At 39.4% G+C, this 288,358-nt stretch overlaps 4 protein-coding genes and 1 long non-coding RNA gene across 8 annotated transcripts; 4 read left to right on the top strand and 1 right to left on the bottom strand.

Moving 5' to 3' along the window:
- Positions 1-35,763: 35,763 nt before the first annotated feature.
- Positions 35,764-119,725, bottom strand: Lnx2 (ligand of numb-protein X 2). Of its 4 annotated transcripts, XM_047552884.1 has the most exons (12): positions 119,466-119,724; positions 93,485-93,557; positions 77,995-78,143; positions 76,746-77,263; positions 63,404-63,663; positions 62,070-62,269; positions 58,472-58,840; positions 54,995-55,135; positions 47,498-47,675; positions 44,277-44,508; positions 40,937-41,095; positions 35,764-38,336 (listed from the first exon to the last, which is right to left on the bottom strand). In XM_047552884.1, exons 4-12 carry the CDS (start codon positions 77,150-77,152, stop codon positions 38,201-38,203), a joined length of 2,082 nt encoding a protein of 693 aa, XP_047408840.1. In that variant the 5' UTR covers positions 77,153-77,263; positions 77,995-78,143; positions 93,485-93,557; positions 119,466-119,724; the 3' UTR covers positions 35,764-38,200. The 4 variants fall into 4 exon arrangements, with proteins under 4 accessions (XP_047408840.1, XP_047408843.1, XP_047408841.1 ...); XM_047552887.1 differs by lacking the exon at positions 77,995-78,143 and having other exon boundaries at positions 119,466-119,725; XM_047552885.1 differs by lacking the exon at positions 93,485-93,557.
- Positions 119,726-120,953: 1,228 nt separating this feature from the next.
- On the top strand, positions 120,954-122,609 carry LOC124984826 (DNA-directed RNA polymerases I and III subunit RPAC2). The gene is made up of 2 exons (XM_047552888.1): positions 120,954-121,087; positions 122,035-122,609. The coding sequence occupies exons 1-2, from the start codon at positions 121,062-121,064 to the stop codon at positions 122,408-122,410; spliced, it is 402 nt and encodes a 133-aa protein (XP_047408844.1). The 5' UTR covers positions 120,954-121,061; the 3' UTR covers positions 122,411-122,609.
- LOC124984827 (protein POLR1D-like) lies at positions 120,960-159,254 on the top strand. The gene is made up of 3 exons (XM_047552889.1): positions 120,960-121,087; positions 146,046-146,120; positions 158,583-159,254. The coding sequence occupies exons 1-3, from the start codon at positions 121,062-121,064 to the stop codon at positions 158,848-158,850; spliced, it is 369 nt and encodes a 122-aa protein (XP_047408845.1). The 5' UTR covers positions 120,960-121,061; the 3' UTR covers positions 158,851-159,254.
- Positions 159,255-190,386: 31,132 nt separating this feature from the next.
- Positions 190,387-249,857, top strand: LOC124985427 (uncharacterized). The gene is made up of 3 exons (XR_007108858.1): positions 190,387-190,513; positions 230,597-230,731; positions 249,449-249,857. It is a non-coding gene; the product is annotated as an uncharacterized LOC124985427 (long non-coding RNA).
- Positions 249,858-273,310: 23,453 nt separating this feature from the next.
- Gsx1 (GS homeobox 1) lies at positions 273,311-275,311 on the top strand. Its single transcript, XM_047554117.1, has 2 exons — positions 273,311-273,722; positions 274,128-275,311. Exons 1-2 carry the CDS (start codon positions 273,311-273,313, stop codon positions 274,511-274,513), a joined length of 798 nt encoding a protein of 265 aa, XP_047410073.1. The 3' UTR covers positions 274,514-275,311.
- The last annotated feature ends 13,047 nt before the right edge of the window (positions 275,312-288,358 follow it).

Consider the following 288,358-nt stretch of genomic DNA (forward strand, 5'->3'; position numbering starts at 1 on the left):
GGCAAGACCTTGTTATAGAAAGTAAATTAATTTTTAAAAATTCACTTGTCACTGATAATTGCTACGTCTTATATTTGGGATACATGTTTCAATAATTTTTTTTTTCTTTTTTCTTTTTTAGTAGATCTTTAAACTATTTAAACAGTTGAGCTAAAGTTCCCTCCTCACTGTCCCTTGAGAGGAGCAGGAGGTCAAGGTCGGGCCTGGCTGAGGCTGCTTTGGGGAATCTGCCACCTAACCTGCTGCGTGTCTTCCAGAAAATTTACGTGAGCTTTGGTAACTCAGTGTCTTCATCTATAAAATAGGGGATAATAACAGAGCGTGCCTTATTGAGTTCTTGTTAGGATTAGATAAAGTATTACACTTAGAATAACCCCGGCACAGAGTTAGTATTCACTAAATACGAGCTGTTATCATCATCCAGTTTCTCCAAAGACATTTAATGAAAGTTATTTCTTTTTCCTGTCTTCTTCCTCCTAGTTAGTCTTAGTAATAGCTGTCATAAAATTTAGGCATATATCAAGATTCTGTGCTTTATTTTATTGGTTAAATTTTCTGTTTTTAAGTCAATATCACATGGTTTTGTTGATTGTCATTTAACAATATATTTTACTTATTATTTATTATCTGGCAAGTTGAGTTCTTTGCTTCTGTGTCTATGTTCCTTCCCTAGTACAATGCTCTTATCTATTTGTTTTTCCAGATGAATTTTAGTATAGATCCTGCGGGAATTTTAATGAGTTTTTGAAGTACTTGCATAATTAACTGCAGGGGATGTTTGATCTTTGCCATTTCAAAACTTCCTACCCTAAAACAAGACCCAACTTTTCAACACTTCTTTTATTTCTTCCGCAAGAACGTTAGCATTTTCTTTCAACAGATCTTGAAAGTAACACACCAGGTTAATTTCCAAGTATATTGTTCAAAACTTTTGTGAACACGATTTCCTCATTCACTATTTTTTCTGTTTATCCCTTGGATTTAAAAAAAAAAAAAAAGATTGTATTTGTGGGCTTATGCCTTAGCACATCCATTTTGGGAACCCACTGATTATCTTCAATAGTCTTCTGTAGGATGAGACAGATGGCAAACTACAGCAGGAAGAACATGGCCATCAGAGCAGAGGGGTTGGGCTGTAAATAAACAATGAGCTCTGTGAGTCTGTCAGGAACTTCTCATCCTCCCTGAGTCTCGGGGTCCTCACCAGTGAGGGCGGCAGTGATACGAGCGAGGGAGGGTTAGTGTTGGAACTGCAGAACTTCTTTCTTAAAAATCATATGAGCTGTTGACTATATATTCAAAAGAACTGAAAGCAGGATTGTGAAGAGGTATTTACACGTCCACAATCATTACAGCATTATTTTCAATAGCCAAGTGTCTACCAATAAATAAAGGAATGGATAAACAAAATGTGGCACTGTTATGGGGCGCAACTTAAGAACAGACCGATCACCACTGAGAAGTCCAAATTTGAGAGTCTTTATTAAGCCGGCCGGCTGCCTGTCTCACTCAATGCCCCCAAAAATGGCTGTTGGGAGAACAGCCCCGACCACAGGGTTGTAGGGGTTCTTATACCAAAAAACACATCAGTCATAAGTGTCTGTTGCTATGATTTGAAATTACAAACTAACATCATGAGATGATCAACAGAGGGAGAAGTGGGTCAAAACGACCCTTACCTAGGTACAAACTAAAGAATGGTTACTAACATTCACACAATCACCATTCACATGGTGCATTGTTTAGGAGCAATAGGGATCAAAAGAGAGCAATTTTTCTTTACATAGGAATTATCATTCTGTATTGTTAAACATGTCACACTAAGTAACTGATGATGGGCACAGAGGCGGGGTGTCCCATGGGAGAAGCTTATTTCCTACATAACATGGAGTCTCAGAGCAAAATGGAGTCTGTTTAGTCACTTCCCTTAGAGTCTGGCCTATAACATTCTCAGGGAGTCAGATCTGTCAGCCCACCACAGTACATATATACCTACAATGGAAGATTATTCAGTCTTAAAAAAGGATGGGAAATCTGACATGCTAAATCATGGAAGAACCTTGAGAACACTAGGCTAAGTGAAATAAGCCAGTCACAAAGGAAAAGATATTATATGATCCCCCTCACTTGAGGTGATATTCTGCTTTCTGTCACTATAACAAGTACCACAGATGATAAGTTATAAAGAGAAGAGGTTTATTGTGGCTTACAGTTTCAGAGTTTCCAGTTGATGATCAGTTGGCTCCACTGACTTTAGGTCTATGGTAGCACATCATGGGAGGAACATGTGGCAGAGCAAAGCCACTCACCTCATGAGGAGGAAGTGAAAGAGAAAGAAGAGGAGACTGGGATCCCATAATCCCCTTCAAGGACATGCCCACAATTACCTAGGCCCCACCTCTTAAAGGTCCAGTCACCTCCCATAGCCCCATGCTGGAGACCCAGTCTTTACCACATGGGCTCTTGAGGACTTTTAAAATTCATACTATAGCAATGAGGTTTGTAGAGTAGTTGAATTCACAGAAATAGAAAGTAGAAAGTTGGCTGTGTGGGATTGGGAGAAGAGGAAGTAGAGAGTTATTTCTAGTGAGTATAGATTTCCAGTTTTCAAGAGGAAGGAGCTCTGGATATATAGTGATACTGGTTGTGCAGCACTGTGATTGTACTTAATGCATCTGAATTGTACAGTCAAAACAGTCAAGAAGGTAAATTTTATGTTGCGTGTATTTTATCACAATTTTAAAAATAATATTTTTGAAAATCTTAAAAGTTGAAGTTGTACATATATGAATATACCACAGTGAACTCCACTTTAAGTATACCTATAAAACTCCAATTTAGAAAAACGTAAAAATAAATAGAAGGAAGACCAGCAGATTCGAGGAAGGAGAACAGGGGAGAGAGTTGGGGAGGGAGAGAGGAAGCCCTGGGGACTGAAACGGAGCAAACTATTTTCCACGCATGTGTGATTATGTCAAAACGAATCCCACGGTCCTGTTTAACCATAAAGCACTAATAAAAACACTTTTTAAAAAGTTTAAAAAATGAAAGGAATGGTCAATTTTTAAAATATGGAGAATTTTTTGAAATTTTAAAAAAGTTTTATTCATCTTCCACCAATTGATGTCTGTTCTGCTTGTTTGAAAGATTCTCATAATTTTTTAAAATTACAGTAATTGTCTGAAGACTAATCTTTTCAATAAGAAATTCACTTTTTTAGGGAACATAGTTCCCGGGCGGGGTGGGGTTCCATGGCGGTGTTGGCTTAGCATGCTCCAGTCCTGGGTTTGCTTCCCAGCACTGCAAAGCACGAAAGTAAAACACAGTTTCTGTGTGTGCTCTGTGGCTTTCAGGTGGATTGTTTTTTTAATGGTAAGTTTATGTATGTATGTCTTTACCTAACATGGTTGACAAAATGATAAAATGTTCAAAAAAGCAAAGAAGCTGGAGTTTGCATTCTGGAAACAGGTCTTTGGGAGGTGAAGTTATCAGTAGAATAAAACATGCCGGGCATCAAAAAAATGTAGTGCTCAAAGCCTCTATCCAATGCTTCATCATGCACATTTTAGATCTCCTCGTATGTAATAAAGAGAATCATATTTGCTTCTCCTTCAGCTAGCAAGTCAGAAGGAAGGTTATTACTCTATAGTTTACTGTGGGAAGAGAGGCTGATAACAAGAGAGAAAGGAGATCACAAAGCTGAAAGCATAGCATAGTCTTTTTTTCAACACTAGTAGCAATAACATTAATGTTGTAATGTTAATATCGCAAACACTACAAAAGTCAACATTAACAAAATTATTATTTTCTTTGTGTTAAATATTTTTAATCATTATTTTGCTTCCTATTTATAGCAACCCATGAGGTAGAATTATTTCAATTTTCCCAGCAAAAAATTCAGGTTTAGGGAAAAGAGAGAGCCAGCAGTGTATTTTTTTATTCCTGGAAATAAGCTCATTCATTCTGCAGAGTGCACGGGATTGGTGTTTCTGGATGAAATCTTATAGCTTTCTGGACAAAGAGACTAGAAAGGGTTATTTTCTCCAGATCCAGTTTGACAGATCTTATGAAATAAGGCTGACAGGCCACCTCGGGTTTCCTGAAGCAATCACCATGGGTGTGAGAGGCAGAGTAAAAAGATGGGCCCCGTGAGAGATAGAGACCCTAAGTCAAATAAACATCTTTGTCTTATTCCTAATTTTATGGGAGAGTTTGGTCTTTAAAAACAATAGTTTTTTTTTTTAAATTATTTTTTAGTTGTAGATGGACACAGTACTTTTATTTTATTATATTCATTTTATGTGGTGCTGAGTATCGAACCCGGTGCCTCGCTCATGTGAGGCAAGCACTCTACCACTGAGCCACAATCCCAGCCCAAAACAATAGATTTTTTTTTAATTAAAATGTTTTAGTTAACTTTGTACTCAAGGTCTTATGCAGAACATTAACAAAAGAAGAATAAGCCAAAGAAATGTGTACTGGAAAGGAAGAATTAAATCTGTCTTTTATAACAGATGATATTGTCAATCACATCAAATATACAAGAATTATTATTTATCGTTGTCTGTAGAAATATTATTAATATTAATACAAGTTTTTCAAGGTGTCTATGCATAAGATTAATATGTAAAAAATCAAATTGAAAAGAAAACTAGAATATACTATGAGATGAATAAAAACACAAAGAATCAATATTTACAGAACACAAAGAAAGAAGGCTAAGCATGGAATTTACTACAAAGCAATAGTAACAAAAATAGCATGGTACTGGCACCAAAATAGACGGGTAGATCAATGGTACAGAATAGAGGACACAGAGACAAACCCAAATAAATACAATTTTCTTATACTAGACAAAAGTGCCAAAAACATGCAATGGAGAAAAGACAGCCTGTTCAACAAATGGTGCTGGGAAAACTGGAAATCCATATGCAGCAGAATGAAACTAAACCCCTATCTCTCACCCTGCATAAAATTCAACTCAAAATGGATCAAGGACCTTGGAATCAGACCAGAGACCCTGCATCTTATAGAAGAAAAAGCAGGTCCAAATCTTAATCATGTTGGCTTAGGATCAGACTACCTTAACAGGACTCCCATAGCACAAGAAATAAAAGCAAGAATCAATAACTGGGATAGATTCAAACTCAAAGCTTTCTCTCAGCAAAAGATACTATCAGCAATGTGAAGAGAGAGCCTACAGAGTGGGAGAAAATCTTTGCCACTCATACTTCAGATAGAGCACTAATTTCCAGAATATATAAAGAACTCAAGAAAACTCTACACCAAGAATACAAATAACCCAATCAACAAATGGGCTAAGGAAATGAACAGACACTTCACAGAAGAAGATCTACAAGCAATCAACAAAAATGTTCAACATCTCTAGTAATAAGAGAAATGCAAATCAAAACTACCCTAAGATTCCATCTCACCCCAATTAGAATGGCGATTATCAAGAATACAAGCAACAAGAGGTGTTGGCGAGGATGTGGGGAGAAAGGTACACTCATACATTGCTGGTGGGGTTGCAAATTAGTGCAGCCACTCTGGAAAGCAGTGTGGAGACTCCTTAGAAAACTTGGAATGGGACCACCACCTGACTCAGCTATCCCACTCCCTGGCCTATACCCAAAGGACTTAAAATCAGCATACTACAGTGATGCAGCCACATCAATGTTCATAGCTGCTCAATTCACAATAGCCAGATTGTGGAACTAACCTAGATGTCCTTCAATTGATGAATGGATAAAGAAACTGTGAGATATATATATATGTATAATATATATATATATATATATGTATGTGTATATATATATATACACATACACACACACACACAATGGAATATTAGCCATAAAGAATAATAAAATTATGGCGTTTGCAGGCAAATGTATGAAATTGGAGAATATTATGCTAAGTGAGATAAGCCAATCCCAAAAAACCATAGGACAAATGATCTCACTGATAAGCGGATGATGGTACATAATGGGGGGTGGGAGTGAGGCAAGAATGGAGGAAGGAGGGACTTTATAGAGGAAAAAGAGGGGTGGAAGGGGTAGGGGGAAGGAAAAATAACAGAATGAGTCAAACAGTATTACCCTATGTACATGTATGATTACACAAATGGTATGCCTCTACTTCAAGTACAACCAGAGAAACAAGTTGTACCCCATTTGTTTACAATAAAAAAAAAGAATAATTTGAGACATTGCCCTCCTTTTGGTTAGTTTGCCTGAGATTTTTGTAAAGTTTGTTTATTCATTAAATTAATTCTTTTGTTCCTAATATTTTCTATTAATTTTAATCTTGATTAAAAACCCTAATTATAATCCTCTCTTCTACTGAAAAAAATAATAAAAATAATAAAAATAAAAATCTATATCAAAATAAATAAATATGTCAAGTTAATGACCTAAGCTTCTACCTTCAGAAACTGAAAAATAAGAAGAGCAAACTAAACTCAAAGCAAGAGAAGTAATAATGAAGATTAGAATGTAAATAAATAAAATGGACAAGAAAAACAAAAGAGAAAATCACAGAAACCAAAATTTATTTCTGTGTAAAGATCATCAAAATTGACAAAACTTTGTCTACCAGGAAAAAAACAAGACTTAAATTACTAAAATTGAGATTAAATGAGGGACTGGTACTATAGACCTTACCAAAAAAAGAGAGAAAGGATTATAAGAGAATGCTATGAACATTTAGGTATCAACAAACTAAATGGATGACCTAGAAGAAGTAAGAAGTAGATAAATTTTTGGAAAGGTACAAATTCATGAAGTGAACTCAGAAGAAATAGAATATTTAATAAGTAAATAACAAGTAAAGAGATTGAATTAACAATAATAATTTTTTAAATGTTCCCACTGAAAGAAGCCTAGGACCAGGAGGCTTCACTGGCAAAATCCATTTATGATTTTAAAAAAAGAATTAACACCAATCCTTTGCAAATTCTGCCAATTATAGAAGAAGAGAGAACTTTTCCAATTCATTCTATGAATTCAATATTACTCTCATATTAAACACAGACAAAGACATCACAGGAAAAGATAGTTAACCACAAACCAATATGCCTGATGAATACTGAGGCAAAGATCTTCCACAAAACGCTAGCAACCTCAATCCAGTAACATAGAAAGGATTCTGCACCACTGCCTGGTGGAATTCATCCCAGGAATAAAAGGTTTTTCCAACCTACATAATGCATTATGTTAATAGAATAAAAGACAAACATAAGATATTTGAATAGATGCAGAAAGAGCATTTAAAAAATCCAATGTCTCTCCATGACTCAACCATCTAGGAAGGAAACTTAATCTGATGAAAGGCATCTTTGAGAAGCTCACAGGCAACTTAATAACATTTAATGGTGAAAAATCTTTATCACATGTTCACCAAATAGAGCATTAATCTCCAGAATAAAGAGTTCAAAAAACTTAACACACCAACAAAACAAAACAAAAAAACCACCCAATCAATAAATGGGCTAAGGAACTGAACAGACACTTCACAGAAGAAGAAATACAATCGATCAACAAATACATGAAAGAATGTTCAATATCTCTAGCAACTGGGGAAATGCAAATCAAAACTCCTCTAAGATTTCATCTCACTCCAGTCAGAATGGCAATTATCAAGAATATAAGTAACAATAAACGTTAGCAAAGATGTGGGGAAAAGGTACACTCATACATTGCTGGTGGGACTGCAAATTGGTGCAACCACTATGGAAAGCAATATGGAGATTCCTCAGAAAACTTGGAATAGAACCACCATTTGACTCAGCTATCCCACTCCTAGGTTTATACCCAAAGGACTTAAAATCTGCATATTACAATGACACAGCCACATCAGTGTTTATAGCAGCTCAACTCACAAGAACTGAACTATGGAACTAACCTAGGTACCCTTCAACAGATGAATAGATAAAGAAAATGTGGTATATATTCACAATGGAATATTACTCAGTCTTACAGAAGAATGAAATTATGGCATTTGCTGGTAAATGGATGGAGCTGGAGAATATTATGCTAAGCAAAATAAGCCCATCCCCCCAAACCAAAGACTGAATGTTTTCTCTGATATGTATATGCTAATCCACAGTAAGTGGGGATTCTAAGGAAGAATAGAGGTACTTTGGATTAGGCAGAGGGGAGTGAAGGGAGGGGAGGCAGTGCTACAGGGGGAGGAAGGATAGTAGAATGGAATCAGACACTCATACCCTATGTTCATATATGACTACACGACCAGTGTGATCCTACATCATGTACAACCAAAGAATGAGAAATTATACTCCATTTATGTATGAGGTGTAAGAATGCATTCTACTGTCATGTACAACTAATTCTAACAAACAAAAAATATTAAAAAATGAAAGCTTCCCCCATAGATTGGCAACAACACAGGACATCTACCACCATTACTTTTATTCAACATTGTACTAGAGATTGTAACCAAAACAATAAGAGAAGGAAAAGAAAATTGGGAAAGGAAAAGATTGGAAAGCAAGAAGTAAAACTACCTCTATTTGAGGATAACATAATTATGTGTATAAGATCATTATGTAAAAATCATTGTTTCTATATGTGATAATGAACAATCTGAAAATGAAGTAAAGAAAATTCAATTTACAATGGCACTGAAAAGAAGAAAGTCCTTAAGAATCAGTTTAACCAAGGAAGTAAAATATTTGTCTACTAGAAATTATAGGATGTCACTAAAAGAGTTAAAGAATATCTAGATAAATGGAAAGACAATAGAGTTCATGGATTGAAAGATTTAATATTGTGAAGATGGCAATACTTCCCAAATTGACGTATAGATTCAATGCATTCACTATCAAAATCCCAAGATTCTCCCTCCCTCTGATATGCAGTCCACATTCTGGATCCATAATAGTAAAGCAATCTTGAGAAGGATGAAGTTGGACGATTCACACTTCCTGATTTTAAAATTACTATGAAGCTGGCATAATAATGACTATTTGTTCCTGGCACAGGATAGATATATAATACATGGCATGGAACTGAGAGTTCAGAAATAAACACAAACATCTATGGGGGCTTTCAAATTAAGCATTAAGACTTACACATTTATTACTATAGGGAAAAAATGAAACTGGATCCTTTCCTGACACCATGCACAATAACTGATCTTGAAGGAAAGACTCAAATATGCAAGGCAAAACTTAAATATAGAAGTGTTATAACAACATAGGTATAAGGAAGGATTTTTTTCAGTGCTGAGGATTGACCCCAGGGCCTCATGCCTGCCACATAATGGCTCTGCCACTGAGCTACACCATCAACCCAGGAAGAAATTCTTCAATAAGTTTCCTAGAGCACTAATTCAAAATGAGAAGTTTGGTAAATCCAGTTACATTCAAATTTAAAACTCCATTCATAAAAAGATGACATAAAGGTAATTAAGACAATTCCTACTAAATCCACAGTGGTTTCCTGCATCAGGTCCCAAAATAGAAAAAGGACATGACTGAAGAAACCGGTGAAATCCAAAGTCTAGAGTTTAGTTGATAGCAATGTATATCAATGTTGGTTTCTTAGCTTTGAAAAATGTACCATCATAATTTAAAATGTTAACATTAGGGGAAACTGGGTAAATAGTAAATGATAAATCTCTGTACTGTCTTTGAAATTCTTCTATAAATCTAACGTTACTCCAAAATAAAAAGTCTATTAGCAGTTTGGGAATCAGTTCTTAAAATATGTGTAACAAATAAAGGATTGATTTTAAAGAACTATGAAAAATCAATAAGAGAAATTCATACCTCCCAACGACAAAATTGGCAAAAGTTGTGAATAGATTATTTCAGAGAAGTAAATGGCTAATAAAGTTAACAGTGAATCAAAAAGAGTCTCAGAAGAGCCAATGTATAATATACATACAATCTCATTAGGAAGCAAATTAACACCTCAATGCTATCCCATCTGTCGGGGTCTTAAGCCCCCTTGCTCTTCTCGACCAGTGACAAGGGAAGGGGACACTCCCCAACAAGGCCAGACCAGGAAAGGTAGGGCCCGCTCCCAGCCCTCCGGGTGGAGGACAATCAGACACCTCAGGGAGACCAGTCACAGCAGGAACTCCTCTATTGAGGAAGTCACACAGCTTTTATGTAGGGTGGAGGCTAGGCGGGAACCAATCAGCTTAAAGGTCAGCAAGGGGGTGGTGTTCACGCAGGCGAGAGTCCCGTAGGACTATATGGCAAGCATGAGCTGATCACATTCGCGGAACTGTTGTTAACCAATCCCTGACAGTGGTCCGATTTATCATCATTAACTTTTGAAACCGCCTTTGAGGCCTTGATCTTGCTCACTCACCAGGGAGTAAGGAGTCAGCCTGAGTTAGTTAATGTGTCATTAGACCCAACACCATCTCCATCAATTCTCTTATATACTTCTTGCTGACTGGATGCAAAATGTACAAATATTCAGGAACAATTGGGAATCCCAGAAATTCCCTTCTTAGGTATGTGCTTTAGAGTTGCTCTTTCTTGTGCCAAGAAGCATCTGGAAGAATATTCATAGCAGAACTTCTCATAATATACAAAAATTAAAAACAACTGAATGGTCATCAAAGGAGAATGGACAAGAAAGTCATATAGTAATCACACAATGAAATATTATATAGCGGTGAAAATGGATGACTATCAGCAATATGCCAAAGTAAGAATAAATCTTAGAAACAATACTGAATCAAAACAATCTTAGAAGAGCCAACATATGGTATAATGTTATAGGAAGCTCAAAACTGGGCAAAATTTGACTTCATGTTACAAAACTATAACTTATAAAATTTGTGTTTACTCTGTGTTTTAGTTAGTTTTTCATTGTGGTGCCCCAAATACCCAACAAGAACAACTTAATGGGGAGAAGTTTATTTGGGGCTCACTGTTTCAGAGGTCTGAGTCCACAGTTGGTGACTCCATTGCTCTGGGCCCAAGGTGAGGCAGCATAGCATGGGGGAAGGACCCAGCAGAGGAAAGTTGCTCCCTCATGGTAGCAAGGAAGCAGAGAAAGAGGGTAGGGGGAAGGACCCCCGGAAGGAAGAACAACCCTCTCAGGAGAGTCCCCAGGACCTGCCTCCTCCAGCTACACCCCACCTGCCTGTGTTTACCACCCAACTAGTTCCCTCAGACTAGGATGGAACTTAGGTTACAACGCTTAAGCAAATCACTTCACCTCTGAATGTTCCTGTATTAACAGGAGCTTTTGGGACACCTCGTATCCTTCAAGGACTTTCCCTTGGCCCTGGGGTCAAGCTCGGCCACGTGGTGTGCAAGGGCCTCCCTTATCTGGTCCTGGGCCCTCTTCAGCCCCAGGGTGTGCTGAGTCACTGTCCCTCACTCTCTAGGCAATGTCCCCAAGCACTCCTCTCTCTGGACTATTCCATAATCAGTTCCCTGTCTCTGGAATGTCTCCCTATCTGTTCTACCCTTGGCTAAGTCCTACGGAACCTGTCTCATCTCCTTCTCAGAGTATCCTGAGTATCCTCGACTGGAATAAATCCCGTGGCTGCCACACATCTGTCGCACCTGTACCGCTGTCAGCCCCAGGGTCTCAGCGTGGCCTTGCTCACCACGGTGTCCTCAGCAGGCCACGGCAGGAGTCATATCGTCATGTCGACCCACATGTCTTAAGAGTTCTGTGCACACTCCAGAGGAGGAGCGATCACTTGTACTCGGAGTGAAGAGAGGAGGCTTGGGGAGGAGGAAGCCAGGCCACGTGCATGACCGCAAGCACTGTCCATCACTGGCATGCTAGCCGCAGCGGCGACTGTCCTCAGGGCTCCGTTAGGTCTCCCTGCGGTTGCAGGAGTGCTGCTGGGCAGAAGAGGCTTTGCCTCTGCCCGGTCCCAGCTTGCCAAGCCCCTCTCTGCAAGGCTGGAGGACGCATCCTGTCCTTTCTAGCACAGAGTCAGTGTCCCCATTTCAGAGCTGTCCTCCTGTCTAGCAGAAGCTGTGCACCTGCCTGGAAGGGTGGTTCACCACCTCATGTTCAATTTGCAATGTCCCCAAGTCCCCAATTCCTGGAGCTTCCTTTCCCATCCCAGGCTGTCTGCCATGTCCCCAAGCCCCACGGAGTAAAACCTATGTGGTTTAGTAATCTGTGTGGCCAGTGAAGAAGTGGTGTATAGGTGCGGAAAACTCGGGTTAGCCAGAACCTGCAAAGATAAAAGAAGGCTCAGCTATGGCTGTGCCTGGGGCGTGGACTTTGTCACGGGGTGAGACTGTGAGGAGGTTGACAAGCAGGGTCAATACTCAGCCCCATCCCTGAGGCCCTGGGGAGGTCGGGCAGCCCCATCCTGACAGCCACAGACCACTTCCAGCGAAGGGGCCCACCTGGTGATACCCACGAACTCTCCACCCTCTTCTCTGAGAGCACCCGTTCTTCCCACGTGCATTATTTTTATTTTAAAAATTTCCTTAAGTGTGGTATGAAATATAGTTTTTGCAATAAAGAAAATCCAAAGAATAAATTTTTTTAAAGATGATGCTACAAGAAGTGTGAGATTGCTAAACATTCTAGGTACCTTCTCTGGCAAGTCACTGGGGCTCCAAACGGGCCACCAAAGCACCTGACAGAAACAGGGACGTGCAGAAGGAGCCTGGGTTTGGGAGGAAGGTGGTTTAGATGTGTCGAGTTCTGGAAAAAGGTGCTCAGGGGCGATCCACCTGGAGCTCAGCAGAGAGCTGATGCTCTGGCTGCAGGTGCCACACATGGGGAGTGGCAGAAAAATGCCAACCTGATGTCATGAGTGTCACTGAGTGAGGAGGGTCCCCCTCCACCAGGGGCTGCTGCCGCCACCAAAAAAGACCATTGGCCCTCGTGATCCATGAAGTGCCAGGATTTTTGACCAGATCACCCAGACATCCAACTTCTTAGATGTATTTTAGGCTTTAAAACCTTCAAGTTAGAAAAGGAAATTGAATATGACAGTCTTATGACACTGATTAAAGCATAACATGCATAAAGGAAAGTGAACACAGCCACAAGCCACCCTGGCCATGCAACGAGGTCCTTACAGAACCCCAAGCCCTACCCGTATGTCCCCTAACAGTATCTACTCTTCAAAGTTTTAGAATGTGTTGACTCCAAAATAAAATGGGCACAGAGGGCCACCTGTCCATTCATGCACCCGGGGATCCCTGAGGTACGTGTCCTCAGCCTGGCATGGTGGTGGACGCCTGTAATCCCACCAGCTCCGGAGGCTGAGGCAGGAGGATTGTGAGCTCCAAGTCAGCTTCAGCAATTTAGGGAGGTCCCAAGCAAATTAGCAAGACCCTGTCTCAAAATAAAATATAAAAAGGGCTGGGTGTCTCAGTGGTTAAGACCCCTGGGTTTAATTCCCAGACAACAACAACAACAACAACAGACAACAACTAGAAGAAATATGTTCTCTCAGAGGTCCTCTGCCTGTGGGACCCTCTCATTCCACATATCCACAGCAAGCACCATGCCCAGACTTGGCACCAGAGCTGCCTGGCACCTTGAAGAGATTCTCTTCTTATCCTTTCATTTTTCAAATGTGGAAACTGATATGGAAATTAGTATTAATGATGTCGAGGCTTCTTGTGCATCTGTTTCAAGATTTTTTTTTTCTCCAGAAAGTAAACCAGCAAAGTTTGTGAAAGAAAATTCCAAGTTTTTAAAAATTTATTTTATTTGTCCTAATGAGTTGTACATGACAGTAGAATGCATTCATACATTTTGATAGATCATACATAAATGAAGTGTCATCTCTCATTTTTCTGATTATACATATTGCAGGATCGCGTCAGCGGTCATACATGTACATGAGGTAATAATGTCTGTTTCAATGTACCCTGTTATTTATTTGTTGCTCTTTTTTTTTTCCCTTAATCCATTGTTGGTTGTAGAGCTGGGGTCTGGGAAGGTACCTTTCATCATTCTGAGCAGGAGGAAGTCACGGTAAAGGTCGTGGCCTGATGTCTGTATTGTGGTTAGGAATCCTATATGGATCGGGGATTACCTGGTAGAGATTTCCAGAATCTCCTTCCCCTGGATTCAGCGTGTGCATCCATCCTGCCCTGCGGCAGGCATGGATGACAGAGGCAATTGTCCGTGCCTCTGGTGCTCCATGCAAATGCCTCCTGCCCTCTTGACTTTAGGACCGCAGCTCCACCCCCATCTGATGCCACGGAGTTCCCACGAGCGAGCCCCAAAGCACGGGGCAGGGCCGGTCAGCGCCGCCAGGCCCACTCCTCCTGAAGCTGTGTCAAAATCCATCCACTCGTACGGCCCGTTTGCCTTCACGGGCCTTCACGGTACCGCGATCCTGTTCCTCTTCCTAGTCGCCCCAACCCGGCTAACTCAAGACCCAGGCCCCGGAATTCTCACGCAGCTGGAGAGTCGGTCCAGAGGCGGAGCTTCCCCTAAGGTGAAAGGACAGTCTCTACTCCTGCGTTTCCCCTCCCTCTCTAGAAGGCTAGTCAGAGTCCTGTTTGCTTGTGTACCTTGGTTCCTTGTTGGCAGGGGTCCTGGCACTCACCGGCAGGGGACTCTGAGCTGTGGGCTTGGAGCCTGCTGGGTTCCATCAATTCAGAATCCCCAACAGGCTCTGGAAGGCTGCTGGGCACCAAGGGGCGGGCCTGGCCAGCGGCAGCCTAGGGTCCCTCAGCACTGCAGCAGTGTCAGCCATGATCATCAGCACAAACCCAGCCACAGCAGAGGACCTGGGAGGTGGGTGACCCTGCAAGGATTCCCCACCCGCCCTCTAGCTCACACCTGAGGGGGACGCATGCATTACACACATATGGGAGATAAAAATAAAAATAATTCTTTACATCTGTGCCCTTCTGTCTAATTAAAAAGTATTTACGAACTCACACATTCATTATCTCCTTTTACTTTGTAAAGTGGGAAAGGTTGCTGTTGTCATCCTATTGTATAGGGAATTTTTTTTTTTTTTTTTTTTTTTTGGTACTACATATGGGATCTAGGTGCACTTTACCAATGAGTTACATCCCTCATCCTTTTTATTTATTTTTATTTTGAGACAGCATCTTGATAAATTGCTTAGGGCCTTGCTAAACTGCTGAGGCTGGCCTCCAACTTGCGATCCTCCTGTCTTAGCCTCCCAAGTTGCTGGGATTACCAGCGTGTGCTACTGCACTGGGCCAGACGAAGATTCTGAGGTGCAGAGAGGCGAGATGCTTTGCCCCAGGTTGATAACTGATGGACCTGAACCCTGAATTGGATCAAGGTTTTCTGATTCTAATTCCAATGTTCTTTCTCTTTCCTTTTCCTAGTGGGGAAAAGGTCAAGGAAACCTGAATTCGCTCAGATCAGATCAACACGTCCCTTGGTATTTGACCCCAGGCTCTGCCTCTGCCACCACCTTAGGAGACGAGAGAGCCTCCAGGCATTGCAAGTGCTCCAGGGGTGACTTCCCTTGGGCACCTTCGACTCCCAGAAGTTGACTTTCACGGCTCACTATCATCTTCACAGATAAACTGGAGCCACAGAGTTGGAGAAAAATCTCTGGGGCGTCCTTCCAGAGGTGCCAAGAACGTCTCATCCCTGGGGGTGAGTTGGTGCCCCAGGAAGATCTCAGGCAGGGGGAGCTGCTGCAGGGTCCCCACTCCCAGGAGCCAGCTGTGTACATCCCTCCCAACTCCACGTTCAGTGACACGCACAGGCAGCTTGAAGTCAGCCGCCCTGGGAGTTGGCAAACTGTGCCCATTGGGCTCCCTTCTCCCAGCCCACACCGGGGGCCGTTTACCTGCACAACACTGACAAGCAAGTTCCAGCCATGAATCAGAAATGAACTCATGGAAACGGTGCCTTCGTGACCAACTGACGGGGGCCCTGAAGCTATGTCGTGGTTTATTTTTAAAACCAGGTGTGGCCAAGGAAAGTTTCCTCATGAGCCCACGTTGTGTTCGGAAGGCTGTGTCTCTGACTCAGCTTCAGTGGAAAGACAGAAGACACACTGGCTTATAAGTGAGGGACAGTTTGAAGGCTGTCTGTCACAAGAGTCTGTCCAGTGGGGCTGCACAGGCCCCAGCTACCCAGGGCCCAAGGCCACGGTGGGCAGCGGGGAGACATTGCTGTTGAAGAGACAGATGGGGCAGACACACACTCAGCTCGGATGACCTGGCAGCCCTGGGGGTACTTGGGAGTGTCATTTGCTGACATTTGCCAGGAGGCCAAGTGGCTGATCCTGTTACAGTTTGCTACGGTTTGAATATTTATTCCCTGCAAAACTCGCCTTGAAATGGAATTGCCAAGGCGCCAGTGTTCAGAGGTGGGAGGTATCAGGCTGAGTGCTCTGTCCTCACGAGTGGGAACAATGTTGTCACAAAAGGGTGAGTTCAACCCCTTTTGTCCGTTCTGCCTTCACCAGGCAGAGCACTTAGTGTCCCTCCTGGAACACGCAGAATGCAAGGCCCCGTCTTGGAACGAGAACCTCTAACCCTGCCAGCCCCTTGATGTTGGACTCCTGGTCTCCAGACTGTGAGCTACATTCCTGCTCTTTATAAATCACCCAGCCAGTGGTCTTCTGTTACAGAACCACAAAACAGACTGACACACGTCTGGGGCTCAGGCGGAGCCCGTCACAGGTTCTATTATGAGTAAGGAAACCCAGGCTCTGAGCGCAGGAAACAGGGCTACCGAGGCCTGACTCTGACTCCCAGTGCTCTCCTCTCAGCTCCACCCCATGCTTGGTCCCTAGGGATGCTGTCCTCGACCCTCCCTCCTGGGCGGCAGTGATGCTTATGACACAGTCACTCCCAGGGCAGGAAAGAAGGGTGGCCACCACCGCCTCTGAGCAGGAGGTAAGAGAGGAATGGTGGCCATCCTCAGGGAGCACGCGCCACGCTGTCAGGGCACCACACATGTCACCCTGGGACTGACTCTCAGGCTCAGAGAGGTCGACTTGTCCAAGTTCACACAGGTTGCATGTGGCAGGGCCAGAATTCAAGCCCTGGTCTGTCTCCAAGGCTCCATTCTATGGGCTATAGGCCAGGAGTGCCAGGAGGAACCAGGAACCATGGGAACCAGGAGTCAGGGCTCTGGGCCTGAAGAGAAATCTCCCCGCCCAGGAAAGGAAGTGGACTTGGTCCCCTCTTTTTTTTCCTTCCCTTCCCTTAGTCTCACTGCCCGTGGATTTCCTACCTATCAGCTGGCTGTGTGGTGAGTGAGTGTGAGAAGGTGGAGACAGCAGTAGACAGCCAGGAGACTGGAACCTGGACCTCTCAGTCCAACTCCTGGGAAGTCACTGAACTTCTCTGGGCCCCATTTTCCTCCTCAGTAAAGCGGGCATTGGCAGGTGTCCCACTGACAAGATGCCTTCCACAGTATTCCAGGACTCGGACATCTTCCACAGCGCCTGTTCTTCCTCGACCTGCCCTGTACCCTCTCCCCTTGTGGAAGTACACATGACCCGGCACAAGGCGCCGAGGTCTGCTAACAAAGACAACACCAGCCCCGAGAGTCAGAGACACCCCTCCCAAGCACTGTGGGCGCCACACAGAGCCCTGACCCTAGGCAGATAACTGACCCTACAAATGCTTTCAGCCGTCTTCCTCAGCTTCTATAAAGAACAGGAAGGGGGAGAAGTCCTCTCCTTTTGAATAACCTCAAGCACTAACTGCCTTCCAACACACTCTTCCTCAAATATTCCCCACCATAAACTCCTGCAGCAGCCCCAGAGCGACTCAGAAGACCCTGGAAGACATGAGGGAGAAGCAGCACCTGCCAGAATCTCAGAGTCAAAAGGGACCTCAGAGTTCACCTCGACCAACTTCTCTTCCAGTGCAATAGTCCCTCCTCATGTCCAGCCGTCTCTCCATGGAACCTTCCAGTGATTCTGGCCTCTCAGTAGAATGCCTGGAATTGATAAGGAGTGCCTGCAAACTCTGAACCCTGGTCTGCCTTCCTATGATTCTCAACACGAGCTCCAGTTCAGTCCTCTGAAGTGACGCAGAAAAGGCCAACTCCCTCCTCCATGACAGCCTGGAAAATTCATGAGACAGCCAGTGTGTGTCCCGGGTCATTCTAGGGTAACCTCTGCTATCTCCTCAGATGATGAGATTTCCAGAGTTCCCCTTGGACACCATCCAGATTTCCACGTCCACCTTCAGGAGTGTCCACAAGAACTGGATGTGGCGTGCTAAGAACAAAGGAAAGGGGGCTCTCCCTCTCTTCCTGTAGCCACAATGCTCCACTTGCATTAATATAACAAAAAGGGAAAGTAGCTATGCAGCAACCAGGTTGCACCCCTGTTCACACTGAAATTTCTAGAATTTCTGTTTCCCCATTTTGAACGTACACAATTAATTACTTTTACCTTGTAAAAGTTCAATCTTTCAGTTTCTTTATTAAGATCCTTTTCAGTTCTGGTATTTGGTCTACCAATCTCTTAACTCCTCCACCTAGCTTTGTACCAGTTTTGAAGTCAAAATCCACACAGGACACTCTAAGGACAGAGCTCTGACCAGGGTGCCCTATGGTCTCTTCTCTGCTGATTGGAAATTAGTTATTATTTCTCAACCCTGCCTTTAGCAGCTCTGAGAAAAACAGCCGGTCCACATCTCAGGAATCTTTTTCAGGTCATTTCACTCCCAGCTCAGATAGCCCCAGGGAAGGTCCTTACAAGGTGAAGTTTCTTAAACAGGGAGCGGCTGGGAGGAGCTTTCTGTGTCTTAGTGTTTCTTAAATTCTTTTCAGCTTTATACCTTTTTAGTTTCTCGTGACTACCTAACCTAATTCTGAAATTCCCTCTATGCCCATAGACCTTACAATGATGGGGGTGTACGAGGGGGATGGGAACAGCCAAATGATGTGAATTTTAGTGGGAAGGAATCAAAATCAAATGTCCTGAGCCAATGGGTTCCTAAAGTCCCTTCACAGTTGAACACCATGAGCTGAGGGACTTAGGAGCTGGGACAGTGCCAATCCAGGCTTGGGGTACAGTAGGACACCCCTTCCTGAGCCTGAGTTCCAATGCAGGTGTCTCTAGCAGGTAGGGCTGCCCAGCCCTCAGGTTGAGGAGGTATACAGTGAGCAAGTCACTTTACCTTCATTTCTATAGTTATAAAATGATAATATTTTCTTCACACAGTTGTTTTGTTATGAGGATTCAATAAAACAATGCCTTCAAATTTCCAGGAGTAAGTTCCTTTTACCTCCTCCCTAGGCAATGGTGATTCCATTTTCATCTTTGTGAGGAACACAGTTTCCTAGCGCTGCACAACTCTGCATTCCCAGCAGCAAAGCGCACACACTCCCGTTTCTCCACATCCTCTTTTTTTTTTGTTTTTTTTTTTTTTGCGGTGCTGGGGATCGAACCCAGGGCCTTGTGCTTGCAAGGCAAGAACCCTACTGACTGAGCTATCTCCCCAGCCCTCCACATCCTCTTTTTCATTGTGTTTTTGTTCTTGTAGTTCTTGTTGAGTTAAAGGATTGCTCTATGTATTCTGGATATTAATATCTTACATATGATTTGCAATTATTTTCTCCCATTTCCCTTTTTTGTTAGTGTACTGATGGACAAGTTTTTAATTTTGTGATGTCCGACTTGAGTCATCTATGCTTCTGGTATCATAGCCAAACAATCATTTGCCATGAAGCTTTCCTTCTGCTTTATACTAAGATTTTTACAGTTTTAGTTGTTACACTGAGATTTTTTCAACCATTTTGAGTTAATGTTTTTATATAATGTAAGATAATGATCCAATTGCATTCTTTTAATTTTTATTTTTGAAAAACAAATCTATCCAAAAGAAGGCTATGAGAACAAAGGAATAATCAACTACTTTCAAGCAAAGTGACATCAATCTCATTCTTTTGCATTTGGATATTCCATTTTCCCAGCACTATTTACTGAAAAGGCTGTCTTTTTCCACTGAATGATCTGGGGACATTTGTTGTAAATCATTTGACAACATGTGTGAGGGTTTGTCTGTAGGCTTTCTGTTCTACTACATTGGTCTATATCTCTGTCTCAATGTCAGTACTGCACTGTTTTGTTTACTATAGCTTTGCAATAAGTTTGAAATCGGGAAGTATGAAACCTCAACTTTGTTCCATTTTTTTCTCAAGATACTTATGACCATTTTGGATCCCTTTAGATTCCATATGAATTTTAGAATATATTTTTTTAATTTTTGCAGAAAACATCATTGTGATTTTGATAGAGATCATGTTGAATCTATAGATTGCTTTTGGTAGTATTAACATCTTAACATCATTAAGTCTATGAATACACAGGACTTCTTTAACTGCTTTCAGCAATATTTTGTAGTTTTCAGTTCACATGTTTTTTTTTTTTTATCTCCTTGGTTAAGTTTATTCCAAAGTATTTTATTCTTTTTAATGATGTTGCAAATGATGTTATTTTCTTAATTTCTTTTTCGCATTATTGTTTGCGTTTAGAAATGCATTTGTTCTTGTGTGTTGATTTTGTGTCCTGCAACTGTGCTCACTTCTGAATTATTGTTTTCATTGCTTTTAAGACTTTATTCTTATGAATGAGATGGGGAGCTCCAGAGAATATTCTGAGTTATATATTCTCTTGCCCCCCCACCCCAGCTTTCATGTCCCAATCTCCCAAGAGTTCAAGGATTTCTCAACTGACAGGTAATCTTGCACCATTAGGGCATCCAGGGGGCCAGTTCTAGGGTGGCTCCTTGCTCACTCTTATTGGGCTCCTCCACAGGGTCCTCTGTGAGGGTTTGCTTTGCACTAACTAGGTCTGTGGACTGGGTTCCACTCTTATCTCTTCCCCTTACCAGTCTTGTGTTTGTGCAAAGCACTCAACTTCATTGAACTTGAGTTTCTTCACTGTCAAATAAGGAGGTCCATCTATATGTCCTCTAAGGTCTTTTGCAGGGCCAAACATCATGTGCTGGATTATTTATTCAAGTTCTGCTTTCATCATTGAGGTATGGGTGATCATTTGTTAAATAGTTCAGCTTTTATTCTGGAAAAACACCCACTGTACAGAGTGCATATGAAAAAGGTTTGCATTGTATGAATTATTTTCCCATTTGAAACCCAGAATCTCACTCAAATGGCTTTCCAACTCATATTGTACTGAAGTATCCTGTTTGTTCCATTAACTATTCACAGAGTCAACTGGGGAACCGTTGTTATTAATTTCAATGGAAAGCTAAAATGCAGTTCATTTTCTGTAATTGCAGGCCTACGGTCTAAAGAGCCAGCGAAAGCTTTTAATCTGAGGCTTTTTTAGAGGAGTATGATCAGAATTACATTGAACATCTTTTGAAGGTGCATAATTATCAAAACCTCAATGACATTGACATTCAAAGAGCCCTATACCATAGATGCTAAGCTCACATGCAGGGGACAAGGCAAATTGCCATCTTAGTTACTCATGGATGGAGAAATGACCGCAGAGAGGTCGACAATGTTTGCACACCTTACTTTTCTATTTTATTCCAACTTTGTGGTTCTTCATACCACATGGAATAGGGCTATGCTCACTCTTCCCGTCTATGTAAGCTTTTTGTGGCCTCAGAGATCCCACCCTGACACCTGCACTAGGAGCCACAAGCTACAAACACAGGGGAGCTGAAGTTGAGTGGCCACTCTAAGTGACCACCAGAGGGCGCTAGAATGCACCACGGCTAACCAGGCCCTCCCTCCAGCTAGGAACTGACCAATGGTGATTCGCGGAGCTCCTACTGTTCTGAGGCCCAGCTGCTCTAGTCTGCAGGGAAAACAAAGAACTGACCGGTTGTCCCATTTGCCATCTTCTTCCACACTACTCAAGTGTTGCTAACACATGATCAGGGCCAGCTTCCTCCGTTGGTCACAATTCCTCTAGGGCATTAGAGGAGGCCAGGGGAATGACCCAGAGCAGAGCCAGCGAGCCAGCTCACCTCAGGGAATGCTTAATACCCTCAACACCATGACTGGCAGGTGGCCAGGAGACTGTGAGAAATGGTGCACTGGGAAAGGGTGTCTTCTTTCATTCAAAAGAGAAGAGCAGCCAAGGTGCGATGGCACACACCTGTAATTTCAGGGATTTGGAAGGCTGAAGCAGGAGGATCACAAGTTCAAGGCCAGCCTGGGCAGTTTAGTGAGACCTTATTTCAAAATAAAAATTAAAAGGGCTGAGGATGTAACTCAAGTGGTAGAATGCCTCTGGGTTTAATCTCCAATACCTAAATAAATAAATAGATTGAAGAATATGTCCTAAACATAATGCTGGACAAGCTGCTGAGCAAGGAGAACGCATGGATAAAGGAGGCAGCCCACAGGAACTGATGTGTCAACCCGCCCTCATTCAGTGACTGACACTTGGATTTGGGAGGTGTTAAAGTACATGGATGCAGAGATAAGAGAACACTTCATTCTGATTTGGTGACATGAGGAAAAGTTATAGGCAGAGCAGGCACTTGAACTAGCTTGGGCAGAGGGGCGGTCCAGGCTAGTGGGGAACAGAGAGGACATAGGAGTGGGTGCGAAAAGGACAGGGACAGTCCCAGGTAGAGCTGGAGGGTGGGGTCAAGTCCCCAAATAGGCTGGGGCTGGCAAGTGATGCATCCCTTGGAAACATACCCTAGAAACATAAGTTGGGACATGGAAGCTAGCCTTTATTTGGTTGGCCTTGAGGAAATCAGTAGTGATTTTAGGGTTGCACAGTGACCTGGTCATCACATATGTGACTTATAAGGTCCAACTTGACCCTGATACCACCATAAGGATAGAAGCAGGAGAAAGGGAAACAATTTTTGTCTTGCCCAGGGTACTCCTGGTTGGTCCAGTGTGGTTCCTTGGTGGGGGACCACAGTGGACAGAGAAAGTGATCTCCAAAGAGGGGTGTGCGGGGAACCCTCGCATCTCCGTTCACTTTCAGCATGTTGTAACTTACTAGTCGGTGCGCTCCTGGCCAAGTGGACTTACGGCTTTCACTATTTAGTGTTAACTGAATTAAATCTTCAAAACATGGATAGGTGACTTCAAAAAAGTTTGCCACAAAGAAACTGCAGGTGGATGATACCTGTAATGAAGTATAAGTGAACCCAGAGAGAATGGCGGAGCTGCCCACCTCCTGTGCCTGGGAGGCAGCCTTCATCAGGTGCACTGCCCGGAAAGCGGCCATGAGCTCTCCAGATCTGACAGTCTCAGGCCACCCAGCATTTATCTTAGGAAAGCCACAAATCCGCCCTTTCAAGGAAAAGATACTTTAACAGTAAGTGAGAACACAAGCTTGGTTTTCATTTGTTTGTTTTGTTCAAAGGAAATGTAAGCTGTTAGAAGAGCATTCTGAAAATGGGATGTTTGGAAACTTGTTATTGTTATGCCATTTCAGTTGTCAAAAAATTAGGTTTGTAGTCACAACTATAAACACTCCTGTAAATGCATGCTTCAAGTGGAAACACTTTTCTAACTGTAGGATAATCTAACAAATCTCCTCTCAGGGTTTCAAGCCCATTTGTCAAAAATGTAAGACTGTGAAACCTTTTGATGAGTATGTAAAAGGTATTAGATAAGATGGAATTATTATTAGATATTAGAGAAGATGGAATGTGGCAGCTAAATTTAAATTTAAAATTTTTTATAACTGGTAGATGAACACAAGGAACGAGTAAGACAGCCGAGCCTTACCAGCCACCCGCTTCTTCCATGGGGACTGACTGGCAATCTTGGAGAGGGATCTTACTTGGCTGTGACAGCCGTACATGGGATTCCGACATAAATAAAATTCTACAACCAGTCCTAGACACTATCCCAAAGCACAAAGATTTAAAAAAGAAATAATGCAATAAATAAATAAATAAAAAATAAGAAAGACACACATTGGAGGAAAATGTGTGCTGGGAAAACTGGTTGTCCATATGAAAAAGACTGAGACTAGATCTTTATCGTTCATCCTGCACAAAAATCAACTCAAATGAATCAGAGATCTAGGAATTAGACCCAAAACTATGCACATCCTAGAAGAAATTGTGGGGTCAACACCTCAGCATACAGACACAGGCAACAACTTTAGGACCCCTAAAGCTCAGGAAATAATTCCAAAGAGTTAATGAACAGAACAGTATTAAATTGAAAAGCTTCCATGCAGTTAAGGAAACAATTATGAATGTGACGAGAGAACCCACAGAATGGGAGAAAATCTTTGCTAGCTACTCTTTTGACAGAGGATTAATATCTATCATATATAAAGAACTTGAAAAACTTAACACCAAAAACCCCCACATAACCCTATTAATAAATGGGCAAATGAATTAAACAGATACTTCTCAAAAGAAGAAATTCAAACATATGATATTGGCCAACAAATATATGAAAAAATGTTCACCATGCAAATTTGATTTGAAATGCAAATCAAAATTACACTGAGGTTTCACCTCACACCATTAGAATGTCGGTCACAAATAATACAAATAATAATAAATGCCAGAAAGGATGTGGAGAAAAAGGAACACTTTTACACTTTTAATGGGGTTGTAAATTAGTACAACCACTATGGAACTCAGTGGTTTCTCAAAAGACTAGGCACAGAAACACCATATGACCCAGATACGGCAAAGTACTACTCCTTGGTATTTATGCTAAAGAATGAAAGTCATCATACTATAATGATACATGCATACCATGTTTATAGCAGCACAATCTACAACAGATTCACAACAACCAAACTATGGAACCAGTCTGGGTGTCTGTCAATAGATGAATGAATAAAGAAAATGTGGTATATATACACAATGGAGTTTTATTCAGCCAAAAAGAAAAATGAAATTCTGTCATTGTAGGAAAATGGATGGAACTAGAGACCATTTTGTTAAGTAAAATAAGTCAAACTCAAAAGGTCAAGGTCATATGTTTTTTCTCATATGTGGAAGCTAGAGAGGAAAAAGGAAAAGAAAGGTGGTGGTGGATCTCATGAGAAGCAAAGAGAGATCAGTAGAAGAGAGGAAAGGGACCAGAGGGTGGAGGAAGGAGGGAGGAGGGAAGTGCTGGGGAGTGGTATTGGCTAAATTATATCATTCTATTGTGTGCATGTACTAATTATGTAACAGCAAATCCCGTCATTATGTACATCTCTAATGCACCAGTAAAACAACGTGGAGAAGGAAGAAGAATGAGCCTACCTAATTGCACTTAACTAAAAAGTGTCAATTTCAATGATTTAATAATATTGATGATAATTTCATGATTTAATAATTATAATTAACAATATTTGCAACCTATTTAAACACTAAAGTATTTGAATACCTCAGTGAGATTAAAACTATTTTGTACTTTTAATAAATTAAAACCATTTAAAATCTTGTTTCTCTTTTGCTAAAGTTTCATATTTTGTTTTTTAACGAGTCTATACATTAGGATGTGTGAGTGTGTGTGTGTGTGTGTGTGTGTGTATCACATATAATAAGTGAACATTCCTACACAGGGGTAAGTGCTCCTAAGTTTTTCCCAGTCGGCATTTGACCTGCTTTGTTGAACTGCATGGCTGTATCTTTCTGGGCTCCCCTCTGGGTGCACCTGCCTCCCCCATCAGGGCTGGTGACCACCCATAAGTGCCAGAAGTGCCCAGCAGGACACTCTTGCCTTCAGGCTTCTTGTTCCCCTTTGCTCTGTGCGCATGGTGGGCACTGCTGGGGTAAGTGACAATTTGAGAATGGAGAAGGCTGTTCTAGATGCAGAAATGGGCCTGGAAGATGCCCAGAGCCCAGCGGGATGACATGACTCTGCAGGATGGGCGGGTGGGGGGTCAGAGATGACCTCTTGCACCTGCCAAGGTTGGGCATGGACCAGGTTCCTTCTCTGTGGCAGTTACCAAGGTGGACTAAACATACTTAAAGAGCAAAGCTCCATGACGGCCCTCTAGGAGTCAAGTGCACTTGCAAGGTCAGACATCCTCATGTGAGGAGGTACAGGCAGTGAAAGGAAATGAAAATCAGCACTCTGGGACTGTCTCCGCCAACCCTGTGGGCCTTCCCTGCAGGTGGGGTCTGAGCTGCTGAGCGGCCAGAGGAGGTTGACAGAGGAGCATCTGGGGAGAAGGGAGTCGCTGGGTTGTATGTGGAGGGAAGAGGCGAGAGGTGGAGGGCGGTGGGGGTTAGGCACTCAGCGACCAGGAGCTCCTATTTCCTGGAATGTGACTGAGCTCTTGGGCACTTGAAATCAGCCCCAAACACCTTGAAAACCCAGCTAAAGTTCCAAAGAAAAGAACCGTGGGAAAGAGATAAAAAATAACGAAGAAAGTGTGGTTCAAAGCAGTGTGTTTCTCAGGGTGGTGGGGCCAAGCAAAATACAGAAAGAGCAAGAGAAAGGGAGACAACGTGAGGGAAATGAGGGAAGGCCCGGAGTCAGGGTGATGGAGCGCAGAGAGGTTTCTCTTCCAGCCGTGGGTTGTTTAGATCCAACTGTGCAAACCCATGCTCAGGCAGTCACTGCCTCCTTCACCCAAAACCACTTGCACGAGGCCTTGGGGATAAAGCAGTGACCGTGCAGATCCTGTCCCTGACCTCCTGGAGTTTACACAGAGGGTTAGACAGAACCTGTCTTCACAGCTGGCCTTTTCCAAGGACCCTGGGGAGCATCTGGCCAGTGCTGTCTGATCAAGGGCCAGGGCTGAGCTGACTGTGTATTTGGAGGATGGGCACTTTCTTCCAGGAAACATGGAATTTCCAACAAGTTCTTTCTCACATATAGTTCCCCAAAATAGGAAAAGCCCATCTGTAAGATCACACGAAGCCAGGTGCCGCCACGCACACTTGTAATCCCAGCAACTTGGGAGGTGGAGGCAGGAAGGCTCGCCAAGTTTGAGAACAGCCTGGGCAATTTAGGGAGACCCTGTCTGGAAATAAAAAAGTGAAAAGGGTTGCACTAAGAAAAACACAAAAAAATGAAAAGGGTTGCAGATGTGCTCAGTGGTAGAGTGACCCTGGGTTCTATCCTCAGTACTGCCAAAAAAAAAAAAAAAAAAAAGAAGAAGAAAGGATCCTGTGGAAAAATGGTGCATTGCGTAGAGGTCTCACCATGAAGTAGCAGCAAACCAGTGAGAGCAGGGGCAGTCATAAATTCTTTCCAAGAGACAAGAACTTTCCAGGGAGGGGCTGCTTCAGCTGCAGGGTCTGTCCTACTATTTCAATCTTTGCTGCCTACCCACATCTGATGTGACAAGAGGATTATGACAAACAGGAAGGCGGAGGTCCAATGGAAAGATATAAGCAAAGGCAGATGGTGAATCATCTAGCAGACTGTGGACTCCCTGTCTGGTGCTCATACACAAGAAGCAAGCCCGCAAGCCTTTGAATGTGGGCCTGGGCGCGGCCCTCAGTTGAAACACAGGACCCAGCAGAGCCCGAGACTCAGGTGGCTCCAACTCTCAGCCCTGGGCCCCAGCCTCTGGGTGCTTCAGCCTTCTCTGACTACAGAAAAATGATAGTTCATACTGTGGAAACTTGTTGTGAGGAGCAAAGGAATCCATGCAGGGAACAATGCTTGGCACACAACCAACTTTCAGGAACTGTGAGCCATTGGTGGCTCACTTTACCACCAAAGCCCAAAAAAAGATGCTGCATTTCTGGAGTTCTCCAAATCTTTTACTGAATTTCAATGTCCAAGTTCTCAACTTACAGCAGTCTCTGAATCCTGAAGCACACTTGGGAGTTGCTGCCAAGATTGGCAACTGCAGAGCCAAGAGCAGCAATTGAGAAGAGGTCTCCAAGGAAGTTCCCCTGTTTAGATATTCAAATGGAAAATTTGAAAGTAAATAGCTCAGATTAAAAGCATGGGCTGAAATAAGCTGGCTTGACTACCAACCAAGGAAGTTAACCTTGTTTGAAATCAAGAATAAATCAGAATATAGATTTAACACAGCTTGCAACCTTGCTAAATTTCTACTCAGTAGAACTTTAACTCTGGGCCTCCTCCAAAGGTCAATCAGAGTACACATTAATTTTGTGTATTTGCAGCTTCTATATCAAGGAGTCAATCAACCATAAATAGAAAACATATTCATATATGTATATGTAAATACATATGTATATAGATAACATACATACACATACACATGCATTTCTATATACATATATGGCTGGGGATATAGATTACCTAGGATTCTCAAGGCCCTGGGTTCTGTCCCCAGTACCACACACACACACATACAAAATAAAATTAAAATTAAAAAAGTATATCTGTAAAGAACATGCACAGACTTTTTTCTCATCATTTCCTAGACAACACAGAATCACAACTGTTTACTTAACTTTTACATTGTCTAAGATATTGTAAGTAACTCACAGATGATTTAAAGTCCACGGGAGGATGCGTGTGGGTTCTATGCAAGTACTGTGCCATTTGACATCAGGGACCTGAGCAGCCACGGGTTTGGGAATCCAGGGGGTCCTGGGGTCAATCCCCTGAGAGTACCCAGGGATGCCTGCTTTCACTTTCGCTCTGTCTTTACTTAGTGTGGGCTTCCCAAAGGGCAGAGCCCACCCTTCTCATTTGTTGAATGAACGTTGAATGTGACGAAGTCTTCTGCCTGGGGAAGGCAGATGTAAGAAGAGGTGCGAAGCAGATATTTCCTCTATATTCAGGTGGGGCAGTGTGGTTAGGATACTGATGAAAGTCAGGGATGTCGAGTCTGCAGGTTGGCAGTGGGCAGGGAGGGGTGGGGGAGAGTTCCTGTTACTGGTGTGTATTTTTCCACTTGCGAGTTACGTGCACATCAGTGAGTCACTTCCCTGAAACCCCGGTGTTGTTTATTTTATCAAATGAGAATAACCTACTTCAAAGATACTTCCTAAGGTTATTATGAGAATTCAATGAAAAATCTGTAAATAATGCAAAACTCGCTCTGCACACGTGTTAGACAAACACATGGAGTTATGTCAGTCACTGTCACCTGCACTTCTTAAATGTACATAGGAGATAAAATAAGCAAATCTGCCTAGAAATTATGCCAAAACAGGTAAACAAAAGCAAATGACATTCTCAGGTTTCTTGTAAAGACACATTTTACCAATGTCCAACTACAGGAGTCTAAACCACAGCTTTTTTTCCTTTTCCATTTCCAAACCTCTTTGTTGGCTTATTGCCATTGTTCTATTTCTACTGCAAACATTTCCTTACTTCCATGTATTCCCTGACCCTCATCATTCCTCCTGTGTTTGCTGCAGCATTCAAAAGCAGATCCCAGACATCCTGTCATTTCAATCACAAACACTTGCACAGACTGCCAAACTTTTTTGCAAAAGCAGCCTGTGATCTCGGCTGCGGCATCTGCTCCTTAAGTCTCTTAGCTCTACCCTGCTGCAGAGGCAAACCAGAGATTGCTTCTCAGTCCTCACCCCCAACTCTTCCGCAGCTTCTGGCACTGTGCTGAAGCCAGCGGGCGTTGCACGACCATCACGTGGCAGGCACTGTTAAGTGTGAGGGTGGTCAAACACCCAGACTTGGGAGGAGCTCACGGACACTGAGGGGTGCAGATGGGATAGGCCACAACCAGGGCTGTGGGTGTCAGGCAAACAACACAGCTGGCATGTGGGCAAGGCTTAGGAGAACAAGCTGCGCTCCATGACTGGGGGAAGGACAGAACCAGCACAAGGCGCTCCTGGAAGAGCGGGACAGCAGAAGCTGAAGCCTGGCCACTGGAAAGCTCAGGGCGGTGTCTGGGGAAAGTGAGTCACTTGGGTGATTAAGGTGCATGAGAGAACCTGCTGATTAATGCGTCATATTTAAGAAAGCGCACACAGTACTAGCAGTAAACATGAGTCTGAGTTCGAAGGAATCTCTAAAAGTAGTTTGAATAATTTCTTTGTATGATTCTTGATCATTCACGAGGCTGATTTTCGCCCAAATCTCTGTATCCACAGATAACCAAACACTGTCTATTCAGTATAAGGTGTCAGCCATTTTCCATGCTCAATCTCTTGAATTGACAACCAAGCAAAGTTAGCATTATTCTTCCCAATTTACAGATGAGAAAACTGAGGGCCAGAGAGGTGCCACGAGTCACCCCACCTCAGGCTGGTGAGTGGCCTGTGTGGCTGTTCCCACAGTGCTGCACAGTTGATCTCTCCTGTATTTATTTGGATCACATATACACCAAAATATGTTCGTGTTTCTCCATTCCAGATGCAAGGAAAAAAGGAGCAGAGTTCAGCTAATGCTGCGAGCCCAGACTGCAGGCCTTGTTGGGTGTGATCACCTCTGTGAGGAGCAAGGGCACCTGTCAGGAAACACGGACGTGCCAGAGAACCCGTGTTCTGACCGCCTGCCTCCTCAGACAGGCCTTTCCAACCCCTCTCTTACATGAATGTTTATCTCCATTTACCTGCCTTCATTTTTTTATTAATTTATCACCACCTAAAATTATACTGTTTCTTCACTTTATGGTCAATTATGGCCCCTCTTTAGTATGTAAGTTCACAGATACCAACAAGTCTACCTTGGTAACTGGCGAATTTTAAGCCCCTAGGAATGTCCTGCGTAGTAGATGCTAAATTAATATTTGTTGAGTAAAAAGAATAGATGAACCAAGAGTCTTGTGTCTTGTGCCTAATACTTAAATCAAAAGTAACAGATATTTTTCTCCCCCATGTTTCTATACTCTAGCTGGGAAGAGGGACCAGGACAAATCATTACTATTTAAAAAAAAAAAAAAAAAAGCAATTGTTTACAAATGGGAATGATATGTGAGGTCTCTGTCATGGGAAGTATCAAGCAGAGCCCAGATGACATATAGAAGTGATCCCTATGCCAGGAAAATGGAGCTTACTATTCTTAGGCTCTGATTCAGGATCAAAAGGACAAATGACTAGGGTTTAGAGAACAAGATGAAACAAGGACATTGCATGTTTCAGAATGACTTATATGCAACTAAGAGGGGACAAGAAACTCTTTTCCTTAAACACTAATTGCCCGCAGAGTGTTTTGCTGTGCTGAGCACCTCACCACCCTGCTGGGACCCCAGGAGCAGGAATTTTGTCCATGGCCATCAAGAAGTCAAGCAAGGATCCAAACTCCAACCCTGAGGACCTGGGCCACGGAGAAAGGTTCAGGCATAGAGAGGGCAAACTACAGAACTGCTCTGGTATCTCTTGCCTGCGGTGGAAGAGGCTCACAGCCATGTCACCACCCCAAGATCTAAGGCTTTCTCAGATTAGCTCTGTGGTTAAGAGGTAAAAGAAAGTTTTGGGATAAAATCCAGGCAGATTAAAGAAAACTTTGATCAGCTGCTTCCACCCTCCCAACCTTGACGTTTGCAATTGTTTCATTGGTCTAAATAACTTCTCTTGGTTAGTCTTCAGAACCCCAGGAAGGGGCTTATGGTTGCATTCACCCTTAAAAGGAAGACTTTTGAAGAGACAAGGCAAGGTATTGGTATTAGCTTGCTAAGCAGCCTGTCTTTAAGGTCGTATTTGCTGCTGAGGAAGCTGCTATAAGTCAAATGGAAAATCCTTCAGTGCTTCCCCCTCTGCCATGGAGCTGTGGCCGCCTTCTGGTGAGCCACTCTGCCATCTGCCAGGATGGTGCTAGGACTCTGAGTACAAGTCGTTTACTTGTGAACGTGATTGAAGTTTTAGCACTTTTTACTTAGGCACTTAATAGCTATTAGGCATTGTGCTTACCTGTAGAATTTTACTTCAAAAAGGCTTTTGTGTTGTCTTAGAAATTAATTGGTAGTGTAGTTAAATGGAATCGATTCATGGAACCTTAAAATGGCAAGAGCTTTCTAATGAGAACCCCAAGGAGTTGAAATCTTTCAGTAGGCCAGGAAGAGAGACTGAACAGAAAAAAATTCCCTTTGTGAATTCTTAGTCTGTGATGAGGGCAGTAGGTTTCCTGTGCTGGTAACATCTGTGAGGTTTTATCACCAGATGGGGACAAATGGAAGCTATTCTGAATTATGAAATTATAGGTTGTGAAGAAGTGATCAAGAGGCTATCACTGTTTTGTATATATAATAGGTGCTTGTCTAAGTGACTACATGGGAAAGAAGTCCATCAATTACCCGAATGTTCAAGGGTACTTTTCAAGTACCAAAGTTTAAACAATGTGATTTGGCATACACCTCAGCTACCCCACCCTCCATTTTTTAGTATGTTAAGATGTCTATTGTTTAAAAAGTGACACGTAAATTTCAATTCTGTTTAAGCCCTTTAAGTTCCAAGTTAGGGGCTGTGGCCATGGTTCAGTGGCAGAGTGCTTTCCTAGCATGTGAGAGGTACTGGATTCGATCCTTGGCACCACATGAAGAAAAATAAAAATAAAGGTCCATCGACAACTATAAAATATTTTTTAAAATCCCTAGTTAGTTAAGTCTGAATGAATGGGGCATGACTATGTTGTAACATGGACGCTGAAATTCAGGTGGGCCAACTTCAAACAATTTTAACCATCCATTTATCTGGCCAAAGCTTCAAACATTTGAAAAATCATAAAGTTCTAGCCTACTTTAACATACAAAAAGATCAAAATCAAGTTCTGAAGTTAAATCAATGGAATTAGAAGGTTTCAGGGTCTTCTACTGAGAAAAAAGCAATTGCTAGGATGAAGAGGGAGGACTGAAAACCTAGTCACATTGCACAGTATCTTGAGAAAAATAATCTAATACTATGGTTTAGAAAGTGTCCCCCAAAGGACCATGTGCTAAGTGGTTGGTTCCTAGCACGTAGCACTATTGGTAAGTGGTGGAACCTTTAAGAGGTAGGGCCCAGTGGGAGGTTTTAGGTCATTGGATGGGTGTGTCCTTGAAGGGGATTGTGGAACGTGGTTCTTTTCCTGTCTTTCTCTTTTGCTTCCTGGCCAACATGAGGTGAGCAGCTTTTGTTCCACCACATACTCCCTGCTGATATGCTGCTTGGCCACAGGCCCAAAAGCAATGTGACCAAACTGACCAAGGACTGAAACCTCTGAAACTGTGAGAAAAAAAAATAAACCTTTTCTCTTCTACAGGTGATTATCTCAAGCATTAAACACAGTTACAGAATGCTAACACACTTGCCTTCCAATTTTTTCGTATGAAAACATGTCTCTAGGTTTATAATATAAGTTACAACTGCTCTAGAAAAGTTGATGATAGTCATCTCTGCAGGACTGCCCTAGTCTCCCTTCTGGAAAATGAAAAATTACATTAGTGATTCCCAGAGCTTGGATTCTGGCATTAATGGTGACAATGTCACTTCATCCCAAGTTTTTGTGAAATCTCTTCTTAGGTCTGGACTGCAACTGTCAAATTCCATGTTGTCTGGATCAGTGTTGCCATCAGTCCCACTCCGGCCTTCTGCTTTGCACATATTCTTTGTGCGATGTTATTATCATGCCTGACTATCATGAACTGTGTTTGTATCTGTTTTCAACAGGTTATATAGTTCAGAAACTAAATGTAGCCAAACCATGAATATATAACATGTAATAATGGTCAAGTGTAGAAGAGAACAAGGAGAAGCTACCACTATGGCCAAGTAAGACTGTACAGTATTTGGAGTTCATGCAGCCTAAGGTCCTTGTATTCCAGAGAAAGGGCAGAGTTACTGACCAAGTTGAGACTTTATGTTAAGTATGCACAAAGAAAAATTCAAGGGTTACTGATAGTGAATAGAAACAAATCTATCCAGTAGAAGAAAGCTGTTAAATGTGCACAAAGAAAAATTCAAGGGTAACTGATAAGTGACCAGAAACAAATCCGTAAGGCAGTAGAAGAAATCATAAAACACAGAAAGGCAGAGTAAATGGAAAGCACAAATTAAGATGGAAGGAAAAAACACAAGAACACAATCATCAAAATAACATAAGTGGACAATCCCTGGCAGATGAAGAAATTCTAAAGGTAGACGAAAACAATCTGCTTATCTACTATTTACATGCTTATCACTATAATAAGGCAGAACATTAGTTTATTAATCATTACAAACTTGAAAAGAGAAGTCACGAGCTGGGAGAAGATAGTGGCACCACATATAGTCTGCTAGCTGTAACATACAGAATAAATACTTTTTATAAGCCAATAACAGAAACACAAACAGCTAGGGGTGCTTGTCACAGAGGATGCCTGAGGCTGGCACATATGGGAGAAGACACCTGACTTCACTAGTAGCCAGGGAAATGCAAAATGAAACCAGTGGGATGTTATTTCACCCCCCTTAATTCGACAGAAACAGATGTCATATTGACAGTATGTATCCTTGTTATGAGGTCAGTGACATGTGGTCTCAGATATTTTCTTCCCCAAAGCTCATATTAACAGTCTAATCATGAGAAAACAAAAACAAAACAGCAAGTCTTAATGAAAGGCAAGTGACCATTTACCTGACCAACATTTTCAACACAGTCAAGAGGAGCCTAAGGAGACATGACGCTAAATGTAATGTGGGATCCTGGAATTAAAAAAAGGACATTAGACCTAGAGTCTTCTCCTGGAATCTCTTCAGAGGGGACTGACTCTGACATAAGCTATTCAAAAAAATTTTTTTGTGAATATGTGTGTGCAGTATGTGCAGAGCTAAGGATGGAACGCTTAGGTACACTAAACACATGCTCTACTGTCCTTAGCCTGCTAATTTAAAAAATGACCATAGATGGGATAATCAAGAAATGACCTGGCTAATTTTTGCCTTGTTACTTACTGTACAGCTATGACCATAAAACTAGAATTTAATAAAACCTTTACAAGGGTGAAAAAAAGTGTACCCTGAGAGACTGGTAAAGGTTTCCCAAAAGATGGTCACTTTAGCTAAATCAGCACCTGCAGACACAGAGGATGTGTGGGCAAGCGGGGTGGTTTATACACTAAGCAAGAAAGGGTGGATCATAAGGCTGCAGGACCAGACACCGAACCGTTTTCACTGTATCATACAGACAATGTAGAACCCTGATGGCTTTCAAATAGGACAAGGATATGACCAGAGATGAGATTTAGAAAAGGGAGTCTAAGGGCTTAAGGGTTTGGATTCAAAGAGTAGAGGCTGTCAACTGCTTGGGAAAACACATTTCGGTTTGGGAAGTAGATGTCATAAAACAACAGGATATCCAGCACACGGAGAGTGGGAGCTAGACTTAGGGTATTGGGGGATACACAAAATTGCAAGTTGGCAGATAAAGAAGGTGCTTAAAACTATGATAATAATTAGGTAGCAAGTGATAGAGCCAGATTAAATGCAAATCCAAAGGCAAGCAGGCAAAGGGAAGTGGCATCTGACAGATGGGGCAGACTCAAGTCAGGCCTTTGAATGTGGGAACCTGAACTTGCAGAGAATGGAAAGCCTCACAGTGCACATTTTGGAGGGCAGGAACTGGGGTCTGAGGAGCCTGCTAGAGTAACGGAGGTCAATAGGACTGAGGAGCCATTTGGAACACCAGACTAGAGATCAAACCACAGGGGCCTTGGTTTGAACTTGGTTTACAAGGAAAATGGCAGACAGTTTTATTTCTATGTGCCTGATGCTGTGTGTGTGTGTGTGTGTGCTGTTTGGGATTGATCCCAGGGCCTCACGCACACGTAGCAAGCACTCTACCAATGAGCTATACCTGCTTTGTCTGTTTCTTTTCATTAAAAAAAAAGAAAAAGAAAAAAGAAAAAAAATTGCAGGGATGATCAAAACAATCAAAAGAACAGAAACCACAATGCCAAGGCTGCCTGTCCTGGTAACTGCTGTGACAAGGAAGGGATGAGGGCAACAGTGACATTCAACTGAAATATAAGGTATACCATTTAATGCAATGTAAAATTTCCTAGTAACAACATTAGAAAAAGTAAAAAGAAACTGTTGGCATTAATTTTAATAACAGTCTATAATCCAATGTATCCAGGATACTATATATTACCATTTCAACATATACCACTGGTCACATTTCAGGGTCTCATTGAACAATGAAGGCCTAGAGCTCCTGCAGAGGTTAAATTTACAAGTCAAAACATATTCTATCACATGTGTTCTGCTTGCAGGAACAAGAGTAGGAAGGTAAACTTGTGATCCTGAGGGTTCAGACTTGGTATTATTTTAAGGATGGAGGGGTAATGAACAAAAATAAGGGTCATTAATTGAGTTAATATTTGCTAGTCAAGAAAAGAGACAATACTGCTATTATGGAAAGGATGATTTTTTATTTCCATCCTGAATGATTATCATACCATTATTTAAACATGTCCAAAAAAATCCTGAAATAATTTAAACTGAAGGCACAGAACAAATCAAAATATTTAACTGTAAAAGATTAAATGAGAAAATGCAAATATTTCCACAATAGCAATAAATTATGAACAAGTTTCCATCACCAAATATCATTCTGACCAAAAGCTATAGTCTTTTCACATGAAATCTACAGCTTAGTTGATTCCAAGATTTCCATGATAAAAATAATATTTAAAAAATTCTTTCTTCTAAAGACTCATTAGACCACCAAGTTCAAAATAAGTATTTTATATATAACAAAGTAGCAGTTATGATATTTGTTGATGGATGGCCTCTCCCCAAGAAATGACACATTCTTACAAACTGTTTAAAAAAAAATAGCAAAATTGGTTACAAAATTCTATCTGGGGAGCAGGAAAAAAAACTTGTTCCATGTCAATTAGAATATCAAAGCACTTTAATATCAAATTGCTTCAAAAGCCAATCATCACATAACAGTAATATACTGTATGGGGCATTCCACTGTATCATGGTTACATATTGACCATACAGTGCAGTTAAGGGGTTGAACAAATCAGTAGCAATTACTGTTGCCTATTTTTATTTATTCCAAAGAGATATGTCTTAAAAAATCATTATAAAACTAACTGGAATAATCAGTGACATGCTACAGATACAATAAACCCCTATAATGCAATAGCTAGGTTTGAAAATAAAGTGGTCATGCTTCTTAATATACTGTAATATTTTGAAATACATTCTCTGATTATCAATACCATTTATTACAGAGGTCACTTGTAAATTAGCTCAGATTCTGAACTAGGTTTCTAACAAACTTTTTTCAAGTATGCATAATATTAATAAGGTAAAGATATCTTTCTTATTCACTTCCTTATGTACTCTCCAGAGAACAACCATGTTGAATAAAGCACAGTTTTCAAAAACATTTCTATTAATATGAAAGTCTAGTGACCAAGAGCAGACTGATAGATATTAACATCTAAAATCTACTACTTCAGATTTTTTTTTAAAAAAAGAGCCTTTCAATCTCTTACTTGAAACAATTAAGTTCTTAAGAAAAAATGAGAAAACTAAGAATTTCTAAAACACTCAAGAAAGGTTCCTATCTGAATAAAATAAAAGGTCTCCCTTCTCCTACTCAGCTGTGATACATAAGTATGTATTTAATAGCAATATGGTCTTATCTTTATCATCTAATTTAACTGCATGAATCACAAAAAACATTTCCAGACAAGACTGCTAATAAATATAATACAAACTCTAGAAACGATTTTTAGCAAAAACAGCTTCAAAATTTTCCTACATAGCAAAATGTTCCTTTGGAAATTAATCTTTAATGCTTTTAGACTGTTCCAGTAAATGCAGCTTTACATCTCCAGCACTAAGCTATAATTACCACCCAAATTTCTTTGTCTCTGGATAAAACATTATGTTTTATTCTCTACTATACTAATAATGGTACATTAGTTTTAAAAATGTCTATAATAGTGTCAGACATATCTTCAACACTGACAAATACTGAGAGATTAAATTAGAAATAAAACAAACCAGAAAAATCACTTTATAAACTGTGACGTCTTGAAATGTTGGCAACAATGAAAGATAAGCAACTATTATCATCCAAATTTAAAATGTACCCAACCATTCATGGTAATGTTTATGACAGTGGCAGCAAATGCTGTTGTCAGTGGCTGCACTGACACTGGTCTTGAGGGATATAGAACTCATTTTATGATTCAGTTACTGAAAACAAAGAACCACCAGTTCAATACAACTGGTCGGGTCAAAGTTTGTAACCACAGGTTACAATTTGACCACCAAGAGTCTGAATTCTGAAAATATATACTCACCAGGGTTAGTGGAAGACTGTTTCCAAGCTAAAAGAAATGTAGCTAACTTCAGGAAACCTTTTAAATAAAAATGAAAGGATGATCTCTGCGGGTTTTGGCCCTGTGTATACCAGCTGTGCCAGTAGCTCCTAACAAACAAACACAATGAAACCAAAAGGGTTTCTTTCAAAAACCTAAAAATGAAGAGGCAAGACTGGAAACCAACTTCAAAAATCTACACAAGGCTGCCAGGCCAACAAATAACTGTCAGAGTGACTTTGTTCCTCTGTTCTTTCAACATGGGAACCAGTGCAGAATGGCTCATGCCCACAGTTGACAGGCCATTTACAGCCACGATCATGTCGCCACATCTGGTCAAAGAAAAATACAAACAGAAACAGAATGTTACTATTTTAATGGCATTTAAAAGATCCCAATTGTTCAGCACAGAAATCTTAATTTTACTTAGGGATTTACTGTCAACAATAATGGTGTATTATCTATTTTGAGAATACATTTTGAGCATATGCTGGCTTTTCCTGGCCAATCAAGAATAACCCTGGGCGAAACCCTCACATAACTAGTAGGTGGAGTTCAAGGACAAGTAGACTGATTTTCACATACTAGCTTAGGTATATAACAAGAAGAGTCAGTGTGTACTCTTTAAAACAAAACAAAACAAAACAAAACAAAACAAAACACCAAATGCTGCACTTGGAAAGTGCTGGTTATTGTTATTATTCCTATTTTCATTTTTTAATTTTTTATGCTGCTGGGGGCAAATCCAGGACCTTGCACATGCTAGGCAAGTGCTCTACCACTGAGTTACATCCCTAGACCACTGGTTATTTTGATTATTATTTCTCCACTCATTCTTAGAGCTCATATTCCTGAGTTAAATTGAGAATAAGACTCATACTTCCTCTTCTTTTAGTTACAATACTCATTGTCCTCCAAGTGTAAGTGGGTGATGAATCTGAGGACTTTAAGACTTATTATTTTTTTAGCCTTAAAACAACTTTTATAAATATCCTTATGATTTTTTTACCTTTAGTTTACAACACGAATATGCCAGGGGTTTTTTTTGCAGGGGTGAAACCAGGGATTGAAACAAGGGGTACTTAACCACTAAGCCACATCCCCAGCCCTATTTTGTATTTTTATTTAGAGACAGGGTCTCACTGAGTTGCTTAGGGCCTTGCTAAGTTGCTGAGGCTGGCTTTGAACTCACGATCCTCCTGCCTCAGCCTCCTGAGCTGCTGGGATTATAGGCATGCGCCACTGTACCCAGCTTAAATATGCTGTTTTATTGTTAACTATTTCAATCTATTTTTGGAAGTAGGTGGGGTGCAAATTAATAAACTAAGTAACTGAGGCCTGGCTGATAATTTAGTTGAAGAGAATGATTAATTCATTTGCTCATCCTAAAGTCATGATCTTTTTTCACTGTATTATTTAAGTGTTGCTTTCTCTTTATAAAGAGTGTTAACTGTCTGTTTTCAGCATTCTATCTATTATGAATACATTTGCTGTTATTTTATTTTTTTGGTACTGGGGATTTAACCCAGGGATGCATTACCACTGAGCCACATTCCCAGTCCTTTTTATTTTTTGAGACAGGGTCTTACTAAATTGCTGAGGTTGGCCTCAAACTTGTGATTCTCCTGTTTCAGCCTCCCGAGCTGCTGGGACTGCAAGCAGGCACCACTGCATCCAGCTGAATATATTTATTTATTTTTTTTTAAAAACAGGTACTTCCATTAAAAACTAGACACTAAGACTTTACAGTTGAGCACCTCTCCTCCCTCTTGGTGATAATCTCTTGGTAATCACTTTTCTTTCTTCTCCTGGTACCTGAACTTTGAAAAAGAAAAGCATTCTGAGTGAGGACCTCCTGTTCAGTGGTGGCTGTCAGCAGAGGGGTTAGAGGCCAGGGCTCTGGAGCCAGGCAGTCCTGAGTTTGGATGCCAGTCAACCACTTTCAGCTATTTGATATGGGTAAGTTTCTTGGCCTTCCCTAGTTTCAGTTACTCTGTCTGTAAAACAAGTATAAAAACGCACTTACTGTGTGGGAGTGTTAAGAAGATGAAATGATGGATGCACAGCCCTTAGCTCTATGTCTGGCGTCTGGTAAACCAGTGCACATTCATTCACCAAATACTTACTGAGACCTTACTACATGTAAGACAGTGCTATGGCAGCTGTTCAAGAATTAACAGTAAATGCAACAAAATTCCTCAGGGTGTGGCAGCACATGCCTGTAATCCCAGTGGCTCATGAGGCTGAGGCAGAAGGGCTGCAAGTTCAAATCCAGTCTCAGCAACTTAGTAAGGCCTCGAGCCACTTAGTAAGACCCTATCTCAAAGTAAAAAAATAAAAAGGACTGGGCATGTGGCTCTCAGTGGTTAAGCGCCCCTGGGTTCAATCCCTGATACAAAAAGAAAAAAAGAAAAAAGTCCTCCCTCATGGAGTTCCTATAAATACCTGCCTGACATTTTAGGTAGAGATGTGTGCTGTGGAGAAAAATGAAAGAGTCATCTAATGGCAGGACTGGACCTAAGTCATCTGGAAAAACTGCTCAGAGGTTGTTGTCATGTCACAATGTATTCAATCAAATGATTCAGGTTCAGTTCTGGTCATTAGATTAATAAAATACAGCTTTTAAGTGACAAGACACTAAAGGTAGTACTCTAGTCTAAATAGGGGTTAGCAAATGTTTTCTGGAAAGGGCCACATGGTAAATATTTTAGGTTCTGTGAATCACACAAAGCTTCAGTCACAGAGTCTCTATCACAACAACTCAAGTCTATATGAAAGCAGCCATAGACATTATCAATCAATGAGCATGGCTCTGTTGCAATAACTTTATTTACAAAAATTCAGAGCAGGCTGAACTGGGTACTAAACCCTGGGCTAGATCATGTCTAGCTTAACAAACACAAATTCCATCATTAATGAGAATAAGACTTACTTTAATCTTCCATCGTAATAAGCAGGAGTTCCCAAGACAATGGTTTTAATGAAGAAAGGCTGATTGGTATGGTTCTCCTCATATCCTCCTACAATACTAAAGCCCCAGCTTCCCAAGTAGCTTCTTCGTAAAACTATATCATGGCAGCTATGAAGGGCACTGTGAACAAACACAAAAACAGAAAAAGTTAAAGTGGAGACTCTGATGGCCTGTTTATCTTTGTTACAACTCCATAACATGGTACACACTCCACTCTTGGTAAAAAAGAGAAAGTTGCTTTATTTCCTTTCACATAATTATTGTTGATGCTGAGTATTGAGCTCAGGGTCTTGTGCAGGACACACAAGCACTCACTCTAGCACTGTGTTATACCTCTGGTTCCGACTATGTAATTTTGACCACCCATTTTCAGTACAGAGGCAGTCCTAAGAGATTCAAATTTCTGCGGCCTTTCTCAGTCTCCTCTCCTCAAGTGAAGATGTATACATAAACATATGCATTTAAAGAAGCTCAAATATTCCTAATTGCTGATGACACCTCAAAAATATGTAAAAAAAAAAAAAAAGATGATGTGCCTATATTTGTTCACTGTATTGCTAACAACATTCTTAATTCTAATAATCACTTGAATTTATAAGAAAAATTATGAAGTGGTATGAAAGAGGTCTAGGACTGCCATTCTCAATTCTCAAATGAAAGAAGAAAATGACCACTACTGAAGTTTTCCAAAAGAGGGAAGACAACTTGCAGTTCTTATGGTAAGTTATTTGTTGTTCTTGTTCACTTAGAACACTTTCATTTTAAGGAGATTCTAAAGTCAAAACAGTACTTAGACTGGAAAACCCTAACATAAAAATGTGTCTTTCCTTTTTATATCATGGACACTGAGATTCTACAGTTAAAATGCTACTGCCAGTTTGGAGGATGTTGTCTAGTGAGGAGGAAAAAAAATCTACATATATGTCCATACGGCTATAAACGGGAATAAGCAAGAGTAAAAGCTGGGAAAAAAAAAAAAAAATCAAATGATAGAAAAAGATTTTTTTTTTGTAATAAAAACATCTTTCATTATTAAGTGAAATCAGATCTATACACATACAGTACAAGGTTTCTTGTTTTTAATATATTAAACAAGATTTCTTAATAATGCTACTTTTGTAAAGTGATATACATTGCCAGAACTTCTAATTTATTTTCTGGTCTAGTTTCTTAGCCCACTGACAAGAAAGGACTTTTAAATAGGATTCTGGGATGTGAGAAGGGTCCCACACATTGGCCTGATTTTCAGGAACAGTGAAGGTTATTTTTATTATTCTAAATCTCCTTCAACAAACAAAAAGGTAGTTTTCTGGCATGCTTCCAGCAAAGAACAGTGGAAGAGTCTCCCTTTTCAGGAAATGCAGAGCTGCTACTCTATGTGGCATGAAATCTGCTTATAGGATCTACCTGTACCCACAGAGGAAGATGTGTAGCTATTAAATCTAAGTCCACGGACAACAGGGACCTCTGTAAATCCATGCAGTAGTGGCCTTTTGTTGAAAGGGTTTTCTTTCAAAACAGGTGGGCTCAGAAATAGATTTTGCTATATAGCCTATTTCTCATCCAAATCCTTTCTGCTTGATACCTAAGAAAACGCTGTGAACAAAGATATGAACATGCTGAACCACAAACTAGACTTGCATAACAGATGAGGATGACTAACAGAAGCACTAGGGCTGGGAAGTTACCACTCTGCTGGCTCCATCAGTAGAGGAGCACAGCAACTCTCCAGCCCCGACTGGCCCCTGTGTAACTCAGACAGCTGGCTTCTGATCCACTCATCCTGCCATTCTAGGTTAGCATTGACAGGTTCAGGAATCAGTCTGAGAACTGAATAAGAGTAATGAGTTCCTTCTGACAGCTGGAACCTCCCAATTTATATCATAGCTCTGTAGGAAGTTAATAGCAGCCATGATGTCTGTTTACCTTCCAATGGGAAAAAAATAATTTCATGCATGGAATAAACATATATGATGTAAATTGTCTTTGTTGCAAAAACAAACAATAAAACCCCAAAAACTTTCTTCACATGATCTCCATAGGTCTGTGAGATATGAATTCTACTCCAGCTTTAGGCCTTTAACTGTCTCCCCTGCCCTGCTCTTAACCAAGAGAACAAGCCAGTTAGGTTATTGATGAATGAAATCCAATAATATTTGTGCTTTTTCTTCTGCAATTTTATAAACCACAAAGCACTAGGAGCCGGGTGTGGTGGTATGCACCTATAAATCCCAGCATATCAGGAGGCTGAGGCAGGAGGATTACAAGTTCAAAGCCAGCTTCAGTAACTTAGTGAGGCCCTAAGCAACTTAGCAAGACCCTATCTCAAAATAAAAAAATAAAAAGGGCTGGGGATGTGGCTCAGTGGTTAAGTGCCCCTGAGTTCAAACCGCAGTACCAAAAACAAAAACAAAAACAAACCATAAAGCACTATATGAATATCAGTTATAAATTTATTCCACCTGAATCAGATGGTTCAGAAACTGGTATAGTCTTCTTGTTCATTTGTATTTTAAAGAATCAATAATTTTTTTATACTTGGTTAAGAGTCAAAATGTTTCATCAAACATCATTTTTAGACTTTTATATACAGTAAGAATTGAAACTGATTTAAAAACAACTAAAGATAGTAACATACATTCTTGCCATCTCAAAACCAAGGACCAGTGTCCAGAGAAAGCAATGTACTCTTGGATGCCACTGGAGGTTCCAAGTGCTTTTATGACCCTGACACGAACTAATTACAGAATGTTTGGGGCTGGCTATAGTCAGTTTTGAATCAATGAACTCTTTAAAAAGGTGGAAGAGCTAAAAAGAAAATGATAAGGCTTTGAAATTTGTGTGTCAAACAAAATCCAAAAATTCTGCCTTTTTAGTGAAAGTTAAAAAGACAAGAGGGGGCTTTTAGAAAGGCTCCTGTAATGGGGCACAGCCTCAAGCACCAGCTTGGTCTTGCTGTGAAGTCTAAGCACAGATCAGAACGCATGTTGGTAATGGCAGTTTTTCTAAGCAAGCAACTGGAACATCTAATCTTATGGCCAGCATACATGAGATCCTTAATAAGGATGGGCAGAACTGCTTTCCTTGTTTTTTATAAACAGGTAAGTCTTTTTAGCTTAGTTCTTGTTACTGAATCTCTTAAAATGTAATAAGAAAAATTACCTTTTTAAAAATAATCTGATTTGATGTTGATAATCTGACTTGATGTTTGCTTTAATTAGATAAGTTCACTGTGTTAACTTTAATGGAAAAGGACTGCAAGTATTATTATTCCACAAAACAACAAAAAAGCTATCAGTACCTTGGAAGTCCAAGCCACATGACCCAGGATGGAGACCAACTGGCATCATACTCGTTCTCACTGAAAGTACTTGGCTGCTCTTCTGAGGTCTGAGTTGCCTCTTCAACAATCTGGACCTCCAGTGCTTTAAGAACAACAGCTGGGGAAGCAGCACTGGCTTTCAGCATAGCAACAGCCTCACTGTGACTCAGATTGGTCAAATCGATGCCATTGATATTCAGCAACACATCACCTAATTCAAATGAAGAAACCAAAAAATATGTCCTCCAGTCACCAAAAGATTATTTCCCTACAAAACTTGTCTGTAAACTAATCAACAAAGGTTTCAAGAACTCAGCTAAGATAAAAAGGTCACTTTTTACTTCTTTTTTAAAATTTATTTATTGTAAACAATGGGATACAACTTGTTTCTCTGTACATGAAATAGAGGCATACCATTTGTGTAATCATACATTTACATAGAGTAATGGTGTTTGATTCATTCTGTTATTTTTTTTCTTTCTCTCCCACCCCTTTTTTCCCTCTATACAGTCCCTCCTTCCTCCATTCTTACCTCCTTCCCACCCCCCATTATGTATCATCATCCACTTATCATCGAGATCATTTGTCCTTTGGTTTTTTAAGATTGGCTTATCTCACTTAGCATGATATTCTCCAATTTCATCCATTTGCCTGCAAACGCCATAATTTTATTATTCTTTATAGCTGAGTAATATTCCATTGTGTGTGTGTGTGTATCACAGTTTCTTTATCCATTCATCAATTGAAGGGCATCTAGGTTGGTTCCATAATCTGGCTATTGTGAATTGAGCAGCTGTGAACATTGATGTGGCTGTACCTCTGTAATATGCTGATTTTAAGTCCTTTGGGTATAGGCCAAGGAGTGGGATAGCTGGGTAAAATGGTGGTTCCATTCCAAGTCTTATAAGGAATCTCCACACTGCTTTCCAGAGTGGCTGCACTAATTTGCAACCCCACCAGCAATGTATGAGTGTACCTTTCTCCCCACATCCTCGCCAACATCTATTGTTGCTTGTACTCTTGATAATCGCCATTCAAATTGGGGTGAGATGGAATCTTAGGGTAGTTTGGATTTGCATTTCTCTTATTACTAGAGATGTTGAACATTTTTTCATAGATCTGTAGATTGCTTATAGATCTTCTTCTGTGAAGTGTCTGTTCATTTCCTTAGCCCATTTGTTGATTGGGTTATTTGTATTCTTGGTGTAAAGTTTTTTGAGTTCTTTATATATTCTGGAAATTAGTGCTCTATCTGAAGTATGAGTGGCAAAGATTTTTCTCCCACTCTGTAGGCTCTCTCTTCACATTGCTGACAGTATCCTTTGCTGAGAGAAAGCTTTTTAGTTTGAATCTATCCCAGTCACTTTTTACTTCTTTATAATTTTTACAACAGTGATAAGTTCAATTCATTGAAAACATTCCAAAATGATTCAAAAATTAAAAATAATGTCATAATACAGAGGAAGAAGTATGGCTTGAGGCACCTTGATAAGACTGGAAGTTCGAATCATTCACTTGAGGTGCACTGAGTATAGGCCCTGGGCACATTCATTTCTCTTCTTTGAATTTCAGATATTTCTATAGTTTTTCCAGTTCAAAACTATTTGACCCTTTGTTTATAGAAATAAATTTTAAGTATGTTCCAGTTTATATTTATACAGTTCTATACATAAAGACAACCCTGCACAGTTCACTCAGGGCAAACATTCTAGAATATGTGCAGAGAAGACACTCTTGGGACAATTGATTGAAACTTGTGATTTGAACATTTCCCCTTGCTTGAGGGAGAAAAGACGTGTTTGTTTCTCTCCCAAGTAATAGTGAAAAAACACAATGGGGATTATATCAAATGTTAGGAAAGAAAGGATTAGTTTGACAGGAAGCAGACATCATTTGTGCTAGAAAGTCTATAGAAAAATCCCCCTCTCCCAAATTATCAACCATTTTTCAGATTATTAAAGGCAAACCTCATCTTAGAAAACTTGGAAAATACAACTAAAATTACTTCAATTCTAAAATTGGACAAATAACAAACAAAAAAAGACATACCATTCAATTCTCCCATTAAAAACACACAATTCTAAGGCTTATAGTATATTGTGCAACCACTACCACAATAATTTTTAGAACATTTTTATCACCCCACCCCAGAAACCCCATGAGCAGTCACTCCCCACCTGCAAAACCTAAGTAACCACTAATCCTTTCAGTCTCTACAGGCTATTTATTTTTTGAGTTTTAATAGTTTCTTATATGTTCTAGATATGTCATATATATGTGATTTACAAATATTTTCTCTCAATCTGATTTTTTTTTTTAAACTTTCTGGGTGGTATTCTTTGTAGCACAAATGGTTTTAATTTTGAAGAAGTTTAATTCACCTAATTTTTTTCTTTTGTGACTTGTCCTCTTGGTGTCATATATAAGAAACCAGCGCTTAATCCAAGGTTATGAGGATTTACAATTGTGTTTTTTTCTAAGAGTTTTAGTTCTGACATTTAGGTCTTAGATCTATTATGAGTTAATTTTTGCATTTGGTGTGAGGCAGGAGTCCAAAGGAAAACACATTTTAGGCTCAATTTTCTTTCCATATGAACAACTAAGTCAATGAAGAATGCTGTTTTTATCGTGGTAATACTGGTTAATTACACCTTCCCACCTATGCAAATTATAGAGCATGGGGAAGGAACTTAAACTAGTGAGAACATCCCTAAAATGAAATTGTCTTCTGCTCTACCTCCTCTTTTAGTCTCCTCCTACACAGACACTTTTTCACAAGCAACATTTGTAGTTTAGTGATATGACCCTTCAGAGTATCTGCCATAATCTGGGAAGCATAAGTCTTTTAGAGGATCTTTTCCAAAATAAAAATCCAACAAAGTAATGGTTTGTAAATTCTGGAACCATTGTCACGTTTCAGCAATTTTCTTTTATATTGGTTATTTACCTAGCCCTATAGAGATGTCATACTTTCACATGCAAGGGACACTTAAGGACACTTGAAAAAGTTATGTTTAATAGGAAACTTTGTAGATATGCTTTTTTTTTTTTTTTTCTTTTTCAGGTTGTCCTCAAACTTGTGATTCTCCTGCCCCAACCTCCCCAGTAGCTGGGATTACATGTATGTGCCACCATGACCACCTATGGATACTCTTTATCAGGGATAAGATATGGTGGAAATGTTTCAGATCCTATCTTACCTCTCTTGATTCTGCCATCTCGTGCAAGGCAGCCATGAGGTGGCACACTGGTCACAAATATGGGAAGTTCACCACTCTTACTTCCTCTACCCCCAGCAACTGTCATTCCAAGGGACTCGTGTGGTTCCTTTTTTACAGTAATATGTTTTTCTTGACATATAACACACTGAGTAAGATCCTAAAGAAAAAAGAAAAAAAGATATTGGATAATGAATAATAAATAGTTGAGGTAAAAACATCTTATTGAACCAAGGTAATAACTTATGTGGTATTTATAAAGTGATTTTATTTTTTTTATCCCTAAGGACTGAAAGCAACACATAGTTCTTAATAGGCACAGTGAATACCAGTGTCAAACTTTGAACTGATTTTTATGACATTTATGGAACTCAAAAAAATTAGGACTACTGATACATGGAAGCAAAAAAAAAAAAAAGAAAGAAAGAAAAAAAATCAACGTATGCATTGAGTTCCAAGACAGATCAACTCTATAAAAGTTATAACACTAGAGTTTTGAATTCTGAAGACCAGCCAATTAATTTTACTTGTATCTTTCTCCCCAATTATTTGTAAGAAAAGTTAATAGAAGAATACAAAAGTAAAGTGTGGATTTTGCAAACTGCCAAAAAAAAAAGCAAGCGAACTATCTTCTGATTCTTACTGATGAGGACTGTAAATGCTTGGTCATGATGCAAATGCAAATCTACTTTCAAAACTTTCATAAAAAGTTGAAAGGATACCAAATAATCAATTTTTTGAAAATGTTAATGACATGGAAATAAATTCCCAACAAACTTATATTCGCAGGAAAAAAACTTTTTTTTTTTGTACCAGGAATTGAACCCAGGGGTGCTTAATCACTGAGTCACATCCCCACCAGTCCTTTTTATTTTTTAATTCTGAGACAGGGTCTTGCTAAGTTGCTTAGGGTTTCATTAAGTTGCTGAGGCTGGATTTGAACTTGCATTCCTCCTGGCTCAGCCTCCTGAGATGTAGAGATTATAGGCATGCACCACTGTGTGGCAGCAGGAAAAAGCTATCTTTATTAATATTTGTTACTGTTATTCATACTGAGACATTCCTGACAGTAAGAAAAAAGAGTATTTAAAATATTACTGTTCTTTTGAATTAGAATTCAATAACAAGGTATACATATGCAATATCAATGTTAAAATAATAACTAACATTTATTAGGGCTTAACATGTGCAAAGTTAATAGCCTGCATGCATTCTTTCATTTAATCCTCATACTATTACTGGCTCCATTTTACAGATGAGAAGACAAGCTCAGAGAAATCAGGTAACCTGCAATTATAAGTGACTGCATAAGGATTTGAACTTACACATATTCAAAATATATATAATATTATTTTAGAAAGTTGACATGTACTGAACTGTTGATAATGGTATTTATCAAATCTCTAAAGTAGGCCTGGAAATCTAAGCTCATCTGCCCTTCTATGGACCTGCAATCAATCTATGCATGACTGAAATTTTATCAAAGGAACTACTTGTATAGCAGCATAGTATTCATAGAAAATGTTCTGATGCTGTGAACTTGTCAACATTGTTAATGCAGTCTTCTATCTAACGGTATGAAATTTATGTTAATATTCTTCAAAACTGGCCAAACGCAACTTGGTTATGAAGACAACTAAAAGAAATAGCCTTGAGAACACTTATTTAAATATATCCTTATGAAGTTAGTCAATCAAGGTCGGTTGTTTTATAGCTTTAGATGGCTGAAATGTACATGATTATTCCTCAGGGAACTAAAGCAAACTAAAGATTATCTTCAGTATGCTTCAAGGAACTAAGGGTTCAAAACCATTTAAATGCTTATCCAAGTGGCTACTAAGAGGTGTAGTATGTACTTTAATTTTTAATGATAATTATACCCATCTGAATAGGTTGGTTTTGTGAATTTGGGTGCATTTGAATTCCATGGGAGATCCTTTTTGTAATCAGATCCTGATATAATAAATGCAAACAGCTAAATTTATAATTCATTCTATGTGGCTGGTTCTAACCAACTAGGAATTGTGGAGTACCTAGAATTAACAATGAATTTGGCTTTACTCTTTAAAACATTGTCACCTAAAATTTTAAGGAGAACAAAAATTAGCAGATTTATGACAGAAACATATCTGTGCCCAAAACAATTAAAAAAACAGTCTTCCCTATATGAATATTAGAATGATTAAATAGAATTTTCAGAATTATCTTGACATTCTAGTTTTGTCAGACATTCATGTCTCAAAATTACTGTAAAAATCATTTACATAGAAGATTTAATTACCACTTTTGCTTTATATTATCATTTCACAAATTTAAAAGAATACATAGATATATTGTTATATATTACATATACATATTAATATATATTAAAATATATTAAAAGCAAGCATCAAGCTATATGAAACATTCAAATAATCTTTTTCAAAACAATAATGGTCCCAGTTATTGTTTCACACTCATCATTATGAAGGCAAAATTATAGGCTTCATTATACATTTCAGTTTTTGTGCAGACTAGAGAACAAGTCTGTGGTTATAATTTTTCTTAAATATTAACTAAACCAAAAACTAATGACACATCTGTACTTAGCTTGGAAAACCAGATAAACCTGATGGGCCAAAAATACTGCCTTTCAGCTATGCTTTCTTAGGGTACCAATAGCAGATTCCAAGGGAAATTATTCTTTCAAATGTTATGCTTCAATTTAAAGACTACTTTAGCAGATAAGGAACTTTCTATGGGTTTTAAGCAGAACAATCAGTAAGTCAAAGCACTTTAGTAATTTTACTTAAGGAGAATAACTTTAGAAGCTTCTATTTAGCTTTCACATTCAGATAACTGAGTGAGCACTACCTCATGTTTTAAAATTCCTGTCCTTCTGGAAGTTTAGTTCAAAGGAAGGATAAATAGAGTAAATAATACCATGAAAGCTAAAGAACCATTCTTTTTTCGAGTTTTGGAATTACCAAGTATGACATCAAAATTCTCAGCACAGATAAATGACCTTGGAATATATTATAAAGCCAGTCAGTGATCTGGAGGCAGCAGTAACAAAGTTCAACATATGGGGATTTTTTTTTTTAATTTTTTTAAATTGTAAACTAATGGGATACATGTTGTTTCTGTTTCTATATGACGTAAAGGCATACCATTTGTGTAATCATAAATTTACATAAATGTAAATTAGGGTAATGTTGTTTGATTCATTCTGTTATTTTTTCCCTCCCCCCCACCCCTCCCACCTCTCTTTTCCCTCTATACAGTCCTTCCTTTCTCCATTCTTGCCCCCCTCCCTAACCCTAACTCTAACCCTAACACTAACCCCTCCCACCCCCCATTATGTGTCATCATCCACTTATTAGCGATATCATTCGTCCTTTGGTTTTTTGAGATTGGTTTATCTCACTTAGCATGATATTCTCCAATTTCATCCATTTGCCTGCAAATGCCATAATTTTATCATTCTTTATGGCTGAGTAATATTCCATTGTGTATATATACCACAGTTTCTTTATCCATTCATCAATTGAAGGGCATCTAGGTTGGTTTCACAATCTGGCTATTGTGAATTGAGCAGCTATGAACATTGATGTGGCTGTATCTCTGTAGTATGCTGATTTTAAGTCTTTTGGGTATAGGTCAAGGAGTGGGATAGCTGGGTCAAATGGTGGTTCCATTCCAAGTCTTATAAGGAATCTCCACACTGCTTTCCAGAGTGGCTGCACTAATTTGCAACCCCACCAGCAATGTATGAGTGTACCTTTCTCCCCACATCCCCGCCAACACCTGTTGTTGCTTGTATTCTTGATAATCGCCATTCTAATTGGGGTGAGATGGAATCTTAGGGTAGTTTTGATTTGCATTTCTCTTATTACTAGAGATGTTGAACATTTTTCCATTTGTTTGTTGATTGCTTATAGATCTTCTTCTGTGAAGTGTCTATTCATTTCCTTAGCCCATTTGTCGGCTGGATTATTTGCATTCTTGGTGTAGAGTTTTTTGAGTTCTTTATAGATTCCGGAGATTAGGGCTCTATCTGAAGTATGATTGGCAAAGATTTTCTCCCACTCTGTAGGCTCTTTCTTCACATTGCTGATAGTTTCCTTTGCTGAGAGAAAGCTTTTTAGTTTGAATCTATCCCAGTTATTGATTCTTGCTTTTATTTCTTGTGGTATGGGAGTCCTGTTGAAGAACTCTGGTCCTAAGCCGACATGTTGAAGCTCTGGACCTACTTTTTCTTCTATAAGATGCAAGGTCTCTGGTCTGATTCCGAGGTCCTTAATCCATTTTGAGTTTAGTTTCATGCATGGTGAGAGATATGGGTTTAGTTTCATTCTGTTGCATATGGATTTCCAATTCTCCCAGCACCATTTGTTGAAGAGGCTATCTTTTCTCCATTGCATGTTTTTGGCCCCTTTGTCTAGTATGAGAAAATTGTATTTATTTGGGTTTGTGTCCATGTCCTCTATTCTGTACCATTGATCTACCTTTCTATTTTGGTACCAATACCATGCCGTTTTTGTTACTATGCTTTGTAGTAGAGTTGAAGATCTGGTATTGCGATACCCCCTGCTTCACTCTTTCTGCCAAGGATTGCTTTAGCTATTCTGGGTTTCTTATTCTTCCAGATGAATTTCATAATTGCTTGCTCTATTTCTGTAAGGTACGTCATTGGGATTTTGATTGGAATTGCATTGAATCTGTATAGCACTTTTGGTAGTATGGCCATTTTGACAATATTAATTCTGCCTATCCAAGAACATGGGAGATCTTTCCATCTTCTAAGGTTTTCTTTAATTTCTTTCTTTAGTGTTCTGTAGTTCTCATTGTAGAGGTCTTTCACCTCTTTTGTGAGATTGATTCCCAAGTATTTTATTTTTTTCGATGCTATTGTGAATGGGGTAGTTTTTCTAATTTCTCTTTCTGAAGATTCATCATTTATGTATAAAAATGCCTTAGATTTATGTGCATTGATCTTATATCCCGCTACTTTACTGAATTCACTTATGAGTTCTAAAAGTTTTCTGGTGGAATTTCCTGGTTCCTCTAAGTATATAATCATATCATCAGCAAACAGGGATAGTTTGAGTTCTTCTTTTCCTATTCGTATCCCTTTAATTTCTTTGGTCTGTCTAATTGCTCTGGCTAGAGTTTCAAGGACGATATTGAATAGAAGTGGTGAAAGAGGGCATCCCTGCCTTGTTCCAGTTTTTAGGGGGAATGCTTTCAGTTTTTCACCATTTAGAATGATATTAGCCATGGGTTTAGCATAGATGGCCTTTACAATGTTAAGGAATGTTCCCACTATCCCTATTTTTTCTAGTGTTTTGAGCATGAAGGGGTGCTGTATTTTATCAAATGCTTTTTCTGCATCTATCGAAATAATCATGTGATTCTTGACTTTAAGTCTATTGATATGGTGAATGACATTTATTGATTTCCTGATGTTGAACCAACCTTGCATCCCTGGGATGAAACCCACTTGATCATGGTGCACTATCTTTTTAATATGTTTTTGTATGCGATTTGCTAAAATTTTGTTTAGAATTTTTGCGTCGATGTTCATTAAGGATATTGGTCTGAAATTTTCTTTCCTCGATGTGTCTCTGTCTGGTTTAGGTATCAGGGTAATATTGGCTTCATAGAATGAGTTTGGGAGGGTTCCCTCCTCTTCTATTTTATGGAATACTTTGAGAAGTATTGGAATGAGCTCTTCTTTAAAGGTTTTGTAGAACTCGGCTGAGAACCCATCTGGTCCTGGACTTTTCTTCGTTGGTAGGCTTTTGATGACTTCTTCTATTTCATTACTTGAAATTGGTCTATTTAAATTGTGTATGTCCTCCTCGTTCAGTTTAGGTAATTCATATGTCTCTAGAAACCTGCTGATGTCTTTGAAATTTTCTATTTTGTTGGAGTATAGATTTTCAAAATAGCTTCTAATTATGTTTTGTATTTCAATCGTGTCTGTTGTGATATTTCCTTGTTCATTCTGAATTTTAGTGATTTGGGTTTTCTCTCATCTTCTCTCTTTTAGTTTGGCTAAAGGTTTATCAATTTTGTTTATTTTTTCAAAGAACCATCTATTTATTTTGTCAATTTCTTGTATTGTTTCTTTTGTTTCAATTTCGTTGATTTCAGCTCTGAGTTTAACTGTTTCCTGTCTTCTACTACTTTTGGTGCTGGTCTGTTCTTCTTTTTCTAGGGCTTTGAGCTGTAGTGTTAGGTCGTTTATTTGTTGAGTTTTACTTCTTTTATTAAATGCGCTCCATGAAATAAATTTTCCTCTAAGTACTGCTTTCAAAGTGTCCCAGAGATTTTGATATGATGTTTCTTTGTTCTCATTGACCTCTAAGAATTTTTTAATTTCCTTCCTAATATCTTCTGTTATCCATTCATCATATAATAGCATATTGTTTAATCTCCAGGTGTTGAAGTAGTTTCTGTTTTTTACTCTTTCATTTGTTTCTAACTTCAATCCATTATGATCTGATAGAATACAAGGTAGTGTCTCTATCTTCTTGTATTTGCTAACATTAGCTTTGTGGCATAATATATGGTCTATTTTAGAGAAGGATCCATGTGCTGCTGAGAAGAAAGTGTATTCGCTCTTGGTTGGATGGTATATTCTATAAATGTCTGTTAAGTCTAAATTATTGATTGTGTTATTGAGTTCTATGGTTTATTTGTTCAATTTTTGTTTGGAAGATCTGTCCAGTGGTGAGAGAGGCGTGTTAAAATCACCTAGTATTATTGTGTTATGGTCTATTTGGTTTCTAAAATTGAGAAGGATTTGTTTGACATATATGGATGAGCCACTGTTTGGGGCATAGATGTTTATGATTGTTATATCTTGCTGATTTATGCTTCCCTTAAGCAGTATGAAATGTCCTTCTTTATCCCTTCTGACTAACTTTGGCTTGAAGTCCACATTATCTGAAATGAGGATGGATACTCCAGCTTTTTTCTGAGTCAACATAAGGGGATTTTAATGGTCTAGGGTAGTATTTCTCTAAGTTAACACATGAAAACATGCTATACCTGTACCTATCAAAATTTATGATTCATGTTTAATATTCACAAATCTAATTGTCACATAAGCAACATTCCCAACTGCTAAATACAGACATGTTGATCATGTTTTCCTGATACCTTTTCAATCATAAAACTAATACTTACAATTAAATAAATAACCCAAGATAAATCTCACTTTCAAGTAGCACTAAGCAAACAGATTTTTCTGAAAGATCATATGGAGGAAACATTCCTTGCCAAGAAACCATCTCTAGTGGTTGAGGTATTGACACAATGAAAGTCACTCTCCAAGATATAAAACTTCTAACAGAATAATAGCCTGCCTTTAAATTGTTCCAAAAAATCGATTGAGATATGATGTGCATGCAGAATGGCTCCATTTACATTTTATCAGCTTATAACACTGATCCTTTGAGGACAACAGACCTTAACAAAAACCATCCTCACCTTATGTGAGCTTGGTCTGCTGTGAGAGGGCAGCTGTGCATGGTGCTGGCTGCTGCTGTGACTTCCTGTTTCTCGGATGATGTTACCAGGCTGGGGTTTCCCTGGTCTAGCAATTGTTAACTGTACCCTCTCTCCACTGGCCTGGAAGAAACACACATGCATTAGCACCATCATGAAGGATGCTTGCCATTTTAAAAAGATTACAAGCCATGTAATTTTCTATGTACTTCTCAATCATTGTTTAGGGGTTTTACCTGGGCAGCTAAATGTACCTAAGTGGCAGGGAGGCAGAGTTCAACATTAGCTAATATTTTAAAACTTCTGGGCTTGAAACACACACACACACACACACACACACACACACACACACACACACACACATTGGCTTGTATGTGTATTAAATTGTTTTAGATGTTCATGGCCTTCATTTTAAATTTAGAGGCCTGTTATCTTAATTTAAACAGAGACACCTATTATGTTTTAAAAGTTATTTTGTCCTTGTTTTTAAACTACAGGTCTGATTTACTTGATTCTTGGCATAACCATAATCCCAATTTTCCTATTATTACTGTGGGAAAATACAAGGCTTGCTTTCATGAATTGTGGTGATAAAACTAGAAATCTTCCTCATGATTAAAGTCAAAATGTTGAGAAATCGCTTTTTTAAGCTCTTGAGAAATAAATGATAAACATTTTGAATGTTTACTACAAATTATTTGCTATTCAAGCATTTTATTAAACTAAATAGTTTCAGAAAAGTTCTTCAAAGTAACAAAGAAATAACATTCAGCTAGCACCTCCACACAGTCCAGGGACTTGATTTAAAGGGCAGATGCCAAGATACCCTTGATTTAAAGGGTAGGTACAGTGTTCAGAAACCTGTTATTTAAAATTCTGACACTTCACAAATTATTACATTTCACTGTGTGAAGGGCTGAATAGCTTCCATTGGGATTTTATTTCATTATACAGACTCGTTTTCCTTCTTGCTTACTTTATAACCACAAATCAGTATTTCAACTTTAGTTGGAAGCTGCTTATACACACCTGTTAATGAAAGTAAGTCTTTTTTTCAAGAATTGCTGGAAAAGACAAAATTCTGTGAGTGTGATGAAGTGTGCATTTAGAATTTAAACGAAGGACTAGCATGTGGGTTTAGTCTAATTTTAAAAGCCTGTGCACTAATGTTTCAGAGTTTTAAACACAGCATTTTGTTAAAAATCAAGATTTTAAAAATATAGGATGCTGTTGGATGTGGTGGCACACACTTGTAATCCTAGCAATTTGGGAGACTGAAGTAAGAGGACTCCAAGTTGGAGAACAGTTTCCAGCAACCTAGTAAGACCCTCGGCAACTTAGTGAGACCCCTAAAATAAAAAATAAAAAATAAAAAGGACTGGGGATGTGGCTCAGTGGTAAAGTACTGTTGGGCTCAATCCCTACTACCTAAATAAGTAATTAAAAATTAAAATGTAGGTTGCCCAATCACAAAACCTGTAATTCATGAGTGAATGCCCTTGCTGCTGGGAGTATAAATTGGTATAATAGGTGTGAATGTGTTTAAAATAGATTTAAAATGACAGTTATGAACCTCTAAAATAGTTTAACACTTACAGACCTGTGTGTGTATGTGTGTGTGTGTTTCAACCACAGAAGTTTTAAAATATTAGCTGATGAAAAGAACTTAGTTCCTCCCCATCAACTGCCCAGGTAAAGCCCTAGAATCATTCATAAAAGTCTGACATTTCTCGAGGGAGTTTAGCAAAAAGACTTAAACTTGGAAACAAAACATGGAAGAAGACTAGTGCTGTTTTTTTTACTTTTTAAGGAATTCAAAGTGTTTTAAACACATCATAAAATTTGTCCTCTCATACTCCTGTGAAATATGTAAGGATAGTCATTACTAGAGAGAAGACATGTTTTCAGGAAGAACATGAGGACAGAGCAGCTGGGAGCACATCCAAAGAAGATCTATAGGTTCTGTAGCATGCTGTGGCATTTAATGATAGAGGCCATACCCACAGTGATAAAGGTGAAACAAAAAGGTGTTTTTCTTAAAGTAAGCACAACAAAAAGCTATAAAGCAAAACCAGAATCATTATAATTGAGCATCAGGTTGACAGTCACTGAGAAATGTATTTGCAACAAAGAATCAATAACAATGAACATTTAAACAACTAAGAAAATCCAAGTCTCCACCCCTTTCATCACACTGTGAGGAAATTCAGATATTGGTCTCCTATTATAGACTTGAGGTTTAAAGAAATTGGATGCCTTAAAATTCTTGAAAAATATATTATTAAGACTCATTTCTGGGGATATTAGCTAGTTGCAATACTGCTGAAAACCAGTTCATCTTGTGAAAGGAGATTGGTGGGAGGGAGAAGGTAACAAAAAGAAGAAGGGGAAAAAAAAGGGGGGCAAGGAAGAAGAAATCTAGTAGTTTCATGAATTTGAGGAAATAAGTCAAGTATACTTTATGAAGTGAGACAATAAAGAGAGAAATATACTATTATATGTACATTTTCTCAGGCAATACTTAAATACCCTAGGCAATGTTTAAATACTCAACATCTTAAATGAGTTTCTAATCAAAATGTAGAAAATATTGCATACAGATAGAAACTTTTAAAATTTTCCCTGATAATATTTCATATTTGGATTTTTATAACTAAAGACATTGTATTTTTATGGTATAAATTTTCCCAAACTCCAGAGAATTGAAGCTGCTCAATTTAAGGTTCTATATGAAAAAAATTAGACTTACTGGTTTTGGATTATAAAAAATGATGAAAAAATACAGAAAATAAGACAGTTAAATCACATTCACTCTAAATACAAGAGATGAACATTAATGTTATAGAAAATATCATTCCAAACATTTTGTATGTGTATGTCCACAGATGTATGATTACATATTGACACAAAAGTACGCTTGTCCTGTAAATTCTTAGTCTATATTTTTTTGTCAACAATATGTTGTGGGCACCTTAAATGAAATTAACTATAAGCTGGGACTACAGGTGTGCACCACCACACGTGGCCAAGAAAGATTACTCTTATTAAAAAATTATTTGCCCCCTACTTATGTAGATACTGAAGGGGAGTTAAAAAGACTTGCTAAGTCATAGCCTTAGTAATTGTAGTTTCCCTGAGGGCCACCTTCCTCCTCATTAAAGGTGGACACTGTTCTCAGTTTTATCTGGCTTACTAGGTGGAATCCACAGAGATCAAACGAGAACAAATGTGAACTGTAGAGCTTATGCTGTGAAGAATCCACCCGAAAGTCCATAGGGATACAGTTTTTAGAAAAAAACTTGGTCTATAAGAAACTTAAACTAGTGTGGATTTTGAAGAATTTAGGTAGTCATGTCTGATTTTTCCAATGAAGTTTATCAAGTGTCCCCTGAATTCTGATGATATGTACCAATCAAAACAAATACAGTCAGATGTTAAGGCTCAGCATTCGGCATTTACCTGAATAATCTGGGCAGCAAGCTCTGGGGTCCCGTGCTTCAGGTCGTGCCCGTTGATGGCCAGCACCCGATCATTGCTGCTGAGCCTGCCATCCTGGGCTGCCAGACCTCCTTCTAACAGGTCAAGAATAAACACGCCTGGCTCATCTGTCCTTCGTACTAATTTAATGCCAAGCTGTTCACCAGAGTCCCGTTTATGAAGAACCACATGGAAAACTTCTTCCCGAAGAGAGTTACTTTCAGAGTGGGTGTATGCTCGGTTGCCAAAGCGCCTCTCCCGCAGCACAGTAAGATGCAGCGTGTTGCAGGGCTGGGAAAGGACAGCTCTGGCATAGTTATGGGACACATTGCTGATATCATAGTTGTTGACCTAGGAAAAAAATAAGAATTAGGATCAACACATGATAATCTTTCATTTTCTTAATTTGCAGAAATGTTTATATGCCACTTCCAATGGAAATCAAGATTGTGAAAATGGTATCCAGTCATTATTTATAAAGAAAGTCACTTTAAAGACATTCTAAAATGCATTAAAAATTAACTTACAATGATTATCACTGGATAGAGAACAGGGGTTAGGAGCATAAGCTTTGATGATAGTCTTGAATTACAGTCCTTGGTTCTGCCATTTACTAACTGATAACCTCAGGCAAATTACAGAACTTGAATGTGTTTCCTCAACTGTAAAATGTGTTTACCATCTACTTCACTGGATTGGCTCAAGACTGAGAGGTCTACATTAGCACAGGGCAAATCCTACTGAAATACTAATTCTACTGGAAAAGAAACTGAAGCTTCACTGGGTTACAAATTTGTTTTTCCAAATGAAGTACACTTAACCCAGAGAAAATAAACTGAATTCTATTTTAAGAAAAGTGGCACATGCCAAGTGCACAACCTATTTTAGATGAGTGATTTTCTAAGAAAGGTAGGTAATTAAAATTTCACTCTAATTCTTTAGTATACAAGTGTATATCTAACTCACTAATCATAATTCAATACTCATATCTCATTTACTTATTAAATCTTACAACCTTGAAATAAATATAGTAACTGATCCTTGGACATATCGCTTAGAAAATACATCTAGCTTCAATTATTCATTTAGTAAATTAAAAAACCCTAAAAATTATGATTAACAATTAGAGTTCTTTGAATTGGTGTATAGTGAAACATTCTCTGAACATTTTTAATGGGGCAGGCAATGGGTTAGGTGTTTGTGATCACCTGAAATCTTCAAATCTTTTTCATACAAATTCATGTTAAGCAAGATCACTCCCTTCCTATTTATCTGAGATTGATTTCTCTTTTGGGGGTTTGTTTTTTCCTGGGATGAACATTACTAACTTGAACATTAGTAGTTTTGAACATTACTAACTTGAATTGTAATAACATCTTTTAAACTTCAGTCATCAAATTGATAGCTGTCACACATAAACTTGTAGTTCTCTCCACGTCTGCAACATATAGGCACTTAGTAGCAGCAATCCAAGATTGACAGAAATGTTGACTAATACGGGTCAAGACCAGACCTTCAAGGCAGTTTCTGCAAAACTAGGCTGACATGGACTCATCAGTTAAAAGTTAACTATCTCTAGGTTCACATTTTTCCATCTTAAATTTGGTCATATTACAAAGGACTTTATGGAAACATCTGGCTGAAATCCAACTATTTTTCCAGCCACATGCAAACATGCAGTTTCATATTTTCTCTGCAAAGTAGACTGAGGAATATCCTAAAACTGGAAAAAGATTCATCCTTCATGAATGCATGGTTGCCAGTGAAATTCAGAGAACAGAGACCAAGGGAAAAAAAAAAGCTCATTCTAGATTTTGTAAAAACAGCATCAGCACAGTAAACTCTACCACATTTTTTGGGTTAAGTGTGTGTGTGTTTTAATCAAAGTGATCAATACATGTCTATTTTCCTTTAAAACTGGAAACACCTAAATTATCGATGATTTTTATCAAACTAAAAATATTCAATAATGTTCTATAAATTATATTACTTTTAATAATGATATTGATAGTTTATAAAAGCAGTTCTTTAAAAATGTATGAATTTGTGAATAGCAGCAAAAGACCCCAAGAGCATATGGTCCTCCTTTGCAAAGATGCTATTAAATTAATAGAGTAACATAAATGTGTGTATATGTATCTTTCTCTCTTTATCTATCCATATTTCAGTATTTCAGTATTTCACTGTTAACTCCACATGGTTTGCTAAAATAAAACTATAGCTTAGCTTTCTGGTCTGCAAATGATCTTACTGCTTCTTGGGCATTTTCAACTTGGTTTACCCAATTCCCGCTTATTTGAAGAAGGAAATAACAACAACAAAAAACCAAACAGGGTTTTTTCCAAGTGTTCTACTTTTTTCTTTTTCTTTTTGCAGTACCAAGGCCTTGCACTCTACCACGGGAGCTACATCCCCAGTGCACAAGACTTTTACTTTTGAATGACCACAAATACTTCTACACTTCTGGACAAAGTAGATAGCTTCACTTTCTGCATCCAGCACACCAGCGTGTGTGTGCGTGTATGTGTGGGGGGGGACGGGTGTTCTACTAATCAGTCATGGAATAGTGAAGCCTACACTAGAGGGGTAGCAGAGCAAATGGAAGTAAGAGGTAGGTATCTACAGGTTATGGTTAAAAGGCTCAACAACAAATCTAAGGAAGGAAAAGTCCTTGCACTGGGGTTCCTAAGGGAGAGTTTTTTTGGTTCATGAGTATTTATTTCATCTTTCTAGAAATTATCTCATTTTTTATGCTTTTAAATATCATTACACTGATTCAAATGTCCAGACAGGTCTTCATATAACTCCAGTTGTATACAAAATTCTTACTATCCCTATCTCTGCAGTTTAATACACCCTCCAATAAATTATAATGTTCTGTGCTAAATTTTTGTTTGGGAATACTTATTTCTCAAAGACAATCCTTCTTCAATCGTATATAGGGTTATTAAAAATGCAGTTAGACTTCTGAGAGTGTATTTGGGAGTAAGAGATGATAAAGATTTCTGAACTCTATCTCAAATTTCTGCGGTATAAATTACAAGTAAATCGGGCTGGGGTGGTATAGTTTAATAACAAAGCACTTTCCTAGCATGCAGCCCCTGGGTTCAATTCCCTAGCACCATCCAAAAAAAAAAAAAGTAATAATAATAATAATGCTTTGTGATTCTGACTACAGTCAGTAATCAGTACACAGAAGGATAAATCAGACATGAAGGTAAGAGATAGATGGGAAAACGGGGCATGGAAAATGCCAATGGATAAGAAACTTCAGCCTAGGTGAAGGTCACCCTGGACTAGTCAGTCAAGGACTCCAAGCCAGGAAGAATCTAGCATGCCCAGAGAGCCTGGTACTGTGTGTGCAGTCACACATGGGACCGAAAATTAAGGTAGGAGAGAAAAATTATATTCTAAGTACATGGGGATAGAGAAAATTTAAATAAACTCTGATCTGTTTTGCATACAAAAATAGAAAAAACTAACTTTTATATAATTCACTTTCCATAATATCACAATTTTCTAAGTTTTAAACTTATAAGAATAAAAAGGCCCAAGTTAACAGAAAAACTAAAACTGATACCTGAAGAATCTGGTCTCCAGCAAGGAGTCTCCCATCTCTGGCAATAATCCCATCCCGGTAGACTTCCTGGATGACAATGTTAATTAGTGGCGTTTCATTGCCACCCACAATGCTAATTCCTAACTGAATGTATGGATTGGACCGGTGAATTTCAATGGTGGTAACTTCTCCTTCTGGTAAACTAAGTGGCTGTTGTGCAGCTGCCAAGTTAAAAATGAGAGAGGAAGAAAAAGAAAACAATGTTTTATATTCTGATTCTTTTCAGGTTAATAAGACTTCTCATGTCAAGATGTAGATGATTAATAATAACAAAGCAATGTCACTGGATAAGAAACAGAATGACAAATGAAATCTATGTTAACATTATCTAAACATTTCCTCCTTCCAAAGGTGATCAGCAAATAATTGATAAATAACTATTGCATTTCAGATCACTAAGGTTGGCAGAGTGATCTGATGGAGAAACATTAACAAATCATCTTGCCTTGACTAATAAGAAAGTCTAGGCTATGAAGAAGCAGTGTAAATAGTTCAAGGCAGTGGAAAGAAAATGCTAATCCTGTAGTAGATAAGCCCACATATGTTGAGAAATTGGCCACATCAAGCTCCTAAAAAAGAAGTCAATCTTGAGGTGAGTCTTAGACAAAAGGGTCATAGCTGTAGCCAGAAAAACTTGAATATGTAGAATTTATAGTTTGTAAGAGAAAATTTTTAGAAGTAAATATATAGGGCTAACTGTCTAGGTATGCTTAAGATATAGAACTGCAGGCTTTCCATTTATTTCCTACTTGGGGGTACAGATAGAGCAGTGGTTAGCTCCAGAGGTGAATGACGGTTAGAGGCATGTTCTTGAAGTCATATATCAAATTCCCAGCTATCTAGTGACAGGTAAGTGTGACCCTTTAATCTTATCTTCTAATGGTACTTAAGCATTTAATTAATTAAATAGAAAGTGCTCAGTACAGTGCCTAACAGAATAAGCAGTTAATTTCAGCTAATATTTTTGTTTCTGTTCTTGATATTGATTTCTTATGTTAAGAGACAAACAAGTTTCTGAACACACATACATGAACAGTAAGAACCGTGTTAATGACCAGCGAATTCATGGATTACTACAGAAAAGGGATGGGGAAGGTTCACCTTCCTCCAGGGTAAGACTCATGTTTTATTTCTAAAATGCAAATTGCTAGAACTGTACACTTAAAAAGGGTGAATGATGTGGTATGTAAATTACATCTCAAAGTGATATTTTTAAAGAGGACAAAGTGTGGGAAGAGCAGCGAGAAAGAAGGCGATAAAGAGAGGAAGTACATGGGGAGATGAACTGCACGTACTGTCGGCTCCAGTGCTCTCTTCGAAGGCAGGGTTGTCCAAGCCAGGTTCTTCAGTCCAAGTGGGGAGAGATGCAGGTGTCGAATTCCGTTCAGGGGGCACTGTGCCTGTGCCTGTCCCCATCCCCAAACAGTCTGTTTCTGGGGATAAAGTACCTGGAGGATCTATTATAGTGGATCCATTTTCATTCTCAATCTCTGTCTGAGTTTTACTGGTTTTCCTTCTCTCTAAGGCAACTCTCCGATGAGAAGCTCCAGGACATCTAAAAAGAGTATCAGGTGGTTTCCAGATGATTTGAAAAGAAAAAAAAGTGGGGGGTAGATTACCAGTTTATACTTGAACAAAACAATGGCAGTGACTTCCACTCAAAAAGATTCTAGAAGTACCCACAAGTGGTACATAATTCTAATTCCTCTTCTCTTCTCAAAATAAGTTCTTACACTCCACATAGCAGGCAAATTATAAACAAATGGCACTGGCGTTAATAATGGTTTTGTATCACTCTCAAAAAATACTTCAGTGGAAAACCATTTTCAGGTATATATTAGTCACCAGAAAACACCCAAAAGATATCTCTGTATTACAGGACTGATCCTAAAAATCTGATTATGTAACCCTTTTTACAGGCAAGTTGTCTCAGGCAGAGAAGTGGCATCATGGGTCTTTTTCTATCAGGAGGCGTGTGACCCAACTTGAGATAATCAGTGTGCTTTAATGTCATTCCACTCCACAGTCTCATTACACACCTATTAATTAGTGGGTACTAATGCATCTGAAGCTTTACAACTTGTAGCAAGACACAGCAAAGACCCAAATAACTTATGGTAGACATGGAGGGAGACAAAAATATATCTCTAGTCAGTAAAATCAGACTTGCAAAATTGGCATTATAGATAAGCTATGTGAGCGGAAGAATATACTTCAATTATTTGGGAAACTTACACAACACCAAGAAATAAGAACTGCTAATGCATTTATTTTGACTTATTTACAGGATTAAAGTAAAACTAAAAGCTACTCCTTAACTATAAAAGTAATAAGTTTTCCCTTGAGAACTAAAGATTCATTTTAAATCATGCATTTCAAGTTCTTGAAAAGTAATACTATGAAATTCCTTTTTTCTCTCATTTCTTGTTTTCTTAATACCTTGTTGTTAAGGGGAATAATTAATTTTCTTCTCTGCATTGTTCCTGCAAGGGCCTGACAAACATTTCTGAAAATTAGATCATGGAAAACACTACTTTTCTCAAGTAAGCAGATTGAATTAAAAATGTATTTTTAAAATATTTTATCCCCCCACCAAAAAAAAAAACTTGGGGCAAAAACTGGACCATAAAAACACTGTGACTGTGCTGGTGGGAATGCAAAATGGTGCAGCCATTATGGAAAGCAGTGTGGAGATTCCTCAGAAACCTTGGAACGGAACCACCATTCGACCCAGTTATCCCATCCCTCAGTTTATACCCAAAGGACTTAAAAATCAGTGATGCAGCCACATCAATGTTTATAGCAGTTTAATTCACAAGAGCTAAACTATGGAACCAAACTAGATGCCCTTCGACAGATTAATGAATAAAGAAAATGTGTGTGTGTATGTGTGTGTGTGTGTATGTGTGTGTGTGTGTGTATACACACAAATATACAAAGAAGAATGAAATTATGGCATTTGCTGGTAAATGGATGGAGTTAGAAAATACCATGCTAAGTGAAATAAGCCAAAACCAAAAAACCAAAGGCCAAATGTTTTCTCTGATATGCAGATGTTAATTCATAATAAGGGGTGGGAGATAGGAAAGAATAGTTACTTTATATTAGGTAGAAGGGAGTGAAGGGAGGGGAAAGGGTATGGGAGTAGGAAGGATAGTAGAGTAAAACAGACATTATTGCCTTATGAACATATATGACTAAATGACCGAAATGATCCTGTAATATGTATAATCAGAAAAATGAAAAATTACACTCCACTTATGTATCTCTATCAAAATGTGTAAATGCATTCTACTGTCATGTACAACAAATTAGAACAAATTAAAAAATTTTTTTAAAAACACTGTGACTGAAAAAAATAGGTTTAGATTCAATTTCCAAAATATATCACAAATATCCACATGGGCAAAAGTTAGTACTCAGTGGAAAAAACAGACCAGAAACAGGAAATTGCAATCCATTTATATATGATCTATCAAAATGTATAAATGCATTCTACTGTTATGTACAACTAATTAGAACAAATAAAACATTTTAAAAAAAGAAAATAAATACAGTAAAAAAAAAAAAAAAAGGCTATAAACAGAATGCGAGCATCCATGAATTGTCTTAAACAATCCTAAACTACCGGCAAACTAAATAATTATAAGGTATATCTAAAAACACACTTAAAAATTTTCAAAAAGGGAAACCCAAAGCTTTTAGAGAGGTGAAGAAACACACATACTTACATTCCCAGCAAATTGCTAACAAGAACAGGAAATGACTGACAGGAACAGGAAAGATATTAAAATGGTATCAGGTAAAAACATGGAAAAATGACCTCATTCAGCATTAGAGGAAGAAGGCTATAGACAGAACCTTTGGGAACCAGACAGACCAGCTGAGTAGACTGAGATAGAAGCACCAGACAGAAGACAATAAGAGAAAGACTCCAAAGTTAACAGAGGGAGGTAAGAGTATTAACAAAGTGAACAATAAGGCAATTGCCACAGTAGGGGCAAATGAGGAGAAAAAATTTCAATTTGATTTGGCAATTAGAAGGCACTCTAGTTTAGATCTGAAATGTCGCCCAAAAGCTCATGTGTTAGTCTTGGTTTCCAGCCCATGGCACTATAGGGAGGTGGGGGAACGAAATAGGGCTTAGTGGGAGGAAAAGATTCTACAAGTACAAGTACAAGTACACACCCTTGAAGGAATATTGTGGTCCTATTCCCTTTCCTCTCTTTGCTTCTTGGCCAAAATGAAGTGAATAGGCCTCCTCTGTCACACACTCCCCACTATGATATACTGTGCCACTACAGGCCCAAAACAACAAGGCCATAGTGACCATAGACTGAAACCTTTGGAACCAGAAGCTAAAATAAACCTTTCTTCCTTTTAAGTTTACTATCTCAGGTATTTTGTGAAAGCAACAGAAAGCTGACCTATACAGGTCATGGTGACCTGAGAAAAGAAACTCTCAGTATGGGGACAAAAGCCCAGATTATAATACAAACATTTCTGTTAATATAACAAGCATTCTATACAAACTAAGTACTGAAAATTGAACAATTCAAAGGAAAAAAAAGGGTTAGGACAATCCATACAAAACCTGAGCATATGGGAATGGGAATGGCTGCTAAAAAGCATGGGTTTTCTTTCTGGTATACTGAAATTTTCTAAAAATTAGATTGTGATGATGGTTGAATAATTCTGTGAATATACTAAAACTGTACATTTTAAAAAGGTGAGTTTTATAATATGTGAAATAATCCACAATAAAGTTATTTTAAAAAACTGTTAGGGAACAAGTAGATCTGACAGAGAAAAGCTCATGACCAACAAATAGCTCAGAACTATCAGGTTTGTAATCACTTGTAATTGAAAGACAAAGGCAAAAACAGTAACAACTTCTATATACATCATTTCTTCACAACCACTTTATTATCTCCATTTTATAAAAGGAAAACTTGAAACTTACCTAAGCCAACATCACATCACTATTTTATTGCAGAGCCCAAATCCAAATAAATTCAGGTTGGATTTCAAAGGCTTCTGTTCTTTCCTTCCTATCATTTATTCACAAGTACCCCTTTTTCCCCAAGTTTCAGAGAAAAAAAAATTTGTTCTACAAACTTTCCTAGAAACAATCATAGATGTTAGAGTTAAAAGGGTCTTAGAGATTGCTAAAAAATTAATAAACAAAAAAGCAAACAAAACAAAAACCTATGTATTTCTAGACATGGATCCCTTCACACTAACACAAACTACGGCATTAGAGCAGGCAACTTGGTTTATTCAAGCAGGTAACTGAGTGTAGTGGATTACAATAGGGATATTAAAAATGAATACAGAAAATACAATGTTTTATCAGATCAGGGTAGGCATGTGCTGAGAACACAGGAGCAAGTGGAGCTCTGAGGTTACCTGGGCAGCACAACCTACCACAGGCTGAGGTCTGCACCTTCTCTAGATGAAGGTGTGTGTTTTAATTTTCTTAAAATAATCAAAGGGCTCTTGTAACAGCCAAGAGTCAAACTGAGGGATTTTTTCCCCTCTCTTCATGAAATTTATACATCTATTTCCACTATTCTAGTATTTATGGAGGAAAAATTACATATTAACTAACTTGATTTGTGCTACAGCAACATATTCCCTGATAAAAATTGCACATGAGCAAATTCACATTAAGAAACACATGGTTTAATAGAACACACTATATAATTATCAGTAGCATTAATAGTGTGGTAGCAGTGGTGGTAATGTAGAAGTAAAATAAAGCAACACATGCTAAGTACCACACAATGTCAGGCATTCAACGGAACTGAAAGAATGTGAACATCCAAGAATCAAGAAAAATGACAAAAAGTGATAAACTATGCAAAAATCCAATTCAACTGATGTTGGTGAAAACAGTACATCAAGTATATCTAAAAAACCTCTCTTCCATAAAAGCAATGCAAAGACTGGAAGAAATCATGAGAACCAATTAGAAATTAGTCAAAGAATTACAGTAATTCACAAAGCATTTATTTAAGGAAAATGGCTGATTTTCAGTCCAAATGGAGAGGTTTGTGGCAACTGGACAAGTCCTATTGTAATCCCCATCTCCTCAGCTGAATTACTGGAAAAGCAACAGACCCTTCATACTGAGAATCAGAGGAGTCTCACAGCCACTGGAGAAGCCAACTGGAGTCCCTTCAAAACCCCATGCTCAGAGACCTGTCATTAAATGACCTGTTGGTTGTCTGGAGGACTCCACGTAGAAGGCTGTCTCTATCTGACTTAAGAGATGGCTCAGTACAAATAGTCTTTTCACTGGGGGCATTTGTTGGAGGGGAGGATCATATACAGTTGTTTAAGATTATGACTGCCTGAGGGAGAAAAGTAAGTCTAACAAAAGCTTAAAAAGAAAAACTAGAGAATGAAATGTCTTCGGGGGTTCACATATGTCCAGGGCTGTATATATACACAGGAAAGACAAAAGACCCTGAGCTCACTTTGGGTTGGTGCTGAAGCTCTGTGGAAGTAGAATATGAAAACATAGGCAGAACTATCAACTGCTCAGCGTGCTGAAGGCACGGCACTCCCCATGATGCAGAGTCCCTCAGGAAGACAGTGAGATTATTGGGTCCAGGCGTTTACGGAAGTATCTGTCCAATCATTAGCTGACGAGTGAACTGAGATTAAAAAGAATTAGTTCACAGAAGTCACTGAACAAACAAACAATAACAAACAGCAATAATAAATCCTAAGGAGGGGAAAGAATCTAATTTCCAGAGTTGCCACATTATATTATTTAAAGTATCCAGAGTTCAAAACATAATTAAGAGAGATGCAAGAAAACAAGTAAGTATGGTCCACACACAGGAAAACGAGCAATACAAACTGTCCCTAAGAAAGCCCAAACACCAGATTTATAGACAACAACTTAAATCAGATATTTTAAAAATATTCAAGAACTAAAGAAAACTGCACACAAAGAACTAAAGAAGAATAAGACAATTATGTCTCACCAAAATTAAAGTATCAATTAAAAAAAGCCATAATAGAAAGCTAAATTGAAATTCTAATGGTAAAAAGTAAAATAAAAATTCACTAGAGAACAAATTTGGAAAGAAGAAAGAAACAGCAGACCTGAAGATAAGTTAACTGAGATTATCCAGTCTGAGGGACAGAAAGAAAAATGAAGGAGAAAACAATAAAAGAACAATGCAGAACGAAAAGTGGTGGTGGGAGGAAGGAACAGGGCCCTGTGGGATACCATGGGGAGTATCAACATGTATAAATAATGGGAATCCCAAAAGAAGAAAAACAGGAGCAGAAAGAACAACTGAAGAAATAACCAAAATCAAAGTTGATGAAAAACATTCATTTATACATCTTAGAGGCTCAACAAAGTCCAAGTAAAAAAAACTAGTAGTGAGTTCCACACCTAGCCACATCATAATCAAACTGATGAAAAACAGAGAAAAGGAATCCTCAAAGCAAGAATAGAGAAATGACTCATCACATGGAAAAGATCCTCATAAGATCCTATTTCTCTTCAGAAAACATGGAGGCTAAAGGGCCATGGATGTCATGGTCAAAGTTTAAAAATTAAAAATAATTTTTAAAAATTTAAAAAAGGAAAGCACAAAAGAATATCTATATCCAGCAGAATTATCTTCAAAAATAATAGCTGGCTTAAGATACTACCACATAAAATAAAAACAAAGAGTTTGTTGCAGCAAACCTGCTCTTAAGAAATACTAAAAAGAGTCCTTCAGACTTACCTGAAGGATACTAGACAGTAACTCAAATCCACATGAAGAAATAGAGCTCCAGTAAAGGTGGATATGGATAAATATAAAAACAGCACATTTTCCTTTTTTTTATTTATAACATTTTTTTCCTATCTGCTTTAAAGACAACTATACAAAAAATCAGAATTCTTTGTTGGTGGGGCTGGGGCTGTAGTTCAGTGGCAGAGCACTTGCCTAACACGTGTGAGGTACTGGGATCAATCCTAAGCACCACATAAAAATAAACAAACAAAATAAAGGCATTCTGTTCTTTTACAAATACAAAAAAAATTTTTTAAAGAATTCTATATTGGTGGATATATAATACATAAAGATGTAATTTTCATAATAACAACAGCAGGAAGGAGGGGGAGAAAACTAAAGTACATACTGTCATGCATCACTTACTGACGGGGAAATGTTCTGAGAAATGTACCATTAAACACTGTAGAGTGCACCCACACAATTCTAGATGGTCTAGATCAATTACTCGAGGCGGACTTTTGATGTGATCAAGAGACATGGCAGACAAGATGTACGAGGCTGCTGGTGGTATAACCTAGAATACTGTTTTACAATAAAAAATGTTTTAATAAGTAGAAGGTATACACTTTAAAATAGTGATAAAAAGACACAAAGCAGTAACAGTTATTTACTATCAAATATTATGTTCACTACATAATTGTACATGTTATACTTTTATAAGATTGGAAGCACAGGTCTGTTTACATGAGTAGCACCACAAACACATGGTGATAAGTTACATCACAATTTTATGTCAGCTATGGTGTTACTAGACAATAGGAATTTTTCAGCTCCATTATAATCTTATGAGAACACTGTCATATACACAGTCTGTTGTTAACTAAAATGCTGTTATGCAGTGTGCAACTATGCAAAGTTTCTTTATACCAGTGGTGGTGGATAATTTTATCAATATGAACGGGACATGGAGTAAGTGCCCAAACTGAACATTGTTCCTTGGTGTGTCTGTGAGGTGTGTCTGGATGAGGGTAGTGCTGAATCAGTGAACTCAGTGAAGTACAAGGGAGAGACCCCTCTCCAATATGGTTGGGTATCATTCAATCCATTGAGGATCTGCACAGAGAGAAAGGCAGAGGAAAGACAACACAGTTCCTTTTTTCCTGTCTCACTGCTTGATCTGGGACATCTCATCTCATCTTCTCCCATACCTAGAACTGGGATTTATACCATAGCTCCTCTGGTTCTCAAACGTTTAGACTGAATCACACAACTGATTTTCCTGAGTCTCCAGCTAGTAGACAGCATATTGTGGGACTTCACAGTCTCTTCATAATCATGTGAGCCAACTCCTCATTAAGAAATCTCTTGTTAATTCTGTTTCTCTGGGGAACTCTAATAGCCCAGTGAAATTAAGTTGGTATTCGTTTGACTAAGGTTGTTATAAACTAACATATTAATTGTAATCCCAGAATAACCACTGAGAAAATAATTTTAGTTAAAAAGAATAACCAGGGGCTGGGTACAGTGAGCACTCCTGTAATCCCAGTGACTTGGGAGGCTGAGGCCAGAGGATAGCAAATTCAAGGCCAGTCTCAGTAACTGAGTGAGGCCCTAAGCAACTTAGACCTTGTCTCAAAATAAAAAATACTCTAGGATGTAGGATATAGCTCAGTGGTTAAGTGCCTCTGGGTTTAATTCCCAGTACAAAAAAAATAATAATAATAACAAGAGAATCAAAATGATATACCAGAAAATCTAACACAAAAGCCAAAGAAACAGAGGAATAAACAAAAGAAAGAAAAAAAAATAGCAAAATGGTAGACCTAACTCTACTTTATGAGTAATTAGATTATTGATTTGATTAGAGTACCTACTTCATTCAAAAGTCAGACATTGGCAGAATGGGATAAAGAAAGAAAACAAAGCACAAACCCACCATGTACTATCCACAGGAGACACACTTCAGATTCAAAAGCGTAAATGGGCCAAAAGTAAGAGATGGAAAAAAATAAAAAACCACATACAAACAATAACCAAAAGAGGATAGGAAGGCACATTAATTTCAACAAAACAGATTTTAGAACAAAAATAGTTCCTAGTGACAAAGGGCATTTTATAATAATGAAAGAAAAGCCAGATCAAGAAGATATAACAATTATAAACATAAACACATCAAATATTTAAGGGAGAAGACAATTCACCATAATGAAGGCTTCAATACTCCACTTTTAATAATGAATAGAACAATTAGACATAAGAACAAGAAAATAGAGAGATTTTAACAAGACTATAAAACAACTAGACCTATCAGACATCTACAGAACACTCCACCCATCAATAGCAGAACACATACATATGCTTTTCAAGAACATCTGGAACCATTTAATTTACCAAGATAGAATATGAGGTAGGCCATTAAAAAAGAGTCTCAATAAAATTTAAAGGACTGAGTAACAGACATTATGTTGTCCCATAATAATTAAGTAAAAGTGGATCAAAGACCTAAATGTAAAAGCCTATAAAACTCTTAGGTGTAAATCCCTGTGACCCTGGATTAGTTAATGGTTTCTTAGATATGAACAAAAAAGTATAAGCAAACAAAAAATAAAATGGACTTCATAAGAATCAAAGTTATTTGTCCTTCAAAGGATATAGGAAAGCAAAAAGATACTTGATAGCTGGTATGATGAGACAAAAGCTTTAACAAGTTTTTTACTACGTTGAGACCTTCTCTAGTTCACCAAATGGGTTTTTTCCCTCTTAAAAATTATAAAAAAGAAAAATGGTTCTGAGTTTTGCCAAAAACTAGGATGTAAATGCACAATTCAACAACAACCATCTTTTAAATGTTCGATTGTTGAGGTGGGTTAGGAATACGTTAAAGGAAAGAAGGAAGAATGCTTTATTACTGATGTTGCTTGGCAGAACCTCACAAAGTTATGATTAAAATGCTACATATTTAGTACAATAAATAGAGTATTTCTTAAAGGCTTTATTTCTCCACTCAAAGCTGGATACTACCTATGTTTTTTTAAAAAATTTGTCATTGTTTTACTCATATGTAATCCATTAACAGTAATTTTAGTTAGAAACATTCATTTTCCTAAATATTTTACTTTTAATGGTAGGAGGAAAATGTCAGCTCTTCTCAAACTAAAACACATTTCTTAAGAGACTGTCATTTGAATAGAGAAAGCAACCTAATACTTTAAATCACCAAATTCATATAAACTCCTGCTAACGCTCTATTTCTACCAATAACTAAGAGGTTATCAAATCCTAAAATTCAAGGACAAAAGATACATGATAGACATAAGACTTTTATGAGACTTATTATTGCTGATGTTCAAATTCTATGAATTTCAATAAAACGCACTGACAAAACTTAACCTATTTATCTCAAGTGAGATTGGGGACAAAGACACCACAGTCATAACAATCATATTCTATGCCTCAGTACATCATTCTTTTACTACTTGTGTTGATCTGAGACATATCTGCAATCATTTTTCACCTCTTCTCATCACAAGGTGATGACAATGTCTCTTTTGATGGGCCTGGGTAGTTCTATAACTGTTTCCCCAGAGAGAGACAAGAGATGCCAGGTGACTTTAAGGCTCTATCATACGAGGCCATCCTATGTCTACATTGTTCACCAGAACACTGAACAACCACATAAGAACCTTAAATACCCTGAAGCCACCATGCAGAAAGGCCACCTGTAGGTTCTCCAGCTGAGCCCATACTTCTAGTCACCCCACCATGGAGATAGATGAGTGAATAAAGAAGTCATCTTAGGAGACTCTCCATTTATAACTGTTGCAGTCTCTGGCTTTATGTTCTTCCCAGATGTGGCTAGATATGCAGCAGTGACAGGCCATCTCTACTGTGTCATGTCTGAATTTCTAACTCACAGAATCTATGAAAAGAATCAAATGCTTGTTGTTTTATGCCACTGTGTTTGGGGTGGTTAGTTTCCCAATATTGGATTACCAGAGCACAGGTCAACAACTGAACCGAACAAAAGCTATAGGAGAGTCAACTTTTGAGCAAGTGAATCTAAAGACTAGTAAAGATACAGTCATGGCCCTAAAGGAATTTGCAACCCACCAAAAGATTCCAACTTGCTATCATCTTACCAGCATTACTTAGTCTGTAGAACAGTGTGTAGTACACAGTAGACAATATTTATTGAATGAATGAATGAAGAGCTATATTACGTAGGGTTGTGTTTTACAAGATAAACACTTCTACTTGAATTTTAATATTTCAAATTGAGACTAGAGAAAGGCAAGACTGTCATCACTTGTGTTCACACAAGATACAAAAATCCAATTAATTTTTATAATTTAACATTTTTTTAAGTTTACTAAATAATTATGAAAGAGAGTTTTTACATTTAGACCTGGATGAAGAAACTGCTGGGACCATAAGCTCCCCAGGAAGCTCTCCCTCATCACAAGTTCATCCTTCTTCTTCCCAGAGTTGCTTCGACTTAACATTTTATATTCGTATATTTAGTAATCACTCTACTATTACTAGCAGACAAATAACCACCTTTCCCAATAATCCACCTTTTCATTGTATCTTTCACATTTAGGTCTAAGACACCTTGTAAATAAATTAGGAACTCAAATATTAATAAGCACACCTGGAAAATGAACTTCCAAAAATATGTAATTGCTTATCAACTTATAAATAAAAAGATAGTTTGCAATTCCCAATTTTTTACAAAAGCAGCATAAAATACTAATAATGCTTTACCTATATATTAACTTCTTATATACATGTTAGTTCAATGAATATTCCTAAATATTTGAGAAATTTTTATCTCACTTCTCTGAATTAAGACTTTGGTTCCTCTAAATCCCATAACTAATACTGATAAAAGGTCACAAAAGGCTGGGTACAGTGGCACACACCTGTAATCCCAGTGGCTTGAGAGACTGAGGCAGGAGGATTTTGAATTCAAAGTCAGCCTCAGCAATTTAGCAAGGCCCTAAGCAACTCAGTGGGACCTGTCCCTAAATAAAATATAAAAAGAGGGCTGGGGATGTTGGCTCAGTGGTTAAGCACCACTGGGTTCAAACCTCAGTACCAAAAAAAAAAAAAAAACATAAAAGAATATTATATCCCAAGAAGAATGGTTCTATGAAGAGAAATAAGAAGCCCAAAGTATTCTATAGTCATCACTAGGCCTGACCCAGATTAGCATATTCCGAAGTCTGGTGCCAAATTCCAAGAAGTCTCATGTTCAGATTCAATGCCTGCTGGTGACAAAAGACACACACAAAAATGTAAGACCATGCTATGTGCATTTTCCAAGTCCATCTATCCTACTCTTCCTACTCTTTTTTTCTTCTTCTTTTTTTTTTTTTCAGGATCAAGGACCAAACTCAGGTTTTGTACAAGCTAGGTAAGCACTCTGACACTGAGGTAAATCCCCAACCCCGGGTAGGAGGGGTTAGTGTTGGGGTTGGAGTTGGGTTTAGGGAGGGGGGCAGGAATGGAGGAAGGAAGGACTGTATAGAGGGAGGGGAGGGGTGGGAGGGGTGGGGGAGAAGGGAAAAAAATGGCAGAATGAATCAAACAACATTACCCTATGTAAATTTATGATTACACAAATGATATGCCTTTACGCCATGTACAGGCAGAGAAACAACATGTATCCCATTTGTTTACAATAAAAAAAAAAAAAAAATCCCCAACCCCTATCCTACTCTTTCTAAGCCTCCATTTTTAGACAACATCATTGAGATTTAGGCAGTTTCTCTATAAACCTAAGCATTTCTAACATTTGAATGGCATCTCATTGTTTTTCATTCTTTCCTCATCTGTCTTAATTATTTCTAATGAGTACTATAATATCATGTAGGAAGAACAGAATGAATGTGTATATTCATAGTTATGTACAGTAGTAGAGCACATGATCTGATCTGCGGTAGAGTTAGCATGGCATATTTGAAGGTAAACAAAAATACTAAAGTTGAAGTCTAACTCTACCATTAACTAGCTATAAATCTTTATGACTCAGTTTCCTTATTTGTTAAATGAGCAAAGATTAGATAAGATTAGATAATCTTCAATTCAATGATTTTATGTTGGTTTAATGACAAGTCATTGCCTGCCACACTCATGTGATCCTATAAACCTTTTTGTAAAACCGAGTAACTTCTCTTTCATACTTTAACCCTTCCTATGAGTTTAAATAATTTTAAAGATCATCTTTTACTGAAATCAAATAAGATTCACAATCAGCTAAGTAAATTACTTAACCACTCAAAAAGCTTTTTAATCAGAAAAAAAATCCTGTTTGTTTTCCAACTCCTAGTTCTTGTTCAGTTTAGCCTCTGAACAGATTCTTCATGATCTTCGCAAATAAAATTATGCACCTTGTTTCCATACTTATTTTTCCAACAAAATTGCCATTTTTATTAGTTGCATAATGTCCTACTGAGTTGATACTTTATTTTTAACCCTTCTCTATTTTTAAGTAATTACTCTGACTCCAAGTTAACAAATTATGCACAAGATTGCAGTAAATATGCTTATAAATTTTCCTTCCTTTGGATTATTTCCTTAGAATAATAAATAAAAGAATATTTACATTTATAGCTATCACCCACTTGAATTTAAGCTTTGTGTTATAGTAATAAAATATCAGTAAGTATAAAAGTTTCTCACTAGTTTCTGTATTCACATTTTTGATAAATCATCAAGTTAAATACTATGTCATGCAACTTACTTATTTTATCTCCTCTGTATTTGATTTGTCCACTTATTTATTGGTGCTTTGGTATATTTTTAATAAATTTTTTATTTATTTGCTTGAACAATTTTTTAATAAAACCTAGTTGCCTCTCTTCCTTTCATATTTCTGGCTTACCTGTTTTTAAGATGTGCCTCCAGATCACAGCGTTGCATTACATCTTGGCACACTGAAGAAAATGGACATAAAACCAATAATTTGTCTAGAAGTTTATGAACTAGAATGCTAGACTTCTTACACAACTTGAAATGAAGTCTTTTTCGGTCCAATGGACAGAAATCTTTCTCTTGTAAAAAGTTTCTGAGGCACTTGTAGCAGAATGTATGTCCACAGGGGGTGTCTAGTGGCTGCAACAGAGGCTGAAGGCAAATGTGGCAGACGAGGTCATCATCCACTTCATCCTGGTAATTATATAAGTGGTTTTCTCTTGTCCAGTGCTGCTGGCCACACTCAAAACACAGGGGGTTTAGGGATGAGGAGGAAGTCTGTTCAACGGACACCATCTCATCACTTGTTGTTCCCATTTTAAGTCAAATAATGCAGTTTCTGTACCCTCATATGTTAGACTTCCTCTGAAGACCTGGTGTTCCTTGAATAGGCAGGGATGTATCTGATTATAACCAAAATCTATATTGCTAGATTAAAAAACACAAAAAAAGTAATTAGTATCAATCAAGATAGGTTTTAAAGTTTCAACATAGTATTACTAATGTTTTCAGTACAAAATTAAAGTTTAGATCTGGTAATAAATTAGCCATAAAAATAATGAAATAAACTAATTTGCTAGTAACTAAGAATGACTTACAAGCTATCAAGATGTTGATTAAAAAAAAGAACTTCATTAAAAACAAAGATACCATATTATATGGTGTGACACAGAAATAATCAACGGTTTTACTGACTGAAATCCCCAAATACTTCACTGTCCTATGATAGTTTTAAAGTCAATCTTTATAATATGCTAACAGTGCAATCTATAGTATATTATGTAATACATTTATATTTGCCAACCCAGTCATGGCTCCTTACTTCTGATTGATTTTGTACATTTATAGTACTATACAAAAGACAGTCTTTGAAATGAAGTCTTAAGGATAATTCAGTTTATTAGTGAAAGTGACCTTTAGCTTTGCACTGTGGGAAAAAAAATTTCAAAGCATGATTTCAATATTCTTCCTCATATAAAACTGATTGTAGAAAGACAAATCTGCATAGCATACAAACATCTGAGCAAACTGTTACGTAAAAAAACTATTCACTTCATTAAAAGGAAAAAAAATCTGTTGAAATTCAATTAAACAATAAGACAGGTTATAAATTTCAATTCCACCTCACATTATTCCATACTTTCATTAGTCTTGCTTACTTGGAGTGTGTATATCCTCACAAACACAAGACTCTCACAGCATTCTCCTTCAGTTTAGTACAAGCCTAGCAGGGAACACTTCCCTCATATAAGGGCTTCCATACTTCTTACTGCTGAAGCACCAGGGGTTAAAAAATCGGGTTCAATTCCTGGTACCAAAAAACAAAACAAAAAAACATATATATATCCACTCCAAAGGCAGCAGTTCCTCATATACTTTCTGTAAATATTTACAGTCTCCAGCATATGCTTAAAACCGGAGCCTGGCAGAGGCAGGAAGAGGACAGTTAAGAAAACCCGCTATTAAAATTCTGTGTAATAAGTACTCTAAAGAAAGTGACACAGAGTCTCATAGGAATGTGGGAAAGATGAGAAGAACTGGCATTTAACTCCATTTGGCTTTGTGGCTGGAAATACTTTTAAAAGGGGAAGAAACAAAGACTGCTGAGTTGTGACAGGAAGCATCAACCAGAGACAAAATGGACAAGGGCATCTAGGGCAAGAAAAGAGCATCAGCTACTTTTTCACAAGTCACAGGTGATGGAAGGTGCACAAAACACTCAGGAAACCTGAAGCAGGTAAAACATCTCAGGCAAAGAACATACACTGGGACAGGGGAACTCTAAAATTAGTAGCCCTGCCCAAGGACAGGAAGAGTAGGTTAACCTATTGATTAGACTTGTTTATATTTCAATAATTAAACTTTCTAATCACATGTAGGTATTTATTATTTTATTTATTTAGAATATTCATTTTTAAAACATTATCATTTTGACATATGTAACAAGAATGGTCATGAGTTTTAAAAGGTTTGGAAAAAATACTGGAGGAACAGTCTGACCTGACCTCAGATAATCATGATTTTTAAAGCTATCCTAGTAAAATAACCTGTGATCTAAGCTTCTATCAGTATCAACATTAAGAAAGCCAAAGCTCTTTCAATCCCAAATCCTATGGGATTTGTTTTTTGCACTTTGAACATCATAACTTTATAAAATGTTAGTGTAAGCCATGTAGTGGTGTACACCTGTAATTCCACTGACTTAGGAGGCTGAGGCAGGAGGATCTCAAGTTTGAGGCCAGACTGTGCAATTCAGAGATTAAGCACCCTGGTTCAATCCCCAGTACCAAAAAAGTTAGTGCAAGGTATGAGATTAAGGAGAGAAACACCATGTATCTTAGAAGATAGACTGCTTCAAAACTAGATTATTTTAATACAGAATTTCTACAGACTTGTTTCCATTTCAATTAGCAAGAAAGTTCACATATCCTTTGCTCTTCTTTGAGTGTTTAATTTTTCCTTTCCTCAAGAAAATACACTGCAGTTCTAGCCTCCCACATAATGACTAAGAAAGCATTTATCTTAAGACTATTATATTTTAGCTATTTCTAAATCTCTAAATAACTTTAGTTCTTTATTTTCATTTTATCACATCTTTTCATGAGGAAAATTAACACGTTCCCATTTAAAATACCAAATAACTGCATTATCTCCACCCCCAAATTACCTCTATGCTACCATGAAACAAACATTAAATGGAAACTGAACTGTAAGGCTCTACAGCCAAGTACTTAAAAGCACAGACCCAGAACTGGTCTGAGGGGTAAAGTCCTTGTGTGGTCACTTACTAGTCTTGTGACCTTATATCTTTGGTCTCTTTCCTTCACCAGTGGAAAATGGGGTTAATAATAGTGCCTATGTCAGTATAAAGAATAAGTGTATGTCCCTTAAAAAAATGCCTGACATATCACAGATATAATATAAATGTTAACTATTATTAGAGAAACAAAAGTTCTGAAAAATTGTATAATGTGCCCAAACAACTTAAAATTAGCAAGAAAGAAGAAAAACCTGTTCTTTCTTGCCTCGAGGTATGTCATGGTAAATTAAGTGATTACAGCAAAGAAGAAATGTATTTCATGAGTGAATTTTGTATACAGAAAGACATCCTGGTCCCATTTTACCAATTCTCAATCCCTCCTAGTCTGGCAAAAATTATTTTTTTCTCTTTTTGTGGTCTTCCTTCTCCAGGTAGATCATTTTCTTTCTGCTTTTTGTGCAAATCCAATGCACTGCCTTATACTATTCCTCTGGTAGGGTCTCTAAATTGTGAACTTGCTATGATTTGAGTGGGTCCCCAAAGGCTCATGTACTGGAGTTTGGTACCTAGTGTGGCAGTGTTGACATGGTGGAGTCTTTGGGAGTGGGGCCTGGTGTTGGGGACTAGGTCACTGGGGTGCAATACTCAGAAGCATTGAAGTAGTTCTGCAGGGGCCCTGGTCAGTTCCTGCAAGAACTGCTATAAAAAGAGCAAGCCTGGCCCTGAATCCCTCTGGATTCCTGTTTCACTGTGTGATCCCTCCACCATGCAGCCATGCAGTTGCTTTCCCTTTCTCCTCTGTCCTGTGATGCAGACTGAGGGGGCCAACTCCTAAGCCAAATAGATGGATTTTCAGCCTTTAAATCTGTGAGCTAAATAAACCTTTTTAAAATAAAGTACTCAGCTTCATGTGTTTTGTTTTAATAACCAAAAACAGACAAAGAGCTTTAAGAGTTGGGCCTTCCCGCAGAGGAGAAAGCAGCTCAGTAACGCTGAATGACCAATTGCACAATTATATTCTCATTCTTGGTAAGTTTATGTGACCAAAATTATATATCCATATGTAATATGCCCAGGTTTATGTATAAATTTTATTTTAATTATTAGATGAGTGCAGTTTTAAATATTAAAATACAAGTCAGTCTCAAACATTTCCCAAAATATAGAAACAAAAATGTAGCATAACTACATTATCTATTTAGCAATATTCCAAGAGTAGTAAAGAAAAAAAGCTATTAAACTGGCTTCAATTATTAAAACACATTTTAAATAATACATTGAAAAGTAGCCAGTGCAATGGAAAGGGAGCTAGAGTCACTGCTTACTACCTAATTCCAGTTATGATTAACATGTTCTTTTTTCCTGGTTTAGGGAATAAGAATATCCTGGTACACCAAAGATTTTGGAAAGAACTAGTTTTCCACCATTAATATGTTTACTCCAAAACTAAATATTATTCATATAATTTCTCAGTTTAAAAGAGTCCTCACTGGTCCTAGGCCAGGAGACCCAGCTCAGAAACAAAGATGATGAGCTAAGAGCTACCACCAAAGTATGGTTAGACAGGAAACATCTGCAACTTCTTTGACTCATCAATGCCTCGTGCCTAAGAATAACTTCTCAATCCTCCTCACTCCATCATCCATCAGCCTCTTCTCCCGAGTGTACCTCCCTCCACTTAGGCTCCTGGAGTTCTCTCCAGGCACCTTTGTTTCAGCAACTTCCATGCTGCACATTTGCTTATCTGTTTCCTCTTTTCTTTGAGAGGACAGACAGCTATCTTTTTTGTATTTAATATTCCCATTTCTTGCACATACAATGCACTGCAAAAATTTGTACCCAAGCTCATATGTGGGCCAGAAATACATAACTACATAAATACATAGAAAAAAACTTTGTGTATTTATTTGTAACATTTCAAAGTAATCAATATATTGGACCCTGTCTTTTAATTTACAAAAAAAATAAAGCATTACTCCCTTTAATCTCGACAGCTGCCCCTTAAAAAATAAATAAAGCAGTCAAACTTTTTGGCGAGGTTCTCTGTCTACTGGAAAACTTTGGCAGTTTCTTATTACACTAACATACAACTACCATATGACCCAGCAACTGTATTCCTAGGCTTTTAACCCAGAGAGATTAAAACCCATGCTCACACAAAAACCTGCACACAGATATGTATAGCAACTTCATTTATAATAGCCAGAAACTAGGACAATCCATATTATCAATAGGTGAAAGGTTAAACTGTGTTACATATCCATCCCATGAAATATACTACTCAGCAATAAAAAGGAAAGAACTATATTGATGCACATAATAACCTGACAAGTCTCCAGAGAATTAAGTGACTGCAAAAAGCCAATCCTAAAAGGTTGCATATTACATTACCCTATTTCTATAACATTCTTGAAATAACAAAATTATAGGAGTGGAAAATAGATTAGTGGATGCCAAGAATTAAGGGTGGAGAGAAGGGTAACAGGAGAGGTCCTTGTGGTAATACAATTGTCCTATAACTGGACTGTATTAATATCAATATAATGGTTGTGCTATTGTACCATAGTTTTTGTTTGTTTTGTTTTGCAAGTTACTATTACCATTGGTGGTGAAATGCATGAAAGGAACATGTGATAGCTCTGGGTTATTTCTTCTTACAACTGCATGTAACCCTTTTATTTTAAATAAAGAGTTTAGTTTAAAAAACATCACTGAAGACCCCAAAGAGCTTTTGTTTATATCTGTGCATATTTGCTGCCCTAAGTAAAATGTTCATCTGTAAAGAAAATGACAAATCCATCAGGTTAGCATTTTTATAAAAAAAAAAAAAAAACACCCCCCCAAATAAAAAATATGGTAAGAAGAGGTTTTTTTTTTTTTTTTTTTTTGTAACTCTAGAGTCTCAAATCTGTTTGTTTTTCAACCACTGTGATCAACTCGAATTTGAAAGACCAGTCAATAGTGAAGAAAAATAAAAACTATAAAGGGGTAAAATGCTGAGATAAGCCCTGCTTGCTATATAATATAATGTAAAAGGATAAAGACAGAAGTCCATACTGAGTTACCTACCCAAACCCTACCTTCAGATGTTGGACTAAAGTTATATTTTTGAATTATCGAAATCATGTAACCTTAGAGCACTTTAAAATTAGAATTTACATAAAAACTATTTCAGAAAAGAAAAATGGCACGCAAAGTTTTTCTACACAGTTAAGTATCCAGACAAATTTCTGCTAATCAGAAGACACCTCTGTGGAAATAACCTCATTCCAGGGAAGCCAGACCTGTACAGCACCTGTAGCACATGGCTTTTCTTTCTTTTTTTTCTGTACGGGGAGTGAACTGAGGGGTACTCAACTACTGAGTCACATCCCCAGTCCTATTTTGTATTTTATGTAGAAAAAGGGTCTCACTGAATTGCTTAGCACCTTGCTCTTGCTGAGGCTGGCTTTGAACTCCTGATGTTCCTGCCTCAGCCTCCCCAGCCACTGGAGACCAGAGGAGTGCGCCACTGAGCTGGGCCACATGGATCCTTTCAAGGGCACTCTTCACCAGCCAGCTGAGTGGAAGCAATTCTGGAGTCTCGGAGAATGCCACAGATTCCCAAGTGTCACATGATACACAAAAGATGTGGGGTTGAGGGTAAAGTGAATTACGGTATTCACTGGGTTGAGTTTTATTGCTGTGTTAAGTTTATCTGTTGGATACACAAGTAATTTATAACTGCTTCCTTCTATTACATTTAAAGACAAGGGTTCAAATTAAATAACCTCTTTTCTTCTAATGGATGAACAGATGACTGCTTTCAAATGTTTAACTCTTTCCACAGTAAATCCTAAAAAAAGTTTATTTTCAAGTGATCAATAAATTCTTATTTTCAAGGTCTTTTCAATCTTTATCTCAATAATTTTGGGTCATAATTATCCAAGGAAGTAAAAAGAGCACTGATTTGCCAGGTGCAATGGTGAATCCCAGTGGCTCAGGAGGCTGAGGTAAGAGGATAGCAAGTTCCTCAAAGACAGTCTTAGTCTTAGTAAGTTAGCGTGGCCCAAGCAGCTTAGCAAGACCCTATCTCACAAAAAATAAAAAGGGTTGGTATGTAGTTCTGTGATTTAGTGCCCTTGGGTTCAATTCCTGGTAGCAAAAAAAAAAAAGCACTGAACTTGGAAATAGGGACCTAGGTTCAAAATTCAGTTCTGCTACTCACTCACTACCTCACAATGTGACACTATGACATGGCATACCCTGAAATGCTTTATATATCTCAATTTCTTCTTGAGCAAAATAGAAATGGCTTCTTGCTTATGACACAGGATTAAAAGATCTTTTACAAGCCACAATGCATTGTGATATTAATGTATCACTACATTTGTGGTTGTGAAGGATGATGGAGAGATCGCTGGGCAAGCCATGTTCTTCCATGAGACTGACAATCAGGAGGCCTGGATATGCAGTTCCTAGCTATGACTGATTACATAGATCTAACCGTTTTCACCTCTCTCCAGCCTTTTCACATTTTTTACCTGTAAAGTAGTAGGTAAAACTAGAGAAACTCCAAAGTTATTCAAAGATCCCAAATTCCATGATTCTGGAAACATGCTCTGAGTACACGTTCCTTTCGTTTTGGCCTAAAACAGAACAAACATTTTCTTGCCTGTCTGGGAGGTTTGGGTTTCTTTTTAGCCATCATAGTAAAAGATATTTTAAATATTCTGAACTGAAAATTCTTATTTTCACAGACAAGTATACACATAAATGCAGTAGTTCAAGATAAATAATGGAATGCTTCTGGCCGTGCAATATAAGATATGACAATGTTGTAAGACAAAAACAATTTTCTCTACTGGTTCCTAGAAAAGGGGGCTATTTAGGAGATGCTGCTGCATTCATCTGAGGGAATAAGATGGTCGGTTAGTTGGCTGATTTATTTTTTAACTTTTTTTTGTTTTAATATCTTTTGAGTTGACAATGGATTTTTTATTTTATTTATTTATATGTGGTGCTGAGTATTGAAACCAGGGCTTCACACATGCCAAGCAAGCGCTTTATCACTGAGCCACAACTCCAGTCTGTCTGCTTTCTTAAAAGGCAAACAAAGGTAATTGCTTGTGGCATAAATAGATGTTTTTTTGCTGGCAGATTTCATTTCAGAGTCAATCACTTTTTTCATTAAAAAAAATCTAAAGCTACAGAAGAATAAGGTTTTTGATCTATTTTTCCCCATAAATGCAAAGGAATCACCAGGACATTACTATTCTGTGATCAAAATAATGAAGTGAACGAAGTGGAACAAAACCAGTTAGGATAGGTTTTATGGTGGTGGTATCACTAAATAATTAAGGTTTACAGACTTCATTATCTTAACTATGGGTGAAATATAAGAAATTTAAATGCTGCAATTTCCAAAGTGAATCAGAGACACCAATAATTTTTAAAAAACCTTATTTAAGAAGCTCAATTTCTTATATTTTTAAATTATCAGCCCAAAAATTACTTTGGACAGATCTCAAAAGACCATCACTGATTGGACTGAGATGTCGGTGCCTTCTCAAGATTAGATCAAATAAACAGTAGCCTCAGAAGCATGGACCAAAGCCTTGTTAGCCTTGTTAACCTTGTTATTTATCCACAGTGATTCCCACTTGCTACCAGATTTCTAATTTACTAAAATAAGGTGTGTGAGTATAGTTCTAACACTGAGAAAAAAAAATCATTACTCTTTTATAATTCATTACCCAGATTCAGATATAACATAAATAAAATATCACTTATAAATGCCTAAGGTTACATAATTGAAAATAAAATATTTTACTGTTAGGCCAGAAATATAAAGAGAATATATTATATAAAGTCTTTAGAATAATCAATAATGTACCCTCAATTATATTAATTTTCCACCTTTCAGAAAACGATTCAAACAAAATCTCAGGTTTTACATTACACTGCTATTCCCCAATTGTTATGATTTAAATATGAAGTGTGTCTGCCAACACTCATGTGTTGGAGGCTCAGTCTGCAATGCATCAATGTTCAGAGGTAGGGTTTTTGGGAAATGAGCAGATCATGAGGGCTTTGACCTCTTCAGATTAACCTGTTGATGGATTAATAATCTGATGGCATTATTGGGAGGTGATGGAAACTGCATAAGGTAGAATCTACTTGGAGGGAGTAGATTCTTGGGGACTTTATCTTTCTCTCCCTCTACCCTATGCTTCCCAGCTACCATGAGCTGAGCAGCCTTATTACACCAGGACCTTTCCATCATCTTGCTCTGAGAAAAAAATCACATGCATAAAGCAATGGAGTCAGATGACCAGGGACTAAAACTATGAACCAAAATAAATCTTTCCTCCTCTAAGTTTAAATCTTTCCTCTGTAAAGTTGATTTTTCAGGTATTCTGTCACAGTGCTGCAAAGTCTACTAACACATCAAATAAACACATTTTACCTTTCACTAGGGCACTTTCACCAACAAAATTTATTCCAAGCAAACCAATTATCCTCTTCTCTAACCCTCAAACCTGACCTATCCTTTCTCCTTCCCTCCCATCCATCCATCTGTGTAGATGTTCAGAGATGGGTTTGCTGAGGGTGAGGACAAACAATGCCTACCATACCTAGCCTTACCCAGTGCGCTTACTCAGGCACTGGAGATCGAGCTCTGAAGGCACGGATCTGATTTTATTTAGGGTTGCACAGGACATATATAGGCACATTATCCAATCAGGTTAATACGCTTGTTAAAGTATAACAGAGTCAGCCTATAGGTGAACTATAGGTCGAGGGTCCAGGTAGTGTAAACAAACCAAGCATGCCTAAGCAATTCTGCCCAGCAACAGGTCTGAGACAAAGGACTGGGGGAATGGTAAGCTCCTGCACACAGCATGAGGCAAGGCAGCATGGGCGAGCTCATATCACAGCTTTCTGTGATGCATGACAGAATGAGGCCTCCCCTCAGCTCAAACTCAGCCTCAGCAACTGCAAAAACCTTCATTCCATGGGGAGTCTTTACCATTACCTCAGTTTCTCTGTTCAGACTATTTGGCTTACTTAGACCATTGTTGCCACCTGCAGTAATGATCCCGTGGGAAAGAATCGGAGGCGGACTGGGAATGAACTACTTCTTTATTTTTCTCTGAGAAGGTGCTTCTCAGAGGTGCTTTTTAGGGGAAGGTACTTCTCAGAGGTGTTTTCTTCTCAGAGGTGTTTCCTTTTCAGAGCTGTTTTTTCTTCTCCCCGAGGGGGAGAATGTCTTATATACACTAAGGCAGCCAATCGGCTTAGGATTAAGAGGCACGATTGGAGCACGTGCCACGGTACCAGTTAAGAAAGAATGAGGAACACGTGTTGACCATGAGCGCAGAGGAGACATCAACCAATCAGGCAAAAGGTCATGAGAGATCACGCCAGGTTAATATTAATTATGCGCCACCTCTTGGCCCAACGTCAGTCACCATCTTAGAGCTACTTCCTCAAACAGTGGTAAACATGTCTCTACAGACCATGGTGTCAGTGACTGCTGTCAGATAAGCTTGAGGAATGTTCTCTCTCTCCATCCATCTATCCATCCATCCATCCATCCATCCATGATTCATTAAGAATTTCCTAAGTGCCAGGCACTACTGTTCTAGGGTTATGAAAGTGTTATGAAAAATGCAGCCCTGGAAAAAGATAAAAATCCCTGCCCTAGTGAAGTTTACATGGTGGAAAAGGGGTCAGGGGAGGATAGATAGATATTATACAAGAAAAATAATAAAAGATGCCATATTTTAGATGCTGAAAAGCAGTAGGTACAAAAGAAGGCCAGGTCGGGACACAGTACTAGGAGGACAGCTATTTGAAATAGATGATGAAGGAAAAGTCACTGAAAAAGTGGCATTTGAATTAAAACCAAAAAGAATCAAGGAGGAAGTCATGCAAGTCTCTGAGGCAAAAAGAGCTTTCTAGGCAAATGAATCAGTAAGTACAAAGATTTAAGGTAAGCATGTGCCTACACTGTTCAATGAACAGTAAGGAGGCTATCTTGGACAAAATGAGTAAAACAGAAAGAAATGATAAATGGGGATAACTCTTAAAGGGCCTTAAAAAGTTTTTGCTTTTACTCCAAGTAAGAATTTGAATAGATTACTGACCATATGTTGAGAAAAATTTGAAGGGGTTAAAGGCAGAAGCAATTAGGAGACTAATGAAATATTCCAAGCAAGATATTTTGGTTGAATCATTATGGACATAGCTGAGATAGTAAGAAATGATACAATTTTAGATGTGTTTTGAAGGCAAAACTGATGATTTGCTGATAAACAATATATGATTTGCTGATGAGGAAAATGCTCTCGTACTGATGCAGGGGGGAGGTACCTCAAGCATGATCCAAGATTATTGGTCTAAGCAACTGGAAATAGAAATAGCATAACAGAGATGCAGAAGTCTAGAAGAAAGTAGGTTTAATGGGTAAACTCACCTGGACATGTGAAATCCAAAATGCCTATGACACTTCTAAGAGACACTATTTGAATAGGCAGTTAAATCCAGAAGTTCAGTTTAAGAGAGGAATAGGGCGATGCTATGAATTAAGGAGACATCAGTGTATAGATAATATGGCATGTCATTAGACTGGAAAAGATCTCCAAGGGAGAGTGAATGAGTAAAAGAAAAGAAAAAGGGTCTGCAATTTCAGCCTTGGGACAGTTCTGTATTATGAGGTCTGGAAGATGAGGAGGAACCAAGAAGAGGAATACTAGCCATTGTGCTTGGAGGAAAACTAGAAGAGGCATGTGGAAAGAACAAATAAATGTTTAGAGGAGGAGGGAATAATCAACAGTGTCAAATCCTGCAGGCAAGTTAAATAAGATTAGGACTGAGAATTAAGCATTGGATTTAGCAACGTGGAATTCATTGGTGACCTTGATACAGGGTTTTGCTGGAGTAGAGAGAGCAAAAGCCTCCTGGAATGAGTTCAACAGAGAATTGCAAGGGAGCAATTAGAGCATATACAATTCTTTTGAGAAATCATACTACATGGAAAAGGGGAAATTTTGTATTCTAGGAGAAACGGAGACTATCAAAGGCGATAATACCGCATCCCCATTGACAAAACACTTCTCACCCCACAGACAAGTTTATTATTTGTATGGACATACATCCTTCACGTCCTTCTTGCATCAGACCTCTCCCCTCTCCTGACTCAGGCTCAATTTCTCGTCTACCAGAGCTCAGTATTCCTTTGGCAACCTTTGCCATTTACCTCGTCTTTCTTAAACCTCCCTTTTACCTGTCACTTAATAAAGTTCATGTCAACAACTTTAAAATGAAAACAAATCACTCTTCTAAAATTATTATCCTTTTTCTCATCACTGTTTTTGAAATAAAAGATCAAGCTTGCAGTCTCTGACTTCCACCTCCATCAGCCACTAAGGTTGGCTTTATTGTGGTCATGAATGTCTAATTGCTAAATCCAATGGCCACTCCTCAGTCCCCAATTCTATTTTACTTTCTTTTAATATTGCTGATTTCTTTCTCCTTGAAATGCTCTTGTAGGTCTCATCCTAGCTACCATTCTTTTGTGATAGCTGTCCAATTATTCCCTTTAAACAAACTCCAAAGCAGTCAAATTGCTGGGCCAAAGTGAAAAGCCTTCTAATTCAATTACAAAACTACCTTCCAAAATGGTGAGCACAATTTTGATTCCTACTAACAATCGATAAGTATGCTGACTTCTAAATTGTTATAATCCTGATTTTTATTTTAGTATTTATAAATCTTATACTTGAAAAGTAGTATTTCAGTTTTCTTTTCATTTGCATCTTTTTGATGCTAGCTAAATTAAATATGATTACTATCTTTATTTCTCTTGTGAAATGTCTCTTTATATACTTGGTTCCATTTTCCTCTACTGAATTGCAGTGTTTAGCTCATCAATTGATATGAATTCAGTATTTAATATAATAACCCTATATCACATTATTATTATTTTTTTGGGTGCTGGGGATCGAACCCAGGGCCTTGTGCTTACAAGGAAAGCACTCTACCGACTGAGCTATCTCCCCAGCCCCTATATCACATTATTATAATTCCTTTCCTCAAGTCTCTCATTTCCCATTTAATTATCTGCTGGCATAAAAAGGTTGTCATTTCATGTAATTGAATTCATTCATTTTTCCCTTTTGAGTTTTTTCCCTATTTAAAACTTGTTTATAAACAAGAAAAAATTTTGCCTCTATTTTCCTCTTTATATAATTTTTTAAAAAATCGATTATCACTCCATTTTGACTGGTATGTAGCATGGATCTAATTTTATTTTTCTTTCAACAGTTACAAAGTATCTGACTCACACCTGTGTTTAAAAAAAAAAGTGTCTTTACAGTGGTCCCTTGGTATCCATGGAAGATTGGTTGTAAGACACCCTGAGGATAACAAAATCCATGAATGTTCAGGTCCCTATTTGAAAAAATGGTGTAGTATTTGCACAGAACCTACTTACATCCTTCTTTGTACTTTAAATCACCACTTGAATATTTATACCAATTACAATGCCTACATACCACTTCATTTGCATGAACTTAGTGTAATATCTAGCATGCAGTAAAATCAAGATTTGACTTTTAGAACTTTCTTGAATTTTTTTTCACAAATATTTTGATGGCTAATGCAGAAACTGAGGTTGTGGAGGGCTGACTCTATTTCCCAATAATGATCTCCTTCCTCTGTGGTGTTTCTATATACCCAGTATACCATACTGCAGCTTTCTTACTTCCTGCCTCATTTTTCACACTCAGTTCCATGTTCCCATTGATTCTGTGTCCACGTGTTACACGCCTCTCCTTCCCTCCATTCCCACCACTACTCTAAGTTTGGGTCTGAGCTACTAGTTCCACTTGATCTTTTAGCAGTCTCTTAAAAGGTTTTCTAGTCTTTCCCCTCACTCATTTATCCTTTGAAACACAGTACCCCAAATCCAATGATATTATTACCCCTGAATATTCTTCTGTAGACTCCAATTGCTTCTATAAAATATAAGCAAAATTATTCAACTAGGTACTCAAACCTTCCAAGGCTTGAAGTACCTGACTTCACTCTTAGTTTCACTTTCCACACATACCATGTTTTGGTTACATCAAACTAATTACAACTTCCTAACCTCAGCAGGCACTCTAAAAGGACATGTCTTTGTCTGGACGTCACCCCCAAACTTTATGCTGTAGCCAGATGCCAAATGCAAACCATTCTTAAATCTCTCTGTTCACAATGACTGAGTTTCTCTCTTACCTGAAAATATCTTCTTGCTATTTCTCCATTCACTCTCTCTTACACTCTACTCCTCCAGCTTATTCTGACTGTATGCCCCTCCCTCCTCAAAGCACACACACTATACCTCTTACCCTTCCCACTACCTTCTCTAGGCCTCTTTGTATAATGTACCTCCCTATTTTCTCAAACTAGTCATAAAATCTTTCTCTAATGCTTCATTACAACTGTCGATGACCTTTCCACAAAAAGCACTACAATTACATCTACTTTTTCTACACAGCCTCCTCCTTTAATATCTGTCGCCTGCTATTACCTTGCTGGCTACATATACAACATAACTTACTGTTTGTTGTTGCTAATCTGCTGTAGGCTGACATCCAGAAATCAAACTTATTAGAAACATGCTAAAAAGGAGTCACTGCTGAGTCTCAAAAAAGGAATAAATCAAGGGGCTTCATTTAGAGCAGGAGCTGGACACGAGTACCCATGGTACTCAATGGTCTTTTTCATGGAGTACAACAGAATTTCAGGACATAGATTTGAGGTCAGCCTAGGCACTTAGTGAGAGCCTATCTCAAAATTAAAGAACTGGGGATGCAGCACAGTGGTAGAGTGCTTGCCTAACACGTAAAAGACCCTGGGTTCCATTCCCAGTACTACAAAGGAAAAAAAAAATAACTATTTAAGAATGGATGTTCTACAACCAGGAACTGTGGGGTACATGCTTATAATTCCAGCTACTCAAGAGGCTAAAGCAGAAGGATTACAAATTTAAGGCAAGCCTCAGCAATTTAGCAAGACCCTATCTCAACATAAGAAGAAGGAAAAAAAAAAAAAAAAAAGATAGGTTATTTTCATGTACCATCCTTTTTTAAAGAAAGAAGTAAAAAATGCTAAGATGGGTCAGGGCTTCTGGCTGGGATCAAGAGTGACAAAGCACAATTCATTTATCATAGTTGCATCCTAGCTTTGTCAATTAAAAAACTTAATTAGACCTATTTACTCAAGAATGGTAGGTTTCAGTGAAACAAATCTCTATCCAAATGTATAAGTGGGCTGGTCATAAACTAAAATACCAACTAGTTAATTGTATCATGAGAAATATGTGTTGCACAGATCAGATGGAAGGGAACGTATTTTTATTTTTTTGGCAGAACCTCCATTCTGTATTCTAGATCTATATCCCTGATGGTGTTTGTTACTCTATCATCACACCATTTATCTTTTCTTTGCTTTAACATTTTATACTTTACACATTTACAGGTTTGTCTGAACCTATGAGATTTAGGTTAGTTATTTGCAGACACAATATACAGAAATAAATTATCAGGGGATGAAAGTTATCTGTAAATCATACACTGTCAAATAAGGTTACTTTTGGAAAATTTTTACATTGGACATTTTTTTTCTTATATCCATACCTAAATAAAAACCCCACAAAAATTTAGAAGTCAATTGATTTTTAAAACCTGGCTACCATTTGGAATAGTCATCTTCTAGCCCCTCCCCAACATTTTATATGGTTGTATCTTTCTCAAAAATTTGTCCATTTATTAAGAGCTGAATTGGGATTTTTTGCTTTAAAATATTTAATGCTTAATAACCTAATATGAGAACTTATCCTGAAGGACATATGGTTCTAATCTGTATTAACATATTAAGTATTATATACACACAAAACAACAAAAATTTTACATTTTTAGTAAAAAACAAAACAACAACAACAAAAACCCTATAAGATAGCATCATGAACTAAACTGTAGATGTTCAACAAAAGCTTCTCAGCCTGATATTGTTTCCCTGGATGTACTAAATATATTCTGAGTTTTTCACCTTAGAAATACTTCTTCATTCTTCATGCCTATTAGGCCTTCTACCATTAGGAAACTGAGTTTGGGAAATATGTAAAATGCCTGTATTTTCTAGGTCTTTATGTAAGAAAGAAAAATTTAAAAATTTTATTTGCCTTCTTTAAAAAGGCAAACAATGGATTCCTAAAAACAGCTATATTATGTTACCAACTACTTCTATGTACAACATTTCTTGTTATGAAACACATGCAAACATGGTATAAACAGTTCTTCATTTCTCTTCTGGCTGCTGACTGTACCTTTCCACCATATATTTTACAGAGGTAGAGTAAGTACAAAACAAATGAAAAGTGTGTTGTGTTTGTATGTACAGGGGGGTCACTGGCTCAGTGCATCCTTTACCTCATGAAGGGTGGCTATCAAACACAGCTAAAAAAGAGAGGGTTAATAAGAATTATTTACTGCACTGATTCACATAGCAAGGTATACCCCATAGGTAAAGTATCAAGGGAAGGTGGTCAACCACGGGCAGAGTGGCAAGGCGATCAAGGGGTGAACAGCATTTATATGTAATGGGGCTGGAAAGCAGCACATTCATAAACTACTATGTTGCAATCTCTCATTGAACCTGCACCAATTTCTACTCAGACAAAAATGTGTCTGAAATTGTTAGGTCACACACACCCCGATTATCTTTCAGCATGTAAATGTATTTAAATGATTACTTTGGAGGCAAACAGTTGTCCTCATATCTGTTTGCACCAGTGTGATGCTTTCTTATGTTTGTCTTAAATGATGAATGCAGGTGGCAAAGGTCCTCCTGCCACTTACCTTAAGTAGAGTGTGCAGTCAGTCCTTTTTTTTTTTTTTTTTTTCCAACTTAAATTTCACACTGTACTTCTGCCTGGGATGAGGGGTGAATATACAATATGCAAAATATTAATTACATAATAATCTGCAGTTAGGCTTAGTGCAATTATATTAAGTATACGTATACTATTTTTTAAAGTAATGAAACATTATTAGCTACTTAAATGTAAAGAGAAAATATGAGGTATAGGATGTGCTTAATAGCTGAAAAGGGCAAATTTCAGTCACAATACCATTTATTTCACAGACTAATAATAGTCTCAGACTATTAATACCGAATTTCAAAGTTAAAGGAGAAATGAAAAAGATGTAAGTGATAATGTTGAGCACTTCAATTTCTGATAGGAAAAGAGTAAATATAAGTGAATTACTTATTTTAAGGATTTTTCTGCAGGGCCTGATGGTGCACCCCTGTAATTCCAGTGACTTGAAAGGCTGAAGCAGGAGGATCCCAAGTTCAAATCCAGTCTCAGAAACTTAGGTAAAGCCCTATGCAACTTAGTGAGACCCTGTTTCAAAATGAAAAATAAAAAGGGTTGGGGTGTGGCTCAGGGTTTAAGCACCCTGGCTTCAATCCCCAGTACCATCCCCTAAAAATATTCCCTATCATCTTCTATCATCCTATCCATGCAACAACTATCTTTCGGGGAGGGAGGAGTATTTTTATCATTTAAAAATATTTACTTTAAAAATTTTAGGCGAAACATATACTATTAAATCATTATGTAACTTGCCAGATATTATCTTAAAATATTCTAAATTATTTTAAAATTTTATCTTAAAATATTCTAGACCTTAAAATATTCTTCCTATAATGTATGGAGAACATGAAAAGCAGTGTTGCCCCGGGGATTACAAACGACTCTACTTTCTTCATTTTTACAATACTTTCTAATTTTTCTAAAATGGTCATGTATAATGCAAATCAAGGTCCTTTGTTTACTTAAGAAGCAATGAATATCTTCAAATGCACAAAAAAGTGAGTGAAATATGGTAAATAAAGAAGCACCTGCATAAGAACAGCACATGTAGACAGGTGCCCTGAGTTTCTTAATACATCTGGGGGTTTCCTGCAATTCCATGGGGGGATGATTATGTCCTTCATCTGCTAAACAGAAAATTTCTACACTAAGTTTTCTCCAACATGGCAGATTTCACTAACATATAATAGGATTTGGTTAGATCAAGAAGTAAATTCCAAGGGACTGCAAATTGGTGCAACCACTATGGAAAGCAGTATGGAGATTCCTCAGAAAATTTGGAATGGAACCACTATTTGATCCAGTTATCCCACTCCTCAGCATATATCCAAAGGACTTAAAATCAGGATACTACAGTGATGAAGCCACATTAATATTTATAGCAGCTCAATTCACAATAGCTAAGCTATGGAACAAACTTAGATGCCCTTCAACAGAAGAATGGATAAAGAAAATGTGGTACATATACACAGTGGAATATTACTCAGCCATAAAGAAGAATGAAATTATAGCACTTGCCAGTAAATGGATGAAACTGGAGACTATCATGCCAAATGAAAAAAGCCAATCCCAAAAAAACAAAAGCCAAATGTTCTCTCTGACATGTGGATGGTAACTCAATGCGAGAGGGTAGAGGTTCTCCGGATTGGTCAGGGGGGAGTGGCAGGAAGGGAGGAATGGGAAAAAGAGTAGAATGAACTGGACATAATTTTCCTGTGTTCCATACATGAACATATGACCAGTGTAACTCCACATTATGTACAACCACAAGAAGGGGAAATTATATTCCATGTATGTAAGATGTCAAAATACATTCTATATTCATGTATGACTAAAAACAAAAAAAAAATTTAAAAAAGAAATAAATTCTGGAGATAGAGAATTAAAGAAAACAGAATTTCCTATTTTGGAAATTTTCCATCTCCAAAAGGGATCTGTCCAGTGTGTTGTAAGAATTTAAGAAATCTAACAGACTTGATCAAAATTAGGGAAAACAAAATAGCAAAGAAAAATTTAGTTCTATTCATGGTTCCTGTCAGACAAAATACTTTCAAAATGTACTCTCCATTAGAACGTGGAAAGCTGAAGTACCAGTTAGGTACCTACAAAACAATAAAAACAAAAACTTCAGGACTGTGGGAACAGCCTCGTGGTAAAGCACTTGCCCAACATTAACATGCATGAGGCCCTGGGTTCCATCCCTAGTATGGAGGGGAAAAAAAGAAAAACAATCTTTTGCTTATAGAATAATCTTAAAGCAAAGGTCAGAAATCTACTACATAAAGTAAATATTTTCAATTAACTATGATTTATATCATTAAGCTTTATAAACTGTGATGTTACCTTTTAATTAACCTGATGACAAAACTGTGTCCATCACCCACAGTTTATAGATTCACTTATCATTATGAACTTTCTACTTTAACAAAGCTACATAACTTCTATTTCTAAAACAATTTGTAAAAGAAAAGATGTTGAAAGGCTCCTACGGAGATACATTAAATATACAGACAGGCCAGCCCTAGATAATTTTTTTTTTTAAAGTTCATTTTCTTAATATTCTCTCTCTTTTTCTTCATCATTTCCTTCCTATATTTCAATATATTTCTCTACCCTTACCCACCTTCTCTTTCAAATAAAATCTCTTTAATAAAAATAAATCTCAATTGAGTGATGTGCACTGAATCATGAAAATTAATATACTACCCAAGTCTAAGAACATTTGTATATAACCAGAGAAAAAGCTAAACTCTAATGGACTGCATCTTTAACTAACTAAAGATATTGCAAGGAAATATATTTGAATGGAGTCAATTAATAAGACTTTCTCAGTATATGCCCAATTTCATAATATACGAATAGATGTTTCTATGTAAAATGTAATGTGCCTACTATAAAAACTCCTAAAAGAGGGTGATTCTCTGATAATTACTTTCCTCCCCTAAATTAATAAGAATTTCCCCCTCTGTGAATACTGGAAGAATAACGAACTCAGTTTCTCTTATACTCTGTCAGTTTCTCTTATACTCTGACAACAGATGTGTGCTCCTGATAGCAGATGTGTGGAGGGAAAAATTCTCTCAAACTCAAGAAGCAACAGAGAAAACTCCTGTGACCTGGCAATCAATTCTGCAATGAACAGCAGCTAGGTATCCTCGAGAATTCAATTCAGTTCTTTTGCTACATAGAGACTGCATGAGATCTCAGACTAAGATCACAAAATGAGACTCAGTCTTCAAGACTGACTCCCCACACACTTTAGATGCCAACTGCAATCACCAGGTTGTTTTATCTGTGTTTTGACTAACCAGCTATAAATTGGGGTACAGCACTCACTCTCCAGATTTAATTTGTCTGAGTGGCCCACAGAACTCAGGGAAACACATTTATACAGGTTTACTATAAAGGTTACTTCAAAGGATACAAATGAACACCAAACGGAAGAACGATACTAAGCAAGACACGGGCAAAGGGGCACAAAGCTTCCAAGTCCTCCAGAAACCTCCCCATATCCAGAAGATCTCCCCCACCTGTTCTTTTGAGGTTTTGTGGAGGTCTCATTGTATAGGTATGTGTGGGTGATTAAATCACTGGTCTCTGGTGATCAGGTGAACCTTTGGCCCCTATCTCTTCCTGGAGTTCAGGAGGTGGGGTAGAAAGATCTAACCTTCTAATCCTGCCTTGGTCTTTCTGTTGACTACTTGCCATCCTGAAGCAGTCCTAGGGGCTAAGGGTCAGACAACTCCTTAACATACCAGAAGACTCTTAAACACTTGATGATTCTAAGAAATTTAGGATTTGTGCCAGCAAATGGGGACTAAGACCACAAAACATATATTTTTCTCAACACTGCAACGTCTAAAACAGGCTTCATCACAGACTCCCTGATAGTGTCAGTCCCAGTCATTAACTTCTCTGTTGTTAGACCACTGCCAGAGGAAAAAGTCTTGAAAAGTCCTGTGGCTATCAGAAATCAACCTGTCTGGAGTGAGTTTATTAAAAAATTGAGTTCACATCCCTCTTGCCCTCTCTTCTTGCTCTCACCCATGTGATGCCTTCTACCACACTATGATACAGTAAGGTCGCTACCAAATGCTGACCCCTCGATTTTGAACTACCTAGCCTCTAAAACTGTGAGAAATACATTTCAAAAATTTTAAAAGTGGGGAAAGGGTGCTGGGATGTAGTTCAGTGGCAAAGATCCTGGGTTTCATTGTAAGCACCATAATAAATAATTTTTGAAAATAAATTTAAAAAGAAAAAAAAGCAACCTGACCTTTCTTTTATGGATATTTTTATATAACTAGTGACCAACTTCACTAAAACCAACTTCCTAGTTTCATTATAAAGTAAGAAACTCATTCAAGTCAATCCTTTGAAAAAGATGGCAGCATATAAGCACTGCTATGACACAAGGGGCAGACATCTAATATGAGGATGTCTAGGTTGAGTTGCATAAAAGAAACAAAGTATTACACAAAGAGGGCAAAAATACTTTTTACTGTGATAATTTTAGAAAGTTTCATGCACAGAGAAATGCACTGGCTCAGGAAAAATCTCAATGAAGCCCTTCTGGGGGACCAAGGACAACAGCTTCAAAATCAGAAAGTATTTTAATAGAGAATAGTTGGCGAACCACATACAGGTGTATGCATGTGGGGGGTGGAGCCACAGAGAAGGGCTGAGGGGTTGGAGGGGTTGACCGTGGTAAGGAGAGGGGGTTAGAGGGATTGGTAAGCCACTGAAGAGTTCTAAGTCAGGGAACAATGTGATGAGATCTACTAGTCAGGCAAGTGGTCACTGGGGTTTCCTATAAGTAAAAGAGGTTATGGATAACAAAGGAAGGCAAAACAGGAGTTACTGCAATGGAAAAGACAAATGGGAAAGAAGCTTGAACTAAGATCATGCCAGGGAAGGTCAGAAAGGAATATATCTGAGCAATACTTGCAGATGTAAAAAAAGGTGGGGGTGAGAGAAAGCGATAGCACACTAAAACGAGAACAGATATATCAGAGAAAAAAGAAATATAAGCAAACTTCCCTCGTATTTCCCATCAAAATATACCTACATTCCCTATGATTCTAGAAGTTTCTCGGTCATGAACATAAGACTTTCTTAATATCTTCAAAAGGTCAAGAGTCTACTTAGTATTTCACTCTGAACTGTAGCCTGTTAAGAAATAAGATATCCTTCAACATTTATACCAAATGTGCATCATCAGGAAGAGTTGCAACTAGCCTTAGGCCCTAACCTTGGCTTTGAAAAACTAGGGCACTGGGTTAGACAATCTGTAAGGCTTCCTTCAACTGAAACATTTTGCCACGTTGCTTGGTGGGGGAGGGCAAGTGAGGGATGCCCACAGTTAGCAGAAGTATCTGTGTCCAATTACCTAAAGAAAACCACAGTGTACCCAGGAAAAGGTTAAGTGGTAGCTAAAAAAATCAGAAAAAGTGAAAAGATGAGAACATGGGATGAGAACGAATATTAGGATTTTCATTGTTAAACAAAAGGGGACAGGACTGATGTCATAAAGTTATAAATAGGCTACATTAAACAGAATTAACTCATGAGGTCAATGTTGACATTTAAAAGGAATGAATTTGGGGAGATACTCATGATAGAACTTGCTGAACACTTTTTCTATATCAGGCATATTAACTAAGACGGAAAATTAATAGATTGGATCCTCATAAAAACCCTGAGTATTATTCTCACCTTATCCTTCACTTTTCAGATGAGAAAACTCAGGGTAAGAAACATCAAGTAACTTGCCCAAGATCCTAAAACCAGTTACTAGTGGAAACATGATTTGATTCAGGAATTCTGATTACAGAACTATAATTTTTTAAGTACACAGTATGATAAATATGTAGAGGTTGTACAAGACAAAATGTATGCACATACATACATGTTTATATAAATAAATGGATGACAGAGTCGCAGGAAAATTACTTCTCTGCTGTTGTCAGCACCAAGGAGACCAAGTTCCAGAAGAAAACACACACTGCTATGTACATAAGGGCCAAAATACTAGATAAACCTAATTTCTTAGTTTTATGAGAATTCCCCACAATTTTGTATCTTCAGATTTTAATTTTTACTGTGATTAAAGGAGTCTTCAAAATTGACATTCCTGCCAGGTATGGTGGTGCACTCCTGCAATCCCAGCAACTTGGTGAGGCCGGAACTAACTTAGCAAGACTCTGTCTCAAAATAAAAAATAAAAATGTCTGGGAATGTGATTCAGGGGTTAAACGCCCCTGGGTTCAATTCCTGATAAATCTCCACCCCCCCCCCAAAGACATTCCTTTTTACATTCACCAAATTCAAATAAATAGGTGCTTCTGTGTTTAGATATCAAATCAATTTGAATGAACATAAAACTGAGTAACAACTCAAATTCCATCAATCTCTCCAAAAGCTTCTTGAAAAACACTGATTTGCCATGGGGCACAAAATTTATATAAGGCTCAAATGTAACCTTCATGTACAAAAGCATCTTTAAAAACACATTTTTTTTTCTCTTTTTAATGCTTCTATTAGTGCATTATAGTTATACATGATAGTTGGGTTCATTTTAACATAATCATGTATTCATGAATTTTTTTGTGCTTTTAAAACTTTTATTTATTTATTTATTTATTTTTAATTTTATTATTTTTTTATTTTTACAGACTGCATTTTGATTCATTGTACACAAATGGGGTACAACTTTTCATTTCTATGGTTGTGCACGATGTAGATTCACACCTTCCGTATAATCATACATGTACACAGGGTAATAACGTCTGTCTCATTCTACTATCTTCCCTTCCCCCACCCTCTCTGGCCCCATTTTCTTCCACACCATCTGAAGTTCCTTCATTCTTCTCTTAAGAAGATATACAGGTGACCAACAAATATATGAAAAAGTGCTCATCACCCCTAGTAATTAGAGAAATGCAAATTAAAACCACCCCAAGATTTCATCTAACTCCAACTAGAATGGCTATTATCAAGAACAGAAGCAATAATAAAGACGCATGTTAACCAGGTTTAAAGCTTTCCTCCTACTAGGCTTTTAAGATACAGATATCAAAAGAAGTCTATATGTCTCCTCATTGGAATGACACCATCATCAAAGGCCACCTCACCACCACTAAACTAATCTCTCAAGATCTGAAATCTCCACAGTGACTAAGGAGGCTGAGGCAGGAGGATCTCAAATTTGAGGCCAGCCTCAGCAACTTTAGTGAAACACTATCTCAAAATAAAAAAGGTCAGGGGATGTAGTTTAGTGGTAAAGTGCCCTTGGGTCAACCCTCAGTACTAAAACAAAAAGATATGGAATTCCATCATTTTTTTTTCTTGTTAATGGCTCTGAGTTAAATATGAATAATTTTGGCTGTAACTACCTCTACCCCTAGCTACTAACCTCCTCAATGCAATCTGAACTTGCTGTTTTAATAAGAGAAGTCACTTATGTTACAATGTAATTATGTTTTAACCTTGTAAAGGTCAATTAGTTATCCATATTTATAAAGCATTCATTGGGAAATAATGAAGGGGCAGTACAAATGGAAACAAATGACAACGAAGGTATCAAGCAGAAATAAAACAACATTCATCTTTAACAACTATTTTGCTTTTCAGCAAACTATTCTAATAGAAAGGAAGAATTTCAAAAGCAAATATTTAACAACTTCCCCTTGAATTAAATTTGTACACTTTGGATTTCAAACTCAAGAAACATCTATCCAAATATTTACATTTGCAGGTTTTGGTTAACAATGGCAGCAAATAACATCCAAAGAGTACTACAGCAACCCTGACAATCCTTTGGTTGCTGTTTCCATGGAAACAGTCTAGTTGAAGAAACCGTAAAACATGATGTATTTTTTAAAAACACTTTATCCTCTTTTCCCCTATCATTCAACTAGCATAGCACATGACATGTACAATAATAGGTACATAAGTTAAGCATTAGAAAATTCACAACTCATTCAACAAATATTTTTTGATTATATGTTGCATACCAGGCTCTGTGGTAGGAGATAGGGTTACTTTAGAGAGTTAAACAGACAGTCCCTCCTTCACAGAGATTAGTCTAGTACAAAGATATTAATTAGCCAACGACACAAATAGGAAGACAATATGAGGCATATATAATTTAAATTTTCCAGTAGCCACATGAAGAAAATAGAAAATTACACAAATTTTAACAATATATTTTATTTAAATCACACTATATTATAATTTTACCATGTAAGCAACATGTACAGAAATTATGGAACTACATTACATTCTTTTTTCAGATTAGGTCTTTGAAATTCGGTATGTATTTTATAGTTACATCACATCTCAACTGGGAATAATCACATTTCAAATGTCTGATAACCATGTAAGTCTATTCTTACTGCATTAAACAGCAGAGGGATATTCTTATGAGGATGAGAAGCCATGTACTGCAGGAGTAAATTAATTCATTCTTTAGAGAATTTAATATCTTAACCAGTAGATTAAACACTCCACACACAAAGTATATGTGATGCAGAAACATTAGCTCATGTAACCATGGAATTAGTAGGGGAAGAAACCCTTAAGCAGCACAACTAATAGATACTATACTGGATGAGCAACTATGTATAGAATTCGTTCAGCTTCAAAGGAAAACCTAACTGAAAACAGCTTAAGGTTTCAGTTCTGACTCAGAACTCTCTCCCAACTTTGCTTCCTCTGGATAGGTTAGGTACGGTGGCTGTCCCAGCAGTTTGAGGGGTACAAAGTCATAGCCCTTATGCAGATTTCACAATAGTGCCAATAAAAACTAAAGAATCACATTTTCCCACCCCTGATGGCTTGGCTTGGGTCATGTACCCATCCTGAATCAATCACTGTAAAACTAGGCACACGTAGTGCTTTAGTGGGCCAAACCCGAATCATTTCTGAAACAGGCATGGGTCAGCTTCCCCAAGAAGTACAAAGAGGAAAGCAGAGAAAGGGTATACTCCAAAAAAGGGAACATCAGGAGCTGTGGCTGGCAGTAAGGCAAAAAACACTGGGCACCATAAAACAAATATCTTCTCATTCCCAAAACGCCACTTTAAATGTTGAGCATCACATCAGTTATTTCTGTAGCAGCCTATTGATCCAAAGTTCCAGAGATTTCCCAGGTATATTCCAGTGTATAAGTGTCCATTCAGAGTCCGTCATACATTTGGCTTATTTTCATTTAATTTTTCAATATTACCTTACTGCTTTACTTCCTACTCAAACAACCTGGAAGAGTATTGAAGTTCATTTCCAACAATTTACCTACTCCCTTATAACTCTATTCACTCACTATTACTACATACTATACATCATACTAATTACTTTATGAGCATTGTATCACTTAATCATTTCAATAAACCTTATGAAATAATTGCCACCACCACTTAAGAGATGGGGAAAAATGAGACTCAAGTTAAACAAGCAGACTGTAAGTAACAGAAAAGATTCAAACCCTAGTTCATCTAATTTCAAAATCTACATTCAATGGTACATTAAATAGAGACATTTTTACTGTTCCTTCCCTTTTCCCCATCATTAAGGAAGAAACAAAAAGGCTTTATGTAAGCAACATGTGACAATCCTAAAGAAGTCACCAGGTTTCTAACAGTCTAGCTGAAGCCCTTTGCTGAAAAAAATTGTACTCACAGCCCCAAAGACAATTATACCAGTAAGCTAGCATGATAATTCTCTGAACAACAAGTAACTCCTCAAATAGGGCTATGATTAATATAATTAGCAGTACAGATAAACTCCCCAAAACTCTCAGACATAAGCTTATATATGAAATCAGGGTAATCAACACTGAAGCAAAGAAAACCAAAATTTACAAATAATCCACCCTTAGTAAAAAGACATTTAATGAGTTCCATTATTAATAAAGAACAACTTATTATGAAAAATTTCAAACATAGAGCAAAGTTCAATATAGTATAGAATTTAATATACTTGCTCTATTACCTATCTACCAATTCTTCCCAGTTGTATCTTTTTACATACTTCAAAGTGAATTACAGAAGTCAGCATACTTGTCTCTAAATATTACAACATGCACATCATTAAAGTTCTGTATTTGCTTACATTTTTGAGGTGAAGTTTAAATACAAAAAAATGCACAAATCTTAAGCAAACACTCATTGAGTTTTTGACAAATGCATATACCTATGTGACAGGAATTACCATTCAGACACAAAACAAAATCTGTACACCAGAAGGTTCCTTCATACCCCTTCTTGGTCAATCCCCACACCATCATCTCTAGAAGCAACCATCACTCTGATATTTTTTCATCATAGATGACTTTTGCACATTCTAAAGTATTATCTAAATGGGAACATAAAGTATGTTCTCTTTTAGGTAAAGTTTTTTATTTTTTTTTAACTCAGTGTTTTTGAAATTCACCTACATTATGGTATATATTAATAATCTGTTTCTTTCAACTTCTCAGTAGTATTTCATTGTATTATGCTTCTTACTGATTGACAACTGGATTTTTTCTAGTTTTTGGTGATTATGAACAAGAGCTTTTATGAACATATGTTTTCATTTCTCTTAAGTAAGTATCTAAAAGGAGAAGGTCCGAGTCACAGGGAGGTATATGCTTTGTTTTATAAGCAATTGGCAGATCTTTCCCAAAGTGGTTGCACCATTTTACATTCTCAGCAAAAATGTATGAGGCTCTGGTTGCTCCATAATCTTTGTCAACATTTGATGTTGTTAGGTTTTTAAATTTTAGTCACTGCACTACAGTAGATAATTAACATTTGATCACCTTTGAGTTGAACCCATTTGTAAGAAAATTATATAGCACAGAATAACTTGAGAGGCCAAGTATTGTGGCACACATCTGTAATCCCAGCAACTTGGGAAGCTGAGATAGGAGTAGAGCCTGGGCAAGTTAGCAAGATGCTCTCTCAACATAAAAAAAAATCAGAAGGGTACCTCTGGGTTCAATCTTCAGTACTGCCAAAAATAAATAATTAAATAAATAAATTAAAATTACATAAAATATAGGGAATTATTAAGAGAAATTATGTCATAAATTTTATATAACTTTTATATAACCTTTATATTTTCTAGAAGTCACATGATTAAAACTATACTTCAGTGAGTGCCTCATGACAATTATGCTGACAAATATTAGCACTGTTACTTGGGAAACTAGTGTCAAAATAATAACTTTTCGTCTCTCACTACTTAATACCATCAACAATTTATGGCTCACGTAATAAATTAGATCAATGTTAAAAAGAACACCATTAGTCTCCCTTTAAATTTTAATTTGTTTTCTACATTGAAAGAATTCTGTCACTTTTCCCAACATAATTCTAATTCTTAGAATTGAATATAATATCATTTAATTGAGCTCTGGGCAATCAATAGTCCCGATGTCACTCTTAAAACAAAAACAAAAACATACCTTAGTACAATTTCATATTCTGAAATAGAAAAACTGTTCTAGAAATAAGAGTAAATCACTCATGGATATATTAGGAACATTTTCAATAAAGTTTGCTTATGTAATCAAAGCTATTATAGAACTCAGCAGGTGACTATTCAAATTAGTAAACTGCCATCTGCTGATAACAAAGAAATAGTAACACACCACTAGTAGTGCTTGAGTAGGTAGAAAGCTTCATGGCCATATCTCTCATTTTTGTAGTTACCTGTCCATGCCAGCATAGATAGGTACATAGCTATTTTAAAAAATTTTTTCTTCTACATAAATGCCAACAATGAGACATAAAGTTTTAAGAAACACCTCCTCACTAGCCTAAAGTCATACCTTACCATGATAAACTTTAACAAAAAAATTAACTGAAATTAATGTATCCATTTACTCAAAAGTAGATATCTAACTGCAATTTTAACACATAAATCTATTAGTGCCACTTCACAAAGCACCAACTTAGTTTTCTTACATTTTCCAAGATGCTTTCATTAATCTAAAAAAGTATGTATTTTTTTTTAAATCTAGTACACGAATACCACATACTTTCCATGCTATGCACACTCTCAGACAAGGATAGCCAACAGGCACACATGATACAAATGCTCCTCACTAATGAGCATGTGCAGGGCGATCTTAAACTATACATGTACTGCAAAATGAACTGTTTTCTTAACTTTTGTCTGTCATTTATTTCATGTTCTAGGTACCAGTTTGACCCAGAGTGACTACAAAAGTTATGCATGCTAGTAATGCTGAAAACAAAGGATAATACCTAAGTAAAAGCTTTGCTGTGTAAGCTGAGGCCCCTTCCAGGAAACAGGGAAAAGCATAAGAAACCAAGGTTAATAAGGGATTAGTAGAAGTCCTCTGACACTATAAAGAACATCTTAAATTTCACTGTAGATTACGAAGAATGTCTACTTATGATTGGGAGCAAGAACAAGTTATGGACAGAGATGTGGTATATATCTAATAGATGGAATTACACATTTTTCCTTTCCATCATTTGTGTATAACAGCATTAAAATAAAACCATTCCATTGAGTTTCTACTGAAAAATGATCTATGAATATATATTAAAGTGTTCTATCATTTATCTTTTAATATAAAAAGTGAAAAAATCATTTTATACCACAAATTTAAATGTAAAAGACAAAAAAGAAGGAAAGAAAAACCTATGGCTCAAAAGGTCCATACAAAGAACATCTCAGCTAAAATGTTTATCTTTGTTGTTGAAACTTCCTCTTGTGCCTGCATTTTCTATAGAATTAATGGGGGAAAACACAGCCTTTCCTGAAAATACCATACGAAATAAATACACAGAACCATGTAGGTACACATCTCACTAGATTTTTAGCAAAAGGTTGATAAAACTAAAATCAGAGTCCTTGTTGATAGTCCACTACAAAAGTCAAGGTATACATACCTTTTCAGGGGCCAGTCTCTGCAACAAAGAACCAATTACTTTCCAATCCTCTTATCCTTCCACCAAACATTCTATCACTTCAGCTCTAAGACCACTAACCAAAATTAAACATCTAAGCTAAAGCAGTACATAAAGAACATAACTGTTCCTTTCTCTAAGTTTCATGGAGGGAGGAGAGATGGCAGGCAGAGAGAGAGGAGGGAGGGAGGGGGGGAGAGGGAGAGAGGGGGAGAGGGGGGGAGAGAGAGAGAGAGAGAGAGAGAGAGAGAGAGAGAGAGAGAGAAAGAGAGAAAGTAACCAGCTTTTCCCTTTCAGACTTTATTAATAAAACCGCAGTTTCTACAAAACCATTCAACCGCACCATAATAAAACAATTCCAGAGTTTCTTTTCGGAAATCATCTCATTGTGAGCACCACTGCAGACTTTTATACTTGAAACCTATGTGGCTTAAACTAAAATGACCTCTAAAGTCCTCTTCAGCAAGAAAGAAGAAAACAATCATGATTCCATCAAAACATTAGCTATCTGTATAACCCTAATATAGTAAAGAGTAAGACGGCTTTTAGATCAAATAGATCTGGTTTCCAATCATAGGTAAACTGTATATCACCTCTAAACTTTCTGAACTTCAGTTCTTAAATGCTAACTGCTGTACTCACAGGATTACTATGACAATTAATTGCTGAATGAAGCTTTAAGTTCTGAGTGGTAGCTATAGTCATACAAATGGTGTCACTACAATGATTAATACTGGCAGTTAAACAATTCTGTCCACTTATACAACCATAACTGAAAGGCAATAAAACACTGAAGATGTCAAAGCTTTCTAGCATGATACTGGTAAGTTACTGAAAACAATTTACCTTTTTCCCCTCTAAAACTGACATTATATTCTAATTGAATTCAAGGAAAAGACCACTCCCCCCCCACAATTCCCTTTTTTGTAAGAAACGGAATGCACTCAACAGTTCTAAACATAAGATACTCTAAGAGTGCCCACTACAAACATTAATGCTGAAAAGGTACAATGTAAAGAATTGATGAACACTGAAAAATGCACCAAAATATTTCCAATTAGCATACAGCAGTGCTAAACAAGAAATGTTCAATTTAGCACAATTTGTACTACAACATTCTAAGTAAGTTTTATAGCACAATTTAAAGTGTACCAAATAGTCATTCTTCCATGGTTGCATTATATTTACTAGATCTAAGAAACAGTAAAAGTCCCATTTTCTTTTAAGTTATAATAAAGATGACTAAGTTTGGCTAGGGATGTAGCTCAGTTGGTAGAGTCCATGCCTTGCATGTACAAGGTGCTGGGTTAAATCCCCAGCACCACACCAAAAAAAAAAAAAAAAAGATAACTAATTTTTGTTGTGTTCAATATATTCCTTTAAAAAGAATTAAGCAGCAGGGTCATGATTTATAAGAGAAAAAAGTTCAAGTAACAATTTTGTTCATAATCATATGCAGCAAAGAAACCCTCTGCATGGTAACATTTGCACATCCTGCAAGAGATAAATGCTTTTTTTAAAAAAAGCACTATAATTCAAGTGAGATCAGGAAGTTACAAGGTAGCCAAGTAAATTTCAAAAAGACCATCAAATTAAAACAAATTTGGAGTTAAATTAACTCCAAATTAATTAAGTACAGAATAATATGTGCTTAAGTATCTACACACATGAGATTTTATGCACAAAATATGCCTCCCAGGATATACGAAAACTCAACAATAGTCACTGGGTAGGAACTGGGTGGCTGGGGTCAAGAAGTAGGCATGAGACTTGGTTTTCATTAAGTACCCATCAGTACAGATTGACTTTTTTTCCCTTTTGTGATATTGAGATTGAACGGGGTCTAGGGGGGCAGCAACCTTCCACTGAGCTTCATCCCCCAACTCTTTTCATTTTTTTTTTTTAACTGTGAGACAGGGTCTCCCTAAATTGCCCAAGCTGGCCTCAAACTTGTGATCCTCAGGCCCCAGCCTCCCAAATAACTGGGATTAGGGACATACACCACTGTGTCTGGCTGGCACAGATAGACTTTTGTGGGGATGGAAATGTACTACAGCAGAAGCAAGGGGACATGCACAAAAATAAAGGAAAAAGTAGAAAGCAGCTGAACCTGTTTCTTATATACAGAGTTAAAACAAGAAGCACAGCAAACAAGATATTCATATCAAATGTAAAAAATACTTTATGGAGCATTAAAAACATAGTATTATGCCCAAGATAATGCTTTTTCTTCACTGCTTCATCTCTATGTCAAAAATCAATAAGTAAAACACAAGTCTAAATACTAAGCATATTTGTCTACAGTTAATTCATACTCATAAAATGGGAGAAATGTAGTTACTGCTACAAATAAGGATTTTTCTGCAAGACACACAAAGTTTACATCAATTATATTCAAAGAGCACTAAAATGCTCAGAGTTGTGACATATTTGTATTAGGCATTCAACACATAGCGGTAATGACACCAGCACAGATCTAGACAAATTTGTGTTTTCTTGTATTTACTTTTGCACTGCCGCTTAAGGGAAATCTACTATCTCATTCTTTGTTTCTAAAAATGTACCACAACGTCAACTGATGAGTCATGGGTCACACTCCAAATTCTTATGTACCAAAGAAAGCAGGGCACAAAAGTCTTACACATCAATTGTAAGGATTGTCTAATAAAGCTAAGTAATAAATTAAGAGTTTTTTATGAGGTAACAGATGAGTTTTTTAAGATACAAGAAACTTCAAAATAAAACAGAATTTTATAAGAATTGACAAATAATTTTCCCCTTTTCCCTCTTCCAATAACTAGGAAAGTTTTGTTTTTCTCATTTCAGATCATAGAATATAAAAACCGCATTGAAATATTAATAGACACAAACTCAGGTCTTCACACACTAAACTCTCAGCATCATGAAAAAGGCAAATTAACTGAGGAATGATTTCCCCAGATGCCTCGCTTCTCCTCTTAAGTCCATCCTTCTTTTGCTATTTAGCCATTTCCCTGAGTGGGAAGGAGGGTGCGAAAGGGGAAGATGACCTTGTTGGGGCTGGGGGTATGGGTCACATACGTGGTGGTCCTGGATTTGATTCCCTGTACTGCATTCTTTTTAACAGTACTGGCTAAAAGTTTTCCTGGTGAAGACAAACTAATAGCTGAAGGGAAATCTGGAGTCCAGTTCTTCAATCCTAGCATGACCATTTAGATATAACCCGTTCAGATCTGACACATCATCTTATTTTCCTAAGATTTATCATTATCCTTCTCATTAATGTGTTTACATGCTTATGTTTATAATAAATAACACATGCTACCGCTCCCCCAGTACATAAACTCCATAGCAGGGCTCCCACAATTCTGGCACATAATATATACTCAATAAATAGCCAGTGGAGGAAAAAAGCTACCTTAGCTATCCTAGAACCTGCACAAACATGAAATATGCTTTCACTTACAACTACTATTCTTTTTTGTTTGTTTGTTTGTTTGTTTTGCAGTGCTGGGAGCTGAACCACGGCTACTCTTTATCTATAATTTACAATAATAAATTTTACCCTAATCTTGCTTTAAGGTTTTCTATAACTCAGTTTTATCATGCTGTATGACTAAATAATTTAAGAACTATTTACTGGTCTATTATGTTTTCCTCTAGCACAAACTGATTACTTCAGATGAACCCAAACAACAGAAAAAGAAAATTTAGACACTTTATCACATTTATAGAAGACTAAAATCATAATGGGAAACTTTTTAACAGGTAAATATTTTACAGGAAAAGCTAATACAATAAACACTAGTTGCAAGTTTGACTATGATTGGCACTGATTTTATCAAGTGTATTAGACCATTTTAATTGCTATAACAAAAGACCTAAAGCAGGCTAACTTTGTGAAGAAAAAGATTTACTTTGCTTGTAATTCTGCAGATTCAAAGACATGGTGCTGGCATTGGTTTGGCTCTGGTGAGGACCACATGGAGGATGGCAGGAGCACACGTGAAAGGGAGAGTCACATCCTGAAATAGGAAGCCAGAGAGGCTATTCAAGGGTCAGGCTAGGGTTTTTATGACAAATGGCTGTCTTGAGGAGACCAATATTCCCTTTCAAAGGCTTGCCCCCCAGCTGACCTAAGGACCTCCCATTTGGCCCCACCTTTTAAAATTCCCACCACATTAGGGAACAAGTTCCTAACACCTGAACCCTTGGATGATACACTCAAACTGGATCAAAACCACAGCAGCAGGGAGGGAGAGGGGGAGTTCTGGGGATTGATATTGGCCAAATTATATTGTTATATTATGTATTGTTGTGTACATATGAATACATAACAACAAATCCCAACATATGCATGACTATAATGCACCAATAAAAAATACAGGAAAAAAAAGACGAGTCAGGGGGGAAAAAAAAACCATAGAACCATACTTCTGTATTATGCAAAACAGATTCATTAAAATTTAAAATTCCTTTCTATGAATAGCAACCACACCATTAAAAAAATATTCAGCAGGGGATGTAGCTCAATGATAATGTATACCTACATGCCAGAGGCCCTGAGTTCAATCCCCAGTACCACCAAAAGAACAAAAACAACAAAACAAATGGCTTAAAAAAATTCAGATTCACAAAATAAATCCTGAAAGGTTTCTTAATGTTATTATATTCCTTCAAAGGTAGAAAAATCATTCACATATGTGGAAAAAGAACAGGTCAGAATCTCCAAAGAATTATATCTATTTTTAACAAAATTAGAAATTAATCTATTGATTTATCAATTAATGTATTTCATCTATAATAAAAGCATAAAGCCTAAAATTAGAGAAACTAATGGAGCTAATGAATATTTCACATAAGAACTAATTGCTATGGATACTTTTTAAAAAATCTATTAAACATCACTCAGAATAATCTTAAAAGGCAGGCATATCAACTATTGACCAAATGCATTACATCCTTGGTAACAGAAGCGTAGGATGCAACCACATGTATTCTGATAACTGTCTTTTCCTCATTAATTTTATGTTTTAGTTTCTACTAAACCTAGACTAATGATTGTTTTCCTACTGGTGTCTCACAACTATAAGAAACAAAAAGGATAGAGAAAGCCACAATTAGAATATACAATGAAGAACCACTTCAGAATTGTGTTCCAGCCCAATCACTGACATCAGTCTTTCAAATTAAAACTATTCCATGTATGTCAGAACTTTTCCTCTTGTTTCCAAGAGTATGGTCTCAGAATCATGTTCAAAATATTTTGTTTGGACCTTTATCTTATATCATATATAAAAATTGACTCAAAATAGATCAAAGACTTCAATGTAAGACTCAAAAACTATAAAACTCTCAGAAGACAACAGAGGAAAGACTTCATGATGTTGGATTTAAGGATTTCTTGGATATGACCCCAAGCAAAAATACAGACAAAAAAGAGACATCAATCTTAAAAACTTCAGAACATCCAAAAGACCCAGTTAAAGACTGAAAAGAAAAACTACTGAAAGGAAGAAAGTATTTGCAAAACATACATCTGATATGGGGTTTAATATCCAGAAAACATAAAAAAAAGTCTACAACTCAACAAGAAAAGAAGTAACTTTACTTAAAAATGGATCCAGAACTAGAAAAGACATTTTGCAAAGATGATAGACAAATGGTCAACAAACTTTATATGACAAGATGTTCATTATCAGTAATCATCACAAAAATGTAAATCAAAGCTACAATAAGATATCACCTCACACCACAGGAATGGCTACTATTCAAAAAACACAATTATCAAGTGTTGGCAAGGATGTTGAGAACTGGAATCCTTGTGCACTATTGGTGGGATTGTAAAATGGTGCAATTGCTATGGAATATAATATGGAGTTTCCTCAAAAAATTAAAAATAGAACTGACATATGATCCAACAATCTCACTTCTGAGTATATATCCAAAAGGATTGAAAGCAGAGTCAGAGAGACATTTGCATGCTCATATTCATAGCAGCATTACCCACAATAGCCAGGATGTGAAAGCAACCCAATGTCCCTTGATGGATAAATAAGTAAACAAAATGAGGCATATACTAAATACAATGGAATATTTTTCTACTATAAAAAAAGAATAAAATGCTGTCACATGCTACAATATGAATGAACCCTGAGGTCATTGTGCTAAGTAAACTAATATAAGTCACCAAAATAGACAAATAATGGATGATTCTCTTTAAATGAGGCATCTAAAACAATCAAATTCATAAAAACAATGTAGAAGGGACAGGAAGAGGGGAAAATAGGAAGTTGTTTAATGGTAGTTTCAGATTTACAAGAGGAAAACGTTTTGGAGATCTGTTTCATGACATCATGAATAGACTTAGCAAATGGTTAAGATAATAAATTACATGTGTTTTACCACAATAAAAGGAAAAAAATGAAGCAATATATTATTTTTCTATTAAATTTTCATTATTTTGCAGGATTCTCTTCATTTAAACCACTGAAAGTTTAGTATCTGAATGAGAAGTGTTAAGTGCAAAATATTTCACCAGATTCAAGTACTCAATACAGAAAAGTCAAATCTCATTAATAGTTTTATTTCAATAACATGTAAACACATTTTAAAAATATTGTTTGAATAAAATTATTACATTTTTAAGAATTTGCTGCATTAAGAACAATGAAGAGAAATGTGAGGTCAATGAAACTGTATTTGCTTCATAAGATTAATACTGCAGCATACTTATAGGCGGATGTGAAAAACTGAGCAGAGAGAAAGAGATTAAATATAGAATAACAGAGTTAATCCATGATGCCTCTCCTGAAAGACACTTTAAAGGATGGAACTGAGAGTCATTAGGAAGAGTTAGCCTTCCGCAGAGCTGAGACGTCAGTTCAGTAGGTGAGATAAAAAGGGAAGGGACAGAAATTTTAGAGAAATCACAGACCATCTTAATTTTCTCCATGAAATTATCAGATTATTTTCAGACTATAGAAGAGGTGGGAGTTAGACAAAAACTTGTGAGTAATAAAAGTATGGAATAACCAATGAGTAATGAAGAACAAAATCTTCATTAGGACAAAAAGGCTGTACATGATCAGGCCCTGCTTTCCTGCTCTCATCCCCCAGCTCTCTTCCAACCACCTTCTGTATCTCAAAGTCCCATGCACCTCCAATTGCTTCCTCTAGAGAGGGTTCACCTGTGTAATACCTATTCATCCACTTATTCCCTCAATGACAACTTCCTAAAGGAGGGTTCAGTGATACTCAACTCACCAGAAATGTTATTTCCCCTTATATTCCGACAACATACTCCACCAGTCCTGTCCAAGAAACATGCAAACCACACGTGTAATTTTACAGGTTCTATTAGCCGTATTGTTTAAAAAAAAAAGTGAGCAAATTACCTTTAATTCTTTAATCCAATATATCTAAAGTGTTATTAAAATGTGATCATTAAAATTTATTAACAAGATATTTATGGTTTTGTTATTAATTCTTTAAAATATATTTTACAAATGTATTTCTCAATGCAGACTAGCCACATTTCTAAAGCCCACAGTCACATGTGTCTAGTGACTATAACACTGGATAGCATAACCCTATGCTATATCTTCAAAGCATTCATCACAGTTTGAAACTGTGTGATGTGTCTATTAGTTAATGAAAGCCTGTCTCAGGTCAGTGTCAAAGCGCTTCAAAGGTACCAAACTGAGTGAGGGGAATGGAGAGAGGGGTTTGAGAGTCAAATCCCTGAAGGGTGAAAAACCAATGCTGGGGTGGAAGCAGGGTTCATCTTACCAAAGCAATGTGGGGCCAGAAGCAGGGTTAATCTGAACAGGGGTAGATCTGACAGGTATAGCACAAAGACAAGTTCAAGAGATGCAAAAATGCCATTATTTTTCAGTTGCAAGACTGCAAGTCTAATAAATATTAACACAACAGGGGACATATAGTGGAATAAAGAAATTGGCAAACTATTTCTGTGAAAAGGGTACTGTGGGCATGAGAAAGATAGAAGGCTTGATAAGAAGATTGATCAGAGAACAGGATACAGAAGTTTAAGAATACATTTCTAATATGGAAAACTTGAGGAAATGACAATTTACCAAATGAATGTTAAAATTCAGTGGAAGTGATGGTCATCAGAGTTGAAGAGCTAAGGAACTAGAAGTCAAGGATCTCAGTGGCGCTGCTTTGAATGATTAACTCCTCCATTGAACGTCTTTTAAGAATTTAAGTTCTCCAAGGGCAGAAAGTGTCATGTGTATTCCTGTGTATTCCACATAGCTCAGTGCCGATCACAAGATGTATGCTTAGGTATTAGTTGAATATAGTTAAATTGAGAAAAATCAAAGTTCAAACACTAAAATCATATAGAAGAATAGTGTTCTCAGTATTAAAAGATTTAAGTGAAAGCCTCCAATTTGTTCAGTAATTACTTACATGTTTAATTGATAATAATTCTATAAAGAATTAAATTTTAAATTTCACTGAAGATTGGCAGCCAAAATCTGGGTAAATATTTCCCAAACTTACTTTAATCTATAAAATAGCCAACAGAGCCTCTGAAACCTTGATTATAGCCAAGTATAACTTATTTTACATAAGATATGGGTTTTTAAATCAGAAACATTTTTGGGCACTTGGTTATTTAGAAGTTTACTCTTTCAATAAAGAAAAATTGAAACTTCATTTGTTTAACACATGAAGATAACTTGCTTTTTAAGTAGATATACAATGACTGTTTTCTAGATTATTTGACTTTTACCTATTTTCTGCATTTGTTTCTATTTCTCATTTCTCCTATCCAGTCTAATATTGAGGAAAAAACCAAATTTTCCCTCACATAATTTCTCCACTGAAAAATATTAACTGCCAGAAGTAAAAGTCCTAAATCTCCAGCTGTGAAGATAAAGGTTAAATCATGCCTAAGCCCTATCTGCCTTAACATTTCTGTCTTAGCTTTCCAACTACCCTTATCAAGACTTCAGAGACTCTGACCTGGAGTTCTGGAATAATAAAGAGGACAAATGTATGATGCAGCTGTTGTCAGTTTACCTCTGTACAATGCTATATCCCTATATAAATGTTTGTTTCTCCTTTCCACACCCCACAACTATGATGATAAAATGTGAGGGAAAAAAGGTGGCGGTGGTGGAGAATTATGCAAATAACTGCGGCATCTGGCACTAAAATAGTTGAATCTCAACAGTCATCAATCCTCTATATTCTTGCATCTTCTCATAAGTACATGAAGTACTTTAAGTGTACTGACTGGATCAATTCTCTCTGGTTTTCCCTCTGACCAATGATTATTCCAAAGATATGGAGAAGTCTGTAGACCAAAAGAGATCAAAGCCAATGGATCTAATTCATTTGTGCATACGTTAGTATTTATTTTTCTAAGTATTTGAGAATGCTGCAGTGAGCAAAAGAGAATCTATGTTCTGGGAAGAAAATATTTTAAAAACAGAACCTAGGACACCTGCTTCTTTGAAATCATTACTAACTGAGCCGGTGGGGTAGCCCAATTGCCTAGTACACATGAACCCTGGGTGCCAACCCCAGCACCTCAAAATACAAAACTAACAAAAAACTAACTAGGGGATCATTTATTATTATAATGTATAGCCTGAGTATTTGCTTTTTTAAAATTGCTCTTAATAACATCTCAGGTTAACATCCTTTTTTTTTTTTTTTAACCTGCTGAAGCCAAAAATACTTACATGACTGCAGATTTTTCTGTTGTGTTATGAGGAAAAATAATATATGATAGAAAGCTAGGGTCTGGGGATGTAGCTCAGCGGTAGAGCACTTGCCTTGCGTGTGAGGCACTGGGTTCAATTTTCAGCACCACATTAAATAAATAAATAAATAAATAAATGGCCCATCAATAGGAAAGCTAAAGGAATTCAATTTGTAAAATTTCCAGGCCCTCATAACGAGGTCAATTTAGGCCCATCCAAGATGTATACATAGTACTTCTCAGTCAACACTGCTTCTGAGGAGAGTAAAATCCATGAAATGAGATCTATGATTCTTCTAGAAACCTGGTTGGGTTTGGATACAGGAAGGTGGACCCGAAGCAAACTGTGGCCCTGAAAGCAGAGGGTGAAGTATGTGGCTCTGCATAACAAACTTTTTGGGCTTTGAGGGGGCAATCAGAAAGAAGGAGAAAAGAAACAGAGTAAATCAGATTATAGAAGCCTGGAGTTCTCCTTTGATAGTGGCCAAAATACATTTTAAGACTAGAGATGACTGATATTCAATATCAACCCTACTGCCATTGCTATACTATAAACCTCAACAACCCATTCTCAACATTTCTCCCATCTTCCCCCAAATCTTTCAAAAAGCTCCCCACCCCATGCAAACACAAAGGCTTTATGCAAATTATTTTTCCTTTTCTATTCTTTCCTAGCTCCTGTCAGATACATCCATCCAACAACTGTATAACAGACATCTCAACCATTCATTTAGCACCTCATTGGCTGGTCCCAAACTGGAACTTATTACCTTTCCTTCCTTCTCTGCTGTCAATTGTTTTTAACTGTCTCTTCTCACAGCCTCCAACATTCCACTAGCTCACTAATGCTATCATTACTAAAGGAACAACAAATATTTATTGAGCACTTGGAATGTACCAAGTATTGTACCAAGGGTATTACATGCATAATTTCACATGATCCTCAAACCCTCCTAAACAGGTACTATGATCATTTCCTAAATGTTAGGAAATCAAAACTCAGGCAGGATAGTAATTCAAAGGATAAATGATGAAATTAGAATTTGACCTCTGTTCTGACTCCACAGCCAGCTAAACCAGAATACACCCGTGCCCCAAGGCAAAAAACCTAGGAATCATCCTTTTCTCGTTAATCCTATCTAGTCACTTGGGAGAGTCCAGGCTCCTAAATGCCACATCATCTCTTTTTACCATTGCCTTCAAACAGAATGACAACTACCACTAGCTAAGTCCTTACTACCTATCAAACACCATTAAGTAATACATATTTTTCTTTCAACTTTTATTTCCTAAACCCTAAGAGATGAAGAACCTAAGGTACAAAGTAGTTATATGGTGAGTGACAGAGCTTGATTCAAATCTGGATAATGATGAATTGAAAAATTTTGAGCACTTAGCTCCTAAGTTGTGACAGTCTCCTACTTTGTCTTTACCTCCCATCTGGACCCCACTGTCCTCCACACTGCCACAGATATCTTTTTGGAATGCAAATGTTGTCATGACATTCTCCAGCTTAAAACTGGCAGCTCTATATCACTGGATATAGTCCAAATTTCTTAATATGGTAGACGAAACTTTTGTTTTCTGCTCAGGACAGCTTAATAAATATTTGAATGCCTAATGCAGGCAAGGCAAAGGGTTAAGTGCTTTGAAATGAATAACACACCAGCCCCCTGATTCCTACTTCAACCACAGACATTGTATTCTCTAGTGGGATTAGCCATACGCAGATCTCATAACCCAAAACCCCAAAGATACATGTTTAAAATATATCTGGCAAAGTCCAACACCAATTTTGAAAAGTGCCTATGTGAGGCCTCTCTAACAAACTCCAGGCAAAAATACTCTTAAGTTGTCACAGCACTTTGTTCAAATTACTGTCAGGTAATCAGCAGAACAGAGGTATGGATTAGCTTCCATAAGAGACTGAGCATTCAGGGTAAGAACTTGACCTCTGCCATCAATGCCTGGCATGCATTAGGCACTTTATGAGTGGTAAATGAATAAACGATGAAAAATTTCAAGTTTAATGGAAAGAGCAAAGGAACAAGACACAAATTAAGAAGTTAACACACAAAGTGGGCTGAATTAAAAGTAATGTTATTCTACTGTGGTTCCAACTTGGCCTACATTTCACCCGTATAGGAAAACTCACATGTGGGACTTGGACAAGCTAAAAAGGCACAACTTTGTTATTCCTGGCTCAACAAAGCTTTGACAGGTCAAACAGGATACTAGAACCCCTTCTTTCTTTACCTGCCAAAATTCTTTTTCCAGGGGGGTGTAGGGATGGAAATCAAATTTATCAAAGTAAACAGAATTGATCGGAGATCCAACTTCATCAGTGCTGTGTCACAATACATGCAAGAGAAAAATCAAAATCTGTCCTGGGAAGAGGGCCAATTTCCAAGTAAGTACTGTTGCTACAAGAATGTGAAATTCTTAAAGTGAAGACAGTTAATAAACCAGAGCTCACAAATGTTTCTCCTGCACTGCCACTGCTTTTCACCCACCTTCGTTTCTTGATTTCTGTGATTTAAAAAAGAAAAATCTAAATTGAACGATGAAGCCCATGCATGAGTGTACTTCAGTATATGGCAGATAAAAATATCTGGATCCACAACCTTTAATGTAAACTAAAATACTAGAAGGAACACTATATAAGTCAAAACTCCTGATCTAAAACGTGGCATAAAGCTTTGAAAAGCTAGTGGGGTGTTTCCTAAGCGGTGCTCTCTGAGCAACTGCTTCCAAATCAAGATCCGTATTTTCAAATAACCCCCTGGAAGATGTCAAATCTGTCTTCCATTCTCTCCAGCCTAAAGGGAAACGTGACAATTCACAGGCAACAGGCTGGGGCGAGAGAATGATCTCTCCCCATATCCTCCCACAAGAACAAAATCCAACGTGAGGGTGGCTAGTGCCACTCATTCTCGACAATACATACACTAAATTTTAAACTCATCCACTCCTCTACCCTTCCTTAAAAAGCAAACGACGCAAAGATCTGCACCACGGTGGCCGCAACCACCAAATGCTAACAGCTGGGGGCCGCCCGCCTTCCACGCGCCTGCCCCGCGGCGGTACGGCACAGGGCACTGTCTCTGCCAGCCCCGCTGCCGCTCCACGCTGTCCCCGTAGCCCAAGCTAGCGAGGGAAGCCGCGGAGGTCGGCGGCTCCGGGGCGGGCCGCGGCGCCGCTCCGGCCGCCTCCCGGGGCGCGGCGCCGCCCCACACCCCGCCGACGCCCGCACCTGAGGCGGCAGCCCGGAGCCGGCGAGAGGGCACGGGGCGAGGCAGCAGGGCAAAGTTACTCACTGAGAAAGTGCGGCTGCCCGGGGCTTACACCGGCTTCCAGCGCCGTAGCCCAGCGCCAGCTCCCGCTCTCCGCGGCCCGCTGGGGGAGAGCCGGGAGCCAGCCGGGCTCCTCTCCGCCGGGACTCGCAGCCGCCGCTGCCGCCGCGGATTTCCTGGCAAGAAGAAAACTCTGGCCAAGACTTCACTTCTCAACCGCCCCTGCTGCCTTCCCGGGGGCGAGCGCCAGGACCGAATGGCCCAACCCGACACGCACCTGGGCCAATCGGTGGCGGCGCGGGGCGGGAGTGGGGCGGGCCAGAAGGTACTTCCACCTATCCGAGCGCTCAGGGGGCGGGCCAGAAAGGGCCGTCACTCCCAGGTTAGAGTGAACCTACTCCGCCTCTCGCCGCCCGCCCTCCCCCACCCGCTCTGGGCTGTCCCCGCCGCTCGCCTGATTCCCCTGCAGAAGAGGCTGAAGAAATATCTGCGCGCACCCCCGACCGCGGCGAGAAGAGTGGAACAGCTGGGGAGGGAGGGAACGTCTAGGGGAGTAGGGGGTGGGGCGGGGTGGAAAACAGGTGGCGCAAGAAAGCAGAAATGTAGGTGTGTTGGACGAGAGGACAGCTAGGGGACTGGCTGGGATCTGGAAGTACAGGGCAAGGAAAAGAGCTGATCTGCGAGGAAGAGCACCTGAAGAATAGAGAGGGGAGATACGGAGGAAGAAGGGTGGAGAGTGAGTCTGGTGGTGGAAGGCGGGGGCTGGGATACCTGGGAACAAAGGTTGAGCAGGAGGTTCCGTCGGTGAGGAGGTTTAAGCAGCCGAAAGGGTAAAAGGAAAAGGAAGGTAGTAGCGGGGGAGGACATAGTCCAAAGGAAGCGGGGGGGGGGGGGTTCCTGGGGAGAAAGAAGGCTGTGGAGGAGTTTTCTCCCAAACTCTCACTCGTCCTCAAAAAAAAAAAAAAAAAAAAAAAAAGGCAAACTCTTGTTCTTTGATCATGTGCAGCTGCAAGAAACCCAGCGAGATAAATACCGTCCTACACCGTAGTGTTGTTATGAAATTCATCTCTTCGAAAATTAGCCTCCTCCTTTTCCTAGGAGGATTAACTATAGTCTAAGCCTGCAGTCCCATGCAAGTCCGTGAAGACTGGGATCCGGGAAGGGCCAGTCTGGGAGCAACACCGTCCCTCACGAGTCTAGTAGCAAGTCAGAAAGAGGCCTAAGAAGGAAGGTGATTTGGGGACGACAGGTGAGGCCCGCCCCCTTTGCCACCACATGGGAAGGTTCCAAAGGCAGAGCTCAGATGCCCATAGGCCTGTTTGGGCCTCGAGGTGAGGCCGGCGCCCGACCCGGTGCGGGTGCTCTTACAACTGGAGCGCCAGGTGAGCGGCTCCGCCGCGCGCCGTCCTCCCCAGGAAGGCGGGGCTCTGGGGGCGGGGCCTCTACGCCACGCCCAGCGGCTGGGTGCCGGCGCGCCGCTGCGGCTCCTCCCCGCTCCTTGCGTCCTGGGCTCCTTCCGTCGGTCCTTTCTTCCTTCCTGCTTCGCCTAGCGTTTCGCGATATGGGGCAGAGCCTCCGTTCCGCCAGCACCACCTGAGGATCCCGGAAACCGCCCCAGCGATGGAAGAGGACCAGGAGCTGGAGAGGTAACGGCCGAGGAGGCGGGCGTAGCCGGGCGGGCGGGCCTCGCTCGGCGAGGGGAGCGGGTGACTGAGGGGCACGCGGCCAGGCCGGGGCCCAGCCATCGCCGCCAGGCCCGGCAACCCAGAGCAGTATTTCCGGGCGCTGAAAAGAGGGAAGGAGAGAGCAGAGCCTGGCCCGATTGGGAAGAAGGGGAAGAGACGTGGATGTGTTTAGGTAGAAACACCCCGAGGTATAGTAGCCATCAGGGAGGGAAGCCCCGCTGGGAGACCAAAGTTCTGTCCCAAACTGCCCACTCCCATTGGTGTAAAGTCAACCCCCAGGCCGCGCGCGGTTCCTGAGTGATCGGGCCTCCGTGTTGAGTCAGGCCTGAGTGCCGGTAACTACCGCTCACGTTCCTCTCTGTGCAGACTGCTTATAAAGCCTCCCTGAATGCTGAGTTCTTTTTCTCCCTGCCGCTAGACCCATTTTACATCTTCCCCTTCCTAGTTTCCTTAACCTCTTGCAAATGGAAGCCATATAGTTGAACTTTCACATTGATAATCGATAGTTTTCATTCTTATACAAAGCAGTTTTTTTTTTTTTTAACCCTTTCAATTCCTTTTCATCTTATGGCTGGGCCTACCCTATTCTAATCCTATACCTCTCTTGTGGCTACCAAGAACTTCTTCTTCCTTTCTTTTTTTTTTTTTTTTCTTCCCTTTCTTTCAAAGCTTTAAGTTTTGTGTTTTTCTGAGAAAACTCCCCTTGTGGCCAGTGTGAATGAGCAAATAAAGTAGGGATAAACTGGAGGTAATAAATAGTTATGAATAGAAGTTGTGGAGGCAGGAAAATGAGAGTTCTGTGTAATTGTAGTAGGTTCATGAATTGCATTTGCAATATAGTGTGAAAAAACGGTAGTCACAAAAGAGTATTCAGAATGATCTCATTTTTATAAAAAATATGTGTGTAGAAAAATGTCTGGATTGAAGACCTCAATGACTGAAGGCGAGAGGAAGACAGCCCTGGAAATGGTCCAGGCAGCTGGAACAGATAGACACTGTGTGACTTTTGTATTGCACGAGGAGGACCATACCCTAGGAAATTCTCTGCGTTACATGATTATGAAGAACCCGGAAGTGGAGTTTTGTGGTTACACTACGACCCATCCTTCTGAGAGCAAAATTAATTTGCGCATTCAGACGCGAGGTGCTCTTCCAGCTGTTGAGCCATTTCAGCGAGGCCTGAATGAGCTCATGAATGTCTGCCAACATGTGCTTGACAAGTTTGAGGCCAGCATAAAGGACTATAAGGATCAAAAAGCAAGCAGAAATGGATCCACATTCTAGTCCCTTATGCAGGATACAAGAAGGACTATCTTCTGAGATTTTCTCTTCGTGATTGTGCAGAATCCAGAATTAGAAGTTTGTGGTTACAGCATGCTTTATCCTTCAGGTGTGGTTCTAGCTATTGACCCACTACAGCTGTTGGAATCCCTACAAGAACCTGTGTATTAACCTAATAAATTCCCTCTTTTATTTAAACTAATTTGACTGGTTTCTCTTCCTTGCAGCCAAATGATCCTCAAGGATGACCCCCACACCTTTCTTAATTGAACCAACAGTGAAAGTGAGGAAACTGAGAAAATTGGGGCCCTAAACAAGGACTTTGATCATAGGAATTAAAAGGAATGTTCATTCTTGCCTGGTTGGGATGGTTAGGGAAAGGAGGGGGATGCACTAGAACATGACCCAGTAGACTAGTTGATTTAAAAAGGAGGAAAGAAAACTAGGAAGGGAACTTCTAGATTTTTAACTAATGAGAATTGCATTCTTTGTTAGTTGGTTGAGTAAAAGTGGGGAATTTGAGGGAATTATGAGAATTCTGGTTTTGCATAAGAATTTAGTTGATATCAAGATCCATCTTCATAGTATTTGTTAGATAGATACCAATTTACTTCTTGAATTTCAGGACACTAATAAAATATTTAGTCATGACCTGAGTAAGCCAAGAGATTTTGATTGTTTTATAGGATAAAACTGGGATGACCAGAAAGCATTTTCAGTCTTTAGGTAGGTGTGTACGTGTAACCTAGGGTTACATAGAAGACACTGTTGAAGTAAAAATAAGGGTGAGAAGGAAAATTCTGTGTTGGGGGATATGGCTTTTTTGGAAAACTTAAAAAATATTAATCACATCACACCTAAGAGCCCTCATATCTACCTCTTCAACCTTGTGTCTCATAACTATCCTACCCAACGTACTTCTTAATTCACCCTACGTATCTGTCAGCCCTTGATCCCAAGGATTCCCTCACCCTTCAGTGCCCTGTGCTTTGAATCTTTTTTTGATGCTGCTGTTCTCTTACTGGAGCAGTCCCACCATACTCTAGTCTAAGCCAAAATTTAATTATTGTCAAACTCCCCAGCCTACCTTGGGAACTTCTGTGTGCTATCGTCACATTTTATTTTTCCTATCTTGATATTTACTGTGCTCTTGTTAGTGTTTGTTTTCTACCTACCATATCAATTTGCTTGGTAAAACACTGGATGAATCCATGTAGGTACTTATGGCATATAACCTTTTGGTCACTCACATTGACCTCTTCTAGCCTGCCATAGATTCTACATTTCCTACCCTCAGCCCATTTCTTGTACAGATCTCTGTATTTACTGAGTACTTGGTTTGTGCCAGGCCTTGAGCATAGAGTAGTAGATGAGGCACAATTGGTCCTGTTCTCACAGAGCAGGCATTATAAGAACAACATTAAAGAAATAAAGTTGTAATTCTGTGAAAGAAACAAATATAGGGTCAAGATAAAAACACGAGAGTAATCTGCTTTAGGCACAGAAGTCAGAGAAGGTCTTCCCAAGATTATAGGAAGAGAAGGAGTTTGCTGTGCATTGTAGAGAGAAAATACATTCTGGAGGAATAATGTATGAAGGTCCTGAAGCAGAAAATTGGTTTGAGGAATTGAAGGTATTGGAAAAAGATTTGCATATTTGTAGCATAGTAGGCAAAGAGGAGAAGGACCTCTTTCAGTGGGAGGAAGAACTGGCATGGTAACGTGGTTGGGTTTTAAGTACAGTGGGAATGACATCTTGATTACTTTAATTACAACTGGGAGAATGAATTATAGGGAAACCAGAATAGAACCAGAGAGACAAACTAAAGAGTTGAAGTGGCCTGCAAGTTGATAAGCTAATGATGGGGGAAAGGGTGGATTTGAGATGATTATAACTGAATTGGTGGATCTCAGGAATTGGGTGTAGAAGATGAGGAAACTGAAAGATGATTCCTGTTTATGAATGAGGTCTAACTAATAAAATGGGGAAACTTAAGTAGGAAAAATGGGATGAAAGGTGGAAAAAGTACACTTTGAACATAGTAGGCAGCATATATGTGAGTTATCTAAGCTGGAAATAAACTCTTGAGTCTTCACCATAAAGAGAATGTAAATCTATAAAAATTTGAAAGTGACAAAGGGACCAAGCCCTGGGTAACCTCAATACTAAATGGTGACTAAATGAAGAGTAAATTGGTGAGATAACAGGAAAGTCAGCAAAAAGTTGTGAAAGCCAAGGCTTTAAAACAGGAGAGATACTAAATGAGTCAGATAAGCACCAAGAAATGTCATTTGGAGTTAGGCACGGAGGTCACAGGGTTGCAAATAGCATTAGTTTTTGCGTCTAAAAAGGATAAACATGAGCTTAGTGGCACTTATCTGGCATGTGCAAAAAAGTAAACAACACTGTGCAGAGAAATGTCTTAGTTTGAGTTTTCCAATAATAAAAAAAGCACAAGGGCATTCAAGAAGTAGATTTAAGTGAGAGGACGAATGAGGAAAGATCAAAGTCATGGAGTAAGAATAGAAAATATTCTCTTGGGACAATAGAGATTCTAGAAAGCCAGTGTGTTAGGGAATTAACATTTGTAGTTGTAAGAAAGCCAAAAAGGGGTAGTGAAGAAGGATCAAATTTTTTTGCCTCTTCCAAAATTTTGCCTATGGGTAGACTTTTAGGCATAGTAAATAAGATTATTTACATGGAGTTTAATTCTGAATCCAAGACCTGTCAGGAGATGAAAAGTTCAATTAGTGAACATAGAGGCATAGAAAGATGATAGTAGACTGAAATTATTAGTACACATGGGAAATGTACCCACTGGTGACCACTGCCACATCTCATTATTTCATTGTGCATAAAGGGTTTATTATCATTAATCATGTGGCATGCAGTCTTGAATTAGGTTAACCACAACCGGTTCATACAAAACATCTTTAGAATGCAGATGGGGGAAGATAAAAACTGCATGCAGGGTAGACAGGATAACAAGAGACCCAGACCTGTGGAAGGATCATTGCATGAAGTCTGTAGGAACTGAGGGAAGGCTGAGTTGGTCTAAGAAAGGGTGAGAGAAATGGATGGGAATCGTTTATTTATACAAACAAAAAATCACTTGATCAGTATCTGATTTGCCTACTAATAGCATTTCACTTGAAATAGGCTAAAGTATTATTAATAATTCAATATCAGAAACTGATCAACTGTAGAGTACTATGCCTTTTAAAGAGCCAATTATGAAATAATATGATTGCATACCAAAGGCTTTTTAATATATAATAATTCTGAGTACTTGCTTAGCACTTTCCATTTCAGAGTACTTTTCAAACTAGTTATAAATTGCTGTAACATCTAAGTGTTCTAGTTAATTGGCATCATGCACAGATTAATGCAAAATCTCTAGAGAAGAAAAGGTGGATTTAAAAAGTGATCTTTGCAGTACTGACCCACAGTGTCTTGTTTCAAGATAAAAGCATATCAAGTTCATGGCCCACAGTTCCCCACCCTTCTTTTCCTTTACTTAAGCATAATAAGATTAGATTCTCCAGCTCACTAGATAAAATAATCTTTTTGTTTAGCATCATTTAGATTCAGATAATCTTTGTAAGTAACATCCTTCAAACCACGTTCTTAGAAATTTTGCCCAAATGTTCTGTTCTGCTATCAAGGGCCTATAAAAACTAAATCTAGCCCTTTTCTACTCAAATTCTTACTGTTTTCCTTTTGCTACTTGAAACATTTTAACTTGTACTGGTACAATTACTATGTTGATCTGTTTTTTCTCTTTTCCAATAATGAAGTTCCTCCCAAATTTAGATTATGGAACCACTGATTATTTCTACAGTAAGTATATGCCTAATAGCCTTGAGATATTGATGGAAATAAGAGAATATAATATGAATATAATGCAATCTATCCTAAAAAATCTTATGTGGTTTTGGGCAGGGCATGAAAAAGGAAATAAGTTGTGTTTACAGTGGTGAATATTAAATGCTAAACATAGAATGGAGTGTGTAAGAGACACTAGTGATTATTTCATGAGCGCCCATTCTGCCAGCCACTGTGCTAGACACTGAGGGTAGCAAACAAGACAGGTGTCATTTGCCTTCTGGGAACTCGTGGGATATTGAAGTTGATGGATTGATAAAGTAGATATTCAGGATGAATGGCTTTCCTCTTTTCCAGTGTAAAGGACCCATTACAACTCTTTAGCTAGGAAATGCCATAACGTTTTAATTTTTTGTCTTATACTTATGTGCCAAATGGATAAATGAAAGGGAACATTGGAAGACACAGTGTTAGGGGGCATTTGTAATAGTCGAGGTGCAGTGTAAACAGGGCATAGTTGTAGGATTGGAAGTAAAAAATTGATACAGAAAATTACTGAAAAATAAAGTAAATTAGAGACAGACATAAAAGTGAGAGAAGGGTTGAAAATGACTCAAGTTCTTTGGGGCTCCACATCCATGCTCATTTATCTCTTAGTTTTTATCGTCTTCAAATTTGCCCTTTGCTTTATTCAGTAGTGAAGAATTTGAATACAGTGAGAAAATATGCTGTTTTCTTTTCAGACTTCACAAGAATTTTCATAATCTCAGTGCCTGATTAATTTTTACAATTTAAAGTGATACTTCTTAGTTTTCTTGCCACTCCCTCACAACCAAACACCAGTGAGGTCAGGTTTACAATCTCCTCTTCCCTGGCCTGTCTAGTAAACAAATAAGAGTGGGTAGGCTCAACAACCCTTACCTTCATCTTCCACACCAATGTCACGATAATTCTGATCCTTTCTAAGGATGTGAATCCAGGGCCACAGATTGAGGGTGGGCAGAGGGTCAGGGAAGAGAGCAGACTTACTCTGCCATCTGCTTTCCCAGGTTGCCCTCTTAAAAGGCAACATTTCATTTGTTTATTCTATAAATATTGAGCATATACTATTTGCAGGCACAGTTTAGGTACCAGGGACACAGCAGGGGACAAGTTAGCCCATATATAGGTGTATTTTCTAATGGCAGAGATAGAAAATAAGCAAATGTATAAATATGTTATCCAATTTCAGGTAGTAACATAAACAGAAGTAAAAGAAGAATGGCAGAGAGGAAAAGCACTGAAAGATTGAGTACTCAAGGCAGGCCTTTTCTGAGGAGCTGGTATTTAGGCAGAACAATGAAAGGAAAGACTATGGATAAATGAGAATAAGACCAAAATTTTTTTTAGAGATGAGCTTAAAATTATTCAGCAATTAAGAGGCAAAATTATGAACATTTTTAAAGGAATAAATTTTGTAGTTCAGCTGTGTGTGTGGTTTTTATTAGTGCCTAAATTTACATTACTTAACTTAAATCTGTATTTACTTAATAGTTATAGTAAAGAGCATTAGTTACTGGTAGGAGAGTAGGGTATTGTAGGTGTTTCAGACTAGTTGATACAGGTGTTCGTATTGAGGGGAAGTTGTTTTTGTAATGGAGCCTTGTCTTTTTCTTGGTATTTTTTTGAGAAAAGAAGTACTTTGTACCTTGATAACTACCAATGTAGGGGTTTCTGGCATCCTCATGGATATCAAAACCTACCAATGCTCAAGTCCTTTATATAAAATAACAATATTTGCATATCTTCTGTATACTTTGAATGAATGAATGTATGCATGATCAAACATCAGTGCCACAACAGGAAGGGAAAAAAAACTGTAGAGAAGGACATCAGCTTTATCTTGTGCTTCATCTTTTATCTTCTGTTGATATAAAATAAAAGTAGGGTATCTCCCACTTGAAGTTGATCAAAAGCACCCCCCCTTTTTTTTTAATGTGCTGAGAATTGAACATAGGGTATACTAGGCAAATATCTACATCCCCAACCCAAAAGAAATTTTTATTTTATAATACCAGTGTAGGAGAGTAACTCAGATTTTCCTTGGTCTCTTGTCCCCACAGAACTCCAATGAAGCAAAAGTTGTAGGATTATTGTTTTAGGTACCGTGGAGTGGAATTCAAAGGATTTGATTCTAAGGTATACTGCTGTGTTATTGTCAAATAGTACATTCCTAACCACCTCTCTCATAAGCCTTTTATTACAAACATTATTGCTTTGGGAAAAAAAAAAAAAAAAATGCCTGCATTTTTTTTTCCAGCAACTATTTAAGGATCTGCTATGTTCCAGGTACTAGGGATACAAAGATGAATCTCATTTGACTCCTGTTTTCACAGAGTTTGCATTCTGATTGTGCCAGAGTTGTGTCTGAAGGATAGGTATCATTTCTTTCAAGTTTCCCATGTCTTTTTAAATTGTAGTTCCACTGTAATCTCAGCCTCTTGGGAAGCTAAGGCAGAAGGTTTGCAACTCTAAGGCCAGCCTAGGCGATTTAGTGAGAGCCTGTCTCAAAATAAAAATTTTTTTAAAGGGCCAGGACTGTAGATCAGTGGTAGAGTGCCCTGAGTTCGATCCCCAGTGCTATAAAGAGTATATATGTATATTTGTGTGTGTCTATATGTTCTTTATTTATTGTATTTATTGAAAAATGTCCAACACACACACACATACACACACAACACACTATGAAATGAACTCCATGAGTGCAGAGATTTTAAATTGAAGATGGACTCTAAGTTTGTTTATTTAATACTTTGAATTTAAAAAACTGAAATAATAGTCTGTAAGCTTTGAGTTGATTTGTGGTTGTATGTCTTCAGCTCCATAGTCTGTCATATATAGATGATAAGAGATTGGGCCTATCTAGGAGGAGTCAGCCCTAGGAGTTCATTGAGACTAAAGTGCTCTTGACCAGAGCAGGCAAAGAGAGAGTAACAGAGGAATAGTCTGCACCATAGAAACCAAGCAGATCTGTCAGGTATTGTCAGGTAGTTGAGCCCAGAGAGGTAACCAGATCCAAAAATTGTTCATGGTGCTTATACATATGTAAGAAGGCAGGAGTTTGGATTTGGAAGGCTAAGTCTGGCTGCAAGTGAGAGCCTCTCAAATAAGAAATGACCTTCAAGGCAGACATTGTTGGTTTTGTGAACACCTCTGTACCTACTGCATGATCTCAGATTTGAGGCATTCACAGGCCCATATTTCCAAAAATAAAATTTAATGGGGTGAACTGATATAGGGTTGCTCAAGTTTTATTTTGCTCTTTCTTTGCAAAATGGACTTTTCTTTGCTTTGGTGGAAAATTGTCAGAAATCTTACTCTTTATATGGCCTGAAGCATATGAAATACAAAACCAAGAAATTAGTTGTGTCATTTTTATCAAATTTGCTTCACAATGTGAAGAACAGACCCTTGCAGCTTTTCCTTATATCCTCATGAGCATTTTGTCCAAAAGTGTTCATTTCTCACCACCATATTTGGTAAGTTTTATGACTTAGAATAAATTTAATTGGAACTCAGGGTTCAAGGATCACAGAGCACTGAGATTCCTCATCTAAACTTATTCAGATTCTGGTTTGCTTACTTATGTGTTCGGCATACTTAAGAATAAATCCACAGTGCTTAGAATACTTAGCAGAGTTTTTTCTTCAAAAGTAATTAAAAAATCAGAGACATCAGCTTCAGTTGTCACTATATTCCCTAAAGATGAGGTATAGAGTACAACCATCATGTTCTTTGTCAAAGTAAATGAGTTGGATTTATGTTCTGCATCAGACCTTGTAATCTAAGTCTTCCAGATGTGCTACTAACATTTTATTCCTACTTTCTGTTCATTTATCTGTTTACATCTTAACTATTGTATTTTGTCCTTAAATGGATAGAAAAAAAAATAGTAATTCTAGGGGTTTATAATTAGAAATTGTTCTACTGAAAATGTCTGTCTTTAGAAATGTCAGTCCACACAGGTGTGCCACTGTCTGCTGCCCAGACTTGTAGCAAGCAAGCAGAGGGTTCCCTTCCTATTTGCTGTTCTAATAGGTTGGTCCCCATCTGAACTCTGTGCTTCAGAACAAGCTAGGACATGAGAAAGCCGACTAGGCTTATTCCTAGCCAAAAACAGATGGCCTAACAGCCACGTAACTGTGTGTGACTATAAGAAGACTCATTCAAGTGGGAAAACCAGTTTAATCCTCCAAGATATTGTTTTTCCCATTTATAGAAAAGGAAACTGAGATCTGGAAAAGTTAAGTAGCCAGCCTAATGTCATGTGGCTAGTGAGTGGACAGGAACCAGGACTGCTGACTCCTTAGGTTCAACCTCCAGTGGCCATGATGCTGCCTGGGTTACCTCCATCAGGCACATATGAAGACCAGGCTTTGCCAGGACATATGCTCTGAAGAGTTCAGTTTAAGAAAACAACTTGTTGCCCAGTAATCCTTGATTATTTGTAAGTTGAGGCTGAAACATTGAAAATGGGACTACTGTTTTTTATAAATCTAAATCATAAGAAGAATTGATGACTTAAGAGAGTATCCAGTTAAGGACCAGTTTACTCACTGGGCATGTTGGCAACTCAGGAGGCCGAGATAGGAGATCACAAGTTCAAGGCCAGCCTCAGCAAATTAGTGAGACCCTCAAAGTGAAAAATAAAAGAACTGGGTAGTAAAGATCCCCAGAGTTCATTTCTCCTCCCCCACAAAAATGGGTTTACTCATAATACTTGGTTCATGAAAATATCATTTTCCTTTTCTGTTCTGTGTGTATGTAGGTGGATGTAATAGGGATTGAATCCAGGGCTTCACACAAACCAGGCAAGCACTCTACTATGGCCTTTACACTATTTTTTATTTTGAGGCAAAGCCTCCCTTGTTAAGTTGCCCAGGCTGGCCTTAAACTTGTAATCCTCTTCTCTGGGATTACAGGTATGGTCATTGTGCCCAATGAAAGTGTCATTTTTTATTTTAAACTTCATTGGCATATCTTTAAAAATGTTATTTTAACTTTTAATCTATGTTGTGCCAGCAGACCACTAGAACATCTCAAAATATAGAAAACATCTTCAAAATTGAATAAAGTAAGGATATGTCTTGATTGAAAGCTGTCTGGATTAAGTCAGAGTTTTAAAGTTTGAGTCAGCTATGCCCTGTGCACACATCAGTCTCTCTAACCCTTAGTTGCCTAGCCAATAAAAGTGCTCTTTTAAGAGTCAGTGAGGTAACATATTATGTTGTAAATCCTTACACACAGTACATACTAGTATATAATATTTGTGTTTTGGTTACCATATATTCAACTATCAATACCATGCTGTAACTAGATGGTTATTATTTTTTAATTCTTAAAATAATACCTTGTATTTGTTCAGTACCTTATAGTTGCAAAGTAAATATGTGTGATTGCATTTAATCCCCATAGGGACTTTGAAAGGGCCATAGAAATGTCCCCATTTTACACATTCCATAGTTCTGTGATCTTGAATGTCACAAGAGCTAGATAGCAAGTGACGGAACTGTAATTCATTCTCTCTCCACTGTATTGTGGTTGCTTTCTCATTTTCTTAAGATGATTTGAACATGCCTCAGTTCAAAACCATAAAGTAGCAACTACTTGATTTCTCTTCTGAAAGCATCAAGAGATGTGTTAGGGACAATTACTGAGTATTTCTACTCAGTCTGGATTTTTCTATTCCAAAGCTCGAGTATTTCAGAACGCAATTATAAACACATCCTAGCATGACATAGTGTTAGTACTGGTACTCATGGTGTTCTCTAAAGGTAATAATCCTGAACTGAAATATTATATCTATCCCCTCATAATTTCTCTTTAGGTAACATGCTATCCTAGGTTCTGAGGAAAAAGAAGAAATACTACTGATAATTTGAGTTAAATTTTTTTAAAGTCAGATAATTATTTAGTCTTAGGCAAATTGTTAACTTACCTAAACCATAATTTTCTTGACTTTATTTGACAGTTAAATTAGATAACCTGTAATGCTAACATATGGGAAACTTTCACCTTGCATTTAAAATAAAATCTATATAGTATATTTACTTAATGATTCTTTACCTGAACATTTTAATTCATTTTGTTTTTCCTTGCAAATTATAGTAAAAAAGAACCTTGTAAATTCTTAGATTTGGGATCTCTTTGGAAATACTGCATGTATAGGAATTAAAGAAGTTACACATGAGCCCAATTTCTGTCAAGCAAATACTAGGAGAGGATTGCAAATTGGAGGAGTTAATACTTTAGATGAACTATGAAAAGATAATCCAAAGCATTTGTATTGAAAATGCAGTGCTTTTTTTTTGTAAGCATCAGTGTATTAGACTTTGGGAGGAAGCCAAATTATGCTGTTTGGATAATCAGTATGAACTGTCTCTCACAATTTTTTACCCTGAAGTTTCAATTGTGTACCTTTTCTATTTTTAACTTGGTTCTAAACTCTTTGTTAACATTTCTCCATTAAAGTATTTTTTGGTTCTTGGTTGTCTTACAGCTGGTTCCTGATGCCAAAATCTCTAACTATATTATTATTGTTTATTTTGGCAACTGATGTGTAATATGATATAAAGGTTGGATTAATCAGTAATGGAATTTTCTATGCCTTGAGCTTTTCTACAGTAGAGATTAGTCCCTATGAGCTGTTCCTTCCCTTCATTATTTCTACAGCTGTTCTAGTGCCATTGAATTCAGCATCTGTAAGAATGTGTTTACATTGTACCAGAGCTCTACAACCTCAGCCAGTTAAGAAGGAAGCATCTCTGGGGACTTGGAAGGTCACTGTAAAACCTTGTTTGCACAGTTGTGCAGTTTGGGTATATTTGTTTGGTAGACCAGCTAAGTTCAGTACTTTGAACTTTTATAAACATTATCCTCAAAGGGACAGTACTCAAGAGTTAGGTTTGCGTGTGTGCTTAAGTACTTAGTTTTATTAACTACTTTATAGAAAGTTTTTTTTCCAAGCATTTGTATACATATTAACTAAATACCTTAATTGTGAAATGGGTTTTGAAATTGCTTTGTTCAACTTAATTTCATCCATGTATAAGTTAACAACTGAAAAACAACTTGAAACTTGACATTGTAGGGTTTAAGAGTCAAGAATTTACTGATTGGTTTTGATGAATTATTTGTATATAATAGATAATGGTACTTAATTCTTGATGTAGAAAAGATTGTGTGTATATACTTTTTTTTTTTTTATTACTATCATATCCCTCAATGCATTCTTTGCTACCTGTGGTATGAAAGACAAAAAGTGCCAGGCAGTTGAGATGAGGTCATATCTGGAAGTTCACATGGCAGGAGGGAAACACCTTCACTAAAGGGAGCTACAGCCTCAATTTTTCTGGTTCCATTATCTCTTGCCTCCCAAGGCCCAGCTCTGCCTTGCACTGAGAGGCCCCAGGCCACACATTGAGTCTGTGCCCACAGCTTCCAATCCTCCCTTTATATTGTGCATTGCTGGACTTCTAAACAGTAGAAGTATGAATATTTTCTTCCTGGGCTAAAAATTGTTCATTTCAGTTGTTGACAGGTAAATTATTTATCCTGAAATAGCACTTTCAAGAGACTAGTTTCTACATGTGTTATTTAAAAAATTTATTAAATTTTTTAAAGAGCATGAAATTATTAGGAAATCCTACAAATTCTGGAACTTTCCTTTATCTTCATTTTATTCATTCCTTGGCTCTTAGTTCTGAATATAATTTGTAATCATTTGATGAATCAGACACTGAAATCTATGAGGGGCGGACAGCTTGTTTTCTAACAGATTACTGCAGCCTTGACACAAGTGAAGGAAACTGCTCCAGCAGGCTGACCAGACTTTTCTGCTGAATAGGCCATCCTCAGGGCTGAGATCCAAGAACTCTGAAGCATTGTCTTGGACAGTCTGCAGAAAGCTGCAGATCATTTGTACAAAATAAAACTCTTTTAAGATTACCAGAGTGATTTGCAGATAAAGCTTTCGGTGAGGTAGTTTTTCTGGTATGTGGTATTTATCAAAGGACAACATGTCAAACTTCCACCCTCATTAAAGAAAGTTGTTGAGGCAAACTTTAGAGACTTTATAATATTTTCTTTTCATACGATTTTTGTGATGTGATTTCCTGTTTATATTTTGAATAGCTGTTTGGTAAGAATTTGAATTTTATATTTCTACATTTTAATCTTTTGCCACATTTTCTTATCTTTTAAGCAACTGCCGTATTAGCTTTTCTTTGCTTGGATATTGACTCCCTTCCACATCCATCTTTCTAGACTTTAATTTTGCAGTTTTCTTTTCACCAGTTTTGTTCTTCAAAACATCTGTCCTCTTTTTTTTAAGGCTTTTTATTGAGTAAAATAGCTCAATTGTTATTTTGACATTATATTCTCTGTCTGGATTTATTTCTCCCAACTAATACTTCAGTAGGACATGTACATGTATTTTTAAACCTAACAACTGGCCTATCAAACAGATCTGCTGTCCCTGGTAATATATAATTCATGGGCTTTTCTGTTTAGAGTTTACTATTTCCTAAGCAACCCTACCATTACCACCCCACAAAATTACTTTTAGTAAGAGATGTTTTTCTTCATAATTAATATAAAATTTTCCATTGGGCATTTGCTCAGGTCCTATAATATAAACTAAAAATGAATCATTATATTTTCTGAATCTGTATTTAAGAATAAATACTTGTAAAATTACTTGCTGATTTGAAAATGAAAATAGTGACCTGTAGAGAGGAAGATGTCTTATGACCTGAGAAATACATTTACCTTCCAAGAGCTTGATTATTAAAATTCAACCCACATTACTAATTGAAGAAGTCATCTTTCTGAAGTCACTGGGATTATAAATGTGTACAACCATGCCCAGCTTGAGTTGCAGAGTGTTTAGAAGTAAAAAGACACATTAACTTGCCAGATCTTTCCCTTGACATGAATACAGCAGATCCTACCATAAGAAAGTTATTAGTTCCTTCCCGGTGTGGTGGTGCATGCCTGTAATTCCAGCAGCTTGGGAAGCCAAGGCAGGAGCATTGCAAGTTCGAGGACAGCTTCAGAACTTAGTGAAATCCTGTCTCAAAAAATAAAAAAGGACCGGGGATGTAGCTCAGTGGTAAGGCACCCTAGAGTTCAATCCCCAGTACCTTAAAAAAAAGAAAGAATGAATGAATGATTTCCCAGTAGTGCTAACCTTCCATTTTCTTACTTATAGTAGTACTTCATTTCATTGTTCTGGAGTTATTGATGACATGCTATAGTTTGACCTAGAATGTCTTCCAAAGGCTCATGTGTTAAAGGCTTGATCCCCAAGATGGCACTGTTGGGAGGTGGTGGAACCTTAGGTTGCGGGGCCTATTGGATCACTGGGGATGGACCTTTGAGGGGAATAATGGGACTCCCATCTCTTACTCTCTGTTTTTCGCTTCTCACCCGTGCAGTAAGCATTTTTTCTCAACAACACATTTCTACCATGATGTGTTGCCCACAGGCTCAAAAAGCAGTGGGGCCAATCAATCATGGACCGAAACCTCCACAACTGTGATCCAAACTAAACCTTTTCGCTATATAAACTGGTTATCAGGTCTGTCATAATGACGGAAAGCTGACTAACACAGTACGGTACTTGTAATAGTTGCTGTAATAGTTGCACCTGGAATCTGAGTAACATTCTGCAATATTAAGTCTTATTACTCATATTGTATATGTGTAAGCCTATATGGAACATGCAAGAAGCTTGGTACTGATTCATAGAGCATCTTAGTATTTTACAAGAGGATTTTGTTGTTTTAGTGACACTAGGAATTAAACCCAGGGATACTCTACCACTGAACTAGATCCTCAGCTCTTTTAATACTTTTAGATTATAGTTAATGGAACACTATGTGAAAATCATGATTATCACAATATGATTAGGGATTTTGTTGAAATCAGCAAGAAAATTTATGGAGTAAGTGTATGTACTTATGTCTTTATATTTTATTCATCCAAATATTATCAGCTAGCTACTACACAAGTCAATGTTTGCAACAAATTCTGTTGTCTTTGATTGCTGACCTTGTCATATTTTAAAAAAATTAACACGGTGCTGTAACGTGAAAATAGGAAGAAGGGATACATTTTATTTAATACTTTTAGCTTATTTTGTAACTTTTTTTTTTTTTTTTTTTTGGTACTGGCAGTTGAACCCAGGTGTGCTTTACCACCAAGCTACATCCCCAACCCTTTTTAATTTTTTTATTTTGAGACAGGTTCTCACTAAGTTTTTTAGAGCCTCACTAAATTACTGAGACTGGTCTCAAACTTGGCATCTTCCTACCAAATTGCTGGGATTACAGGCCTGTGTCATCACACCCTGCTTATTCTATAACTTTTAAATATTTGGAATTATGGTATGTAGGACTTCACTTGTACCTCAATGGGCTTGAGACAATAGAGCAACTATATCTTCTGATGTGAAATAAAGAAGGGAGATCAGGAAAGACCTGGTGGAAAAGTTAACATCTGAGCTGAGTATCTGTCTGGTGATGAGGTATGGCTAGAGTGAAAAGCCATTTGGACAGAGGGCATAGCCTAAGCAAAGCTCAGTGATCTGGCTAAGGGCAGATGTGTATGCAGTCAATCTGGGTGTTGGAGCCGTATTAGGCTTCTGGACAGTCATAGCCAAGTCCCTAAACACAGTAATCCTGCATAGCATTTCTTATGGCAAGAACTGATGAGAGACAAACCAGTCCCCATTGTAACATTTCACCATAATATTCCTAGCACTCAGTCACCAACACTAAGCAGTTTCCTTTCAAAGTACAATTAGCATCTTCCCTAGGAAATGAAGTTTAGAGGATGTCAACATATGTGAATGAAGTGGGCTTTTTATTACTTGCGTAATGAAGTGAGTGAATGATATTAGATGTTAAACAAAAACCATTTATCACTGGTAGCAACCTAAGGCTTGATGGTGTTTTTTGGTTGTTTGTTTTTTGGTATTAGGGATTGGGGTTTAACTTGGGGCCTGACCACTGAGCCACATCCCCAGTCTGTTTTTATTGTTTGTTTTGTTTTGTTTTGAGATAGGATCTCTCTCAGTTACTTAGGGCCTCACTAAATTGCTGAAGCTGGCTTTGAACTTGCAGTCCTCCTACCTCATCCTCCCTTGCCACTGGTGTTATAGGCATTTGCCACCATGCCCAGTGGGAGGAGTGGTTTGTAGATATGGAGACTTACTAAGATTTTCAAGCAGCCTTTGAGAATCTAATCATCAATCCTGGCAGGAAAAAGTCCAGATGGGCCTGATATTGTGACTTTAATCACATCTGCGGTTTCCTGGTATGACCTATTTTTTTGTCATTTCTTTTTTCCCGTGCTCAGGATCCAAGCGAGGGCCTCACACAGTACCACTGAGCTACAACTCCAACCCCTGACCTAATATTTGGCCTAATATTCTAAGGATATGTGATGCCGATACGCTCCTGTTCAAATCCGGCCACTGTAGGAGTTTGCAGTCAGAAGCCTGTGGCCATTCATTTCCTTTCCTATTTATTCACTCAGCACACATCTTACTTTTCCTCTTTTGTCTTCTTTTCCTCTCTCCTTGTCTTGCCTTTTCTTGCATGCCACCTATAATTTCCTGTCCTGGCTACAGTATTTTTCCTCATTTTTAATTAATTAATTTTGATTGATGAATAAAATTATATATTTTTGTCTTGTATGCCATGTTGTTGTTTGTGGTGTGGGATTTAGCCCAGGGGCTCTACCTCTGAGCTACATGCCCAGCCCTGTTTTTTATTTTGAGACAGGATCTTACTAAGTTGCCATGGCTGGCAATAAGCTTGTGATCCTCCCATCTCAATCTTCCCAGTCACTGGGATCACAGGTGTGTACCACCATACCCAGTTCATGTTTTTTTTTTTTTAATATGTATACATTGTGGAATGACTAAATCAATTTGATGAACACGTGTTACATGACATACATTTTGGGGGGAAAGAATACTTAAAATCTATAGTTTGTAATTTTAAAAAAATTTTTTTATTCTATTTTGTATATGACAGTAGAATGAATGCATTTATACATTTTGATAGATCATACATAAATGGAGTGTAATCTCTCATTTTCTGATTATACATATTGTAGGAGCACATAGGTCATACAGTCTTATATATACATGAGGTAATAATGTCTGTTTCACTCTACTATCATTCCTACCCCTATACCTCAAAAATCTAGTTTGTAATTTTCAAGAATATAATTTGTCATTATTAACTAAAGTCACCAAACTGTAAAATAAATCTCTTGAATTTACTTTTAATTGAAATTTTATATCCTTTGACCATTTTCCAAGGCCCCCTAATCCTTCTACCCAACCCCTAACCCCTGGTAACAACCATTCTACTCTCTGCTTCTGTGAATTCAACTGTTTCCACATGTAAGGGAGAGCATACTGAATTTTCCTTTTTGTGTCTGGCTTCTTTCACGTAACAATATTCTCCGGGTTCATTGTGTTATCACAAATGACAGGATTTCCTTCTTGTTTAAACCTGAAAAGTATTCTGTTGTATGTATATAGATATATTGTCCGTATCTACACACACCACACACACACACACACACACACAACATACACACACACATTTTCTTTATCCATTCACTTATTAATGGACACTCAGGTTGATTCCATGTCTTAGCTATTGTAGACAGTGGTGCAGTGAACTGGGGAGTGCATACTGATTTTATTTCCTTTAGATATAGACCCAGTAGTGGAGTTGCTGGATCATTTGGTAGTTCTAATTTTAATCTTTTTTTTTTTTAATTTTTACAGACTGCATTTTGATTCATTGTACACAAATGGGGTACATCTTTTCATTTCTATGGTTGTTCACAATGTAGATTCATGCCATTCATGTAATCATACATGCACATAGGGTAATGTTGTCTGTCTCATTCCACCATTTTTCATACCCCTGCCCCCTCCTTCCTCTTATTTCCCTCTACGTAATCTAAAGTTTAATTTTAATCTTTTGAGGAACTTCACTATTTTACAAAATGGGTATACTAGTTTACATTCCCAACAACAGTGTACAAAGGTTCCCTTTTCTCCACACCCTCATCAACACTTTCAGGTTTTTGATAATAGCCATTCTCACAGAGTAAAGCAATATCTTATTGTGGTTTTAATTTACATTTCTCTGATAATTAGTGATTTTGAACTTTTTTTTCATGTCTCTGTTGGCCATTCAAATGCTTCCCTATGACCAGTATTTCTTCAGGTACTCTGTATTTTTGGTTTTTTTTTCTTTTTTTTTTTTTTTTTTTTTTCTTTAACAGTACTGGGGACTGAAACCAGGGTGTTTCATCACTGAGCTACATCCCCAGTCCTTTTTATTCATTTTGAGACAGAGTCTTACTTAGTTGCCCAGGCTGGCCTTGAAGTTGTGATCCTCCTGCGTCAGTCTCCCAAACTACTGGGATTACAGATATGCACTACTATGCCCATCTCCTCCTTTACCCATTGTTTAATCAGATTGTTTTCTTACTGTTGAGTTCCATTTTGAAGAAAAAAAAAAAAGAACTTTGCATTTTTATCATGTCCCACTCATTTCTAGAACCCATTAATTCCCCTCAATTTTAACTTAGTACCTTCCATGTGCCATGCATAATGAAAACTAAGGTGAAAAAAAAAGAAAAACAAGTCCCCTGACCTCTAGGAATTTGGTCAAGTAAAAAACTAGCTATCATACTTTTTATGCTTCTTAAAAAATCCAGAACACTTGGATCCAAATAAAGTAACTTGTTTTATCCTCACAACAGCCCTTTGAGGTAGCTAAGATAAAATATCATTATCATTGCAAACAGTCTAATATCTTTGTCTAAAATTTTGTATTGTTGCTTAAAATACGGCTTTTTTCTTTCTTGATCGTCCATGTGGGCATGAAATCAAAAGGTCTCATTAATTCTCCATTCATGTTCCTCCATCATCCTCTACTTTTACTGTATTTTCAAAAATTAAGCACTTTTTTCATGACTCCATTTTTTAATATCTTATAAATATTTATAACATTATATAGTATATATTTATATAAAAATAAAATTATACATTTTTATAGTTCCCTCCCCACATTCTAGATAATTCATCATCTGTTTTACAGTATATATGTGTGTATGTATTTGATATAAAATCCCTAATAGTAAGCCTTTTTTAGGAAAAGGCCTTGCTTACTATAAAAATCATAGTACTGGGCTAGGGTTGTGGCACTGTGGTAGAGCACTTGCCTGGCATGTGTGAGGCACTGGGTTCAAATCTCAGCACCACATATAAATTAGTAAAATAAATATCCTTTGACAACTAAAAACATTTTAAAAAATCATAGTACTTAAAATTAAAACAAGTCATTGGTATGGCATAATTTGATATTTGGCATAATTTACAGAATTAATTTCTGCTACCTCCATTTTATATCTGAATAATTTTTTTAACTTCCCAAATGACCCTAATATTCCCATTGAGTTCTATCTTGTCTTCAAAAACTATCTACAATTTAAATTTTCTTGCCTTTCTTTGCTACTGATAGATAGGTGACCCTATTTGACTTTACCAAAATTAAGAATTATCTAAATTTCTTTATATAATCAAAATATTAAGCCATACAGAATCCAGACTTTGTCCTGTGGTTTCTACAGATGTATGTGATTGCTAAACCACTGTTTACTATTGGCTCCTTATGAGCCTATAGGCAGCTGTTTGCAGATGTCCAGCAGTGATCCGATCATCTGCCCACACTTTTTAATCAGAATGTTCTGTGGTCTGACATTAAATCCTTACTGAAGATCAAGTAGATTGTTCCATTTTTTTCACCAAGTCTTATCACTGCATTATGAAATTTAGGTTGCTATAGTAAAATTTCTCTTACATTCTACCCAATAGTTTGTTAATAACTGGTTACCTTCAGCATTGATAATGGGCAGGGCTTGTCAGAGGATTTCCCAGTAAACAGCAAATGATGCTGGCTTCCTCCAATTTTCTAAGAAGTCTCTTTTCTTGTCATCAAGTCATGCTTGTATGAACACATGTCTTATTTAAACCTGTTTTTCTGTCATGTGACAGATACTGTACAGTTAGTTGTTCAAAGGTGACTTTTTGCCAGGGGTGGGGCATGCTGGGGATGGAGCCCAGGGATACTCTTCCACTGAGCTACATCCCCTACCTTTTCTTTTATTTTTGTCAAGTCTGTCTTTCAACTTACCATCCTCCTGACTCAGCCTCTCAAGTGGCCACAATTACAGGCTTATGCCACCCAAGCCAGTCAAAGGTGACTTTTTAAAGACTGATGGAGGCACAAAACAAGAAAAGTATCTAATGATCAGCCTTATGTTACTAGCTTTCCTTTACCATCATTTTGCAAGAAAGCGTGTGTAGATCCATTTCTCTCTCTCTTTCTATTTTTAAGCAGTTACTTAAGATTTAACTCCTCTGATTTTATTCCTTTAGACTTTTCATTTTCCTAAATTGTTTATTATTTAATTTGCCTTTCCATTTCTGGTGCTTCATTTTAATTGCCTTGAATTTCTTGGGACCCTTTCTAGAGACTGGAATAGTTATAGCTCTGAGTTGATTTGTATGAATAAAAGGAAACACAGACCCAGATAACTCAAAACTAATTTGTTTGACTTTGGATTTTAAGATGATTTTGTACCAGATTTGCATTCCCACTTGGCTTTTATTTAAGCTGCTATTATGATCAGTTGACATTCCTTAAGCATGTACCAGCTGGCTGATGGAATGAAGAGACAGGCCTGAGGAAGCTGAGCTAGAATGGAAAGTTGGCTGTAGATAATACACTCGTGGATCATTGAAAATTGATTATAGTTTGTTTCCATGCCCAGAAAACTGCTAGACCAGTTTGAGAGACCTAACTCTACTGGTCTTCATTCCATGGAACTTTACATTCTAATATAATAGGTATGTTTTACAAAGAAACTTCTAGGATATTTAAAGAAAGTATAAAAACGAGTGTTCTGAGAATTTAATTTATGGCTCAGTAGTTTTTATTGTTTAAGTTCCGTATTTAGTTCTTACATATTCTTCTATTTCTTTCCCTATATTTTAACTGCAGCTTACACTTTTGTTTCAACATCTCATTAAAAACTGTCTTGCTCCATACACATTGATGTTCCATAATCTTTGATAATTCAAGTATTTAGCCTCTGAATTATATGCAGTAGAAACAAGATTTACTGTGTCTTTACCCAAGAATTCATTAGCAAGAGTTTCAGAGGAAACACTCGAGGCCACAGCAGTGGAAAAGCTACCTGATTTTTTTCCCCTTAGTTTGGAAGGTGATGATGTTGTTTCAAGGTCACAGTACATGATTGTGACAAATGTTGTTCTCCCATTTGGAAGAAAGGCCCTGCAAAGGAAATTTGTGCTGGAGAATTTCGGGTGGGAAGTAGGGAATGCTCAACATTCTTAGGACAAAATAGTGAGCAATCCTCTTTCATTCCTTCCGCCTCTCCAGTATCAGCCTGTCCCCACTTCTCTGTGAATGCAGAAACAGTGACAACTTTTCTTTTCTTTATTAACATTTTTTGCCTCTTAGTGATAAAGAGAAAATTTCTCTAGGATTTGCTGCACAAATGTTTGTGGAGAAGATAATGCAATGAAAGATCAAAGGATTCACAGACAAAAACCTAGATAGTTTTGTTTGCTTTCTTCCTCCTCTCCTCACTGATCATTAGCAGTGTTATTTTGGGCAAGGTAGTCAGTATCTCTGAATATCATTTTCCTCATCTGTAAGCTGGTGGTGATTCCTACATAACCATATTCAGACAGGAAAGCATTTTATAAACTTAAAGTTCTATATCAATGTTAGTTGTTAAACCAATTAAAGACACCTAACTAATCTGATACAGTGCAACCATAGGAGTGGTACCATGCTATAGGCTCTGCTGTGGACTGCAACTAAGCCATCTTTATCAATGAGAAGACCTATTGACTGAATACCTGTCTCCACTCAGTTCTTGCCCTTCCATGTATGATCTTTCATCTCTGAATTCCTTTCACTTCAGGCAGTCTTTCTCATACATATACCTTCTTTTCTCTTTGTACTTATAAATCTGAAGGCACCCTTAATCATACCAGGTAAAGTTAATAACAGTGCTAGAAGCTGGGCACAGCTGCACACACCTGTAATCCCAGTGGCTCGGGAGGCTGAGGCAGGAGAATCTCGAGTTTAAAGCCAGCCTCAGCAATAACAAGTCTCTAAGCAACTCAATGAGATCCTGTCTCTAAGTAAAATACAAAATAGGGCTGGAGATGTGGCTTAGTGGTCGAGTGCCCCTGAGTTCAATCCTGGGTATCCCTCCCCCCCAAAATAAATAAATAACAGTGCTGGAGATTGTTGTAAGTGAAATTCAAACTAAAAAAGAATCAGAATTCTTAAGTGAGCCCAGAACATGCCTTCAAGTTTTCTGTGAATATTGTTTTCTGCTGATGTTCTGCATTTCAACTTTATTTTGACTCAAATAAGCTTTTGCAGTCTGTACCAGAAAGCCAGGCACACAGCTTTTATGAGAAAATACATTCTAGTTTATTTGTAATTTATACATATTGTTCATAAACAGGGAACTTCCCAAACTATTTTTTTTCCAATGAAAATTTTTAACCATTTCTGTAGTAATGAGAAGAGCTTATGGGTGGAGCTAAGAATGACTGATAATCCACTTCTATTTAGAAACTACCACACTAGTGAATGGGAAGTGGAGAATTGTGTATAGAATAGTTGTACTGTTTAAGGATCTCTCTTTTGGAGCAAATAGGATTAATTTTTCATAAACAACTATAATGGACAAAGTTGCCAGATCATATCAGTAGGCTTTATTATTTTAAAGAACTGGAAGGAGGAGGATAATAAGATGACTTATCTCTTTGTGATATCCTCAGACTGGCCTGTAAAACTTGATCTGATTGAGCAAGTTCAGGGTAAGAAGATGCACGTATTGGTAGGTAAGCAAATGCTTCAGTTCTTCAGTGACCCAGGAAGTGGGCCTTCCCAGGAGGGATCAGAAACTGTTAGAGTTGATGAATTAACTGAAGACTTTTTTTTTAAGATCTCAGTACTAATTAAGAATTTTTTTAAATGTGAGTTATTCAAAAAGAAGCACGTATTTGTTTATTAAGAGGATGATGAAATAGTTTAAAAGTATATTAGGAATATGGCGGCAAATACTGGGATAAATTAATTTTAAAAATGGTTGGAAAAAAATTGGGGGTGGGTAGGGAAAGATGAAGTAGAAGACTGCTATCTTTTATTGTCTTTTAAATGTTTGTCTTTTTAAGCTATATGCATGCTTTTCTTTGATAACAAAAATTAGTATAAAATAAAATGTTTTTATAAACTAACAAAATATTGATATCACATCGGGATTTTGTAAATAGTACATAGTAATGCTATAATAGTATAATTAAATGTTTTAATATAAAATCTATATAAATTATCCAGTTTTAAAACTCTGATTAGATTTATACTTCTTTCTCTGGACTATATTGTTTCCAACTTCATACCTCTTTTTATTAACTTTATTATTCACATATCATAATAATATTTAATTTAGGGATTATCTTTCTATGTTGCTACTCATAGCACCTTACACAGTTATCTTACACACAGTTAAGTCTCAGAATATGGTTAATAAGTATGTTTTCTGGAGATTACTTTTTAATCTCTCTTAAAAATTATACAACTAATACATATAATTGTAGAAAAAACAAAAGAGAAGCAAACAACAAAAAATCACCCAAAGTAATCTTACTATTTTTATAACATTCCTCCAAATGTTTTCCCATGCACTTATGCATGTAAATGTTTAAAATAGGATTATTCTATACATACTGTTTTGTAACCAGCTTTATATATATAAAAGAATGTCTGTATCGGAATGACTTTATAGGAATATCTATACTCTTAGGAATATTTTTCTGAGTCGATTATTCCTTCACGTTTATTTTACTGACTGCCTAGTCTTTCACATATGTGGCTGTTTCATGATTTATTTAAATAATCCTTTATTAGTAAATATTAAGTTTTCTGATCTTTTCCTTTATTTGTCAACAAGGTATTTAATGAGTATCCTTATTCATATAGTTTCATACTTACTTGAATATTTTCTTAGGATAAAGTAGAATTTTAGGTCAACAGATATGTAGTATTCTTAAGGCTCTTTATCATGTTGTCAAATTGGTCTCCAAAAATATTCTATCATCTTTAGTCCCCGTTAACAGAGAAAAAAGAACTCATTTATCTACTCCCAAATGAGCTGAAACATTAATCATTATGTGGTTAATTGGAATTCTTTAAATAATAGTGAATTTAAACATTTTAAACATAGGATACATGCAACTTAGTGAGAACTTCAGTAGCAGCCAGATTCTGTCTTAAGACTGGTGGTGTAGTCCAATGATAAAATGCCCCCCCTGGGTTAAATCCCCAGTACAAAAAAAAAAAAAAATACAAAATTCTTATATTAAGGATATATAATTGAACTCTCATGTTACAAATACTTTTTCCAGTTTTTCATTTTATTCTCCTTTTCAGTGTTTTTCACTTCATATAAAAGGTTTCTTTTTCATTTTTGTATTCAAAACTGTCAACCATTAAAAAAAAAAAAGTATTGCCCCAACAATTATGCTTCAAAAGTCAGTTTCTTTCCAGTCATGGATGAGGAATGAGTTGATTTTCATAACTTAGTGGGGTGACTACATCTCAAATTTCTTCCTCTTTCCCACCAGGAAAGCAATAGAAGAACTGCTAAAGGAGGCAAAGCGTGGGAAAACTAGAGCCGAAACAATGGGACCTATGGGCTGGTAAGTTCTCGAGTAATCTTCCTTAAATTTAAAAATATAATAAAGAGAAAAGTCTTGGCAGGAGTTATCGATACAGGAACCTGCAGCATAGATGGAGGAAAGCACCCAGAGGTGAGTGTGGGTGAGAATGCTGCTGGGGGCTGAATGCCGAGGAGCTCCAGATTCAGCGGCAGGGTGTGTGCGGAGGATGCGCATTGTGGTTTTATCATCCCTTTGATTCACAAATTCCCAAGATGTGAGATACCACTATACCCAAAAGCACCTGTATAAGAGCAATATTATATCAGAGTGCATCATTAAAGAATTGCTGTTGTAGTTACAGTTCTTAGTAAATTACAATTTATCTTAAAATATAATTTTAACTCTAAATATTTGTGTACAGATTGGTTATATAGAATTAAGTTCACACTTATAGTTTCTATACAAACTAGAGCTTGTTCAAATTTAATAATATAAATATGGCTCAGTGATAAAGCATATGTTGGCATAAAACTGAATTGTTTTCCTTGAAGTGAGAGGCTCATCCATGTCTAGGTAATCAACTATTTCACTTTGCGAGGGTCACACAAGTACTTTTCCTTGAGGCAACCATTGTAGTTCACAATTAGCAGAAGTGTTTTATGTGTACTTCCTACTTCTACGCATAATTATTAAAAAGAGATATTCAAGGGTCAAGATTTTAAAAAATTGATCTTTTTTTCCTGCTTCATCAAGGGCTTTCTTATGTAGAACTGGCCTTTTTAAACTGCAGTTCATGACAGTGAAGAATGTAATGACGGCTGGTACCATTCAGTGTCACTGTCTTGTGTCTTGGTTTAGTTTTATTCATTGTTTTTACACCTTCAGTGCAAATGTCAACCTCAACCCTGTGGGAAAGAGTGAATAACATCAAGACTGTGAAAATAACTTGTAGATCCCTTGGTGATCTACAGGTCCACATATCACATTTTGAGAACTGCTGCTCTAGAGAGGTTCCAGCAAGCCAACATAACAAAACAAGAAAACTAACCAAGCATAGCAAGATGTGGTGGTGCACACCAGTAATCCCAGTGACTCAAGAGGCTATGTGGGCTATGAAAAGAGGCCTGGATCCAGGACAACCACAGCTTGGCTCTGCTCACTGGTCCTGAGACAGAGAGCATGTACCCTGTATCCTACTCATCCTGGGTAACACCTGGGTTCCATCTATTTAAATGTGTGTATAGATGCGTGTGTTCCCAAATTTATTTGTATATTTTAAATCACCTGGAGAGCTTCAAAAACTACTAATACTTATGTCCTACCATCATTTATTATACGATATGACCTAGACTTTAGAATTCTAAAGATACCCAGGTGATTCTAAAGTGCACCACACATTTTAAAAATAATTTACTAATCCTGGTTAATTGCAAAGAATAATGACAATGTGCTCTGCAGAATCCAGAGTGATCCACACCTCTGCCAGAGGCAGACAGCACCTCTGCACTGGAGTAGCCTGACCAGGTGTCCAAGCACCCATCCCTGTGGAGTGGACCTCCTTGGACTGATAGTTTGAGGGGCAGGAGTTTGTTTATTTGTGGTACTGGGATTGAACCCAGGACCTTACCCATACTAGGCAAGTGCTCTACCACTGAGCTACATCCCCAGCCCTTTTTTGAGACAAAGTCTCACTAAGTTGCCCAGACTTGCCTTGAACTTGTGATCCTCCTGCCTCAGTTTCCAAGTCACTGGGATTACAGGCATGTGCCACTGCACCCAGCCCCTGGCACAATCATAAAGGAGAAGACATTCTCTTGCTCACTGGTAGGCCATAGTTTGTTTATCTAAACATCTAGAAATTCTTTGTAATTGCTCTACAATTTAAAATAGAATTAGAGTGGGTGACATGGTTTTGTTTTGGATATTCCATAAGAAACATCTTAGAAAATTTGAAATACCACTTTTTATTTTACAAAGAGACCATTTGGTGCTGTATACTTCTTTGGATATATTTCAGTAAAAGAATCTTTTTAGAGGTTCTTGTTGACAGAGGCCTTGGGGAAGCTGAAATATTGACCCACATGACTTCCTTTTTTGTCAACAGAACAGAATTTATAAGCATAAATTTCAGAAATTTTCCTGACTTCATTGTCTTCAAAGCCATTTTCAGTCTGGTCACATTGACTTCAGCTTACCTCTAGCTCAATGTAATTTTTCAATCTAGTCCCAAAGTATGAGCCTTTCATTTTCATTTGTTTTTGTTGTTATTTGTTTCCTTTTTTTCTCTTTACTTAGCAACTGAGAACTGAACCGAAGGTACTTTACCACTGAGCTACATCCCCAGCCCTTTTTATTTTTTATTTCGAGACAGGGTATCACTATGCTTACTTAGGGCCACACTAAATTGTTGAAGCTAATCTAAATTTGAGATCCTCCTGCCTAAGACTCACAAGTCCCCGGGATTAAAGGCTAAGGTTTGACCTTTTAAGGAAACAACCACACATTGCCATTGAAATGCTTTGAGGAAGCTATTGGGATTATTAAGAATGGGCCCAGAGTTTAGGACTGAGAATGCAACCTCAGATTATTGGAGAGATGTACTATAGTTAATCTGCTTTAGCTTCACTTTGGTACATGCACAATAGAACCAGGGAGATTTCCTAGGAGGATGGAAGAGGAGAGACAGATGATGAAAGTCTTTTATTTTCAATTGAAAGAAAATGAATCTTGTTTTCTTAACCCAGTTGTTTTAAGGAAAATGACATTCTTGAATGCTTTTGTGTTTTGGTTCAGGTTCAATCTAGAGATAGAGAGGAAATAACCCACATTATTCTTCCACTTGATGACGTCAACTTTTCTCCCTCTCTGGTGCTGGGGATCAAACCCAGACCCTTCAGCATGCAAAGCATGCACCTTACCACTGAGCTACATCCCCAGCCTTGCCCTAACTTAATTATTGGAAAGCAAGTAATTTCTCCAGTCTTTATTCAGACATGTGTTTTGTTTTGTTTTGTTTTGTTTTTTAATTAATTTAAATACTTGACTGCATACCAGTAAGTATATGCGGGCATGGGCAGCAGTGAAGAACACTCACTTTCCTGACCTTCAGGTTTTAATCGATTTGTAAATACAGACAAGTAAGAAGTGAACACAACACAGTGTGCCATGCTCCTGTATTAGAACCAATGGGAAGAGAAAGTTGAGCTCACATCTCAAGTTATTCATAGATGAGGCCCTTGACAGTATTTCAGGGCCAGAGAAATCCAAATCTTTACTTTGTGCTTAATATGAGTTAAGTGTAACCTATTAAAAGATGGATGCTAAGGCTCCAGCTAACTCTCTGCTGATAGGACTGTGATGTTGCTTTCTACACTAGCTTTCCTCTTTGGATTATTGTCTGATAACCCTCTGAAACACCAGTGCTTACTGCCCCTGCTCTCCACATTCCTCTCATATCCAGTTATGAAAGTGAATCAGAGAGCCCTGAATGTGTTACTGTTAGATCACATATCTATGTAAATGACCTGTGTTGCTAAGGGAGTTGAGGCCAAGGAGTACAGCCTCACCACAGTCTCTGCCAGCAAACCACCCTTTACATATCTGCTTCTAAATTTCACTCTCTTCCTTCTGTTTCTCTCTGCAGTCTTCTAAAGAGCAGTAAAGAGATACACAGAATGATAGCCTGCTATTTATCTTTGCTACAGAGCCTAGCGAAATACCTTGCATAGGAAAGATTCTCAGATTTTTTTTTAATGAATAAATATTTTATGTATCTGCCCCTCTCTCTCTCTCTCTCTCTCTCTCTCTCTCTCTCTATATATATATATATATATATATATATATATATATATATATATATTACACACACATCAAGTATTTTGCATTACTTTTAGGCACAGGGTTGGAGATAGTCATTGAACACCTGCTGTGAGCCTCAGGATTACCGTATGCAGAGTAATTAAGGGTTAACAGTTTAGTAATGGGGATTATAACATTATAAAAGCATTTCTCAGGTGGCCACACACTGAGACATTTAATTGCCAAATTGTAAACTGTAGCACCATGGATGGTTGTAATAGCTGTGGTGGCATTAAACAACAAAGTGAGTTGTAATTGACCACAGCCTCAACATAAAAAATTACTCGTTTCATGGAGAGCTGGGAGTGTAGTGGTGCCCTGCCTCAGTCTTTCCAGAAGCATTATTTTAGATTTACATCCATGATGGTGGAAAAAATGTACAGAATGCAAGATGAAATGCTGTTTGCTGGTATGGGAATGGATTTGGCCATAGAATTAGGGAATCAATTAAAATGCATTAGATGGAACTTTGCTTCCATTACCCTAATGTATCTATTTCCCTACCATAAAAATGATTTCTTTTAAACCCAGGGCACTTAACCACTGAGCTACATCCCTAGGTCTTTTTCATTTTTTTATTTTGAGACAGGGTATCACTAATTTAGAGCCTCACTAAATTGCTGAAGTTGGCCTCAAACTTTTTTTTTTTTTTTTTTTTTTTTTTTTCTAGGCCTCAAACTTTTGAATCTCTTCCCTCAGTCTCCGAAGGCACTGGAATTAAGGCTTGTGCCACCACACCCAATTCCATAAAAATATTATGGGGTTTGTAATGCAACTCAGTGGTGGAGTGCCTGTCTAGCATACATGAGGCTCTAGGTCTGATCTCCACCACTGCAAAAAAAAAAAAAAAATTTATGAATCGTAATTTCCCAATGCCTGTTATATTTCACTCACCTCAAAGTCAAGTGTGATGAGGGATTCTCCGCCCTTGTCCTTACCATGTCTGTGACTGTCCTGTACTTCTGAGACTAGCCATCCTTTTCTGACCCTGTGTCATCTTCTGCTGGATGAAGGAGCCTTAGCTCAAGCATGCTGATGTGCTTACCACCTGCAGTTGCTTTCCCGACTGCTCCGTTAATCACCTATCTGCTTAGACAGCAGTGAGTCTTTCTCTGTCCTGTTCCTTCTGCCCTAACCAGCCTAGTGTTGCCAGGATAGACTCTGTTTATAAAGCAGATGCTGGTGTAGAGACTATATGAAGTAACATTGGTGATGTATCGGCACAGGGTTATTGCTTTTAAGTGTATATCATCATTGTTATTATTCTACCATAAAAGTCAGTGGCTAGTGATAATATGTCACTATTGAATGGATCATATTCATTAAACTATTTTAGGAGCCAAAGTAGCAGTTATAAATCTATAGAAAGATAAATACTATCTCCATTCTTCAATGGGAGACAGAAAAATATTAAGATAAAAAAATTACTACTTTTTGTCCTGTAAATTTCTTTATAACTTACTTTATTTCATAAGTATTTGTTTGTTTATTTTTGTAGTACTGGAGATTGAACCTGGGGGTTCTCTACCACTGAACTACAACCCCAGCCCTTTTTATTTTATTTCATTTCATACCATTCCATTCCATTTGAAGATGGTCTAACTAACTCAGGCTCACCTTGAACTTGTGATCCTTTTGCTTAAGCATCCAGAGCAACTGAGATCACAGGCTGGTGCCATTGCATACAACTTTTATTTTTCATAAGTTGAATATGATAACTACAAAGAGCAAGTACCTTATTTTTGCAAAATATCTTACATGGTATACCTACTCAAAAACAAGTGAAAAGCTTATAATTCTAGCCCTGATCCACCTTGGTCTCTAATGGCAGATTCTCTAGAAAGTTCTCCTCTCCTATAGAATGTGGAACCCTCCATTACAGCTTCTGGGATAACAGATCTGAAAGTCAGGGGAATTGTTTAAACATAAGCCAGGCACAGTGACATGTGCCTGTAGTGCCAGGTACTCGGGAGCCTGAAGCCAGAGGATCACTTGAGCCCACAAGTTTGAGACCAACGTTGGCAACACAGGAGTTCCTATCTAAATAATACCCCCAGTATGGAATTAAACTCAGGGGTACACTACCACTGAGCTACATTCCTACCTCATTTTAATGTTTTATTGGGACAGGGCCTCAACAAGTTGCCCAGGCTGCCTCAACTTTCCAGGTTCCTGGGACTACAGGCATGTACTACCATATCCAGCTATAGGTAAATTTTTTTTTAAAATAAAGTTTGCAGGGTGTAGTGGTGCACACCTATCATCCTAGCAGCTCGAGAGGCCAAGGCAGAAGGATTGCAAGTTCAGTGCCAGCCTCAGCAACTTAGCGAGACCCTGTATCAAAATTTAAAAATAAAAAGGGCTGGGAATGTGACTCAGTGGTTAAGCACCCCTGGATTCAACCCCTGGTACCAAAAACAATGTCTTTAATAAAAATAAAGCTTAACATAAATAGAACACCAGATCTTAATTCTAGCTGTGTGTCATAGGTACGGTGACCAGTCTCGTGACTTTAGATCCATTTATGTTGCTAACAGCATAAATCTGACACTTTCCACATGAGCTAGTATAACTTTCTAGAACCAGAAATAAACCAAAAATAAAAATAACTCACAAAGATGAGAAAGTCAACTGGTCAGGATAGGCTGCAGACAGATAAGAGTGCAGCTGCTCTGCCCTGTAGCCTCCTTGGTCCCTCACCCCAGCACACCTTCTCAGGCAGTCACAGACTTGGTGCCAACACATCTAACAGTCATGACCTGTGCTCTTCCTACAAGGTTCAAAGGTGATATGAAAAATGGCATAATGGTTGATTGTCTTATGCCAGCTTTTCTTGTTAACTCAAATTCAGGGAGAAAATGGCAATAAGAATGAGCTGAGGTAAAAGAGGAACAATAAAGGAAATGGAGTCATTTCCTAATGTGAAGAAGGAGGGGGATACTGTTCACTAGAGGGTAAACCTATAGCAGAGACCCTTAAAACCAGGAGGGATTCTAGAGCTCATCTATCTATGACTTGAATCTTTAGTTTTACATCTGAGGACAATAGTCCTGGAAAGTTTGCAAAACAGTTGGAAATGCAAATTACAAGGTCAGAGGTAGTATCTAGTAGCCCTTTGATTCTGGTACCAATGGAGAATTGAGATAGCCTAGAAAGTGAAACTTTCAGCATAGAAGCCTAACCATTCTAAGTACCAAAACTTTTGAATTTTAACAGTCATTTTGAAAACTTCTGTGAACTACTGCATTAGCTTTTAACAATGGCTTATGTTTTGTTTTTTTTTTTTTTTTCATTAAGAAACATCAGATATTCTGCTGTTTGTGTGTGTTTTCCAGTACTAGGGATTGAACCCAAGGCCATTTTATCACTGAGCTATATCCCCAGCCCTATATATTTTATATTTTGTAACAGGTTCTTGCTAAATTACTGAGGCTGGCCTCAAACTTGCAATTCTCCTGCTTCAGCCTCCCTAATCACTGAGATTATGTGTATCACCACACCCTCCTCTGCTGTAGTCTTGATTAACTTATTATCACAGTTAACTTGAGACCTGGGATGATTCCTTGAGTTGTCATCCTGGGAAAATTCTAATATACTTGCCAATGTGAATGTTAGTTATGCTCTTTTTCATAAAGAGTGATTAGTAATGATGTAGATTCACAAGCACTTATGCAAAATCCTTGGATCCAGATAAGTTTCTTAATTTAGATATTTTCACATTTTAGAAACATTCTGCAGCATATATAGTATGTCCTACCCCATGGCACTTGTTCAGCATAGTATCATTTCTTCAATAAAAGATATGAATGTTTACACTAGGTGGGTTAAAGACTACATTAATAGCCCAGTGTCAGGTCAGTTCAAGTTTTGCTTCTAAACAAATTTTGGTGTCATTAGGAGTTTGGTTTCCAAATAGGAGTAACTAGTCTCACATATGACAAAGCAGATTTCAAGCAAAAATTCATCAGAAGAGACAAAGCCACTATATCCTGGTAAAAAGAACAATTCACCAAGAAGATAAAATTATAGTAAATACAATAGACATGTCATCAAAACATAAAACCAATAAAGATATTTCTAGCCTAAATTATCAAATCAAAAAATCAAATTCCAAAAAAAATTCAAATTCTATACATATATGACTTTTATTAGGATACACTCAACTATTATGTATAATTATAATGCTCTAAAAAATTTTTAAATAAATTTTAAAAGTTATGTTTTCATAGATTTTTAAATTTTGAAAATGTAAATAAGTTGTTATGGACTTCGGGAAACAATGAAGTTTTGCTATATGCCAGCCACTATGCTAAATGCTTTATGAAATTATCTTATTAAATTCTCACAGTAACTTTAAGGTAGGTACTTCTATTGTTCCCATTTTACAGATGGGGAAAACCAAAGCAGAGAAGAGGTAAGTAACTTGCCCCTGGTCACACAACTGATTAAATAGTAAAGTTGGGCTATGAGCCAAAGCTAAAATGGGCTATTTGTGTCAGGCATCGTTCTAAGCACTTTATGTGTTCTCAGTCATTTTGATCTACATGCAACCCTTTAAGATAGCCACTATTTATTTTCCCCATTTAGGAACTAAGAGGCAAGATGGGATTATATAATATGCCTGATGTTCAATCTGATATAGTGTGATTCTAGAACACGTGTGCTCAGCCACTGGGCCATGTAGTATGATTTCATAGTGTTAGAGCTGACTGTGAGATTCAGCAAAATTAATTACTACATTGAAGGCCCAAAACTCTCCCAGTCAGTTTCCTCTAATGTTAGCTTTGATGCTGCTCTCTTACATTTGAATCTATTCAGCACAAATTTTATGATTTAACAAATTCATTTTTTATATGTACTTTCCCACCTGCTTGCCACTACTCCCCTCTCTCATTGCCCTACCTTATTTAGTAAGAGGAGTGTGAATAAACACTTTTCATCATTTCTAAAATGTATACTGGTATGTGAGAGATCTGACTTAAAAATCTCACCCTAGTAAGCCAAGGTCTCTCAAAGCCATCCTTGAATTTTCACCTTGAATGGAATTGCAGGCATAACCAACATTAAAAATTGAATCTTTGAGCCAGATGTGGTGGCACAAGCCTGTAATCCCAGGAACTCTGGAGGCTGAGACAGGAGGATTGTGAGTTCAAAGCCAGCCCCAGTAAAAGTGAGGTGCTAAGCAACTCATTGAGACCCTGTTGCTAAATAAAATACAAAATAGAGTTGGGGATGTGGCACAGAGGTTGAGTGCCCCTGAGTTCAGTCCCTGGTACCAAATAAAAAAATGCATCTTTGGCCAGGCCCAGTGACCTACACCTGTCCCAGCAACTCTGGAGGCTGAGGCAGGAAGATAGCAAGTTTGAAGCCAATCTCAGCAACTTAGTGAGACCCTGTCCCAAAATTTTAAAAATAATAAAAATCATAAAGGTCTGGGGATACAGGTCAGCAATAGGGTGCCCTTGGGTTAAATCTCTCTCTCTCTCTCTTTCTCTCTCTCTCTCTCTCTCTCTCTCTCACACACACACACACACACACACACACACAAATGCATCTTTGAAGGGGACCTCTTATTCACTGTTGATGGGAATAAAAATTAGTACAGCCATTATGGGAAATATTATGGAGGTTCCTCAAAAAATTAAAAATAGAAACTACCATATGATCCACAATCCCACTATTGGATATATATTCAAAGGAAAAAAAAAAAGTCAGTGAACAAAGAGACAATTACCATGTTTATTGTAGCACTATTCACAATAGTTAAGATACGGAATCAACCTAAGTGTCTATCTTTTGATGAATGGATAAGAAAAATGTGGTGCATACACACAATGGGATGTTATCCTACCATTAAAAAGAATGAAATCCAGTCATCTGCAGCAACATAGAAGAGCCCTGAGACATCATGTTACATGAAATCAGCCAGGCACAGATAGACAGATGCCACATGTTCACATTCATATGTGGAAGCTACAACTGTTGGTCTCAGAAGAGTGTAGAATAGTGGCTCCCAGAGGCTGGGAAAGGAAGTTGTGGGTTTTAAGAGAGAAGTCAGGTTAATAGGTACAAAAATATAGTTAGATAGGGCAAACAAAGTCTAATGATCTATATACTAGAGTGACTATAGTTGATAATTTATTATGTATTTTGAAAGAGCTGGAAGAGAAGATTTTGAATGATCCCACAACAGAAATAATAAATGCTTGAGGTGGTAGATAAGCTAATTATCTGATTTGATATTTAGACATTGTATACAATGTTTGATACATGTATCAAAGTATCACACTGTACCTCAAATACATGCATATTTGTGTGTCAAAACTTTTTAAAATTACATCTTTGATGTTAAAAGGAGATGTAAATGCTTGTTTTCTTGTGGAATTATTCTAGATCATTCTCAGAATCAGTCTTGTGGTCAATATGTTGGGTCAGTTGCTTATACTGTGAACACTGCAGTTCTGCAGCTAAGCTTGGCTCACCTCCATTAAGCATGGTTTTAAAGATGATCTGACACTGAAGATCACAAAATCTAGTGGACTTCATCACAAAATTACCATAAGATTTTGTTTTGAAATCCTGGACTGCTGTCCCAGCTGGAAATAATTCACCTTTCCTCATTTTTTAATCCAGAGAATAATTGACCTCATTGTTTCCTCAGTGTTTAATCCAGAGAATAATTGGCCTGTTTTACCAGTACTGAGATGACCCACTCCAGTGAAATTAACCCAGAATTCTTCTGTAGTGGGCCTATTTTCCAGTTATTTCTAGCCTTACATATCCAAGAGATAGATGTGGTCCATTTTTCGTAAAAATGATAAGCACCAGGCCACCCATCCAGAATACTTCCTGCATGAATCAAAGGGTGGTTTGTCCTTTAGGTTGTCAGTGGTACACCATTTAGGAACGTGCTGGTGCATGGTACTCTTCTGAGTCATTACTGAGTTTGCAATTGCAAGGGCTTAAGTGTCTTCAGCAAAGCAGTGCCTAGATTCAGTGACATCCCACAAGGCCAGGAAGAACTAGGCCCACCCTCTTATCTGCTGCTCTCCTCATGCTCAGAAGTGTTCCAGTGCTGATGTGCCTCTAGGATGCATCAATGGGCTCTACCTTGGGACTCAGGATAGTGTAATGATGATGCACTTTTTCTGGAAGTTCACTCTAGTAGGGCAGGGAGTTCCGGTAGTTTCGTACCCTCCAGTACTTATACAACTGTTTTTCTTTGCCCTTTGTTCCTGCCTTTCTTTTTTATTCCTCTTCTCATTCACTGAAGCTCCTAAATTTAAGTACCATCACCACCTCTAAATGTTGCCACTGCTTTTACTGCACTGCATCTTCCTTTTTTCTCAAGTTTCCTTTCTTCCTTATTCTAATTCATTCACTACTCACTTTTCCTGGCCTGAGCATATATATACACATACATACATGTATACACACACACCTACATACCAGTGGTTGAATCAAGGGGCTCTTAACCACTGAGCCACCTCCCGAGCCCTTTTTTTATTTTATATCTTGAGTCAGGCTCTCCCCAAGTTGCTTAGGGAGCCTCACTGAGTTGCTGAGGCTGGCTTTCAACTTACCATCCTCCTGCCTCAGCCTCCCAAGCTATTGGGATCACAGGTGTGTACCACCACGCCTGGTGCTTTTGTACCTTTTGGAGCTGAAAAATTAGAATTGAAACCAGAGGAAGTCAGAGACCATCTGTATTGTGTAAATTAAAGTTTTATAGAAAGATGGATATTATTCATTTTGTTTAATACCAGTCACCCTGAATAATGTGATTTTAGGGACCTGTATACTCTTAAAATAGCCCATCATATGGCAGACTGGTCAGGGCCAAAAGAAATATGCAGGTTTTCATTTATTTGGGGTTTTCTTTTCTAAAATGAATGTTTAAAAACACCTGAAAAATTAGGAAATAAATACCAGAGTAAATATCTAAGCATATAAATAGGCAATTTAATTACTTACAGTCTCTCTCCCAGGTGAACTTGAATCATGAAGCTACTTTCATGCAGAAATTGCCCCTGGGGGTGAGTGTGAGTGAATTGCTCCCCACAGCACAGACTAGAGTCCTGACAGATAAAGCATAAGAATTTTTTTAAGTAAAAAAGAAATTATTGCATAGTTATGGGCCCTGTGTATTTTTTTCTTTCTAGAGGTCATTTAACTCCTGTATTTAAGAAAAAACAGGATATCCTTGTTTTTGTTGCTCAGAAGGAGGCGTGTTCATTTTTGGTAATAAAAACACAAACCTCAATAAATTTAACTGGAAAGAGATTGTAGTCAAATCTGAATTTTTTTTCTGGATAAAATATTAAACAATTCTACTAATTTGCACTGTGCTTAATACCTGTACACATAAACTTCCAGAAGAAATTTAGTCCCAGGAAAAAAGGTCGAAAGGTTGCATGTACCCTGTCCCATCAGATGGCCTCAGGAACTCGGTGTCTTGACTTTCCCCTTGTACTCAGAGTTTACACTAGGTGGCATGCAAGGAAAGCTGAACAAACTCAGGAACTGGATTCTGTGAAGCGCAGTTCTTTGGTACTAATCATGATAGTGGGTTCAGCTTGGAAGTCAGTTCTCTTATTTATGATGGTTTTCCTTTTCTCATCCTCCCCCCACCCCATCCTACAGGATGAAGTGTCCTCTTGCTGGCACAAATAAAAGATTCCTAATTAACACAATTAAGAACACATTGCCTTCCCATAAAGAGCCAGAGCATGAACAAAAAGAGGGAAACAAGGAACCTGTGAAAAGCCAGGACCAGAAAGAAGTGAACCCGAAGAAGCACAGAAGCCATCCCTACAAGCACAGCTTGCACGCTCGAGGCTCAGTGGGGTACTCCCCACCAAGAAAGCGGGGCGCCCGGGACAAGTGCGACCCGCGGCCCAGCAGGCGGTGAGGCTGAGCGGGAGGGGCCGGCCCACGCCAGCTGAGCCCACACTGCCCCTGGGACTGGGGCATGTGAGGACAGGTGAGCCGGCAGGGCAGATGCCTAAGAGCCATCTTCCCAGTAGGTCCTTTGTTGTTTTTAAAGGTGGCTGTTGGTGGCAGGTGAAAAATGACCTCGAGATTCATCAAGGAAATAATTACAAAGGGCCTTGCTCTGAAGATGGCTTGGCGTGTCTGAGCTACTTTGGCAGTGTGGTATACATCTGTGTTATTTTTATCCTATTTTGTTTGGAAGTTAGTTTCAAAACCTGTAAATCTAGAATTTAAAGTTTTCAGATTGTTAAAACTAGTCCCAGTTTTTTGATGTGCTACACTTTTGGTCATTTCTCAAAAATAAAATACTTATAAATCCTATGCCTTACTTTTATGGGTGTCAAATTCAAATTTTAGAAATCATCCAACCATTTTTTATATTTATGAAAACTTATAGTCCTCCAAGGGCCAGAAGCTTATCAAGAAACGGTGATTGTCACCAGACCCTAGGCCAGAGGCCTGACTCTGGGAATCCAGCAAATCAGGTCTGACTGCTTACCCCAAAAAAATAAACAGAAAAGGTAATAGTCAAAAGCATGAAAGGAACTTGAATCAGTATGGCTACCCCAGGAAGACAGGGGGATCCATGTCCTTGGTCCTGTCCTTGAGGGGTTGACAATGACTTTGAGATTTTATAGAAAAGGGGATGCGGACAAGGGTTGGGGATTTGCATAGCTGAAGATTTTTACCAGTTGCCAAAGCAGGTGCTCTTGATCAGGTGTGCTCTGTCCATCATTATCTTAGGATTAGATAGATGCAAAATGGAGACAGAGATGCCAAATCTTTAATCTGTTTTTAGTGACCCACTGGACATTTGCAGGCAAAAGCAATGAGTGTCCTCCTTATAATTCCTCCTGTCTTCTGTCCATTCCTCAGTCTTGAGGGAACAGGAACTAGTGTGTCAGCCAGCAGGTTTCTTGGCCCAGTGAAAACTTTAAACAGTGACTGAAGCATATAAGTGAAGAGTTAAATATTTAAGCCTAAAAGTAGAATTACCATAATAAATTACAAAGCAGAATACATAAGGGAATCAAAGTCTGAAGATACCCAACTAAATAAATCATGTAGGGTATTCTCTTTTTAAATCAGTATGGACTACTTAAAAAAAAATCATTTTCTTCCTTCTACCTAAACAGAAGACCCTCATCTAAGCTAAGATGCTTGCTGGGAGGGCTCTCTTTAGGTTCAAGCAATCTTGTTTAAGAACCCTTTTCTCCCTAACTTCTAGGCTGTCATAAGTGCACATCTCTTTCCCTTTGAATTGCCCATGCATGACTATTCTTTGACTTGTCTTCCACCCTCATATTTGTACATTTGTCTTTGATTATACTTCCCTGCTGTTAAACACAGTGTAAATGACCACTATGTTGGCCAAAACTTAACCTCTGTTAAGGTTGGCTGAGACACCCAGGGGTTACTTTCAGGAACTTAAGAGAAGCCTCTGGCTCCTTTAGTCTTTTCCTCTACCAGTTGTGTCATCTGCTAGGATGGATCAGGGTCTTGCCAACTACAAGTGGCTTCTCCAATGACCCTTCTTTACAAAATGTATACTGGTTGGCCTCCAGTTCTCTAGGGTCCTCACAATTCCCCTATCAAAAAGACCAATGACTCATCAGAGCTGCAGAGCCCTTAGAGGGGTCCCATCATTCCCTGGGTCCTGGAGGACCCTAGAGGGTAAGGGCCAAAATATTGACTATTTTTTCTTAGCCCTTTTTTGGAGACTTGGGTCTCCAAATCTTGGTTGTTGAACACAGAGACAGCCAGTTTCACCAGTTTCAAAGTGCAAGTAGTGGGTTCTGATTTTAATGTTGCCCCTTCCATTTAACTGCAGTATTAATATTGGGAGTTAGCATCATATCCTATCTGCACTGTAGGTGATGGTTTAACGTAGGTGATTCTATTAGAAATCAAACTTCTGGGGCTAGGGTTGTGGCTTGGTGATAGAGTGCTTGCTGAGCATGCGTGAAGCACTGGGTACTATCCTGACCACCACATAAAAATAAAACAAAGGTATCCATCTACAACTAAAAGAAATCAAATTTTTGTGAAACACTAACAGGCAATAGTTAAAAAGTTTTGTACGGAAAAAACAAAATGATATTAACCAGGGCAAAAATATATTCAGTTTGTATGATGTGCATTCCAAACCAAGAAACGCAATTTTCATAACACTAATGTATCTTGGGTATCTGTTTTAGCCTCTTACTCAATTACATACAAAATCACTTACAAATTCTAATTATTTTTAAAACCCTTTCACGACTTTAAAGTATGTTTTATAATTTCCCCAATCTCACTTTGTTTTGCCTTTTATCTCTTTCTATTTTGGGATCACAGTAATCTTTAAAACAAAAAGTTATCCCTTTGAGAAGAATTTTAAATAGGCTTAATTTTAGCCTACTTTGGGACTACTCTAACATGGAGTAGGGCAAGAGGCAGAGGCTTATCCCAGGTGACAGCTGCTATTTTTCCCCCCAATTCAGGGTCTTATCCACCTAGGCAAAATCTACCACTGTGCTACTCCACAGCCCAAGCCTGGCTTTTTGACAAATCTTCAGGTGTTCTACATTTGAGGCTAATCTTTAACCCCTTTCTAAATGTCATTCTATTTAGGAGTATAAAAAAATGAAGAACTAGCTAGGTGCAGTGGCACCCACCTGTAATCCCAGCTGCTCTAGATGCTGAGGTAAAAGGATTGCAAATTCAAGACCAGCCTCAGCAACTTAGTTTCTATCTCAAAAAATTAAAAGGGCTCAGGTAGAGTGCTCTTGAATTAAATCCCCCAGTACTTTAAAACACACACACACAGCCAGGCGTGGTGGCACACGCCTGTAATCCCAGTGGCTCAGGAGGCTGCCGAGTCTCTAAATAAAAATAAAATATAGGGCTGGGGATGTGGCTCAGTGGTAGAGTGCCCCTGAGTTCATACCTGGTACCCCCCACCCCAAAACACCCCCATAGACACAAAGTTTCCGTGTATTGTTTCGAGTCTATTTAAATATCAGTTAACAATAACATCACTTCTGAAACATGGATCAAATGTAACGGCAAGGAGAGTTCTTTATTTCCTTTCTTTGTGGAAAAAACTGCAAAATGTTTCTATGTTCCACATTACCAACCTTTAGATAATTAAAGCTTAAGGCAGGATTGCAAGTTCAAGGCCAGCCTAGACAACTTAGTAAGACCCTGTCTCAAAATAAAATATTAAAAAGACTGGGGATAGTGGTAATGCACCTCTGGATTTCATTCCCAAGACCACAGAAATAAATATCAGGCTCTCATTATCTTTTCAAAGATAGATTTAAATTCCCACCCCAGTACAAAGAATAATATAATTCTCCATATATAACTTATTGACAACAGGTTATTTTTATTCAGTTACAAAATATTAACATAAATAAATTCCCATCTTAATTTACTATTTTTATATAAGCCTGAAAAAGAATATCACTACAATTTTAGATGGAGGACACCAGCTTAGTAAAGTTCTCAGCTTTACATTTTAGAGAGCTGTACACTTGGAGAACATGAATGCATTTAACATTGAAAGAGACCAGTAATAATTAACTCTGTCTCTCTCTGTCTCTCTCTCTCTCATATATATATGTATATACATACATATATATACATACATATATATATACATACATATATATACATATAAATACATACATAAAACAGTTTTTATTTTGAAACAAAACTCGGAATCCATGACTCCATTAGAATAATTAATGTACAGGTCTATATACATTAACAGCACTGGCAAAAAGCAAAGAATAATCTTAAACCTCTTATAAGTTTAGACAACAGTACTAATGACTGCAGTAGACCTATTACCTGATGTAAAGTTCATCTACACACAGTAGCAAAATGCTTATTCAGTCAAAGCAAACAGATGCAGGCCAAATACAAATGGTAGACATGCCAAAAGTCTCTTTGACTATTTTATATGTTTACGGTTCAGACGTAATGTATATTATATGGAAGAGAATACTCATTGATTACCTTGCTTGTATTAAACGTACATAATTTTAATTCTACAAATTTTTATGTAACATGTAGAGAAAGCTCAAACATATTTAGCCCTCACATGTATGCATATATCCAGTCACATACATCTAGCGTGTCAAATATACTATAATAACCTAAAATAACAATTGTTCATTTAACCAGAGTTACACAGTGCTCATTTAAAAGACTTTGAAACAGTTGGACATGGTGGTGCAAGCCATGTCCCAGCAGCTTGGGAGGCTGAAGCAGGAAGATTGGGAAGTTCGAGGCCAGCCTCAGTAACTAAGCAAGGCACTAAGCGACTTAGCAAGACCCTTTCTCAAAATAAAAAATTTTAAAAAGGGTTAGGGAAGTGACTCAGTGGTTAAGTGCCCCTGGGCTTAATCTCTAGTACAAAAAAGAAAGAAAAAAGGTCTTTAAAACAGAGAAGTACTTAAACCCTAATTTTTTGTTGTTTTTGTGGTACTGAGGAGTTAGCTTAGGGGGGTGTTCTACCACAGAACTATATTCACAACTACTTTTATTTTTTTATTTTGAGATCACAAAGTTGCCAAGGCTAGCTTTGAACTTCCAATTCTCCTGCCTTGGCCTACTGAGTGGCTGGGATTCAAGATTTTGTTTCCCTAAGTGATGAAAACCTAGTAGACACAAGAAATTATCTTGATAAAACAAAATCTTTGTATATGTGTTTTGATGGTACTGAAGACTGAACCAGGTGTGCTTCACCACTGAGTTACGTCCCTAGCAACACCCCCCCCAACTTATTTAATTTTTTTTCTTTTTTCTTGAGACAGGGTGTCACTAAATTGCTGAGGCAAGCATTGAACTTATGATCTCCCGAGTCAATGGGATTATTGGTGTGCACCACCAAGTCTGGCATAATCTTTGCTCTTTAAACCAGTTCTTTGTAAATATTATTAAGAGTAGATCAATGTTTTAAGAAGACCTTGTTAGTTTAAACATAGACAATTCAATTCTTGTATATTGGTACATTGAATTTTAACCTTAAAAAAACCTTACATAATTTTTTTTTCTCTTTTTGTACTAGGGATTGAACCCAGGGGTTCCTTACCACTCATCTGTATCCCCAGTTCTTTTTATTTTTTGAGACAGAGTCTTACTAAATTGAAGAGGGTCACACCAATTTCAATAGGCTAGCCTGGAACTTGTGACCCTCCTGCCTCAACTTCCTGAGCCACTGAGATTACAGGTGTGGGCCACTACATTTATGACTTTCAATTATAGCCAACTTAATCACACATGCAAACTTCCTATCTTCTGTAAACCTCCTGTGACTGACTATGACACTCTACAACTTATTTACATTTCTTTTGTCCTATTACTTTTTCCCATCTTGAACTTTAGGACAATAATCTTAACCTGACCAAATACAAAATCCAGAAACATCCCCCAAAATATGTCCTCATAATCATAACCTTTTTATATCTCTTTCTCCAATTTACTAATTCTTACCTGCTTTTTATTTTCTTCCTTCCTTAAATATACAATTTAAAACAATCCTTAACAAAATTTCTGAATTCAGATAAATTTCTCCTTTTTTCCAATAAAAACACTTTATACTTTTCACAGTATTTTAATCAAAACATTAAATTCTAAGTAATTTTGCATACAGAATTTTATCTATTAATCAGAATTTTAATTCTTAATAACCTTGCTTTTTTTTCAATGAAGACCCAAAAACAAAGCAATCTTAATCTGTTTTGTTCCATATACCAACAATTTATAAAAACATACTTAATAGACCCAAATATATACTTTTTCTTATAGATTTCAAGAGGCCAAACCAGGTGCAGTATCACAGACCTGTAATCCCAGTGACTCAAAAGGCTGAGACAGGAGGATCACAAATTCTGAAGCCAGCCTCAGTAACTTTGTAAAACCCTGTCTCAAAATCAAAAATTAAAAAGGGCTGTGGATGTAGTTCAGGGTTAAAGCGTACATGGGTTCAATCCCCAGTACCAAAAAAGAAGAAAAAAGAATTCAAGAGGCTAATACTTGTATTTCTATTTAGTTATTGATGTTTTTGTGTTTTAACTTACAAATGACTCAACTGTTTCCTCTAATAAATTTATAGATGTTTATCCCACTTATTTCAAACCTAATTTGCCTATAACTTTAAAAGTTTTTAAATTACCCACAAAAAAACAAGATATCAAACACATTTAATATTTTAAGTCATTTTTTTCCTGCCAAAGAAAAATCCTAAAAGCAATGAACATTGTACTTTAAACATATTAACCAAGACAAATATAATCCCTGATTGACTAGTAACCTACACAAAAAGTTACATTTTAATAATTTTAAAGAAATTTTTACTGCTGTATTACCAACAAATTTAAGTTAACCTATTTATCAAAGATTTATTTCAGTCATGTGAGCTGAAAGGTTTGGATTCATGTCCTTTTTAATTAATTAATTTATTTGTTTTGGTATGGAATTGAACCTAGTAGCACTCTTACCTCTGAGCTGCATCCCCACCCCTTTTTATTTTATTTTGAGACAGTTGCTAAGGCTGGCCTTGAACTTGCCATCCCTTTGTCTCAGCCTCCCAAGTGTTGGTTTTACAGGTGTGCACTACCATCCTTGGCTCCTCTTTTAAAAATGTTTGAAAACTTATTTACTGATAAGCCAATCTGATGCCATGTCAACACAATATGCACATGTATACCAACATGTACAAAGACAAAATAACTTAGACCTTTCATCTAGACTCATCATTTGCCAGTCTTTTTAGTCTGTTGATATGATTACTATAGTCCTAAACAATCCGAATCTTAAATATGCACATCCAAAGGTATACATTAGTTGAAACAAAGTAGAAAAATTACATCTCAAAGACACAGAACTTGGTATTAACCATCTTTAAGAAGGGCTAAGGCACAGGCCCAGTGAGCTAGGCATGGTGGTTCACACCTACAATCCCAGCAACTCAGGAGGCTAAGGCAAGAGGATTGCAAGTTTGAGGCCAGCCTCAGCTATTTAGCAAGATCCTGTCTCAAAACAAACAAACAAACAAAAGGGGGTGGGGACTTAACTCAGTAGTAAAGTGCCACTGGGTTCAATCCACAGTACCCCCCCCCCAAAAAAAAGTGAGACTTGCTTGCTACACAGACTTAAGTTAATATCCTTTCCTATTTTAAGAGCTAATCAGTAGAAGGCACTCTTACAAGTGGAAATTTTCCTTTTCTCCATTCCCCTCTCTCTTTCTCTCTCTCTCTCTCTCTCTCTCTCTCTCTCTTTCTCTTTCCTGTAGACTGAACCAAGCAGTTCTTTACCACTGAGATAAATCCCCAGCTCTTTTCATTTTTTATTTTGAGACAAGGTGTTGCTAAGTAGCCCAGACTGGCTTTGAATTCATGATCCTTCTGTCTGAGCTTCCCCAGTAGCTGGCATTACCAGCATGCACCAACATGCCCTGGAAATTTCTTTTGTAAAGCGTTAGAAAACTCATGTTTTGGAGTACTATCTAGTTGATAAATCTGTCCGAACTCACTCGTTTTCCAATCAGATGCAACCCTTCAATGAGTAAGGCAAAGAGTACTTTTTCTATGCCCACCCAACTTGGGAAAGTATCCTATGAGTTTTCCAAATCTTTTTCTTCCTGCTTGAACTTATCGCAGGTTTCAGTCATTTTATTTAATTATTATTTATTTATCTACTTTTGGTAAAAGGTTGAACTCATGGGTATTTTACCACTGAACTACCTCCCCAGGCCTTTTTGTTTTGAGACAGGTTCTTGCTAAATTGCCAAAGCTGGCCTGGAATTTGCAATCCTCCTGTCTCAGCATCCCAAGTCACTGGGATTACAGGCGAGCACCACTGTGCCAGTTTATTTTATTCATTTTATTGCCCAAGTACTCTAGATTAGCGTGCAATAAAATCAATTGAGGAACATTAATTGTTCCCCGTTTTTTAAGTACTTGCAAGCTGAGGCACTGTAATCTTTCATAAAACCAGCTGGAGTGCCAGATGGGGTTTTTCTCCAAACACTTTCTCCTCCCTTGAATTTATTGCCCATTTTAGTGGAGTTGCCCCTTCTTCTGAAGTTGCAACCTTCTGAGCAACAGGTGGACTTGTGTTTTAGACTAAAAAGAGTAAAGTTGCAAAGATCAGGAGAAAGAGACAAAAAGCAAAAAGGCAACTTTACACAATGGAGCAGCAGAAGCAAAAGACCAAACGTTAGCAAACAATGTCTGACAAGGGTTCTAAAACAAAGGATATCCAAATTAACCAGCTCAGAATAAACCAAAAACCATCAACCAAACAATACATTTCCAGTAGGGACTGTCACTGCCAGCCATCAGATTCTTTTTTTTTTAAACCTTTATCAAGTCAGTCACCATAACCACGGACAAAAGAATATATTAAAACAATTACATTCAACCATAGTGCACATAGGTAATACTTTAATAATAAACTATCTTTTTCTTAGTCATAGGCTTATAGCTATAAATACAACTGATGGTCAACATGTCACTTGGGAGGACTGGCACAGAATTTAGGGTTTCCATTCTTGCATAAATCACAACAGAGATCTTCTCAAAGCAACCAGGTTTCTCTGTGTACCTTCCACTCTCTCCCTGCTAATTGGCACCACAAAGTTACAGAATCCAAACTTCCCTATTAGAAAATGGTAGAAGCCCAGCTGGTATGGTGGCACACATCTATAATCCCAATGATTCAGGAGACTGAGGAGGATCACAAGTCTGAGGCCAGCCTCAGCAACTTAGTGAGACCCTGTCTCAAAATAAAAAATAAAAATGACTGGAGATGTGACTCAGTGGTTAAGTAACCCTGGGTTCAATCCCTGGTACCAGAAAAAGGGGTGGAGGGACAAATGGGCTACAAAAACATTTTTCCTTTGAAAAGCACTGTTTCACTTCAGAAGGTTTTATTAGAATCTTTAATTTCTCATCAAGGGCAGCCATGGGTTTCTGTACATAAATGTCAAGGGCAAATTCTCCATTGTTATTCCACATCTATACAGTAGACATTAGGGTAGAAATTGTTCCTGAGACACACACCAGCCACCTCCTACTTCTTGGTTAACGTAGTTGTACTGCTGGGAGCTTCCCATCCACTTCAGTATTACCATCCAGTTTCTAGTTTGACTCTATTTAGAGATCACAAAGTTGGTGATAGAGGTTAGAGAAACTGAATCTCAAGTCCTGGCTCTGGCCAGCTACAGGGCACAACAGGGTCACTTTTCTGAACAGCATTTTCTTCATCACCAAGATGTTTGGACCAAGACTAACTTTGAATAAGTAGAGAAAGAAGTACAAACAAACTTAAGTGTTGGGAAAGGCATTCATACTTCTACTAGAAAGCAGCAAGACAAACACAAAAGCAACCTAGCAGAATTCAATTTTTGCTTTATCTTGGTTTAGAAAACATGCTCCCTAAGAAATGGAAACGTAAAGCTGGGTTTCCACCACACCCAGTCACCCATTAGTGGCTGCTCTTTCTGAACCACTCATGTGTGAAGGGGAGGGAGTCAAGGAGGGAGTTTTACTAAGAATGGGCTGAGCACGAAAGCACACTTCAAATAACCATGGAGTTTTTAATTTCCCTGTGATTTTTTTGGGGGGTGGGGAGGATAGAAGAGGCAGATCTACTTCAAATATACTGGGTAGCATTTATCATTCTGTCATTGGTCATTGAAATGAGTTAGCATGGCATTTCATTTTTATTGTTTTATTTTTCTTCTTCTTTTGTGGTGCTAGAGATTGAACCCAGAGCCTCGCTCATGCTGGGCAAGTGCTCTATCACTGAGTCACAGCCCCAGCCCTTTTTATTTTGAGACAGGCTGACCTTAAACTTCCAATCTTCCTGCCTCAACCTCCCTAGTAACTGAGATTGCAGACCTATACCACTAGACCCAGATTTTTCATCATATTTAATTATATACATATCTGTCACTCCTATAGGTCACACTGTCACCCTTGAATCATAAAGCATATCTAGTAGGTAAGCAGTGCTGCTGCTACTTTTTGTTTTATTTTTTGGTACCAGGAATTGAACCCGGGGCAGTTCACCCTCTGAACTACATCCCAGCCTTTTTTTTTTTTTTTTTTTTTTTTTTTGGACAGGGTCTCCTGAGTTGCCAAGGCTAGCCTCAAGCCTGGAATTAAAGTATGCACCAGCACGCCCAGCTTAAGCAGTGCTCCTTTATCAGACATAATTAGGTGAATTCTGATAAAGTGAAGCCTCACTTTTTTCCTAAAACAGAGTGCTCTGTGTGCCTGGGTCCAGCATAAGGGCCTCCTCTCCCCAGAGGAGCTGAATCTAGGAAGCCCATGTGTATGTCCACCATGAGTATCGGTAGGCCACACTGAACTCGTGTGCATGGTAACACTATCTATAACCTGGGCCAAACTGTTAGACTTTCCCCTGTGTCCATGTAGTCACCCCCCAGTCCTGTGAAGAAGGTGCTATTAGCCCTACCCCATTTTACAAATAAAAGAAACAGGATAGGTTAAAAACTTTGCCCAAAACCACAGAGCTAGGAAGTGGCAGAAATGCTACCTGAAACCAGGACTGTCTGACTTAAAAACCCATATTCTTAGGGCTGGGGACACTGCTCAGAGGTAGAGCGCTTGCCTAACATTCATGAGGCCCTGGGTTTCATCCTCAGCAATACACACACACACAGCATATTCTTTCCTCTTACCCTATGCCAAATGATCCAAACTCAGCTCCCTCAACATACAGGACTGGAATATCTCCATGAATATGTGCCCCATGGATTCTCGATTTAAAAGCCTAAGTAATTTTGATGATAACTGCATATTTTTGGCTGAAATTTGCTTCCACAGATCTCAGTGTGAAAGTCTCATCAAGGCACAGTTGTAGTAGGGAACATATGGGCCAGGTTAGAAGCCATCTGAATTCAAAACCCACAACTTTTATTGATGATTAAATGGCAGCCAAAGGAATATGTCTGTGGGAAATGAAACTCTAAGGTGAAATCAAGAATTTGAGATTATTATTATTATTGGTACCATGGATCAAACCCAGGGGTACTTAAACACTGAGCCACATCCCCAGCCTTTTAAAAATATTTTATTTAGAGACAGGGTCTCTCTGATTTGCTTAGGGCCTTGGTAAGTTGCTGAGGCCGGCTTTGAACTCACAATCCTCCTGCCTCAGCCTCCCAAACCTCTGGGATTACAGGTGTGTGCCATTGCACCTGACTGAGGTTATTTCCTATTGAACCTCTTCTTTCACTCATCTGTAAGAATACAGCAGTGTCCCCTTATCTTTTAGCTTCACTTTCCAAGGTGTCAGTTGCCCATGGTCAACTGAAGTCTGAAAATATTAAATGGAAAATTCCATACTTGAGAGACAGCAAGAAAGGCCACAGTCACATAACTTTTATTACAATGTATTGTTATAATTGTTCTTTTATTATTATTGTTGTTGTTATTCATCTACTGTGTCTACTGAGCCTGCCCCATGGCTTGTCTGTGATTTGATACTGAGAAAACTAGTTTGCTAAATGGAAACTCTTCCCAATTTGGAAAAAACCAAAGCAAACAGATTTGCAGGAAGCAGATTTCCATATGCCCTTAAAAAAATAAAGAAGAAAGCAAAATAATCAATCCCCATTAAATTGGCAAGACAACACTGTGATCAGAGCTTGAAGGCATTGATAAATAAATAATTCTTACTAGGCAACTTACAGGATAACTGTTATTCAGTCTCAGTAGAAGGCCATGGGGTTTATCATGAAAAGACCAAAATTAAACAGATTTGAAAGCATCATTAATAGTAAGATGAACTCTTTCTCCCACCTATATAACCCTGTAATTTTCACCTTTGGATTTGATAATTTATAAAACTTCCTACATGAAACATTAACTCCAGATATAACATTCTTATGAAATGCCTGCAAGAGATATTCTCCCAATAAATGAATATAACCTTCTCTCAACAGTGGTCTTCTGTCCATCCTATATTGTCTTTTCTCATTAACTCCTCAGCGCTTGCACCTTCAAAATGAACCAGTATGTAAGTTCCAGCTACAAGCCTCTATTTACTCTGCATCATAGACCTGTTAGTCTGCTGGATGGTTTTTCAGAGTTCAATGCCAATTTACAAAAGAAAAACCACAAAACTCATTTTCAGTCCTATATTCTGCATGAAGAATAATCCATTCATGAATTTGTCCATTCATTTAGTTATTAATTCAGAAAACACTTAGAGCCAGGCATGGGGGTGCACACCTATAATCCCAGCAGCTCAGGAGGCTGAGGCAGGAGGATCACAAGTCTCTGCAACTAAGTGAGATCCTAAGAAACTTGGAGAGACCCTGTCTCAAAATTAAAAATGACAATGTGCTAGGGATGTGGCTCAATGTTTAAGTGCCCCTGGATTTAATCCCCAGTGCTAAAAAATAAAAACAAACACTTAGAGAGCCAGGTGCCTATGACAGGCACATGCTAGGCCCAGACTTGAACAATGTTAACCCCTGTTCTCAAGATCTTGTAGGCCATGTTTGTGTCTTCCATATTTAAAGGTGCATAGTATTTGTTCAGCACAATATTTACTTCCTGAATTTTGGGGGCCCCTGCCTACAGGGATTCCAATCTTCTGTATTATTGAATTGTTCAGCAGCTCAGAAACAATGCAGATTCTTAGGTTTTCATATTCTGAAAAATCAAAATATTTCATTTAGACAAATTCTAAAAGCATATATGGATAACTTATTTGCAGGAGAGAACTAGGGAAAAGAGGAAGCTGGAAATAGCCCTCCTGAGGCCAAAACAAATATAGAACACTGACTTCAGGAACTGTGAATTCAAAGAAGCCAGAATTTGACTGATTTAATCTGTGGATTTATTTACATCCCAGGGAAATATTGAAAATGTAACAGAGCAATTAGCTGTTATTATGTATGACATATAATATATTAATATTACATATTATCTAAAATGTCCAGTTTCCAACAACAAAATACAAGACATGTAAAGAATAAGAAAACATGGCTCATAATACTGGAGAAAAGGGTAGACAATGGAACTTTGGTTTGAGAATGACCAGATGTTGGAATTAATAGCCCCCAAATTAGCATCCATTATAAATAATGTTCAAAGAATTAAAGGAAAGCCATGATTAAAGAAGTAAAGTTTAATGATAATACTGCATTACGGAGTGTCAGTGAAAAGACACAAATTATTTTTAAAAGGAAATTCTGGGATTAGAAAGTACAATTGAAATGAAAATTTTAGTAGAGGGTTGCAACTTCTGTGAAAGAAAAAATTAGCAAACGACAAGAGATTGACAGAAATCACACAATCCAAAGAACAGAAAGAATAAAGAAAGAAGAAAAGTGAACCACACCTCAGAGAAACGTGGGATGCCATTAAGCACAGCAATGCACACGTGATGGAGTCCTGGAAGGAGAGAAGAGAGAGAAAGGATCCATTTGCAAATTAAAACCACAATGAGCTCAGAGCAGTGGTGGTCTCTTATAAACCCAGCTCCTCCTGAAACAGGAGGGCCACAAGGTAAAGGCCAGCCTCTGCAACCTAGTGAGACCCTGTGCCAAAATAAAAAGGGCTGGGGATATACCTCAGTGGTAGAGCACCCCTCGGTTTAATTCCCTGGTGCCGCAAAATAAATAAATACATCATGGAAACACAATGAAATATCTGTATACACTAATTAGAATGTTTAAAATTAAAAAGAGTGACCATACCAAATGTTAGTGAGCATGTAGAGCAACTCTAATGCTCACATGCTAATTATGGGAATACAAAATTGCACCACTACTCTGTAAAACAGTCTGATGTGTTCATAAAAAAACAAACATATACTTGTCATATGACATATACTTGACATATGACCCAACTATTTTACTCCTAGGTCTTTTACCCAAGAGAAAGACAATTACATGTCCAAAGAAATATTTGTTCACAACATTCTTAGTTTCTTTATTTGTAATAGTCAAAAACTAGAAACAATGATGTCCATCAAGAAGTGAGTAGGAAAAAAAAAAAAAGAAGTGAGTAGGTACCAGACTGTGGTGGCACAGCCTTATAATCCCAGAAACTCGGAGGCTGAGGCAGGAGGACTGTGAGTTCAAAGCCAGCCTCAACAACTGAGGGGCCCGAAGCAACTTAGCAGACCCTGTCTCAAAATAAAAAATAAAAAGGGCTGCGGATGTGGTTTAGTGGTTAAGCACTCCTGGATTCATCCCTGGTGCCAAAAAACAAAAAGAAGTGAGAAGGTAACCAAAATATGGTATAGCTACACAATGGAACACTAATTAACAATAACAATAATTCAGTATTGATTTATGCAAAAACATGAATCACATGGGCGAATGTGGATAAATTTCAAAATAATTATGCTGAGTGAAAGAAGTCAGACAAAAATCCAAAGCTCTTGCTTCCATTCATATAAAATTCTAGGAAATGAGAACTTATCAATAGCAACAGAAAGCAGATCAATGGTTGCCAGGAGGTGGAAGCTGAAGAGAAGGAAGGGAAGGCATGGACAAGGGGGAATGTGGACAAGCCAGGGGTTATGGACATGTTCATTATTTTGATGTGGTGGCAGTTTCACAAGTATATACCTACATAAAATTTTACCGTTTAACATTTAATTCATTTATTTTGCAGAACTGGGGATTGAACTTAGGACCACCCTACCACTGATCTACATCTCAGCCCTTTTTATTTTTTATTTTGAAACAGGGTCTCACTAATTTGCTGAGGCTAGTCTTGAACTTGTGATCTGCCTACCTCATCCTCCTGAGTCTCTGGGATTACAGATGGGCACCACTGTGCCCAACTTTTATATTTTAAATTTGTGACATTTGTTGTAAGTCAATTATACCTCAACATAGTTGTTTTAAAAATCAATAATAAGTGTTGGCGTGGATGTGGGGGAAAAGGCACCCTCATACATTGCTGGTGGAGTTGCAAATTGGTGCAGCCATTCTGGAAAGCAGTGTGGAGATTCCTCAGAAAACTTGGAATGGACCCACCATTTGACCCAGCTATCCCACTCCTTGGTTTATACCCAGAGGAATTAAAATCAGCAGACTACAGTGATGCACCCACATCAATGTTCATAGCAGCTCAATTCAAGTAGCTAGATTATGGAACAAACCTAGATACCCTTCAATTGACGAATGGATAAAGAAACTGTGGTACGTATACACAATGGAATATTACTCAGCCATAAAGAAGAATAAAATTATGGCATTTGCTGGTAAATGGATAAAGCTGGAAAATATCATGCTAAGTGAAATAGGCCAAGCCCAAAAAACCAAAGGCTGAATGTTTTCTCTGATAAGTGGATGACAATACATAAGGGGGGCAGTTGTGGGGGGAAGAGAAGAATGAAGGAACTTTGGATGATGTAGAGGAAAATGGGGTGGGAGGGAGTGGGGGACAGAAAGATAGTAGAATGAAACGGACAGTATTACCCTATGTATATGTATGATTACATGAATGGTGTGAATTTACATTGTGTACAACCATGGAAATGAAAAGTTATACCCCATTTGTGTATAATGAATCAAAATGCAGTCTGTAAAAATAAAAAAGATTTTAATTAAAAGAAAATGCTACCAGATTGGGGGCAGGGAGGAACTGGATCAATATTGGCTGATGGTACTCTCGCTGATGTGATCTGCATGGAATTTTTTCCCTAATAAACATATTTAAGAAAAATCCAGCCAGGCACAATGGCATATACCTGTAATCCCAATGACTCAGGAAGCTGAGGAAGGAAGATCACAAATTCAAAGTCAGCCTGGGCAATTTAGTAAGACCCTGTCTAAAAACTTAAGGCAGGGAATATGGCTCAGTGGTTAAGTACCCTTGGGTTTAATCTCCAGTACTGGGAAAAAAAAGAAAAAAAAGAAAAAAGTCTCCACAGGCTGGAGCCAAGGACTCATTTAAGACTAAAATTCTGTGATATGTCATTCAAAGCTTATCAGAGTGGGTGTGTTTTAAAAATCCTAGGAACCCGTGACTATCATCCTCATCTAACTCAGTGAAGCAAAGTACTCTCAACTCTTTAGTAGCTGCTTCCATCTCTGAGATTCCACTCAGGGATTCAGTATTACTCTTTGTTTATTTTGTAAAGCAAGAACATTTCTAGGTCCTTTCACATGATCATTTATTTCTACCAGCATACTTCTTATTTCAGAAGAAGAAAAGTCAATGTCAGAATTTAATCAGTTAATCAGGTTTGTCTATTACAAGAATTCACTCAGGAACTGGGTCAATAGTCAAAAGACAGTTTCAAGGATCCATTGGATCAGCTATAAAAAGGAATCAGCAAAATTTCATTTATAACCTCATCCCCAGAAGCCCCCTTTCTGACTGGGTGACAGTAAAGTTTCGGTTGCTAGGGAATTAGCCTAAATTCAGAATCCCAGAAAGCCTGATACTACCGGGCATGATGGTACACACCTATAATCCCAGATACTTGGGAGGCTGAGGCAGGAAGGACTGGGGGTTTTGCTCAGTAGTAGATCACTTGCCTAGCTTGTATAGCTTGTATGAGGCCCTGGATTCAATCCCCAATACTTTAACAACAACAAAAAAAGGCCTACATACTTCCTTTTCTCTGGAGAACAATTATTCTGATAAATAATAAATAGCTGTGTGTTGTTTTGGTGAAATTACAGGAAAATGCATCAGAGTACACATTCCTTCTTCAAGGGTGTCTGACCTTTCCTTTAGGGTCATGATAATCAAAGCATAACTTACGCCCAATAAAATTCACTTTCAAAAGCGTGTAGTACAGTTCACCAAGCCTTTACAAACATATGCAATTGTGTAACCACTACTGCAATGGAGGGCCAGGAGGGGTTTTTTGATGTCAGTTGACAAATTCATCCCCAATTTTGCAAACAGAACAAAGCTCCCAAAATTAACGTGAAAGCTCTACATCAGGAAACACAATCCTGCCCTACCAGACATGAAGTCTTTGACGATGAAGCCTTAATATTAAACACAGTGTGTTAGTCAGCTTCGTCTCTGTGACACAATACCTGACATAAACCACTAAAGGAGGACAAGTATATTTTGGCTTATCATTCCAGAAGTTTCTCTCCATAGTTGGATTGATCCGTTGGTCTGGACTTGAGGTAAGGCTGAACATCATGGTAGAAGAGTGTGCACAGCTGAGGAAAATCGCTCAGCTAATGGCAGTCAGGAAGCAGAGAGAGAGAAAGAAAGGAAGGGACCAGAGAGAAGATGAATCCTACTGTGCTTACCCCTAGTAACCTACGTCCTCCACATAGTCCACTCAGCCATCCAGCCATCAGTGAACCTTCAAGCTCAGTCACTTCCTGGAAGTTGCACCTCTGAACACATGAGACTTTGGGAGACATTCCAGATCAAACCATAATACAGTACAAACTGTGTCAGTGTGGGCAAACTGATGGAACAGAATAAGACCCAGAAACAGACTCACATGAGGAAACAACATATGACAAAAACAGCATGAAAAGTCAAGGGGGAAAATATATGCATTAGATTCATGTTACTACAACGAAATGCCCGAGGCAGCTAACTTTATACCTACCAAGAAGTGTACTTAGCTCATAGTTTTGGAGGTTGAAGTGTTAAAAGCAGAGCACAGGCTCTGAAGAGGGCCCTGTGGCAAGTGGTGGAGTGTACGTGGAAGGAAGCATCATACCTCAAACCAGTGAGTGGGGAGGCGGGGGTCAGTCTTACTCCTTTTTATAATCTCCCTCTCACAAGAATCACCAATGAGTTGCATGAAAGTTATCTTATTCCCTTTCAGTGACATGCCCCCTATGACCAATGACCTCCCACTAGGCCCCACCTCTTAAAGGTTCCCCCACCTCCAAATGTCACCACCCTGGGACCAAGTTTTTAACACATGGACTCTGGGGGAGCAGTCACACCCATATACAAATCATAACTATGAATTATTCAATTAGCACTGCTAGAACAATCAGTCTGCCTTATGGAAAAATAGTTGATCCCTACATTTCCCACAACATAACAAAACATATTCCATGTGGATTAAAAATCTAAATGGAAAAAGCAAACCTTTAAAATCCTTAATAGAAGATATAACCTAAAAGTAGAAGCACTTCTCTTTTAAAAAAGGGGGACTAAATAGAGACTTTAAACATTTAAATTCATTATCATTAAACTTTTGCATAACAAAAGATACCGTAAACAAAGAAAAAGACAAATCACTGTATATGCTTTTGGGAAGATGTGTTTTTCCCCATTTTTCTTGCTAAGCACAATTACAAACCCTGAACATTATATACAAAGCAATCATAACAATTTTGTGAAAGCTGGAGAAGAAAACAGGCTATCTGAGACCTTGGAACCAAAAGACAATATGACAATGAGTTCCCTGGCTTTCTTTTTCTTTCCTTTCTTTTTCTTTTTCTCTTTTCTTTTTTTTCTTTTTTTCTTTTTTTTTTTTTTTTTTTTGACCTGTGTCTCTCATACTTGGGAAGCCAGCAACCAAGAAACACAAGAGTGCAGACTTAAGAATTCCATCCCACCCTGACAAATCCTGTTCTAACCAAAGAATCAGGAAAGAAGCAACCTTAGGAAGACAGAGCACTTTTCCTGTCAAACACCAGAGTAAAAACCATGGATCCACCCCCACCAATGCCAGAAAAGTCCCAGTGAAAAACCTAGACTTCCATCCTTGCTAGGCTGTAATGGGTATCCTACTGGGGTGTTTCCCTTCTGGGGTGATATCAGAAAAAAACAGTAATGAGCCAGGATTTGCATCCCCATTGAGTGGTGGTGAGCCCTGACACCCCCTCCTCACCCTCGGTAGTATTATTAGAGAACAATAGGAAGCCTAGGCTTCTACCCCCACCTCATGGTAAGGAAGCAACTCTCCTCTCTGCTGAGAATGGAAGACCACAACTTGACCTTCCACCCCCATGTTGCAGTAACTCTGAAGTTAATAGAAGTCAAGTGATGAACATGGACTTCTGTCCCCCTCAGGCAGCAAAGAGGAAGTATCCTCTTTCCTCTTTCTACTTCTGTCTGGAATGGTGTCAGATGAAGCCCACTTTAAAAAAAAAAAAAAAGTTTAAACAAGTTCCAGATTTTCATAACATAATATCCTAAATTTCCATGTTCCAATAATAAAATCACTCATTGTACTAAGAACTAGGAAGATCTCAAACTGAAGGTAAAAAGATAACTCAGATGTCAACACCAAGGTAACATAGGTGCTTGGATCACCTTACAAAGATATAAATAGCCATGATAAAAATACAATAGTTACAGACACCTTTGAAACAAATGAGAAAACAGAATGTCTCAGAAAATAGAAGATTAAATACAAGAAATTTTAGTCAAAATGACGCAAAAGTGACTAAGCAACCTAACATATCAAAGTAATAATAGTTTATAATAGTAAGAGCAATAATATATTCCATGAATATAGGTGGAAATTTTAGAAGCTAAAAATAAATAACTGAAATAAAATACTCAATAGAGGGATTCAACAGCAGGATGAAGGAGCTCAATGAAAGAATCAGTGAATAGGAAGTAGAACAATACAAATTACCCAATCTTCACAACAGAGAAAAAAGATTGGGAAAGAAAAAAAAAAAAAAGTCAAAGCCCCAGGTACCTGTGGGACTATAACAGAAAATCTAATAATCATGCCATTTTCACTAAAAATGTTCTGTGGAGTGGGGGGCAGTGCTGGGGATTGAACCCAGGACCTCAAGAGTACTAGGCAATGGCTCTACTATTGAGTTATACCTCACCCTTTTAAATAGTATATTGAAACCATAGTTAAAATGATTATTGATATGGTTGTATTAATATCTACCATATTTTTCAAAGTTTTCTATTCTTTGTTTCTTATTTCTTATTTGTTCTTGTGTTAATTGTGAATTTTTGATTCCTCTTTTTCCTCCTTTCTTACCATATTATATTTAGTTATTTATTTGGTACTGGGGGTTGAAACAGGGACTGAGCTATTTCCTGAGTCCTTTTATTCTTGTACTTTGAGACAGGTCTCACTAAGTTAATGAGGATCTTGCTAAATTAGTGAGGCTGACCTTGAATTTATGATCCTTCTGCCTCAGTCTTCCAACTTGCTGGAATTACAGGTGTGCACCACTGTACCTGGCAGTTATACTTTTTAAAAAATCTTTTTTAACAGTTGCCCTTAAGTTTACAACATGTATTTACTTTCTTTTTTCTGGCAATGTGCATTTCCAACAAAGTAAATGTATAAGTGCTAACTTACGATCTAAGTCCACTTTCAAATAATAATAGGAATAGTGTTATTCACTATACATAGTACAAGTATCTTAAATTACTCTTGATTCCTTCCTCCCATCCCTCAAAATATTGCTCTCATTTGTTTTACTTATCCATACCTGTACTCATGGAATATATTGTTGCTATTGTTAGTCTAAACAATCATTATTTTGATATATTAGAGTGTTCAAATCAGCTTTTGTATCACTGTGACCAAAACACCCAACAAGAATAACTTAGAGGAGGAGAAGTTTACTTTAGCTCATGGTTTCAGAGGTTCAGTCCATAGATGGCTGACTCCATTATTCTGGGCCCAAGGGCACATCATGGGGGAGGGGCCTGGTGGAGGATATCTGCTCTCCTCATGTCAGCCAGAAAGCAGAGAGAGAGAGAGAGGGGAAGGGGTGACAGGAAGAACCCCTCCAGGGTTGCCCCAGTAACCTACCTCCTCCAGTTACACCTCACCTGCCTACAGTTACTACCCAGTCAGTCCATTCAGACTAGGGTGAACTGATTAGTTTACAGATCTCATAATCGAATCATTTTACCTCTGAATATTTCTGCATTAACAAGAGCTTTGGGGAAACACTTTTTTTTTTTCCAAATCACAGCATAGATCAATTAAGATAAGAGCCAGGTATGATGGCATATGCCTAAAATCCCTGTTACTCTGGAAGCTGAAGCAGGAAGATAACAAATTTGAGGCCATGCTGGGCAACATAACAAGACCCTGTTTCAAAACTAAATTTTAAAAAGGGTCAGGGATGTAGTTCAGTGATAGAGAACTTCCTAGCATATATGATACCCTGGATTCAATCCCCAGGACTTAAAAAAAGGTAGAGACAATTAAAGGACTTTATCTCATTAATTACTTCACTAAAATTCTTGTTACAAGAATTCTAAAGATCTTCCTGTTTCTTGCAAGGTAAACAAATGTTCTTAATTTTTGTTAGTCTAAGAAAGCATTTCTTTTCTACTTTGCTGGAAACAGAATTCTAGATTTTTTTTTGCCTTTTTTCTTTCAACACGTTAAATATCTCATTCTACTCTTGCTTCAATTAGATGGTTCCTGAAGGGGAATCCAATGAAACTCATCCTTGCTTGTCTAGGGTAAGGTTTTATTTTCCTCTAGTTTTTTTTTTTTTTTTTTTTTTTTCTTTTTTCAAGATTTTCTCTTCATCTTTCATTTTCTGCAGTGTAAATATGAAATGGTTAGGTGTATATTTTTGGGTATTCATCTGGTGTCCTCCAAGCTTCCTGGATCTGTCCTTTGGTGCCTACCATTAATTTTGGAAAATTCTGTCATTCTTGCTACAAATATTTCTTCTGTTCCTTTCTCTTCCTTTTTTTTGTTTTTTGTTTTTCTGTTTTGCATATATGACACCTTTTATAACTGTTCTTTAATGTCCTTTTCCATCTTTTAAATTATATTTTTCTATGTATTTTAGTTTGGAAGTTTCTATAAACTTTTCTCCAAGTTCACCAGTTGTTTCCTTGGCTGTGTCCAGACTATTGATGGGTCCATGAGAAGTATTCTTCATTTTTGTTGTTGTTATTTTTTTCCTGGCATTTTTTTAACCTTTCTTAGAGTTTCCATATGCATGTTTACATTACTCATCCATTCTTACATCTTGTCCACTTTTCCCAGTAGATGGATTACATCAATTGATTTTCTAATGTTGAACCAACCTTGCATACCTGAAATAAATCTCAATCATGCTGCATAATTCTTTTTATATGTTTTTGGATTTAGTTTGCTAATTTTTAATTGAGGGTTTTGCATCTATATTCATAAGAAACATTGATCTCTAATTTTCCCTTCTTGTAAGTTCTCCTGAACTTTTGGAGTCCTATTGCACAACTCAGTGCCTACAAAAATATGTTGGAGTGTTAACCCTACATATTCTTTCAGCAGTTACAAAGTATCTGGCCTAATTTTTAGGTCTTTGATCCATTTTGAGTTGACTTGTGTGCAGAGTGAGAAGGATTTAATATCATTCTTATACATATATATATCCAGTTTTCCCAGCATTATCTATTAAAAAGGCTGTCTTTTCTCCAGTTTATGTTTTTGGCACCTTTGTCAAGGACCAGATGACTGTATGTGTGTGGGTCTGTATGTGTGTTCTCTATTCTCTTCCATTGGTCTATGCATCAGTTTTTATGCCAGTATCATTAAGTTTTTGTTAGTATAACTCTGTAGTATAATTTGAAGTTGGGTATTATGATGGCCCCAACATTCCTATTTTAGCTTAGAAATGATTTAACTATTCTAGGTCTTTTATTCTTCCAAATGAATCTTAGGACTATTTTTTTATAGTTCAGTGAAGAAAGTTATTGGTATTTTGATAGGAATTTCATTGAATTTAGATCGCTGTTGATAATATGGTCATTTTAGCAATATTAATTCTGCCTATCCATGAACATGGGAGATCTTTCCATCTTATAGTGTCTTCTTCACTTTCTTTCTTCAGTGTTCCATAGATCCCAGAGGTGCTTCACAACTGAGCTATATCCCCAGATATTTTATTTTTTATTTTGAGACAGGGTCTCACTAAGTTGCTTAGGGCCTTGCTGTTGCTGAGTCTGACTTGAATTTGTGATCCTCCTTCCTCTGTCTCCTGAGTCACTAGGGTTACAGGCATACACCATGCCCAACTTGTTCTATAAATTTTATCAAGGTTTCTCACCTCCTTGTTTAGATTTATCCCTAGGTTTTGCTTGTTTGTTGCTTTTGGTTTTAGGCTAATATGAATGGAATTGCTTTGCTGATTTCCTTTTTAGAAAATTCACTTTGTATATAGAAAATCTATTGATTTTTGTATATGTTGACTTCATATCCCATTCAGAAGATTTTTAATGAAGAGTTCAATTTAATTAGTAAACAAAGAGACATTCAGGTGATCTTCTTTTTGAAAATTGTCTTTGTTCTATATATTATTATATTCTATATATCATAATATGTATGATATTTATAATATATTACATATATTTTATATTTTTAATATCTGTATAATCTTAGTGATGTCACTTATCTCATTCCTAATACTGACAATTTGTGTCCCTTCTATTTTTTTCCTGATCAGTCTGGGCTAGAACTTTATCAGTTTTATTCACCTTCTAAAGAAGTACATTACTCCAATCCTTGCTTCCATCATCCCATTGCCTTCTTTTCTGTAGCTGGATCTTCTGCTTCCATTTATGAAGACTCTTGTAATTATATTTAGGGTTCACCAGAATGATCCAGAATAACTTTACCTTCTCAAGATCCTTAACTTAATCACTACTATACAGTCTCTTTTGCCATATAAGGTAAAATATATGGGTTCCTAGGATTGGGACCTTGATTTTTTACCACAGCTCTTTTAAATAGTTACAATGATATTCTATATAGAACTGTATATCATGTTTTTATTTCAACTACCATAGTTTATTAGCAATGATTTGTCTACCAAGAATGGACTCCAGCAGCCACATCAATGTTTATAGCAGTTCAATTCATAATAGCTAGATTGTGGAACCAAACTAGATGCCCTTCAATAGATGAATGGATAAAGAAACTGTGGTATGTATACACAATGGAATATTACTTAGTCATAAAGAATAAAATTATGGCATTTGCAGGTAAATGGATAGAATTGGAGAATGTCATGCTAAGTCAGATAAGCCAATCCCAAAAAAACAAAGCCCGAATGTTTTCTCTGATAAATGGATGCTGATACATAATGGGGGAGGAGGGTAAGGGAAGAATGGAGGGAATGAATTATGTAGAGGAAAATGAGGGGTGAGGAGGGAGCAGGGGGAAGGAAAGGTAATGGAATGAGGCAAACATCATTACCCTATGGACGTGTATGATCACACAAATGGTGTGACTCTACATCATGTACAACCAGAGAAATGAAAAATTGTACCCCATTTGTGTACAATGAATCAAAAAAATAAAATTTAAAAAAAGGAATGAACTCCAGAGTGATAGACAAGGTTTATTCTCTAGAGATAGACAGAGATAGAAGGAGGGAGAGAGGAAAAAGGAACAAGGAGGAAGGAAGGAAGGAAGGAAGGAAGGAAGGAAGGAAAAGAAAGGGGAAGGGAGGAAACGAGGGAAAGAGAAAACAAGCAAGAAAGCCCAGTGCAAGATAAAGGTAGGAATCCTCCCGATGTTGTGTGAAAACAGGAACCGTGTGAAATGAAGCCGTACTCAACCTGGAGATCATCTTTGCCTGCACTCGTAGGATCCAACAGAAAGCAAAGAATGAGAAATATAAATCACGACATTTGATTAACATGCTAAACAAACATTTGTTGATATCAGGTGCTGAGGTAGGAGTGAACAGGGGCAAGAAAAAGAAGCAAACGGGGAGGGATGAGACAAAGGTCCCAGCTCTCAGGGCCCTGCATTTGAGGGGACGAGCTGAGAAACCACTAATAAAAAAGAATAAGCTCAGTACTAGGAAAAAGGATTCCCTGTCCAGAAGAGGGAGGGACCACAGTTTGCTGAGCAGCAGGAAAAATTTCACAAAAGAAAGGAATATTTGATGTGAATTTTGAATTAAATCTTTCTCAAACATCTGCAATGGAAGCCCAAGCATAAGGTTGATCATATATCCTTTCAAACTGAGAAGGACCTAAAACTCAGGCCCCATCCTGACAATGTCATCAGAAAAGGAATGCCAAGGTGATTTCCTCAGCTGTGCCAGCTTTGATCTTCCTCTTGAGAGCCCAGCATAGAAGCAACATCAGGAACTCCTTGGGGCGGGGAGGGAAGAAGAAAGCTAACTGCAGATTGTTAAGACTGGAGGAAAATGGCAGGGGTGGTTTGTAGGGGTTTTATGTAGTGCAGCTGAAACTGTTTTCCAGAATTCCCTTCCTGTAGAATTCCCTTCCTGTGTTTGATTCTAGACTGGTTATGCTGTAGGACAGATGAGGCTGGACACCCAAGGACTTTTCAGAAAGCAGGTTTAGCTGCAGTGGTCCAGAGGGGGTGATGCCGAAAAAACAAACAAACAAACAAACAAAAACAAATCTCTGGACCCTGAGTCTGGAAAGTTCTTTCAGACTTATACTCAGCGGGGTGGTTACATGTCAGTGAGTGGGTACATAACAGTTACTCTTTGTCCCATATTTTTAGGCTAGAATGAGGTTTTTTCCTACATACCTGGCATTTGCAAGAAAGAGGAAGCTATAAACCACAATGCCCTCTGCAGAAATTTTTGCTGATATCTTGTTGATACCCTTTGCAAGAATCCCTTGACAAGAAGAAAAGTTTATGTTACAGATATGGTGGGGGTTTCTGTTTAATTATGGTAAGGGTCCTCTGGGTGGGGGTCTCTGGTCCGCTTCAGTTGGCCATGGGAAAATTTGGCCTGACTTGAAAGACCTAAGTGAGCAGTATCCATTAAGCTCTCCAGATTGGTGCAAGGCACAGGTATTGCTGCAGCTTATGGGCATGTTGCTGGTCACCTTGTCAGTTCAGGTCAGCACCTGGGCCTCCCCCAGCCCCCAGCTGATCACTTCCTTCAGCTCTTCTTGACTTTGGGGCCAGCACAGGTGCAGCTGAATACAGGGAACACCCGCTTCAGTAGGTCACCCCAGCAATCAAGGTTAGAGGCAGTGGTAAACGGTCACAGATTAGTTTGTGCTTGCAGTTTCTGGTTTATCTTGTTTACCTTGTTTCATTTCAAGGATTTTTCCTGATTGCTGAACTGGCTGACCTTCAGCAACTTCAGCCCACCCCCAGACCACAGAGGCCAGGGCTTTCCCCAGCTTCCACAACTGTGACAGCCTCTTGTTCCATACCACTCATCCTGGTTCTGCTTCCATGATTGAAGGGTGACCGATTCAAAGTGGCAAGCTGCAATGACCCTGTGTGAATAAATGCAGGGAAGATGTCTTTTTCTTTATTTTGGAAAGGGAATTATCCAAAGAATTGCTTATTTTGGAAATATTTACAGAGCTATCAGCAAATATACAGATGCAGATGAAAGCCATTTACTTCTTCTCCAACCAAATAATTCTTAAGGACCTCATACTGTGAAATCCATCATGCTTTGCTTGAAAAACATGGCAACTTGATTTTTTTTAATGTTGTGCAAAAACTTCTAGACTTAAAAGAAGTCAGCCCACAATCAAAGTATAACACTGGTTTTAATCTCAAAATATTTTTATTTAGTCAAATCCTTTTTTCCCCTCTTTAGAAAGCCACTTGAGAAATCCCATTTGACAAGGGATATTATTACAGTTTGTAATGCCCAACATCAGGGCAAGACTTTTTCCCCCTCTTTTGTAAAATCAATTTGAGTTATTTACAATGAACTTAAAAACCATGAACTTTAATGAAAAAGCTTGACAGGTTTGATGTATGATAGACTAACGTTTCAAAACTTTGTTTTTTTTTTTTTTTTTTTTTTCTTTTTGGCTGTGGAATAAAAACATGGGTCTAGCTACTCAATGTTGCTTCTCAGAGCGAAGTGTAATAGAGTTGCCCAGTGATTATAAAATTTCTACAGAAAACTAGTAACAAAGGAGATGTAAATGTTTCTCCATCAATGGAATAATGTAGCAGGAGGGGGTTGCATTTCTCCCAACAAACAGAATTGGGTTTTTGTGTGTGCCTGTCTGCAAGCTAGTTACCACTTGCATTGCTTATTCATTTGGAGTAGCTCCTACTAATTATTTTTTTCAGGAGAACCCCAAAATACATAAGGTGCAGGACGTCCTTACAGAAAGATGGATTCTGGTCATGAAAGGCCTAACATTCAGGGTGCAGGCATGTCCTCCTTGGCATCTGCATCCCAGGTCCTTGTTTGGTTAATGCCTTCATACTGGTTGTAAGCAGTTTCTAAAACATAACCTTCTGCCAGCTCTTTACTTTGACCACAGACTGTTTATTTAGAAGGAACTCCTTTTTCAAAGGAAATCCATCCACTTTTCCAGTGTCCAAAGGCAAGAGAGAAGAATTGTGTCATGGCACCCAGCCCCATGTGTTTAGAGCTTTGAAATGATCCCAAAATTACTTTTCCCCCTTCATTTATTTCCCTCTTAAATCCTGTTTTACAGTAATCATTCAAATGACTTCACTACATGGTCAGCTAAATAACAGCTTTCAGAGGCTATTTTAAATAGGAGAGACTGAACACTTAGTTCTCAGTGCAAACCTTTTAAAAGGTATTTGTCCAAGAGACAAGATATGTTTGGAATATGAATGAAAATATGTCCAAGGACAATCACATTTTTCTAAAACACTCCTGTACAAAAAATTTTGGATTTTATTCCTTGTTTGTAACTTTCTTCAAGATAGCCTTTGTGGTTGTTTTTCTTTTTCTTTTTCTTTTTCTTTTTGACAGTGCTGGGAATTGAACCCAGGGTCTCACACAGGCTCAGCATCAATTGTTCTACAACTGAGCTACAGCACCACAGTATTTGTAATTACATTCATTACATGAAATAAAGAGGAAAAGGGCAGGGTAATATTATAAACAAGAACATTTTTTAAAATGAGTAATGATATTAACTAATGACTTACGAATATTAAATCAGTGACTTTACAACATAAATATTTAGTTGGGAGAAATTCTATACTCCAACTTCTATACCACTTATAAATTCTTTGCTTCTATTAAGTTAATTCTTTGACCAGGATGAGTTCATTCTTTGAGTTTAATATTTAACTATAGAAAGAATAAAAACTTGAGTCACTCTAAATGAGGTTTGACTCTTCATTTGATTTGGTTATCCCCATTCAATTCCAACCCCTCCTACCCCAAACAGTGACAACAAATCACGCACCAATTGGGATATCTGGTGAGAAGGTGCTTTGTCCCCGAGTCTGGGAAGAGGCAAACTGAGGAGTGAGGCCCACACTTGCCAGCTGGGTAGAGTCCCTAGGACTACCGTGTCTGAGATTCTGGTAGAGTTGAAAATAGTCAGGTAGGTCCAGAGAGACTGAAAAAAAATCGACAAACTCTGTCACCTGAAATTTGGATTTTAAAATGTTTTATTTTTTGATGTATTATGTTTGGAAAATGTCAGAATATAGAAAGATCGGTGGAAGTAGAACATCATCCTTAGGCAGGAATGATTGTTTCAATTAAGAATTATCAATGGAAGCCGGGCATGATGGTTCATGCCTGTAGTCCCAGCTCCTCAAGGTTGAGCCTAAGAGCTCAGGGCAGGCTGGGCAACACAGTGAGACCCCATCTTTAAAAAAATAATCAATGGATTACAACAGTTTTCTTATTTAATTTATATTTTGTGGTACTGGGTACTGAACCCCAGGGTACTTTACCACTGAGCCCATATCCCCAGCCCTTTTTTATTTTGAGACAGGGTCTCACTGAATTGCACAGGCTTGCCTCAAAGTTGCTGAGGCAGGCCTCAAACTTATGGTCCTCCTGCCTCAGCCTCCTAAGTCACTAGATTACAGGCAGGGTTAAAGATCTTGTTTCTTGAATTGGGCAACATTTCATTCCATAAAATATAATTTGTGCTCCAATGAACAGAGCAGATGAGATGGTTTTATAGAACAGAGAAGGGTTGAAGAAAGCAAAAAACAAAGGACAAAAAGGATTGGTCCTTTCAAAGTTATTTGCCTTGCAAGGCAGGTACATGGAAATAGAATAATAGAAAAATAACTGATTGATTAACATCAGGTTACCTTTTTGTGTGTAAGGATTAATGCAGAGGGAACTTTATTATCATGCCAATTGAAACTGTCTTATTTGGGGGAATTGGCTGTTACCTCTCTAATCCCGATTTCTCACAGGGTCAGATAAACAGCTTGTTTGAGCTTGATGACATGGACCCCTTAGCATGAAGGACTACATTTTCATTTTTAGCCAGGTCTGTGGGGGCCCAGTGCAGGATGGTTTAAATAGGTCCGTATTGGGGTTGATGCTTGCATAAGATTGGGGTTTGAGACTAGAGAACAAATGGTATGAAATAGTTGCCTCGGAGGCAGACATCTAATATAAAGACAGAGTAAGGTGGATGGACGGTGCCATTTGCGGTAGTAAATAGGGTTTGAGGACCATCTGCATGGTGTAATTTTTTTGTTGTTTTTGGTCTCAGGGATTGAACCCAGGGGAATTTAACCACTGAGTCACATCCCCAGTCCCCCTACCCCCACTTTTTTATTGAGACAGGGTCTCACTAATTTGCTTAGGTCCTCGCCAAATTGCTGAGGCTGGCCTTGAACTTGCAATCCTTCTGCCTCTGCCTCCAGAGCCACTGGGATTATGGGTATGCTCCACCATACCTGGCCTGGTGTAAATTTTTTGAAGTCATATTCAGTGCTCCTGCACCAGTCCAGAGAAGGCAGAAAGCTGGATCTAGCCAGGGTTTACTTTTCCCCCAGGTTAATTCTAATGGCGGGATAAGGAAGCCAAGGGTCTAAACAAGAGGCTCTACCCTGAAGGAGGTCATGGCAGGGATGATCGACAGATAAGAGGGCAAGTCAACGAACTAGAGGTTCTGGGATAGGGATGTAGCTCAGTGGTAGAATGCTTACCTGGCATAGATGAGGCCCTGGGTTCAATCCCCAGTAAGACAAAAAAAAAAAAAAAAAAAAAAAAAGCAAAACGAAAAACAAACAAACAAAAAAAAAAAAAAATGAAAGGAGGTCCTAATGGGGTTGGAGGCACTAGAGGAAGAAGCATGATTTAGCAGATGATGAAGACATCAAGGAACCAAGAGGTGAACATGTTGGATGGATCATCTACAAAGATGTTGAAATTATTCCTCATGACAGGGAAATGCTTATGGAGAGCAAAGTGCTCAAGGGACTACCATGTTCAATCAGTGAGGAGGATTGGTGAGGAGACTGGTAGATGACAATGACAAGGAGTAGCTAATGACAAGGGGCTGGGAGGTTGGAAGGAAGACCAAGGAAAGAGTGGCAGACCAAGGAGTGTGTGAGACTCAGGAATAGGAGCAAAGTCTCCATTCAAGAGAAACAGTGAAAGCCATGTTCTTAGAAGGGGGTCACCTTTCAGTCAAGCAAGAAGGCAACTTGGTGGGTTACAAATCAATTTGCCAGGTCATGACTAAGCTTTCAAATAGTTGAAAGGCAAGGTATATTATAGAATTAAGAATATAAAAGCATATCAGATAAATTTTTATAAATGTTGCTTTGAAAATTATTCGTTCAGTTTGTCAAGTGCATATGTTTATGTGTGTGTGCATGCTGAATATAAACTTAAAATGCATTTCTTACCATAGGTTGGAGTGAAAAAAGTTTGAAAGCCACAGTGTTAGGTGATGGAGGTGATCCTAGAACACTGTTTGAAAGAGTCCTACGGTGACAGATGGCTTGTCTGGTTTGGAAATAAGCAGAGAATCGAGGCAGGGTGGGATTAATTAATGTCATTGATCTTGTAAGGGAAAAAGTCCTCAGTTCTAGGCTCTGGTGGTTGGCTCTTATCCGTGTCCATGTCTATGTGACAACCTTCCTGAGTTAACTGTGGTATATTTAGTCTCTGTGTCCCTAGTTTCTGGCATAGGAAATAAAACCCATGAAATTTCCCCAATGATGGGGATATTTTCTGCTATTTATAATAAGCTTATTTTGATCACATCTGAATTTATGCTAATGAAGTGATTTAGGGTGGGGTCTCTAACCATCTCAGGTTGTGGCTGGCCACCAGAATGACCAAGTGATTAGAAGACTTAAATTTCAAGTCCCACCCACTGACATCTGGAAAGGGATGAGGTATGGCTAGAGATTAAGCCCAATAAAACCTCTTAAACCAGGTGCAGTGGCTCACACCTGTAATCTCAGCTACTTGGGAGACTGAGACAAGAGGATCCCCAATTCAAGGCTAAACTGGGCAATTTAGCAAGACCCTGTCTCAAAATAAAAAATAAAAAGGGCTGGGGATGTAACTCAGTGGTAGAGCGCACCAGAATTCAATTCCTAGTACCACAAAACAACACCAACGACAGCTCTTTTTTGGGGGGGAGGGGTTACCAGGGATTGAACTCAGGGGCACACGACCACTGAACCACATCCCCAGCCCTATTTTGTAGTTTATTTAGAGACAGGGTCTCACCGAGTTGCTTAGTGCCTCGCTTTTGCTGAGGCTGGCTTTGAACTCATGATCCTTCCGCCTGGGCCTCCAAGCCTCTGGGATTACAGGCAGCACCACTGCTCCCGGCTCTACCAACAGCTCTTAAACAGGAGTTGCTGAACTTCTGAATCGCTGAACACACGGAAGTGCTGGGAGGTGGTGCACCTGGAGAGCGCGTGGGAGCGCCGCGTCCTTCCGACCTTGACTCCACCTGTCTCCTTTGTGATTCCCCGTAAGTATAAGTATTTTCCTGAGTTCTGGGAGGCATTCTGGTAAAGTAATTGTGCCTGAGGAAGGGGTTGCGGGATACCCCATTTGAAGCCAGTGGGCCAGAGCACAAGTAACGTAACCTGGGTCTTGCAAATGATATCTGAAGAGGGGAGCAATCTTGTGGGACTGAGCCCTCAAACTGTGGGAGCAAATGTGATCTCCAGGAGGGTAGGGGAAGAACTGAACTGAATTGGAGCCCCCCAGTTTGTGTCCACGGCAGGTTTGCTTGGTGTGTGTGGGAACCTCCCACTGAACGGATATTGGTATCAAAAGAGAGTGTAGAGAAACGGAATGCGGTTTTCCTCTGACTGACCATTTTCCCTATCTATCACATCCAAGGTTTATCTTGTGCTAATTTTGTATGGGCTAAGATGGTTTAGCTTTACTAGTCACAACTCCTCAGAAATATACGGGTTTTTTAAAATGACACAACTATATGACTTGGCCTCTCTTTGAGCCCCAGTGATCTCAGTTCACTATTGAAACATGATCACAAAGAGGACCAGGCAGTTCTTCTAGATGACTCAGGGAAAATCTATCTAAAATAATAAAGTTTTAAAAAATTTGTTTTAAAAACAACACTTTTAGCCTGGCCCAGTGACATGTGCCTATAATCCCAGTGATTTGGGAGGCTAAGGCAGGAGGATCAAAAGTTCAAAGCCAGTCCAGCAACTCAGCAAGGCCCTAAGCAACTTAGTGAGACCCTGTCTCAAAATAATAAAAAAAAAATAAAAATGGCTGGGAACGTGGCTCAGTAGCTAAGCACCCTTGGGTTCAATTTTTGGTACAAAAAAAGAAAAAAAGCATCATTTTGTATATGGAAGACAACATGATGGAATTTTTTTTTTTTTTTTTTTTTTTGACTAAGGATGGAACTCAGGGGTGCTTTACACTGAGCCACATCACCATCCCCCCACCCTTTTTTGAGATAGGGTTGCTGAGGCTGGCCTCAAACGTCTGATCCTCCTTCCTCAGCCTCCTGAGTCTCTGGGGTTACAGGCATGTGCCACTATGCCCAGCTTCCTTCTGCTCTTTTAAAGAGAGTCAATAACCCTATCAGTGATGCTTTAATTTTCCCAAAAGAAATATTGTAGAAGACAGAAAGTCTAATGCAAAATCTAGCTTCTGTCCCTCCTACTGTAGGTGACTATCACCATGCACATTGACTCTTGCAGACAGCCCTCTTTAGGCTGCACAGGGGTCGGGGTGGGACTCAGCAGTACAGCACTTGGCCTTGGGTTCTCTATCCACAGCACTACAGAAACAAAAAGGCCATGAATCTTTATGTTTCAAGACCAGACCCAAGTGATGGTGCACATATGGACATATAGGGACTCAGATAGGTTCTTCCCTTATTCAGCCAGTATGACTGTCAAGTGTCACACGAGAGGTCACATGAAAGGTATTGTTCTGAGTGGTGGGGACATGACAGTAGAGGAAAAGAAGTTCCCACTGATTTCACAGGACCTGTACTCCAAAGACGGGGGCTTGTGTAGCCTCCCCAGCTAGTTTGTCGTCATTAGACTCAAGCCTAGGCTTCTGACTCCCAACCTGTGCATCCATTAGTCCACCTCCCCATCCTTCTTAGGAAGAATGGACAACCTACACTATGATTGCTTCTTTGGCTTGCAGACTGTTCTTCCCTCCAAGAAGATGTAATGGAAAAATTCATTTCTCTTTCTTATAAAACCCCAAGGTTGGAATTGTAGGTTAAAAACCTCATTTTGCAAAGTTAAGAAGTCACTTTTCCATGGTGAGAAGTAGGCACATTGAGACTCTAGTGCTTTCTTGCTTCGGGACCATTCTTTTAAATCCACATTGAATATATTATGATATTTATGTATATTTAGAGCACTTTAAAATTCCTCTGTGTTTTCTATGGCTGGGGTCCCAGACCACTCACAAACCACCGACTGTGCATTTCTGATTGACAATTGTGCACAATGACCACCGTGCAGATTCAGGGAAGAGAGAGATGGTTACTGACCAAGGACTCTGACCCCATAGTCACACTTGGCTATAAAATCCAAAAGCAAAACCTGTTTCAAGTGACAGACTTACACAAGTGACTATTAAACAAGTACCTGGAACCAAGCATTCTGCCAAATTGGAAAAAGACAGTTTTGCATGTAAGCTGGACAGAGACCTGGGAAAGAGGGTTGGGCAGGCTGATTCTGCTAAATTTGGGCCATTTTCTTCATTTGTGCTTAATTAGTACAAACTTGCCCAAAGGAGCTGAGGTTCACAAAGCCTTTCATGCAGGGGCAGAGGGAGGATAAGAGAGAAACTGGTAGAGGGAGGCCCAACAGTGAATTATTCAAACTATATATCTGTTCAGTGTGTCAAATACATTCTTGAGGCAGGTGCTTGAATTCACAGGCTCTTTAGAGAGAATTTAGCAGCCCCAGGAATATATTGGTTAAGAAGAAGAAGAAAGGGGAGGGCAGGGGGAAACATCAGCTGCTAGGAGGGAAAAAGCTAATCGTAGGAACTTCTCTGCCAGAGAGAGGTGCAGCTGTCGAAGCAATAAGGTAAATGAGTCTTAGACTGAAATGGATTTTGCAGTAGAACTGTGTTCTCTGATAAATAGGGGAGATTGAACTCCAGCACCATCCTGCTATTCCTTGGTAATGCCCCATTTGGGCGCTGACTGGGTGGTCTTAAGCCCACTGCCACCCTGGCTAGCACCGGCCACACCAATCAAGGCCCCGCAGCTGAGACCCTTGGTGACCTGCTTTAGGAGTCTTTTTCAAACTCTGATTCACTCATTTGTGTGGGACGCTTTTTTTGCTACTTTATTTATGGGATTACATAAATGAGCCATTAAAAATGTAAATCTTCAGAACAGTGGAATAATACAGATTTAAACAATAAGCTCAGGGCGGTACAGTACAGAAACCACCCTGCACCAGGGCTATCGCCCCATCGTGACTATGGCAACAATAGAGGGTGAAGGGAAGATCGGAGGGGGAATAAAACATCTCCGCATTGTTGTAGTCACTGGCACCAGAGAAAGATTAGGGTGTGTTTTTTTAAAAAGGAATATTAGAACAATAATGAAGATGTGCCATTATAATCAACAAAGGAGCCGGGCATCCCACACAGTGCCGTGTCAGGACAATCAAGCAGACCGCAGATCTGAGAAGTTTATCCCACCTCGTGGCAAAGTATTTAACCCTTTGGAGGCTTTTGCAGAATCAAAAAGGAGAAAGAAAAGAAAAAGGGGGGGAAGTTGGGGTAAATCACTTCCATTTCCTCATCTAGTTGTGGTAGGTTTAATTTCTTTTTCATACTCTGCTTCTGCATGTAAATTCCCTGGGATTCTTCTGTCTGGGTATAAAGTTGGCCTGGGAAAAGGCGGCCATCTTTCCACACTGGGCAGTTCACCTCTGGTTGGGAGCAGGGACACTGTGTAGTGACCAGTGATCTGGCATGTGGGAACTGAGAAAAGGAGACATTAAGCATGGGAGAAGCCCATGAGGGAGAAGCCTCTTGAAGTCCTCCTCTTGTGCTAGCTGGCCATGACTTAGACCATAAGAACTGGGAAGGGTGACCGATTTAGGAGAAGACCACACCATACGGAACCAAGGTAGAGTAGACTAAAAAAATAAATACCCTGCAGGGGTGGGTGATGTGCCTCAAGTGGTCATAGAAATCTGATTTACAAGTAAGTAGATGCACACCTATGTTCATAGCTGCTAATAGCCGAGATGAAGGTTGCCATTTGTCCGTTGATGGATGAATGTATCAACAATGTGGTCCAGCCACACAGTGGAATATTATTGAGCCTTAAAAAAGGAAGGAGATCCTGGCACATGTTATACTATGGATGAACCTTGAGCACATTATGCTAAATGCATTAAACCTGTCACAAAAAGACAAATACTATATGATCACCCTTGTGTGAAGTCCCTAGAATAGGCAAAACAATGAAGACAGAAAATAGTTTCGTGGTTGCCATGAGCTGAGGTGGAAAGGGAGAATAGGAATTTGTTTCATGGGTGCGGAATTGCAGTTTGGGAAAATGAGTAAGTGTGGAACTGGGTAGTGAAAGTGATTGCACTTAAGTAACTTAAGTGTGAATATACTTAATGTCACTGAACTACACACTTAAAAATGGTTGAAATGAACCCGGCATGGTGGTGCATGCCTATAATCCTAGTAGCTCAGGAGGCTGAGGCAGGAGGGTCACAAATTCAAAGTCAGTCTCAGCAACTTAGCAAGGCAGCCTCCCCAGCTAGTTTGTAGTCATCAGACTCAAGCCTAGGCTTCTGATGACCAAGCCTGTGCATCCATTAGTCCACCTCCCCGTTCTTCTTAGGAAGAACGGACAACCTACACTGTGATTGCTTCTTTGGCTTACGGAGTTTTTTCCCTCCAAGAAGATATAATGGAAAAATTAATTTCTCTTTCTCATAAAACAACAAGGTTGGAATTGTAGGTTAAAATCCTCATTTTGCAAAGATTAGAAGTCACTTTTCCACTGTGAGAAATAGGCATGTAGAGACTCTAGTGTTTTCTTGCTTACGGAGTTAACTCCCACCCAATTTTAGCCACTGTTGCCCATTGGGAGTATACTATTCCATAGTCACTAGAAAAACATCTAGCCATAGACTGGGTGCTGTTCTCTGCTTAGGTGAAAATGGAATCCTGCTCTACCTACTATTTGCTACAATTCTCTTGAATATGAAAAACATGATCATTCTCATCATTATGGTAGTTGTCATAGTTTGCATTGATGAACTGATTCCTGGAAATCTCTACTTTACACACATTCTCTTTCTCTCTCTCCCCACTTTTTTTTCATGCTGGGAATTGAACCCAGAACTGCTTTTCCACTGAGCTATATCCTCATTTTTTTTGTTTGTTTGTTTGTTTTGGTACCAGGCATTGAACCCAGAGGTGTTCAACCAAAACCTCATCCTCAGCCTGTTTTTTAAATTTTTAAATTTTTTTTTTTTTTTTTTTTTTTAGAGACAGGATCTTGCTAAGTTGCTTAGGACCTCACTAAATTGCTGAGGCTGGCTTTGAACTCACGATCCTCCTGCCTCAGCCTCCTGAGCTGCTGGAATTCAGGCATGCACTACCACTCCAGGCCCTAGTCCTTTTTAATATTTATTTTGCCACACGGTCTCCATAAGTTGTTCAGGTTGGCCTTGAACATGGACCCTCCTGCCTCAGCCTCCCCAGTTGCTGGGATTACAGGCTTGCCACTGTACCCAACTTGCATTATTTCCCTTTATCCTTGCGGTATCTCTTTGGAATTGGAAATCTTGTTATTTCCATTTTCTACAAGAGGAAACTGAGGACCATATAAAAGCTGTGTGTTCTTTCTGTACTATCTCTCTCTCCAGATGGTGCTTATCTCTGGGGGTTAAGCACTGTACATTCTTAGCAATAATTATTTTTCATGGTATAATGTATCCATTTACTTGGATCTTCTTGTATGTCTCAGTGTCTTTTTATTTTATCTCAGGAATTTGAATTCCAAAAGTGATAGTACTTATTGTCCCAATTCAAAGAATTGTATGGAAATGCTACAGTAGAACAGTTTCACCTCAGCCCCCTTTTAAAAACTGCTAATTTGCATATTTTTTCATATTTTACTATACAAACATTTATCTATAGACAGAATTGTTTGCTCTTAGATGAGATGGAATCCTACTGTACCTATAATTCTGTTATTTCAGTTTTTCACTTAAACAACGAATAACATAGATACCGTTCATGGTTACTTCATGTATTTCCTTCATTCTTTTAAAATATTTTTAATAGTTGTTGATGAACCTTTAATTTATTTATTTGTATGCAGTGCTGAGAATCGAACCCAGTGCCTCACGCATGCTAGGTAAGCGCTCTACCACTGAGCCACACCCCAGACCCCTTCATTCTTGTTTGTGGTGTCAAAAGACTACTTAGCATGAATGAACCATAATTTATCCCACTGGTCACTGACACATAAGATTATTTCCCTTTTCACTATGACAGGCCACGAAGCACTTGGTACTTTAATTTTTGACCAATGAATTTCTAGAACTGGGAATTATGTTTCAGAAATCATACCCATTCTAAACTTTTTTTTTTTTTTTTAACCTTGAGACAGAGTCTCACTAAGTTGCTAAGGCTGGCCTCAAACTTGTGATCCTCCTTCCTCAGCCTCCTGAGTCACTAGGATTACAAGCGTGCACCACCATGCCTGGCCCATTCTAAATGTTAATAAATGTTTAGTAAATATTGATGGCTTCCTTTGCAAAAAGTATACAGTAACTTACAGTCTAGTCCTGCAGAGAATACTCATTTCTATACCATTGCCAGCACTATATGCTATCAGTCTTCTACATTTTTGATAAATGGATAGGCAAAAGCTTCAATTGTCAATTGCCTGAATTTTATGCACTCAAGCAACATTTTGTACGGAGTGTATGTTTGTGTGGTGCTGGGGCTTTAACCATGCTAGGCAAGAACTCCACCATTGAGCTACACTCCCAACTCTAAGACTAACTTTTTTTTTTGGTACTGGTGATTGAATCCAGGGCACTTTACCACTGACCTACATACCTAATACCTGCCACCCATTTTTCCTTTTATAATGTTTTTTTTGCTTGCTAAGTTGTTGCGGCTGGTCTCAAACTTGTGATCCTCCTGCCTTAGACTACCAAGTTGCTGGGATTACAGGTGTGCACCACTTCGACTAGCCAAACAAGTTTTTATATAGTGATTTGTAGGCCCTGCCTCTCCCCTGATCCTCAGGGTCCCAGTAGCTGTGTAAGAGCTGTGTTCTGTGGGTCAATGTCACAGCAGGAACACAGAGACATCAAGAATGGTCTGTGAATGAGAAAATGAATTTGATTCACTTTCTCCCTCTCAGCCCCCCATCATATCAGAAGTTATGACAATCCTCTAGAAGTGTTCACAACCCTTGCTATATGTTGGAATCATCCACAGAACTTTAAAACACTACAGCCCCATGTCCAGCCTGAGATTCTGTTGATTGGCCTGGATTACAGCTGGGTCTCAGGGATTGGTGAAACTCCAGGTGGTTTTAATAAGCTTGGGGTGGTCAAGAATTACTGCTCCCAAGATATGTAGATGAGCTAGAACTGTCAGAAATCATAGTCTAGGCCAGCTGTGATGCACACCTGAACTCCCATCTACTTGGGAGGTTGAGGCAGAAAGATCACAAGTTTGAGACTAGCCTGAGCAATTTAATTTGACCCTGTCTCAAAACAAAAGATTAAAAAGGGCTAGGAACATAGCTCAGTGGTAGAGTGCTGGTCTAGCATGTGTGAGGCCCTGGGTTCAATCCCCAGAACTGGAAAAATGAAAAAAAAAAAAAAAAAAAAAAAAAGTCATAGGGCTCTCTTATCCTGACTCAGTAGGCTGAGGTAGGGGGATTTTAAGTTCAAGGCTAGCCTGGGCAAATAATCAAGCTCCTGTCTCAAAATGAAAAATAAAAGATGGGCTGGGGATATAGCTCAGGGAGAGCACCCCTGGATTCAACCCCCAGTACCTCTTTAAAAAAAAAAAAAAAGTTCTCTGATCTTAGATGTCACAACCACTGACATTTCACAGTTCAGGACAGTTGGGAAGAAAAGAGAGAGAGAAAATATTTAGAGGAGGGAAACCACATATTTTTCTGATGCTAATAGGAAATGGAGAGATGGTGAATGATGCCATTTATTTATAGCAGGCACCACAGGTGGCACGAGAAATACCTGGCTAAGCACCTGTGATGTCCAGGGACTAGTCTCAGTGGGATAAGAGGTGCCCAGAAGGCTGCTGGAAAGATCTTAGAGAGTCTGAAACAGAGGTTGTTGCTGGATAAATCCGGTCACTCACTCAACAACTGTGTGCTGGGTGACTAGTATCTTCTTGGCATTTGCTTCACCCAGAGACCCAGTAGGCAACAGTGAAGACAAGTTTCTCTCTCAGAGCTTACATTCTATCAAGGGACACAGAGATTACACAATGACCCAATGCTGTTCCTGAAACTTCTCCACAGCCTCAGAAATGTTGTCCTCCCAGGCCCGGTCAGGAAGACCTCCCACATCGCCATCACAGGACACATGTATCCTGAAGACTGGAGCGCTCACAGGGCACAGGACACGTGCTCAGACTGCAGTTAGCAAAAGAGGCTGCAGTGACCGTAGTTAAACCTCATCGTTCCAACGTGTGCCCAAGAGCCAGGCTGTAGAAAAGTCAGAGAAGGGTTCTCCTTAGTTTTGGAATACAATTTTTGCCCTACTAGGCATATGATGGTAGACTGGGAGTCCTCTGAGGTGTCTATGAACATACAGTTCTATTAACAAAAGGAACTTATTTATAATAGGAGAACAATAAATTTCTGCTGCATAAGTTAAATAAATATGATATATGTGCACAGAAAATTTGGGGGAAGAACTGAGCCATACTCCAACTATTCTGAATTACTTTTCCTGTAAGGTCTTGCTTCCTCCCATACCACCAGGCTTTTGTACACTTCTCTCATTCCTGTCCTTTCCAACCATCCAAGATCCAAACTGCGAGTCACCTCCAGTTCCAGCTGACTGAGGTTCTTCCTGTATACACAGCTCACCACTCTGCAGCTTAAGTACCCTTCCCTCATGCAGGTGCCCTGTTGCTGGCTCAGGTCACCATTCCACTGGCTCTTCTTGGCAGCGTCTGCTCAGTGAATCCCTAGAATGGGTTTTTGTTGGTGGTGGTGTTTGTTCGGATTTTGCTTTGTTTCTTAAAATTTTGAATTTTTATTTTGTTTATGGTGCTGGGGATAAAGCCCAGGACCTCTTGCATGCGAGGTGAGTATTCCCCCACTGAGTTACACAGCCAGCCCCGCTGGACAGCTTTACCTTGGCCTCAATACCTAGCACTGTGCTACACTTGACAGTCTATAAAGTTTCTGAGTAAGTGGCAAAATGAATGAGTGAAGGAATAAAGAGTTGTGGATGTGTGCATAGTTACAAGTTAACGTGAAAATCCAACTGGTTCTTAAGTAAGTAAATAATTGGAGAATTTAATTGTGATATGTGTCACCCATCCCATTTTGTGAATTTTTAACAAAGGGATAAAATTATTAGGTAATAAAGATAACTAGCACTTGATGGTGCTTATCTTATTCCAGAGTCATCTCTGAGCACTTTAGATATAGAACATTTTCTACTTCAGATTGATCTATCCATAGTCTAGATAGATTGTGTATATACACAAATGCATAGACCTCTGACAAGATGAATCTTGATTATTTATTGCTTTTTAACAGTATAACATACCGAAGCAATTTCTTACAAAAATCAAAGTCATTACATTTAAGAATATTAATATTAGGAGCTAGGTATAGTGGCACACACCTGTAATCCCAGTGGCTTGGGAGGCTGAGGCAGGAGGCTCTCAAATTCAAGGCCAGCCTGAGCAATTTAGTGAGGTCCTAAGCAACTTAGTGAGAACCTGACTCAAAATAGAAAAGAAAAAATGCTAGAATTGTAGCTCAGTGGTAAAGTGCCTCTGAGTTCAATTCCCAATGCCAAAAAAAAGAATAGAAGATTTAGGGCTGGAATGTAATTCACTGGTAGCGAGTTTGCCTAGCATGTGCAAGGCCCTGTTTGATCCCCAGCACTATAAAAAGTTTTTTGAAAAACAAGGTTTCCTTCCTAAATCTATAGCTTATATTATAATGATATTCTACAAAATAGATAACTTCAAGAGAGTTTAAAAACAAATGCCATGTGTTCCCCAAAAGAAAGTTTACATAGAAATTGGTTCTACTAATTTCTGCTGCTTTTCGATCTTATTTTCTACAAATTGGGAGGACAGAATAACTTGTCCAAACTTCATGACTCAAGACAAATGCTTTCATTTTCTAAGTGTATTTTTTACTTAGATATGTAATGTTGAGAGCATGGAAACTTCTGGATTATGAAAAACATTCTTTCAGGGTCTTTTTATTTTCAGATTAGGGGAGTATGTCTAAGACACATTGAATCTAAGCAATCAAACTCTTGTTAGTTGCAATGAATTTATGAATTGAGAATTAGGTGCAAGTCAGATGAGTCCTTATTGCTTCTTCAATTCTCCAGCTGGGATAGAAAACTTCTGGTGTTATGGTGTGAAAAATGTGTGGCAGTGATAACTGCATGAGTTCAGTGGGTCTGTTGATGGTGATGGTGGAGGAGGAGGAGGAGGAGGAGGAGGAACAAGGAGCAAGTGGAGGAGGAAGACAGCCATCAATGTAGCTGTTATTCATTGTTACTCATTCATCACCATCACATTGCATTTATTGGCTAATTCGGTGACTAAACATCAATTATTTTTCCTCATACTAGCAATATTGTAAAACTGCAGAGTATCTCGAAAGGACTGCCATTTGGTCATTGTGCTACATCAGGTGTCCTCACCTGGACAACATCCTGCAGTTTTATTCATTTTTCTGGGCCCTGAGCTCTTGGCAGGCAAAGCAAGAATGCTGAGCTGTAGGTTTTTAATGACTTTAGCAGGAGGTTTCTGCCCAGGATTTCTCTGCCCTTTTTCAACTGAGCAACGTGGATTGATGTTTTTAGTTGTTTATCCAAAAAATGAATAAACGAAACCCAATGACAACATTGCCTCTTCTTTCTTTATCTCTCACCATTTTGAGGCAATCAGCATTTTTAAAGTTTTCATCAATTCATCTTCTATATTTTGCCTTGTTAAAAAAAGAAAAAAAAAAAAAAAAAAAAGGAAGAAGAACCAAAGCCCCTAACTAGTTTAAAAGAGATGATACAAACAAAGCAGGCTTTTTCCTCCTCATGAACTGTGTATATAATTACTTGAATAATGTTGAATTTCACCCATATGCTGGGGAAGGGAAAAAAAAACGGCAAAAATAACTACTGTGAATTCAAACTGCAAATGAATGGAGCCGGCCTCATTCATAAATGTCATATGAAGCTTTGGTTAAAAAGGCAAGTCTGTCATTCCAGGGACAGCAGCTGTTGTTATGTTGAACAAAATGGATACAAATGGGTATTATTTTAAAGTGAAATGCTTAATTTCAGGCCTAACAAGCACACTGTCCTCTGTGTAGCCCTGTGTCACACGAGCCATGGTCTCCAGTAGAGGGCTTGATTGCACAGGAAATCAAGCTCCCAGGCTGCAACTACCGGACCAGCAAACACACTGGCGATGTTTGAGTTACTATGGCAATCACAAAATAGGAAGGCCTTTTCTTCTTTTCCCCATCTCTGCATGCAGCCCCAGCCTGCTCCTGAATAGGCCACATCTGCAAAAAGTTTTAACACGGTACTCAGATAAAGAAAAGGATCCCAAAAATGGGCACTGACCCGTCTCAAAAAATGTTGCAAATTTTACATACAAGAATTGGGGAGCTGGGCCACTTTGCCCAGGTTATGTCATAATGCAAACACAAAGGGATAAAAGCACATGAAGGCTTTGGCTGTCAGATATTGAGAGGGGGGAACAGCAGAAGTAAATGACAGCTTAAATGCAGATGTAAGGAGAAAAGTCAAAGATGGGTGACAGAAAGTTACTGGTCAATGAATAAGGGAGAAATTTCAAACACACACAAAAAAAAAACAGACAAAAGGGTAAAATACAATAAAATCTATCTATAGAGATTTACTGAGAAAACCCCCCAAAGCATTTTTAGCAAATCTTAGAACTATGAAACCCTGTGAAACCAACACATGGCTCTTTAGACGGGTCTCTGCGGATTTTTGCATCCCACTACTGTGTCCACACAATGTACAGACTGGCCAAGAGTGTTTCCAACAATGGTGGAGCCCCCCTGGGAACTGATATTTTAGGCACAGCTTAAAACGGTGAATGTTTACTGATAAAACATGTATTTATAAAGACAGGTAGAGAGGATCATTGGAGACACGCTTTTCTTGGAATGAAGAGACTGGTTCACACTAATTTCTAAAGGACTGTTCTGAGTTGAAACGATCCCTCTCCATCACCCCCATTTGATCCCCTCGCACTTGTTTAAAAATTGACAGTTAGGTTTGAGTCAACTCATTTCTCCCAGATGGAAAGGTGGTTTGGCTGGTTTTTGGAATGGGAGCTGTCTGCCTGTGCCCTTGGCATGAAGTGAACCATCTTCAGGTTGCAGGAGGACATGGCTCACTCCCTCTCTGCTCCACCCTAACACCCCCTCCACTAAACCAAGGGGTGAGAGCTCAGACATCCCTCTTGAAAAATCCAAGTGTCAGGAGCAAGCAAAAATCCTGAAATTAATCTTCACTTCTTTTAACTTAAAGAGCTATTCATGGCATGAAAGCAGTTGGAAAAGACTTGGGTGGGTAGTGGACTGAAAAGTCGCCATTTGCAAGAGTTGAGACTCAGAGGGAAGAATACTTTTAAATAGCATGAACTCACCACAAAAAAGTCACAGTGCTGAAAGGCGTCCAGAGCCCAGTAAAACTGACACTACATTTCACATTCATTGACTCTTGTTCTTTTGGGGGAGTTTTCGTATGAAGAGAAAGAGACAATGGAAGACAATAGTGCTACCTTATCAAAGTTCATTCATGCAGCTATTTCAAATACTTTTAACTGCTTGTCAATAGGTCTCGCAAGTCTCTGGGATTCTAAACGTTCTGTCACATTTGTGTACTAACCACTTAAAGTTCTGCTAAAGCCTCGTGACCTGGACTGCCTCCCCTTTATGTGGGTCAAAATGCAAGGCAAAGCCATTGTGTCAACCGGCCTTCATTAAATTCATTGATTTGACCTGTATTTTAAAGACCAAAAGTCAAATGGAATGGGAAGTTAAAGTTCCCATACAAAAATCTTCCCTTGGGCACCTTTTGGCTTCCTTGAACTACCCGCGTATAGGCAAAGGACATCCTAGCACTGTTTGAAGTCTGACTTGTAGTTAAACATTTTTGTTTCTACGTCTTTTTGGAGAAAAGTTGAGATATTTTTGGTTTGGGGGTTTTTGTTTTTAGTTTTGAGGTGCTGGGAATCCAACCCAAGGCCTTACGCATACTAAGCAAATGCTTCACCAAGGAGCTACCTCCCCAGCCCTTGCTTTAATTTTATGCAAGGGTGAAATAAATGCAAAAGTTGAAGGAAGGCTTTTGATTTCAATCTGATTTGCTTCCCAAAGAGATAGTTTTGCCCATCTTGTGCAAGAGCCTTACAAAGCTAGAGCTGGAGTTGTCCTGTTTCTGTATCCTGGGATTCCTACTCAGAATCCTGGTAGTGAATTGTCATTTTTTTTATCCCCAGTCAGTATGAACTTGTGGGTTTGAAGTGAGATTTAGTTTTTTTCAGACATACTGAGTAATGTCAGCATTTAAAAGCCCTGTCTTTTTCTTATATTTTTATGGCAAAAAAAAAAAAAATAGTAGCAAACTGTGGTCATTTAAAGTATGGTGGGTAGGGTGGATGTGAGGAGGCAAGGAAAGAGGAAGAATTGTTGATAAAGAGTCAGAAAGTTGCCCTTCAGTTGTGAGGCAAGCTTAGCCTATTCTCTCTCTCTCTCATTTCTAGCTTTAAGAATTCCCCCATTTTGTCCAATTACAAAGAATAGTAAAATCATCTGTCCACTTCATTGCAGAAAGATAGTACAAATCAAATTGTTGATTTCACTTACTCGATACCCCAATTCTGCAGATTAAAAAAAAAATACACAACTGGGGTGTAGCTCAGTGGTGGACAGCTTGGTTAGCATGTGCAAGGCCCTGGGTTCCACCCCCAGCAGTGCAAATAATAATAATAAAAGTTCTATCAACACAATCCGGCCAGAGCAGAAGACAACAGCCAGGTCCCTGTAGATGTGTTTGAAGAATCTGAACCTAGAGGAAATAATGTGCCCTGAGTAGCAGAATTGATTGAGCCCTCTGAGGTTCTGTGTCAAGCTGAGAATGCAGAAAGTCCAACAGGTGTAAAAACATCAAAATCTCCAAAGTCCAGAGACAGAATTCTTAAAACTCAGAGAAATACTTCTATGCCAAAAAAGTTCATTTCTAAATTGTCAGCAGCTACTATCACGGACAATAATGTTGCATAATCATCAAAAGGGTGATTGTCATCTTCGTTTTATAAACGAGGAAACCGAAACTCAAAGATCAAGTAACTTTCCAAAGTTACACAGCAAATCAATAGCAGAACAGGATGCCAAGAGAAACTTCCTAAGGTTCTTTCTAGTCACCATGTCCTAAGAAGCTGTGGATATAGCCAAGAGTATGAGAGAACACACTGAATTAAGTACTTACAGGTAAGTACCAAGAAGGGGTTGTTGCTATAAGACAGAGGAATTTTCCTGAAGTTCTCTTATAAAATAGAATAAAAACACCCCTCTGGGGGAAATATTTAAATGAAGGCAGTCCAAGAAAGGGCACTTCAAACTCTGCCCTCACTGTCGAAGAAATCTCGCCCATGTACTGAGCCCCTCCTTGATTCTCCAGGGTACGTTCACCAAGACTGGGACGAGGGTGTGACAACAGCCATCATTTCATGTGCCCTTTTGTGTTTCTCATCTGCTCAGCTAGGGACTGTGGCTCCTTCACTCCCTGTTAGGGCAAAACCTATGATGTTAACACTCTAATAGTTACATCTCTACGAGATTTCTCCAGACCATAATTTTCCCGGAGTAGAATTTCTAGTTCAATATCTGACTTTCTGAAATGAAAAAAATGTTGCTTAGAGAAACATTGGGTATTAGTTCAGTGTCTGCTCTGAACCTTATGTTTAAAAAGACAATTTCTTCTTTTCCTGCAGCTGAACTAAAACACAGAAGGAATTCTTGGATTTGTTACCATTCTATATTAGTTATTAATTCAAGAAGCTCAGGGATAGGGTTGTCCTCTCCTCAGTTACGGAGGGGTTGGGGTCAAAGGGATAGGACTACCACTATGGTGGGCCAAGAAGGCAGGGTCACCCCATGGGCCTGCAGGACACAGCACAGAACCAAAGGGGATTATTCTCAAGCCTTAAAGTCTAATGGGATTTGTCCTGCTAGGTTTTGGATTTATTTGGGAACCCGCGACCCCTTTCTTTTCACTGATGGGAATGTCTATCCCAGGTCTGTCCTCGAATTATATTGTGGAAGTGGAAGAATTGTTGTCTGGTGGTTACTCAGGTTCACAGCTGGAGATTAATTTTACCTCAAGATGAATCATAACTCATGTCCCACCCACACTTGACATAGATGAAATTGAGATGAGATTTTGTACTTAATGTTAGAATGATTGACTTTGGGGTTGTTAGGATGAGATGACTGCATTTCACATGTGAGAAGGACATGAATTTTATGGGATCTGGGAGGCCAAGATTGTGGGCCAAATAGTACCCCCTTCCCAAATCCAAGGGGTAAAGTCTTAACTCTCCAGTATCTTGGCATGTGACTGCATTTGGAGATGGGGTCTTTAAAGAGGTAACTAAGCTAAAGTTACAATAGTCCCCCCATCCTTAGGGAATATGTTCCAAGACCCCAAGTGGATTCCTATAACTTCAAATAACACCACATCCTATACATACTGTTTTCTCCTATATACTCTGCAGTGTTGCCACATGATAACACAGTTAAGTCTGTCCTGCCACATTTTATAAACTGGCACCTCCTTGGAACCACTACTCTTGTGCTTTGACATCATTATTAAGCAAAATAAGAGTTACTCGAACACAAACACTGAAATACTGTGACAGTTGATCTGATAACCAAGGTAGCTACAATGACTAACAGGCAGGTAATGTATACAGTGTGGATACACTAAACGGAGGGATGATTCCCATCCTGGACTGGACAGAGTGGGATGGTGCAAGATTTCATCATGCTACTCAGAATGGCATGCCATTTAAAGCTTATGAATTGGTTATTTCTGCAATTTTACATTTAATATTTTTGGGCCACGGCTGACTGCAGGTAACTGAAACTGCAGAAAGCAAACTGCAGATTAAGTCATCAGGGTCGTCCCAATCCAATATAACAAGTGTCTTTATAAAAAGAGGAAATTTAGACACACAAGCACAGAGGGAAATCCATGTGAATACATGCCAAGGAAAGAGGTCTCCAAAGACACCAACTTTGCTACTAACTTGATCTCAGACTTTCAGTCTCCGGAATTATGAGAAAATAAGTTTCTGTGGTTTCGACCGCCAACTCTGCTGTCCTTTGTTATGGCAGCCTTAGCTGACTAATACACTGCCCTTCCAGTGTTTCAAGCCAACACTAGTTTTCTGTTTTGTTATTTTTATTGTTTTGGGCTGCTAAGAAACTCAACGGATTCCTAGGAATTTTTTTCACATCATGTGCTCATGTTGTATATTAAAGAATTTGTCTGGCCTTTGTTCCTGGTTCCTGAGAGACAACTTCTAAATCTGTAAACTTTCTGGAGTGACAGCAGGTTTTATTATTCATGGTGGGCCTCTCAATTACACCTCAATCTTGCTAATAAGATGAGTCTGAGTGGGACTGGTCCAGTCAGTAGACCAACCTGTGATGGAAGGCTGGGGCTTTGAGCCAGTCTAACCCCCTAGAAGGGGAAAGAGGCTGGAGATTAAATTTAATCACATGTTCAGTGATATATAATAAAAACCCAGTGGAAACCGTACACCATAAAATCTCTGTTCACACTGAGGCTTGGGTGAACTTCCTAGTTGGTGTCCCATGCCAGGAGAGTGACACAGCCCTTATTCTCTGGAGATAGGGCATTGAGGCTGTGTGTTCAGGATGCTCCCATACCTCATCCTTTGGGCTTCTTCATTTAACGGGTCCCAATTTGTTCCCTTTAAATTAAAACCATACTCAAGTCTAGTGTCTTCCTGAATTCCATGAGTCATTCTAATGGGTTATCACCCAAGAGGATCATGGAGCTCCTGAATTTTTGGCCAGTTGGTCAGAAATGTCAGTTGCCTGGGGCTCCCTAAACTTATATCTGGGGTCTGACTTGAGGACAGTCTTGTTGGGAACTGTGTCCTCAACTTGTAGTATCTACACTGACTCTGGAGTCAGCAATGCAATAGTATTGCAGCTTAAAGTCCAGACACCACATCCTATACATAGTCATGGGGTCAGTCTTTAAAAATATTGTTGATTTACTTTATTATGATCATAAAATTACATGAATTTTTTTTGTCTCTTCTTTTTCAGAACTGGGGAATCAAACCCAGGGTTTTGTGCATGCAAGGTAAATACTTTACCAGAGCTACATTCTAGTCCTATATACATATTTTGTAGAAAATATTTTAATAAGGAAAATTTAGCATAGAAAATGAATATTAGCTATAACCCATAGGTTGATAGAAACACTATTTAAATTCACTGTATTTGAACTCCATAACCTAATTGTCAATCTAAAAAAATTGGAATCACATTTTATCTTAGATCTGTAAAGTGTGATTGTTTACTCAATATTATATCATGTTTTCCCAGAAACATCTTTAATGATTTCATAATGTTTCACTCTCCATATATACCATTATATATGCAAATCCCCTTTTGAACCTTCAGAATTCAACATGTTTGTTAAACCCCTATATATACTGGGTATCAGGATTATAGTAATAAACATGACTGGGCAAATCTTTGTCCTCCAAGAGTTGTTATTCATAAGGGGGTATTTTTTAAATAAACAAACATATAATATGGTATCAAATTATAATAGTCACATGAAAAGAAATAAAACCAGGAGCTCTGGGTGAATATGATAGATTAAGCACATGTATCCAAAGTAATCCCTCAGGAAACACCACTAAAACTACAGTAAAAAAAAAAAAAAAGAAATTTTTTTCAGGGTTGGAGGGAAGGAAAAAAAATTTTTTTTTCTAAGACATAATCCTGTAGAATCAGGAGAACAGGAGAGGAACAAAAGCAGAATATAGAGATTATAAATCAGAGAAACATATAGAAGCAAATGTTGCAAAAGTAAACAAACCGAACCCCCAGAACAGTTCCATTTATGTCACAGAGACTGCATGCACAGGAGAAGGAAAGAAACATCAGTAAGGACAAGCGAAACCATTTGAGAAGCAGTTCTGCCCCCAGACAAAAACCTCCATTTTCTTCCACTGTGTATCTGCCAACCACCATCATCAGAGGCTGCTTAGAACTCAGTTTGGAACCTCTAGAACTTAGATGACAATTACGGATCCAGGTAGCAATGTCATCAGCAATTGAATATACATGGGCCTGAGGTGAGAGAGAGAAGTCCAGGCTTGAGATAAACAGTAGGGAAACACGTATGCCTGCCATGCCCTACCGCCAGTGTCGGCTGAGGACACTCATCCATCAGGAGCAAGTATTCTACTTTGATCTCCCCTGGTGAGATGGCAGGTGGTAGGCCATGATCAACTAAGAAACACAGAGCAGACTGATCCCGATACTCCTTTCCTGCAGGATACCCAGCACCTGGTGCATACTACAGCCTGCCAGGTGCCCTGCAGGGAGCCCTGGGCTCTAGTCAACTCACAGAGAAGCTCGCACCACTTTTTTTCTCATTGGAGCCTCCATCTCAAAGTGAGAATGTTGCCCTTTCGCTATAACTAGCTTTGTGCTTGCTACTCAGCTTTTCAAAACAGAGTCAATATAGTTGGTGATGCCTGCACAGGTGTTAAAACTTCAGACAATCTAAGGAATTATTAACCCAAAAGTCAGGATATGGGACTCTGGAAAGGAGGGCAAAGCAAGCACAGGGTCCTGGCAATTATTTACTCATTATTCTGGGTAATGGCACATTGATACTCGATATTGTAGTTTTAACTATAAACATATATTCATACACTTCTCTGTGTGATACTTTTCTCAAACATGTTTTAAAAAGAGAAATAAGGGGTCACAGGAGTGATGGAGAAGGGATGGTTTTACTGACTTCTCTTTATTTTGTGGTACTAGGGATCAAACCCAAGACCTTACACATGGGAGGCAAGCACTCTGTCACTCAGCTACACCGCCAGCCTAGAGAAAGGACCGGTTTAGATAAGGTGATCAAGGAGGCTTCTTTCCAGGGGGTAACCATGAATTGAGACTGGAATGAAACAAAGGATCAAGCAATGCAATGTAACTTGGGTGTTGTGATAATTTCTACTTGACTGGATTGAGGGATCCCTACCAAACTGGTAAAGCGTTACCTGTGGGTGTGTCTGTGAGGGTGTTTCCAGAGAAGATGGATGTGTTGCTTGGGGAGCTGAGTGGGGAAGAACTTCCTGCAGTGTGACTGGACACCATTCTATCAGCCAGGGGTCTGGATGGAACAGGAACATGGAAAAAAAGGGGGAAAATTTCCCTGGTTCTCTCCGGAGCAGGGCACGTTTCTCCTCTGCTTCACTGCAGGTTCTTCAGTCTTTGGACTGTGATTTGCACCCATGGCTCTCCAGGGGCTCTGGGTCTTTTCACCTCAGATTGGGGACTGTAGTGTCAGCCTCCTGTTTGAGGTTTCTGACTTCTTGAACTGAACTACATTACCAGTTTCTTTAACTCTCCAGCTTGCAGACAGCCTATTGTGGAACTTTTCAGCCTTTGTGATTGTGTGAACCAATCCCCAAACAAATATAGATATACATATATATGTGTGTCTGTATATATTAGAAATGCATATTATTTTATACAAAAATGCACACATTCTGTAAATCCCGTTTCTCTAGAGAACAGTGACAAATACAGATATGAATAGCAAGGCAGGCAGAGAAAACAAGTGCAGAAGTCCTGAGATGGGAATGAGCTTGATATTTTCAGGGAGCAACAAAAAGAGGGAGGGAGAGCAAAGTTCAGAGAGCAGGCTGGAGCACATGGTATAGGACCCTGTGGGCAAAGCACATGAGCTATTTTCATTAATGCTATTTTCATTATTGCTATTACTCCCAATGAATTCAAAGCCAATGGAAGCTTTTGAGCAGTGGAGGATTGGGCCCTTGTTTATGTTTTTTGTTGAGGTACTGGGGATTGAATCCAGGAAGTTTGGTTTTTGGTGTGGTGATGTCAAGAGGTGGTGGGACCTTTAAGAAGTGATGCCTAATGGGAGGTTCTTAAGTTATTGGGGGCACAGTCCTCAGAAAGCATTAAGGTAGTTCTCATGGGACTTTGAGTTAGTTCTCCTGAGAGCAAGTTATTAAAACAGTGAGCCTCACCCCTGAGTCACTCTATGGCTCCATTTTTGCAGAGGGTTCTGCCACTGTAATGCCATCTGCTACAAGGTGATAACGCCAGGGGAACTCTGGACAGAATCAATATCACATTGCTTGGACTTTCAGCCTCCAAAACTAGAAGCTAAATAAGACTCTTCTCTTTATAAGCACACAGCCTCAGGTATTTCCTTACAGTAACGGGAAATAGAATAACGTAGCATCATTTCCTGGAGGTAGCAGTGTCTTCCAGGCTTCTCTGCAACACCAGGGCTAGGTACTCCATACAGAAAGGGAAAACACACCTGTCCTCCATATGCTGTCATCACCCATCACATGAGTACCCAAATCTCTAAGAATGACCAGCCCTTTTCTCCCACATCAATTTGTGCAAAATATATGTGGGGGAAGGACCAAGATGCCCAGCCCAGGCATTCAGTAAAATGCCTGGCTTTGCATCACAATTCAGGATGATTTGAAACAACCCTCTGTATAAGCTTGCTTGTATCTCTAATGATCAGTTTTTCTGAAAATGAAATCCAAGAAATGGCTTTAACAATGTTTTTGGTAGGTGAATAGTGACAAATTTTGAAATATTTCCCAGTATTGAAGATTCTCTCATTTCGTTTTTGATGTAGAGAAATTTTTAAATTTGGAAAGGAGAAACCCTTGGGTCTTGTTTTAGTCTTAGTCCTCTGAGAAGGGAGTACCAAGTTGAGATTTTATGGGCAAGAATATTTTTAGAGAAGTGAGAGAATGAGGAGATGGTTGGGAGAAGTTTCAGCCCATGATGCAGATCTGACCCTGAGTGAATGGGAAAAGAAGGCAGGGGGCCACTGCAGAGTGTAAGGAAGGTCTGACAAAGTTGTCATGGAGTGCTTGACTCAGTCAGCTGGAAACCTCAGAAGAAAACAGAGGGATAAATCTTCATGATCTAGCATTTGGCAATGGACCCTGAGAAATGACAGAAGTACATGCAACAAAAGAAAAAAATGGACAAATTGGACTTCATCAAAATTAAAAACTTCTCTGCATTAAAGGACATTATCAGGAGAGTGAAAATATTACCCGTTCAGTACAATATAATATTTATAAGTCATATATCTAAGGGATTTGTATCCAGAATATATAAGGAACTCTTACAACTCAACAATAAACAGACAAGTAACTCAACTGAAATATAGACAAAGGATTTGCACAGACATTTCTGCATACAAAATGGCCAATAAGCACATAAAAAGATGCTCAAGCTGGGCATGATGGCAGGCACCTGTAGTATCAGTTACTCAAGAGGCAGAGGTGGGAGGATCACTTGAGCCCACGCCAGCCTGGGAAACAGAGAGATCCTATTCTTTACCAAAAAGAAAAAATAAAGGTGGGGAGGCGGGTGGCGGGAATCAAAATCATTAGTCATTTGGGAAAAAAAAAAAATCAAAACCGTAATGAGATACCACTGTGTACCTGTCAGGCTAACTAGAATCATAATAAACAATTGAAAATGGTGTTCATGGTGTTATGTGGAGACATAAAAATCCTTGGATATTGGGGGTGGAAATGTAAAATGGTTCAGCTGCTATGGAAAACAACTTGTTTCCTCAAGAAGTTTAACATAATTACCATATAACCTGGCAATCCTACTCCTAGGGACTCTTTGGATAAACATATGTGCATGCATGTTCATAGCAGACTACTTAGCATAGATCAAGTGTCTGTTAACAGACAACCGACAAATCAATTGCCATACATACATAGAATGGAATGTGATTCAACTACAAAAAAAAATAAAAAATAAGTACTGAGACATGCTACAACCTGCATGAACCTTGGAGACATTATACTAAGTGAAAGAAAACAGACACAAAAGTTATGTACTGTGTGATTCCATTTTTAAGAAATATCCAGAATAGGTAAGCCCTACTATTTCAGTCAGCATTTTTGCTGCTGCAACTGAAAGACCCGATGGGAAAAACTGGTAATCAGTAGAGGAAGAAAGGTTTATTTAGAGGCTTACGGTTTCAGAGGTCTTAGTCCATAAAAGGCCAACTCCATTCTTGGGGGCTCAGGTGAGGCAGGACATCAGGGCAGAAGAGTGTGGCAGAGGGAAACCGCTCACGCGATGACCAGGAAGCAAAGAGAGACTCCCCTCTCCAGATACCAAATATATACCCCACAGCCACGCCCCCCAGAGAACCACTTCCTCCAGCCACACCCCACCTGTCTCCAGTTACCACTAAGTTAATGCCATTAGGGATCAACTCACTGATTAGGTTAATGCTACAACCCAGTCATTTCTCCTCCAAACCTTCTTGGTGAGCTTTTGGGGGGCGCCACATCTAAACCATAACGCCTATAGACAGAAAGCAGATAGGTGGTTGACAGGACGGGAGGAGTGGGAAACAACTGCTTAATGGATACCAAGTTTCCTTTTGGGGTGATGAAGACAGGTTGGAACTAGTTAGAAGTGGTGATTGCAGACACATTGTGAATGTTCTGATTGTCACTGGATCGTTGTGCATTGTAAAGTGACTAATTTGAAGTTATATAAGTAGCACCTTAATTTTAAAAAGAGATAAAGGAGGGGGTAAACCCGTCTCCTCAAACATTCATACATTTTTATGGTAAAAATATTCAAAATTCTTTCTTGTGGCATTTAAAAATATATAGTACATTATCATAATCTATAGGCATGATCAATTTCTTTATGCTAATTATCAATCTATCCTTTTTGACTTTTTAATACTCAATTTATCCTCATGTTGAGTTTATATGTATACTAAGATTCATATGTGGATTATCTTTTTGCCTATTTCTGAACTAGAGCACACTTCCTCTCTTAACATTTTTAATATATAGATCACCAGTGAAATCCCTTATTAGCTTCCTTTCTTAAAAAATTCTTAGCTTTGTAACATGTTCATTATTATTTTTTAATTGACAATTTAAATTGTACACATTTATAGTACACCAAATAATGTTTTGATTTAGGTATACTTTATGCAGTGTCTAACTCAAGCTATTTAATATGTGCATTACCTCAGATACACAGTCACCCCTAAGTATTCATAAGGGATTGGTAGGACCCCCCACAGATACCAGACTTCACAGACACTCATGTCCCTTATATAAATTGGTGTGGTATTTGCATATAACCTACACACATTCCCCTGCATATTCCAAATCATTCTTAAATTACTTATAAAAACTTAATACAATGTAAATGCTACACCTATAGATGCTATACTATATTATTTTAGGGAATAATGACAGGAAAAAATGCCTGTACATTTTCAATACTGATGTAGTTTTAAAAATATCTTTTTCAGTGTGTGATTGGTTGAGTTCATAGATACAGAGGGCAAACTGTACTTAAGAACTTTTGTATAGGTGTGTGTGGTGAAAACACTTGAAATCTACTCTCTTAGCAATATTTAAGTGTACAATATAGTGCTATTAATTACAGTCATCATGATGTACAGTAAATTTCTTGAACTTATTCCTCCTTTCATATATTTATGATTTTATCTACACTTATTTTTTCAAATTCCAAGAAAAGATAATCTCAATTTGATTTTGATTGGAACAGCATTCGACACATACCTTAATAATTTGAAAAGAATTGCTAGCTTATAAAATGTGTTTTTCCCATACTGATATGGCATGTCTTACTCTTATTGATCATATTTATATCTCTCAATGGTTTTCAGTTTATTATTTTCTATATACATCCTACATATTTCTCATGAGATCATTTCAAGGTATTGTGTGTGTGTTGGGGAGGAAATTGTTCCTAACATAAATGGATTCCCCCCTGCTGTTTGCTCCAATTGATTATTTTTTGGTATAAAATGCTATTCATTTTTATACTTGTCTTAAATCTTGCCCCCTTAATGAATTGTCTTACTAACTTTGATAGTTTTTCAGTTCTTAAATTTCCTAAATAGAAATTACATTATCTCTACACAATGATAAATTTTCTTCCTCAAGTAGGTACCTCTGTTTCCAGGGCTGCCATGAGCCAGCACCCAGGCACAATCACACAATCCCAAGAGCACCAACCACACAGGCTGGTATGAATAATGTTCCTTGGAGTTGTACAATGTCTTGTGCTGGCAGTTTCCAATTTTCCAGTTGTACTATACAGAAACTTCAGAACAATGATAAATAAATAACAATATGCTCTTGCTATTTTGATTGGAATGCCCCTAGTATTTCACTATTAGGAATGTTGTTGAACTTGAATTGAAAAAGTGTGTAATAACCCAAGACTTTTCCATATGTGATGGTCTATAATACCTTTCACAACTCAACCCAATTTTCATATCATAATCTCTCTCTCTTCAACTTTGGATCATACCCTAGTTTTCCAGGTTCACTTCCAATATCTTCATCCAAGATGCTGATTTAAAATGTTGAATAGGTTCTAGTCAAAGACAGAACCTTATGGTTTGTCACCAAAAACTCACTTTCAAGTACACTTGGTTGTTTTTTCCCCACCTGACATTTTTCCATCCTTCTTTTGCTAACAGTATTACATTTTCTTCGGAGAATTATCCTTTCCCATTCCCTGTGATTTTCTACATTAATCACAAATGGCTCCTGCCCACTTTCTGATCTGAGCTTCACCGCTGAAATTCTCTTTCTGGGGAACTTGAATTCAAGCAGAGACAGGATAGGAGACAAAGCAGTCATTCCCATGATGGCCCCTGAAGGAACTTCCCCCTAGTGGTTGCTACAAGATCCTTGGAGCTTTCCTGGTTCCTTTATTACTGAGGTCTGACTTTCCAACCCTTTCTTTAATTCTGTGAGTGACCTAGTAGCCATTCAATAAACACTTCTTTTGTGAAGTTAGCCATGGTAAAGTTCTCTAACTTGCAACCAAAGAATCCTAATATAACATTTCATCCACAAATACCCACAAGCAATAATTCATCCACAAATATCCACAAATAATTATTGGATGAATCACTGAATAATTGAATTCATTAATTAGTGTTCTTTGGATACAGCTGTGGATTTGTCTGGCTGTACAATCATTATACCGTTGTCTTGTCTTTAACATCATCATGAGCACCTGTTCTGCAACTTGCATTCTTTGCATCAGAGATACTCCCTTATCTATCCATTTAAAAACTGCATTGGAGAGAAAATGATACCGATACTACAGAGTGTGACCATGGCTGGCAGGTGAGAATGTGGTACTCCTCTCCTCCTAATGATGGAGATCACCAGGACATTACCTGGAGTCTCATAAGGAAAAAGGAGTCAGTGAGATTGCACACCCCATGAAAGGTATTTTGATAGGACTGTTTAAAAAGTTCTGAGAGGTAAGATGGACACATCAATGAAGACTGAAAAAGCCCAAATGGTTATTGCATCTGCCTCCTCTTCCAATAGTCACATTCGGTGTGGTTCCTGGGTATCTTCTAAAGCATGAGAGCATTAGGATGAGGAGGGCTTCTTTTTTAATGAAAAGTCACTGCCTTAGTTTCAGAAGCCCCAATGTTTCCTATCTTTGTCCCAAGCTGTCACCAGTCAATAAAAAGCAGAAAGTGTTGCAGATAATACCACCCCAGGGTATACATGTACCAAAACATCACACTATACCCCACAAATATGCACAATTATTCTGTGTCAATTAAAATTAAACCCAAAGAGAAATGCATAAAAGTGCACACCAACTTACACAACCTCATATTGACTCAGTATCCTTTCTCCCCTCACCGAGTCAGTACTGAAGTGTTTTTTTTTGTTTGTTTGTTTGTTTGTTTGTTTTTTTGCGGTACTGGGGATAGAACTCAGGGCCTCAGTGTTTGCGAGGCAAGCATTCTATCACCTGAGCTATCTCCCCAGGTCCTAGTACTGAAGTGTTAAAGCCTCTCATGTTTTATGTTAAGAATGTCAGCGGCTTCTGGTCATGAGAAAGAATAAAGCAAGTTCAGGAGAAGGGAAAATACCAGCAATAATTTGAGGAGAAAGGAAGTAAAGTTATTGCTCAATAAATTCTAATGAAAAGAATAAATACAGGAAGATAAAAGGAAATGAAGAAAACTAATGTACATTACACTTAGTTCTGATTCTGAAACCATTTCTTTCCACTAAACCATTCTGCTTTTTAATTTGTCTCTCCTTTTTGTAAAATCTTCAAAACAATAGAACCATACGTTTTTACATCGTTAGACACATAAGAAAAGTAAGGCCTGGCCAAAAAAGCTAAATGATATACACAGGATATGTGCCAATGGGTACAGGGAAAGCTCGACCAGTGCAAAGTCTGTGGCTGACCAGCATAAACTGAGAGAACCAGTGGCTGCCCTTGTAACCCCTTTAGAGACCCTAACCAAACAGAATAATTTTATTCATTAGGTAGGATAGAAAAAAAATCATAACAATTGGCAATAAGAAAAATCTTGTTTTAAGGATCATTCTAGGTAAAACACAAATTAGAATTGCTATGGTTTGAATGTGTTCCCCAAAGTTCATATATTGGAAACAATCCCTAATGCAACTGTGTTGAGAGATGGGCCTACTAAAGAAGTGATTAGGTCAGGAGAGCTCTGCCCTTGTAAGTATATTAAGGTTATCACTGGAGTTGGTTAGTTATTTAGAAAGTAGACTTGTTATAAAAGTGAGTTTGGCCCTCTCTTGCCCTCCTATCTTCTACCATGGGATGATGCAGCATGAAGGCCCTCACCAGATGCCAGTGCCATGCTTTTGGACTTCCCAGCCTCCAGAACTGTGAGTCAAATAAATCTCTGTTCTTTATAAATTACATAGTCTCAGGTATTATGTTATAGTAGCAGAAAGTGGACAAAGACAGGAATGCTAAAAAACAACTTGGGAGAACTTAATGAACTAATATATCTATTAGTCTCTTTTGAAAATATTTTATTATTTCCTCCTGAAGTCTGTGATGATTTGTGTCTTTGTACTGTAGATCAGTGGAGGTCTCTCAATATCATCAGCCATCTGGGACACCCAACATCAGCTCCCTCTTGTAGTCTAGGACTTTAATCATGTCTGCTATTCATCTTGCATCTTGGCAGAAGTACATAGAACAGCTTTTTTGTTGCTGTGACCCAAACACCCAACAAGAACAACTTAGAGGAGGAAAATTTTATTTGGGGTTCATGGTTTCAGGGGTCTCAGTTCATAGACTGCCAACTCCATTGCAACCTCCCCATCATTGAGGAAGAGTCCAGCAGGGGAAAGCTGCTAGGTTCATGGCAGGGTCAGGAAACAGAGAACAGATAGGATGGGGGAAGGGCCACAGGGAAGACACACGCTTCCAGGGTATGCTCCCACACCCATCACCTCCTTCAGCCACACCCCACCTGCCCACAGTTACCACTCGGTCAGTCCATTCAAACTAGGATGGACTGATTAGGTTGTAGCTCTCACAATCCAACCATTTCACCTCCAAACATTTCTGAATTAATACAGGAGCTTTTGAGGGACAGCTCACCTCATATCCAAACCATAACACACATTCTTGTCTCTACATGCCATCTCTATTTCACTTCAAAATACAGTGACCTTCTCAAATGACTGGGATATCCTTATCTGATAAAGTCACCAGACAAAATTTTATTTTTCCTTTAATCCTGTCAATTATTGCTATCAGGTAATATGCAGTAGACTTAGCACACTGAAATACTAAATTCTTATAAATAACTCATCCAGGACGTATAGCTCCCACAGCACTGTGTCCTACGCAGTCCAGCTAAGTGGAAATCTACATACATTTAGATCCTTCTGGACTTGCCCTCTCTAAGTAATTGGAGAAGCATAGGGATAGAGACTTGGTAATGTCACAAGCAAATACCACATCCCACTTGCATTAAAAAAAAAAAAAAAAACTTTTGCTGAAGCCACTGCGTTCTTTTTCAAACTTTTCTGCTTATTTTACACTGAGGATCCTATAAATCAGGCCTCAGGCAGTGGAATTCCCTTGAAAAAAGCTCCAGAAGAGGGAAGTAGGCTGGAGTTTGTTTCTCCCACTCTATATCAATCAAATGAGGAGCTTTGCACACAACCCTGCATGCTGCAGAACCACAGGAGACCTCAAGCTTCAACGGACTGACATTTCCAGGTCTTGAACTTACTGCTAGAACAAGTGGTAACCATTTTATTACCTGGTTCTTATTTCTTATATCTACAAAGTACGTTCATCCTTCTACATTAGTCTCCACATATTTTCACACCTGCCCCCAGGAAAGAGGAATATGACTGAAAATCTAAGTGGAGAGTATTCTTATGAGGACAAGTGGGGCTTGTATGAAAGCTCAAGGGCCATCTCAATTCCCATTTACTTATGCAAATCATTGATTTTTTAAAACTGGATGTGTTTCCTTGGAGACCCAGCCCATCTTCTGGTATAGAGTAGAGTATTGGACAAGCACCTTTGCTGGACCTTGCAGCTTTGACTGAGAGACACACAGTTTGGGGAATGGGACTTGACCACTTGCAATCTCTTAAGGCTAGCAGATGGTGCCTTGGTGTGGTGGCATCTGCCACCAAAGCCAGTTCCAGGGATCTAGGTGCGATCTAGGTGCTAACTCTCAGCAGTTATACATTTTTCTACAAGCTTCTAGAAATATGTTTCCTCCTTTTGTCTCCTCCTCCAGAATTGTCTTTATTTACAGCAAGGACTCAAGATCTCCCTGATCTCTCACTTGGACTTTCCTCATAAATCCCCCTTGCTGTTGGTGCTTCATCTGGACCTATTTTGTCAGGTTCTCTTATATACATCTTCCTCATCCACATCAGCAGCTTCCCTTGCCCAGGGTTCCCATGTCTTCCCTTCCCACACCACCTTTTTTTGCTGAAGACTTTGGATGCATTTGCACAACTACAATATCAAAGCCCTATTTCTCACCACATTGCCAGATATGTTCTTGGAGATTTTGGTCACTGGTGACTTTGAAATCATGTCTGACTTGGGCCTTTGTAATGTTTCCTGATGCAGAGGAACATTTTAGCTATAGTTCAAATCCTCCTTTCAGAGGGCTGGTCTTGTATCTCTGGAAAAAGAGCTTTGCATTTTGATCCTTCATGACTTCTACCAAGAACCAAGAACCTCTGCTACATAGATGGCCCTCTGCCACCACCAACACCCCTACCACGTCCCACCAGTGCTCATTCCAAAGACCTCTACCAACCTGCAGAGAATGGGCTTCCTAACAAAGGTTTTCAGCCTATTTGAGAAGACCCTAACTTCTTATTTGAAGAAAAATCCCACTTTCTTTAGAATCTTGGTAGGTAAAGATTCTGGTCTATGGAGTCCCTTTTAAAATTTCTAACATCTTCTTTGAGACTTTTCCACAATTTGCCACCTGAAAAACTTGCACCACTCTTATCTGCACATGCTGGATTTTGTGTCAGATACCTCTAGGATGGAATAGGTTTACCCAGTGGTTCTGAAAGTAATTCCTACCATTTCTTCCCAATTATCACATGAAGGCCCTGACCAGTCAGGGAGATTATGGCAGCCAGGTCATAATCTTGACTTTCCTTAAGTCACCATCTTGGTCCATTTTCTGATGTTATAACAAAATCCCCCAAGCCTGGACACTACATAAGGATTTATTTAGTTTATGATTTTGAAGGCTTAAAGTCCAAGATCAGTGGGTAATTCAGTCTCTGGTGAGAGCCTCACAGTAGTGAGAACATTTACAGAAGAGATCTCATGGTAAAACAGGAAGTCAGAGAGATTCGGGGCAGGTTTGCTCTTTTTATAACAATTTATTCTCATAGTAACTAACTGGGGTCCCATCAGAAGTACATTGATCTCTTCTGAGGACAGAGCCCCACAGTGGCCACTTCACCTTCCACTAGGCCCAACCTCTTAAAGGTCCACTCCCTCAATACTGCCACACTGAGGACTGGGCTTCTGGCACACATAAATCTTCTGACACACCCACCAGCACACCCAAACCATACTAGCCACCATCTCGATGGTGTGAGAGTGGAGATGCGAGTCCTAGCTTCATGTGGGCAAAGTCTGTATGCTTAACAGCACAGCTATGGGACATGCTCCTCTGCCTTCAGGAGTCAACCCACCACCTCAGCCAACCCTTCACCTAATGGTAACTCCACTGTCTGTCAACAGCCTCTGCCAACTCTGTTACCCAGTCACTTCTATAGCAAATACCAACAACTCTTTTTTGATTTTTTGGTACTGGGGATTGAACCCAGAGTCACTTTACCACTGAGTTATTTCCCCAGCCATTTTTATTTTTATTATGAGACAGGGTCTCACTAAGTTACTGAGGCCTTACTAAGCTTCTAATGCTGTCCTCAAACTTGTGATCCTGCTCTCTCAGCTCCCAAGTCACTAGGATTACAGGCTTGTGCCACTGTGCCCAACTCAATGCCAACTGTTCTTGCAAGAGCAAGACTTTCCTCAGACCAAAATGTCTCAACCTCAGCACTGTTAACATTTTGGGTTGGATAACTTTCTAAGGAGAGGGCTGTCTTTCCATTATGAGGTATTTAGCAGCAACCCCAGCATCTACTTTTTAAGTCAGTTGCATCCTCTATGCCAGCTATGACAACAAAAATGTCCCCAGATATTGATTGCTAAACACTCCTGGGATGGAGAGTGGAAAGCCTGGCAAATTCCCTTTCATTGAAAACCCACTGCCCTAGGGTACCCATCTTTCCAGCTCTCTCCTTGCATCTGAGCTGAAGTTCCTAAGAAATTAAGGCTTCTGATGCAAAGTCTGTCCTCCCTATGGCACTTTGAAACACTGTGCCTCCTGGGATAGGCACCCGCCCAGGCTCCCTCTCACCTCTAGCTTAGTGCATTCTACCTTCTATAATCAAGTACCATAGGTGGCTTATGAACAAGAGTAACTTATTTTATCTCAGTTCTGGAGGCTGGAAGTCCAAGATCAGAGTGCCAGAATGGTCAATGTGATGGTCAGCTTTTAACTCTTTGACTGAAATACCTGAAATAAACAAATTAAAGGAAGAAGGATTTATCTTGGCTCAGGGTTTTAGAGGTTTCAGTTCATGGTCAGGTGGCTCCATTGCTCTGGGCCTGAGATGAGGCAGAACATCATGGCAGAAAGGCATGATGGGGGAAAATGTGGGCTTAAAAAAGCATAAAGAGAGAGAGAGAGAGAGAGAGAGAGAGAGAGAGAGAGAGAGAGAGAGAGAGAAAGTAAGACAGAGGAAGGGACCTGGGACAAGATTTTGTCCCCAAAGGCATACCTCCAGTGACCTACTTCTTACAACTAGACCTCACTGACAATTTCTACCACCTCCCACTAATGTCAGAGCCCTTATAATCCAATCACTTCCCAAAAGCCCCACCTCTGAACATTCTGCATTGGGGAACAAGCCTTCAACACATGAGTCTTTGAGGGATTCTTTGTATCCAAACCATAACAGTCGGGCTCTGGCATGGGCTCTCTTCTGTGTTTCTTTCCCTTGTACCCTCACATGGCAAAAAGAGGGCAAGAGAGCTGTACGGAATCCTATTAAAGGACACTAATCCCATTCCTGAGGGCTGCATGCTCATGGCTTATTCAGTTCCCAAAGTCCCCATCTCATAATACTATCACCTAGGGGGCTAGAATTTCAACATAGGAGTCTCAAGGGGAGGAGGCACACACATTCAGTCCATTGCACCACTCTGTGGTATGTGCACCATGACGTATAGGCCCTTTTGGGGAAATTCAGATGACTCCAAATGGAATTAGTCCGGAGAGTGTCCCTGAACTCTCTATCCTTACCCTCCCTGTCCCTATCCCAGTCTTCCAGGAGAGGAGATTCCTTCCCTTTCCTTGTAGAACAGATATAGATCTGCCAAGTTTGCTGGGTAGCAGCCTCACCATGTCTTGCCGGTCTAGCATGCTGAGTTACTTGTGTGGAACACATATGCTCAGAACGCTGTGAAGAGTAATTTGGGGTCTTTTCCTTTGTATTTTCTTTTCTCCATTGACATTCAGTGGACAGTAATTCCAGGCACCAATACCCACTAACAATGCAGAAGGAAGGTAGTTCCGAAGTCTGTAGGGTCTACCTGGATCCTGTTCCTGCCTCATTCTTGAAGAGCAAGAAAGTGAAGAGTGAGGAGTTCCAAGGTTTTCTTTTATCTCTACCTTGTAATCAATTGAATCTTTACTTTCAACTAGTCATAATGTTCATTAGGTGCCAGGTAAGGGGTGTTCTACAAACGGTACATCATCACCTCTGGTGGTCACTTCCACACCACATCCTCACTGGCCCAGATGAGGGGAGCATTTGCCCAAAACTGAGCCTCTCAGAGTTTCTTCCCTTGAGTTCAGAATTTGGGTTCTCTCTGGGTTCTGGGCCTGTAACCTATAGACTCAGCAGCCACTGAAGGCCATGTGTTCCCCTCTGTACCCCAAACAGTGAGGAACACAGAGAACAAGAGAAGAATGAAGAAATACTTAGAGCAGGGCAGAGGTGAGGGGCAGAAAGGGGCCTCAAGTTCAAGTTCAGCTCCCAGCTCATTCCCCAGGCCAGGGTACATCCTTGTCCCTGGGATTCCTGGCACACTTCTGGAATTTTACAACAACCTCCCATGTTTTGCAAAAGATAGATTCAGTGTATTTTATCTGAAAGAAAATGGGAAAATGTTTGTTACTGAAAACCAAGGCACAATTTGCAGACATTCTAGTTAGAAGAGCTGTTTGTTGACACCCATGTGGAATACATGTTGTGCAATGCCACTGTACTGAGAATGACCCTGACGTTTACATGTAAGATAAAGATTTGGATACAAATCTAAGATGGGTTTCTTTCTTGGCCTTTTGGGGTAGGGACAGAAGGAAGAAGCTGGAAGTGAGAAACTCTGAGTGAGCCAGGTAAGCAGGCCAGGCTTACCCTAGGGGAGACTGAGGCCTTGATCCAGGTCTTGGGGACAGCATGGAGGTGAGAGATGGGGAAGTCTAGAAAGGCAACGTTCAGAGTAAACCCAAGGCCGAGAAGTATATGGTTTTCGGTGCCCAGGGATCAGTACTCAGGCCTCATTTTTCTTCTACATCATCCACTTGAGATGATGTGCTTATTCTTTGATACTTAGTGGGTTTTTCTGGGTTGGTTGGTTTGTTTGTTTTGAGGTACTGGGGATTGAACTTGGGCACTCGGCCACTGAGTCACATCCCTGCTCTATTTTGTATTTTATTAAGAGACAGGGTCAAAAAAAAAAAGAGAGACAGGGTCTCACTGAGTTGCTTAGCACCTCACTTTTGTTGAGGCTGGCTTTGAACTCATGATCCTCCTGCCTCAGCATGCCCAAGCAGCTGGGATAACAGGTATGTGCCACTGCGCTCGGCTGACACTTAGTGTCTTATGCATTTGGATGCACAAGGATGGCTACCAGGTGCCAGGTAACTGTAGGCACCAAAATAAGACAGAAGAGCACCAATTGTTTTTATAACAATCCATTTTTCATTGACCTGTAAAGTATTTTTTCTTAAGGACGAAGAGAAAGTCCATTCTAGGACAATAATAAAAGCTGCTATTTCTTCAGCCCGGTCCTAAGCACGGTCTGTGCCTTAACCTCATTTCATATGCACAAGGACCCTCTTGGGAAGGTACTGTTATTGTCCCCACCTCATATACAAAGGCACAGAGAGTCAGAAATGAAGGCTTAACTCACCCAAAGCCACACAGTAGTTGGCAGAACCCTGATTGGGACACAGGCGGCCTGCACTCCCAAATCCTGTGCATGGAAGGGTCACACTGAGGTTCAGTCTCACCTGGATGAGAAGGAGCCTTCCACTGGAAGGGACTGTGTGCAGACAAAGCCTGGATTCCCCCAAAAGTCCCAGCCTTCAACATCCAGGCAAATACCCATGGAAATGCCAAGCAGGGCACCTCCATGGCCAATTGTCTGGGCTCTCTTTGGAGAGATGAACTGCATGGGCCATCCATCATCGGCTGACTGGGGCGCCAGCCGCCGGCTCTTGGTGCCTGAGCTTAACTCTATTAACATCATTTCGTTTTTTTAGACTTTTCCTAATTAAGAAAGGTTCCCACCAGCAACAGCAAAAATCCTCACCACCTCTTTCATTATCCCAGCTTTTCTTCCCCTTAATTACTATTGAGCTCCTGGCTGATTAAATTAGTTTTTTGAGGTGCTTTCTGAAATCTTGGGGAAATTATCTAAAAATCATGAAATCAATTCCCTTACGCTGTTTTAATCTTTTATGCCCTATGCTCAAAGAGGGATGGGCAGACAAGTGCAGGCCCTCTGAGAAGTGTGCAGCCCTACACTGCTTGCCAGCCTTAGGGCCTTTGTGGACCATCTGGGTCAATTTCCTTCCAAGTAAATGAAATGCAAATAAAAATTCCAGCAGTTTTTCAGCTGCCGGCTGCCCAGCTGATTAGCATGACAGAGGCTGGAAGATGAGGCCTGACCCGGTGCACTTCCCCTGGTCTCATTAAGTTGTAACTCCACCGAGGCTGCATTCATGGTGTGTATTGACGCTGAAAGGCGTCTTTATCCAAAACTAGCTAAATTCACATTCAGAGTTTTTACTTGGAAGTCTTGCCTGCTTCAGCATCCACATGAAAGTGAACCTATTGTGGCTGGCTCATGTGTCCTGCTGATTCTGAAACAATCTGGAGGCTTCCCAAAAAATGTTTATTTCCCAAGTTTGTATCCTTCCATCCCACTCCCCGCCCCCCCCCGCCCCAACCAGCCTCAAAATGCAAGGGACACACAGTGTGGGAGGAGGTAGCCGCGAGCGTGGGAGGAATTCCTAAAGTCAAGTTTTTATGGATGCTACAAAGTGGGGGTCTGGGGGATTTCAGCCAGAACACTTCTGAGATCCGTTGGTCTGGTGAAACCTGCCACCGCTCCAGGGGTCCTGCAAAGTCTTCTTACCTGGCCAGGCACAGGACTCCATCAACTGTCATGGCCCCTGGTTCACATCTCCTTGATGGCTCTTCTTTTATGAAGTATTTGAAGGGCAGTTTCCCTCTCGGTAGCCATTAACCACGTAGAAACATATCATGTCAGCAGCTTGATTTATTGTAGGGTCCTCACTGTGTTATGGTTTAAGCATCTGCATACCAGGGAACCAACTGCTTGCGGTTGAGGTTGGGAGGTTCCAGGACTGTTGTCCCTGCCCTCATTTTCATCTTAGGGAAGGCTTCATGGGAGACAAGAGATATTTATCTTTGGAAATTGAGAATGAAGGGAGAGGACAGGAAGAAGTCATTATTATTTGTGATTCTCTGGTTGCCCCCTAAATGAAACATAATGATCAAAACCCAATCTGTGACCCTGTAAGGGATTACAGCTGGGGAGAGAGCTTTGAATTGAGTTTAATGAATGGTCTGGTTGACAATGACTTTCTTTTATGTAAGTAAAGCTTGTCACTGTTTACAGATTCTGGTTAGCATTACCTTAACTGGGTGTTTGTAGGCTTGCATGCAATAAAAAGTATTGGTATTCTTCAAAATGCATGCCTGAGACCTTCAGCCTTCCAGAAAGCTTTTTTTTCTTTTTTTGTAATGCTGGGGATGAAATCAAGGGCCTCATGCATGCTAAGCAAGTGCTGTATCACTGAGCTACACCCCAGTTTCATTTTCAATTTTATTTTCAGACAGGATCTCACTGAGTCACCAAGGTTGGCCTCAAACTTGTGATCCTACTGCCTCAGCCTCCCAAGTAGCTGGGATTACAGGCATGCACCACCCTCACCAAACTTGGAAAATATTTTTTAAACAAGTAAACAACATTGGACCTGTTATAATGCTTTACTAGTCTACAAACTATCTTAACCTTTTGCCCACAGGATCTGTGCTAAGGACATAGCATTTAACATTTTTTTATTAAAATCATTTTCTATACTCAGTTTTCTTTAGGGACATTGTAACATCTCAGGACCTAAGTCAGCAGGTTGGTCCCTTTGTGGGTTGACTCAGAGTCCCTTGGCTATTGATGAAAACATTTTGTTTTCTCTTCAGTTGACCAATAGAAGGGAATAGGTGAATCAAGGACTAAGAGCAACTGACCATCCAGGGGAACTGGGCAGAAGGATGTCAGATTTGTTCAGTTTTGCTATGACCAGCACAGTTTATAAGGTTTGTCCCTGTATAGTAGCAAAAAGAGAGTACCAGGATATGACTTTGGTAGAAGAAAAGGGACAGCCCAAAGTAGCCAGGCCACCTTCCCATAGGTTGCAATGCAGGACCTTCAGGATTGAGAGTCAAGACAGAGTCTGACTGTAGAAATTACGATAAGGATAGATAACCCAAGTGAGCTTGCCTAGCTGACTACCTAACTGAGAAAATGTTGCCTTCCAAAAATTAGTCAGACCTGTACATCAGAAGTATCTTGTTCAAAGGTGCCTTCTTGTAATCATTGTCATTCCTCACAATGACCCTGAAAGTTATGGGGACATAATTTATATGGAAAACCCCATTTCACAGATCAGAAAATGAAGGCTCGGAACTGAAGCCACAGAGCCGGGGTTGGATACAGATCTAACTGACCCTGGAGCCCATACTCTTCCTAATACACTCTGCTATCTCCCCCACACCACCTATGCCATGTTCCCATTTCCAGTTCAAATGTGGAACAATTATGTCTCCCAAAGAAATAAAATCATGGACCATAAGAGCTACACAGGTGGCATGAAGGTAAATCCCTTTGATGCCCTCTGCCATGGGCTTTTGGTGATGTCCAAAATAACATCTGCTCAGCCAGATGAGATGCTGCTCTAGCCAGAAAAGATGATGGCTAGAGAAACAATTAATGCCCCTCAATGCCTTTCCCCATTTCCAGAGTATTGCACGCTGCACTGGGAGTGTGGCCTGAACTGGGGCTTCAGGACTGTAGTCCAAGCTGAACCTTGGATTTTTTGATCTTCCCCCAAATCCAGGACACAGGCACCAGGGACCCAGCTTCCAGACCACAGCTCTGCTACACCCTGCCCCATGCTACTATCAAAACCTGAAGGAGATGATCACCTGTCTGCACAGGCTAACTCTGAAGTGGCAACTGTCCCTACAGTGGGTCAGTAAGAACCATTACTTGCCATGTCATTGGGGCTGATAACCAGCTTGGTCCCAGTTTTGATCATGTGAAACCATAGTGTGTTGAATAATAAACCAGTAACAGTGATCCCCTGACTATAGGCCAAGCAGTGATCGTGGTAGTCTCCCTATTTACAGGGCACACATTTGAATCCTCAGGGGATTCCTGCAATCATGGATAGTACCAAACATTATATTTACTATGTATTTTCCTATACAGACATACCAGTGATAAAGCTCATAAGTTAGGCACAATGAAACAACAACAATAATAAAGTAGAACAATTATAACAATATATGGAAATAAAAGTTATGGGAATGTGGTCTGTCTCTCTCTCAACATATCTTAATGTACTATACTTACCCTTCAGTTTTAGTCAGTTTTTTCACTACTGTGACTAAATGACTCAACCAGCACAATTGTAGAGGAGGAAAGGTTTATTTGAGGGCTCACAGTTTCAGAGGTCTTAGTCCATAGAATGCTGGCTCCATTCCTCCAGGTTGCAGGTGAGGAAGAACATCATGGTGGAAGAGTGTGGCCGAGGGAACTAGCTTGCACCACCAGGAAGCAGAGAGAGAGAGAGAGAGGGAGAGAGAGAAAGAGAGAGAGAGAGAGAGAGAGAGACTCCACTCTCCAGATACAAAATATATACCCCAAAGCCACACCCCAATTCCAATCTCCTCCAGTCACACCCTACCACTTCAATTAATCCCACCAGGGATTAATTCACTAATTGGGGTAAGACTCTTATAACCCAATCATTTCTCCTCTGAACCCCCCTGCACTGTCTCACATGTGAGCTTTTGGGGGACACCTCACACCCAAACCATAACACCTTCTTATGATACGATGCCTACATGATGAGATAAACGAGGTGACTGATGTAGGCACTGTGAGGTAGTACTAGGCTACAAAATAGAGGTTGTGTGGACACAAGCCCTGTGATACCACAATAATTGATCTGATCACTGAGATGACAACTAAGTGACTAAGGGTGAGTAGCATATACAGCATGGATACACTGCATGAAGAGAAAATTTATATGCCTTTGTGGGTTGGTTCAGATTCCCTTGGCTATTGATGAAAACATTTTGTTTCCTCTTCAGTTGACCAACAGGAGGGAATAGGTGAATCAAGGGAGGCAGGATGGAGCAGAATAGCTAAAGATTTCATCATGCTACTCAGATTAGCACACAATTTACTTATTTCTGGAATTTTCCACTTAATATCTTTGGGCCACAGTTAACCTTAGGTGATTGAAAAGAGCAGAAAGCAAAAGGAGATTTGAGAGAATTCCTGTAAATACTTTACAATTATCTTGAGTATTAAAGAAGTAAAGGATAACATTCATGATCCAGTGTCAACTGTTCCATGGACTACTTTGCTTTTCAAAGTATGGTCCAAGCCTCAGCATGGTGGTACACACCTGTAATCTCAGCAATCCCAGCAACTTGGGAGACTAAGGCAGGAGGATCACAAATTCAAGGTCAGTCTCAGTTACTTAGCAAGGCCCTGTCTCAAAATAAATAGATAAAATAAAAAGGGCTGGGAATAGAGCTCTGGTAAAGCACCTGGGTTCAACCCCCAGTACCAAATAAATAAATAAATAGTGGGATCCATGGATCCCCAGCATCAGTCTTATCCAAGATCTTTTAGAAAAGCAGACTGTTTTAGTCAACTTTTTTGTTTTGTTTTTGTTTTGTCGCTGTGACTAAAAGACCTGACCAAAACAATATAAAGGAGGAAGTTTATTTTGGATCATGGTTTCAGAGGTCTCAGTCCTTAGATGGCTGACTCCATAGCTTTGGGCCAAAGGTGAGGCAGAACACTATGGCAACAGGGCACAGTAAAGGAAAGCAGCTCAGACATGGTCACCAGGAGCAAGGAGAGAGCTCTGCTCACCAGAGACAAAATATAAACTCCAAAGGCATGCTCCCAGTGACCTGCCTCCTCCCGTGGCACCTGACTTGCCAACAGTTACTGCTCAGTTAATCCATTCAGTGGATTAAGCCATTGATTAGGTTACAGCTCTCATAATCATTTCACCTCTGAACACTCTTACATTGTCTCACACACGAGCTTTTGGGGGACACCACATATCTAAACCATAACACAGCTCTTGCACTCCACCTCAGTCCTACTAAATTTAATCTGCATTTTAACAAGATTTCTAGGCAGTTCATATGCATGTTAAAGTTTCAGAAGCACTGGTAGAGCATTCTCTATAAGTCTGAGATAAAAGAAAGTACAATTCTTTTCTCAAGATTTTTTTAAAAATATTTTTTAGTTGTAGATGGACACAATATCCTTATTTATTCATTTATTTTTATGTGGTGCTGAGGATTGAACCCAGTGCCTCACACATACAAGGCAAACGCTCTACCACTGAGCTACAACCCCAGCCCTTTCTCAAGATTTTTAACTCAAATGAGACTAGACCTGTATGAGTACTGGGCAAATATCTTGAATTTATGTTTCATTTGTACATGGTAAAAAGGGTTTTCAAAACAATTAAGATTTTGTTATTCATCTCTAGCTTTTATGAGTACAAAGAACCTTTTACCTAGCAACATCTAAGAAAGAGTAGATACCTAACATAGGTGGAATATCACTTATCCAAAATGCTTGGGAACAGAAATGTTTTGAATTTGAGGTTTTTAAAAAATTTTGAGATACTTGCATATACATAGTGCGATGTCTTGGGGATGGAACCCAAGCCTAAGCACAAAATTCATTTGTGCCTAATATGCACCTTGTGCATATAGTGTGGAGGGAATTTTGTACAATATTTTAAATAATTTTGTGCATAAAGTAGTTTTATGGTATGAAATTTTCAGCTTGTGCCATTGTGTCAGTGTTCAAAATGGTTCAGATTTTGGAGCATTTCAGATTTTACATTTTCAGATCAAGGAGGTACATCCTGTATTCTTGAGTATCTTCAAATGTATACTTTGTGATTTCTTTTAGGTCTTCTTTCACAATAATCCTGTGGCTTGGAAATTATTTTTTGCTGGTTCTGTATTATAAAAAAACAAAAAGCATAACAAGACAATACAAAACAACACCAAAGACTGAAAGAACTTGATTCCCTGGTTCTACCTGGTAAGTGACCAAGCTGGGATTTGAACCTAGGTCTTACTGATTCCAATACCCTCACCCTCTCAGCTGCCACGCCAAGTAAAATGAAAATGGGCCAAAATCATATGCTTTACTATCCTTTTGTCTGGAAGGAAAATGTTTAAGGCCAAGTAAAAAGCACAATTGTATCTTTATATCCCTAACACACCATATCGTGGGAAGAACAAAAAATGAGTTGTTTGTTTGTTTTAACTATAATGTTACTCAGGTTGTTGTTTAAGAGATTTAGACCTTAAGGAGATGATGGACTTCAATCTTAAAGGAAAAACCTGAGAAAGAAGACATTATCTGTGACTGCAGTTAATCTGCCCAGCAGTCCTGGGACAGGGTCACAGAAATGTAGTGTGATTGTAGTGAAAACCAGAAGCCCTGAGCTACTCTGGACCTCCCCATCAAGGTCATCACCAGTAGGCACTACCACGTTAGGAAGCTTAGAAAGTTCTCCTATGAGACAGAGGCAAAATGAGCAAGAGGGCGCATGCCCAGCAACCAGAAACTTTGTTCATTAAATAATAATCAAAAGGGTGCCTGTCTTCCAACTTCAGCATTACTCGGGTTGGGTCCTTTGTCTTCCCTTCTTAGTAGGAATAAATACTTCCTTGGAAATTTTTCTCTTGATGATTTTTTGGATAGAACATGGGTTTCTGGGCTAGAACAAGCTTGACTCCCAGGGAGTATCTTTCATTCTTACTGCATTGGTCAGTGTAAGAATCCCCCTTCACGCTGGATGTAACCATGGGTAATTTTTTTTTAAATAAATAATCATATAAAACAAATGCACCACATGCAGTGGCGCATGCCTGTAATCTCAGCGACTCAGAAGACTGAGGCAAGAGGATCACAAGTTCAAGGCCAGCCTCAGCAACTTAGCAAGGCCCTAAGCAACTTACTAAGACCCTGTCCCAAAACGAAAAATAAAAAGGGCTGGGGATAAGACTCAGTGGTAAACACCCTTGAGTCAATTCCCCAGTAACAAAACAAAAACAAAAACAAGCAAACAAACTCTGTATTCAAATAAGGAAGCCCCCAAAGAAGTTTTCCTTCAGAGCAATTAGGAAAATACCAGTCTTCCATAGAGAGTCTATTCAAATTCCACCAGTGAAGAAGCATAATATTTTCAAACTAACCTACTAAAGTATAGTTTGAAAGAGAGAAAAAGGTAGCTTGACATTTGTCAGGCCATGTGAAAAAGTTTGTCAGCACATAGGTTGATGAGGACATTGCACCCAAGGGGTGATAATTGATTCTTTCTCAAAACAAAGACATTGATTTTGTCATTTTGCTTAAATTCCAGGTTAGAAAGTTCTCCTCTTGCTCTCTATTTTTCCTTCTCGATGTCCCTTGTCAATCTCCCCTCCAGTGTCCTAATGCCCTCTTAGTACCTTCTAGCTATTGGGGGATCTTCATTGCAGCAAATCTCCAAACTTGTCCTTCCTCTAAGTACCCAGAACCCATGAGACTCTTCCTTCATTTTCCTCATCCCATTCAAACTCGTGTTTGGCAGCAATGCAAATCTTAATTAAGTGTCCAGAAATCAGGCCAGCCTGATCCACTAAACTAATTTGCTCTGAGATGTGATTGATTGACAGCCCCACAAACATCCCATTGCCATTTACATTGTAAAATAGTATCTTATACACCCTATTGAATCTCTATTTACATATATTTCAACCTTGGGAAAGAGATATTTCTGTTTGGTTTGGTTTGGTTTTGTTTACCACATAACTTGGAATCTGTCATAGGAAAGGTCAGATCAACATTATTATCATGGCCATATGCCAGATAATGGGCTGGGCCCTGCCTTGGGTAGAGCAATTTGATGGGACAAACACTTTCTCTGAACTTGATTGCTGTATGCGATTCCTACAAATCTAGAACTGGACTGGGCAGGCCCTAGTTCTGGTCTGCCTCAGCCCATCCTTACCTGAACAAAGTGCCCCAAGCAACCAGTTCAGCTGCATTTTGGCTATTTCTTGGGTGGCATTTGGCAAAATGAGAAATGAGAAAAGTTCTGATCCCTCCTCCCATCTTCTCAGATTCTGTGACAGTCCATTAACCCTCTAAACAGTAAATTCAGTTCTACTTCCAAAACTCTGGGCTCTGGACGTAGCAAATGGAAAGAACCCAGGTGAGCAGCAGGAGGGCAATTCTCCTTGGAGAGTTTTTTAATCGTTGCTAACATGCCATTTACTGAACATCTACTAACTGATAAGCACTATGTCAAGTATCTTTGCATTAATTCTGTTTAGGAAATATCATTTCCCCTACTTTACAAGTAAGGAAGTGAGACTCAGAGAAGTTAAGTAACTCACCCCAAGTGTCATAGCAAGTAGAGCAGAGCCAAGACTTGAATTCAGATCTGTCTTAAGCCCCCATTCTTACCAACTGTGATGCAGTGTACATAGTGAAAGGAAAGTCTTCTTAGAGTCATTTTACTGGGAAGGCCAACTTATTCAGGGGTGGCAGGCTCAAAGCCTAGGGCCCACGACACTTTTAGAGGCCCATGAAACTGTTTTAATTACTTTTAAGAATCAAAATTTAAAACTAACTTTTAGACTAAAGAAAATGTTTCATCTATATTCATATATTCCTCTTTACACTAACACCATTGCAAAACACATTAAAAAATATTTTTATGGTTCAAGAGATCCACAAAGGTGAAAGCACCCAGGGCCCATGAAAAGCCTCTGCAGCTTAGAAGCGATGTCCCCAGCAGGTTTCACTGTTCTGCCACCTGCATCACTGTCAACTTCATGAAGAGTCTCAGAAGAGGGATGTCTTATTTTCTCTAGTGTCAGAGAGAAATAGATGAGTAAGAAGCTCAGTGAATGAGTCAGTGTTCCCCAGAGAAACAGAACCAATCACATATGTGTAGATATATACAAGAAAAGACACAGTATAGGCCTTGGCTCACATGACCGTGGAGGCAGAGCAGTCCCACTGCCTGCCATCTGCAAGCTGGAGATCCAGGGAAGCAGTGGTGTAGTTCAGTCCAAGGCTGAAGGCCTAAGAATTGAAGGAACTGCTGCCATAAGTCACAGAGTTCCAGGAGCACCAGTCCAAGGGCAAGAGGAGATGGATGCCCCAGTTCAAAATGACGGCACAAACTCACCCTTCCTTCAGCTTTTGTGTTCTGTCCAAGCCCTGAATGGTTTGGATGGGGCCTGTTCACACTGGTGAGGGTGATCATCTTCACTCAGTCCACTGATTTAAATATCAGCCTTTCCCTGTACCATCCTCTGGACACAGCCGGAAATAACACTTTACCGGCTACCAGGGCCTTATCCCAGTAAAGTATACACCTAAGATTAGCCATCACACTAAATAACTCTCCCAGTCAGGGGGTGAAAGGAATCAGCCTGAAGAGTGTGGCAGGAGCTTGGTGGCAGCTCAGCAGAACAAGTCTGGTGACTTGTTCTCAAGGGCTATTGGATCACATTGGACTGCAAATTACACCCCTGGTTGGAAATTTGAGGACCAATGGTTTGCACCCTTCCTCCAACCCAGGCAAGTATAACCTATTGCATGATCGACCGGATCAGGGTCTTGCTTCCACATGCTACCAGCTTATAGACAGCGGGACAGATGGATGGCTCTGTGCCGGCGGTTCTGACCCAAGAGCAGGTCAGAATGTTTCCATCCTTCCAAGTTGCTGGCACAGGTAAGACTGGTCATCTGAGCCAGATTGTCCTCTGCTTCTCAGAGAGGGGTCCCCAAAGAAAGGCCTTGCGTCTTGATTTTCTTTAGGGAATAGTGTCACCAGGTAGTGGTGGTACCAGCTGCCCAACAGTTGTCTTTGAAAACTTTTGGCCAACATTAAAGCATTTTTATGCAAACAATAAACTCTAGCCTAGAAAAAGCCAACTTGAGTCCAAGTCATCTTTCGTTCCTTCCTTTCTCCTTTTTTTTTAACCTTTGGTATACTGCTCCAAGTTTTAATGGCAATTTTCAGTGTCACATGATAAGGATGTTGAAAGAAGTGTGATGTGGTCATGCTGGTTTCCTGACACTCAAGGTCATAGGAAAATATTTTTGCAAGAGCCTCCCGCTTTACATGAACTCCCTTTAGATAAATGCTCAAGGTGTTATAATTTAACATGGAACATTTTGCAAACTGAAGAACATGTTAAGTATACCAATGGGTCACCATTTTATCAGAATTCAGAGATCATTTCTTTTTTAGGTTCAGGATCTTTCAAAAGTGCTCATAACCTTGCCTACACATGTACTTAATCAGCTTGGATTTTGATAAATCAAGTCCTCTCTAAATAGAACAGTAATTTCTATTTACTATTTTCTATTACTATAATTTCTATTTTCTATTACTCTAACAGGAGTAATTTCTAGTTTCTTCAGTTCAGCTCTGAACTCTAAACCATAACAGCAATCTGAAGTGTTAGGATAGGGCTCATGAACAAAAAGGTAATGGAATTGTATTTTAACAGAGCAAAAACAACAGATCCAAGGTCAACATCTTACACTTGGGAAAGACTGACATTCCTGACGTGTTCTCTGAAAGGCATGTTGCCTTTGAGTTGTTTTTCCATATGTGGCACATAGCTAGCCCCTGGGCCCATCCTCTCTATTTTTAAAACAACACTCATTTCTGCAGGAGTTGAGGGCAGCCTGTGATATGGTGACAAAGACACTGTTACCTGAAGAACTTAATGTCCTATAGGACTATAAGTCAATAAGTCATGCAGCATATTTTATTGATCACCTGTAAAGTATAAGGCATGCTGTTAGGTGTGGGATTCAACTGTGAAGAAGATGAACTAATTCCTTCCTGGGGGAGGGTAAATTCTAGGTGGTGGAGGAGCAGAGTGAATATAACCAGGTTGGGCATCAAGACAGTGCCTAAAATGTGAACTTCATTAGTCATTAGTCAGAGAGAGAGAGAGAGATACAATCTAATCTCAAGAGCTTTGGGTTGATAAGAAGAGTGAAGGACTGGTGGTCCCATATGGAGGTTAGGACACAGATTTAAATCTCTACTTTGTCACATTTGCTTCTTAGGACACGGCACATGCGATCATTATTAATGCATCTTGGAAGCAGTCATGCTCCATACTTTAATGAGGTTTAATATTAAGTTCCTTGACACAAGTCACACAGCTAATAATCTTGGAGCCAAGATTTAAACTTACCTGATCTTCATGGCTGAATTTTCTTTCACTTAGTCTTTTCCCTATTAGCTTTGCAAAAATATTTTTATTGTAATTATTAGCACATACTTTATCATTTTATTATCTTCTCTTACTTTATTAGCTTTTTAATTTTTTTATCAAAGTAAAATCTGACATAGTTTAATGGATCAATGTGGCTCTACAGGTCTTAAGGCATACTTCATGAACTTCATCTCCATTACCCCTTCCTTGAATGTAACCATTTTTAATTCTTCATGCATATTTATGTCTCTAAATAGCATATTCATACTGCTACTTCTTGATTCTTTTTAGTTTTAAGGCATTATCAATTGACCTCCTTCTGGGGAAGGAAAAGATTTAATTCTCTTTCCTTCTATTCTCCAAATGTAACTTTAAAAAGTATTCTCCAAATGTAACTTTAAAAAGTACTTTGGTTAAAAAGTTCAGTGTTTGTATTACTATGACAAATCTTAACAGCAAAGTGAGGCATTGGGAAACTCTTCTCCCCAGAAAGCAATGATGAAACTGGACAAAATCATCAGAAATAACCATTTCAGAATGCTGGAACTCAATCCAAAGCATACAAAACTTAAGAAATATTTACTCAAGAAAAACTATTGAAACTTGGATAAGAGCAGTAGGACTCTGTGGCATTTTGACCTGGGGTAGCTACCACTAGTTCCCCTGCCCTGCCCCGATCTAGTTTGGTAGATCCAGGACAAAGTAAGCTATGAAAACCAGCGGCTTCATCAGGAAGTTGGTTTGATTGGAACAGAATATAGAAAAAGCAATTTCCTGAGCACTGTCAAAAACAGTAGTGATCCCAGTTCCAAAAAAATGGGAAAGCCCAATGTCATTTGCCTGTGGCAAATAATAGACTGTCAAACTAACTAAAACTATAACTAAGAGATCTAAGGAAGGAGACAACTGTAACTACCTTGATAGTCTCTCATAAATCCCTGGCAGTCTGGAAAGCTGTACACATTTGCAAGGCTGTGTATGTGCTCAGAAGAGACCAGACAAAGTCCTATCTATGTATCCCTGGCTAAATGTGAAACTTGGTGCACACACAGAGGAGACACATAAGGAGCTTGTAAAAAGCAAAAGTAGGACAGGCTTGTAATGACCTTAATTTGAGTGTATTTCCAATGTCCCATATAAATATGTTAACAAAAGATGGAATTATAACTGTCTTAAGGTGTTTGAGTACAACTTCTAATAAATCACTGATGGATCACTATGTTACAAAGACACAGGGATGACCCTTAGGAAGCCAGGATTAAAGGTAAAAACATTTTAAATCAAACTGACAAGATGCACTAGCAGCTGCCCATTGCAGGGGAAATCAGGCCAAGACTGTTATTAAACAAGTACAACAAACCACACAAGACCCAGCAACAGCAATAAACCTGAAGTAGCAGGGGATGTAGAAATAGAATCAGAATCTAGATAGTTATAATGTATTATCTGAAATATTCATTTTCAAATAAAATTTACAAGATATACAGATAAATAGAAAAATGAAACCCATATATGGGGGGGAGTGAAGCTTCAATAAAGTTGTCTCCAACGGGGTTCAGATGTTGAACTTTATGAAGAATTCAAAGCAGCAAATATAAATATGTTCAAATAAGTAAAATAAAGCATGTTTAAAGAATTAAAGGAAAATCTCATGATAAAAACTCATTAAAGAGAACATATCAAGCCAGATGTTGTGGTTCACACCTGTCGCCCCAGCTACTCAGGAGGCTGAGGCAGGAGGATTACTTGAGCCCCACAAGTTTGAGACCAACCTGGGCAACATAGTGAAAGTAAAATTTTTGTAAACTTACTAAAAAGTAAAGTAAAATTTCTGAAACCTAGAATATCTGGAAATGTCTTTATTCTAATCTCACACTTGATTTAAAGTTTGGCTGGGTATAAAAATCTAGATTTGAAATATTTTCTTTCAGAATTTTAAGTCATTATCTCATTTTTTAAAAAAATCTCATTGGTCTTTTAGCTTACAGCGTTGCTGTTGAAATTTCAAAGTCATTCTAACTCCTTTTTCTTTTTTTAGTATTTTTTTAGTTGTTGATGAACCTTTATTTACTTAAATGTGGTGCTGAAAATCGAATCCAGTGCCTCATGCATGCTAGCCAAGCACTCTACCACTGAGCCACAACCCCAACCCCTGACTCCTTATTCTTTATGTGGGACTTGTGGAAATTTGTTCAGAGGATTCTACAATTTTTCACTGATGTTCTTTGGTATGAGTATATATTTTTCTTTTGCATTAGTACCCTATGTGTTCTTTCAACTTATAAAACACATGTTTCACTTTATGAGTTCATCTCTCCCCTTTTCTCTGTTCTCTCTTTATGGAATATCTGTTGTTTGGATATGGTATCACCTAAATTATGCCTCTAGCTTTCCAATATATTCTATTTTTCTATCTCCTTGGCTTTTTTCTCTATTTCCTGAGAAGTTTCCTCCATTTATCTTCCAATTGTCTTATATAGTTTTTTATTATGTTATCTTATTTTTTAAAATAAGAACTTTGTGGTTATTATTCTCTGAATATTTTGTTTTAATAGCATTCTGTCTTTTTTCATGTTTGTAGTATTTTCTACAGTATTTCTGAGGGTCTCAATTATATTTTTGAAATTTTTGACCCTCTGTATAATTCCTTTATGTCTGTTTTGTTTTTTTCTCCTTGCGCATTTGGTCTCTATCTTTCATGTTAGAGATATTTCTCCAGCATTCTGGTTACTTGCTTGTTGATTTTTAAGTACATTTAAGGTGTCTTTCAATGGATGAATGGATAAAGAAAATGTGGTGTATATACACAATGGAATATTACTCAGCCATAAAGTAGAATGAAATAATGGCATTTGCCAGTAAATGGATGGAACTGGAGAATATCATGCTATGTGAAATAAGCCAATTCCTCAAAATCAAAGTCCATATATTCTCTCTGATATGTTGGTGCTAACCCAAAACAAGGGAGGGTTAGACAAAGGGGAATGAAGGCAAGGTAGGGGAGGGAAATAGGAAGGACAGTAGAATTAATTGGACATAACTTTCCTAACCTTGTATTTGAATCCATGACCAGGGTAACTCTGCATAATGTACAACAACAACAATGGATCCAAAGTAGAATAAGTTATACTCTATATATGTATGATTTGCCAAAATATATTCTATTGTCATGCATAACTAAAAAGAACAAATTATAAAAAGCTAATTAGAAGCTCTGATCATAAGGTTGAAAGTCTGAGTTTCCTATGTGGGAGTGTTTCATTGTAGATCCATTATGTCAGTATCTTTTGGACTTTTGTGCTGTGGTCAGATTACCTTGAAAAGATTCTTCAAATATTCTGTGGAGAATCCAAACCTGGCTACAAGTATTCTGACATTTCATGTCTTTGTTTTCAGTACAATGCCTTAACTTTGGGTGAAACCATTGCTTTCAGCCTGTAGATGCTCTAAGTAAACCTCCTGCACCTATCAGCATGGGGGAGAAGATGCCCTCTGTCTCATAAATGACAGAGGCAATTAAATGTTTTGAAAATAGTGTTCAGCAAAACCTTCTTAACTTAGCTTCCCCTTCTTCTGGAATATATCTTGTCCTTGATTCCTGAGATTTGGGGATTCAGCAATGTAAATCAGGCTGATCCTTGGCTTCCCCATTAATAACTTAGAATTCAGCTTTATTCTGTTTGCTAAGCCACTTACCACTCATACTTCCAATTTCTAGCTTCAAAAACTTTGTTGCTTTACCTCCTCTCCAATACAATTTACACAATACTATCCACTCTTACAATTTTATACAATAAGAAGTCCTTTGTTATATTTTTAGAGGATTTTTGTAGAGACTGGAATTAGACTAAACGTTCCATCAGTCTTCTTTTCCACTAGATGAATGATAGCCATAAATTATAAAAAACCAGTCAGAAATGTAAACAAAGGTATAGCTTTCTAGAACCTAGTGTCCTTTATGAGAGTATTCACTATCTTGGGTATTTCAAATTTAAAACAAAAATAGAAGGACAATGTTTAGTCTTTTTTAAGCATGAGGCTCTCAGGATAAGAGAGAGGGATGTAATTTCTCTAACGAGTTTGTAAATACCACTAAGTTTTCCCTGTGCTGTTTTCAGCATCTGCAAAAATCCTCTTTCTGTGAGGAACCACTGAGAAAATCCATCTCAAGTTTCTGCTACAAAGCAGTCTCTGAGACTGCAAAGGCCCTTTCCAACCCTGACATACTCATAAATGGATTGTAATGCAGCCTGAGGAATTAGATGGGATAGTGAAAATGTTCTTTAAAAACCTGTAAAATCCATAGATACTATCATTTGGAAACCATATCAGTAGGTTTTTCTCTGAATATTGAAGAATAAGATACGTGATTGTGTGACCCTAAGCATAATATTCCAAAATACCACTCAGGGGCATAACTAGAATTTGAGAAATAAAAAACTCAATTCAGAATTTGGTAATCTATAAATTTATTTTCATGACCACAGTGAAGAATAATTCTTCCACCATTGTCAGAAAATATCCCAAAGATAAATAAAAGAAGCCACAAGTGAGACCTAACGACTCCTGTCAAATAATGCTGCAGACTCCATCCACACACTAAATCTTGTGGGAGTTGTTTCAACAATATATCCCTGCAGAGGGAGAGTGTCGTTTAAAGGGCCAGCATGAGCATAGATTGAGTGCTGAGTTATGACAAATCACTTTTTTAATGTTTCTGGAAATGACACCAATTTCAAGTCAAGACAAATTGGAGGTTAAGCATCAGATAAGTTGATATTGAGAAATCTTGGAATTGCTGTTATGATGCTGTTCTTAAATAATACAACAGTTAACAGTGGAGGTGTTTATTTGGAACTTTCACCCCCCCCCTTTTTTAGGTTATTAACCTGTGTCTATTGTGATAAGCTAGAAAGAGCATCACAGTCAAACAGATTTGGGTTCAAATTCCAGCTCTGACACTCATTAACAGGGGAACCTTGGCAAACTGTCTACTTAAATTCTAGGCACAGTGATTAATTCCTAGTAATATTTTTTAAAAATAGCTTTGTGAAAACATAATGACATAAAATAAGTTGCACATATTTAAGATGTACAATTTAAATTTTGACACATGCATATGCCATCACTATAATCAAGATAGTAAATATATTAATCTCCCCCAGAAGTTTCCTTGTGCCCCTCTGAATTCCTTGCATATCCATCCTTGGTCCTGACACTCTCCATCCCCACCCCTAAGTAACCACTTAGTCATTTTCTATTACTGTGCATTAGTTCCTCCCTCCCCATTTTTAAGCTTATTATGTACTCTGAGTGAATCAACTCCTATATCATTATATAACTACCCTCTTTATCCTAATTCTGAAATATTTTTTGTTCTGAAATATATTTTGTCTGATATTAATGTAATAATTCCAGATTGTGTGTGTGTGTGCGTGTGTGTGTGCGTGTGTTACTAGGGATTGAACCCAAGGGTGCTTAACTACTGAGCTACATTCCTAGCCTTTTTTTTTTTTTTTTTTTTTTTTTTTTTAATTTTGAGACAGAGTCTTGCTAAGTTGCTAAGGCTAACCTTGAACTTGCCATCCTCCTGCCTCAGCCTCCCAAACTGCTGGGATCACAGGTGTGCACTGCTATGCCAGGCTCCAGCATTCTTTTGATTGGTTATTAGCATGCTGTATCTTTTTCCATTTCTTTACTTTTAATCTTATTGTGTTTTAATATCTAAAATGGAATTCTTGCTGGAGTGTATAGTTAAATCTTGCTTTTTAATCTACTCTAATAATCTCTGCCTTTTATTTGAGGTGTTAGGTCATTTATATTTAATGCATATTCATATGGTTGGATATGAGCATGCATATTAATATTTGTTTTTAGTTCTCCCATCCATTCTTTTTTCTTTCTTTTGCTTCTTATATATTAATTGAATATTTTTAATAATTTTATTTTATATCTTACTATTAGCCATAATTTTATAGTATTGTTTTAATGGTTAATTTAGTAATTGTAGTGTACTTGTTTATAGTTTAAATCATCTGCATCCAAGTCATATTATACGACTTCACATAAAGTATAAGAACCTTACAATAACATATTTTCACTTCTCCCTTCCTGATCTTTACATAGTTGCCCCACAATTTATTTCTATACATTTTATGAAACCCACAGTATAATATTATCAGTGTTTAAAACAGCAGAATGTATTTTAAAGAAATTTAAAAAGAAGAGTCATTGTATTTATATAGTCAACTTTTCTGATGTTTTCCATTACTTTAGGTGGATCCATATTTTTGTTGAGTATCATTTTCCTTTTGCTCAAATGGCTTTCTTTCAGCATTCTTGTGTACTCAGCTGGTAATGAATTCTTTCAGTTTTTGTATCTCTAAAAAAAAAAAAAATCTTTATCCCCCCTTTATTTTTGAAAGATAATTTCCCTAGTTTTAAAATGCGAGATTTCCTTTCTTCATTTGGTATTTTAAATATTTTGCTTCATCATGTTCTCATTTACACTCTTTCCTATGAGAAAGAGTATGTAAATGACTTCTTTCTCTGGCTGCTTTAATACTTTATCACTGATTTTAAGCTTACAAGGTGCCATAGTGTAGTTTATTTCATGTTTCTTATGCTTGAATTTTATTGAATATTGTAGGTCAGTAAACATTATAGTTACATTGTATCCAACAAATCTGAGCACTTTCCAGCCATTGTTTAAGTATTTCTTCCATATCCCTCTTTCAGGAAACTCCAACTACATGTAGTGCAAGTCACTTAAAATACTCCCACAATTCACTGGTGCTTTGTCCACTTTTATCAAATTCTTTTTCCCCTGGGCTTCCTTCACATTGTTTCTATTTCTATTCCCTCAAATTTTCTAATGTTTTCTTCTGAACTAACTAATATGTCATGACTCTTATCCAGTGTACTTTTCATTTCAGACATGGATATTTTCATCACTACAAGTTTTTGGTATAATTTTATATTTCTCATATCTCTATTTAACTTTCTGAATTATGGAATACAATTTTAAGTATTGTCTTAGTATCCTTTTCTGCTAATTTACTCTAATATCTGTGTCAATTCTGGGTGAGTTTTGATGACTTTATTTTCCTCATTATTTTTTTTTTTTTTTTGCTTCTTGGCATGTCTGGTTATTTTGATTGGATGTCAAACACTAAAATTTTTTCTTCGTTGTTCTGGATATATTTGTATTCCTATAAGTTCTTGAGCATTGATTTGGGATGCAGTTAAGTTGCTTAAAACAGTTTGATTCTAGTGAGTCTTTCTTTTAGGATGTATTAAGCAATACCATAGTCATATTTAGTCCAGATGTAATTATTCTCCATTTCTGGGCAAGATCCTCCATAGTGCTCCACCCAGTCTCAAGAATGATGTTTTCTAGGCTGGCTGGTGGAACAAGGACTATCCCCATCCCCTCACAGAAGCCGGACACAGGCATCCCAGCATCTGTCACTTTCTGTTGAGATGATATCTATGGAATGAGATAACTCCTTTAGAACAGAGACAATCTTGTTTATTTTTGAATTCTTAGGGCTTAGGGTAGAATCTGACGTCTAATAGGTATATAATGCCTACTTTTGAAAGAGTAAGAGTAATGGAGAGGTGGAAAGGTAAAGAGAAAGAGTCCATACCCTGTCCCACTTCATGCAGCATGTCCATGAAAGGGAACTGAAGACAAAAGGTACAATAAAGAGGTCTCAGTTCACGAATAAAAGTCTCTGGATCTCAGTTTCCTTATCTGTGTGTTGGGAAGAACGACACTAACAGTAACAGTGTAGGATTGCTATGGGAATTGCAAGAGTCCTACGCTGAGGAAACAATCTTTGGGCCTATGGTCACTACTGTAAGCAATGATGGTGGAGATCTTGAGGGTGTTCAATAATGATCTGGAACTGAATTCAGGGAGAAAGGGTTAGGGACTCCTCCAGCCATTTTGAGTTTTTTCAAAGCTATTTTCAGTCATGCTTTGAACTTTTTTGGGGTCAGAGGCTGGGAGTGGGGATGGAGGGGCAGAGAAAATTCTGGTTGAGCTCTCCTTCAGTGACATCTGCGATCTCCTTTTGACCCTTGATGTCAAATAGAAGTTCTCTGTAATTTTAGGCATGTTTCTGTCCAGCAGAGAATCTTCTCTCAAATTCTCACTGTACAACACTGAGGAGGTAAGACCAGTACTAAAGTTTGGATCTAGAATGTCCCTCAAAGGCCCACTGGGTGTTAAACCCACCTAATCCTGGATTTTAAGCAACTGGGAAGTGGTGAAATGTTTAGGAAGGGGCACCTAGCAGAGGCCTTAGGTCTTTGGGGGTGTGCCCTTGAAAGGAATTGTGGATCCTCACTCTCTTCTTTCTCTTTTCCACTTCTCAGCCACAAGGAGAGCTGCTTTGCTCCCCCACATACTTGCTGCCATGATGTGCCAACAGGCCCAACAACCATGATCTAAAATCTCTGTGAGCCAGAAAAACAATGCCTATACATTGATCATCCCTGTTATTTTGATACAGAAAGCTAACACCACCTGTGGGCTCTGAATTTACAAATGACATTGTACCATGGTGTGGATAGACAAAGTAGTCTGCGTACAAATGTCTTCTAGACCACAGCCTTTGCCCTAACCATGTGACTCCCTTCAGAGGAAGATTCACCAGGCACAGAGGGCTGGCTTGATAGAAGGCTAGACTGGCTGGATGTTCTTTCTCTCCATTTTGCAGGTCTTACATATCCCAAAGCTGCATCTGTCTCTGGTTCTGCTGGTTCTCAAGCCAAAGGCCATTTAGAGATGTGGTGGGGACTTGGGTTATGTGGGAGAATGACTGAGATCCTCATGTAGGAATTTGGGATGGGAAGGACTTCTACAGAGTTAATTTCAGACCAAGGGGCAGCCTTCTGCTTTGTGTTGGGAGTTCTTCTGTGGGGGATCAATGCTTGTCAATTCTTAACAGAGATGAGGCCTGATTGAGACATGAAATGAATTGATGGAAGCTCTCAAGACTGTGCAGCAATAAAAGGATATATACTTTTCTTCTTTTAGCCACAAGAAAAACAATAGGGACACCCTTCCATACTCCTTATCAAGGAGCAAATTTAGATGCTTGGAGCATCTGTGTGAGAAAGTGAGTCAAAGGTATTCACTCTGCTCTGGACTCCTACACCCATCCAAGAGGAGCTGGGAGGAGGGAGCTGAGCCTGAGTTAGCTCCCCTAGTGGGTGCGGGTTCCCAACCAGGAGCCCTTTAAACAAGTCATCACAAGCTTAAATTGCCCTCTGGTTGTATGGACTGAAGTTTTATGCTAAGGCCATGAGGCCAGGGAATGGAAGATGCAGCACTATCCTCCCAATAGCTATGTATCACCACTCAGGTGGCCCACAGGGGTTCTGCAGTCCTGCCCATGATACTATCATGACCACTTACTACTGTTGAACAGCTGTGGAACATTTATCATATATCAATCACTGCCCAAGAAGCCTATGAGTATCATCTCATTTCTCAGATGACACATATTGATTGAAAGCTTGTTCAAGCCAAGCACTGGCATTTAATTCTCAGGATAAACTGATGAGACAAACAAGAGATATGTTCCAAGACCCAGTGGGTACCCGAAACCACAGATTGTACCAAATCCTATATATTCTGTTTTTTTCTATACACACACCTATGATAAAGTTTAATTTATAAGTTAAGCATAGCTAGATATTAATAACAATAAGTAATAATAAAATAGAATGATTATAATAATATACTGCAATAAAGTTACCATCATCTCTACTCATACATTTTGAGTAAAATAATGGTACCTTGAACACAAGCACTGTGGTTTTGTGACAGTGGGTTTGATAACCTAGATGGCTACCAAGTGACTGTCAGGTAGCAGGCCCAGCATGGATACACTGGACAAGGGATGAGTCCCCTCTCTGGTGATACAGAGTAAAGATGTCCTCATCACACCTGCAACTTAAAACTTACGTGTTGTTTATTTCTGCAATTTTCCATTCAGAGTTGTCAGACCACAGTTGACCAGGGGTAATGACTGCAGACAAGAGACCCAGTGGGCAAGGAGCAACTACCATACTCCCAATTTACTGACAATGAAACTGAGGAGGCTTAGAGAAGTTAATTGATTTGCACGATGTCCCACAGCCAGCAGATGGCAGAGCTGTGATTCAAACAAGGTCTGTTTCTTTCTAAAGGCAGCACTTGTGACCACTTACCCTCTCCCTGAATCTCTGACATGGTGCTGAGGGAAAAAGCAACACGTGATTTTTAGTGAACTGGGGAAAGATTCCGTAACATTGTCCTAGAAATTATTCTTTTCCTTCATCTGCTGGAGATGAGGCTAGGATCAGGAGGGAGTAGATCACGGGGCAGGTCCTAGTCTCCCTTTGACCTGACAAATGGCTTCCAAAAAACATGAGGATTTTTTGGATCAACTAGATTCACGTTGGTTTTGGCAGTGTTTGCTAATATCATCTTCCCACACACCTTTCTTCTTCCAGCTTTGGTGCCACCTGGCTGAGAATATGGCCCAATACTTTCACAATCCTCAGGCCCAGCCACATGCAGGATCCACTTTTCCCAGTCTACAAGCCAACCCAAATCAGTCCCCAGTGGTGCGTGGCATATGGAGTTGGCTTTGTTCCTCTCGCTATAACTGGCGAGCTTGAGGCTCCAACAAGAAGAGGGGAGGACCAAGAGCCTGCTGTCTGCACTTCTCCCTCTTGCTCTCCTACCCTGGTCAGCTGTGTCCTTTAGGACCAGATTTCTGCCTTGCTTTCTGCTGGTTCTGCTAGTACTGGAGACCTGACATGAACTCATGTGTGTCATCTGTTTGGCTGACCTTCCAATTAATTAGCCCTCATCGGGAGGCTAAGTGCTTCCCCCAGGGTCCTTGGAGGCTGATAGGAATCTTGATCTAGTCTGATGAACATCTTGGAATTGTCGTGTTTCCACTCACCCAACTTTGTCTCCATCTGACTGTCTTTCCAAAGTATTTGGAATTGAGGAATAAGATTTCCACAGAGGTAAAGTATGCCTGAATATAGAGTAGAAGCCAACAGAGAAATGGAAGCACAATATCTCAGGCCCTCAGAACCCCACACAACCCTGATTGAATGTGAACCCTTGCTAAAGAAAGAAAATACCAATGAAAAGACAAGCAGGTCTGCAATGGAAGACCAGAAAAAGAAAAATCCCTGCTGTCTGCACTTCTCCCTCTTGCTCTCCTACCTCATACCAAGACAAATATCGACAGTGCCCACCTCATCTTCTCAAAACAAGGCAGTTTGATCTAGAACTTGATCCAGCTCTGGTCTTGTGGCAGGGTTATCTTCCAGGACAAAGGGTTTATCTGTCCATCTTAGCCTAATACTGTTATTTAAGGCATCTAAATTACTCCCTGAGTTTTAATTCCAAACTTGCTAAATAACCTTCTTTTTCAAATTTTTTTTCTTGTAGATGGAAACAATATTTATTTATTTATTTTTATGTGATACTGAGGATCAAACCCAGTGCCTTACACAAGTGAGGCAAGTGCTCTACCACTGAGCTACAGCTACAGCCCACTATTAATACTGATAATTCTGACAAATCTACTTTTTTGCATAGCTTATCTGATATGAAGTTGCACTTGGTCTGATCAACTGAACCACTAAATTTTCATTATTAGTGCTATGGTTTAAATATGGTTTTCCGCTCCAAATTTCATGTTGAAATTAAACATCTATTATAAGATATTAAGAGGTGGAACCACAGGGCAGGGTGGGGCACACCTGAAATCCCAGTGACTCTGGGGGCTGAAGGAGGAGATCACAAGTTCAAGGCCAACCTCATCAATATAGCAAGATCTTGTCTCAAAATAACAAATTAAAAAGGACTGGGGATATAGCTCTGTGGAAAAGTATCCCTGTTCCCAGTTAAAAAAAAAAAAAAAAAAGAGGTGGAACTTTTAAGAGATGATTAAAGTGAGTAGAGCTCTGTCCTTGTGAAGGGTTAATCCATTCATACCATTAACAGATTAATGGATTTATGGGTTAACTTGAGAGTGAGGCTGCTATAGAAACCAGGTATCTTGAAAATCCTTTCCCTCACCATGTGATTTCCTAAGCCGCCTCGGTATTCTGCCAGCAAGCAGGCCATTAGATGCAGCCCCTCAATCTTGAACCAGAACCTTGAGTCAAAATAAACTTCTTTTCTTTATAATTTACCCAGTCTGTGGTATTGTGTTATTAGCAACAGAAAATGGTCTAAAACAATCATTAACTTGCATTCTAATTTTATGTATCAGCCTGCTGTGATCTTTGTTAAGGTGAGTCGGAACAATGAGGTTTGATTAATCTGAAAGAAAATAAAATTTCTGATCATTCAAGGCAGAGGACCAGGCACATGCTGGTCACTGATAGACTACCTTCATGACCATCACCTTGTAGAAGTTGGCCAACCTTCTCAACTATGACCTTGGACCACTTGCACTGAACCCCTTTGGAGATCACTGGTAGTTAGATCTAGCCCTGATTGGCAGAGATCTGAGGAGACCTCTGGCCATGGTGACTTGGACTACTGGCCAACCAAAAATGGGTTTGCCTGGATATCTCAGGACATGAGACTGATATACAGGTCATCAACCAGGGCAAGATGTGTCAGTGGAGCCCATACATTGGCATGGCCACTGGGAGCCCCTGCCCTTGTTCTGACTTCAGGTGACAATTCTCATAATAAACTCAGGCTTCTTCATTAGCGATCTTTTCTTAAATTTTGAACTGTCTCTTATGGAACAGCTAATAATCATAGTTTCACACATAAACTCAAAGTTTCTATTTACTAAGCATTTTCACATTCTTTCATTTGAGTTTTGCATGTAAAAAAGCAGGTAAGTATTTTTAGTTTTGCTTTGCTTTTGAGAACACCTAAACTTAGAGAAGGTAAATGACTTGCTCAAGGTCACACTGGTAATAAGCATCGGGACCTGCAGATCTGTCTGAATGCAAGCCCAAGGCTTCTTTACCCCACCAGAGCAGTTACTCACACCAAATGGGCTCAGGAAAAGGAGTCAGAGTATCAGTGGTCAGCCCCACCAGCATGGTGGTCCCTCAAAACAAATCACAGACACCTGTGGCCACTGCAGCTGCACCAAGGAGCTCCACCGGGGGCTCCGTGACAGCCCAAGGAGGCGGGAGACTTGGGATTTACTTTTCACTTGTAACACAGGCACTCCTGCAAACAGATCTTCCCCAAGATTTGCTTCAGACAGAATTTTGTATTCAGAAAGGGCTTCATTTACCTTGAGTGTCTGGGGCACTGGTGTGGCACCAAGACCTGACTATAACAATGCTTCCAACAAGTGAAGTAATGATCACTGATTCCACACAACTCCAAAGGAGAACAAACAAAGACAGGAACTTACCGGAACAGCTTTCCATCATCCTTAACATACTAATATCCAAAAACACGCAAGTTCCTGACCCACTACGCTTCCCACTTCCAGTCTCTTTGTCTCTTCTTCAGATCTGCAGATTCTCCACCTTCTCCCACAAGCTCTACCTCTCTGCATCCCTAATCCAGCATGGCCTTGCAGGACAGGACAGGCCCTGAGAGATTTTTCTCTGGTGATTTGCACTTAATAAAGAGCCTTCACCTGCCAAAATGAAACCTGACTGTGTGAAGTCACCTGGTGTGATTGAGAAAGCACCCCAGCAACCCTGGAGGAGTCGGCGTTGGCTATCCTTATCTGTAGAGGAGAAAACTGAGACTGGAAAATGTCCAGGTGGAGGACGAGTGGTTCTGATTCTTGAGGTAAGGATAAAGGGAAGAAAGTTGGAATAGTGGGAGGGGAAAGGAAAGGGAGAGACTCACTTGTGTATCACCTCCCAACAAATGTACCGTGAGCCCTTTGTCACTGAATAGCCACCATGCTGTAATTAAAAGGAGAAGGGACACCAGTGTTCCAGAGTCTGTGGCAGAATGAGATGTGGATGGCCCTGAGGTGGTGGGAATACAGCAAATGCTCACCATGTACCAGAAGCCCACACCAGGGCTTTCTTCCAGGTGTTTTCCTATGTTGTCTCAAACAGCCCTATCAGGTAGGTGTCTGAGTTCCATCTTGGAGATAAGGAAACCAGACAGAGCTCAGAGAAACTGCTCTCGGCCTTGCATAAGTGGCTGGGAAAACACAGCTCTACCTGTCTCCCAAATGGCAGGCTGTTTCTGCTCTATGCCCAAAGCACTCCCCCTCTCCCATCCTCCTTTGGCCCCACAGTTCCACATGGGAACTTCCTGATTTTCTTTCTTATGTATGTGTCAGGCTCCATATGGGCACCAATGGTGTGTCCCTCATTTATACCTTACCTTGACTTCTATCATAGCGTCACGAAGCTGGCTGTTCAATGAGTGGATGGATGAAGAATGCAATGGTCTTGAATCTGAGCCTCTCAGCCCTGGCTCCCATCCTGGTGCCCACCCCCACAACATGTCCTCTTTTTGCAATCAGTCCCAAGTACCTGCACCTGGCAGTACCTTAGAGGAAGCACCTGCTTTATGGCTCTTATAACTGAAGGACACCTCACTTCACCCCAGATGACTGTAGTCTTAGATAATCTGAACTTTTAGATCCTATGGTTTATGTGTTATCTAAAGTTAACGTGTGAGCAACTAAATTCCCAATGAATAGTATCAGGAGGTGGGACCTATTGAGACTCAAATGGATTAATATCCTTGTCACAGAAGTGGATTAGTTCTCTCAAAAGTGGCTTTGTAATAAATGCAAGTTTAGCCCTTTCTTGCTCACCCACTATCATCTTCTCTTGCCTTCTGCATTTTGCAATGGGATGATGCAGCAAAAAGTCCCTTACGCAAAATGACCCTTACCAGATGTGGCCCCTTAATCTTAGGCTTCCTCATCTCTAGATCTCAAGCCAAATAAATCTTTTCTCTTTCAAGATTATCCAGTCTCAGGAATTCTGCTATAGTAGTACAAAACAGACTAAGACAAATAGTTTAGCCTAGAGGGGAGTAACTTTTTGATTCCCACCTCCAACACACATAGGTAGCCTTTAACTTCAGATTCCCACTTTTGAGCACAAGCCAGGGATGCACCAGTAGATGTGAATGGTGACTAGGAAAATCATTTGGGTGGTATTTCCAGCTGCCAGAGAGGGCTTCCCAGTAGCTTGGAGTAGAGAACCTCTTTATTCAAGAACCTTATAAATCCCTTTGCCATTCCAAATCCCTTCACTTTATTCAAGAACCTTATAAATCCCTTTGCCATTCCAAATCCCTTCACCATTTCTACCACAGATCTAGAGCCCACCCCAATGCATTCCTAGTGACTCAGTGAGGAACAACCTTTTGCAGGAGGTTTGGAGCAAGAGGGACATTCTTTCAGGCCACAGACTTGCCATTTCCCAGCACAGTGATCCTTCTGAACTTCTATGCTCATATTCACACAATGGAGAAAATGCTGCCTCCCTTTTAAAAGGGCTTGATGATTTGAATAAGGAGACGTGGGTGATATGCCAAGTTTACTATGGTAAACAGGTCCCTTCCCACTCCTTGATGGTCCATTTCCTGGACTGGCTTGAGCATCAAAGAGGCCTCTCATATAGATAACAAAAGTGGTCAAGTAAGAGTTTGAACCCCATTGGTTCCATTGCTCTGATTTTTGGGGACATGAGTGCCAATGAATCAGGCAATCCCTCATGGTTTTAATTTTTTCACAATTATGGTTTTTCCCATACCCCTTGGGTAGGATATACTGTCCTCATCAAAGCCCTTGGTGGGCGATATTAACATGTTCCTCTAGTGACTTTTTCTTCAGTACCCAAAGCAAGAAACACTGGAACAAAGAGCAGTCTCAGCCTGTTTCTGAAAGTCCCTCCAACCACCTGAACAAGGTAGGCCCTCTGCCTTTCAGGGAGCTCAGACGTGGTGGCCTGTGCTCTCCAAACATGCTGTGTCAATGATGGCTTCTAGTTCTGCCTATCTTGAAAACAGCCCTGGATTTTGCAGAGAGCCAGAAAGTGACTGTTGAGAAACGTCAGACCCTGGCAGGCAAGCACAGCAGCCTGTCCCATTCAGTGTAGTTCAGACCTTCATCTGGAGCTCCATCCATCACTGCCTGCTGCCATGCAAGGGTCCAAGGCTGAGCTCCAGGCCTGGCATCTCCAGGAGTCACATGGATGGCAACCAGCAGTTCCCTTTGTCCAGGGGCCTTTGCAGGAAATGTGCTTCATTCCAACAGTTCGTTCCCAACACAGAAGTCTAGACTAGGTGGGGGAGACTCCAAATCTCTATTGATTGTGCCTAATGGAGGGCAGTTAATCTGTGGTCCTTGCTCTTAGCTCTTACTGAAGAAAATAGAGATAGTTCACTTTCCTATTTGTGATGGATAGCAAAAGAAAATTTCAGTGCCTTTTTTTTTTCCTTTTTTTTTTTTTTCATTTAAAGACTATGACTCTTGGCTTTTAGAAAACAAATGACCTGTAAGAATGGTCCATAAGAATGTGGGAGACCAGGAGCTGGAGTTGTGGCTCAGTGGTAGAGCCCTAGCCCAGCATGTGTGAGACCCTGGGTTCGATACTAAGCACCACATATAATTAAATAAAATTAAACAAAAGATCCATTGATCACTAAAAATATATATATTAAAAATAAGATTATAATTAGTACTATGTATTTAGTTTGTAATCAGAAAGACCAGCCTAAAATACTCTATAGGAAAAGAAAAAAAATTATTACAAGGCAAAAACAGAGACTCCGTTCTGAAAAGTCCTGAAGAATTAGATTGTGAATGATTAAAAAAAAAAAAAAAAAGGAAAGCTAAATTATCCTTCAGAAAATGTCCTTTTAGCTAGCCTAGACCACACCTGTAATCCAAGCTACTTCCAAGGATGAGGCAGGAAGAACATAAGTTCAAGGTCAACCTGGGCAAATTAGCAAGATCCTGTCGCAAAATAAAACATAAAAATAGCTGGAGGCAGCTCAGTGTGAGGCCCTGGTTTCAATCCCCAATGTGGGAATAAAAGAATCTTCTTTTAAAATGCAGACTCACCATTCTGAGAAACAGTTTCTCCTAAACACTATTTTATTCCTTAGTTAAAAAGTTGATTAAAGTAAATACTGACCAACTAAAATGAAAAGGATTTGCATGGTCACTGTGATGGATTGAAAAGAAGACATGGTAAGCAACAGCCCTGTGTTAACGATGCTTTGGGAGAGAATGGAGGAGGGTCTGAGTTGGTGGATTCTCCAAAGTCCCTTTGTGACTGTAACAAAATACCTGTGATAATCAACTTAAAAAGAGGAAATGTTTATTATTTTGTCTCACATTTTCAGAAGTTTCAGTTCATTTGTTTTTGAACCTGTGGTGAGGCAGTACAACATGGCAGAAGTGGATGACAGAGGAGGCCTCATGATGGCCAGGAAGCAAACAGGGGGAAAGGAAGGGACTGAGGTTCCAATATCCCTGTCAAGGGCTTGTCCCCAATAATCTAACTTCTTTCCTCTGGGCCACACCTCCTAATGGTTCCATCACCTCTCAGTAGCTTCACAGGCTGGCCACTGAGTCTTTAATGCATAGATCTTTGACCCTTATCTGAACTAAAACACCATGTTCCTGGAATGTGGTAGGGAGGCAAGCTACTCCAATCAAATATTTTATAAAAAGAGGAGCCTATAGATTGCAGGATTTCAGCATCCTCAAGTGGCAGATAGAGTCAACCTCAATTAAAACACCTTCCATCCAGGTGCAAGGGCATATACCTGTAATCCCAGAGACTTGGGGAGCTGAGGCAGGAGGATCAGTCTGGGCAACCTAGTGAAACTCTGTCTCAAAATAAAATTAAAAAATTAAGGGCTGGGTGTGTAGATCAGTGACGTAAGTGCCCTGGGTAAAATAGATGGAATTCAGAAAGATCTGCATCTGTTGAGTTGCTATGTGGAGGGCCTGACAATGTCAAGTGTAGACATATACTGAATATATGCCTTTGGATAGCTATGAATGATTATGATGAAAATCCCTTGGCCTTGATCAATCTGCCAGTAGTGCTTTGGGGCTCAGCTCCCCTCCACCAGCTCCAACTTCTCCAAAACCACACGAATGGCTGACTCTATATTTGTCTTATATAAATATCATCTTGGGGTAGGACACTGCATCTGAATCAAAGTCTGTGCCGAGTTCGGTGAATTATGCTGGGTTTGGGAGTCATCATCTCTGAGCCTATTAAATGTATACATCTCAGTATGAGTTTCCATCAGTCCCCAGATTCTCCAATGCTTTGGGTGCTCTATAAGGCAACTACAGTTCATGCATTATTGACATTCCTAAAGACTCAGATGCCAATCTCAAGGTAAAATATAGGAAGTATTTCTTAGAGGTCCTTGGACACAGGGCACCAAATCATGATCCCTGCTTTGCCCCCTTTGGCTCACTGGGGTCTGGACAGACTATGGTGAGCAAGGCAGCCTTCCTTGAAGCAGTTATACCTGAAAGAGCAAAAGGATGTTGGCAAATTAAGGGATATCCTGCCGGTGCTCTAGAAAGCCACACTGCATCCCTCGGGAGTCTCCTCAGCTGCAGATGACAGGAACATCAGACAATGGTTTGAATACATGGGTCCCCTTGATGAATGAACTGCAGAGACATATAAACAGCAAGGAATGGAGCATTGAGGCCATTGACCATTTCAAAAAGCTTTCCACGGCCAGGCGCGGTGGCACATGCCTGTAATCCCAGCAGCTCAGGAGGCTGAGGCAGGAGGATTGTGAGTTCAAACCAGCCTCAGCAACTTAGCAAGGCCCTATGCAACTCAACAAGGTCCTGTCTCTAAATAAAATATTTTAAAGGGCTGGGGATGTAGCTAAGCAGTTAAGTGCCCTTGGGTTCAATCCCCAGTACCAAAAAAACAAAACAAAAAAAAAAAAAAACAAAAAAAAAAAACCAAGAACAAAAACAAAAACAAAAACTTCCATGATTTCACCACCACCAACAAAAACAACTTTTAATTAGATGATCTCTGTGTTCTTATCTATTGAGTGTGTATTTCTATCTAGGTTAAATTATAACCACTGCCTTGTAGACCTTTTAATTACCTGATTCTATAACTATTTCACTAATCAAAAATAATACTATTTAGCTTACTTTCCATTTATTGTAAATCAAAAACAAGAAAAATCAACATCCTCAAACCCTAATGGTAGAAGACAAATTGGAATAAGTAGTGTAGTATATATTCAGAGTCTTTTAAATAATAATAATAATTATTATTATTAGCAGAATAATTTTCTGCGTTGACTAAGCAATTTCAGTTCTGGTTATTATTCTAGCAAAATTAATAATCATGTGGATAAGATGTTGCTAAAAGAAGCATTTCATTTTTGTAATATTAAGTAGTAGAAAACCTAGTTAAGTGTCTAATAACAAGATGCATGTTAAATTATTGTTTTTCCATACAATGAAACTATCTTCAGGTATTTAAAATGTTATTTTGCCTGATTATGTATTAATAAGGAAATGTATTCTATTGAAAGGGAAAAATCAAATCCCAAAAATATATGATTCATTTTCACATTCAAAATTTAATTTATATAGAGAAAAAAAGTCTGGAATAACATAAAATAAGGTATTAATGGCTATCTGTCGGGTTTTAAAATGTCTTCTTTTTATTTACATGACATTTCTACATTTTAACCATAAACATGTAAGACATGAGAATTTTTTCAATGAGAAAATTTTGTTTTATTTGAAAAAGTTATTAAATAAAAGCAAATGAATAAAAATTCAAATGAAGAATATCTTTTCACATAGTCCTGCAAAAGGAGGACAAACAGGTAGAGCTATGGAAGGAAAAAATTTGACCATGAGCCGATAATTGTTGAAGCTGAGCATAAGTACACAGGGGTATATAGGTGTGCATACACTTTCTACTTATGTGTGTATTAGAAATTTTTTATTAAAAATTAAAATTGTAGGGGCTGAGGATATAGCTCAGTTGGTAGAGTACTTACCTTGCAAGCACAAGGTCCTGGGCTCAATCCCCAGCACTGAAAAATATAAATAAATAAATTGTGTGTGCAGATCTATAATGCCAGATTCATGAGAAAAATAATTAGAAAAAAATTAGAAAAAGTCTGCTCTGTGATATATGGCCACCACTAAAAATATCATAATAATTCCAGAGGCCCTTCCTCCCCCCACTCTCCCTAGACAGTCCCTAGAATCCTTTATTCTGCATCGTACAGACACATCCAGTACTCCCTCACCTTAGCTTCTCAGGAAGCAATGATTGTGGTCCTTGATTACAAGGCCAGAAGGGAAATGGTCCCAGGCATATAGAGGGCTGCCATTTCTAATGCTCCAATACCATGGGCCCATGTGGTAGCACTAATTCTTGACAGCTACACCCTGGCCATGGGACTGGGAAGTCCTCCCCTGATTTAGCAGTGTAGGGATCTTTGTGCAACCATGCCTGAGAGTGGGTTTGCTGAGGCCCAAGGCAGAGTGTGGCCAGGAACAGGTAGATGAAGATGTAGGCACCATGAAGATTATTGTGGTCACTTCTACATAAACATCAAAATAAAAACAATACTGAGCTGTCAGAAAAAGGAATCACTATATTCCAGTGTGCTTCTTATGTTTTCCCATGGTGACCATTTTGATAGTGCTCTAGAAATTGCAAATCGTGCTTTTAAAAATTGTCACATCTCCTTCACATTACTGAAACCCCAAACACAAGCTATGTCAGACCCTCAACTCTCTGGTGTGCTCCCACTGGGCTCCCAGGGAGTACATTGTGTAGCATAGCAACAGTAGTGTAGGTAGAAATTCCAAAGCATCCACCCAGAAAATGCTCCTTCCTGCTGCCCTTAGGAGCACTCAGCATCCAAAGGACTGATGCCCTCCCCTCTTACCTGGATCATGACAAACCCTTCCCCAAAGGCTGCCTGAGTAGGTCCAAGAGAAGACTGGACAGAACCCAGGAGCCTACCTGAGGCTGGGTTTCACAGGTGAAGAGAAGGATGCATACTTCATCTAACAAACCGAACCTTGCCTTCTTCTCTGGAAAATGATGGTGTAGAGGAGAGGGGAGGACTGAATGAACAGGCTCCCTGCCTCTGGGGACCATGTTAATTTCTCCTGTGGGCACATTCATGCCTCCTTTATTTTGGAAAATCCAGACTGAGTTCAAATCTTACTTAATCCAAATTTAAGTCTGTTCTTTGAGAACTGGTTTCCAATAACTAATTTCAAAACCGTTTCAGATGGGGAGAACAAAAGGCTTGTACAGTATTCAGTCACTAATGCTATTGACAGAAGCTCAGGCAGAATGATTTTATACCAGTCTATGTCACTTTGTACTTTAAAAAGAAAAAGATCCCCCCACCAAGAAAAAGCCCTCTGTTAAACTCCAGCACATTTCAATCTATGCATTGATGACTAGGACGAATACATTTTCTGCCACATAGATGTAGTTAAATCCCTAGCCCTTATTTTTAACCCAGCACCATTTCCAAATCAATTTCTATGGAGAGAGAATACCTGAACATTTAAGTCCATCAAAAAGGAGTAAATGAGCATTTCAGATACATCTATCAAGAAGAAATGCCCCTTCTCCCCATCATTGTGGAGCTTTGTCAGTCGCCTGTCAGATGAATGTCCCCGTAAGTGTTTATTAATCACTCTTGCGCTCACTGATGGGCCCCGAACACTTTGCTCCTCTGCATCTCCGACATGCTCAAAGTATGCAGTGGGTTTCTTCTATCCATCTCTCGAGCGCAGTTGCTTACTTTGTTAAAGTTAATTTTCACTCATTTCTGGCTTTGATGGGAAGATTCCTTTATCAATTCAATTCATGTGTGTTGTCTGCAATCAAGGCAATATTGTCTGCTAATGTGAGGTACATTCGATGCTGTCTTTCCATTTTATGCTAACGCCTTTTTTCTGCTGGTCCTGTGTTGGAGACTTTGGGGAAGAGACTGTCTCCCTGAGAGACAGCTTTGCATGACTGAATGGTAGCCATTTTCTCTTTCCAGAACTCCCTGGATGGAGAAAGGATGAGCCGCTTTTTCCCCAGGAATCATATGGATTGAAAAACAAGTCAGTGGGAAAAAAGAAAGGAATGGAGACATGTAATGACAATTTGGTATTCTCACTACTATCTGTAGGACCAAAAAGAAAATATCTTGGGGTAGGTGTAACTGGAGATTGAATCCAAGGGCACTCTACCATTGAGCTATATTCCCTGCCCTTATTAATTTTTATTTCAAAACAGGATCTCACTAAGTTGCTGAGGCTGGCCTTGAACTTGCAATCTTCCTGCCTCAGCCTCCCAGATCATTGAGGTTACAGGTATGCACCACTGTGCCCAGCTGTAGGGCCAAATCATGTTCAACACCTTATATGCCAGGCCATGCAACAAGCTCTCCCTCTACTCCTCCTGCAATATCCCTCTCTCCTCACAAAATTCTCAGTATATCCCCAGCACAGATTCTTGTGCACTTTCTCACCTGTCTTTCCCAGCTTCTCTCTTTCCAACCTCATCCAGGTGTTTGCACCCCATAATCTAAGTCCTTCCCTTCCCAAAGGACCCTGTAAAGCGTCTTCTCCTCAGAGAGACACCTCCTCCCTAACTTAGGGTAGTGACAGCTCTTCTCTGAATGCCTCCAGAAATAAATCTCTCGCCAAGATTGCAAAACACGCCACCTCGTGTTGCCCTGCAGCAGGAGTGGACAGAGCTTGGAAGTAGGGCCAGCTTGACTATGGCTCAGACACCTAGAACTACATGACCCTGAGCAGTCATTAAATCCTTGCAAATGTTTCTCCATAAGTAAAATTAGTGAAATATCTATCTTGAAAGACGGTTGTCAGCATTCACAATAATTTATGTACCCCACCCATCACAGTTCCAAGGTGATATGGGAACCCATTAAGTGGTAGTAGTTATTGTTATAAATCCCTACTAGATGGCAAGCCCCTAGAGGTTAATGTGGTATGGATGGTGTTTTTCTGTATTGCAAAGGATGGAAAGTTAAACCTACGTATTTCAGACTCACTTGCAGTTAAGATTTAGGTTAAGCATAATATAAAAACAGTTAGATTGGTTCATACAATATTTGGAAGACAGAAGAGAGGGAAGACATTTCAAGAACTGTGAATAGCCTGAGATTTTACTCTACATACAGGCTAACAATTAGTCTGCCATAGTATCGTGGATTCTGGTAGAAGACACAAGGCTCCTGGGTCAGAGACAAAGGACTTTAATACCAATAGCAATAGTATCCAGAGTATCAGCATTTCTTGTGTTAGTTCCTCAAGCCCCAATTCCCACAGGGTAACGTGAAGATGGCCAGGTAATACCTGCACACACAGTGGGTTGTATTACAGGAGAAACCCACTGACCTCAGAGAATGCAAATCTTCTCTAAATACAGATAATAGGTGTGCCTGTGCCTGCCCTTTCCTCTGGAGGCACCTGTACCTCTATCTCTAAGGCTATTTGTTACACAGCGTATTTAGACAGTCTATCTGCAAGATGTACAGAACTACAAAAGAGCCATGGAAAATTGCCACTTGACAAAGCCATCTTCCTACTGCCAGTTGTTACTTCTAGCAAGGATGGCCATAACAATTTGGGGTTTCCCACAACAGCATTTCAGAGTCCAATCACTAGCTTCATGGTGTCATGGGAAATTACAGAAATCTCAGATTCCTAATCCCAAATCACAGCTAAAACAGTGTGATTTTGAGATCAACAGTCTCATGGCAACCTTCAGACTCTTCTCTTTTGTTGTGGCAGGCTAGGTAGGTGTTATTGAACTTCCTGTAGGGAGCCAGCCTAGAGTCTGCTAACCCATCCAGAATAGTCTGTTTTGGGCAAGTGAAAGTTAAATCCCATGGTTCTCTAAAGTTCTGGTGCCTTCCACTATAAACTTCTGGTGAGGGTGAAGATGGTGATGATGATGGCGGTGGTTGTGGTGGTGGTGATGATAATGATGACAATGACAATGCTGACAGTGATGAGATCACAAGACAGAATGGAAGAAAGAAAAGAAAGGAGTAGGAGAGAAGGAAAAAGAGAAGGACAGGAAGAAAGTCACTATTTCCCTCCTTCTTTCCCCACAAAATATATCATACATTTTCCAAGGGAAAAAACTCCCATTGGGTATCTCTCTGCCAGTCAAGTAAATTATTAATCCAAAACTGTCCCAAACTATAATATACAATCAATTAAATGCATCTTTTAAACTCTTAACCCGAAATTTGTTATATTTTTGTGAGAATTAAATAAGTTATCACATAGGCTTGGCATATGTATTTACTACATTAGTATTTAATTTTGGTCAATTGATTGAACTAAACTGAAAACCATGTATAAGTCTATCTCAACAAAGAACCAAAAAAAACCCAAAGAAAGCTCCTCTCTTTCTGACTCTGTCACAAAATAGAATGATAACATATTTAACACTAGACTGAAAGACTAGCTAGAAATATAAAATCAGATATTACAATTTTGGACAGTTTAGGCTTAGCAATCTATTTAACTTGACCTTTAAATATTTTCAAAATTAACCTTTCATATACCAATTGCAGCCAAACAAAATATTCACAGAGGAGACATCAGTTTCTGCTATCATCTTCCTAAAAGTGCTTATAGTAAACAAATCAACAGGCCAGACCCCCCTCCAAAACCAGTTTGTTAAAGGAACTTCCCATAGAACTTTGTCCCATGAGCGCCAAGAGTGGAACAAATCTTTGTACTCAACACAAAATCAAGAAATCAAGAAAAAAGATGCTGGAAAACTGGAATGGACAATCTTGGAAGCTTTCCCACTAATGATGTCTTAGGCTGGAATTGGGGGTGTGTACAGGAGTGTTTGTCCCCATAGAGGGCCACTCATATTAGGAATGGAGTCGCTGCCAGAGCACAGTCATGGGAAGTGAAGTTCCTGATATTACCAGAAGATTTATTCAAGAGGTCTCAAGACAGGATAGTGAGTTAGAGAGAACTTGATGGTTGTTCCCCATGCAGCTTTGATCCTCAATGAGTAACAAAAGCCTAGGGAAGTGTCTGTGTCAGTTGTATAAACCAGACAAGGTAGAAGTGTTGTCTTCTTGCTGTCCCAGGACAGAGCCAGCTAAGCTTAGTTCTAAGACATTAGCTGAGGGCTGGGGAGATAGCTCAGCTGGTAGACTGCTTGCCTTGCAAGCACAAGGCCCTGAGTTCGATCCCCAGTACCGCAAAAAAAACAAAAACAAGACATTAGCTGATATGATCTGTTCCATGGGGTTGGCCTTCACTGACTAGTTGGAATAGTAAAAAAAGTGACTTTTCTTAACAGATTCTGTTTATTCCTTAACTCTACATTGTTATCCAGAAGCAGGCCTTCTCTCAGAGGCCCTCAGAGCAGATCCACTGGTAAACCATCACCTGTGGATTACGACTATTCAGTTCTTTCCTTCATACCTGGCCTGCTATATTGGAGGCATTAGCCTAGGATTCCAAAATAATGCAAAGATCTCTGCAATTACTCAAGTAATGATGACAGATACAACATTTTTGGTAGCAATTACCAGGGTTTCTCAGTGTTATGGTTTAAATATGAAGCATCTCCCCAAAGTTCATGTGTGAGATAATGCAAGAATTTTCAGAGGTGAAATGATTAAATTATGAGGTGTGGCCTCATCAGTGAATTAATCCACTCATATGGATTAACTGGTCTATAACTATAGCCAGGTAGGGTAAGACTAGAGGAAGTAGGTCACTGGGGATGTACCTTTGATGTTTATATTTTTGTCCTTGGTGTGCTGAGTAATCTCTCCCCACCCGCTTCCACTCATTCCTGGTTGCCAGGTCCTGAGTTGCTTTCCTCGCCGTACCCTTCTGCCATGATGTTCTGCCCTACCTTGGGGCCAGAGCAATGGAGTTGACGATAAACCGAGACCTCTGAAACATGAGCCAAAATGAACTGTTTCTCCTTCGTTATTCTTGTCAGGATTTTTGGTCATAGTGACACAAAAGTTGAGTAAAACACTGAGAATGAGGAATGCTAGCTAAATGGTGAGGTCACTATATTTTGGAATCACACATGAGTGCAAAACAACATGGTCCCCTAATCCATTGGTAGTCCCTTCGTCTTTCTGGGCAAAGTAAGATCAGAACTACTCAAATTCCTGTCAGGGTTATGAACATGGCTAAGAAAAATCCCAGAGCAGCCTCTGCAAAAATCAAGGTATCTTGGCAGCATCCTTCTCTGGGAACCTCTCCTTCCCTTTAGTCTCTTTGTTTCTTCTGAAATATCTTGAGGGCACAGCCAGCTTCAATTGCAGTATCTCTGAGGAATTGCCAAGCCAAGTATTTTGCCAAATAAATAGAACCTTGGCTATGTTAGCTGTGGGTGTGGGTGAGGATGATGGTCACAGAATTCCCAGGACTGTTTTTCTTTGTCCACATTATTATTATTATTATGCATTATCGTCTGCATAATGATGGGATTTGTTGTTCCATGTTCATACATACAATATAACAAATTAATTTGGCCATTATCCCTCCCCAGCCCTTCTCCCCTTTCTCCCGTCTCTCAGCCCCTGGTCCCTTTCCTCTACTGGTCTCCCTAGGATTTTATGAGATTCCCTCTCCCCCACCTCCTTTCTTTTCATTTTTCCTCTCTAGCTTCCACATAAGAGAGAAAACATATGACCCTTGACCTTCTAGTGGACTTTAGGAGTTCTATTGAGAAAGCCACTGCTTGTCCCTATATGCTAGAATGTTAACACAACATTTTCTTCCAGGAGTCTTGTTCTAATTCCTAGGTCTTTGATCCATTTTGAGTTGATTATGGTACAGAGTGAGAGATGAGGGTCTAGTTTCATTCTTCTACAAATGGGTAGCCAGTTTTCCCAGCACCATTTATTAAAAAGTCTGTCTTTTCTCCAATGAATGTTTTCAGCCTCTTTGTCAAGGATGTGTGGGTTTGTCTCTGTGTCTTCTATTCTATACCATTGGTACATTGTTGTTTTTGTTTTTGTTTTTTGTGTTTGTGTGTGTGTGTGTGTGTGTGTGTGTGTGTGACTTAGAATTGCTTTGGCTATTCTGGGTCTTTTATTTTTCCAAATGAATTTTAGAACTGTTTTTTTTTCTAGTTCTGTGAAGAATGTCCTTGGTATTATGGGGATTGCACTGACTCTGCATATAGATTTTGGTAGTATGACAATTTTAACAATATTTATTCTGCTTATCCATAAACATGAAGGTCTTTCCATCTTCTCAGGTCTTCTTCAATTTCTTTCTTTAATATTCTATAGTTTTCACTGTAGAGGTCTTTTACCTCCATGTTTAAATTTATTCCTAAAGGTTTTTGTTGTCGTTGTTGTTTTGAGGTTATTGTGAATGGAATTGTTTTCCTGATTTCTTTCTCAGCAAATTCATTGTTGGAATATACAGAAGCTACTGATTTTTTTGTATGTTAATTTTATAATCTACTACTTTGCCAGATTTGTTTATTAGCTCTAGCAGACTTTTGGTGGAGTTTTTTTTTTTTTAAACTTTTAAGTATAGAATCATATCATTTACAAACAGTGATAATTTGATTTCTTCCTTTCCTATTTTTATTCCTTTTATTTCTTTCTCTTGCCCAATTGTTCTGGCTAGAATTCGTAGAACTATAAAATAGGAGTAATGAAAGTGAACATACTTGTCTTGTTCCACATTTTAAAGGAAATGTTTTCATGCTGGGTGAGGCAGCACACGCCTGTAATCCCAGTGGCTCAGGAGGCAGATGTAGGAGGGTTGTGAGTTCAAAGCCAGCCTCAGCAACTTAGCGGGACCCTAAGCAACTCAGTGGGACCCTGTCTCTAAATAAAATACAAAAAAGGGATGGGGATGTGGCTCAGTGATTAAGCACTCCTGGGTTCAATTCCTGGTACCAAAAAATAAAAAAAAAATTTTTTAAATGCTTTCAGATTTTCCCCATTTTTCTTTAAGGTTGGCTTTGGGATTTTTATACATAGCCTTTATGATGTTGAGGTAGGTTCCTTCTATCACTACTTTCTTCAGTGCTTTCATGAATGGGTGCTGAATTTTGTTGGAAGGTTTTCTCTGCATCTATTAAGATGACTAAGTGAGTTTTATCCTTAATTCTATTTCCATGATGAAGAAAACCAACTTGGTCATTATATACAATATATAATTTTTTTTTGGTACTAGGAATTAAAACCAAAGTACCACTGAGCCACATCCTCAGCTCTTTTTAATTTTTTTTTTTTAATTTTGAGAAGGGTCTTGCTAAGTTGCTAAAACTGGCCTTGAACTTTTGAGCCTCCTGCCTCAGCCTCCTGAGTAGCTGGGATTACAGGCATGTACCTCCACATCTGGTTATTATTTTCTTCTTTCTTCTTTTTATTTTATTTTTTATTTTTTATTTTTTATGTGGTGCTGAAGATGGAACCCAGGGCCTCATGCATGCTAGGCATGCCTGCGAGGCAAGCGCTCCACCACTGAGCCGCAACCCCAGCCCCTGATTTTCTTAATATGTCGTTGAACATGACTTGCTAACATTTTATTAAGTATTTTTGTATCCAAGTTCCTCAGGGATGTTGGTCTGTAGTTTTCTTTTCCTCAGGACTTTTTAAACCCACTTGCTCTGCTCAACTCTGAAAAACATACTACAGAATTTCAACCTTAAACAAGTCCTCAGTTTTGACCTTTGCTGACTTTTTTTTTTCTTTCTTGTACTGTGACTGAACCCAATGATGCTCAACCAATGAGCTACATCCCTAGAGTCACCTCCCCACACCAGCTTTATTTTAATTTTTAAATTTTGAGACAGGGTTTTGCTCAGTTACCCAGGCAGGCCTCAAACTAGTGATCCTCCTGCCTCAAACTCACAAGCGGCTGTGATTACAGCAGTGAGTCACCATGCTAGGTGGACCTGGGGTGACTTAGAGCTAAAGGATATCTCCAAAGGGTGTCTGTGGGTTTATTGCTGTATGCTGCCACCTGGTTGATCCCTGAACTGAGGGTTTCTGCCACAGTGGTGGGGATAAAAGGAGAGAAGACAGGAACACTTATATAGAAAAGTCTCAAACTCAAGCTTCCTGCTGGGAATACTACCTCAGAAAATCAAATCCAACCTTCTGACACAAGTCACTGTCACTCATAAGGGGAAAACAGGAATTAGTTCTAAAGGCAAGACTTAAAGATCAGGTAAGTGTTCATTCATCAACAGTAAATCACTTTAAGTAGGACGGATTCTGCCTGTTGAAAACAACCATGTTTCCTTCTTCTTTAAGTCTACAAACATGTCTTACTGAAATCCTTAGTAGGATGTTCCTTACTCATCTTTAAGGCCCCTGAGGAAGAGAATTCCTTCATCCCTGCATAAATTATCTTTGCTTCAGGTGATATCAAAATGGAAGAAAAAGATAAGGTTTGGGTGGGTAATAGGTTGGAAAATCCTGACCCAGAGAAGACTTCACCAATTGTCCTGCATCCTATCACCCAGGAAAAAGATCAGACTCAGCTCACATGTACTGAAGGCCCAGTCTGTCTTGGAAAGTACACTCAGGGTTTTACAAATGCATATGAAATAAACAGTGGTCCCTGCAGCAAGACATAGTGGAAGAAAGCAGAAGACCTACCCCAGTAAGCACATGGGTTCAGGAGAAATCTCACTGAAAGGAGAGGGTGTGGTGATGTCAATCTAATGAAGGACTCCTTGCCACATCATCCCATGGCCAAAGGCAGAAGGACAAGAAAGCATGAATGAGAGAAAAAGAAAGCAGGAGAGGGCTAAAGTCTCTCATCACAAACCTGCTCTTGGAATAACAATGTGAATCCACTCATTAGGACAGATCCCTCATGAACTTTTCATCTTTTACAGCTTTCAACATGGTTGCACTGGGGATTGTTTCCAACAAATAAACTTTAAGGGACACTTTCAAATACAGAAACTGGTAATTTAAAAATTAAATAAGGAAGCTGAAAATTGTCTATTTTCTAAATATAGAGATCTGGGAATCCAAATGGTCTTTCCAAATCTTTCTGAGCTGCCTTATTAGTAATGACCCATAGTTAGTGATGGTTGGCCCTATAAATTCTCCAACTTTAAAAATAGTAAGAGAGCTCCAGGAGTGGAATGTTTCTACAATCTTCCTTTCAGACAACTCTAGAGTGCTGCTCATCTTTCTGGCAGAATTTTCGCACATTTCTGCTTTAGCCTTTCAGGTGAAAGGCTGCCTATAAAAAGCCAGCGTTCTAAGTGCTATGTCTGCGTTGTGTGAGTAGAACACTTCAGTCCTTCTCAGGCATCTTAGGACATGACTTTAGAATGCCTCTGGATGAGGGTTCAGCGTTGTGATCCCAACTTAAAAATGGCTGCTCGCCTGGACATGGTGGCATGCACATGTAGTCCCAGCTACTTGAGAGGCTGAGGCGGGAGGATTACTTTGAATCCAGGAGTTGGAGGCCAGCCTGGGCAACATAGCAAGACCCCCCCATCTTAAACACTAGTAATGGTAACAAAACAGTTTTTTTTCCTACTTACATGAGGTTTGTTTGCTGGGAATGAAATACAGGTCCTCATGCATCCTAGGCAAGTGCTATACTATTGAGTCATATTTCCAGTCCCAGATGGTAAATCTTATGTTCTCTCTCTCTCTGTTTCCTTCTCTCTATTTCTCTCTCTCTCTCTTTCTTTTTCTTGTCCTGGCTATTGAACCCAGTGGCACTCAGTCACTGAGTTATATCCCCAGTCCTTTTTATTTTGAGACAGGGTCTAGCATCCTCACGAACCCCTCCAACTGACTTAGAAGTCTAGGGAAAGGAAGGGGCAAGTAGAAGTCATGTGTGTTTAGTTAGGTTTCTATCACTCTAACAAAATACCTGATGGAAAACTTTTTTCATATTTTTATTGGTGCATTATAATTGTACTTAATAGTGGGATTTGTTGTTACATATTCATGCATGAACACAATGTAGCAATATAATTTGGCTAATCATTCCCCAGTATTTCCCGTTTCTCTCCCCTTCTCCTTCCTCCTGATCTCTTTCCTCCACTTACCTCCCTGAGAAAAACAACTTAAAGAAGAAAATATTTACTTTGGCTCACAGTTTCAGAGGTTTGAGTCCATGGTCAACTGGTTCCATTTGGACCTGAGATGAGGCAGAATATTACGGCAGAAGTGTGTAACAGAACAAAACTACTCAGGTCATGGCACAGGGGAGTCAAAATGGTGGGGAAGGGGCTGGGGGCAAGATATACTCTTCCAGGGCATGCCCCCAGTGATCTATCTCCTCCAAACAGGCCCCACTTCTTACAATTTCCACCCAATAACACCACCTGCTAAAGTCTGAGGGACATTCCAGATTTAAACCATACAGCATGTGACCTAAGACAAACTTTACCCCATCTCCTTCCATAGCCCACCAATAATAGGGGATCCTTTAGAGGTGGGTCTTTAATAATAATCCCACCTAAAGTGATGCTGCTTTCTACAGGGCTCACAGTCCTCAAAGCAGCCTGAAAATAACCATCACCCCAAGACTATGTTGGCTTCTGTTCTACTTCCAGTGCTGAGTTTTTGCCTCTAGTCAAATGCCATCATGACCTGAAACTGTGGGACATACAGATAGGAGAAAGTGCCCCACCTTGCATTCAGAAAACCCAGTCTAATTCACATAGACACTTACTTGCTGTGTGGTCCTGAACAAGTCATTCTTTCTCCCCAAGTCTCAGTTTCTTCATGTCTAGAAGGGGCTCATATATTGAAATGCTCTCTGTCAATGTTAGTTGTCTTACAGTGACCTGGGAATAGGGTAGTCAAATAAAATAGAGGACATCAGTTATATTTGAATTTCTATGCTAAACAAATATTTCTGTACTAAACAAATAATTGTTTAGTATAAGCATGTTCTATGTATTTGCACAGTATTTGGGACATAATTGCACTAAAAAGTATGTTGTTTATCTAAAATTAAATTTTAACCAGGTATCCTGTATTTTTATTGTTTTGTTTTTGTGGTGCTGGGAATTGAACCCAGGACCTCACACACTAGACAAACATGCTGCCACTGAGCTACACCCCCACCCCCCAGGTGCACTGTATTTTATTTGCTAAATCTGGCAGCCCTGCCTGAATGAATTGCCCCTGCAGAACTCTTCATTTTTCCATTTTTCCCTGTCATATTCACTTCTCTTTCTACATATGGTTGTCTTATCTATCTTGTAGGAAGTTCTCCCTCCATATGCTTCCCTAAATATGGGTGTTACCCAGGGATGCATTTACAATCCTGTTTTTTCTCTGTACTCCCTCCCTACCTCCATCCATTCTAACTAAAGCTACCATTTTCTCATACGTAAGTTCTAAATCTCTTTCCAGCTCTAATCTCTCTATTCAACTCTAGACTCAAATTTTCATCTACCTACGGACATCAGGTGAATGTCTGCGGTTAAAGAATAAAATGCAACACATTCAAATCAGACAATGCTATACACCCCCAAAGCAAAAGTAGGTCCTACCTTTAAGTTCCCTGTCTATGCCTTTGATATTACCACCAACCTATCTCCTCAAACAAGCCACCAGGTACATTAAGTTCCTCTAAGGCATGCACACCTGAATGCACACATATACATGCACACACATGGACACATCCCCAGTTAGCTCCTTCAAGTTCTCTCAATATTTACTTTTTCTGGTCCAGTTGTCCCCATTCCAGTTCAGGTGGCCATCATCCATCACTTGAACTTACATAATCTCCTTGCTTCTTTCCCTATCTTTGTTCATTCAATAATTTAATAAATATTCATTGGCAGGCCAGCTCTGTTGGACTGTGCTGTGGCCTCTCCTTGTCCCCTGCAATAGAATCTCCAGTCATACATCTCAAGTGTAGATCTGACTCCATAATTCCCCTTGCTTAAAAATGTTGGATCAAACCCATACCTGTTTGCAAGGTCCTTCCTGACTTTGCTGCCACCTCCTATGCATGCTTGTGTAGCTGCTCTCTCCCACCTCTCCCTTGGACACCTTCCACCCTTGGTTCCCAGATCCATTCAGCATTCCCTGGCATTCTCCTGCTCCTGTGGTCATTTAAACAACTTGCGCTCTCTCTCTCGCTCTCTCTCTCTCTCTCTCTCTCTCTCTCTCTCTCTCTCTCTCCTGGGAAGGTTGTCTGAATCCCTGATGGTCAGGAGACCCATTCCTTTCTTGACAATAAGAATTCACGCTCCATTGCCTTCAGCCAGAACAAGTAGAAATGGTTGCTGATAATTCCAGGGCATATAACCGATCTCCTCCTTTTCCAGGCAATCCCTTCTCTTATACATCACCAAAGTCCTTAATGACTACCCCTAACCTTGAGCTGCCACTGGGTTCAACCAACTTCTGCAGAGCAGGACACTGAAACTGCCTTGAGTAGGACCATCTTGTCTCTATGAGAACCCACCTTTGGAGGGCTGGGGACCCACAGATTGGCTTACTGCTGTCATCACATTGAACTCCTGTGATGTTCCAGGCCCTGGTGGTATAGAGGGACTGGAGAGATTAAGACAGCCCTTGACCTCCAGAGTCTTACCTTATCAGTTACACCCCAATGTCAGGCTCCTAAGTGCCTAGGTTCATTAAGTGGGCACAACATGAAGTCCTCCTGGCTATTCCACCTCCTGAGTTAGGTCTCTCTAATTTACTTATTCATTCAGTCAACATATACTGAGCACCTATTATATGCCAGGAACTTTTCTGTGCTGAGATACAGTAATGCTCAAGACACACACACACACACACACACACACATACACACACACACACACACACACACACACACACCTGGCTCTCATAGAGTATGTATTTCAAGGGTGGGGAGAGAAACGGAAAAACAAATAAACCAAAGACATAGACATTGGCAATGGAGTGTGAATTCTTACTGTCAAGAAAGGAATGGGTCTCCTGACCATCAGGGATTCAGACAACCTTCCCAGGAGAGAGAGAGCAAGGAACCAGGCAGAGTGTGGAAGAAGGATGATATTTTAAATAAGGTCGCTGACCTCCCTGAGGAGGAAAGTGGCATTTGAAGAAGGATCTTCACATCATCTCCATGCCATTTGTGCAGTGTTTCAGATCTCTTAAATCCACAATGGCAGTAGGAAAGCGGTGTGTTCGCTCTACCAGCAGGAAAAGGAAGGACACAGTATGGCAGAAGAAAAGCCCGGGACAACGGAAATTATTCCATGTTCAACTGTCCCTGATGGACACTTGAAAACCAGCTTCGGCGGTCGAGCCCGCCGGTCGGTTGGAGGGGCTCCCCGGGGGCCCCCTCTTTCGGGCTGTCAGGCTAATCCCGTCGCCTCCTCCCACCCGCCCTGCCCTAGGGGGCGTTTGCTCGGGTGAGTAAAGTTCAAACCCGGCCAAAGGAAGCCCTGGGAGGCGCTTTCAACAGAAAAGCAGCGCGTCTGCGAGAGAGAACCCAGGCAGTGGCCCCCGGAAATCAGGCCGCGGGCAGGGGCCATGGGGTTGGGGCGCTGCATGGCTCCCAGCTCCCTGCGGCCGGTACATCTCAGCACCTGCCCGGGCTCTGGGCCTACTGCCCGAGATGTCCTTGAGTCTCCGATGGGTGCAGAACTTTCCTGAAACAGGCAAATTCCTGGGCGCTGCCGGCGGTCCGAGGCCGTGAGCAGTGAGCCCCCTTTCCGGCGGCAGCCCACCGGGTTTAGAGGTGGCAGATTAAGTGCTCCTTGGTTCCAAGCCGCCCGAAAACACTCTCAAGGACGCTATTTTGCTTGAGCCCGGGTCTCTCCCGCGCCGAGTTGCACAACAAACCATTTAAACATTTCAGCACAAAACCCGATCTATTGTGGGGCAGCACATTAAAAAGTGTTATTCGCTTTGAAGTTTTTGTCTAATGGCTCTAAACTGAAAGAAAATGTTTTCCTATTACTTAATTCAATCATAGCGAAGAGACTTGGTAAAAAGCCCACGGATTTTGCCCCAAAGTGTGACAGAGTTCTCTTTGTGTTTGCTTATCCTCCGCTGTCACACACTTTAATTCGCCTCTCTTTATCTGGCATTCAAAACTTTCTTCAATGACATTCAATAAGGTCCAGAGGCTGGAGGGAGAGGGGGGAAAACTGGTTATTCCACCCCCGCCCCATCTTTCCCAGTAGCTTTGGCCTTGCTTGTATTCAGGGTCTCTTAACCCCTTCATCCCCGGGAGCACGGGGTGACTCCCAGGAGAGCTCCGCACTGTCCCCTCGCGGACTCCCTGCTCTGGAGCTCAGCGACCGCCCCATTTACTCCCGGGCCGGGTCGCCACCCGCTCCTCTCCAACCCGTCTCAGCCCAGCGGGGAGTCGGGTTTGGAGCCGGGTCCCGGCTCTTGCCTTGCTCTCAGCCGCGCTGCTCAGCCCAAATTTCCCAGAGAGCAATTAGAACGGGAATTAGTCTGCATTGATGCGTTCCGCCTGGTTTGCAGGAACCTTGGGACCGAGACCACGGCATGGGGGGCACCCATGCCAAGCAATCAAGGAAGCATTGAACCCCTCCCTACTCCGTCTAGATCATATGCCTTCCGTGCAGGTTATTTCTTCCATTGCTCCTCTCCCTTTATTGAAGCAGGTGGGGTTTTTTCTCCCCCCTTCCATAACAAATTCAGTTTGCTTTTTAATCAGTTATAATTTGTCCCTGTGGTGAAGATGGCATCAACGATTAAAAAAAAAAAAAAAAACCACGCAGGCGCTTTGGGTTTGGCCAGTCAGTCCTGTGCACTGGTCCTACCCCCTCCAGAAAGCTTCCCCCTTCATTTCTCACAATTCCATTCAAGATTCAGAGAAGGTGACTGCAGCGATTTGGTTCTAATAAAATCGAAAGTAAACGTTTCTGGTGAAAAGGCCCAAAGCAAATAAATTCGAAATATTTATGCTAATTTCCCATTGTATGATAAAAGCTCCTGAAAGAAACAGCGTTGAGCCGGAGGGCGATTTTAAAAGCTGAAGCTGTGTACGCTGCGCTGGGTGTTTGAAGTTGTTTAACCATTGTGTGACCAGAAAGAAGACAGCGACGGCAGAAGGAAGGAGCAGGGACTTGGGGAGAGGGGAGCCCAGTCGGAGTGAGCGAAGGCAGCCCAAGCTGGAAAAGCAACTGCCTTTTGCTCCGCTCCGAATAGTGGGAAGGCCATGGTTTTCAAGAGCACCAGTAGGTCTACAGGAGTGTGCGCGAGTGGAGAGGTCGTTCGCAAGATCCGCGGAGGCGGCGACTGTCCTTACTTGTCACCTTTGATCGGGGTGTGAGATCGCGCTGTGCGCGGTCTCGGCTTTCATTCCCCATCTCTTCTCAGTCCGTGACCCTCAGCGAGTGTCTCCCCCTCCTTTCTTCTATTTTATTATTTTATTTTATTTTGCATTCACGGTCCTGTTGTTTGAAGGAAAGGGCTGGTTAGCCAGGATCTACGGAACAAAGGCTGGGCGTTGTAGGTAGCACCAAAGTTAAGACCGTTTGAGAAACTCAAAGAAAACAGAGGGACAGTGATGGGGCTAGCACTGGATGAGGAATTGCGAGCCGTTCTTCTCCCTCCCTAAAAGTGCCTCCCCCACGCAGAAACCCCGTCCTCCTGCTTCCAACGCAGAGAGAAAAGAAGGAATTCCACAGGTGGAAATCAGAAGGCAGCTGCAAGGACGCTCGCTCGCAGGATGCATAGAGTTGAACTGGGAGAACTGAGTGGAAGCGTCACGCTGGCGGGGAGGGGGCAGGAAGAGATAACAGAAAGAAGGGGACTAGGATCGAGGGGGCCGAGTAGATGGGGGTGTGCACCCATGGGGATCTGTGGAAGCGAGGCAGCGGGGCTGCAAAATCAATAAGACAAATGGACCAATCGCCAATGCAGAGCCAAAGAGGAGTAAGGAATAAAGAGAAAGAAAAGAATATTAAATCGCGGGAGAATGAGAAAATAAACCCGCAAAAGGAAGAGGAGGGGGCGAGGGCGCCTGTTACGGCGTGGGTGGGGTTGACAAGAATAGAGTACATTATGCAGTTCATTTAGTTAACAAGTGAAATAATGAGGAAGCGTGCAGAGTGAATGCCAAGAGAAAAGGCACAAAAACCCTATTGAGAGGCCCCGGCCGCTCCTGGCGTAGCCCATCACATGGCAATAGTCCTATTTAAGCGGCGCCGCCGGCGCCTTTCAGCACCACTAGCGCTGGCCAGCACCCCGCGCTCTTTGGGCGGCGCCCGCGGCGGCAGAAGCGGAGGTTTCAACCTGGGCCTCAGCCTCGCCTTCAGCCTCCCGGGAGGAGGCAGCTGCGAGCGGCCGCGGCCGGGGGAAGCGCGTGGAGAGCCCGGAGGTCCGGCGAGCGCAAGGGGAGGGCTGGTGGCGTGGCGGCCGCGCGCCGAGGCCATGCCGCGCTCCTTCCTTGTGGACTCTCTGGTGCTGCGCGAAGCTGGAGAGAAGAAGGCGCCCGAGGGCAGTCCGCCGCCGCTCTTTCCCTATGCGGTGCCCCCGCCGCACGCGCTTCATGGTCTCTCGCCCGGCGCTTGCCACGCGCGCAAAGCCGGGCTGCTGTGTGTATGCCCGCTCTGCGTCACCGCCTCGCAGCTGCATGGGCCCCCCGGGCCGCCTGCGCTTCCGCTGCTCAAGGCATCCTTCCCGCCCTTCGGCTCGCAGTACTGCCACGCGCCCCTTGGCCGCCAGCACTCGGCCGTGTCGCCCGGGGTTGCTCACGGCCCGGCCGCCGCCGCAGCAGCGGCCGCGCTCTACCAGACTTCCTACCCGCTGCCGGACCCCCGGCAGTTCCACTGCATCTCCGTGGGTAAGAGGGACCGCTGCTCAGAGGGACACGGCAGGCGTTACCTAAGGCAGGCTGGAGAGCCAGGGATAGGGAAAGAGGGACCCTGGGTGTCCTGGGGTGGTGAGTGTCCTGTCAGGGACCTGAGTGGGGCGCTTAGGGTGGTGGGCTGATGGGAGGACCGGGCAGGAGATGAAAAATCCAGGCCCTGGAGGGGGCGTCAAGGGGTCTGTGAGGGCTGAGGTCCAGGGCGCCCAGGGTCCTGCAGCTTGGCAAGCAGGCGCCCGCGGTCACACTGCTGCGGATACTGCTGGGGTGAAGGGGTGTGTGAAAGTCCAAGGTCGGGATTCTGGCCGCCACCCATCAAGGTGTTAGGCACACAACGAAGGGTTCTGACCACTTCCCTCTCTGCATCGCCACCCCTTCTAGACAGCAGCTCAAACCAGCTGCCCAGCAGCAAGAGGATGCGGACCGCGTTCACCAGCACGCAGCTGCTGGAGCTGGAGCGCGAGTTCGCCTCCAATATGTACCTGTCCCGCCTTCGCCGCATCGAAATCGCAACCTACCTGAATCTGTCCGAGAAGCAGGTGAAGATCTGGTTTCAGAACCGCCGAGTGAAGCACAAGAAGGAGGGCAAAGGCAGCAACCACCGCGGCAGTGCCGGCGGTGCAGCCGCGGGTACCGGCGGGGGCGCACCCCAAGGCTGCAAGTGCGCGTCGCTCTCCTCAGCCAAGTGCTCAGAGGATGACGACGAATTGCCCATGTCTCCGTCCTCCTCAGGGAAGGACGACCGGGATCTTACGGTCACTCCGTAGGCATTCGTCTCCCTAGGTCGCCCACCCCAAGACCTCCCGGCGCCTGAAAGACTGGTCTTGGGACGCAGCACTGGTTCCCAGGCACCGGCTGCCAATCGATTGTCTCTCACGGATTTGGCATGACTTTGCCAAGGCCCCCAGCTCTGGGCAGAGCTGAGAACTTAGCAGAGACTTGAGGATGGTATCCCGGTCCCCAAGGCGTCCAAAGCGAACTCAAAGCTGTGAACCCTACAGCATCAGAGTGCAGCACCACGGCCCCCGCGTCACTACCGTCCTGTCCAGCGCCTTGCTGGCGGTAGGCGCCTCCTTGCCCGCCCTCTGGGCTGGCTCAGGCTTCCTCGCTTCCTCTCCTCTCCTCCACAGTCTATCAAGTTCAGCCTTTCACTCCTTACTCCTCGGATGCCCTTTTGCTTCCCTTTTTAAAAATCTCTCAATTCTTTCCTGCAGTTGTTTATCCACGCCCCTCCACAACACACACGCGCGCGCGCGCGCGCACACACACACACACACACACACACACACGAGCTTCTTTTCACCTTTTTTGCCCTTTCCCTTCCCCTCCTCAGGGAGCCTTCTCCAACAGCAGGTGCATTTGTCCTTTGGTTAGGCCTTGCTGTCCCAAGTCCCCCAACTCCTCTCCACGGAGAGAATTAGAGAATTATCTCCTATGGTATCCGTATTTCGGAAACGATTCACTTTGTTTCCGACGTGCACTGCATTCCCCCAAACCCTAGACTCGGGCTCTCCGCCTCGGGCGACCCCTCCCTTCCCTCCCACCCAGGTCTCGGCCCCGCCCTGGCCTAGCTGTGTAATTGTACGGTTTCTGTAATACCAGAAGATATTTATTTATTTATTTATGTACAAAATTTTAAATAAACTTTTTTTTTTTCTTAGAAATGCCTGCGCCTGTGAGCCACAAGACCTCTGCTCTGGACTAGACAGACGCTGAACTGTTCTGGGCCTCCCTGCTGGGTTGCACGTGGGTGGGGGGTTGTTCCGAACCCGACTCCTTATTTTACAGCTCAGCCAGCCCCGGTTCCCACAGCCACACTCCCTCAGAGATCCTGCCTTTCGTTGCAGCCGGTGAACTTTCGAGTGTCCCCTTATGTCCTGGCCTGCACGCGCCCTGGCGCACAAAGCAGAGCTGGAACCAGAGGTGGGAGCTCTCCTTAGGCTGCACCTCGGGCCCCGGACCCCTGCGGTGCCTCTGGTCTGGGATCCAGCCATATCTCCAGCCCTCCTGTTTCGAGGGTGGCCAGTCCTAAGGACAGAATCTTTCCCCCGCGAGCGCAAGAAATATGTCCTTTGTTGCTCTCGCGGATTGACAAGTATTAGAGACAAAATTCTAGGCTTCGGTATGGTGCAGCTCCATCTCGGAAGGGCCCCTTGCTTTGTTTTGAGGTAAATTCTGTTAGCTGGGTTCCTGTCGTGGAGCATTGAGGGCGAGAATTCCAAGGACTCCGACCTGAGGAGTTCCGTCGAGGGATTGTACATAACCAGAGCCCGGAGTCTCTGAGACCTCGTGTTCTCAGCCCCTCTCCTAAGAGGCCCTGAAGGCTGGGAATTCACACCCCGTGGTCCGTCGGGACATATGCGGGACTTTTTGCGCGCTAGTGGAAAAAGAGGTGCGTGGGGTTGAGACCCAGAGTACACCGCCACCGAGGCAGGTATTTCTGCAGCTGAGGGAATCAAACACCGAAAACTGCGGATCCAGGTTCTGTCTTCTGAAGACTCCGTTCTGCGACCTGCGTCTTTTTTTTCTTTTCTTTCTTTTTTTTTTTTTTTTTCTGGCCGAAGTCCCCTTTCTTACCATAACCTGGGGAGCGTCGGACTCCCCATATCTAGACAAAGCAAACAAACGCGTCTCTTTCGGCTAGAAAGACGCCCCTTTTGGGGTTGCTCAACATTTGTGGGGCTCTTTTCTAAAACCTTCGGCCTCTCCCTTCAAACCCAGCTGAGTGCGAAGGTCTCTAAATCCCGTAGAACAAGGGTGGGTTTGTGAACCCATTTCTGATTATTTCTGGAGGAAGCCTCCTGGTTGTCCCCAGACGGAAGAGAACCGCCGGCCTGCTTCTCTGTCCTCTCCCATCTCCATCAGTCTGAACTTCGTTCTCACCCTGGGCTAGTTCTCCACCCTCCCAGGAGGGGACAGTGTGCCAATACAAACGAAGACAAAATGCTTTAAGGCATATTGTGAATAGAATCCTATGACTGGTAACAATGGTGATTCCGATGCTTTCTGAGCCGTGCGCTGCTGACACGCTGCCCTAAGTTTCGGTGTGTGTCCTTCAATTCCATTGAGACCCACTAGTCTACCGTTGACTGAGATTTGGGACTTGCCTGACGGCAGAATAACCTATAGGGGATAGATTCATTCATGATGTGCCAGTGTACGCTTATAGTCAGGTACTCCGGTGGATTACCGAGGGGAGTGACCTTCTGCCTTCAGGACAGGCTCTCAACCGCACTCCACCCGACACGCAGTTTCAGACCTGAAAGGAAACGGAGTTGGGCGGAAAAGGTTGGAAACCCAGCAAGGAGGGATGCAAAGAGGCTGAACACCGCCCTCACCCCGCCACACACACACACACACACACACACACACACACACACACACCTAATTGCCACCTACAACCCGCATCCTTCCATTTGTCACTCTGCATAGGAGTCTCTTCTGTTCCCAGCTTCTTGTAGAAGCTAAAGATGTACCGTGGCGCGCCAGTTCCGCGCGAGTTCAGTTTTCCCAGGAAGAGTAAATTTCTTCCTCTTGGCTCTCTCCACCTGGAGCTTCATTTTCCCGCCTCGCTCCCAGAACACTAGGTTTTGCCATTTCTTGTTGTCTGCCCTAGCAAGCAGCGGGAGAAAAATGTAGCCTCCTGGTGGTAGTGCTAGCGTTGGGAGCGCAGCGCTTTCCAGTGTGCAGCAACCGCAGAGAATTGGGGTTCTCAGCATCTTACAGCCTCCTGGAGGGCAGCGATCGGCGTTTGAGTCGCTACATGATTCCATACTCCTCACATTGCTGCCTCTGGCCTGAACGCACAAATAATCCGGGTTTTGTGGAGAATCAGTCCGAAGGCCTCGGTCCTGGTCAAAGGCGAGGCTCTGTGCCTGGGTTGGAGCCAGTGTAGGGCGCAACTGCGGTCTGGAGATACTTATCAAATGTCGCTCCTCATTTGGGGCGACAAAATTCAGCCTTTAAGCCACACTATTCTGAGCTGGAATTTGGAGCCCGCAAGGTAAATTGTGACATTAGAATCAAACTGGTTATCAGGACAAAATTTCCTGTAAAGTACCAACTATATACACATTCAGACACCAGAGTTTATTTTAGTGATAACGTTCTTCTTGTCCCTGGGAAATTTACTTGGCTAGGAATTTGGGAGCCAGAATTCACAAGCCTGGATTTGTAATGCATTTCCACCATTTACTTACCAGTTAGGTAATCTTGGGCAAGCCTCAGGTCCCATCTAAACCAAAGGTTCTTCCTAAACCTCAATTTCTGCAACTGTAGGTGGGGATTATGCTAATAACTGATGCAGGGTTACTCTGCAATATTAAGGGATAGAATTCACATAAAATGCTAAGCACAATATCTGCCAAGTTTCAATAAACACTAATATTTTAGTTGTTGCATTGTAATTGTTACTTTTTAGAGTATAGTTGGTGCTGAATTATTCACTAAATGCTGGAAAGTAATTAGTCACATGCAGGCTTAGACCTGAATCTACCTCTGAGGAACTGGATGACCACACAATTTGAAACATTTCCTGGACTCCCTGGAGTTAGTGGATCTGAGAACAAGGAATGACCCCCTCTGCCAAACACTGCTCAGGTGCTAGCAATCGTTTAAATTGAAACAGGGGTCCCTTTTCCAACCATCATTTAGACCAGTTCCTCCACCTTGGACTATCGACATCCTGGGCTGGATGATGCTCTGCTGTGGGGGCACTGCAGAATGCTGTGCGGCAGCCCTGGCCACTACTCATTAGATGCCAGAAGCACCCTCTCCCAGTTGCCATAACCAAGAATGTCTCCAGACACTACCAAAAGTTCTGTGAAGGGCAAAATTGCTTCAGGCTGTAAAACCACTCAGAACAGGATGACTTCTCCTGACATCTGGAGTGACAGGGATTTGGCAACCTAACTCTGAGCATGCCTTCCTTCCTTTCCTTCAGTTACCCCTTCCTTGGACATTTGTGCCTTTTACATCCAGGGTACCAGGCAGGCACTGCGGTGTGGCTGTATGAGAGGAGGAAGGTGAAAGAGAAAGTGATGATGAGGGGTACCAAGGGAAAGTGACAGAGGAAAGCCTTATGCTACAGAGAGAGCATGAACCAGCCTGGGGCATGCAGATGGAAAGGATGAATTGGTCAGAAGCTTGCTGGCTGACCAGTGTTTGCAGGGTCACCAGGGCCTTTCTAAGAATAGTCTATCCACATATCTGCAAACAGTTGGGCTCCTTCTTTCATCAGCTGGCCCACAAGGCCAATCTCTTAGCTGGAAAATTTCAGGAACATGTGGTAACATCACCCCAAATCAATCCTCCACCCCTCCACCACCAATGTGTGTCTTCCTATAGCACACACCTTATCTGTTTTGCTCATGCCTGGGAGTCTAAAGCTAGAAATCAATTCCTTTTGATGAAGGTCCCTTATATTTGATTCAAACACAAAATACCCCTGCAAATAGTAACCAATGAGCACTGCCAGTCATTCACTTTTTCTGAGAAACTCTGGAAAGACAAAGGAGTAAAACATCCCTGAGGACTGGAGGATGAGGAACATTCAAGAGTTGTAAGGGCAAGAAAAAGGCAATGGATCAGAGAGGGTTCTAGAAATCTCCCTGGCACCAATCAGTGCCAATCAACTGCCCCACTCCTGAATTTAGAGGATGAGTGGGTGTGTTTGTCAGTCACCTTCAGAACCTGTCTTCACCCATAAGGTAAGCAATTTCAACAGCAGCAACCTCATGAACCCAAGTTTTCCCAATGCTGTATGTGGTAATCAACAGGTGAGTTCCTAATACAGGTGAGCTCCTGTCATCCACAGGGATACATCCCAAGACCCCCAGTGGATGCCTGAAACCAGAAAGTCCCAAACATGCACAATGTTTTTTTTTCTATACATACAATACCTATGATAAAGTTTAATTTATAAATTAAGCACAGTAAGAGATTAACAATAGCAATATTAAAATAGAACAGTATCCTGTTACTTAAAATGTATGAATTATTTATTTCTGAAATGATTGAATATTTATTGGGACCAAGGAAAATGAAACCTCAAATAAGGAGGAGTTGCTGTACTAATAGGGGTATGTCAGGTGTGTGTGTGTGTGTGTGTGTGTGTGTGTGTGTGTGTGTTGGAGAGTTTTTGAAACAAAATGAAGGTGTAAAATTTGGTGCATCTAGGAGGAGATGAGGTTGTATACCCTGTGTTAGTGATCATCTTGTCACTATGAATTCAATCCACTGTGAATTCTGCTTGCAGGCTCCTTCAAAATCAACAAGGAAATCCAAGGCCCTGTGCTCCAATCTCCGGCCTGGTCTGGCTCCTGGGTTTCTACTGGTGAGCGGCATTCTCAACTCAAGAGAGGAAAGTGCCTGCTGCCATAGGTTGGAAGTATTTGGTTTAACATTTATTTCAGGCAGCAATGGGTAAGGAAGATGCAGTTTTCAAGAGTCCTACAACACCTGACCAAGGTCCAGGGTGTGAATGGCCATGAGTTTGAAGTAAACAAGGCCTCACTCAGGGAAACCATAAAGGGAAGCATTTCCTTTGCTTGTCCATGAGAATCAGGTTGTTGGTGCAGTCAACATGGTCAGTGCAGAGGCCCCTTCCACTGGCTCACTATTCTCAGAGCATGCCAGTGAGGAACAGATATCTGTCCTTGATCCCACAGCAATGTGACTTTCAGGCTCTGTATGGCCTGAACTGAGCTCACCTTAGAATTAATATGTTGAAGTCATCCACTCCAGAACTGTAGAAAGTAACCACATTTGGAGGTAGGACCTGTAAGCAATGAAGGTAAAATATAGTCAAATCCAATATGACTGGGGTCTTTATAAGGGGAAATGAGGACACAGTCACACACAGAAAAGACCATGCAAAGATGTAGGGAGAATACAACCATCTGTAAATCAAAAAGAAAACCTTTTAAGGAACCCACTCTACAGGGTGTGGTGGTGCACACCTGTATTCACATCTAATCAGGAGGCTGGAGTGTGAGGATAACAAGATCAACTCCAGATTGGGAAATTTAGGGAAACCCTGTTTCAAAAAAAAAAAAAAAGGGAATCCACACTGCTGATGCCTTGATCTTAGACTTCCAGCTTCCAGAACTGTGAAACAATAAATGTCTGTTGGTTGGTGTGGACTTTGTTATAGCAGCCCTCACTGCTTATACAAGTTCTGAGGTTGGGGACAGCTCTCAGGATGCCTGTATGTAATGCAAGAATGTAATAAGATTACAAAGCAAAGAGTATTGGACTGGAAACCAAGAACCTGAGGTCTCCACTCTGCTAGGCTACTAACAAGTTGATTGGAGAAATCATGCGCTCTTCCTGGATCTCACTTTTTCTCTAAAGTCAGGGCTGCGTAGACATTTGTTTTGTTTTTCTGCCTAGCACCCATGGCCCCTTCTGGTCATCATCATATCTAGATTTTCTTTTGTCAACTGTAAATTAAGATCAGTTCTGGAAAAGAGCAAGCATCCACTGAAGTAGATACTTGTACCCTGTGGGAGTTCTTCATGAGCAGGACCCACCTCCTACCACCAAATCAAATGGAAGCTAAATACATACTTCCCACCCTGCCTGGCAATTCAGGCATGGGTATAGGACCTGGGTTCAGCGAATGGGACATTTTCCCCAGAAGTCTGAATTGAGAGGAGAGTAACACAAAAGTGCATGCCTCTTAGAGATTATTTACTTGACCATGAAAATTCTCTCACGATGGCAATGACCAATGGCAGTGGTGGAAGGCATTTCCAGATAGACACTCTAGAGGTGGCCTCTAGTGGAACTGTCCATGGGGACACCTTGGCTATACCCACCCCACCTTCCTTCCTGGTTTCCAGGCCATTTTCACCAGGTTTCCCATTGATTCTATAAACTACCCAATGAGATTCCCTTCAATCCCTTCCCTGCTTATGTAGACAAAATTCATTTCTTTGCCTGCAACCCAGAATGGAGTGATGCAGTAGTCCATGTCACACATGAGTGTTTAGAACCTGCACAGACTGTGATGGTTTTGTCCCTGGAATGGAGTGTCAGTGCTGATCATGTGAAGAGTGTTACTCACACAAAATCCTGGGAATTCCCTGTGGACCCACTGGGCACTTGAATTGCAGTTGATGGTTTCAGAACCCATCATCTGGTGGTGATCAGCATGAGTGACAGCTGGAGCAGAGCTGGCCTCTCCTTGGAGCACCACTGGATGTCCTAGAGGAAAGGCAGTAAGAATGGCACTCCCGACCACTTTACACACCTTCAGGAGAAGCCATGCCATGCCCAGGTCATCCTTTGAGTGACCTTCCACCTTCTACACACATTCATGCAGCTGCTCATTCTGGGCGACTTTGTTTCTACTCCCCAGGGAAGAGATAGTCCCTATATTTATCCTTCATTGAGATGACTCTGTCATAGTTGAGAATGTCCTAGAGATATTCAATAACTTTTCCCCCAATAGCTCCTTACCTCAATACTGGTGATTGAACCCATGGGTGCTTTCTCATTGAGTCCTTTATATTTTGTGACAGGGTCTCACTAAGTTGCCAACGTTGGTCTTGAACTTGAAATCCTCCTTCCTCAGCCTTTAGTGTAGCTTGGATTACAGGTGTGTGCTACCTCCCCCAACTCAATAATCTTCTAGTCAAAACCCTTTTATTGCAAGGGTCAGAAACAGAAATTCAGTCTACTTTAAGGGTATCTTTTGGCTCATAGAACCAGTTAAGGTCAGAAGTGGCCCTGTCCTCAGAAGGTCCAGGGACTTAAACGATGTACTGAGATGTGTTTTTTTTTTTTTTTTTTTTTTTTTTTTTTTTTCTCTCCCTGTCCCCTGGCTCTGCTCTTTTTGTGTGCTGGCTTCATTCTTTCATAATGTGGATAGGCTTTCTCTTTGCAGGGTGTGAGTGGTGGGGACAGGGATAGGAGAAAAGAGGTGGGTAGCAAGAACCAGCTCCAGGTTTATTTCATGCCAATAAATGGCTCCAACAAAAGAACAAGAACCTCTCTCTCCCCACACCCCAAAGTCCTACAGTAATGTCAAGTGGTCTGGAGGATCCCAGAGTGGTAACAGGGTTTTTCTGGCATGGTACCCCGGATGTGAGGATTCTAACCACACATTGCCTCTGCCTGGGTTACATGCCAAGCCCATGGCTATAGGCAGCATAGCACTCTGGTGGAACTAAGACTGGAGACCCCACCAGGACAGAAATAGGGGTCAGGGCTGCTAGAAGGAAAAAGCATGCTGAGCAAACATCCTTACCCATCCTAGAGAAGGGTACCAGTTGCCACCTTGTGTATCATGCAGTGGTTCCCCAATGGTGAACCATGAGCCCCTGGGCTTCTCTCAGGAGGTCAAAGTTATTTTCACAGTCACACTAAGATGTTGTCCACCTTTTTCACCTTTTTAGCACTGATGATGCTAAAGCAGTCAGGAGCAAAACTGCTGTCACGTTAGACAAAAGCAGGGTGGTGGCAATAAACTACACTAGTCGTCCCTGTTCTCCAGACCCTCACACACCCAAGGTAAAGAGGAAACCCAGGCTGTACCTTAAAATGTCCTTGATGAAGCGATAACAATAATTTCGTTAAAACTAGGGCTTTGAAGACCTGGCTTTCTAAGATTGTATGTGAAGAAATGTCAAAATTTCACTGGCTGCTAACCAAAGTATACAAAATAGCAGTTGTGTCAGGAATAAACTACTCACAAGAGTGCGTGAAGGGCTGACAGACAAACTGGCAATCCAGACTTGGATGTTTGGAAATACTTTATTGAACACAAATAAAGTGAGTCTGTCACTTCAAGAAAAACAACTGACAGCAGTTGCTGCCAATGATCAAATTTGAGATTTCAATAAAAAATGGGAATGCTGGGATACATGTATCCATCACAGTGAGCTTGACAATTTCTCAGGGCTTGAAGACTTTTTGAGGAGATCAGCAAAGACATTAACAAATATAAATTGTTAAAAATATAATATGAAATATGCTAGCATATGGATTATTATCATCAATTCAGCAAGCCAGTATTTCCATCTGACTGGGGTATGATGCTATAAAATTATGCACAAGTATAAGATCTGTTCAAACTGTGAAGTGGATCAGGAGGTTTTCAGATATCAGGACAGGAAAGTTTTATTGATATGATTGCAGATTCCACATTACAACTTAATTGTAAAATTTCATGTTTTAGTGTAGTACCAAGAAAAATAGCCACAATTACATGAAAAAGCTATTCAAAGATCTCTTCCCATCTACTACTCCCTACTTTTTGACATGCTGGGGATTGAACCCAGGGCCTCACACATGCTAAGCTCACTTCTATTTTATAAACTACTTATCTGTGTGAAGCCAGTTTCCATCTTCTCATTCAAGAAAGACAACACATCACCAAAGATTGACTGGAGAAGGAAATAGGATGGGTACCAATTACCACCTTGTGTATCATGCAGTGGTTCCCAAATGGTGAACGATTGGCCCCTGGGTTTCTCTCAGGAGGGAAGAACATTAAAGAGATTTGCAAAAATATAAAGCAATATTATCTGTCTTGCTAAATTTTTTTGAAACTGTAGTTATTTTTATAAATAATAAATGTTAATTATGTTTAAAGGGAACATAAAGGAACTTACTAGCATTTGCTTAAAATAAAATATTTCTAAATTTTGTGTTTTTGGTCCAGCAAATTTAAATTTTAATAGAGATAACCCGCATAAATAAAAACTCTTTGGAGTCCTCAATGCTTTTCAAGGCTATACAAGGATTTCAAGACCAAATAGCTTAAGGCAGGCTGTTGTAATTGTTTTTTTTTTTTTTTTTTTCTTTTTGCACTGGGAATTGAACCCAGGACATTTTACTGCTGAGCTACATGCCCAGCTCTTTTTATTTTTTCATTTAAAACAGGGTCTCACTAAGTTGCTTAAGGCCTGGCTAAACTGCTGAGGCTGGCCTCAAACTTGCAATCCTCTGCCTCAACTTCCCCAATTCACTGGGATTACAGACATGTCACCACAACAGGCCTGCTGTAATGTATTCATGATAGTAGCAGCTGGCCCTACCAAACAGGTATTACTCCTCTTCATCTTTATCATAACCCTGAGGCAGGAATTATTGTAACCCTTATTGCACAGATGAAGAAACTGAAACCAGAAAGGTTAAGTGACTCTCAAAGGTCACACGGCCCAGGAGGTTTACTCCAGAGCTCATGTTCCTAACTTGTCCAAAATGCAGCTTCTCCCTGTGAGCCATCTCTACAAGGCTATTAATTCGTCATTCATTTTGGGTAATTATCTGGGTACCCATTTCATTGCATGAAATCAGGAGGTCTCTGATATCATGCCCCCCCAAACCCCAACCCAGAGCCTAGTGGCTACAAAAATAATTTTAAAAATAAAACACCAAACTATTTTTAAAAAGTTGCCTTTAACACAAAAATCTGTCTATTTCTTTCTTAAAAACCTTTAAAAATGGCTCTCCTACAGGTCTGTTATATTGCTGTCCTCTGCAAACAAAAAGGCAGGAAAATCTTCCCTTCCAGTATTGAAGAGCAACTGTAATCCAGGACACCTGTTCCTGAACAATTGCAGTATTATCAATTAACAACATTTTTGTTGTTATTGTTCCACTCCTAAAATTGGAAAATTACAGTTTGGTATGTGTGTTCCTGTCACTTGTGTCATTATGCCCAAAGCCCCTAGATATTTTATTTATTTATTTATCTATTTTGTTATTTTTATAGTGCTGCAGATGGAGCCCAGGGCCTAAGACATGCTCGGTTACCACTGAGATACACACCTACCTGCAATGCTCCTATATTAATGTCATTTAACAGACCACAGTGCAAGGGAATTCTAGCTTAAAGAAGATGACCCAGTTAAGGTCCCTCTCCTATACAGGCTCATGGAAGTCTTTGTATTGCTCTAATGACCACTAATAGATCTGTGACTATATAATTTCCCTTCATAACCTTGGTGCCATATACCAAGCATAATATGTCACTTTGCTGAATAACCAAAATCCCATTTCCCTCAAGTATCTTTTAATTAAAATGTTAATTTGGGCATGCATAAGTTATCTCAACTCCAGCCCAGAAAGAACGGTTTAAACTTTAAAAGGATTTTGCAATTCTTTCATCAACTTAAGGCATTTTGGGGATACGGTTTGTATGAAAGATGCTTCAGAAAATGAAGTTGTCATGTATTGTATGTGTAAATAAACCTTTCAGCTCACTGGCAGAATCCAAGCGCAGTAGGGCTAGAAAAGCATTCTGGGTATTGGCATGCAAATTAGCGTGTCAACAGCGGTTCGAGTGTACCTTGGGGTGGTAAACAAGCTGATTGTCATGGGAAATGTAGTCGGCTCTACTCTGTTTGAAACTGTTTTGCAAATCCCTTGTTTGGTTAGGTTTCTGAAAGTTGAGTTTGTGAACTCAATAATACAGCTTAATACCAAACTCCCAGTCACATCATCTTTGGATGCCTGACAGAACCGTGCACTCCATAAAGGCCCCTACAAGCCGGCATGCCCAATTAGGTTTGGAATGCATGGTGCCTGCAGCATAAACAGAAGGCTGAAGTAAGATGTCGGCCACAATTAGAAAATGGCCAGAGAATCTGTGTGTGGATCTAGGCTCCAACTGTGGGACAGCCCATGCCATTCAGCTGCCCATCCCCCTCCTTTGCAAATGCTCTCCCTCTGCCTGGAAGCCCTGTCCTTCCTCACCACCACTTCCTGGCCAACTCCTCCTCCTCCAGGAAGCCTTCCTACCTTCCCCACCTTCCCCACCTCTCCAGGCGCAGCTGGCTCTCTGTCTCAGGGCTTTGCCTTTCTCTTCCCTTCTATCCCTCTTTCCTCCATCCAGGAGGAGCATTTTCCATGCTGGACATTTCACTGGGTGCTGACCACAGTGAGTGGCACTGTATCTTCACTGGTCTTCCCAACCATGTGGTGCTCCTCAAGGGGGGAGTCGGAGTCTTCCCCAGCTGTGTCCCAAAGACCTGGCACATGGTCAAGTACTTGGTAAGGGCCACTGGAGTTCACAGGCTTGTGCTTTCTCACCTGGAAGAAGGTGGATTCAATGGGTGTTCCCTCTTCCCACTTCCTCCAGCTCAGAGACCCTGCCTCTGCTGCTCCCCCACACCATCTAGCTCCCCTCAGGGGTCTGGCTCCCCAAGCGTCACCTCCTTACAGCCTCACTGCCTTCCCCTTACAGAGACACCTCCATTTTTCTCCTCCTCCTCCTCCTCCTTCTTCTGCTACTTTTCCTTTATCTTCTTCTCCTCCTTCTCCTTCTTCTTTTATTTTTGGTACTGGAGATTGAACCCAGGGCTGTTTAACCCCTGAGCTACATCCCCAGTCCAACTAATTAATTAGTTAGTTAATTCATTAATTTATTTATTTATAGACAGGCTCTTCCTAAGTTGCTTAGGGCATCACTAAATTGCCGAGGCTGACCTTGAAATTGCCATCCTCCTACCTCAGCCTCCCAAGTCACTGAGATTACAGGCATGCACCACTACTTCTGGCTACAACTCCACTTTCCTCCCAAATGTGCCCTGATGCCTTAAACTCTTCCACCAAACCCTCTTCTCCAAATGTCAGTTGACCATGGTGGCCATGGTGGCACATGCCTGTAATCCTAGTGACTCAGGAGGCTTGAGATAGGAGGATCACAAGTTTCCAGCCAGTTTCAGCAACTTAGTGAGAGCCTATCTCCAAAAAATAAATAGATAAATAAAAAGGGCTGGAGTGTAGCTCAAATGTAGAGCACCCCTAAGTGTTCCTTAATAACGAAGGAAAAAAATTGTATTGTCCTTGAATCCAGCCCTAAATATTCCTCCCAGAGAAAAGGAGATCAGAGATCAGTGTTCCAACAGCCATGTATTTATATATCGGTTTCCCCTCCTTGGAGGAGGAGTTTGAGCTGGACGAAGCAAATAAGAAGATACTAACCCCCTGCTGGATGCGGGACCTGATGAGGGTGCAGGGACAGGAAGAGAAATAGATGACATGCTCCCCAGCCCTTCTGTGCTACTTTTCAAAGGAAAAGCTTGGTCACGGAACAGAACATGTTGTACATAGTCTTCTTCAACAATAGCTTAGATGGCACACTTGCATAAGGATAGTTAGAGCCTGAATTGTGCATCTTCCAAACCTATATGTTGAATCCCTGACCCTGAGAAACTCGGAATGTGACTGCATCTGGAGATGGGGATTTCAAAGAAGAGAACAAGCTGTCAGGATGGGCCCAATCCAACCTGATCAGTGTCCTTATAAGAAGAGACAATTGGGACACACAGAGGGACCCAGGGGGTGTGCACACATGGAGGGAAGGTTATATACAGCAAGAAAGTCATCCACCAGCCAAGGAAAGAGGCCTTGGAAAAACTGAACCTACCAGTACCTTGATTTTGGTCATCCAGCCCCCAGAACTATGAGAAAATAAATTCCTGATGCTTGGTACCCAGTCGATGGTATTTTGTTACAGCAGCCCTACCCAGGGAATATACTCAATATCTGTTCAGATCTGCTCTTCATGTGCAGTAACCTCCTGTGCACGGGAGCTGCTCCTCTGTCCAATTCTGACAGGGCTGCCTCAGCATCAAAGGACAGCACCACCGGCTGCC

Source organism: Sciurus carolinensis, chromosome 5 (assembly GCF_902686445.1).
Source record: "Sciurus carolinensis chromosome 5, mSciCar1.2, whole genome shotgun sequence".
In the NCBI taxonomy this organism is placed as follows: Eukaryota; Metazoa; Chordata; class Mammalia; order Rodentia; family Sciuridae; genus Sciurus; species Sciurus carolinensis.

Bases quoted from the DNA above. Each gene is read 5' to 3' on its own strand.
- Gsx1 (XM_047554117.1), top strand. From the start codon at position 273,311: ATGCCGCGCTCCTTCCTTGTGGACTCTCTGGTGCTGCGCGAAGCTGGA. The intron at 273,723-274,127 runs GTAAGAGGGACC...CACCCCTTCTAG, and splicing joins GTTCCACTGCATCTCCGTGG to ACAGCAGCTCAAACCAGCTG.
- LOC124984826 (XM_047552888.1), top strand. From the start codon at position 121,062: ATGGAAGAGGACCAGGAGCTGGAGAG. The intron at 121,088-122,034 runs GTAACGGCCGAG...ATATGTGTGTAG, and splicing joins GAGGACCAGGAGCTGGAGAG to AAAAATGTCTGGATTGAAGA.
- Lnx2 (XM_047552887.1), bottom strand. From the start codon at position 77,152: ATGGGAACAACAAGTGATGAGATGGTGTCCGTTGAACAGACTTCCTCC. The intron at 47,676-54,994 runs GTGAGGATGGTT...TTTTTTCTTTAG, and splicing joins GCAGACCAAGCTCACATAAG to GATCTTACTCAGTGTGTTAT. The intron at 38,337-40,936 runs GTAAGTCTTATT...TTCTTTGACCAG, and splicing joins TATTACGATGGAAGATTAAA to ATGTGGCGACATGATCGTGG.
- LOC124984827 (XM_047552889.1), top strand. From the start codon at position 121,062: ATGGAAGAGGACCAGGAGCTGGAGAG. The intron at 121,088-146,045 runs GTAACGGCCGAG...CTTTCCCACCAG, and splicing joins GAGGACCAGGAGCTGGAGAG to GAAAGCAATAGAAGAACTGC. The intron at 146,121-158,582 runs GTAAGTTCTCGA...CCCATCCTACAG, and splicing joins ACAATGGGACCTATGGGCTG to GATGAAGTGTCCTCTTGCTG.